General features: G+C 42.6%; 6 protein-coding genes across 17 annotated transcripts; 3 read left to right on the top strand and 3 right to left on the bottom strand.

The window, feature by feature from the left end:
• The first annotated feature begins 18,109 nt into the window (after nucleotides 1-18,109).
• On the top strand, nucleotides 18,110-26,744 carry LOC121067450 (T cell activation RhoGTPase activating protein). 2 transcript variants are annotated; one of them, XM_040551990.1, is made up of 10 exons: nucleotides 18,110-18,411; nucleotides 18,865-18,948; nucleotides 19,057-19,110; nucleotides 19,636-19,702; nucleotides 21,182-21,351; nucleotides 22,082-22,243; nucleotides 22,727-22,836; nucleotides 23,507-23,702; nucleotides 24,171-24,288; nucleotides 24,494-26,744. In XM_040551990.1, exons 2-10 carry the CDS (start codon nucleotides 18,922-18,924, stop codon nucleotides 25,672-25,674), a joined length of 2,085 nt encoding a protein of 694 aa, XP_040407924.1. In that variant the 5' UTR covers nucleotides 18,110-18,411; nucleotides 18,865-18,921; the 3' UTR covers nucleotides 25,675-26,744. The 2 variants fall into 2 exon arrangements, with proteins under 2 accessions (XP_040407924.1, XP_040407923.1); XM_040551989.1 differs by having other exon boundaries at nucleotides 18,141-18,411; nucleotides 21,179-21,351.
• Nucleotides 26,745-36,105: 9,361 nt separating this feature from the next.
• RSPH3 (radial spoke head 3) lies at nucleotides 36,106-47,689 on the top strand. Its single transcript, XM_040551988.1, has 9 exons — nucleotides 36,106-36,722; nucleotides 36,904-36,991; nucleotides 38,080-38,221; nucleotides 39,582-39,727; nucleotides 40,261-40,464; nucleotides 41,492-41,654; nucleotides 42,725-42,811; nucleotides 45,067-45,336; nucleotides 47,226-47,689. The coding sequence occupies exons 1-8, from the start codon at nucleotides 36,601-36,603 to the stop codon at nucleotides 45,327-45,329; spliced, it is 1,215 nt and encodes a 404-aa protein (XP_040407922.1). The 5' UTR covers nucleotides 36,106-36,600; the 3' UTR covers nucleotides 45,330-45,336; nucleotides 47,226-47,689.
• Nucleotides 47,690-50,092: 2,403 nt separating this feature from the next.
• On the top strand, nucleotides 50,093-98,393 carry PLAGL1 (PLAG1 like zinc finger 1). Of its 6 annotated transcripts, XM_040551980.1 has the most exons (9): nucleotides 50,127-50,225; nucleotides 56,625-56,818; nucleotides 69,181-69,223; nucleotides 84,167-84,322; nucleotides 85,400-85,512; nucleotides 88,351-88,500; nucleotides 91,893-92,012; nucleotides 94,041-94,537; nucleotides 94,907-98,393. In XM_040551980.1, exons 3-9 carry the CDS (start codon nucleotides 69,205-69,207, stop codon nucleotides 96,174-96,176), a joined length of 2,325 nt encoding a protein of 774 aa, XP_040407914.1. In that variant the 5' UTR covers nucleotides 50,127-50,225; nucleotides 56,625-56,818; nucleotides 69,181-69,204; the 3' UTR covers nucleotides 96,177-98,393. The 6 variants fall into 6 exon arrangements, with proteins under 6 accessions (XP_040407913.1, XP_040407914.1, XP_040407915.1 ...); XM_040551979.1 differs by lacking the exon at nucleotides 56,625-56,818 and having other exon boundaries at nucleotides 50,093-50,225; XM_040551981.1 differs by lacking the exons at nucleotides 50,127-50,225; nucleotides 56,625-56,818 and adding an exon at nucleotides 65,682-65,783.
• Nucleotides 98,394-101,253: 2,860 nt separating this feature from the next.
• ZC2HC1B (zinc finger C2HC-type containing 1B) lies at nucleotides 101,254-112,594 on the bottom strand. Of its 2 annotated transcripts, none has more exons than XM_040551986.1 (8): nucleotides 111,820-112,594; nucleotides 110,415-110,479; nucleotides 108,234-108,353; nucleotides 107,300-107,438; nucleotides 105,178-105,302; nucleotides 104,341-104,446; nucleotides 103,576-103,654; nucleotides 101,254-101,468 (listed from the first exon to the last, which is right to left on the bottom strand). In XM_040551986.1, the coding sequence occupies exons 1-8, from the start codon at nucleotides 111,854-111,856 to the stop codon at nucleotides 101,444-101,446; spliced, it is 696 nt and encodes a 231-aa protein (XP_040407920.1). In that variant the 5' UTR covers nucleotides 111,857-112,594; the 3' UTR covers nucleotides 101,254-101,443. The 2 variants fall into 2 exon arrangements, with proteins under 2 accessions (XP_040407920.1, XP_040407921.1); XM_040551987.1 differs by lacking the exon at nucleotides 111,820-112,594 and adding an exon at nucleotides 110,786-110,816.
• A 151-nt stretch (nucleotides 112,595-112,745) lies between these two features.
• On the bottom strand, nucleotides 112,746-122,171 carry LTV1 (LTV1 ribosome biogenesis factor). The gene is made up of 11 exons (XM_040551985.1): nucleotides 121,916-122,171; nucleotides 121,634-121,765; nucleotides 120,663-120,851; nucleotides 119,594-119,681; nucleotides 118,502-118,622; nucleotides 117,485-117,734; nucleotides 116,628-116,755; nucleotides 115,520-115,659; nucleotides 115,201-115,253; nucleotides 114,220-114,420; nucleotides 112,746-113,623 (listed from the first exon to the last, which is right to left on the bottom strand). The coding sequence occupies exons 1-11, from the start codon at nucleotides 121,916-121,918 to the stop codon at nucleotides 113,510-113,512; spliced, it is 1,419 nt and encodes a 472-aa protein (XP_040407919.1). The 5' UTR covers nucleotides 121,919-122,171; the 3' UTR covers nucleotides 112,746-113,509.
• A 3,152-nt stretch (nucleotides 122,172-125,323) lies between these two features.
• PHACTR2 (phosphatase and actin regulator 2) lies at nucleotides 125,324-263,440 on the bottom strand. Of its 5 annotated transcripts, none has more exons than XM_040553354.1 (13): nucleotides 262,846-263,028; nucleotides 178,582-178,749; nucleotides 167,431-167,511; nucleotides 164,518-164,676; nucleotides 154,329-154,565; nucleotides 150,102-150,654; nucleotides 148,587-148,786; nucleotides 146,648-146,804; nucleotides 144,118-144,173; nucleotides 138,268-138,329; nucleotides 137,013-137,150; nucleotides 134,679-134,755; nucleotides 125,324-130,549 (listed from the first exon to the last, which is right to left on the bottom strand). In XM_040553354.1, the coding sequence occupies exons 1-13, from the start codon at nucleotides 262,994-262,996 to the stop codon at nucleotides 130,534-130,536; spliced, it is 2,055 nt and encodes a 684-aa protein (XP_040409288.1). In that variant the 5' UTR covers nucleotides 262,997-263,028; the 3' UTR covers nucleotides 125,324-130,533. The 5 variants fall into 5 exon arrangements, with proteins under 5 accessions (XP_040409288.1, XP_040409291.1, XP_040409289.1 ...); XM_040553357.1 differs by lacking the exon at nucleotides 262,846-263,028 and adding an exon at nucleotides 235,275-235,416; XM_040553355.1 differs by lacking the exon at nucleotides 262,846-263,028 and adding an exon at nucleotides 207,478-207,613.
• Nucleotides 263,441-266,553: the final 3,113 nt, after the last annotated feature.

Here is a 266,553-nt window from a genome sequence, read left to right as displayed (position 1 = left end):
CAGGGTAGTCCCCTTAAACGGGCATCGTGTGGCTCAGAACTGGTTATGCACTGGTTTCATCTCCTTTCCAGCACAGAGCGCATGGGCTGAGGGGCAGGGGGTGTCTGGAGAACCAGTTGGACCTCCCTGACCTTCCTCCTGGCCCTGGGGCCTGGGGTCTGGCTGCAACTGCTTCTAGGTTAGAAAATACTTGCAAAAGGCACATAGGCCTGATAAGTTTCATACTCTGGAGAGAAGATTTGTTTGACTGATCTCCTCCAGTCTGTCTCCAAGGCTCTCTGTCTTGAGACTTCACAATAAGACGCCTTGTATAGCAGAGACAAGAAGCACAGAGAGGTCTGTGAGCTGGCTGGTAGGTCCCCAGGGACCAGCCAGGATTTGAGGAGACCTGGAGAAGAATGCAGCCACTCTGTGTGTCTTTTTCTCACCTTGCACAGCCCATCTTCTCCATCTTTTTTTTGTCCTGGAGGTGGGGAGGATGGCAGAGGTGCTGCTGTGCTAAGGTTGCAGTCAACCAAGGCTGTCAAGCAAGGGGAGGCTGAGGCATTTCAGGAACATGGCAGGATGGATGAAGTGCCCCAATGACTCGGCTTGCTCAATGCAAACCACACTCAACATATTTGAAATGCAGCCCGCATAAGTGTAAGCAGTAATCCGCAGAAGAGTTGTTTGTATCTTGGCTGACACATGTCGGTTTTCAGAATTTCCCATGTGTATTCTGATTTCTGAAGGCCTGCAAAGGCTTAAAGTCATTTGTGAAAGTAACACCACAAGAGTGAAAGAATTCAGCCGGGGTGGTGTTGACAGGGACACAAGAGAGCAAGATTTTGCTTCAGTTTGGGCTGACTCAAAGCCATTTGCTAAAACATGAATTTGGCAACTGTAGGTTTTTCCCTGAGATCCCAGCTAATCTGAAACCCACCTTTGGCTTTTTCAAATATCACTGTGATTTGTAAATACTGACTAAGTGTTCTGCTAGAATACCTTTCCGACTGCACCCATGCTAGTATTTCCCAGCCCCAACATGAAATGTACAGCTGGCAGCTGACCCTGCCCCTACTTTTGCCTGAGTGAACAAGAAGAACAACAGGTAGCAAACACAGCCCTAGGCTTCTGTGCACAGGGCTCCCCAGGCCTTTCCTGAATGCTGACAGCCACTGGCATGGACTCAGGCAGTGATACCTCGAATTCCCTAGTACAAATGTGTTGCAGTGAAGTTGATCTCTGGCTGCAATTTTGTCAAGGCCCAACAAGTGAGCCTGACCCTTGCTGGAATAAATCTGGTAAACCCTGCTCCAGCTGCTGTGAGGATGATGCATGATGCTCAACGCATACAAGCAAATGGAGAATTCTGGTCATGGGAATAGACAGGGATTCAGCAAGTTTCTCAAACAGCAAAAGTCACAAAGTTGTTTTCAAACGAATAGCACAAGCCAAGCTGAGTTATTTTACAGGCGACAAAATGAAGAGCTCATTTAAAAGAAACCAGGCATTTAAAAGAAACCAGGCATAACTAAGCTGTAGCAAACTTCAATGTTTGCACAATAAGCCACTAAGTACTGAAGCAAGACACCAACTGGCCGCCACAGATCATATGATGCTCCCAGTCACATGAACCAGCTTTACAGAGAAAATCTCTCTGATGTGCCTTTCGGACACATTAGTCAGCAGACTTGCTGCCACGGCCCTTGTGGAAGGTTATCTTCCCCATTTTGTAGCATTATGTATTCTCAACTGCCTATTTTCAGGTATCCACAGGAGGGTTAAAGAAAGAGATAGGCGAAGGCCTCCAAACTCTTTGATGGGGACAGTGGGCAAACCCTTACCTTTTCATACTCCAGTTTAGATTGTTAGATACCTAAAAATGGTTATACCGGGTCAAATTGAAGGGACTGATTTTTCCTTGCTTGCTTACTTAGTTCAACACAAACAAGCAGACCCCTCTTCTAGTCTGTCAGCCTCCCAAGAAAAGACAGAAAGTGTAACCCCTCAGAACCTACCAATTTCTCTGTGAGGAGGAGGGTGTGAAGAAATGCCCCCAGCACTTTCTTTCTGAGTGCCCAGTGGGCTGGGAAGTCCTCTCACTGATACCCCTGTTATGCAGCCTTTGGAGGACCCCCTTGCTGACGTAATCACAACTGGAGATCTGCCTCTTCTCATTCCTTTTTTGCCTTTTGCTTGGTCAAACTGGAAGCATAAAACAGCAATGGCTGCCTGGGCCTGGAATTGCTTTATACTCACCATGCCCTGGGCAAAGCAGGGGAGGACGCACCGTACAGCATCCTCAGCAGTGTGATGGGAGCCTAAGGCAGCCACAGCCACCCTTGGGGATTACTCTTGACACAAACACCTTGCCCAGAGAGGAAAGCTGCTTTCTTACAGCTGTCACTGAAGGCAGAGGTCAGGGCTGAGCGGGCCCACAGCTGCTTGCAGCTGCAGGACCATTCCCAAGGGGTTTCCGCTGGGACTGCTCTCAGGTGGGATCCAGAGACCAAACATAGGTAGTAAAGGGTAGAGATAAGAAGGAGAAGGATGTCATCTCCTCTCTTTCTTCTTGCTTCAGTGACTGTGGGAGCACAATGCAGCCCTTTCAGCACTCATCCAAGTGAGTTGCAACAGGCATTGATGCTAGGCAACTACGGCTGAGCACTGGAGAAAATAAGGAGTCCACAGAGCCACAGAGGCCTGGCTGAGACTGGCTTAGGAGAGCTGAGTGTTGGATGTTACACCCACCTGCTGAGATGCACGTCCATGCCTTCTGCCAGGCCTTTCAACCTGCAAGCCCAACACAGTGGTTTACCTATGGATGTGGCCTTTGTAAGGTACCAGCACAGTCTCGAGACCAGATGAAGTGGTATGTACAGGCTTTTCCAAAGGAGGGGAAGTTCACACCATTACACTCGTCATTTTCCCTTGGCCCACCTCAACAGTTCCCAGGAGTAAAAGGCAGATAGACAGCAGCTCAGCTACAGATTTACCATTATTTTATTCCCAAGCAGCTATTATAAAGCTGTCAGGAAACAACAACAACAACAACAACAACAAAAACACCCACCACCACCAAAACAAAAAATCAACCTAAACAAGATATGGGAATCCCAAGCTTCCTTTGTCATAAAGGAGGCATGAGAGCAGTACAGACCAATTCCACTGAAGGGAACCTTGGTGAGTAAATGAAATGTATCTCGGTGCATAAAAGAAGAGAGTGAGAGCTACTGCTGAAGAGAGCAGTTTAAGAAGTTAAAGTTAAGGTGGAAGGAAAACAGTTGTGTTATTTCACTAGAGATGCACAAGGAGAATGTCCTTCTTTATCAGGAACTGAAAGAAGCTCTTTTCTATAGATAAAAGCAAGATGAAGACATCATTCACGTCCACTTTATTTCTTCATTTGAAAGATAGGCTTACTCCAGTTTTCCTCTTAGACTGAAGAAAGCATGCTGGCATCTATGCTGTGTATGCTACTCTGAGTATACTATATGTGTACCACCCATGTATGGTGCTGTCGGAAACACTCAGCATCTGAGCCTATGGTGCAAGCCCCTTTGTAGTAAATGGGAAGAAAAAGTCAGTTCCAGCTGCAGAAACCCTCTGATCTGACATAGGTTCTTACCTTAGGAGACATGGCTTTCTTTTCTTCTGGACTATGGAGAAAGTCTAGCTGACTAACTTGGATGTAGATGTATCAGCTTAGACGGAGGAAATACCCAATGTGTGTTATGCCCATTACCTTTTGCACTGGCACAAGAGGTCTCTTTGGATCCTCGTGACACCCCATTTTGTCAGAGGCTGAGAGTGGCTGTGTCCACAAGCAATCTCAGACTTTGCATCCTCTTTGGGTGAAAGCTGTTATTTTGTGCTTGTGTTTGAACAGCACCTTGAGCAAGAAGTTCAGTCTTCATTCCTTCAGCAAACAGTTAGTTTTGCCACACACAAAATTGATTATAATCATCATGCCCCAAAATGGAAGCATGTAAGTCTCATGCTTCTGTGATTTCAGCGTTGGGATACCAATGCTAGTGCAAATGGCAGCTGGAGGGAAAAGGCAAAGATGTGTCATAGGTCAAAAGCCATGGCAGAGCCAGCCAGCATGTCTTCATAGCGCTGACTGTTGATTTCCACCACCTAAGACTCTGGGTCTCCATTCCCAAAGCTCTGCCTCAATAAAATCACCCTCCAATAGAAGGCTGCCCTAAGAAGGCAACCTAGAAGTAAGTCCCTGCTGCTCCTCTCTGGAGATGTGACATAACTTTCTGCCTGAAGCACATGCTGAGTCCTGGTGAGATACAGGTTTTGTGCAGTGAGATGGCAGTGTACCGATGTGAAGAGCAGGGGGTATTCAACTTCAAATGTTGCAGTTCTCTTATCCTTCTCTGGCTCATCAGCTTCTTTATTCTTACTTTCTGGTGAATTTTTGTGTTATTTTGCACCATTGTACTGGATTGTATGGCATAGCGTTTATCTACCATCCTATCTGGGCTATTTCAGGCTGGTGTCAGAATGTGGGAAGTGAAAGTAGAGGCAACAATTTTATTTAGACTGTGATCACATTATTCTGAATTGATCTTCTCCCCTTTGTAAACAGCTCATGCAGCAAGTGTGAAGCATCACAACAACAAGGCCAAGTTTGCAGGTGGGGTAGGCAAAGAGATGTGCATGTGTAGGCAACTGGAACAAGAAGGGCAGATGCGCAAGGGTGCATCTTCTGTTTACTCCACACCAAATGGAAAGTGGTCAGTCTTGGTCACAGAAAACCACATATTTGCTTTCACTTAGGAGTTGGCTAAAACCAGTTAAATACCAGTCAGCAGCATTCCTCTTAGGAATCCATTCTTCAATTTCAGGCTGTGACAGCTTTAGAAGAACTGTACAACCTGCATAAAATCTAGACAACATGACAGAGCTCACCAATAAATGGGATCTATACAAGTTGTATAGATACAGGACTGAAAGAGACTGCTGAAAAGACTTCTTCTGGCTTTGTGCGCCTTTGCACCAGACAGCCTTTAGTCATTTTGTGATTTGCTGCTGTTAATGTGCTAAAGGAGGACAAGCAAGTCTGTCTTTTACCCCATCCATCTTTGTCCAATGCCATGTGCAATGGAGAGCACCTCAATGGAGGCCATTTTGGTACCACTGGGATGTGACCATGGTCCTGGTCTCCAGCCTCCCTTTCTGTATGATCAGGGAGATGACCCCCCTGTCACTGTTCCCCAGTTACATGTAGGGATACATGTGGGGACCGAGGCTTTTCCCTCCTCCAAAGGGCTGTGAGTTGAGGGGTAGGAGTGTGCTCTCAGAGCACATGGCACCACAGGCCTTTCCCCACCCTTTAGCCAGCAGCAAGGTGAGGGGACTTTCTCTAGGCAAGTATCTGTGGCTGTCAGAGCAGAGCCCAGATGATCTGCTTTGGAGTAGCCCTGGTGACCTCGCTCAGACATTGCCGTGACTGATCTAAGGTACGATCCTTACACTGCAGCCCTGGAAAGAATTATACGGGTACAGAGAGACTCCAGGCAAACAGCAGCCCTATGTTCAGCAGAAGTAGGAATGGGAAAATGGAAGGAAAAAGACTATTTGTGTGTATTTCCTGCCTAAAAGCAGTGCTCCTTCATTCTGGAATGGGACTTGGCTGGTGCAGGCACGTCCAGCACCAGCAGTGCTCCAGGAGAAACTTAGAGCCTGTGCTCAGAGCTGAAGGGATTTAGATTTGCTAGCACTTGGTGACTGACATCCAAACCCAATTAATTCTCTGTGGCCTCTTCAGCCCCTATTCAGTGAGGAATTAGTGGTCCTGTCAGATATGGGAGGAAGAATTTGTTGGGGAACACTTTACCTACCCCATGAAAAGTTTCCAAGTTGTAACATTTTTCAGAAGCAAATTACATTCAGATTGGACAAAACTCCAGTCTTGCAAGGTATTTCCCAAGAAACAGGAAGGGCAGATTTAAGAGTGGCACTCAACTAAACAACAGGGGGAAAACTAGGCTGGAGAGAAACTTAATGCCAGTCCCAGAACAACCACTATTGGGCCACTTCCCCGTCTTTTGCTTCAAACTAGTAAAATGAAAGTTAAATTCACTGGGTGGATTTTTAATTGCAACATCATCCTCTGTGATGTCAGTTAATGGATGTTTGTTACATTGGGCCGTTGAGACAAATATCTCCACAAATTGAGGAAGTAACTGCCTTACTGCCCCTCTTGTGAAACATGTTCCAGGAAATCATGAGGGAAACAGTAAATCTACTGAGGATCCATTTCCAGGAAAAAAAAAATCAGCTTGGATGGGCCACAGACAAGAGAAATTGAACAGTGTGGAAGGGAAACCTAATCACAGCAAACTGTGTGATATCTCAAAGCAGGAATAAAGACGTGTTAGAAAGCATTGCATGGGTTGCGATGAGATGTATTCAAAAGTTCTGAGCTAAGAAAGGTATAAATATTATTTGTATTTATCTTCAGCCAACTCATCATACATTCATTTCAAATACAGAATGTGGCAGGGATCTTATGAAAAAAAGAGATACTCAGTCATATAATTGGAGAGATTATCAGAACTCATGGAGACAGGACAGCTAACATAGGTTTGCCCGGGCAGCCATAAAGTGGACGCTTCCCCGTTTGACTCAGCAGTCAAAATCACTGCCTTTCTTCAATGCAGTTTCCCAGGTCTTTATTAGTAGGAAACCAAATACATCTTTATTACTTTGTTTTGCAGACACATGCATCCTTTTACTTCAGGTTTCATTGTTTGTGAGCCTGAGTTTGAAAGCTGCATATCATTATATCCAACTTTCACTAGCATCTACTTTTCTTACTCCACTTACCCTGAGACCATGGTCTGAAAAGAGAAAATGAGAGAAAAAGAGAAGAATATCATATTTAGATAGGTATTATAGAATTATTTTTCTCTTCTAATAATTATTTGGTATCTCCCTGAATATGTCATTCAAATGCCCCTGTCAGAAGCCCTCCCTCTATGCACCGAGACACTTGATCCTTTCATCGTTGTAAGGGTCGTGTCAAAAAAAAACAAGTCATGGCGGCTTGCACGAGCCTGCTATCTCAAAAATAAGGATGTATATTTGCATGTGAGAAGTCAGCCAGCTCCTCACCCAGCATCTCTGTCAACTGTTGCCTCCCCACCTTGTGGCATTATGTGTCTGAGTACAGGTGGAAGCTGTTCAGCTAACCAAACCATCTCCCTCCTCCCTGATCTTCTGCGGCTGCTTTGACAGCTCTTAGATATTCTCAGCACAGCGGCTGCTGCTGTTGCTGGATTGGTACTGACATGAGCTTGGCCTTAGAAGTTCCTGCATTTAGTTGTTATTTGGACAGGCTGGTGAATAGTAATCAGGTTAGCCAGTAACAGTGAGGTGAGGCCCTGCGATGACTGGGGAGTCTATGGCACAAATTAACTATGGCATGTACAGGTGCTGTTAGGCATCGTCAGATAATATTGGTTGATGTTTTTCTCTACATTTCTGTTATTGTTGTATATTTTAGGAGCAGATCAAAACATCTCCTGAATTCCTGTGAATTTTTAGCAGGATTCATATTTTGCTCTTTGTATTACAACACTGCTTATTAAAGTAAATGGTACGTTGCTCAATTTCCTGTGACCATGCATATCACTTTTACTGCACCAGATTTGTGTAGAAGGAAGGTCTTCTTCTGCTTGAGCATAAGATAATTAACATGGTAAAAGTCAATACAGCATGGCACCATGATAGAGACATGACTAAGATCTCAATGATCCAGTCTCCACTTATGCTAGAGGAAGCTACACTAGGGGAAGCATCTCACTGTGCCCCCATATGTTATTCTAAGGCAGAATTTTGAAAGTAAGAAATCTGTCAAGACAATTAAGTTCCCAACTCCTATTTAAAATTTAGGTGCTTAAGTGACTAAAAAGGAGATATGTCCCCAGATATTTTGAGGATCTGGTCCTTGGCTCCACTTCCTCAACAGAGCCCTTGGGGTAACTCCCCAGCACAATGCTGCCCATGGCTGCCAAGGCCAGCTCCAGCCTCCTCCTGCTGAAATGGTGTAGAGGGCATGGCAAAGGAGATAAGATCTCACAAGTGGGTAAATACTATTTCCATCCCCTCTTCTCTTCTAAGGAACAGATATTTGGCTGGTACCTTGGCTGTATAGGGTAGAACCCTCACATATGTATCATTGTGAAAGAGTCAGTAGTTTCTGATGGAAATCCCCCATTCCGAGGACAGAAAAATTTGCTAAAAATAATAGAATATATCAAGACAGAAGGCTTTTATGGGTGTCCTATCATAAGGGCACAACCTGACAACAAATTTGGGGATTATTCCCCATTTTTGCTGTCACTTTTCCCTGTTTAAAATTAATTTTGAACACTACTTACATCAGAATGGTGGCACTTTTTTATCTGGGTTGCATGGGGAGCAAGGCTGCAGGAGTCAGGACTTTTTCAGTTATACCTGCACCAATACAGAAACAGCAGCACAAACCACTGTGAGGGAAGGTATTTTTGGCGGGAGAATTAATTCTGCAAAACTTCCAAATGTAGACAACTTGTGGTATCTTTCATTTTGAGAAAAAGAGAACCAAGCAAATTGCTTTTTGGGGAACTAGCGCTAGGATCTGCTAAGCAATAATAAAGAAGAAAGAAAAAGAGAAGGAAGAGAAAAAAATAAAAAGACAGTGTCTGACTGTAATTTTCTTTTTAGAAGATTACCACTGTGTAAGAACTTAAGCAATTATTTCCAAGTTGATGATTTTTTTTTCAATCAGTACAACATAATTCAGCATCTGGAAACCAAACCAGAAACTACAGGCATCTTTTTTTCTTAGTTTCTTTAAAATCACTTTATCTACATAGAATACTGGCCAAATCCTAGCCAAAATTCTCTCAGGTAAGCTAAGTAAAAATCTGACTTTAATGAAAGAGATGATACTGTTCCCATTACATGAGTTATTGGATTCTTCTCCCACTGTTAAAAATAAGTAATCTTTGGGGTGTAAAATGGGCCTGCCTTGCAGGTACCTCAGTGTACTGAAAATCAACGAGGGGAATTTCAAGCTCTGAAGTGATCGATAAGCCCCAATCCCATTGATTTTTATTTGTTAGTGATCGCAGTAGAGGAACAGAAAAATGTATTAGTGACAAGGCTAAAGTAGTGATTTCTGTTGTGGGACCAAATGTTCACACTTCAGCTCAGCCTGTTCAGCTAAGCATTCGTGTATGCTCATTGCTGTAAAGCTGTAAAGTGATGAACTGAATCGAGTGCTTTGATACAACCCGAGCCACTGTCTCAGTGTCTGCACAAACAGCGTCACGTTCTGTGGAAAGGGATGTTCTCTGACCAATCATTAGGATCTAGATTAACATGTCTACCTCCACATATACATCCTTTTAGTCATTATCCCAGTGAGTTGTTTTTTAGAAGATCAAATATGACATTTATAAAAATCAGCAGATACCTTTTACCTTCAGCCCTTCTTGTATGTTGAATATATGGCAAGTTCTTGTGCATTCTGGCAGACCTTCAGGCATGTATCTGTTGACAGAGGCACACCTTGGCACATTGTTGATAAATAAAATGGATGGTCCATCTAACCACCTTCCATGCTCAGTTTCCTCATTTTTGCACCTCAAAACTTGAACAAAACAGTGGAACAAACGGTGTCTTGTTTTCTGTAGACTCATGTCCTTTGTGCCTGACCCATATCTCTGCAAAGCCCTTGACCTCCCCCATGATCATATGGCATCAGACACATCACAGCTACAGGCCCAGCAACTGAGTGGCCATGATAAACATGCTGATTTAGCAATTCACGACTGTCTAATGACTTTTTCTCAGTGAAACAAAAAAATTTCATTTTTCCACACACGAGGCGCTAACTTCTAAAATGTTTGTAGGAAATTCATTGCCTTGGAGAAGAGTAGCTCACTTGCCTGTTGTGACTGAAATTAACCTAGATACTAAAACTTACTGGGGGTGGTAGAGGGTAAAAGAACAGCTGGAAAAGAAGTGGAGTCATGTAAGTGTTGCCTGTGAAACTGGGAGCCTGAGATTAAAAACACAAAAAGGACAAAATCCAGCTAACTCTGGTAAAAGTTTTGTTTGTTTGAAGATAAAGATTTTGACATAGCCTCTGCTGTGACTGTGCAGGTATTCCTGTGCCAGGTCCCAAACCAAAGGACAGGCAAAGGGAGGGGAGTTACTACAGAATCTAGCTAAAATGGTTAGGTCTGTTACCATATTGAATGGTCATTTATTTGTGAAATTGTTGCATTTCCTCATGACAATAAGCTGCATGCTTAAAATAAGTGACCATTTGATCTGGCTAGAAGGTTTCACATCACGATGTGGTAAGTAGAACTGCAAAGACCTTGAGGGACACAGGTAATGCCTAGAAAGTAACATACTGTCCTCACAGATGATGCATTTAAAATGCTTCCATTTGTCAAAGATTTCTCAATAAGGTTAAAATTAAGGTCTTCTCTTTGCTATGTGGCATATAGGAAGCAGAAGAGGCAACAGCTGTCAAACTCTTTACCGGGTTCTCCTGTATGTACTACTTTTCACCAGTAGATATCAAAGCATCCTACACTGTGCAGTGACCTTTTATTTTCTGCATGTTATTTAGGAGAAACTGAGGCAGAAAGAAGGCAAGCTCCATTTCAAATATTGTGTGGAATATTCAAGGGCAAAACAAAGCATCTCCTAGAATTAAGTCACAGAACCTTAATGCACAGATGCAATTACAGTTTTTAGCTGGACTAAAAAATCTGTAATTGGGGTATTACTGAACTATTTGTTTCAGGGGTAAGCCTGTTTACGTATCATAGTAACTACTTGTTTTCATGCTTGTGTCGTTCTTTAGGATCTTTCTTTAAGGTCAATACAGAAATATTATCTGTGTTGCTTATTCATGTCAGTCTCACAGTTATGACAGGTTTACATTGCAGCACACTCTCATCCAAAGAAAACTCTGGGAATGTGTGGTTCTGGAAGTAAACAGAAATGTTGCAGGGAGTAGGGACAACTGCTGGGACATAATGCAGGCCTCCGAAACTCCTCTTCTAGCACATCTGGCTCTCTTAAAATAGCACAGACAGGAGTCAATTACAGTGATATGTTGCATTTCATTGCCAGAGTTTAGCAAATGTTTTAGCTGAGTATAGCATTGGAGATGACTAACTCAGAGCTATCATAATTTCAGGGTGTTATGTTTGAAAGATACACTCTGGGCATCTGTGTGTACTGCAGTAAGAATAGCACTTTGACTTGTTACCTACCGGGTGGAAGTAAGACCACCTTACAAAAGTAACAGCATCTTAGGTTTGGCATGACTTATCGAATAATGGGTGTTCATTTTTACTTTCTGAATATTATTCTATTAAGCTACACAAGAACAGGATCAGTTCACTCTGTTGCACGAGGAATGCTAACACTGAAACAATACGGTCTTTGGCCTACAGAAATACTACAGCAGTTGCTGGACTGTACATCTTTTGGTTTAGCATCTTGATATCCGATGGTGTGTAGAGGTAAGAGGGTTCAATCTCCCTTTGGAAAGGAAGTACACATCTTGTTTCTAGTAAATTTCAGAGCATTCATTCTCAACTTGTCTTTAGATTGAAGACAAATAGGCCCTTCTTTTCAGACCTGGGAAAGGGCTTTGTACCGATATCAGTTGCTCTGGTAAAAGATATATCCTCCCCATTGCAAACTTTCTTGCTAATACTAAATAAGGCAGTTCATGACTGTAAGACCACATGCGGTAATTGTTTTCAGAGTGAAAAATCCAAAAGAAACAAGTTAATCTGATAAATTGGTGAAAAGGTAAAGCTCAAACAAGCCTTTAAAAGGAAGTGGAAAGGGAGAAAAAAAAAATCTTCCATTCAAATCTCAGCCACCACTGAGCTGGCAAATGGACAAGGTGGCAAGTAGTTGCCTTCTCTACATACTCCTTACTGTCATCTCCGTGCAGGACTGCAGATCTGAAAGCAAAGGCAGGGTTCAGAGCAGGCACACAGAGTGGAATAAGCAAATACAGACAGAACAGCACCTGGTCTGAGTGGCAGCAGTAGTAATTAAAAGCCAGCTTTGCAGGAATGCAGGCCTGAACAGAACAGCCCGGCTGTCGGGCTGAACCCTCTCGAGCAATGAGTCAATACAGCTGAACTCATCGCAGAAGACTTTTCTGCAGCCCCTGCTTTGCTCTCACTAGAAGGTAATCCCAGATCCTGCTTGCTCTGGGTGTTAGGAAATCCTCTCTTGTTCCCAGCCTGAAAGAGCCACTGTGCTTTTGCAGATGCAGAGGCTGGGATCTGGCTGCCCTGGCTCCGCATGGTTCTGCTGGTCACTGCTGGTGCCTGAGGCTGGCCTGCTGTGGTTTGGGGCACCTCCACCCTCCCCACATCCCCTCTGCAGAGCAACAGTCCCCTTTGCCCAGAGACCTCCTGGTGCCCTGTGGTAGGAGCCAGAGCCCATGCCAGGCGAGGCACTCGCTTCATGAGATCCTCATAAGGTAGTCCCGCTTCAAAGTGGGACAGCAATACAAAAACGGAGTGTTTATAAAAAGCAGCAACACAGCAGCTGTTGCTAGTAGCAACAAAATGGCAGTCACCAGCTAATATGGAGATGTTTGTCTTGAATTTATCACCAGCTAATATGGAGATGTTTGCTTCGAATTTATCGTCTTGATTTTGATGGGCGGCCAAAAATTCATGAAGAACATTTTATTTTGCTGTGTGTGGATGTGCACACACAAGGACAGAGGGCATGACAGCAAATAAGTCTCCCAAGTACAGGACCAAATGTACTCAGGGGAGTTTGATTCCAGCCCGCAAAGATACGCTTGGAAAGATTTACCTTGCCTGATGTTGCATTTGCCTGGAGGATTGAGTTAGGTGTGTGGTTGTAAATGTTTCCATGCATGGTTCATTTAGTGGTGATGAGGATCTGGTTACTGGCATTTCTGCCTGTTGCCTAGGAAGCAGGTACAACACAGGAACAACGTACTCACAAGGGCATCATTACGATGAACAGTTTGGTGATATTCTGTCATACCACCAGGCCTCAGAGAAACCCAATTGGAGATGAAATTCCAGCTACTTCTGGTTATTCCTCCTGGGAGCATCCAGTGACAGCTGTGTTCAAGGCGATGGGCAGTTTCTGTGCCTGGAACAGCTTCCATGCTAGCACTGGATCTGGGAGGTCTTGCCGCTCCTGAGCCTGGTTTTCTCCTCTAGCTTTGTATCTGTGTGATGCATATACAAAGAATCCTAAAATTACACTCGGGACAAATTTTCTTGGTCTTATTCTGGACTGGTTCCTAGGCCATTGGCAGCCTGCAGATGATTTTTTTATGTGTGTGTGTGAAAGTAAGATAACTTACACCTGAAAATCACATGCAAGTTGGAAATCAGTGTGAAATCCAGGTTCTCTCTTGTTTCCACTGATTCTCATTTTGAGATTTGAGATTGTTTTGATGCTGAAATTCAAAGCAAAACACAAGGTGCAGAGGCAGGAGAGATACAAGTCTATGTCAAACAAAATCTAAAAGGAAACACTTGCATTAATCCTGAAAAGCAAAATCAAGATTCACACCTCTCTGGTTTCGGTAAGAAGTAAAATCTGTTCCTGAGAGCAAATGAACCTGGCAGAATAGCACCATAACAGTTTCTGATTCATGAATGGACAACAGAAAGAAGCAAAATAAGTGAGAAACCTGCTGGAATAACACTACTACCAACAAAATGAGTAGCATCTCACTTTTGATCCTTTTTGAGTACCTTCAACCAGAAACCTCAAGGAGAATTGAATTGAAACATAGTCTCAAATATTCTCTATGGTTTATTTGTTGTTGTTGTTGTTGTTGTTGTTTATTGTAAGTGAGCAAGGGCAGAGATCTGCATCTGCTCAGTCAGAAATAATGGGCAACCTAAATTCACGGAGGCCTTTGTGCTGGCCACCTCAGGCAGCCCAAGGAATGAGTGGCTCTCAAGTACCTCTTGAGATACACCAGCAAGCTGAACACCAACACAAACCCTTTAAAAAAATGATCTACATACACTAGTTCTCCACATCTAAAAAACACCCAGTGGAAATAGTCAGCTGATGACTTACAAAAATCTTTATAGCTGCCAAAATATTCTTGGGGGAGGAGGGAGTACCCATGAAAGATCAAACAAACAATCCTGCAAAACAAGAGCAAACAAAAAATGGGTGTCACGGGAAGGGCACAGAATACTCCCCAGACTGTATCTACAGTATTATTTTTGTTCTGTAACTTCTTCCTGTGCAGTAGTAGCCCAGTATACAGAAGGGTGGTGCACCCACATTGCAGTCTAACCCTGATATCTGATTAAGGATAAAAATAACAGAGCAGATCTGGGAAAAAATGACAGTGGGTTTCACTTTCCAAAAGCAGGGGTAGCATGAACCCAGGTCCTACATGACTAAAACTGTAAGAATTCAGAATCATCTGGCTTCATGGATCTGGCTTTGAACTATTACTGGTAGAGGGTAGGGACTGGTCTGATTAGAGCTCAGACCATGCTCTCTTCAGTGATCAAACCTTGGACTGTGCCTGTGGGATGTAGGCAACACGCTACGGACAGTGGTAAGAAACGACAGCTGCATTCAGAAGACATGTAGAAATGTGCCCCATTCCCTGCAATCCACACACTCTGTTCTTTGACTTTGTGGAGAGATCATGCAGAGCTTTCATCCCCCTCCCTCCCCTCCCCGGAAGAAAAAAAAAAAAAAAAAAAAAAAAAAAAAAAACAAAAACCTCTGACTTCGGCATAATTGCTTTCCTTATTTTGGTAAATGTTCCTACTGTTCCCTTGGGAGATTGCAATTGTGCCAGTGAAGCTGAAGCTGGAATACAATTGGTTTTCTGTATTGAGAGGCACTGGTGCTGAACTTGGCTCTTTCTGTGGGATTATATACGGGCTTGAAAGAGGCAGTGCTCCAGGCGCATCTTGTTGTGTGCTTCTCACAGCTATACTTCTGCTGCTTTCTTGCTGGAGAGACGGCAAGACAATGGCAGGTTTCAGGATTTGTTCACACACTCCCCCATTTCTAAGAGCTGTCATGTCAAACATGCGCTGCTGTGGTGTTGAAACAAACAAAAGTGAGCTATGGCTGGGATTTTCCCATTTGTGGTTTGATAAGGAGAGAAGAAAAACAGACATTTCCCAGCCGCAGCAGATTACTTGTGTCTTTGTTCTTTTGTTTACCATCAGCTCTTGATTCCTTCCTTCTCCCAGCTGATGCTGCCTCTTCATTGCTACAGCTAGGTTCTTTCACCAAGCCACAGTGTGAGGTTCTTGCAGAGAGAGAAAATGTCTGGTTTGATTGCAGTTAGAAAGATTTAGTCACCATTTGGTCTGTGTTGGCACCAAACAATGTATAAACCCTCTCTCCAAAAACTGGCTGGACAAAGTGCTTGGGAGTGGACCACAACAGCAGCCATGCCCTGGGGGGGAAAAAGGGAGCCTGGGCATGGTGAGAAGCAGAGGCATCAATCTGATGTCCTGGCTTCTATGAGGAAAATGCTTCACACCTTGAGGAGCAAATGCAGTCCTGAGAGGCCTGGATTTACCTGGGGTCAGCTGCTCTGCTCTGATTCACAGGAGGGGAACAGCTCGTACATAGACAGTCCCCCAAAACCCTTGTAAATCCTCCTGCCCCATGCCCTGACACTCATGTCAATGCGCCCTTGTCTTCGAGGGGGAGCGCATTCACTTAGGGATTGCTTGGGAGAAGAAAACATCGCCTACAGACAGCTCCAGCTCCGTAGGGTTACTCCACCAAGCCATGGATTTTCAGGATGCCTGCAGTTCGGATGGGGAGTGCTTGTTTGCAATGAAATAAGCTGCTTTAAAGTCCTTCTGGCACAAGTTATGTGTCTGTGATACAAGGCATATAAGAGCTATAAAAAAGAAATGAAATCATGAGGATGAAAAAACAAACGTTTTCCATATGTACAGGAGATCCTATACACACACCTTCCATGTACAATGGCCATTATATCCTGCAAACTGTTAATAAACGGGAATTAATTAGACAGAGATACAGCAGAGCGTGCTAACTGGCAGCCTACTACGTGCTATCAAAACACCCCTCATTACTGTAGCTCTCCTCCTGGGAAATTCAGAGCATTATGCCCTGTGTACAGCTGTGTCCTATTTGTAATCTACGCTTCTGGCCTGGCTAATCACCACCCATTAAACTCGCATTTTCTTCACCAGTCACACGTTTTCCAGATCAAACCCTGTGTCTTAACCGTGAAACAGATTGAGCTCAGAAATAGGTCTGCATGCACTGCTGGAAGTGAGGGCAAGGCAGAACTGAATGACAGAAGTCCCCTAACCCTCCTAGATGCCTAACAGACAGAAATATTCAGACACACTTTTACCAGACACGTACTAAAAAATAGATGCTCCTTGTCGCAGAAGTCCTGCTGGGACTGTCAGCAGGGGTGCTGCAGCTGCCACGGAGCCTCAGAAGAAATCTATGAAACCTTTCTATGACTCTCTGAAATGCTCAAGAGGACACTGTGCAAGACGGCAATATTTTCCTAAGGATGTAAATCAACCCATGGAATTTAGTAGGGATGACATATGTGCTTTAACACCTAATGGGACTCTTAATTAACAAAAAATCAGTTACAGCAGTAACTAAACAATCAGTGTTAAATACACAGGTCTGTAGAGTAACTGTTTTTGATTCATCTAATTAAGTTTTATCCCTAAACAAGTCTACAGAAGGGTGTACCTACAGAAGCACAGAAATTATGACCCTCCAGAGGACTTGAAAGGTCACCCCCAACACCTCCATCCCCACAAAACCAGAGTAGCTTTCCTTTTTCCCTTCTGGATGCATCTGTCTAACCAAAAGTGAATTTTGTACTCTGGATATCTGCCAAGCAGAACCGAGCTGAGACCAGCTGTCTGCTTCACATAGACATATCTGGGCCAATAGTCCACGGGGCAGATCTGATGTGGTTATGCAAAGAGTGGCTCGCAGGGTGAATTCAGCAGCGGATGTAGCCGTAACATGCTATGACACAGCCTCAGCCCCGGCAGATATGAAGCAGAGCATCCTCCAGAGGAAGCAGCAGAGAGACCACAGTTCCACACGCCTCCTTCCCTGCTAAATCCACTGCTGAAATATTCCCAGCCCTTTGAAACCCAGCTCTAGCCCCTCTGCTTCATTAGAGGAAAAGACTGGTACCCAGAACACTGTATCACAATTTGCCTGTGTCAGTGAATCAGCAGAGCTCACACCTGCATTTTACAAATGATGAGTTTTCATGATGACCCTGTAAAGTAAGTCCTGTTGTCATTACGTTCCTGTCCCTGATGGCTGAACTGCAGTAGGGAAGTGAAGTGCCCAGGCTGGAGGGAGTCAGTAACAGACCCTGAAGGTACAGGGAGAGCAGAGGTGGATTTCTCCTGGCTTTTTTTGAGCTCTTCAGCTGAATTAATTTCTTATTGTTTGGACACATACACATAGTTCTAATTAAGAAATATTTTATTTGAGAATTTTTATAACATATTGTTATATATTATTGTATTATTACATAACATCACTTCTTTAAAAACAGAGTAGCATTTTAAAATCGGAGTGTTCTCCTTTTCAGTCAGTTTATTTTTTAAACTTCACTCATCTTCAGCAACGAAAATCTCACCACCCAATGTAACTTTATCAGATAATCCATTTCCAGCCCGTCCAGTCCTTGGATACTCAAGAACTAGTTGGCACTTGCAAAGTGTGTGCCTACATTTGCTTGCAGACATTAAACCGTTGCCATTAGTTTTGCAAAAAAAAAGAATATATATATATACAAAAACATTTCTCCGAATCTTGGCTATTCCACCCCCTTTCTTTTTAAATATTCTAAGCATAAGTTGATCTGGCGGCGCATCTTTATGCTACAAAATCTCAGGTCTCCGGGTAGTCAAAGAACAGACGGCACCTGCTGCCCTTTAGCAGTGAGCAGCTGCCCACACTGCAGCCCCCTCTGCACATCCCACCTCGCAATCGTGATGCAAGATGGAACCTTTACCTGGCAAGTGTCTCATCTTTTCCATGCATAACAGCTACAAGCTTGTCTTTTTTTTTTTTCTTCATCTTCTTTAAGGAAAAAAAAAAAAAGAGAGTAGCTCCTCTAAAAGGAAAGAGGAAGGCAGAAATTTCACAGAATCTCAGTCCTGCCCCATGATGCTGCTTCCTGCCTGTGAATTTCCACCTGCTGTCGCGCGCTATATAAGGCAGCACACGTGGGGTAGAACTGTTTAGTCGCCTCCGTCTGTCCAAGGGATTAGTAGCAGCGGGGAGTGATGCTGTCTCTCCTTTCCTCGGCAGTTCGCGGGAGGTGAAGGAGCTCTGGCGGGACTCACTCCTTGGGTAAGTAAAGCCCAGGGATAAACACGCGGTGTCGGGGTGAAGCCGGTGGGGTGCTCCAGACGCAGCTGTACAGAGACACACACAAAAATATGGGTGGGGCAGAGGCACCCACCACGAAGTGCGGCTCGTAGGCAGAGCTGCCTGGCTTGCTCAGCCTTGTGCTTGCACATTAACAACAACCTCACACAGCTGTCACTGCCTGATCGTTTTTTTGCATGGATTAAAAATGGAAAGTCACTTTTTTTTTTTGGATTTAATAAAGAGGCGCGCAGAGCACAGGATTGGATGCCTTACAAAGAAGGGCTTTCAGCGAGTGCTGCTTTACGACTGACTTGGGTGGGATGTCTTGCTAGTTCGGGATCATACTGAATTGCCAGCCTGGCTTGCAGGGAAGAAAGGAAAGAAGGGTGCAGTTTTACAAAGCTCTTTGTCCCTTCCTTTTTCAATAAACAGGCAAACAAAAGGACCTAAGGAAACCAGAGCGTCCAGAGCTCCCCGATTAAACTCCTAATGAAAGTGTTAAGCAGCTGTAATACTGTGAGTGTCTTTATTTTTTCAGCTCTGTCAACAGAGTGACTTTGAAAAGCCCTGATTCTAAACTGTAGCATTAAATTACTCACGCACGGTCTTTGTTTTCTTGCCTAGTCAAAGACACTAAATGCTGGCAACATGGAGAGTTTGATCGAGTGCCCGTCAGAGGTAAGCAGCCTCTCCAGTCCCCCAGGTCTTCTCCAAAGGGGTGGCCGCTGGGGGAGCGCAGTGGGTACGGGGCAGGGAGAGCAGGCAGAGCACTTCGAAGGTGGATGTGTGCAGAAGAGCCCTAGGCTCCCAGGCAGTTTTGGGCAGGATCCTGGCAGGCTCTGAAGCCACCGAGACAGCAGCCCCCTCCTCACTGGAGGAGCTGGGGAGGAAATGTCCAGCAGCAGGGGGAGGATGGAGAAGGGTGGGCTGTCCAGCTTGTTTCCAGCTTCTCTGGGTCAAACAGCAGCCTGAAAGAGCACTGGGGTTGTGAGTAGCTGGGCAGGTCCAGGGGGGCTGGCTGCAGCATCAGCCCTTGCCACCACCACCACGGTTGGGCAGTGAGGCAGTGTCACAGCTGGGCCCAGGGGTCGTTCAGCAGGTGTCTGGCTTGCTCTGGTTGCTCCCTGGAGCCTCTCATGTTTTTCTGTGCGGCTGCAGCAGCTCGCTCACGGCCCTCGTGTAACCCCGGCACGCTTCTTGCAGGCTGATGCCAAGAAATGCCCCCTGTTGGGACCAGCAGACACCGAGGATGGACTTTGCCACTTGGCTGGTGAGTTTTAAAAACAGAGGAACTGCTTTCTTATACAAAATGCTTGCAAGCTGGTGCTTCTGCAGAACTGCCCGCTCCACCTCCCCCGGCACAGCTCAAGCCCTCAGCGCTGTCCAGGGGGCGGCTCAGCCCCAGCGTGCCGCCGCGTGCAGGCGACCTCTCTCCCTTATGCTCCATGGCAGATGGCAGTGCTGGGTGCCAGCGTATCCCTATTCCGTGCTCCTCGGAGCCAAGTCTAATTGTGTTCGGCAGCATCAGAAAGGAAACGTGCTGCTTTCTGCCACGAGCATCACCGCTGGGGCGTGGGCCTGCCGGTGAGCGCCGCTACCAGCGGTTACGCTCCAGAGCAAATAAACCCTCCTGGCAGCAGCGACCGCCTGCGCTTGTTTTCTCTCACCCTGCAAAACCTCAGCACCTGCAAAACAATCTGGAGGAGACCATTAGCAGGGCGGGTCTGGAACAAGCTTGCATGCCACACCATTTCTCAGGAGCGTCAGAAGCAAGGGTTTTATATGACTCTAACATTGGGTTACTTTCTCACAGCCTTTAACCCTTGACTATCGAGGACTTGTGCTAAGCCACAAATACAAGTCCTGAGAACTTGTATAATTTCATTTTGGAGTAGAAGGCAAGTCCTTTAGAGTAAATTTGCAGAGGGCAATGCTTTTAGAAAACTTTCTAGGAGAAAGATTCTACTGATAGGAAAAAAGCACAGCTCTTACCGATGCAACTGTCATCTCCAAATTCCTAGCATGCCCTCCTCTTTAAGGTGCAGATGCAAAACCCATGCTATGAGATTTGTGACCCTGAAGCCAATGAGGCCCAACAGTGATGCTCCCATCCTCTGGAGCAAGTATCACCATCCAGTGGCTGGCTGGCAGGGGGCAAGCTCTAGCAGGGCCACTGTCATCGCAGCACTGCTACTCTGGAGCTGGCAGAGCAGGAGCCATGTGTTGCCATTGCGGACTGTGGAAGAGGCTGAAAAGCACGAGTCCCTAGTTCCACCCATGCCCTTATACTGGGCACGGTCATGTCTGCATAGTGAGAATTGTTGCCATTACAAGCTGCCCAAGTAACATATCTACCTAAGATAGTTATCACAGAAACCTCTGCAGTATCAAAAATCTCTATAAACATCAAATATTTGCTGTTATTGCTGTGCCTTTTATGTCCCCGTTCTCTAAGAGGAAATAGTGACTAGAGCGCCAAAAAAAAAACACCAAAAACAACAAAAAACCAACAGGAAAGGTGGTGTCCTTAGAGGGATGGTCACAGCCCCACAGTTTAGGCAGTGGTTTCCTTAGCAACAACTTGGTTGTCTTTCGGTTTAATTTGAGGTGTTGTTTCGACATACATCTCTGCTCTTCATGCTGCATCACACAGCACTGCACACAGATGAAAGGCAGCATAATTGCATAGTTCTGTTTTTTTTAAAAAAAAATGTTTTTTGTTTGTTTGTTTTCCTTTTGCTTGCAGCAGATGGAATGAAGAAAAGAAAGAAGGTGATATCGTGGCCGTTCGCTCTGAGACGAACCTCTACCAGTGGGGATTCCCCTGGGCAGCTGGACTCTGGCCTCAAGATTGCTCTGTTTGGCCAGCCTCTGGCAATTATTTGTGGGGAAGATGACACGCTGCCCCAGCCAGTCCAGGTAGGCGATCCTGGCAGTACATTTATCATACTTCTGGCTTCCAGCGGGAGGTGGGATCCCCAGCACTTGTGCTGCAGTGCTCAGGAGATGAGTGATTTTGGTGTTTCCCCTCCATACACACTTCTGAGAAGCTCAGGTCCCATCCCAGATGTAGAAAGAGTTAGGTCTGTGGGTTTTGTCCACCCCATGCAACTTTCACTGGAAGTAATGTTGAGTGGAGACAACCCAGGACCAGGAATAGGTGAAGCAGATCTGCTGCTTAGTATAAACATCTGTGATTTTACAGAAGTCATGGAAATGAATGTCTCAGCATCATAAAAATCCAGAGATTTCTGTATTTTCCCAAAAACTTGTTCAGCTATGGACTGCCACCGATAAATAACTACAAACTATCTTCTAGTTAAAAAATGATCTTGTGACAGTTCTCTCACTGAGATGTTTTTTCCAATTTTCCAGGCTTCTAAGCAATATTTGCTAGGCATTCAGCCTGGCTTGGGAGGAAGGGAATTTGAGCCCAGGCTTGAGCCACCTCTTGTTTTCTTCTGGAAGGAAACAGGGATGACTCCAGTATAATCTGCTTGGAGATAGAACTAGATGTTGACTTGTGTAAAGCAGAGTGTACCTCCAGCCAAAATTTTTCTTCTGCTTCTAAAGGAGTGTTCACCTGCTAAAGGACCTTTCTTCACTCACAGTAACAGTTCTCCCAACCCTGTCTGTTTCTTTCCTGCAGGATCTCCTCGCTATATTGTATATGAAAGGACCTTCCACTGAAGGGATATTCAGAAAAGCTGCCAATGAGAAAGCACGAAAAGAGTTGAAGGAGGACCTAAACAAAGGCGAGAACGTTGATTTGAAAAGCAAACCTGTGCATCTGCTGGCAGTGGTCTTGAAGGTGAGCTGCTCTGACTTTCTGCTGTGGGTGACATAGCTAATCTGCACAGGCACATAGCTAATCTGCACAGGCACATGTTGCAATTTGGTTTAGGTGGGGCTCCAGGGTAAAAAACAGAGTGAAACCAAATGAAAAGTTTCCGACATGGGAAAGTTTGGCATTTCCCTTTTCTGCTGGCTTTTCAGCTCCACTTCTTCTGCCACTGATTTCCTGTATGCCCACAGGAAACTTGTTTCATTCTCCTCCTCAGCAAGGAATAGTGAGCTTTAGGGGTAAACAAAAAGCAGAAAAGAGCCAGGACCTCTTAGTGTATTGACGCAAGTGTACTCAGCATGTACTCATGAAGCCCGCTGCTCCCCAGTGGTGATGGTCACCTTAGGGAGCAGCCAGCTCCTGCTCCTAGTGAGCCCAAGTTGCGGTGATGCTGTCTATGTGCACAGGGGAAAATGTCCAAAGCCTCATCTATATCTCTTGGCCTTGCAGGACTTCCTCCGAAATATTCCCTCCAAGCTCCTGTCAGCTGACCTGTATGAGAAGTGGATGCTAGCACTGGAGAAGCCAAGCAAGCAGGAAAAAATTGAAGAATTGAGAGAGTAAGTGTTGTAACCAGCATGTTTTGCAACCAGCCTCCTCTGGAAATTGAGCTTCATTTAAAGTCCGGTGGTGCTGCTCAGCTGCCCTGTGAGGCTGGCTCAGAGGCCAAGTGGCACAGGGAGGCACTCTCACAGCAACACCTCCTGAAGGCGTTTGGGCTCTCCGTAGTTATCGAGCAGCCCGGCAGGAGGGACAGATGGCAGTGAACGTGGTCACCATGCAGGGGGATGGGCACTGAGGAGAGCCGGCAGGCCTGCTGGCTGTGAGGTCGGGCACGTGGGGCCACCTCTGTGTTGTGCTCCTCAGACAGAGCTGAGGTGGAGGCTGGCCAGAGGGCTGTGAGAGCCGTGGCACAACCACAGGCCTTTCACGTGCCGTCAGGAAGACTCTGGTGACACCTCCTGACGCCACCTCAGCTGCTCAGCGGCACGGACGCTGTGACGCTGCCCTTCAGTCGGGATCTTGCAGTGCGAGGCCTTGTAATTAACCGCACGCAGCTGCCGTTGGGGATTTCTCAATGGTGCTTCTGCTCAGCAGTGAAAGAAGCGCACGCGTTCCTCTTTCTGGAGGAAGCGTCGTCTGCCTGAGTTTAATTGAGACTGGCTCAAATAAAGAAGTAGCGGCCCCCGCACCACCGATTAATGTCGCATTGTGTTTGTGCTCACTTAGGGTGGCCGACAAACTGCCCAGACCAAACCTCGTCTTGCTCAAGCACTTGCTCTCCGTGCTGCACCGCATCAGCCAAAACGCCGCCAGCAGCAGGATGGACTCCAACAACCTCGCCATCTGCGTTGGCCCAAACATGCTGGGCCCGGGGACGGACAGCACGCTGCCACTGGAGGTGCAGAAGGAGATGAACGACAAGGTATGTTGGGACAGATCTGAGCCGTGCACAGGGATCCCACTGCCAGTGCAAAAGCCACACAAAACAAAACCGCACCGCTGAGAGGCGGGGGTGCCCCATGTGCCGGGTGTCTGTAGTGTGACAGGCCAGGCTTCCCCTCCTCTGAGCACAAGCAGAGGTTGCCCTTTAGGCCCCTGCACTGCACCACAGCTCCTGGGCACCTCACACCCAGAGAGCAAGGGGCACCCTGTGGGCATCGCCACCTGCACGCCCTCTGGCTGATGGAGTTTGGCTTGTACTGGGCAGGCCACGCTGGGTGCAGCATCAGGCCTCGTGCTGTAGTGTGGACTCAGTCTCTGACTAGGCAAGGATTTTGGCAGGTCACCATCCTTCTCTGTGCTGCCTTTCATCTTACATTAGGCAGGAACAGGAAAAACTGCGCAATATGTTTTCAGCCCCTTTGACTGAAATATGGTTTTCTGTGTGCAGGTGACAGTGTTGGTGGAGTTCCTCATAGACAACTGCTCAGAAATATTTGGGGAAGACATTGTCTGGCCCACGAGTGCCTTGACTGAGGAGTCAATGGAGCACACAGACAGCTCCACAGGTGAGAGAACAGACTGAGGGTTATGACAGATGGTGCTGCTGCTCCAATTTCTTTAATTTTATGTGGGAATACATCTGTGGAAACACAGAGAGTTGCAGAGGGTTAAAGACACTGTTGTTCTGCACTTCCACAGGAATATTTTCCAGATAGTTCCCTTTTATTGTCCAATGACCAGTAAAAACTAACAGGTGCTTTGTCCCCACAGAACACCTATGTGCTGCTCATCAGAATGATTCCGCCTATGACAGCCCAGATCCTGAAGCTGAATGCAGCTCCTGTACCTGTGAGGTGGAACATCCCAAAGGGAGAAGCACTGGTGTGAGCAGAAGATACCCAACATGCATGTCTGCCAGTTCACTGACTAGCTGTAAAAATGACATCAGCACAATGGACAGGAGGTACTCAGAGCCAGACCTGTCCTTTCAGAACCGCTTTGAAAGCAGGATAAGGAAACAGAAGCTAAACAAAAGTGAGGACAATTTTCCAGTTCAGCAGAAACAGCAAGGGTTGGAGAATGAGGCACTGGAAAAACGGCTTGCAATCCTACCTTCACAATTATCAACAGACTCTCTACCCAAAACATCCTCCAGTTGCTCCCTGGAGAGCTCTGATGGCTCGGTCTTCACCAGTTCCCCAGTAGTTTCACCCTCTAGTCCCAAAAAAAACTTTTTAAATAGGCCTCAGTCCTTTTGCACCAAGCCCAATGAAGACTGCAGCACACCTCGGCGAGAGATCAAAAAGCACTCCATGTCATTCTCTTTTGCAAACCACAGGAAAACACTAACAAAACCCCTGAGTTGGGGGCCTGGAAAAAATATGGGTTTCCAGAGAGACAGTTTTACGAGGAAAGATCAATTCTCTTGCAGAATTGTCCAGGAAAACAGCCCTGAGGATGACAAACCATTGCCTGTGCCATGTCAGCAAAGGCCACGTTTCAGGTCAGCTGATGAAGTCTTCAGAGAGGTAGACCAGAGGAATCCTGGAAGACCACCCTCTTACGAAGAAGCTACTAGAAACTGCCTGGCCACTCATGTTCCCTCCTGCAATCTCACAGTTCAAACTATGAGATTAAAGGTTTCAAACCAGGACGCTTTGCTGCCCGATCCATGCAGCAGCTGTGCACAGGGCACAGCCTGTGCAGCTCCAGGGGATCTACCCAGTGACAGAGTTCCTGCAGTGAAGGACTCTGATGGAGAAACTGAAACTCTCAGTGTTACTGTTGGAATAAACTCCCGTGTGAGTTTACCTGTGACCCCTGGAGTGTACCGACTGAGAGCCATGTCTGAATCCTATCAAAAGAACAAACACGAGTACGTGGCTCGGAGGTGCAGCCAGCCAATTTTTGAGGTAGACCAGATCCAATATGCGAAGGAATCCTATGTTTAAAGAGCTTATCCCCCCTCTTTGCACTGCGCAGAGTAAATATTGTAAAAACAGATATCTTGCTCATCCTTTGTAAGATTTTACTTTCAAGGGACCAAGAATAAGCTAGCTCCATATGAACTTTTTTTTTTTCTTGGAGGCTCTTCTGAACTGTTTGTCAGTTTGACATGTCACATTCATCCACCGTAAGAGGTGGGGTGGGGGGAGACCTGCGTGTATTATTATGTAAAAATATGAGTAAATATGCTGTACATAACCTTTTGTGTTTGAAAACTAGTCTGTAGTTGATAAACAGTGTTGTATTTGTATCCATAAAAGGACAATTAAAAGGTAGGCAGGTCCAAAACCTGCCCCACCTTCCTTTTCTTCTCTGTATGGTCACAGGCTCTATGCCATGTGTGTATGTCAGGCTGATGCAATGCTTTGCTGATTTTCTGCATTAAGAAGTGGGTTGGCAGTTACCCCAGCAGGGGAAGAGCTCTTCTGTCATCAAGGCCATTTCTACACTCTTCCCTAAAGCCCTATGTACCTGCTGCCATTCCTTCCTCCTGCTTGCTGGTCATGAGAACAATCCGACCACTAACCAGCATTAGTATTGTGTACTGAGCCTGGGTTTAGAGCCACCGAAGCCCTACAAGGTCATTACGGGCATGTATCAAGTAAGCCTCATGTGGTCTGAGGTGCCTCATGTGGTCTGAGGTGCCTTTATTTGAAAGAAACTGGACGGCTAATCAGAAAGAAAGAACATCTTCAGTTTTGCTTTTATAAGAAAAAAGAAGAAGAAAGAAATCTTGTAAGGAAACATTCTAGATTCCAGCTTTAACTAGTCAAATTGCAGTTTATTTGTAAAATGAAAAAAAAGAAAAAAAAAAAGAAAGAAAAAGAACATCTCCAGGTGTTGTCTTTATAACCTTGTAAAAATGACTAGAAGTGCAATGTGTTTTTACATGTAGGAACTTGTTTTGGTTAGCACTTACCTTTATGGCTCAGTAAAGCCTTGAACCAGGAGCAGGCAGACTTTTGTTTTTCTCCTGTGTAACTTCACTACAATAAAACACTTTTCTGCATGACCACCACACTGTCCATTGTCTCCCTTTAAAACGCTCAGGCACTGCAGGTATTCTACCTACTTTTATGCTATTTCATGGCACTGCAGTTGTGTGTGAATGACATGACATATCTAAGTGGGAAGGAAAGAAACTGACCGGCAGTATCTCTGTTAGTGATGTTGTAAGAGACTGCAGGCCAGATTTTGGGAACAACTTCTTCTGTCAGGAAAACAAGTTACACTGCCACGTAGCAGTAGATGTCATTAAGAAGGAGAGGGAGTTACAAAGAGGTGATGCTGCTCTGGAAGTGGCTGGTTGGAAAACAGTGCACAAGCATCTCAAACAAGGTATTTGCTGTGTGTAGCTGTTCACAAGACAGAGAGAAAAGGGGAAGGGAGTCCCTGGTGTGACAGGAAAAATGATGCAAGAAGGGCCATATGGATAGGCTGCAGCTAGAGAATATGCCATGTCACTCAGCCCTTGTAAGCAGTGGCACTCTGCTCCCAAGGAAGCCAAAAGACAGGGCTCTGCTGTGAGTTGCAAGAGGCATTTGTCATTTTCTGGAATCCACAGCTCTTGACTCACAAAATCACAGCATGGCTGAGGTTGGAAGGCACCTCTGGAGGCCATCTGGTCCAACAACCCTGCTCAAGCAGGGCCACCTAGAGCTGCTTGCCCAGGGCTCTGTCCAGATGGCTTTTAAAGATCTCAAAGGATGGAGACTCCACAACTTCTCTGGGCAACCTGTTCCTGTGTTTGACCACTCTCAAAGCAAAAGAATGTTTCCTTGTGTTCAGATGGAATTTCTTGTGTTTTAATTTGTGCCAGTTGCCTCTTGTCCTGTGTCAAACGGGAATGCCAGCTTAGTTTTGTAAAATACACAAGTGTTTTGCTGTTGTGGCAGAATGGGTGTGAGAAAACAATCCACATCCAGTGGAAAGACTCAGAAGGCACTGAACAGAAAACACAAATTTCAAAATACACTTAAACAACAACAGTCACGTCTTCAGTAGCTGACACATTCTTTTTGACTGTGAAGAAGAAAGGATTCCTGAGAAAACTAAGGATCCCAGAAAGAGGAACTCCTTTCTGGCCCTATAACCACACCAGAAAACCCAGAATAAGCACAGACACTTCACCAGAGAAGAGGAACGTATCCCTTTAGGTCCAAGGAGGTGTCCTAAGACAGACATGACAATCATACTCAGAAAGCTTACCTGGGCTCTAAATACTCGATACACACGGGACTAAATCTTTCAGTTTCTGGGTAAGAAAGTCCATTCAGAACTTGTTTTAGGGCACTTCAACAGAGGGAAGAAAAAAAAGGAAGATGAACATATCAGAGAGGAACTCTACACCTTGGTAACAAACAAGGGTGAAGTAAAGGAGTTTTATAAAAGACTGGCCCAGTCCCCTTCACCTTGCTCTTGTATTTCTTGAAGTCCAGGAAGTACCATATGATTAAATAAAATCTGAATGTAAACAGATCCCAGAAGAGTTGTATTCCCTCATTAGCAGACACCTTTGGTCTTCCTCCATCTCTGAAAACTTGCCTGTTCAATCAGCACTATTTTCATGTCATGTCCCTTCACACAAGTGATTTCTCCTCTATATAAGCACTTAGGATGCCTCAAAAGGCTAGGATGACACATAAAACAGAGAGCTTTGCTTTAGCACTTACTCATCTGCCTTCAGCTCAGAAATAGCTTTATCTTGCTACCAGTCCACCCTACTACGTTCAGGGATCCAGCCCAATGTTCCTGGCATCCGAGAGAGGCCCTTTAACTGCAACGTCTAACAAGTGAATTATCCCAGTGACTCTGCCAAAGTTGCCTTTGACTCCCTAGCCAGAAGGATTAAGTACCCCTTTACAGCAGGGTCAGTTGGAGCTGAGTTGGAGTTGGGGTGATGACACTAAGGATCCTATTCTCCACACGTTACTCCATCATCGGTATTGCTTCATTTGCTTCACACACCTGATTTTCTAAATAGGTTTTGTGAAGACACTTCAAATATACAAGGTGTGTAAGACCAAAAGAGGGAAAAAAAAAAAAAGAAAAAAAACACTATATTAAAGCAGAAGATCCAAGGCTTTTGATTGTAAAACGATAATGAAATTAAGTTTATTGGTGCAGCTTGAGTTCAGTTTCTCATGTTTGCATCCTGCTGCTGTTTTTAATCACATGCTGCACTCTGTTCTTCCCCACAGGATGCACCTGTTCCGGGGAGGAACCTGTTCTGGGGAGAAACCAATGTTGTGCAGCAAAGAAGAAAATGTTAAGCCTGGGATTCCCCAGAATGCTTTGCCCTGCAGGGCTTTGAACATAGAGGTATGTCTCATTCCTAGGATTTGAAAGAGCCAACAAAAGAACAAAGGAGTTCCTCATGGAGCAGCACACTGCTCTCCTTCCTTCCACACGTTGTGCAACACTGAGTTGCAAACTCTTTTTCTGGGCTACTTGAATGAGGACTGCTACTTAAAGCAGAAGTCCATTATCATCAACTCTATGGCCAAGCATTAGTGAAGGCTGAGAGAAAAAGCATGCCTGCAGGTTTCAAAAGCTTCTGGAGTGGGACTCAGGTGCAGAGTGCAGGCTCTTACTATCCTGTGTGCAAGCATTTATGTGAGCTTATGTCTCATCTTCTGCATAGCCTGCAATTGGTGATCCCTCTGGACTCCTGTGACTGAACTGAGCACAGGTGACATTCTGTTGCCTGAAAGTAGGTATCTACAGTCATTGGGGTATCTTAGGGCACCTCGAGGAATTTTTTAAGACATCAAAAGTAGATGCAGCTCTGGATGTGGTGATACAAGATCCACAGTTTTCTTCTTTGGATGACCTTATGGAAATGGAGGACAAGACTGCATTCCCTGCATTGACTGGTATCACTTGGAGTTCAACAGTTAATATTAGGGAAGGTAGGGCATTGTGTTTGTCACCCAGAACTCTGTTTCTTTTAGGACTAAACCACTCTGTAGGATGTGGCTGTGCTCCAAAATGCTGACACCTAAAATAAAGCCAAGAACTTCGGATTTTTTTTTTTTGGTAATAAAATTCTCTCTCTTCAGCCTTTTGTCTAGAAATAGATCTTTATATTTTCCAGTAGCACTAAAGTAAAATGGTTTAGGGATTCCTGCCTGGACTATGTATGATTTTAAAATGTTAAAAGATAATCACAAAATTGCTGCCTTGTAACTCAGTTACATATTGCAGGGAGTTCCATGTGGTCCATTTGCACCATAATGTTCCCTTTTGAAATCTGCTATCAAGTGCCTTCAACTACAAGAAAAAGAAGTATCGTGTGAGACAAAAAGCCACCTAAGGAAAAATGATATCTGGTTTTTAGTCTGAGAACAGGAGTTCTTGTTTCTCTACTGCCTGTTCTGTCTTTGGTGCTAATCCATCACAGGAGAGCGGTTGGTTTGCTGCAGTACCACACCAGCCCTAGTTGTTCCCAGGTTGACTCATTCCTCACCCATACACCACAAGTCACAATTTCAGCTTCCCCTTGCACCCATGCAGATCTCTTGACTCAGGGAACAACATCATTGCCATTCTGAGGCCCAGAGATTACACCACTTAATTATCACAGGGGTGAGCTTTGAAGGAACAGGTAGGCAGCTCGGGATCCTGAATGACAGTCTACAGCAGATAAGAGAGTTATCAAGTTAAGGAGCTACTAATTTCCAGTGCCTCTTCTCCAAGACCTTTAAGCTCAGGTGTTCCCTAAAAGAAGATATGATTGTGGTGTCAGGAATCATCCCCTACCACAGGAATGTGTCCAGAGACGCTTCTTCCCACAGGATTCATACAAATGGAACCCCTTCCACTTCATAAAAAAAGGACAAAAAAAAAAATCCTGAGTGGCTCACTGCCAAAACCGTGACAATAACAGGATCTTTCTTCCCTGAAATCCATTAATTTATTCCCTCTCTCAGGAAAAGAGGGCGTTTTCAAGTGTCATTCTTACAGTTCTGCATTTTTGTTCAATGTAAGTCATGTTTTCAATAATGTGCACAAGTCATTTCACCTCACTATTACAACATGATCCAGACAGCAGTCCGGCTTCTTCATTGCTTTGCAGATTCAGGGGACAGCGAGAGCTGCATGGAGCAGGCATGAAAAGCTGTTTTTTTTTGGTCCACATTCCCTCCGCAAAGCAGAATATGTTTGTCTCAGATGGAAAGCAGCATAGAAACTCATTCACCAATTTAACTTGGAAACTCAGCCCCTGAGATTGACCAAGTTAGCTTTGAAGTTTGCTTGGTCAACTGTGTGACCCAGCAAGCATTTTATGTCCAGAACTGATCACATCCAGCTGCAAAATTCAGGTGATTATAACGTGCTGTTAAACTGCTAGCTTTAGCCAGATCACAGTTGCTGTGACTATCATGTGTCTCCACAAGGACAATTTCTGACTACAGGAAAAGGAAACCCACCTTGGTTAGGCGCTCTGGTTACATTTTTCTCTGAATTTTCTTACCAGTCTGTTCTTATCGCGTGTGTCATCAGAACAATGAGTGAAAACTTTAGAGGAACTTCTGAAGGCTAAAAATTCACAGGAGGAAGCAACTTTTTCAAATGGTCTAATGATAAAAGAAAGAAAAATCCAGGGAAGAAGGGCATCTAATGATAAAAATCTAATGATAACATAAAAAAATCCAGGGAAGAAGGGCATCCACTCCTGAAGAAATGATATAATCTTCATATGGTCAGCTGACTTTCGTGTATATAGAGACCGCAAGTCTCTTTTATTTTTTTTTCAATTTTTTTTGTCTCTTTGATACTTAGAAATGCTAATTATCTTGTCTTTTTTTTTTCCATAAAATGTATCACTTATCATTCTAAGTCAATGTCTTTCATTCGATGTGATAAATATAAAAATTTAAACCTCACTTCTGAGTGAAGCTTCTACAAGGGGAGAGGAGATCACAGATCATTTTCTGTATCTAACCTGAGGTGCTGGCATGTGAATCTGAACAAACAGTTCACAAATCCTGAACGGGGTTTGACTCGTTGAGCTCTGCTTCCTCTGCTGGTAATAAGAAAAGGTTTCTATGAAAGACCTGACACTTTCTAAACAAAACTTGCTCTTTAGCCAAACAGCTTTTACAGAACTGATCCAACGGCTGCTTGAAACTCTTCCTTCCTACAGCCCACAAACCTCTCACCAACTTCCTTGACAGATGCTACAGTCCAAATCCCAGCCCTGCACCTTTAGTATTGTACAAGTCAAGTTGAAAATTATAAAACGCTATTTTTTAGGTTTTACTTTTTTTAATTTTAAGGCCAAGCCCAAGCAGAACCTGGGTGATCAGGGAGGATAATCTTCTGATAAAGGTGAGAGATTTGCCTTCTTTTCCTCATGCTTCCTGCACAATCTTGGGCCACGCAATTCATCCTCATCATATACAGGGAATAGGCCTGTCTACTTCCTCCATGCGCTGAAGAAGATGTTTCTTCACTCACCTTTCCCCCTTCTCCTCCAGGTGTGAATTCTGTCTCACTGTGGTGGTTTTACTCAGGTGGGCAGCTGAGCTCCACCACAACCACTCTCTCACTCCCTCTCCTCAAAGGGAAAGGAGAGAAAATCTAATGAAAAGGTCTCAAGGGTTGAGATAAGGACAGGAAGATAACTCAACAATTATTGTCATGGGCAAAACAGACTTAGCATAGGGAGATTTGTAAAATTTATTGCCTATTACTAACAAGCTAGATAAGTGAGAAACAAAGGAAAGAAACTAAAAACACCTTCCCCTCATCCACCCTCTTTTACGTCCTCCTCACGAGCGGCACATGGGAATGGGGGAATTGGGGTTGCAGTGAGTCTATAGCGCTTTGCCTCCACTGCTCCTTCACGGTCTCTCTCTGTCACTGCTCCACGTGGGGTCCCTCCCACGGGATGCCGTCCTTCCTGAACTGATCCTGCAGGGTCTTCCCACAGGCAGCAGCTCTTCAAGAACTGCTCCCACATGGCTCTGTACCACGGGGTCCATCCATCCCCCAGGAGCAAACTGCTCCAGCACAGGTCCCCCACGGGCGGCAGCTCCCCCCAGACCCCCTGCTCCTGTGTGGGCTCCTCTCCATGGGTGGCAGCTCCGGCCCGGGGCCTGCTCCTGCGGGGGCTCTCCATGGGCCGCAGCCTCCTCCAGGCCACATCCACCTGCTCCACCGAGGGCTCCTCCATGGGCTGCAGCGTGGAGATCTGCTCCGTGTGGGACCCATGGGCTGCAGGGGGACAGCCTGCTCCACCAGTGGCCTCTCCACAGGCCGCAGGGGAACTGCTGCTGCCTGCCTGGAGCACCTCCTGCCCTCCTGCTACACTGACCTTGGGGTCTGCAGGGTTAGTTCTCACTCCTCACTCTCCCAGCTGTTGTTGTGAAGCATTTTTTCCCTCCCTTTCTTAAATATCCTCTCACAGAGGCACAAACAACATCTCTTATTAGCTCAGCTCTGGGCAGCAGTGGGTCCCTTTGGAGCTGGCAGAAACTGGCCCTTATCTAACATTGGGCAGCTGCTGGATTCTTTTCACAGAAGACACCTCTGCAGCCCCCTGCTACCAAACCCTTGCCAGGTAAATCCACTACACTGTCATAAAGCTGTAACTTCATACAAGCGCAGCTGGAGAGCTTTGCATGCAATTCACCAACCAGTTCGCTTTAGCACAAACAGCTATGAGGTGAGAAAGTAACCACAACGTCATTCAAAAATTTTGCAGAGCCCTGCACTCAGAGGAGTACTTAACATTACACAACAAGGTATACAAATGCATATTTGCATTTGCATAAATATAACTCCTATGAGCTACAGACACCAGAAAACATGGCACTTGAGAAGTCTTTGGGTGTGTGAATGAGAAGAGCAGTAACTTCTTAAGTGATCAGAAACATTGGTCTTGAGATAAAGGCTGTAGACTTGTTGTTCAATTATTTGATATCAGGGTCTGCGTTTTCCACATGCCTCATGCACGCTCTTGGACTGTGCAGTTCAACCTCAGTAAAGCAAAGATGATACTGCTCTGTTTCCCAGAGATAAAGGGCAATTTATTTCCAGATGGACAAACACAGATGCTGCAGTGATGGGGCAACAGAAGCAGATCAGTCTTCTGCAGCTTTAGTGCAGTTGAACAACTACCTACAACTACTCACAGTACAGGGAGATGGAAATTAAGGCAGAGCTTTCTGAGGCAAAAGGAAGACAACTGGGAATGCCTTGTTCAAGGAGGGTTCAACGAGGCTAGAGAGGGAGTAACGGTGCACGATTGACTGAAGTTTAAATAGGAAGGTCACCAACAATTGATTTTCCAATTAGTGGTTTAATGAATGATAGTTTAAGTGTGCACCACTCTACCCTCTAAAATGCTTTCTCACTCTTCCCTAATTCTTTCTAGTCACTGTGTATGAAGTCCCAGGGTGGAATAGGGCAAGGACACAAGCCTTTTAAGCAAGTTTGTCATACTGAAAAGAAAACTTGTGGTGAAAATTGAGGGAAAATGGTGCTCAGAGTGAGAGGTCAAGTGGTAGGGGAAAGCAAAATTGATAATTGTGTCTTGAAATCATGAGTAATAAAATCCTGACTTTGCCTAGTCTTGGAGAAATTAAGGCTTTCAGAATGGGAATTTCACAGCCCTGCCCAGCCCCATCAGGACTGGGATTAAGATAAAGCTGTAATGTTACAGAGAAAAGGAAGTTCAACTATTTTGGCTTGAAGACATGAGTGATAGGATCTGCATTTTTTTTTCCTATCGACAATTGCAGATCAAAATTTGCAACCCAACTTAAAAAAAAAAAAAAGTAATCTCACCACTGGAACTCAAGTTTAGCTCAGGTAGGATGGTGGCTTTTTTTTTTTTTTTTTTTTTCCCCCTTCGATGTCTCTCATTTGTCAGAATTTGCAAGCTTGCACATATTTTTTAAAACTAAGTGCCTCACTGGCTAGGCTTATGTGTAGGTAGTGGCTGTGTATCACAGACACATTAAACCCAGTGCCTAAAAACAGCAGCAAAGATGACATCTGAGGGCTGACAGTTACCAAGGGTATGATACCGGAGCAGTATTGCTGATTCCCTTTGATCATGTCACTGCAACAAGACAAAAGCAGGTTTCTGTGCACTTCTAGTAATCAACCTCCAAAAGCATTGGGGCAAACAATACACATGTCCTCATCTGGGCTCTGTGATTCTTTCATCTTTGCAGTCACACTCATGGCTTCCCATGCTTATACTGTGTTTTTATATTTCTGTCAGACATCTCAGGACATTGATTAGCAGCAGCACAACACTTTCCAGGATTTTCAGTGCCACCCCAAGCACTTCTAACCCTGGAGATTTTCAAAATTTGGCAGGATGAGGCCCTGAACAATCTGATCCACCTTTGAATTTGTTCCTGCTTAGGCAAGGGGCCTACACTAGAGACCTCCAGAATCCCTTTCAGTCTGGATTGCTTTATGATTCTGTGATGTCTGCTTGAAGAAAACGGCATTTTGGGGATTTGCTAACCTGCAAAGACCAAGCCCTTTCTCTCCACAGAATACATCCAATGCTTTTGCTCTAAACTGGTAACTTTGGAGTTAGCAGGGTTCTACTGGTTCTGGTCAGCCTTGTCAGTTCTCCCAAATTTAAAGGCCACAGTCCTCTGGGTTGGCTGGACAAAGCTGCTGATTAACTCTGTGTGCCCAGACGTGAGCAAATACTGAAGGTCTGCTCTCCCCTCCCTCCCCAGTGACACTTGCACTGTGTTCCTGCAGCCTCCTACCTTCTTGTCCCACCACCCCGCTGTTAGCCCTGTAGTTCACATAACTCCCATTCCTGCACTGACTGCCAGCTGCCTGTTAATTAATTACGAAACCATTCCTTCCTCTTTTCCCTTGCCTCCCACACTTTGCCTTTGCTTGTGGTAGTTTTTATTTATTTACTTAGCTATTTCTTTTCTACAGGCTTCTCTTACTACACAGCTTCCCCTGTGCCTTGCAGGCTTCCTGTGAAGTGCTCTCTGCTACTCGGAGTCCTCATCTGTGACTGTCCATGGGGTGTTGTGTCGGGGCACAGACCCCTGCCATAGTAACATAACTGAGATAAAGTAAATAGCTTTTCATTGGTAAGTTACGTTTGAACCAAGGATTTCTAAAACAAAGGCCACGGGTATTTTACATATTCAGCAAAGTAATCAAAGCTTTGTATCACCACCCACGTAGATTAAAAAAAACTCTTACTATAACAGTAACACTTAATTGCTGTTATGTTTCACTTACTATTTCTTAACTTTATTCTATTTTATTTTATTTATTCAGAATCTGAAAACATAATTCTCGTTGTTTGCCATGACAGGGAGTACAGAGGGGGTACCAAGGGACACTCCCCTATTTCCTACCACACTACATCTTTGCAGCGTCCAAATCCCACACCACTTTGTGTGCGGGAAAACAAACCAGAACAAAACAAAACGAAAAAACTCGGTGTGTACGGAGAGCGTTTTCGGCTGCCCTTCAGGACGGCGGCACTCCAGCCACCCCCATGCGATCCAGCAGACTTTTATGACCCCCCAGCAAATGTTCGCCACCCACAGCCTGCGGATCAGGTTCAGACACCGCCACAAGCTTAACCCGACACTTCTCAGCCCCTCGGCAGCTCGCACGCGGGCGGAGGAACCACAGCGACGCCCGGCGGGCCCAACGCCTCCTCGCTTCAGCTCCACACAGCCTCTCCCTCCCATCTCCCCCGCGGCTGCCGAGTGCAAAACACGCGTTGAAACCTAAAATTAAAGCGATTTCCACGGCCGCCCGCAGCCCCGACGCCGCTAGGGGCGCCCCGCGGCCCGGCCCGGCCGCTGCCCTGGAGACGGTTGCGGCGGGGCGAGGCCCGAGGCCGGCGGCTCCCCGCCATGCTGCCCGCACCGCGCCGGGAGGCTGCGGCCCCCAGCGCCGTCCCCTACTGCTACTGCAGCCCGCCCCGCGCCCTGCCCGCCCGCACCAAGTACCGAGCGCCGCCGGAGGCCGCCCAGCCGTGAGTGCCAGCGGCCTGCTCGTCCCCGCTGCCCCTCCCGGGCACGGCAGCTCCCAGGGAGCCGGGGGAGCCGCGGGAGCCGCGGGCTTGTCGGCATCTCAGAGCCCTGCTGGCTCGCCGAGGTGTCGGGGTGCGGGTTGCGCCTCCGTAACCGCGGCTGTTGTTGTTGTCCTTGCTGCAGGGAGAAGGAGCCCGTCCGCTATGCCAACCTCATGTACGACCGGAGGGTGGTGCGCGGCAACACTTACGCCCTTCAGGTCATGCCCGCGGTATGTTTTTTACGTACATCATGCTACGAAAAAGCTGCAGAAGCTCTGCTTTTATAGCTGGGTGAGCCTAAGAATGCCCCAAGACTTAAATTTCCCATTTCTGTAGTGTAATGGTGTAGAGCATGAGTCGTCGCTGCATTATCTGCTGCAACCTGCATTTGCAGTGAGAGCATCACCTCTCGGGAAATTTAAGTCTTGGGGTAAACTCAAGGGGGGGGATTGTCCTCTTCTGCTCTGCCCTCGTGAGGCCCTCCTTGGAGTGCTGCATCCAGCTCTGGGGCTCCCAGAACAAGAAGGATGTGGAGCTGTTAGAGGAGGTCCAGAGAAGGGCTACGAAGGGCTGGAGCACGTCCCCTGTGGAGAAAGGCTGAGAGAGCTGGGGATGTTCAGCCTGCAGAAGAGAAGGCTCTGGGGTGACCTTGTTGCAGCTTTTCAATAGTTAAAGAGTACTTATAAAAAGATGGAGAACGACTCTTTGCTCAGTCAAACATTGACAGGACAAGGGGAAATGGTTTTAAACTAAAAGAGGGGAGATTTAGATTAGAAGTTAGGAGGAAATTCTTCACTCAGAGGGTGGTGAGGCACTGGAACAGGTTTTCCTTTCAGTCGACAAACACAGTACTGAATTTAAAAGTTAGTATGGGTTTCTTTTCCTTCATCAACAATAAAGATCTTCTATCTAACAAACAATTCTGCTGATAATAAAATAACTGGACTTAAATCCATTTGACCTTCTTAGAGCTTCACCTAGAAACTCTCAACTGAACAACAACATAGCATTTTAATATGCTTTATCTTGTGAAGTTCTATATATAATATCTGCTTCCAAATAGCAGTTGATTGCTCTTGGTGTGAGATGCCATTAGTATGTGCCTATAGGTAGTTATCAGACTTCATTAATTTCATGCCCTACAGTCTTAAAGGTAACTGACACTTTACGGTCAGTTACCATGAGAAGTAGGTCTGAAATACTAGGCTTCTTGTGTTAAAAATAAACAACAATGTTCATTTACCAACAGAGAGAAATTAGTAATATTTCCAAGTACAAACTGTATGGTAATGTATTTTTTACGTTCATCCCTGTCCAGAGTACCCAGCTCGATCTGTTTGAGATTCAAAGGCAGAGAGAAGCACGGAGAAGAGCACTGGCTAGAAAGAGAGCAAAAGAGCAAATGCAGCTAAGAACACCTGAGCCTGTGGAAGGCAGAGAGCATGTTCATGTGCAGACAGGTAAAAGGACAGATTTTTAAAAATTTGATCTGAAAACAAAAAACTTGCTGATCTATATTCACTTACTAAGTGGATGATGCAATCAGTAGATTCACAGATGGTTAAGGTTCTCTAAGCCTTACCACTATAGCCCCCCTATTTTTAGTACTATCTAATTATTTATAAACTTGGCTAAACAGAGTGACATTTTTGCAGAGGCTCTGTTTTTCAGTTCTCAGTGTACATTCGTGAAGACTAGTCAGGATTACTTCATTTATTCTTTCATTTTCTACTATCTTCAGAGATGCTTGGTATATGCCACAGATAGAGGTGTGGTTTTTTTTAATCATTATTTTTTATTTATATTTTTCTGAAGAATGCAGTCATATCTAGGATTAAGATCACTATTGAAAGTTACTGGGGAAGGGGTAGGAGAAAGAGGATGGGCGGTGGCCCTAATTTAGAATAAGAGACTGCCCTATATGTGAGAAAACAATCTGATTTGTTGCAAAACCAAAATTTGGAGTAATCACGGGGTAAGTGTAATGTATTGCTGTGTTCCTCTGCAAAGCATTTCAGATTGGACTGACTTACAAATGGTCAAACAGCTGTGGCACATGCTAATCAGACATGGCCTTTGTTTTCTGAATGTTCACTGTGCCCCAACGCCACTGAACCTCCTATACCACCTCTGATGTATGCAGCAGCTTTTCACCATTGAAAAATGCAGAAGAAGGCTATCTGGTGTGGGCGTCTTGGTGTCTTATCCTTCCCATTGACTAGTGCTGATAATCCTAAGTCCTCCACAGACCTCATTTTATGAACCAGGCTATTTATCTCTGCAGTAGGGGACAGGTATAATTCAAGTCACGCGCATGCTGTTACAGATGTGTGGTTTCCTCAAGGTCAGTGCTGGTGGGGCCAGAAGTAGACGATCATTCTTTAAACCCAACAGATACAGTGTTTTTCATACAATGGAGAAAAATGTGTTGTTTTTTTTTTTAATATTAATGGCTAGTAGATATATAATCTTTGTCCCTTTTCGAAATTGCCATATCCCGTTACATCTACCAAGAAATGTTTATTCTGCAAGGTGGGCTGAAATGGTCTAGATACTCCTTTGAAACCTGGTCTAGGAGTCATTTCCAAGAAGCACACCAGACATTACGAAGTACGTGTCCTCAGATGGCCTGTGCAGCGAACTGATCTATGCTGTAGGTCAAATCTTTTTTTTGGTTTGGTTTGGTTTGGTTTTTACTTTATAGAAGACACTTTACTGCACTATTTGGATATAATTCACCCTGTACAGTAATAAGGAGTAGTTGAGACTTAAAATAAAAAAGAATCCGATTTAGAGCATTCATTATGCTTTTATTTCTAGAGCTATATTTGGAAGAGATTAGTGACCGGATAATAGAGGTTGATACGGAGTGTCAAACAGATGCATTTTTGGACAGACCACCCACTCCTTTCTTCATACCAGCCAAAACAGGAAGAGATGTGGCCACACAAATAGAAGAAGGAGAGGTATGAAGCAAAGATGGGTCCACAGGTAGTGTCAAAACATGTCTCCTATATGAAACAAGTTTGAGGCAAAATTGAGGCAAAATCAGAAGGGAAATTCTCCGCACAGAACATGCAAAAGAAACCATGCAAAACTAAGGACGGTGCTTCTCCACGTGCACTGGTTCTGCTGCTTTCAGCTAAGAACTACAATGCTGAGAATGCTCTCCCCTGCAGAAATAGTGTCCAGCCTGAGGGGGGGTTGGAAGCACAGAAGGGAGCAGCAGTAGGGTGCAGGTGAGAGCTCTGCTTCTGCCTGGCAGTCCCCCCTGTGGCTGCAGTTTGGGGTGTGTGGTGTCTGACTCCAGCCCACTCATCACTTAGCCCCGGGTGGCATTCACGCTTCCTGCCTTACTGACACTGGGCCCCCACGTGCACTTCTCAGCACCCCCTTCAGCACAAGTGCTTTGTTCATCCTCCTTTTCTCCTTGCTGAGATGTTGAGAGGGACTGCGGTCAGGGGTCATTTCTCTCTGTCCCACTGACCCCCATCCCCAGCTGTTTGACTTTGACGTTGAAGTCGAGCCAATCCTGGAAGTGTTGGTTGGGAAGACGATGGAGCAAGCTTTGCTGGAAGTCGTGGAGGAAGAAGAGCTGGCCCAGCTGTGGGCACACCAGCGTGCCTACGCTGAACTGCGCAATGCCGAGCTGGCAGAGGTGCAGCGCCTGGAGGAGCAGGACAGGCGGTACAGGGAGGAGAAGGTAAGGCTTGCTAGGAGCAAAACAGGCCTGTCTGGGTGCCCATCAGACAAGAGGAAACCGCTTCCAGTACTGAAAGACAAGCTGTGAAGTAAGCTGGATGAATGTGAAAGTGTATTGTCAAGCTTGATATTCCTCTAAGCATTTTGGTGCTAAACAGCTGCACTGTTTGCTTTCACGTTCCAGCACTACTGTGCTGTTCTGTTCCTTTGGAGCCGTCATACTCAAGTGACCTGGTGTACTCAGACACCTCATCAGGAGGCCAAACCTGACAGCATTTTCCTCTGTACCTGGTGCAGCTGTTACTCAAGCCTTTTTGTTATGATAACTGCTAAATGAATAGTCAGAGTGCTTGAAAATAAGAGGCACCTTCTAGACTTTCACTGAATGCATGCATACACATACCTCTCAAGATCCCCAAATACAAAACCGCATTTATCTAGAAACAGCAATGGCAGGTCTTCAACAGTCTTATATATTGGGGTTTTGAATATTTTCCTGGACCAATCTAAGTGGTTTTTTTTTTGTTGTTGTTGTTTTTTATTTTTGTTTTTGTTTTTTCTTACGTCAAATAGGATATAAAATTGAAAAGGTGAAAAGTTTAGGAAATCTTCACCCAACCTCAGCTCATTCCTAGACCAACGGTCAGCTCTATCTGCAATAATAAAGTAATGAGTCAAGAGATCAGTGCATGATAAGGTATCAGAGAAAGATTTCATTTAGCCAGGCACAAGACCCTTATTTTACAGACTTGACAAAATTAAAAAGGTACACCAAAGGAATCTTCTAGTCCTTGTGGTACTCCATAGATTGAGTACAGGCTTGCTTTCAAGCACTCTTTTTTACGAGGAGTTTTTGTGACAGTTGGAGGCCACAAATACTGGCTTCTAACTTAGAAGTCTTTAAGTATTGGTACTCTTGTTTATCTTTACTATTTATGAGTTTCACACTGTGATCATTCTTCAAAATCTGGATCAAAGGAGTAACAGGTAAAGGGCTGAAAGTTTTATGTGCCATATTGTCTTGACAGGAACGTCGCAAACTCCAGCACATGCAAATGCTACAGAAACAGAAAGAGACGACAGAGAAAATTGCAGCTTGGGCGTTTGCTAAACGTTACTTGACTGACCTCATTCCTTCAGTCTTCAACAGTCTTCGTGAGAGTGGGTTTTTCTATGATCCTATAGAAAGAGGTTTGTCTTTTATTTTTATTTTTTTTTATTATGTGAAGTGAGTAATATGAAAGTCAAAGCAGCCTTAGAATACGGTTTATTGTCTTATTATTTAGAAAAATATAATAAGATTTCATTCATTTACATTTGTGCCTGCACAGATAGTTTTCAAACTCAGTTTTTTTTAAAAAGAAACATTATTGTTCACCTGTACAAGTAGTCAAGAATAAGCAAGAGCTGACAGTTTTGCTTGTAATGAGAAGAGGTGCTTTTGATTTGAGAAAAATAAATGGGTGGTTAGGATTGGTAGAGAAAGAAAGAGAGGGGTCCAGGTTGTGTTAAATGTATTTTGATAGGACAGACATATCATTCTGAATCTTTGTTAATGATTACCAAAGCACGGGAAAAATAGTCAATAAGAATTAGGCTCTGAAAATAATTTTGGAGTTGTACATCGGTGACTTCCAAGCTTTTAGAGTCGGCAGCATTTCTCATGGGCTGCCTTGCTGCATCCCACTTCCCCAGTCCCTGCACAGGTGCCCAGACCGCAGCTTGGGAACGGATACACTGTCTCCAGAAGGAGCCATGGAGCAAATGCAGAAATGAGTGTATTTTTCAAGCAGGGCAGGGTTTGGGACCACTGCATACAGAGTATGATGTAAGCAAGAGCTCCATAGTCAGAGGGAACAAACATTTTCGGCAGACCAGAAGCCAGATGTACTTGGAAAACAGAGCAGGAAATGTTATTCTCCTGACTTGTTCAGGATAGTTATTTTCATCTGACTGGAACATTACTGTGCTGCTCGTTTGTGCTTGCCGTTCAAGGGTGCCAGGCTCCTTTGAAAATCAACGGAGTTGAGAAGACTCTGGTTCAGATCCATAATAATGAGGAACCTCAGTAAAAGAGGGAGGAGATAAGACACCCAGTAATGCCTGAGAGGTTTCATCTGGCTCTTGCAAAGCAAGTGCCTTCTGGCAAGGATGTGCATCCCTTAACAATCACAGCAAATGAAAAACAGCCTTGAGATCCTGTTGCTCATCCTTAATAAACAGATACTTTTTCTTGCTTTCCTCCTGCCAAATTCATACAGATATTGAGACAGAATTCCTTCCATGGCTGATGACAGAAGTGGAAGAAACACTAGAGAAGAAGGTTCTGGGAAGGATGATGCTTGACTGTAAGTTACCAAATCCTGGAATATAATCTGGGCTGCTTGTTTGTGGTTGTTTTTTCCCCAGTCAGAACAAATATGACATTTACAGGGTCAGTGTGGACTAAAGAAGGAATTAGGAAGAACTCCAACTGCCAAGCGTGTTATTTTGTTTATTTTTTGTTTGTTTGTTTTTGTTGTTTCTCTTCTCCATTTAAATATGTTTTTAAAGTTGGGAAAACCACTATGGCAGCCATCTGGATAATTGATTCTCAGCTGAAATACTGAAAGTGTCAGACATGGTGCACTACTGGCTTTATACTGTTTGAGATGTGTTGCTGCTGGAAGATGCAATGCCTCCGGCAGAACAAGAATAGTTAAAGTATGCCAATTCTTTTCTCTGCCATAAAAACTTGTATTTCCCATGTGTTACACAGCCATTGTTGCTGTGCTGTTTTCTGTGTGATGCCTGATTTTGCCAATGGGACCAGAAAAGCCCATCCTTTCTAGAGTCATATGTATAACGTGAAAGTTTGTTAGTGCATTTGTGTGAACTCCCTGAGCTACAGAGTGATGTGCTACTCCTTTCATCCAAAGTGAAAGAAGAGAAGGATAATTTTGGCCATGACTGACAGACAAGTCAGGTGACCGACACTTTTCATCAAAACAAGGGGCTACTTCTTCAGCAGTCAATAATCATGTCTTTGCTTTTGAAGTAGATTAAAATATCACTCTCTGCTGTCTTTCAGTCTAATTCAAGCTAAGTATGCAGGTTTGTTTCTTGGTCAGTCTTCAGAGGCTGCATTGAATACCTGGACAATCTAAACTCTGTCTTGTGTAGAAGCACAAAATTATGATGAGTATGTGTCCACCTTGGTGGTCCTAGGTCAAACCACTTCTTACACTTGCATTGTGTCTTTATTCTTGTGGTTTTACCTCTGGCTGTGATTTTGGGTTTAAATTACAATCGTGTTCATTTCCTCTGGGTTAGTTTTCAGTTTAACCAGGACCCTGAATTTCCTTTGTCCAGTTTGGATAATTACATCTGGCCTGTTAGTATTTTATCCTATGATATATGTGCTTATATGTTTACTCAAGGATCACTTCTTAAAGCATCTCTTCAGAACAGAGGGAATTTTCTCTCCTGATAAGTAAGAAGTATTGTATGTGACCACTAAATAAACATCCCAAGGAAAATGTTGCTCTAGAATACAGTCTTGATGAGGACATCCATCATATTCCTGTTAAATCTTTGTTTAATTTTTACTGCCAGTAACCCTGGTCTTGCACCACTTCTTCGAAGCACAGAGCAGTTGGAGCAGGCTAATAAGTAATACCAGCAGCCCCTGTTTTGCTACTTATCCTCTGTGTATCCTGGCTTATACCCAATCACGCATTGTTGAATAAACATTAACTCTGCAAAAGGAACTGTGGATTGCCTTCTCAAACAAGTTTTATAAAGGCAGACAGCCTCAGCTGAGATTGTGGCTTCGTCCCCATCTTACGCAAAAGCATAGGAGAAGTCTCTAAGGATACATTTTTAACCTATTTGAATGTAGAAGCTACTTAAATGGTTTACATTTTATCACCATCCAATAAAAAAACCATGAACTACAAGGGAAGCATCCACAGTCTAAGGTGGCTGTGTTTGCCCTCTGATGACCATTCCTTCTTTTACTTGCAAAGCTCAACCCAAGAATGAACACCCTCTTCCTCTTCTATATGAACACCTTCTTCCTTCATTGTTGGCCTTTTTATTTGCCATATTTAAATTATGTATTACAAAGTGAGTGTTGAGTTATTGTTGTGTTCATAGATTTGGAAGGTGTATAATGTTTAGAAAAAATTACAAGGGCTAAGCATCAAAAATAATAAAGAACAGATGCTTTACAGCTGCTTTTCAGAAAGAGAAAATCTTTTTGATGACTCCCACAGATCCAGGACTACGCTGTGCCAAAAACATCACACTGTATGCAACCTGGCTGGTCCCCTTTCCTGGCAGGGTGACCTGCTTCAGAAGTGACCAGACAACAGTGAGGAAATGAACAAGGCAATCCACGTGAGCCATTTCAAATCACTGCTTTCAGTGCAAACTGCTCATTTGGTTTCAGTTAGGCTGCAGCAGCAGGGAAGATTTTTCTTATTCAACTGTTTTTTCATTTTAGTGTTCTTTCTTTTTTTTTCTTCTCCTGCACAAGAATTCGTAGGCCAGTAATATGTAAATAATTTCAAATTACAGGGTTTTTGCGCTGTGTTTGTTAACTGTATTTTCTCTGTTTCAGCCTTGATTCGTACAGTGGTTGAAAAACGCTTGGATGCATTTAGCCAGGAACCTCTGTCTGGTCAGACGGAGGCCCCTGCTGAAGAGCCCGGGCCGATAGACGCAGCCCCGCAGGAGGCTGATGAGACAGAAGCTGCTGACCTGCCAGTCACAGCAAGTGAGGAGAGTGACCAACCTGTTGCTGAGGAACAGCTTTCACGTCACATCTCTTTCCGGTTAGAGGAACCCAATCGAGCAGAAACAGAGGACCTGGAAACTGAGTAACAAGCAGGCAAGTCATCGTCCTGTCTATTTACAAGTGTTGTGCTGTGTCCATTCTGAAGGATGAGCTTAAGCCACAGTAGAGCATTAAAGGATGTTTTCCAAATACTGGCATTGCTGATTTCAAGCTAAAAGAAGCAAGGGAGGTTACTAGTGTAATGAGTGGCAGTGAAATTCTATCCTCTTCTACACAATCCAACCCATCAAAAACCTGAGACATTTACAATTGAAAACTAATGCTGTCCCAAACCCCATGCAAGGACATGAGAAGGGTATTGAGAGCATCCTAGCAACTTCTGCAAGTGCTTTGATCATGTTTTCAGAACAGAAGTCAGTATTTTGCTTACTTTGAAATGTAACTACAAAATGTTACATTTTGTAACATGTTCTAAAACATGTAGAAATGTTCTACAAAACTTAAATTTCTTTCCACTCATGTTATTCTCTCTTTCCCTGACCAACTTCTATGGGCATCTCAGCAGGCGATAGGGCAAAGGCAGCTGTTCCTGAAGCTCTTCAGGTTCAAAGAGTTCTCTGCCACTGGGCACTTGTGCCAGTGCAAAATCCTCCTCGGCCTCCTGACTCCCGCAGCACTGCTGAGGGGCTGGAGCCTCGCGCTAAGCCCAGCCTCAGATTTCTTTCTAACCACCCTTCATGCTGCTCCTCCGCAATGGTGCCAGACACGACTGACAGAAGGCACCTGCACTGCCACACATACCTGGCTGCTCCCCGGGCAGCTTTACAAGTGGGGCATCCCTGCTCACAAAAGTGCATCGGTGCTCCACTGCAGCAATGCCATTTCTTCTTTCTCTCCAGCACTTCTCCCAAACCAAAGCCTTGTAAGTTGCACCTCACGGGACCAGAGAGGTGGTGGAAGGAGAAACGCTGGCTGATGGTGTTTTCTGGTGAACAAGGAGATCTGAAGTTCTGTGCTTTTGGTTAGAAACACGAAGAGGGGAAGCCTGCCAGTCTGTGCATGCTGCTGCCTGGGGCTTTTGTGACCGAGTCCCAGGGTGGACATGAGTGGGGGAGGCACCAGCTCCTGCAAGCTGCGGTACCCAATTTCTGTGTGCTGCAGGGGGCCCACCAGACACAGCTGAATGCCAGAAGGAACCTTGTGCCTGGTTTCTGAGGGGGCTGGAAAAAAGGACTCAGAAGCACCTGCCCTTCTGGGGAGAGCAGCTCTGGTTTTAGAGCAGCGGTTATCATCCTCGTCCATGAGCAGGCTCCTGCGCCCTCCTGGTGCTGCAGTTTGCACCAAAGGTGCTTGCTGAGGGTGAGCACCGCCTGTGCACTGCCACCAGGGCTGGGGTTTGGGCTTTCTGGGTCACCCTGCAGCACTTCAGTTCCACAGCCACCACGGGGCGAGGGTGGGTGCATGCACACGTGTGCACCCTCCCGTTTGTGTGTTGCCTGCTGTGTGAAGCTCCGGGGATTGTATCAGAGGGCTGGGAGGTGTGATCAGTTGATCCCTTGGCAGGGGTCCCAAAGACAGATGATAAGATATTCTTGAGAGAGTAAGTTGTCATTAATAAAGCGTCATTACTGTATTCTTCTTTTCAGACATGTTAAGCATTCATTTGCATACGGACAGATGCCATTTCTTGACAACAACCAACAGGCTGGTGGCAGAATGAGATGCTTTGTTCACCAGCCTTTATTCTTGGATGTTAACACCTGCTCTTTTTGAGACTTCACTTTTTTTTTTTTTAATTGAAAAGCAGTGCCTTTCATGTTGGATATCTCTACCCATATGTGTTTGTACTTACCCAGAATTCACAAGTGAGTGAAAACTGTGACAGTTACTGTTATTCCCACAACTAACCTGTCTCTTGTCTCTCCCATCTCTTTCAATCCCTTCTTTCATTCCTTCTCCCTTACCTCACTCACCTTCCACAGGTACCTTGATTCTGCCTACCAAGAGGCCGTAATTGCTGGTTGGCTTTCATGCTGAGGGGGATGAAGAAAAGAGGAGACATCGCCGATGAGAACTGTGAACACACGAGCCTTGTAGCTGACTTGTATGCATTCTTTATCAAACACCAGGAGCTGAATCATGCAAAAATCCTTGCGCAAGATTGTTTCCTCTCAATTCCATTCAGGTTGCTGCAGAGGCTCCATCCTTCTGTTGTATTTGTGCAGACCGAGTTTAGATAGAAATGACTTACCCAGTGTGGCCTTGAAAGAAAGTTGAGAATACATTTTTTCTGTTGTTACAGACTTCCCTTTTCTTACAGGTTTCTAGAACTGTACTGCAATGTCCTCTATGTGTATGTCTTTGTTCTGATTTTAATGTATAGCCATGATACTTCTGTACCATTTAGGCATACTATCCTAGAGAGGAAATTGATGGTGTCATTTACTATTTATTGCCTGTTTCTTCATTTGGAGGAAAGGAAAGAGGGGTAAAGGCTAGGTGATGAATTCTGCCTTGAATTGTAAAGGCTGGAAGGGAACTTTGGGGTGCTGAGAATTTAAAAACCTTCACACAAAGTGAATGTGAGGGGGATTGGACCGATAACAGCCTTACCACAGAATGAGGAGAGCTATTTGAAGGTGGGAAGAAGCTCCAGTTCTAGAACGGAGCTTTACTTTTGGTGTTTACATTAAAATCAAACACAGTGGGTACAGTCCCAACTCTGAGGTAAGTGACGAGCTGGTTTCCACAGGAACAGAAGGGTGTCCTAATGTGACTGGGGAGTATCAAGGTTAAGTTTGCTGTAATAGGTTATGTCTTATGGAGCCGGAAAGCCACAGAGCAGGAACTTCACCAAACTCCTCATGACGCCGTCTCCTCCAAGCCCGTCTCCTTGATCCCTGTTCCCAGCAGGAGCTCTGTGCTCCCAGTCCCTGCTTGCAGCCCTGGCAGCATTATGCGTGGGTGTGGGTGAAGGATGCGGGAGAGGACATGGGGGCAACGTGGCTAGCACTACAGGGTGGGACACGCTGCAGCCACCTGGCTGCGACGAGGTGCCAGGCAGGCACCACTCTGACCTGCAGCGGGGCGTTCATCCTGCATCAGAGGCTTTGCGCTGGGCCCTGGGGACATTGGCCTTTTGCAAAGCCCACTTATGTTTACAGCATGAGGAGCCAACAGCAGTCACCCAGCAAAGTCCTTGGTGAGATCATGGGATTCTGGGCTTTATAATTAATAAGCAACTTGATAAGTGGCACGTCGGGTCAGGATGCAGGCTGTGGGTGCTCTCCCCAGGAAACGCCAGAAACCAGGCACAGTGTTGGTTTTGGCACTGAACTTTGGCCAAAGGACCAGCTGTAGCTGTCAGGTACCCAGCGGGGTACTCTAAGGGTCAGTAAAAGCCCCAGACAGTTGCATGCATGCCCAGTGAGGCTGCTTGTCTCTGTACATCTTTCCCAAAAACTGCTGGTGACAATAAGACTGTATCCACGTGGTTTCCATCTCTTGCTTTCTCTGCAAAGCGGAGCCAAAGTATTGCTCCAACAACCAGCTCAGCAGTTTAGCTTTGTGTTTACTTCAGCAATTGTTTGAGAAGTGGGGAAGACATTAAGATTGCCTGTTCCTGATTTAATTTGGAAATCCTCTTGAAATCCTCTTGATGCTGACGGACCAAACCAGACTCTACATTCTGTAGCACAGTGACAGACTGGGAGCAATCTCTTGAGACCAAAATTCATGGCTGGTTTGCTGCTGACAGAAACCACAGGTTTCAAAGAGCTGAGGAGAGAACGGATAAGGAAAATACACCTATGAAAATACACCTTGCTTGCTTTTTTATATGCATGTGCTAAATATGAGCCTCGCCTTATCCATCCTTAATGTCCACAGCCTTTGGGGCCCTCAGAAGCTGCATTGCTCTAAGAGCAGCACGCAGCAATGGACAGCACTGGCTGTGCGGTGTTCACAGAGCTGTGATTCCTGTCCTGCCCTGCAGGAGCCACCTTTACACCTCTGTGACAGTACCTATTGCAGTGAGATACTGTATTCCAGTGCAGTTTCTCACTGCTGGACTAGCTATCCTGGCACAAGATAGGAGATAGATATGGCCCAGAGTACGTTTCTGCGCTCTGGCTGTAATATAGCTTTACTGCAGCAGTGATGTAGTTGCAAACTGCCTCACATTGCTTCACTCCTCCTCCTCAGCTCCTCCAAGAGCATTTGGGCATCTCGCTTTGCCCAGGCCTTACGTATTTACGTATGATTTTAGAGTACATGCCATACGAAGTGAGGCTGAAGAAGTTGAATGTGCTCAGCCTGGAGAAGAGGAGGCTCAGGTGGATCTACTCGTGGTTTTCCAGGCCTGAACTCGAGGCTATGGAGCAGAAGCGGGGAGCGCTCTCTCCACAAGGATGCACAGTGACAGGCCAAGAGGCAACAGGCACAGGTAGCTTGAGGGGAAGTGCTGCCGGCAGGCGTGCACACGCATACCCCCTGGCCCCTCAGCACCCTGCTCAGGTCGCCGAGGTGCGGAGATCCGAGACAAGGGTGCAGAACAGGACGCGTGCAGGACATTTTAATGCCGTAAGGCTCCCTCCTTTACAGGACCAGGCTCTACCCGATGAAAGCCAGGACATTTCCGTGCCTCCTCAGAAGCCCCGACAATTTCCGCGGCCGTAAAGCTGCGATATTTCTACTTCACTTTAAGAAAACACTAAAACTTTCCGGCCTGCGCAGCTGCCCAGCAAAGCCCCCGAGCCCGCGGCGGGCGAGGTGGGGAGAGGCGGGGAGGAGGAGAAGGGGGCAGGCGCCGCGTCCCGCCCGGCCCCCTCCGCCCCCCCCGCCCCCCGGCCCCGCCGCCGCCGCCCCGCCGCCAGGCGTCTCTCGGGGGCCGGACGAGCCCCGGAGCCTGCACCGGAGCCGCCGCTGCGCTCCCCGGCCCGGCGCTGGGGCAGCGGGCGGCGCCCGCCGAGCCGGGCCATGAGGTGAGGGGCGGCCGCGCCGGGCCGGGCCGGGCCGGGCCGGGACCGCTGGGAGGGGCGGCGGGGCGGAGGGACGGGGGGCGAGCACCGGCCCCGGGCACCTGCACGGCCGCGGGGAGGCCATTACGCCACAGGAGTCCGCCGTCGGGTTGGGTGGTTTTGTGTTTTTTTACTTTTTATTTATTTTTTTTAACTCTTCGCCCCCTCGGCTGCCTCTGCCCCACGCCGGGTGCATCGGGGGGCTCGGGGTGGGGGCACCTCTCGGCGTCGCCCCCGGCACCCTGCGTAGCCTCGGCACAGGCTGCCCGATAGCACCCCGGCAGCACGAAGCTGTTCGGGGGCTCGTTTCCGTGCCAGGAGCAGCCGCGGGCTCAGTCCGTGCCCACCGAGCTGCTGCCGGCTCGCTTCGGTCCCCATCCATCTCCAGCGGGCAGTGCCTAGCTGCCGCCGGCCCCCGGGGGAGACGTGGTTGCTTCCCGCAGGGGGGAGGAGGGATTTGCCACACTGGACGGGTTGTTTGGTTTTTTGAAGGGTCTAAGTTTGTTAATGTTTAACTTTCAGTTTTGTTTTGTTCTCGTTGTTCTGTGAAAAGTCTGCGTCTCACAACCAAATGACAGTTTGGGTTTGTGGACAGGTGAGTGCAGGACAGCCAAACTCTTCCCCAGCGGCTGCTTTCCGTGTTTGACTTGAGCATAACATGCATGGGCCTCCTTACAAAAGGCTAACCGCCTCTGTAGCAGATACTTAAATTATTTGATGAGAGTACAAAGTAGTATCTGTCTATAAAACGCGAGCTTAAATATGGTCTTCCACCTGCAGCTGATATCTTTAAATTTATAAGGGACAAAATCCAAGTTATGCTTTGGGTACATGATATGCATGTGTATGTATGTATATATATACATGTCTATATGTATCATCTTGATGACAAGTGTCTTCAATAATAAATATAAATACCACCTACGTCCTCTTTCTGAAAAGTGCCAGGAGAGGATGTGCATGGTGTTATTGCCAAAAGATTAGCAAATCCAGCTCTGGCAGAATGAGGAAGGAAGAAGCTCCAAATCTGTAGACCACTCAAGTCTCTCCTCGCTGCAGTCACAAAACTACCATCAGCCTGTGGGACCTGAATCTCGGTTCTACCAATGGTTGGCAGAAAATGTGTTTCGAGTCTCAGATGCCTAATCACGTGCAGCGACGCAAAGTGTCAAGTGGTGCTGCAAGGATTTGGCAACTTCTCTTAATTTCTTTGTCCTGGAGCCCTTGGGAGAAGTGGTACTGTTTCGACATGGGTAGAGCAAAGCGGTATCAGGATACTCCTAAAGCTTTTGAATCAGAGGCCAGTAGGGTTTCAAAGAAGAGGTCTTGCTTCCTCTTCCCTCACCACCTGCCCTGGCCTTCAGGTGATCTCTCTGGGGGGCTGGCCGCTGTCCTGGGGGCAGGTTGACTGCAGCACTAGGAGAGGTGACACACCTCTTCTCCTCCCTTACATTGGGCATGGCATACTTCTCCTGCAAGACACCAGTATCTCGTTTTCTTGCAATGCCCACCGCGTTGTACTGACCCACGTGTGCAGCACCTTCGTTGTGCCCTGACCCTTCACTGGAGAGAAATACAAGTGCTGTCCTTGGGAATTCCCATTCACTGGCCCTTCCCGTCCCCGCTAGGGCTTTGGAGAAGCTGCGTACCAAGCACCGCTCCACCTCCGTGCGTGCCCAGCTGTAGCACTGTAAAACACAAAATGGGGCTGTGCCAGGCAGGTGGCTCTGTGTGGAACATGAGCAATTCCTCTCTGGACAGAAGTATGGATACAGTGACAGGATCAGTGACAAATTGTGTGATTATTATTTGATATTGCGTGCATTTGCTGCCGTGGTGCAGCTATGCATTTCGTATATTTTCCACCATTAGTGTGCACTTACTTGTCCTGCATTGTAAGTCAAAGCAGTCAAAATCTCATTTGCAAACCTAATGGGAGCTGGTATAGATCCTGGAGTAGTATAACTGCGTAATAGGCCGGCTGCCACAGTATTCTCATTTTTTTCTCGGTGTCAGGGTGCATCTCTGACATTTGAACAGGACCTGGTCATTCAGAATTTATGGTAAATACTGATTATTTACGTAAGAAGTAGATTATGGGTTGAATGGGAATAAAAACAAGAAACAAGATCAGAAGAACTACCGGTTTCTGTGGCCCTACGCATCATAGTGAGAACAGCAGTGGGAGGTTTGGAGAGTTCTGTTCAGGAAAGCACATAAGCACAAGATAATTATTTCTTAAAGGCGGAAGGGGCTACTGAGTAATGTACTTACACCTCCAAGTTTAACCAGGTTGAAGCCTTAGATTGGCTTCTTCAAGATAAATTAAAATTGCTCTGCTTTTAAAATATGGAGTTAAATTGCTTTGAGTTCATTGCTTCTAGGTAGGCTTTCTGGTTTTTAACATAGACACTTGTTCAGCATTCATTTTGCAGTAACATAAGCCAGCAGGTCACAGATTAATGCTCCCTAACTAAAGACAGTAATTTCTGTTTTCTCTCAATTCAATAATCTGCTCTGCGGTGAGGATCTCCTTGTTGTGAGGATCTGTGAGCACACACGTTTCTTATTTCCCTGCCTGCCCCTTGGCCAGGATGGGGTGGCAAGGAAGCAGCACAAGATAATTCCCCCCAGACCATCACAACACGCTTATTCTGCAGTGTGTTGCAGGGGCTGGGACCTGGGCCTCTGTCCCTTGTGCTCTTTCCCTCAAGCACTTAATTTCTTGGCTGATTATTAAAAACCAAACCCATCAACCTCCACCCCTCCCATAAGTGAATACATGCACTGCACTTGAGGCTGGCTGTGCTGGTGTTTTATATAAATTTCATTTGCTTGAGCACTTGACGTTACACCTAACTTTATGGACATAAATAGTCCTCTTCAGTAAGAGTAATCTTGCTCACAAGATGTTCGCAGAACCAGAGCGTATTTAAAGCATGCATTGCCAGCTAGTTCCCTACTGGCTCCACCGAGTTTTTATTTTAAGATGTTCCCGCTTTCTAAGATAAGCATGAATCAAATGAGACTGCTCCAAATGCCAAGGGAACAGCGGTCACACACCTACTTAAGCACATGCCACCATACAACTGACCACATCACTAAACCCAGAAGAAACTGTTTGTTCTTTTTCCATGTGTGTTTGTGGAAACAGGTAGGAAATCTCTTTAGAACACTGCCAAGGATACTGCTATTTTATGAGAACAAGTAGGAAATAACAAGGCTTAGGACAGACAGAAGGTCAGTCTCCTTGAACTCTGCATGGGGAAAATCCTGAAAGTTGATCGTAAAATGTAACTCCACACACGTCCCAAGAATAATCAAATAACGTGCTTTTAGCTCTGTTTTGCTGCCGACTTTTCTCTTTCTTCAATGCGTTCTTCTGAATATGGGAATTCACTTCGAAAGCATGTTTAGGGTCACAGATGTCTCTAACATGAAGATGTAAAACAGACAGGTCTTTCCACTAGTCCTTGTCTGTGTGTGTCTGATATTTGTTCTTTTCTCCTGGTTTTTCTGTCTGTGCCATACAGATTGAACACCCTCTGTAAAATGGCATGAGTTGCAGTGCTAAATGAGGATCAAGGATGCCTTGGTAAACTAATTCTGTCTTGGAGGACAGAGAAGATCTGCTTTTATCTTTCTGCTTCCTTCGCCTAGAACACTATTTTAAGGAGAAGCCGTTTCACAAACAACTTGAGACAGGAAAATCTATACTTCCCAAATAACGTTAACCATTTGTAATTCCAAGATGGAATTGTGATACGGTACAGATTGCTTTATGAGGCATTCATTTATAATTGTAATGAGTTGGAAGGAGAACTCGATCACGCTGATTACCTCCCAGTGTTTTCTCCCACTCAGAATATGAGATTTTCAAGGGACATCCCTGGACGCGCTGACACTGTATTACCTTGCTTAAACCTGTTGAAAACTGCAATGAGAATAAAATGCAGAACTACAAAACATGCATTTCTAGTCCTTGTGGTGGGCTGTAAAAGTGCTTAAATTACTTTAAACAACCCAGATCAGTCTGGCTGGGTTGGTAATTCAACATCTGACTTATTTTTTGTTTTTCATCATTTTTTCCTATGGAGAGCCTCAGCTTTCAACTATAGGAAAAAGGTCTGGAGATTTGAGTTGATAATAAATCTTTGAAGATATTAAGCAAATATAAATGAAAACTCTAGTTCTTGTCCGTGTCAAGAGCTTTGATGAGTAGCTGTGAAGGGTAGGATCTGTGTGCATTTCATCTTACTCATCTCATCTTTGGTGCTGCTATTGGAGTATGAAAGAAAGTGTAAGGAGTGTCTCAGGCACATCACTGTGGTCTGCTGCTAGGAGAAGCACCTGGTCCTGACTCTCCAATGATTAAGTGCTGGAGAAGATGACCTCCCAGCGCTGCCTGACCTACAGGGGTCAGAGAGTAAGTGCTGACATTCATCCCAGCCCAACTGCTGGGACTCTACTCCACGTAACGTGGGTGAATTCCCCATCCCAGTCATTTTCTCCTCCTCCCGTAATTTGAGGGAGCCAGGAATGGGTCTGCCCTAGCGAGATGTTTCTTCGTTGCCTGTTTTATGTGTATATCCTGGGGAGGAACAGGGGATTTGTCTCTTCTGTATGTTGAGATCTGATGGGAGAATGCCCTTCTCTTACAATACATCAGTCTTGTCTGGATTGGTGGTATTCTTTTTGCCTTAGGTGGGGCATGGGGCTCCTGATGGGGAAACCTGTGCACATGAGTAAGGTAGCTTAGCTGGTGGCTAAGCTGGTCCAGACCCCTGTGTTGCACATAGAGCACTTCTATTATGTTGCACATAGGCAAGGAAATATTCCTGTAGTCCACTTGATACCTAGAGCAGACATAGACAATACACAGACAGCATTTCCTCCAAGTGTTGTGCCATAGCACAGGTAACAAAGTCAGCAGAGACATGCTTTGCTTTTCTTTAGAACATGTCATAGAATTGCACTTAGGAAAATATTAGTGTAGTGGAATCTAATGTGGCGTAGCATGCAGATGTAGTGCATTGAGTAGCAGTATGCGTTGCTCCTCCGCTCAGTCTCTTTTTTCCAGGTTCCTGTTACTATGAATGCTGCTGAGGGACTGTTGAGGTGTAAGCAAGGGTAACTTCTGCAAGAGTATCATGGATGTCTTTCAGAGACAACTGCAGCAGCATAAGTCCCGTGTGCTTTCTTGGTCATCAACTGTCATGACTATTTTCTTCGTTTAGTTTACCTAGAGTGTTATTTCACTGCAGCCATACGTGGTCAACAGCACTTGTTTGTCTTGTCCTGTCCTGTCCTACCCTACACAAATAAGTAACATTAGAACCAATACAGCTTTTTTTAAAGATTAAAATGAAGAAAGTGCTGCAAGGCTGAGCAATAAACAAGAGATTTGTGAAGCATTACCATTCTGTTTTGCCAGTGCCTTGATGGATTGACACCCAAAGACATCAAGTATCGAAGTGTTATATTACCCTACGATAATAAACACTTGAGGGACCAGTGAAGTACATGTTAAAAACGTAGCTAAGCTAGTTCAAAGTTTGCCTGGTCCCCGTAGAGGTGGCTGTTCCTTCTGTGCCAGGTAGAATCACCTCCAGAGCCATCTCTGTGTTTGTGGTGTGCTGAGTCTGGGGACAGAGAGTCAAGGTGGATGTGAAAGGAGGGGAAAGAGTGATGACAAACAAAGGTTTGGAAAATGACAGTAGGCAAGAGGCAAAGGAAAGATAATGAAATACCAGGAAGTATTAGCTGAAAGAAAGCAGTTACTAAAAACATAACTGAAGTTGGACTGAAGAATCAAAAGAGAAACTCTTAGAGGAGCAGAAAAAAACAGATCTGCTTTTTTCAATGTAAGAAGTTATACTTGAATTTAGTTTTCAGTTAGTCTTAGGAACCAGCTCAGCTTTCTGTCTGGAGAGGTCTCCGGCAGCCTTTTCAATGTTCTAGAAAGTGACAAGATCTACACATGCAGCCCAGGATGCTTTCTGGCCTTTGATTTTTTTTCTTCCGTGTTAGTGAGAGTCATGGCTCACCTGCATCGTTGAGTAAGCAGAATGCATTAAACCCTTTCCAATACTACTAATGTTTTAAAGCAATTAAGTCAAGGAGCTAAGATCCACCATAACTCTTTTCTGCTTCAGCTCCTCTTAGGTATATCGTTGATCACTGCTACTAATTAAATAGGTGACTTAATACCTCTCGCAATGAAACAGAGGCAGGTGATTTGCCTTTTGAAACACTACCTTTTTGTATGCTCAGTGCTCATCCAAGAAAAGCCTTGGGTTGCTGGCCAGAATGAATCCAAATGCAGCAGAATAAAACCGCTCCTCCTCCTCCTCATTCTTTCAGAACCCTTTCCGTGGAGGAGAAGTTTCACAACTAGTACACGATGTATCCAGGGTGAATGCATCACTTGCTTCTTGTAGACCTGGCAGCCAAAATGGTCCTTCCTCGTTCTGATGGTGCCAAGCACTGAAAAGGGATCGCTGTTCTCTCACAGCCCTCAGGGTGGGTGCTGACAACATTAAGAAAAACAGTGCCAGGTGAGGATTTCCACACTTGGTGGGGGCTGTTGTATCCCCCAATGAAGGAGGGTGAAACTAAGAATTTCAGCAAAACGTAACACAGCCAATAGCACTGCTTCATCACAGTCAGTGAAACCGATACGTTTCTGTAAAACGTTTTAGTTTCAGTATCTGAGCACGTTCAGACAAAAATAAGCTTTACTGGAAATATTCTGACTGGTACATGACTCATTTGTTTTTATAAACCTAACGCTGCTTTCCTCACAAAGCAAGTAAATAAGCAGGCAAAGCTAGCACAGGTTTACTCTAAAATCTGTAGATCTTGAAATTCTGTACCTCTAAAAAGTATTCTCTGCTCACCAGGGGTAGGAGTAGGGATGATGGTGAAAAGTGTTTTACTGCTATAGTGACATTCACAATGTCCTGTTTTGGAAACTTGTTGCTTTGGATTTTAACTTTTGCTTAGAACAAAAGCTTGCAGAGGAATTTTCAGTATTTTGGAGGTTGCAGATGGATCTTAATGATATTCTTATCACTGTTCATGCCCAGCAAGGCTTCTGGGCCTTATTACTTCTCGCACAACAGCTGCCAGTGACAAGAATAATTTTCACGCTTGGAAATCATCTTTACTTGACCTGTGTGCATTTCCATGCTGTTCTTCTCTAAAATATTCTGAGCATGAGTGATAGAGAGAATCATCTCCCTTTTTAATTCATGAGCTTGCTCTACAGATTTTTCACCGCATCTGCTAAGATATGCGGAGCTTTTTGATTAAGAAAAATGTTGTCTAGTTTCAATGCATTTATTGACTAAAACGAAGAGAGGCTGCCCTGGTCAAACATAGACAAGGAAGAAAAGAAGGATAAATAGCAGAGTAAAATGATTTATCTTATTCTATGAGAAACTAGAAGACTGTAACTGATTTTTCTCCTGAAGTTGAGCTTAGAGCTTCAGTGATTTGTCAACATTAAAGCCTACATCTCAGAACACTGTAGTCTTTACGTGCCTCAGCACCAATACGGATGACTGTTTTTCACAGGCATCTGTGAAAAGCAAATTTTAGGTTCTGGACCCCTGACAAAGATGAAATTCTGAGTTACAGAGTGCGTGCAAGTATGTAAGAAGTCATCAAAGTGACTTAGTTGAGAAGGGGTTTGGGGTCTTAGTTTTTATTAAAAGAAATTTGTCAAACTTTTACTAAGGTTTTCATAACATCTTTTATTACCATTTAAAATAAAATTTATTAAAATTTTAAGGAATTTTAAAATACAACATTACAAAAATGACTATTGACTCCCTAAACTAATTTAAAACAGTATAAAAATTAAGTCATTTTAAATATTTTGTATGCAAATCAGTAGAACAGTTCACAAGATATTTGAAAACAATGCAGCATTTATTTATTTATTTATTTATTTTAATCTGTAAAAATATTAGGAGGATAATTTTTTCTTCTTGTGAAATTCATTAATTCTTTGGGCTATATAAGTTTCTGAATTTTCTTTATGGTCTATGGTTTGCACTGATTGTTTTATTAATCAACCAATTTAATTTTTAAAGTTATAACCTGACCATGGCTTTTTCTAAATTCCAGTCTGTTAGCAAAAGATGTTGTGGACCTATTTGGGTGCTAGTGTTGCTGTTACAAGTCTAATAACATATTTCGGTTTCAGAATCTTCAATTGCAATAAATAGTCATTTTTCAATCTTTTATTTCAACAAGGATGGTCTTTAAAAGTTGAATCTGTGGAGTTTACAACATGAAGCATTATCTTTGAGAAAAATGTGAACTCTGCCTTCAGTTTGTGCCTGCAGAGCATTGACATCATAAAGATTCCCCCCATGAGAATCTGGTTTGCTTATCATCAGTGACCAAATACTAGAAATCCTGTGGTGTAGGGTTTTTTTGTTTGTTTTGGTTTTGTTTGTTTTGTGTTTTTGTTTTATAAGCATTTTAGTGGAGTTGAAGACCGGTACAACAAGTATAGTACACTTCAAAATCATCTAAGTATTGGAGAGTGGACGCTCTTAGGTAGCCCAAAGTTCTTCCACCTGCAGACCTTACATCCCCTATGGACACCTCACAGAATATGTTCATATAAATTTTATAAATTGCTAAAATGACCTTTTGGTAACTTGGGGTGCAGATGTCAAATGTCTGAGTGGATTTGGGTTTTCATTAACTCACTGAACCATGCTGAATGAATGTTTCAGATGTCAAAGTTGAAGAGGTCATGCAACCAAGTGAAGAAATAAGGACAAATGACCTCTTGGTGAACTTTCAATGAAAGGCTGGAGATCACAGGATTTTTTCTAGATTATCATTACAAGCTTTTCTACATCAGGGCAACTTTTAACTGAAGAAATGATGTATTCCTGTACTTAGCATTCTTCCACGATGCACCAAATTTCATGTAACTAATTCAGTATTGATATGGGAGTTAATGGTCACTTATTTTTAAGTGTTTTCTTCATTCTGTGGAGACAGTGGCTGAGAACTCATCCTTTACCAGCCTCCACAGGACTCTTCAGCGTTGGCCTTGTTATTCTGATTTCCTAATTCCTCTTGCATTCTCCAGCACTGAAAAAAAGAAGCTTGCTTAGGCAGGAGCCAGCCTCCTTTCATTTAACTTTCAGTTTTGCCAGAGAAAAGATGAGGACTACATTGCAGGATGAAATTACAAGGCTAAATTTTTTAACAAGCACAAACACTGTGCATTTAATGCCACATATTTTTTTTTTGGCTTCTTGTTTGAGTAACGTGCAAGGAGTGGCACAGGACCCAAGGGGGTTTGTGTACCATACAGTTACTAAGAAGGCTTCCAGTCCAGACCTCTGAAAGGAAGAGGTCTAATTATAACTCTGTGCTACAAGCTGTCAGTCTGGGAAAACAAGAGGTTCAACAGATCAGTAGCTGACAGTGGGGACCAGCTTTTTCTCTCTCCTGTACCTCTGATATAGGTTATTATGCTGGATAGGAATGGTGATTCATTGTAGTGAATTTGTGCCCATATCTACATTTATTTAGCAGTAATCTGTGAGCCGCAACTTGCTGATTTTAGGAACCATCATATGGTTCCTGAATCAAATGAAAAATGAAAGAAACAGATAAAGAACTTTTGGGAACCAGTGCAGCTTTCATTAGTGAAGTATATCTGCAATATTTGGAGGATTTGGATTTCTTTAAGGTGTAGGGTTGTGCACTACAGGCATCGCAAGCATACTATGAAAATGGAACCCCTAAAATGAACGTACTCTTTATGAGGAAAAAATAAAAGAGAGATATCACTCCTTGAGTATTAGGCCCTGATGATTTAATGTAATGACTCCAGTTCCGTAAACTAGATATAATAATTGAATTAAATGATAGTTTCCCAGGATTGAAATTTAAAGCTGTTTAAGAGGAAGAGCAAGACTCTGAAAGTGATATTTGATCAAATAATTTGTATATGAGTATTTACATAATTTAGCAGCAATGCTACACTGAAATACAGTGGTATAGGACACATCTGGATGATGTAGGTACGTGCAAAGTTTATGAGTATCTGAAGCTGGGAGATTTTAAATTACCATAATCTAAGCAAGATGTGCAAGATAAAATATTGGCTTCCAGATGATAAATCTATTTTAAAGATTTCCTGAATTTTACTTCTGTTGCTCGAGTACTTACCAAATACATTTACCCCCGTTCTGGTCACAGGTGCGATTATGGCTGTAAGTGGAATCGTGTGGGCCCGCTGACTCGTTGGCCTGCTGTAGGTTTCATCCATCATTTTTGGAAAGCTGGCAGCTTCTAATATGTTTTACTTGTAGTGAGTTTATGAAAGGAGATAGTGTTAAAGCCAAGACTTTCGTAAAACCTTTTTTAAGCTCCAGGAGGCTTGTTGACTTTTTGTGGTAGGCTGCATAAAGAGAATGCAGACAAGGAAGGGAAAATCTCTCTATCAATCTGCCCAACTGTCAGTGGCTTTCCTGGCCAAAAGCGAATGCCTGTTCCTAAAGGGAAGATTGGAATTTGAGTCTAAAATGATGAGAATAGCTTAGCCAGTGTGTTGAGAAAGAATGTCTCACAGGAAAGTGCTTTTTCACATGACTTCATACAAGTGGGTTTTGTGTTTGTTTTGTGCCAGCTCAGTCCTGAGTTTCAGTTAGTAGACCAGAATCCTCTCCACAGACTCATTGAAATGGAAATGTTTCTGCCCTCTGCTGTGGAATGCAAATTATTTTAGGAATGTTCCTGGGTCTTGAGGCTTTTTAAAACTCACACTTTTAAGATTATTTTTTTTTAGCTCTTTTTTAACTGATTCTCAGAACAAAACAAGCATCCAGAAAGATGATTGGTGCCTAGGACTTGACCCAGCAAAACACAGAAGTGTAGGTTTGTCTTCACATGTACAAATAGTTCCCTGTAAGCCAGTGGTGGTAAGACATGGGAAATGCAGAAATGCTTTGCTGGATCACGGTCAAAGAGCTGAGTGCTTTGCAAAGCCAAACAACACAGAAGCCCTCAGTATGGAAGAGTGGTGTGAGATACTATTTGGTATCATTCCCTAAGATTTGGGCTACCTTTTGTTACTTTTTTAAAAATACTATTTCGTAGTGTTTCCTCTGTCAGCAGTGCACTGGAGTTAGGCAAAGACCTATACTTGCTGCATTGTCTGCCATAGGTCTTTTGCTGACCAGCGTAGACCAACATCAAGTGGTGCAACGTTAGGAAAATGATAATGAGAGACAGTGCCGTATTTCACAACAGGGAAAGCTTCCTAAGGAACAAGACGTGGGAATTTTTGATCTTTGTGTTTCTAGGATTAAGACACAGAATATAAAGTAGATTTGCTTTTAATGCATATTGCAATTTCTTCTAAACTGAAGGTAGACTTGAATAGGTTAGGTTTATATATGGACCATATTTGATAATGCTACATGTTGAGATGATCATAAGCAGGTTAGATTATTGATTGGTTGGTGCAAGGAATGTAAAGACAGGACTTTTTTAGGTATGCTGTTCAAGTTTAACACACAGTGTAAGTCTGGCAAAATAAAAGCCAACTGATCTGAAAATTATTGAAGTCAATAGGATGTCTCATTGCCTGATCTCTTGAAGTCACTGGAAATTGACATTGCACTGGGTTGCTTCCAGAGATGCTATAAAGTATCCTTCAGCAGCAGGCCTAGTTTATATATTTGTATGTATGTATGTGTGTGTGTGCATACATGGATTAAAAGGATATGAAGACGGTATACAAAGTATTCTCAGTAAACACATTAGAGAAACGGTATCCTTGAGTGCATTACTTATTCTCCACTCACTGTCTTCCTTAGGATTTTGCTCACCATTCTTGTACCTCTGCTTAGTCCTCTTAGTCCTTTGTAAAAGAGAAACGTTCCATATGTAACTCCTGATTTTCTTTATTTTTTACATTCACAAATAAAACTTCCATATGAAGAACTTCTGCAATATCCATAAGCCAGATTTCTAGAGCTGGGACACAAGTGTTTATGTGTTACTATGTTCGGGTTCTTTTCTTAATCAGGGAAAGATGCAGAATACCATGTAATAAAGAAAAAAATATTATAATGGTAAAATAGCTGTACTGTTTTCTAATTATAAAAATAATTCCATGATTTGAAAAGATTATGTAATTTTACGAAAGGGACTCCATATGTAGTAGGTACGAAATGCACAACATTTTACTGTGGGATGTGTTTGGTGAGTTGTAATCATCATGTGCCAAATCCTGATTTTGGATGCACACGTGGGACTAATACTAACTTCAGAAAGTCTATGTAGGTTTCTCTGAATGGAGATTTTGGCCCTTTGTATTATTTCCTCCCCTGTTAATACTTAAATCATTTCTGTATCACTGTGATTTTCCTTCCTGTTCATGAATTCAAGAGAAGAGAAACTATGTCAGCAGAAATGCCCAGCACGAGAGCTAGCGACAGCCAAAAAAGAACAAGTAGGGAGCACTAATGGGATTCTAATGCGGTGCAGTAGATGCGTTGTCACCAAAAGGTGTGCTTTCTTCTAATGGATACAACCCGAGGCATAAGGTATGCTGAAAGTGAAGCCCTGGCAAACAGTTTCTGTCAGGGGGAAGAAAGAGTCCTTCCTGATTTAATCTTGGTGTAAGTAGGTTAAGTGTGGTTTTCCTGTCACGTCTTTGCTTGTGTATTTTAAAGACATCTGCAACCGCGCTACTTAGCTTAAATGTCTTGAAAGAAAATGCTTTTACTTGCATTTTACCTCTACTCAGTTAAAATGTCATGAAAGGTACTTGGACAGTTACAAGCCATCTATTTTTACGTGGGGCTGTTGTGAATCTATAAACGGGTTGTACAGCACATTCTTCAGAGTATCTGAAATATAGCAGCATCCCCTTTACATCTCTATGAAGAGGGTGGAGAGGTGGCTTCACAGCATCAGGAAAAGAGTCTTCCAGGGACTGATGAACTAACACATCTCTCTGGCGTGCAGCACAGCACTGAGGTGCGTTTATGAGCCATGTAATGTCAAATCGTCAGAAAGGCTGTGCCTGCACTGGTAATTGGCATTGGTTTTTGAGGCAAACTGTTGTGCCAAGAGCAATGTAAGGAGCTCTGTAATGACCTCTGAGGGCTCAGGGGGTGGGGGCTGGGGTGTTGTATTCTGTAGTAGATGCTGACTAGTTCAGAACAGCCATACTTCTAATCGCAGTGGATTCATAATTCAAAAAGTATCATATAGGTCTTTGTCTCTGCATGACATGGGTTTCTTCTGCAGACAGCATGTTCTCCTGCCATCTGCAGACGGCATCACGGTGCAGACATATGAATATCACCCACAGCATAAGCGCATTAATATGAAAGCTTTTCCTGTTGCTGATACTTATCTATTTCCTTGTCCATGCCTGCTTTTCCTCCGACTTTCTGGACCATGATGCCAGGGAAGGCGGGTGTACATTTTCTGAAAGAGAGTCAGGTCCTAGGTAGAGCCCTAACACATGAGCCCACGTGACAGTGCCGTGGCATTGCATGCAGGACAGCAGTCTCGAACATCGAGCTCTAGTCTTATGCTGCAGATGTTGCAAAGGCTCCTGTCAGTCAGAGCAGTTTCCTGGCCCACCTTGCAGTGGAGTTTGTCATCTCTAGTGAAGACTTCGGGTGAGAACTACATTCAGAAACCTTAGCCAGGTGCCATCATCACATTTTCCAGGCACAGAAGGACTAAAGTGGACCTTTTGTTGCCCTTCTTGCTGAGTTGAGCTCTCAATGCTCAACCACTGGCATGCAAGGTAGTTTTCAAGGCCACTGTAGGCAGCCCTCACATATGTCTTATCCGTGTCATGAACAGCGCCATAGGTCCTGTGGGGGCTGGTTTCCCTTGCTGTCCGTTTTCTTGTGGAACTCACCTTCCCTCTGGTGCAGCAGGGGCCCTGATCCTCACGCAGGGCCTCATGGACCATACGTGGAGACTGGCCAGCTGATTTCATTTCTCCTGCATCCTCTGTACCAGAGCAAGCAGGGTAACGGATGTTCCTTTCCCAGTGGGGACCCTGGACATCCCAGGGCTCTCCCACTGCCACAGTGTACACCCACCCCAAGTCACACATGCTCGCAGTGTGCCCACTGCAGTGACTTGCGAAATACACCATGCATATTCTGTAAATTTTTGGCAATAGTAGAACACCTAAGAAAAACAAAACCTGAAATCCTGCCTGGCTCATATACCAACGTATGCTGCAACATGTCCTTCTCCTCAGTAGGCAGAACTGAATGCATCTTCAGTTCCTCTTACCAGTGCATAACCCATGTTCAGCACCACAAGGCATTGAACTTTTCCTCATCCAGTGTGCTTGTAGTCTGTGCTTTGCTCTCCGTAAACATTGCTAACCATCTATCATACCATCAAGTCCTACTCATCTTAAATTCATAAGCCAATTTCCTAACACATGAAAGCCCTCGAGAACCTCAGAATGCTTTGCCTCAAATTAATTCTCATGGCTGCAGTTTCCATGTATGGGAAACATTTCCAACTCTGTTCCTCCTCCTCCTCTGCCCATCCACTGATGAAAAAAGACAGTATTTAAGGGCAACCACAGTCAACTTTTGGTTGTGTGGGCATCATAGTAAGTTTGGCTGATATACCTGCAACACTTCATGTAAAGGCCAATGTGGCGTACAAGGAGTAAAACCACAGAAGACTGGCCAACAGGAATGTCAAACTGAGGCCAAGGTGGCCAGAGGCCAACCACCTAAGTTTAGATTGACGAGTAGCCAGTGTGGCCAGAAACCACCAGGCACTGTGCCCAGCTGGCCCAGCAGAAGTGGCTGCCATGGTTGTGTATGTGCCGTTCTGCACGCGTTGCAGCCCCCTGGGACAAGGGGCATATACAGCATGCAAGAGGTGCCCTCGTGCACCAGAGGACTGGCCTTGAAGCAGGAGCAGGATTATGGTGGCTGTTTTCTGTGGCTAGAAGGACAGGAGATTCTGGATCTGTGTCGAGTGTAACTGCAGGGAAGGGCTGGTGCAGCTTATGAAGGAGCTTTTAGTTCTGCTTACACTCCCTTGCCTCTGCAAATACTGTGCTTATCCTTGCACCAGCAGAGATAACGTGACCGACTGCTGGAAGAGGAGCAGCTCCTTGTGCTGGTGCACTCACTGCTCTACTGCCCTGCAAGTGGTTTGTGTTGCTGGGACTGGGATGCCCTCAGGAGGTGTTTGCTCTTGGTCTGCGGTCTCTGTGCCCTCCCCAAGTGCGGGACTTGGGCACTACGGGGTTGCTGCTGTTAATGCTTGTTCACCAGAGGGTCGTATAGAGGAGAACAGAGGAAGTTGCTCAGGCTTTCAGAGCCTATGGAGAAACACACTTTGGTGATTTATGGTTATCTTCTTCGTAGTACCCTCATTGCCTGGGCTGAATCTTCCGCAGCAGTGTCATACCTTTGGACACATCCTATGAGGACTGTTAGGAGCAGAGAACAAGGTGACCTGCCTGTCCTGGTAAGCAACTCTAATACCAAGAGGGGCAGCAGGTAGATGGCAGTGTCACGGACTGATTCCTTCCTGGCAGATCCCAGGAGAAGCATGGGCAAAAGGGATGGAAGAGTGAAGCCGGGCAATACCATTTTTCTGCTGTGGTTTAGTAGCTGGTTCTAAGTAATGGGTGAACAGAGAGCCTCCTCACACTTACTGTAGCTGCCCCCACCCCTGCAGGAGGTTATCAGAAGTGCCTTGCATGTTTGTGTTGCTTTGCACTGTGCTGCTCTTCATCCAGCTCAGAGAGTGATATGGTTTTGTGTGCTGCTGTGGATGGTCTAGCCAGCTCAGACCTTGACCTCTCCTCCCTGCCCTCCAGAATACGTGCTGCCATGCAGTGTTGCTCCATCCCTATACTACTCAGTAGGCTGATGTGGTGTGCCATGGGCTCTGCTCTGGTAGAAACCATACCTATGGCAACTGCGGTGGTGGTAAATAGAGGATGCTGCTCTGACCCGACGACTTTGATGTCATTCAGACCTGTGACTGCCTCGGTGTGATGTGAGGAATGACCTTCTGTCCCAGGGAGTGTGTGTACTCCTTCTCCATGCCCCCCTCCACGGCCACCAAATGACACCACAATATAATTCAACCAAACCTTAATTGGGATGTTTGTAGGCCACAAAGTCACTAGAGTATAGCTGGGCGGCAAGTATGTGAGGGGCAGGGAGAGGATGGATTGAGGGTGGACTTTTACCTGAGAAGGGACTTCTGGCAGACCAGATGTGGGAGGATGAAGGTAAACTACTGACTCACACTGCATGAAAGGGCATAGCTTCTTGTTTTGTGATGGTTTACTAGGTGATTGCCCTGCAAAAGGAATGCCAGCAAAATTAAATCATTTTGCCTCGTGATTCAGTGGGGGAATGAATTCTTTATTAGTTGATGGCACTGCTTTGACAGTAGTAACATGTAGTCTGCTGTGTTTGGGGATGAGAAGGGTTGGCATGTGTACGGTCACATATGGATGCCATTAAAGTCCACTGTTCCTTCTGCAAGACCTAAATTCATGGAAAGTAATACCACAGACAAGGGCCTCACTCTCAGCCAGAGTGGAATCCAACTGCAAGAATAGGGGTTTTTTATTGTTTTGTTTTGAGAATTAAAGTATTTTCTGGTTGGTGGAAATCAGGAATAGAAACCCTGCTCTCAGCATGACTGTTTTCATCTGGAAAGGAGGACTTATACATGTCCTTTGAGAATTCAGGCCCCTTTACTGCTTCTTTCTCGTGTCTGCACACAGTCCTAGTCTGAGACAAAAGCAAGTTTGTACTGATCTCTGTGTTCACTGGAGACAGCTGTTTTGGCAGAAGACAGAGGTTACAGAAGAGAAGTTGATGTGCAGGCACTTCTGTTTCATGCCTTGTCCTCGGTCTGCTTGATCTCAGAAATGATGCACTAGCAGCCTGGCTGTTCTCAACCTGGCATCCTGTAAAAAGAGAAACAGCAATACTGTAAGACTTGATTCATTTGCTTAAACATAAGCTTCCAGTGAGTGCTGTCTGAGCTGCCCTGGGTAATCCTGCCTGGCTTCTAGCTCCTGGCCCAGGAGGGACTCATTTTCCCGTGTAACCAGTATTATATCTGTCAGCCTCATGTGGGTGCTTCAGGTATCCTAGCACATCTCAAAGGGCACTGGATGCTTGTGTGTGAGCAACTGAAGCATCTTTCCTTGTAATGTCTTCCCTGCTGAAGTTCTCTGATGATCTGCTCCCTGTCGGCTTTATCCCCTTGATGTTAGGGAATGTATGCTGCCCAAAGGTGGGAGGAATCTTTTTGGTTTTGTGTTGAAAATCTGAATTTTCAAGAATATAGACTACAGTATATCCATCAACTACCCTTCACACCCACCCCTTTAAAATGCAAAGTATGTACTTGTCATCTATTTGGTGAAGACAGCATAGGCTTGAAATACATGTTTAAGCATGTGGGAAGCGAAGACTAGGCAGCTGTTCATATTTCAAAGTCAGACCTCTTCCAAATTCCAGTGTGGAGCATATATAAAATGTATTTTCTTTATGTATCGCCCTTTATGCGAGGATTGACAATTTAAATCCATGGTGGGTTATGTTGTGGTGAGAGACATGGTAAAACAGCAAGTCTGATTTACTAGCTTTAAGTGTGTGATGGTTTGGGATGGGGTCTGTGAACACTTACAGATGAGGATACGTATGTTTACCAATTGTTAATTTGATAATGTCATCAGCATACTAATTATGTTGCTCAGTATTGATGATCCGTACGTACATCATTGGTGAGGGCGAGGGAAGCTCAACGTGGCTGCTTGTGTATCCAGGGGCAAACACTATGTCCTCCAGCTGAGGTGGCAACTTACATGCTTACAGTGGATCACCAGAACTGTCTTCTTTATCTTCTCAAGCTTGAAAATGTAACCACAGTGTGCTCCTAAATGGCAGCAGATAGCTGGATCGCAGCTTCCTCACCCTGCTGGTGGGCAACCTGGCAAAGTCATGGCTTCTTTCTTGGCGTATTCTCACCAGTCTTTGGCCAATTCCAGTCAGCAACAAAATACCATTGTCTTCACCAGGGTCAAGTTTTCACCCTAAATGACGTACATACACCTTCAGTCCCTGCCTGAAATTTTCAAGGTTTGTGCAGGACAAGGCAAAATGGCATATGCTGATGAAATTTTTAGTGTTACTTGTACAACTATTATTCTTATTACTTGCTTTATTATTTCTGTTGCTCCAAGCAGCCTTATCCACGCATTGAGATCCCACAGTGTTAGAGACTGCAGACAGCTACAGAAAACCAGACTCTGCACTTATAGTAAACTCTGTGCTTATAGTAAAATTTCAGGCAAAAAAACAGTAGATGAATGAGGAGGGAACAAGATGAACAGAGTTCAGCAGGAAGCTGGAAGTCTACAGAAGTCTTTCAAGAGTGCAAACAAAATGCCTTATCCTATGTGTAGTTAATACTCCCTTTGACTTTGCTGCTGTGAGGACTCTTAAGATGAATACCAGAAATAGCAGGCTTAAACATAAAATGGCATGCAGTGGGGTAAAATATGCAGCAACTGAAAATTCTGCTTTTATAATAAATATCAATGAGGAAGTGGGATGTAGTGAATTGCTCTGACTTAATTACTATACATTACTTTAATGTTGTCAATTCACATTGTGAGATGAAGTGGACTCATTTGTTCTGGAGTTAATAATAGATGAATTTACTCTTTTCCTCCTCAAATTTAAATTATTCCTTGCTAGATTTCCCTAGATATGTTCGCCACATTTCCTAAAGAACCAAAAAACTATGGGTATGATAACTAGCATGAGATTTAAATATGAATGACACTAGTTCAGAAAACTGATCTTTCTTTTTCATTTATTTTATATAGGTTTCCTTTGCCTGAGCTGTAAACATGTCCACAGACCTGCTATGTAAGTACATTTCTCTCATCCCGCAGTGATTTTTTTGTACCATATGTTTATATCAAATTCCCAGATGTGCTCGTGGTTGATGTCTTTTATCTTAAGTATGAAGTCTGCTTTTACATATGCGTTTGTTCTGAGACATCTGTGGAACAGTATTACCATCATAATCAATGGGATTATTCTTGGAGTAAGGCATGACTTAATATGAGTAAAATTGTAAAAATCTGTCCCCTGTATAAGAACAGACTGATTCATTGAGGCTTTAAAAATCACAATTCTATTTAAAATGTTTTATCTATCATTGGCACAAATACCATCTGGGATTACTACCAAGTGATATGCTTGGGAGGTTTTAATCACTTTGTGAATTTAACTCTTGTGTTTCCAGGGCATCATTATCCATGTCACATCCAAATCTCACTCCTCATCACTATTACCCATCCTTCTTTTCATACAGTAAAGACTATGCAAGTGGCATATTCTTACACTTTGCTGTCATAACTACTGCAAAATCTACTTCTTGTGTCTCCTTGATACTTGCATTCTCACTCCAGCCTATCTGCAGCATTAAGCACGTTTTCTGCGCTTATTGCTCTATCTAAATACTTACTTTTGGAGTCTCTCCAGTGCTCAGCTGCCATTTTTTAATCATTGCCTCCAAGGGTTGCCCAACTGCGTGCTGTACAGTATAAGAGAGGGGAATTTGGGGAACCCATTTTATCAGTCTTCAATCCTTCCTAAGAAGGAACAAGGAAAAAAAATATATTTTTTGTCAATAACTGCAATCAATTGTAATCAATTAATAAACATAAAAGCATCAGTGGCTGACTGGCAGATAGCACCTGTTTGTGGAGGCGATGTATAGAGTTCAAGATCAAGTTATTTGAGAAAGTGAATTTTTCAACCTGTGTTTGCCAACTGGCAATTCTGGATTGTACTTAGGTTCTATTAGATACAGAGAGAGCTCGAAAAAAGATGGATAAGGAAAGTAATATGCCTGACTGTGTTATATACAACAGGCAAACAGCAGGAGTATAATGTTAAAGACAGGAGAGGGTAGGGTGACTTGTGCAGTAGTCCTGGTCAGATTTGCTTAAGATTCCTCAACTCTGCTTGGTCATGTAAGCTAGTTCATCCATTTCAGCTAATTTATACTCTCGCAATTTCTTTTTTTTTTCATCTTCAGCTCAGTGTCAGCACTGCTCTCATGCTTTCCCTAATGATCAGTGGCTTGAGGAACCTAGCATGTGAGGAGAGGCTGAAGGAGTTGGTTTTGCTCAGCCTGGAGAAGTGAAGGCTTGGGGGAACTGATCATGTCTCCAGTATAAAAACAATGGTTATGGAGAAGAAGGGGGAAGCACTCTGTCCACGAGAATGCACCGTGGTGGGACGGGGCAACAGCCACAAGTTGCTTCGGGGTATATATACATTGTCTCTGGATATAAGAAAAAAAAATCTTTACCATGGTGTTAACTAAATATTAGAATAGACTGCCCAGAGAAATAGTTAGTTTCCCATGCTGGAAATATTCACGATGTGGCTTGACAGGGCCTTGGGTAGTTCTAATCTAAGTCCCTTGCTTTCACTAGGAGGGGAGGACTAGTTGATCTCCAGAGATCTCTTCCAACTTAGGTCTTTCTATTACTCTGCACTTCTGTGTTACAGAAGTGTTACTGTGTTCTCCTCACCTATCTTGTGTGCAATGATCAGTTGCCCCTACCAATTTATTGAAGCCTGCCCCCGGTCTCCTCACTGTCATACAACTTGTGCTGTGCCGGGTCCTGTGACACTCGGTCATGCTAGTAGGACAGACACTTGTCTCACTCAGAGGTGTGTGAATAGCATCCAGGCAGTAGCAGTGCTCAGGGGACTTTCCAGCTTCCAGCGGGTGGAAAAACATACGCATGTGGGGTTTGTGACAGCCAGGTAGTGCCTTGCAAAGATGTCAGTACACAGGAGAATGCTGAAGAGTAATGTAGGACATATGTACAGATGTGAATTGACTCTAGATCTTTATGCCTGCTTTTATGTAAATAGATAGCACAGAGTCAGGCCATGAGCGTAGTAATTATGGTAAGATGCAACACCAAGGTGTGTTTTGGGGATAACGTCTGCCAGGCTTTGTTCCATGTAAGGAATTTGGATGTAACTAATCTGTTTATGGGGGAAAGAGAAGGCAGAGAGGGGTGTTTAGACATGTGGACCATGTGCCAGGTGGTCTCAGCACCAGAAAGCAGTCTCTGCTGGTAGCAGTAGACATGTAGCCTTAACACCCAGTCCTTAAACTTAACCACAGTCTGTCACTAATACTTGGTTCGGTACAAGGTAAAATTCTAGGACTAGAAATCTTGTTCCAGATCACATTAATGAGGACTACATGTATAAATACAAATACAAAATCTATCAAAATACAAAATCTAATACAAAACCAGAACAACCTCCCCCCCTTAGATTCCTAGAGAAAAAAAATGCTGCAGGTGGGGGCAAATTACACATAGAAAATGTCATAGCTACACAATGCAAGGGCTGCTGTGGCCAGGCCTGAAATTCCAGTAGCTACCTCTTCAAGCCCGTGGAAATAATCCAGAAAAGCCAGCATCCCAATGAAGTTTCATCACGACAAATTGGAGATAGGGAATGTTTCTCAGTTTCAGATGGAGAAGCTAGGGGCAAAAAGGAGAGGGGAGTTTATAAAATGTCTGGCAGCTATTGAGGCTCGACCAGTCAGGGAAGTAGCGGACTTCCCTTGGAGCTTGTTTTTCTTTTTATCCTTGGATGAACTAGCGTGCAGTACATTATGCCGCCTGAATGTAGGGGTTTGTCACGGTTGGCGCTGGGGCTGTCCCGGGAGTGTAGGAAGGCGATGAGTGTGAATGGAGCATGCGGTGGTCGCTGGGGCTCCAGCCCTGTCTTCAGGAAACCTGTCGCTGCTTCTCTGAGAGCCATGCAGGAAAGGAGGTGGGTCTTTGATCCCTTTGTTGTCGCTGCTCCCTGGGAATTTGCTGAAATCAATGCCCTGTTTTCCTGGAGAAATGAATGGCTATGCCTAACCAGCTTTGTGAAGCTCTGGGGAATTCACTGCCTCTGTTTATTGACAGCTGAAAAGGAGCACATGGTGCTGAATGGGTCCTCTTGTGAAAACAAAACAGAGCAGAGCTAGACTTAGCTGAACGCAGGGGCATTTGGAAAACTCTGCTGAAGGAAGATGGCATGTTTCCTGCCACCTTCTACTAGAATAGTGTGACTTTCTACTAAAAGTGCAATTTAAACTAAGGTAAGGGCTGTTTTGAATTCCTCCGTGTAGTATGATTATGAAATGTTTGCATTTGTATTCTTGAGTGCAAAAACAGTGTTTGCATTGTGTTGTGTCATGGGAAACACCTTAGTGACTCTTGTGCTGTTTTTGGCCTTTGTGTTATGTTCACTTATTCTTTAATTAACAGTGATTAATGAATATGAAAAGTAATAGCAAATTACTTGGTATTTGAGTCTTGCAGTCGGGTCCTTAACATCAGTCTTTTATGTAGGCTATTATATACAGAGCTTTATGTCTCTGAGAATCAACTGAATTGCATCAGATGATTTCTTGACCAGTACAAATCACTGTGTTAACACTTATGCACACAGCAGCTGAGTAACCAGTGGCCCTGTCTGGCAGAAAATCTGGGAACCTAAAATCCCGTGAAGTGTAAGTGCATATTTCCAAACCTCTGTTTCTATGCGTCGACTCAAAGTCAAGAGCTGGATTTACCTTTATGTTTGCTGATTTTAGGGATGTGGGTTTTTCATAAAGACAATGAAGAATAGCAACAGGAGGATGGTAATGAAGAAGCAGTTTTTTCTTCATGCAAGTCCAGAACAGTTTATCAGACCAAAGGAATTTGGTGTGTAATTCATATGTAAATTTTCTACTGAAAACAGGAGAACAGATCACCAGAGTTTCTATATTAGTTTCTGCAGTGACTGAAGAAGAAAGTTTCTGAGCTCATGTAGCTACAACATTCAGGTGTGGGCAAGTTCTGACTGCAGGAATAAAGTTAAGTAATGTCATCTCTTCGTTTGTGGGTAAGCTCCGGGTGGAGTACTAGCTATCACGCTGCCTTGTTCTTGCAGGGCAGCAGGAATTGCTGTTTTTGTGTTGTAAACCTGATTCAAAGCATCTCAGTGTGTGCTGTTCTATGAAAACTTTTGGGTAATCCCATAATTTCAGTGGGAGTGCTTGGAAATTTTCGTGTTTTATTGCAGTAGCTTGTGTTCCTCAGTCTGGCATTTTTCCCTTAAGTGACTTTAAGCGAGTAATCTTACTAGTTTTGTCTCATTTTGCTCTTCTCTGCAGCAGATAACTAATCTGTTTTCCTTGGAAGCATCGAGGCTGCATATACAAACATGCTTTCTTTAGAATCCTTGGTGATCCTGAAAAGGAAAATGTAGTTTAACTGTAAACCATCAGCATTTTTGCATGTGGGTTCTGCTTTTAAATTTCCAAGATTTTCAGAGGAAAAAGCAAAAAAACAGATTCATTTACGATTTTGAAGAAGATGTAAAAACATTGATGTCAAGCAGCCTGATATTTATATCTGTGAGCTGCCTAATGGAAATTATTATACAAATGTTTCTTTTTTTGGGGGGGGGACCACATGTAAGTGTATTTATAGATGGTAGGCATTGGAAGGCACTAAAATTTAGAGCTAAAACTGATTTAAAGCTAAAATTTAAATTAGAAAAGAGATACATTTGTTGGTTGGTTGAATAACATAATCTAGATATGTTATAAAAATATTGGCCAGTGAAGGTTTTGGATTCTGGGTAGTTGTAATGGTGTAAATAAAAAAGAATCACAGTCTTGGAAAGCTCAGTTGATCACAGCTTTTTTTCATGAGTATAAGTGAAAGAAAGTACATTCACATATGACACTGAAGTTAGCATTTGTGTTTGGTTAATTGGGTGATAAAGCAGGGAAGAATCACTTATGCCTAACATAATTGACTGGAAAGTGTTTAGCCAGATGTGTGAAGGAAACTGCATGAGGATGTTTTGGCAAGACAGTTGTATCTTCACCTCTTCTAACTTCAGGGATTTGTGAAATATTAATATTTCTGTGATCTACTGGCAATGTTGAAGTACAAGGCGTATAGAGTAATTTATGCCCAACCAGTAGAATAAGGTATACTTAAATACATCGTGGAGTATGTGACCATGTACAGCTCCAAGTACATATGGATATTAAATGTTAGGGTTATACGAATACATATCTGAGGAATGGTGCATTTCCCCAAAGATAATGCCTTTAACACCTGTTGATCTTGTTCTTTGAGTTAGCAAAATACAAAAATGAATTGTTTGCAATTTTGCTTTACAAGGTTGCTTCTTAGATTCTAGTAATAGACACTATTGTTTTTATTTTTGATTTTTGGAAGTAGTTTAAAGAAAATAGAAATTAATCAGAAACAGCTGTAGATAGAGTGCTTGGGTTTTATTTAATCACAAACTAAGATGACTGTCAACAGGAGGATAAGTAGGGCTTTATGGAGATACATTGTAATGTGAGCTTAGAGTGCTTCATCTGCAGAAAAAATCTGTAATCATTTCTAAACTCACAAATTTTTGCAACTTTTAAATGTAATTCTCCAATAATACTGTAATTGTGTGCTATGTAATTCTATATTTCAGAGAAGTAGATTCAAGGTTGTCCTTATGCCTGAGGAGAAGAATTATCATAAGGAAAATATATTATACTGCTGCCCAGTCTATTGATGCTATTTTTTAATCCTTTCCTAATCATTCTATTAAAGAAGCTCAGATGGATGTAATTTCTTTAGTACAGTATCACTCAAGACATTAGATAATTATCCTTTGATTCTTATTGAAAATCTTCAGGGTAGAAAAAAGAAGTGTGTGTTAGATCTCAGGAAAAGATAACAAGTAAACGGAAACACAGATACGACAGTTGTATGTGTGAATGTTCTCTTCACAGAAATAGTTTTGTGTTTGTTCAGAAGCAGAGCTTCCCAATGTCTATACATTTTAAAGAAATCACATCATGCCTTAAAAGAGGAAAATAATTTAATGGGACCATAAAAGCTAGGGTTAAGGGTCTCCTACTGACCGTATTCCCAGGAAAACAGGGATTGAAGCATCCTCTGCATTCTGGAAATCAGAAAATTAAGGCACTTCATGCCATAACAGAAATTGTTTGCTATGTCCTCTGTTATTCAAGTTATGCAGAGGAAGGGCTAAAGCTGTTCTGCTAAGCAGTTAGTGACCCTTCATTTATGAAAACAAAACTTTTAAAAGAAGGTACCTGTATTTCAGTATTCTAAATATTCTTCGGGATTCATGAGCTCAAAGCAGAATTAAAGTTTTTGTTCTTTTGGATGAACTAGAATGCCCAAAGGAGGTTTGGAATGAGAAAATTAACTGGTTCCCCAGTTTTATCCAATTTCAGTTTCTCTTAAATGTAGTGCAGATAGTGAGTGTTCTTCAGGTTTGGCCCTCCAAGGTCTCAATGCCACAACTCATCCTAAGTGTCCATGTATTCACTTCTCCATGTCAACTTCCTTTATTCCTAATGTGGCTACTCACACATAAGAAGAGCTGAGCATAAGGACTTCTGCCTGCAGAACTGGGTCCCATGGTCCCACTGTGATTTTATTCCCACTAGCTGTGCCTTGCTTCATTTAGTTAAAACTGCCCCTAAAGACTCCAGGTGCTCCAGCTGCAGGACGAGTAGAGCTTCTCTGTCATGCCGCTCTTCTTCGTTGTGTCCTACAGCAAGCACGTATTTCCTTCTCCAGAGTATGTCTACCTGCTTCATTCTTACTCCCAGGGAGAGACAGGTTTTGTGACCAAGCCATCTGTCATTCTCCTCCGGGCAACATCTGAACTTGGTGGCCAGTAACAACCAAGTTCAATGGAAAGTTTCACGACAATGTGTTTCCACATAAAGGAGAGAGAGACCCAGTCTAAGGTTCCCTTTTAAGGGAGTGTTGCAAGTGTTGGAAATACTTCAACAGATTAATATGAGGCATTAGTCATTAGAATCTCTACACTTCATTTATCAGAACTGAAACCGTGGTGTTGACCAGCCGTGAATAAAGTTGTTGGCCACATTCACACTCTTGATACAGTGTGTGTGGTTGTGTGCATGTGTATTTATACATGCATACATACACACAAGAAGACATGCATGCTTTTTTGTTGTTCTTTGTTAGAACAACATTTCTAAAATTTCTGGTGTCTCTGTTAAATTACAACAGTAGCATTAGCATTATCTGCTAAATGATCTCACACTAAAATAAATCAACCAGCCTGCCAAAAATCTCCCCCAAAGAAAAGTCCTTGAGACCAATTAAAGCCACTTCTGCTGTGGGTGGTAAAACCTCTGCTGCGAGGGGCATAGAGCAGGGGGTCCAAAATGTGCCCCAGGAGCCACAGGGTGCTTACGAGCAGTTTGGCTGCGACTCTTTTGATGGTTGCCTGCGTTTCTGTGGATGGTGGGATTTTATTTCTGCTGTCTGCAGTACTGAAGCAGCGCAGTTTGGATGGTGCTGGCAAAGACCTAAAGTGGGGAGGTGGCGCAGCCAGGGGCCGCTGCCTGCACCAGCTGCCGGTGGCTGATACGGGGGAGATGGGTGGACTGCAGCAGGGAGCCTTTGCTTGGCATTCTGTGGGAGCACGCCGCACTGGCTGAGGCTGTTTCTTGTAAAAAAAAAAAAATGGCAGTTGTTTCTGTGAATTTGCTGTTAACCTCCTTCTCTGTTTCTGGATCTAATTTTATATGACTTTATGCCAAGCCAGTGGGGGGAGGAGAGAAGGGGAAAAAAAAAACCTCAAAAATCGAACTGCATTTTTCAATTTGATTGTTTGAAATGTATTCAGCTTTCAGCAACGAGAGAAGTCTCTTTGTTCATGCTGATTAGAAGCTATTACATGTAAACTACAGGAAGTGACTTCATTTGAACTGTACATTAAATATATGGATTCTGATAGCAACCAAACCAATGTGGTGTACCAGAAATGTGACACATACATTTTAGTCCTGAAACTAACCAGAAAAAAGTGTGTTTTTTTTTTTTAAACTTAGCTTTCAATCAACCAATGCTTTGATCTGAAGTCATTTTTAGATGAGTAAAGCTAACAAGAACTTTGATAAACTTGTTGTTCAGACTGCAGAGTGAAGTTAAACTTGATAAACACTCCAGCATGCTTTCCCTGCTGTTTATTTTTTCTTTTCTCTAAGTTTACAGAAAAGTCCTGTAAGGCACTGCCCTTTCAGGCATTCAAACCTTGAAGGTACCTTTCTATTTCCCCTCCGTGTGAAGTTTGTAATGTACAGCAGAGCACAGGTACCCTGCTGCTGCACAGCCCTCATGAGACCTTGCCGAAGCTGCTGTGTGCAGTCCCTTTTTGAATTTCACAGCCCAGCTGTGCTCCTTGAATCTTCTTTAATTATTTTGCTCCTAAGACTTGCTCGATGGAAGGACGACAGTAGAAAGCCTATCAGGGGTCAGTGGGAGGAGGGCTTTTTATGGGAGGCTGGGGGAATTCTTCCTGACCATGCCTGTGGTAGTACTGCATCGTCACCAGATGAAATCCTTACTGCTCCCAGATGTTCTCGACTGTCATCACGGTTACTCCCTCTTAGGAACTAGGAATGAATCACGGTCACTGTTGTCATTTATGTGTTTGTATAACAAATAGTTTTGGAGTTCTGAAAAGTTTACGTGCTTGGACTCATGTCTGTCAGGAAAATGCATGTGTACTTTGCACTGGAAGTTTTCCTTACAGTCAGAGAGGTGCTCAGCCCCTCTGGGTCCTTTCTCAAGCCATCCTTTCATCACAACAGCCGTGTGGGACAGGGTCATACCTGGGTAAGGCAGGAGTGGGCGCCTGGGCTGATTACCGGTGTTGGAGCACACGGAGGGTGTACGCGCCATATGAGTCGTCTTCGTTCACAGGTGGGGGCACAGGGCCACGACAGGGGCGATGGGAGGGAACACGTCACTTCGACACGTATCGGTGCCTAGGGCCTGGGCTCACCTGCAGGGCTGGTCCTGGTGCCCGGGAGCAGGCACGGCTTACCAGTCTGACCAGAAGCGTGGGGCAGCAGTAAGGCACGTTTCTGTTTTATTTCCATCTCCAAATATAGTAACTCGGTTTTTAAGTTTTACATTTTAGTAGAATGAGGTCATGTTACTATAAATGTGCTTAATGTTAAGAACGATTGCTGGGATGTTTGCAAGCCACCCACCCACCGTTCCCTTCCCTGGGGAGTGGGGGCCCTAAAAAAGGCATAGGCGCTCATGCTCACAGTGCTGCTCATCCCTGCACGAGATCAGGACTGCTCCTCCACTGAATTTCCCAAATAATACAAATTCACATGTGTATGAATGTTGAAGTTTGCAGTCTTTGCTCAGGTGAGCGGTTATGATTGCAAAGTCAGCCCCAGCTGTGGTTTCCTGATCCTTTCTTTTTTTTTTTCTTTTGCATAGCTGATCAGTTGCATCTGTCTGCTAATGCAAGGTTTTCTTTTATGAGGTAGAAGGGATACAAAAAAGAGAAATTGAAGAAAAGTTTACCTATTTTCATGCTGGACTAGGGATCAGTTATTACAACTAAAGACTGGAAGTCAGTAGAAAATTTAGCATGACAAAATATCAGAAGGTAAAGTTTTTAATAAAATTCTTATATAGTTCTGGTAATTGTAACTGGAGATCTACTTTACTATAACATAAACTGGATGAATTATTTATCAGTTAAGAGCTTCAGCTCCTTTGTAAATGCACTTTGTACATCAAACTTAGGACATGTAAGGCTTCTTTCATAAAGCTTTTTTTACAGAGGAAATGTGTGGCAGTGGTCCACAATAATGGGAAAATAACTTGGGATTAACTGTTTGCTAATTGAGTACTTTGAATTTTTGCCAAATAAATAATATTTTGGAACAAGCTTTTCAAGCTTGTCCAGCAGTGGGTGCTTCAAAACAAACCACAGAGCATGGAAACCTCACATACTTTTAATGTAAGAAGAATCAAGACTTACATACTGCAAATGCAATAAATGTTAGGAAATTTCAATAAGGTATTTATGTGGCGTTCCTCTACATGAAAGCTGCACGAGGGTAATGGAGCAGTACAGTTTTACTTTGGGGTAAATTACTGTTGTTTGCTATGCAAATCTTATGATTGTAATTAGACTTGGATTTGGAGTGCTGTGTACACTGATCTTTGTTCCCTCCGTGCACGGGAGCTAGCTTTAATGCTGCAAAACAGCACAGCAAATCTGGAGCGCTGCTGGGCCAGACAGTCACTTCTCGCCGCGCATCTTTGGAAGAAATGGGCGTTGTAAGAGGAATGGTTTGCCTCTGTGCTCACAGCACACCCGCGTAGTGCTGCAGACGCCTTCTGAGCCGCTGAAGGATTCAGGTACCACAATGTCACTTGACAGCAGAGGTTGGAGAAGATGCAGGAAGGCTGCCTGATAAGGATCTGGTTGTTAGCAAGCCATTTTTAAAAAGTTTTGCTCTACGGCTGATTTGCCAAGGAGCTGGTGGTATGTTCGGGCTCTCCCGGCAGAGATTGCTGTTCCTAGTATAGCTATGTATAGCTCCGTTATCTCTGCAACCGGACTTTGTGTAACCGCGGCCCGTGGCGCCTTGCCCACGCTAATGAGCTCTCCCTTGAGGCCGGGCTTGTGCCTGTGGGGGTGGCACTGCACGGGGACCGTGCCACCGTTTTGGAAACACGGGTTTGTTAACCGTGCTCGAGCCCAGCTGGCTGCTGCTACCCGCTGGAGCTCAGCCTCGAGCAGGGCAGACGGCCCTGTAGTCATCCGTGGGGAGAGGGAAGCAGGCCGGGCTGTGGTCTGCAGCGCTGGCAGAGGAGAGCTGTCATCTCCACCTGGAGCAGGGGGAAGCACCACCACGGTGGGAAAGGCACAGGTGAGCCACGGGCACAGCGCTGGTGTCGCGGTCAGCCCATTGCGGTCAGCCGGTGGGTGGAAGCCCGTTCTGTGGGCACTGTGGCCGCTGGCAATGCCTGCTAGCAGCCAGGCAGAAGCTGGCCCCATGGCATGCAGCAGAATGAAAATCTTACCAGGTACGGGATCTGCTAGCTTGTGCGGTTTCATCTGCAGGTGGATAAAAAGGGCATTATTTGCACCTTTGTAAGAATCTTTACAGGCACAGAGAAAGAACCAACAAGTACCCTGTAGGGGACAACATAGCACTGCTGCTCTGAAGGTACAGTAAATGGCATGATCTGTTTTTTACAACTTGTAGTTCCTGTGAATTTGTTTCTATTATTTTTGTTGCCTACTCATTTAAGTAGCAGCAAAGCAGAGGAACGGAGGCAGTTCTATTAATCCCTTGCAGGCTTGTGCATTATCAAGTATTTCTGTAAACATGACATGGAATCCATCAATCTTGTTTGTGTAAATATAAGTTAAGGGAGCAGGGAAACTGTAAAACCACCAAGCAATATACTAATGTTCCCAACAAAAAGCAGAAAACATTCTTCACTAAGAGTGAAGAATTTCTATCAGACTGCATTTCAAACCTAGTGCTAATGCTGCCAGGTGTGTGTTGCTCCCATAACAGGATGCTCCATAGTTCAGAACACCTTAGAGGGTGTGAAAAAAAATATAAAAAAATATAAATATATATATATAATGTTTTACCTTATATATATATATTAATTAATATATATATATTAATTAATATTAATTAATATATATATAATGTTTTACCTAAGCAGCCAAGTGAAAACAGGGCATAAAATCTGTGTGTGTTGCAAACTGGTGCCACAGTGTGGCTATAGTAATGTATACATTTTTTGTATGTACATTTTTTGTATATATACAATGTATTTATGTGTGTATGTTATGTATGTATTTATAGTAATGTATACATTTTTTGAGGAATCTCAAAGACCCCCACTCCTCAGGGGAATTTTTTAAGGCAGTGGATACTCTCAGCAGTTACTATATTTGCAGTGGCCCAATCCTGTGGTTGTGCCCAGCAATTTTCAGTGTGCAATACATTCAGAGTCAGGCTACCAGCATGCCAGTGCGGGGTGAGAAGTACTGTGCAGTGCATGTAATTCCAGAATGCCTGTTAAACTGCTAAATTAGCTGGTAATCTTCATATTCCACATCACAAAACACAGGCGATCCTAAAGCAAGCATTGGGCAGGTCTGGGTGTTTTGAGGTGCTGCACGGAGACACCAGCCCAGAGTCATCCCCAGCAAGGTGCTTAACAGGCGCATGAATCCAGACGTACCAAGCTGCTCCAGGCTGAAGTGGGTGGGAAAGCTAATTAACTGATTGCAGTGTCCTAACTCAGATCTGCTTCCAGCTATGGAGTCTGCTGTTTTGTCATGTTCTCCAGGCCAGCACCCCGGTGTCCCAGGTTTTGGCTAGGCACCTTTCTGTCAACTATTTCTTTGTGCTAGCCTTATTTTCAGTTTCAGGGAGCGTCTCCCACGTGTGTGTTTTAAAGTTCCATGTGAGAGTGTTAGATTTCCGTTGTTTTGAAACCAAATCCTCCCCCAGCATGGACGGAGGCTGGTTGGGAGGTCAGCTCTGTGCTTGTGACGGCACCTGCAGGTGGTGGCGAGTGCCTCAGTCAAGAGCAGGGATGTCACCACCCGTCAGCAGGGCCTTCGCCAAGCTCGTTTTGTGGTTGCCACTGCTGTCTCTGGGAAGATTTGATCATGAGCCTTCCCAGTCAGGCCACTTCAAACCAAACCACCTGCTTGCATGGCAGCAGGGTTTAACTGACAGGATACCAGTGACGGATTTGGAGGCAGGTTCAAGGGAGGCCTGTTGTGTCCTTCTCCCCTGCTTTCTGCTCCTCGCCTACCCGCTGCCTGCCCCGGGGCCTCCACAGTGGCACTGCCCCGGGAGGGCTGCAAGGTTTGCTCAGTAGCTGGGCATTCAGGCGATGAATCACAGAGGCATGGCAGGGAGTGATAAGGTCGTGTACTTTATGATTAGATACATCCTCCCTTTAACAGCGGCTCTTTGTCTCCCTTTTGCTTTTGGTAATGTTTTTCAGCTATTTGCATACAACAACTCTCCAAGCAGGAGCTGTGCAACTTGAAACAAAGTCGCTATTATTCTAGGTAAGCCCAGGAAGCTGATAGAGGACCCTTAATAACTTGGTTGCCCTCAGAAGACATAGATTGTTTGTAATTTATTTAAAAGCCTATTATGTTAAATCACCATGAAAATATTTTTTTTCTTGCAGCCTAGCTGTAAAGGACCTTCAGGTACATAAAATGCTGTGTAACGAGAAAAATCTATCCTGCAGCTGTATTTAGGGTGGGTTTTTTTTGTGCATTTTCAGTGATGACTGAAAATATGGCATGTGGTGATGCCACAGTGATGACTGTAGTATGGCATGTTCTTTATCTGTAATACTAGCAAAAAGAAAAAAAAAGTCATGGATTTCAGCTATTCGTAGTGCAGGTGTGCCGTCTGGGAGCCATGACAAAAGAAAACTATTACATGGTCCCCAAAGTATTGAAAAACATGGACTACTGCCATGTCTGCAGACTGACAAACAGATAGTTCTACCTCCTCATTTACATCTAGTGGAGACACCAGAGAACTCATTAGGAACACTTCCGACTTATTTGGGGAGATTTTGGACCAGACTTTTGAGGTGTGTAATTTAGTCTACTGCCTACTTGTGTTTTCGAATGGAAACCTTTTGGAGCCACACTGAATATTGCATCTGTGTCGCTACCATCCTTTCTCAAAGACTGTCTCCAATGTCTGTCTAGACGGTGTCTTCTGAGCTTCATGCTTCTCTGAACCTCTTTGGCTACTAGCTCCCACCTGTAGTGAAGCCTCATTTCTCCTGGCCCAGTCTTTGCTACAGCTTCCCGTGGCTCCCTTGAACTCTCTTGGCTGTCTTGGCTTCCCCCTTCCATTGCTTACTGACAGTTACTTGAATAGACTTGCTCACTAGAGTTGTCAGAAGTAGAACAAAGCAAGGTGGTCACGGATGACCAACATCATCTTTTCCTCTTAGCTCAATCATAAAGCATTGTTGGCTCACTGGTTTGGTTTCTACTGTCTATAAAAAGGTTTTGTGCAGTGTTTTTCCCATCGCCTTGTGTAACTCCATTGCCTGGATGACTTCTGTTGAAGAGTATCATCGGTGGGTTGTATCCCTGCTCAATTCGAGTTTCCCTGGCAACCAGTCTGAGCTACACTGAACCAAAAATACCGTACCGTGCTGGGAGAAAGTCAGTAGTTGCAGACATGTATTTCTCATTAGTGACTTCTCTGGATGGTTTGTGTGTTCTGCAAATGTGATTACTAAGAAAAGATCACTGGGAAATGTGGTGTGCCCGTTGTGTTTTCCATAGGCTGCACACTCTAAGAAGGCTACCTTGCGTGGCGGTTGACTGAGTTGTGGCTGTAACACCTATCATACCCATTTCTGTGTTACACCAAGGGTCTCATCTCCAACTAAAAAGGCTCTGTGTAAGCTCACAAAGTCACAGTGATCTTTCCTGGGATGCTTGGATCTCTGCAAGTTTCTTTGGTTATTACTAGTAATGTTGCCTTTCTCATTTATATATAAATATATATACCTTCATTTAAAGGTGTGCATACTATGAGCTCCAGTTTTCCTGCCATCCTAGTCTCCAAAGGGACTGTTTGCAACACCTCAGAATGAGCTTTGTATAAATCTTTGGAGTCAGGACCTACCAATGCGCACAGGAGGGAATGCACAAACTGGAGGTCTTATTTCAAACCTTCCTATTTCAGTTTTGGTTTGCAGATCTTTTCACTACTTAATGTAGAATAGTGGTGTAAAGGAAAAAAAAAAAAAGAAGATAATCTAAGCTGTGTTCTCAGGTGAGAAAATTAGAAGGGACAAAATTGGAGAGTAGCACAGCATTTTAAATAACAGGTTCTCTTTTCTGGATTTTTAGGGTGTGAGGATTGCGGTAAGAGCCTTCTAGGAGAATGCAAACTCCATGGACCACTCATCAAGGCTAAAGACAGGGTTATTCCTAGCCGAGCCCGTCTTACCCTACCTCATTACCTTACTTTGCGAGTGTTGGAGCTGCGAGCTGGAAATCAGCAGAGTAAGTATTGTTGCTCTTTTCCCCGCATTTGAGAAGGAGGAGGACACTGGCTGTACTAACACTGGCTTGTTTTTGTGAGTAACTTAATTGGGTATTAGCTGTACGAAGCTGAGTGTAACCAAAGCTCAGACTCAGCTACTGTTTTCTGTGACTGGTTTCTAGTAACCTCAATGCATAGACTGATGTCAGGACATTAGCCAGAGCTGGTGTGACATTGAACTGTGAGCAATCAGTTGGTTCTCTTGAGGTGATAGGCTTCTAATGAATGTTGAATTTGTATCTAATGGTAACAGCCATGCACTATTACCTGTCTCTTCTTTTCCCAAGCATGCAAAACAGGAAAGAGTATTCAATAAAAGGCCAGAAACAAAATGATAAATAACATCCCTCATCCACCACCCACCCACTGCAGACTCAAAAGAACACAAGGTGTTAATGTACCTTTTACAGCATCTTCAGTTCACATTGTAGAAAGACAGTTGTTTCCTTTAGATGGCAGGACAGCTCGAACGTCCACATTTGAGCAGGGGAACTACATGCTCAGTGTGCAAATCTTACACAGATACCTGTGTAAAATTAGTTCTGTGTAGATGACATTTCAGAAAGAGAATGGCAAGAAGCCTGTTGTGTTGATCCATTGGTATTAAATTAGACCGGGTAAAATGGAAAATTCTGAGTTTTTATAGATCCTCTTCTCTCATATTGGGAAACGACAACCTTGTCAATTATACCAACAAGCACAGCACTGTGATAACACCAGCTTGTACATTGAAGAGTATCAGCACATTTGAGTATTGTATGTTAATGTCTTGTCATGGGTTTTATGCACTTTTGCAAATTGTATTCAGTGTAAGTCCCATTTTTAAAAAGCCTCTTTAAAGACTCAGATCCTTTTCAGACTCTTAGCCTTTGAATGATTTACCTGTTTTATTAGTCTAGAAGAAAAACTAATGTGTTCAGCACTATTGTGTGTCTCCATTTTCATAACTGTAATTACACAAGAAATAGCTCGTTATGCCTGTATTAATATTAGACTGGTCTTATTTATTTATTTATTTATTTATTTTTCATTCACAGTCCTTGGAGTATTTGCAAAGAAAGTAATACAGAAGAGAACACAGTTTGGTCCTTATGTTGGTCAACTGTCTACAAAACTGACCCGCTATGATGAGAGTAGGCTAGTCCTTCAGGTAAAAACCCTATGACTTAACATGAAGTACATATATGTCTTTAACATTTCATATTTATTTTAACTGGGCAACTTGCCTTCTAATCTATTTAATTAATTGTACTTCTGATCTCCATGTATGAAGTTAAATCATATTGCTAGATTGCACAGCATAGCCTGAAGTAACAATATGTTCCTATACGCTGAGTTTGCTTTCCTGCTTTCTAGTTTTACCACTTCCAGTGTGATTTGCCTATTAGTCTAACTGCTCTTGATTAAGTTTTCATGAAGTATGGCTCCTGAAAGATTCCAAGGATAGTAGTCTTCCATAACAGAACAAGAGGATCTGTACTTAACACCATTCCACTGGGAGAGTTAAGTGTGTGCACTGAGTTAGGGATAGTGGCAGAAATACGCTCTAGGACACTTGCTTAGTAGGAAGGAGCAGTGCAAGGATGGGGAAACATTTCTTAATGATGTGATTGTATATAAACTTTGACAGACAGTGTACTAACTCAATTTATTTATTCAGGTGGTTATTTAGGGCTGTTACCATCCCTTGCTGTATATTCATAGAATCATAGAATTGTGGAATCACAGAATGGTTTGGATTGGAAGGGACCTAAAAGCCCACCCAGTTGCAAACCCCTGGCCATGGGCAGGGACACCTCCCACCAGACCAGGTTGCTCAAAGCCCCATCCAGCCTGGCCTTGAATACCTCCAGGGATGGGGCATCCACAGCTTCTCTGAACAACCTGTGCCAGTTCCTCACTGCCCTCACAGTGAAGAATTTCCTTCTAACATCTAATCTAAACCTACGCTATTTTAGTTTAAAGCCATTACCCCTTGTCCTATCACTATACTCCCTGACAAAGAGCCCCTCCCCAGATTTCCTGTAGGCCGCCTTTAGGTACCGGAAGGCAGCTATGAGGTCTCCCCAGAGTCTTCTCTTCTCCAGGCTCAACAACCCCAACTCCCTCAGCCTGTCTTCACAGGAGAGGTGCTCCAGCCCTTTGATCATCTTCATGGCCCTCCTCCGGACTTGTTCTAATATGTCCATGTCCTTCTTGTTCTGGGAGCACCAGAGCTGAATGCAGTACTCTAGGTAGTGTCTCATGAGAGCAGAGTAGAGAGCTGGTCAGATGCTGGTCACCTCATCTGGACCCTTTACACTACTGTTAGTACTTTTTCCAGCACATGTAATGGCCTGTCTCAGGACCAGCCTAGTTTAGATATATCTACATGCACATTCTTTCTCACAGCAACACCTTGGGAGTAATGGTTGACTGTAGTCCTCTAAACCCCGGTCTCTGCATTTTGCTGCATGGGGTCGTGCCTGGGCACGTCTTTGTCATGCAGCATGTCCGTGGTCAAGGCACAGCCTCTCCTAGGACTCTCTGACAAGCCATGATTCTTCCAGAGTCTGTATTTAATATCAGGCCCTTCCACCCTCCAAGAGAGGCCAGCAGCAGCTGTCCCATGACATGCTGTATGTCTTCCTTTGAACTTTCCTCAGAAGCCTGGGACTGGAAAACAGTTTGCTGTGGAGGAAGGCATAGATGTAGATACTCCTGTAATTTCATTTCAGAATGAAAGCAATAGCTTCAGTAATTGCTGAAGATTTCATTTGCTCATGGAATTCATCTGAGTGGTCTGCCAGGAAAGGAACACTATTCTGCCGTGGGATTTTCCTTGTATGTTGATACCAGAGAGCATGTGTTCTTCTCCATAACTAAATTTCTTCCATCCTTACGTGACACTGTAATTCTTACAAATGCAGAAAAGGTACATCTCTAGCAAGTTTGTGAGCGCGGATGAGCTAATCACCCAGTTCCTTCCTCTCCACCAAGCCATTGTAAACCACACCCTATCCTCTATCAGTCGGCCCAGTTTGCTTTAAAGTGTACTCTGATAAGCACAGCTCTGGCTGATGAAAGGGCTGTTTCTTCACGAAAAGAGACTGAAGTCCCAGATTTTCTACATGACATCAGTAGCTGCCTTGGCATTTCTCTAGCAGCATTCTGAATGCAATCAAACCAAGACTTGACCATCAGACATGTATTTTCATTGGAAACGAGGCAAAGTTAGGTAAAATAGTTCCCAGAATCAATGGAAATGAGACTTGTTTTGTAATTAATTGTTAGCGTAAGTGGTTTTTAGAACAGATACATGCAGTGCTGACATCTGTTATGCAGCTTCAACTGTCCATGTTCCAGAGAGTGTGGAAAAGCAACTGTCTTGTATGAGAAGGTCGGGAGTGTTTGCCTTGTAGAGGCATTCTCTTGCTAAGGCATCTAGGAAGAATGAAGTAAAGCAAAAAGAAGGATCTTTCTGGCACAATTGTTCATTTGTATTTATTTTTACATTGTTAAGGAGAAAATGAGATGACTGTTAAAAAGTCATTATATTGTACGTTACCTCTTTGGACTTATTACACAAGCTGCATGATTGTTCCATGCAAAACATAGCATTAATGCATCACTAAAGTTTGAGATTATCAAGTACTCAGGAAGTACATTAAGGCACAAAGCTTATCTTCCTACCTGCTTGCACTTAGTTCTTATAATACTATCTTTATGTAACATAAAAAAATGAGAAATATAAACTGGAAATACATACAAAGGCCTACAGCTATTTTAGTAATTGGGCGCCTCAGAAGGTACTCATTCTTCGCTTTCTTTTGCACTTGGTGTTCTCTGAGAGTGATCTATTTCAAAACAACCATGATTTCAAAGAATGTATCTCTGAGAGAAGGTAAATAACTAGTAGCTCTGATTCTAAGTTAAAGAAAATTAATGTGTCTCTGTACAGGACTTGGTTTTACCCTGTTCTTTCTCCCATCCTCCACCTTTATTTCAGGTGTTGAAAGATGGAGGGAAGTACTTTCTGGACACTCCCAATGAAGACTGTGGAAACTGGATGATGTTTGTCCGGCTAGCCCGGAACCAAGAAGAACAGACCCTTGTGGCTTATCAGCACTGTGGAGAAGTCTACTTCACGACTGTTAAGGTACTTAAACCCATATTGCTTCACCTGTCACTCACATGGCAGTTCACCAACAAAGATTCTGAAAGACCAACCCTTTTACAGATGAAAGATTGATTATATTCAACTGGAGCTTTACGACATACCACCCTTTATGTCACTTAATCCATAGTAAAGCAAGCAGTGTATGGGGTTTTCCAGTAAAAGGCAATGTGTACATACTGTTATGGGTAGTGAAGAAACTGAGCAGAGAAATAAAGAAATATCATTTGTGGTGGTGGTGTTTAAACATGAATGCTGTAAAGTCTTACCACTCTTCAGTTCCTAGTAGGCACATGGAGAGATTATCTAGCAGTGTTACATTCAACAGTATTTTTTCTTGGAAAGCACATACACACTTCTTTCTTTTATTACATTTTTGGACACGCAGTATGTTCTGAGCACATTACCAGGTGCTCAGAAACAGGATACTAAATAGCCTCTTTAAGTATGATTTTCCAGACTTTTTTTTCGTTTTGTTTGTTTTAAATCCGAACTTGAACTTTTAATCAGAACAGCATTACTAATCAAAGCGCTTTTTTTTTTTTTTATCAAAACTTTAATCAGAACTCTTGTTCATTTAGGAAACTGAAGTCTGTATTTTGAACATTCCTTGATCTTTTTTTTTATTTTAAATAAATACCTGTATAGCATAGTGAGCAACATAAAAATAAATACAGAATACTAGTCAAAAGAGGTTACTGTGGGAATATTTACCACACAGTGATGGTGTGAGAGTAGGTTAATGGTGATAACACTTTATATCTTCAAAGTCTTTTATAACAATGTTAGGTATATTTGCCTTTGGATGAATAATAAAGCAATTAAAAAATCAATGTAAAACAGTATATACCAATCTGTGACAATGTTTAGGCTGTGCTTGAAATTCTGATACAGTCGATACCATTTGAGATTTGGTATGTGATTTTAGATGCATGCTATACATGTAAAACTGACAGGATTAATGATACTGTATTTGGAAAGCATGTGCAAATGCTTTTCTAAGAAATTGTAGTTACAAATTGATAACTTAAAACTTCTGATATAATTTAAATACTGTATTGAAACAGCTTTCTGCTGTTTTCAACAATACTACTCATTGGCATTAACGGAGAGTTGCATCCTATATATTAAAAAGAAGAGTATTTTAGGATGAGCGATGTGTTTTGGAACCCTTACTATGCATCATGGGGAGTTACTCTCTTTTTCTCACTCCTAAGTCCCAGTACCATTCATGGTACCATTACATCCTGCAGACAGTGTCCAGGTCAGTAAGGTGATAGCCTTTGCTATACTTAGGCACACCCTGCTGGTCACATTGTGAGGCTTCCTTAGGGCTAGTTATGAAGATATTTTCTCAAGATATTTTGAATAAATTATGTTAAGTTGGGAGTAGAAGTATTGTCTCCTCTCTCTACTGTTTTTACAGAGATATCAGTTTAGAATAAAGGTAGAAAAATTTCAGTAACATGAAACTACAACACAAAAGCATACATGTATGTATACGTCTAAGTGGCCTACTGACAGCACTGTTGGTGTACTTGCCAATCTAATGACTGCAATCCCTAGAAATAAGTGTTTTTTAAAAGCACTGAATTATGAGGAAGTAAAAATAATCCAGGCTTGCTGTCTGTTTCATCACAGGAGAATGTCTTGTGGGTGCTGTCATAGGTTTCTGTTATTACCACAGCTGAGACAGAGTAAATGATATCCTGTAGAAGATTAGGATACTAGAGGTTCAGAACTGAGATTAGGGCTTTCATCTTACTTGATTATTTCACACACTCATGCACTTGCTTCCCCTACAAAGTCACATTCACTAGGTCTCAACTTTCCACGAGGGAGATCGCTGCCGGTCCAGGAGGGTCAGGCAGGAAGTCCTGGCGGTATCGTGCTGTGCAGCCATTTTGTGGTGTCACTGGCCAAGGGCCCAGGGCAGCCCCAGACACGTATCTCTGTGGATCTCCCCCATTTCCAAGTTCCTCTTCCTGATGGCTTAGTTTTGTCCATCTAAATAGACTATTCAGGAGCTCAATGCATGATTGGCCTCCGAATTGGTGGTTCTGCTTCACATCCTTTATTAATTGGAAGATTCACCACAGACCACTTCTGTTTAGACTAGGTTGTATCAGAACATACAGCCAACCCATAATGGTTGTAGTTAATAAGTAGGCTTGTGCTAGGGAGTTCAAAAGTTCAGTTTTGGACATTATGCACACAATTATCTGTCACCTTTTGGTATTCACAGTCTGTTATCTTTTACCTACTGTGCTTATGCCATACTGATTTATAAAATAAGTCCATTTTCAGATGTCACATTATGTGGAATAAGACTCAGTTGCTATCCTTCCAGGCTAGTTTGTTCTTTTTAGTGGCACAAGTTTAGTTTAGTTGAAATAAAACTACAAGTACAATGCAGATTGGCTGTAAACCTATTACAACAATGTTGTGCGATTGCTTGTTTGTTTGTTTTGTTGGTTTGGTTTTGATTATAGATGAATAAAATGGTGTACAGGGCCAGGAAGTCATAAATCATGACCCCAAAGTTACTTTTCTCCTTTGCTTCTAAGTACATAATGGATTTTTAGCCAGTGAGTATAACCATTCACCTCTCTTTTTCTGTTTGCTGTATTATTGACTGAAAGTATTTGTAAGAGGAGGTCATAGTCCAGTCCCAAGAAGATCTGTACAGGCATGACTGGATGGGAGACTGCAGAGTATGCACTCCCTTAGTCCTGTGTAGGAAGGCTTCAGCGAAATAAGAGCAGAGGTACAATTAGCACGTGCATACTGAGCCTGGCCCATTAGAGACAGCAAGTGTGAAGAACTTCCTTAGCTGTCTTGCCAGAAATGTGCAAGTTTGACTTGCAGTTCACATATTAATTGTGCACCCATGCCCAGTAAGCGTGACACATCCAGGAGGCATCCAAGCTGTTGTGCATTCATAATGCATTTTTCTTTTGCTTGTACCTGACAGTTAAGTGTTATGTCCAGGGGGGCTTCAAGACATCAAGGAATAGGCATGCCATATTGCTCAGAAAGACTGCTGGATGTCTGGACATCCCAGATAAATGCTTCTCCCTGAGCGAAGGTCATGAAGCTGAGGCACCCTTCCTGCTACTGTCCCCCCAAAATCTCTGTATATACTCATATCTGCTTTTAGAAACTGTGAAAGTGTCAAACCCCAGTAGATAGTAATGCTCAAAAAACATTTGACTCTTGAAACTAAGTTATCAATAATTTAAACAGATTCAGTTAATGCAGCTTGGGTAATGATGATAAATTGTACTTTCTCCTCCCCCGATCTTCAATACAGTATTATTTTGTGTAGAAAAAATGGCACAAGTAAATGTGAACTATTTGTTTTCCATTCACAGCCAATTGAACCCCACACAGAACTGAAAGTATGGTATGCTGCCGATTATGCCAAATTTATGGAAGCTTCTGCAGTCTTTATTAAAGAAGAATCTGATGTCTGTCCGTTGCCTCCAGTAGCAGTAAGTACCCCTAATCTGCATTCAAGCCATCAACAGACACAGTAAATTACAGCTTGCTTACATGCTTCATCTGATTATGTAACTCTGGTAATGCTAGAGCAAGTCATAGAATAGGTGGCTAACACAAAGCCAAGAGCAATTTTAACTAAACAGCTATCCATGGAAAGGCTGCTCTTCATCTCCTGCGTTTGTTATCCAGTGGAGCCATTAGAAGTATCCAGACTACAATGGGATGTATTGGAAAGACTTGAGTTTGTCATTGTTTTTCACGTAACCAAACTGTCCAGCCTCAGACTTTTCTCATCAATTCCCCTTTGTTATGCTGTGATTGGTTGGTCAGATAATGCATTGGTTATTTCAGTCTTTCCTGGGTAAAAACTCTTCTTTTAATCCCAATACCTTTACCTTTGTATGATAGCTAGAATTCTTAAACTGATGGAAAAGGTGTCTAAGTGTTGAAAATGTGACTGTGAATATTGATACCTAAGCTAGAAGGAAATGTTAAACAGGGAATATGATTGAACCAGGAATTCAGGGGTGCTCCATGAAGGAAAGTAACCCAATTGATTCATAGAATCATAGAATAGAATCATAGAACCATTAAGGTTGGAAAAGACCACCAGGACCATCTGGTCCAACCATCCCCCTACCACCAACGTCACCTACTAAACCATGCCCCTAAGCACCACGTCCAACCTTTCCTTGAACACACCCAGGGATGGTGACTTCACCACTTCCTTGGGCAACGCGTCCCAATGCCTGACCACTCTTTCTGAGAAGAAGTGTCTCCTAATTTCCAACCTAAACCTCCCCTGGCGCAACTTGAGGCCACTCCATCTAGTCCTGTCACTAGGTATCTGCGAGAAGAGGCCGACCACCAGCTCCCCACACCTTCCTTTTAGGCAGTTGTAGAGAGCAATGAGGTCTCCCCTGAGCCTCCTCTTCTCCAGACTAAACACCCCCAGTTCCCTCAGGCGCTCCTTATAGGGCTTGTGTTCCAGGCTGCACTTGCATTGAATTCACTTGCATTGAAGGTTTTATACAGTCTGGAAAGGAGGAGTGGGAAGGCCACAGCATAAGACACAGAAATGAGAGAGGAAGGCTCTGTTTGTAAACAAAGACAGAGTGGGCATAGCCTCACTATATTCTCCAAAGCAAGCTAACCCAAGAACAAGGGAAAGCAAGGACACTTTATAAGAAGCGTAAGTGAAATACAGAAACAGCTAAGGAAGTACACAGTTGTGTATTGTTTGGAAGTATATTTCGTCAGTGACTGTTGGTTTTGTCGTCGTTTTTTTCAATTGTTTTTCATTCAAATTTTTAAAATGTCTATATTCAAAGTAAATTCAAGTGAATCCAGTAGAGCTCTTATTTCGACAGAAATAATAATTCCAAATAATACATTGCATTAAAAAAAAAAAAATGTTTTAATGCCTTTAAGCTAGGATAGGCTTGATATCCCCAAAGCTAAAACTTATTGAGTTTAAGAAAGTCTAATGCCAAATGTCAAGCTGAGTGAAGAAATCTCTCCTGGAGGCATTAACAATTGCCTTCTGGTAAAGGGGCAAGCAGCATGGAGTCAGCCCAAAACAGGGAAATCCTGTGTGGCTAAACTACATTTCTGTGCAGAAACCCATCCAATTAGACAGGTCTCAGCTCTGGGATTTTTGTGGTTAAAGTACAGTTCTCAATTGCATTTATAAGTAATTCCATAATAGGAACAAATAGACTTTGAAATCTAATACACAGAGATGAACAAAGGTGAAGGACTCAGTACTATTACAGTAAATGCTAAACAAAAACATGAAAATCAGTATTCAGCCAACCATTTTTTTTTCCATATAGTTGCTAGACTCCTAGAGAGAATCCATTTCCAGCTGAACAGCTGTGTGGTGGTAAACTGAAGTAAATATCACTAAGGACAACAGGTCTTGGGAAAGCCCAGGAGAAGATGTAGTGTCAGTGAGAAGAATATGACCTTTCCTTAGAATGGCTAATAAGAAAGACCTGCTTCTGTTCTCATTGCAGAAAGAGCCCGTAGACCCTTGGATATGCTCCAGTTGTAGAAGCGCTTTTGCAACTTTTGCTCTGCTGGAATCTCACCAGTGCATCAATAAAGACCGAGTCCTTACCACAAGGTTCAGACCACCAAATAAATTGGGATCCGTAAAAGCAAAAAACAAACTTAAAGGGAAACTGAGAGGATCTGCATTAGGCAAAAGCATCACTCAGTGCTATGGGACCATTTCATGTTCCTCTGCTGCAAAGCTTAGTTGTGCCAGCTCAGGAAACACTTGTGATGCTCTTGTGAGGTTTATACCTAAATGGAGAAATGGCCGGTCTTCACTGTTGAAGGGAAAAGAAGTGAAGCAGCCAGACAGTTACTCTTGCCGACTTTGTGGGAAGATATTTGATTCCATTGAAAAGCTCACAGTCCACACTTACGCGCACAAAGGGGAGCGCCCCTACAAGTGTTCACAGCACGGATGCACAAAAGCCTTCATTTCCAAATATAAACTGCTCAGGTACAGCTCTGAAGGCAATCCTTTTCTTGTGGGTGTGTGGGGGAAAAACAAGGACATCTTTTGCCTCTTGAGTGTCTTAGTGACAGTTAATCCCAGAGTTCCAGTTTTCATATTCCTGTGCAGGAAGAATTGGTGAAAAGTAGTCTCCCTCAATTGCAGTTGCTACTCAAAAAGATTATGTTGAGCAATTTGAACCTTCTCTGTGCTTTATGATTAACACGCCTTAAAAAAAAAAAAAAGCTAGGCTTTTTACTAATAATTCAAGAACTTATGAAAATGCCTTTCTTCTTTCTGTGTTTGAGTCTTGAGCTGCACTGTGTACTAGAACAAATGTAAATGCTGATAACGCTTTTTTTGTGTGTGTCTTAGGCACTCAGCCACTCATTCTCCACAGAAATCTCACCAGTGTGGCTACTGTGAAAAGACCTTTCATAGGAAAGACCATCTAAAGAATCACCTTCAGACTCATGACCCTAACAAGATGGCCTTCAAGTGTGAAGAGTGTGGCAAGAAGTACAACACCAAGCTAGGTTATAAGAGACACTTGGCTCTTCATGCAGCCACCAGTGGGGACCTTACCTGTAGGGTGTGTGCCCAGGAGTTTGGCGGTACTGAAGTTTTGTTGGAACACCTCAAAAGTCATGCAGGGAAACCAACTGGCAATACCAAGGAAAAGAAACATAAGTGTGACCACTGTGAGCGTCACTTCTATACCCGTAAAGATGTGCGACGTCACATGGTGGTTCACACGGGTTGCAAAGACTTTCTATGCCAGTTTTGTGCCCAAAGGTTTGGGCGGAAGGACCACTTGACTCGCCATACTAGGAAGACTCATCCACAAGAACTGCTGAAGAGCAGGTTGCAGAATGGTGACTCAGTAGGTCTCCTTGACCAACTTTTTCCATTCAGACTGAAGGAAGATGCCAGCATACCATCCCCTTTTCCTGAAAGAGCCTCTGCGCAGAATGGAGTTTTGAATAGTCCAGAACCAGAGGAATACAACTGTTCACATCTTCATCCCCAGCCAAGCTTACAAACTGCTCTTCCTCTTGAACCTTCTCCTCATTTGCAAAGGATGGGCTGTGCAGACAGCCTTGCAGCTGTCCATCCCACACCGTGCTCAACAGCCATTCCTGCCAACCTGAACCTTCATCAGTCTAATAAGTATGACCTTAGTTCTACCTCATTTGCAGCAGGATCCCTCAAAAATCTTCCAATCAGAGTGGATGTTAAAGGTTACAACGTCCATCTTCTAGAGGACCTGCCATTACCAGAACCTCAGTCTCTCCACAAAATCAGTCTGGAAGAAGCTTCCTCAGGGCCTGTAGGTGATATTCACAAGTACGCAGTGCACAAGGAGACAGAGACAGCAGCTGAAACTACCAGCATGCCTTTCATGGATCTCACTCATGTGATGAGTTTCTGGCAACTCCCACCAGGTGACAACCAGAACACTACTGGGGACATCACAATGGCATTTGGTCCAGAGGAGCCATCACATAGGCTGAATGGCCAACAGCAAGGTCTACAGCTAGCAACTGGTGGCATGGCCATAAACCAGCTGCATCATTTTCCTCGCTCCTTTCCATCCACTACAAATTCTGTAACATTGCCTCATTTTCATCATGCCTTCAAATAACTATGCCTTTTAAAAAAAAAAAAAAGACTGATTTACTTAAATCTGTTAGGAGAGGGTTTTTTTGTTTGTTTGTTTTCATTTTGTTTTAAGAAAAACTGTCCCAAATGTTTTTTAAAGCATGTTATGAACATGGTAGTTCAATTCAGAATGTTAATAAACAAGAAGCTCTATTTTTCATACTACTATTAGTTTTTAGCATATGACAATAGTAGGACTAACATATTTCCCTCAACATCCTCTGTACTTTTGTTTCTTACCTTTCAAACAAACAGCTGAATAAATATCTTCAATAACAGCAAAGCATCATAACAGGCACAATGAAACTTTGGCTGCTGCAGTAGGAGAAATAGGGTTAGGGTGAATGGGAAGAAGGGGGAAATCACAGAAAAATAACTTTAATGAGCCAAGAATCACAATAAGTGTATACACATGGAAACCTTAATATGAACAAGTTATCGGTGTGATCTAGATTTCTGTTAAGCACTTAATTACTGAATTTTAGGAATCTTTAATTTAAATCCAAATAATTCCAAGAATAAATCTTATCTCCTTGTTTCACTCTTTTAAAATGAAGAAAATTACTGTTGTGATTATGTTTAACTAGTTTTTTTTTTTTTCCTGAAGCACACTTCAGCTGTGTGCATCGCCTGCATTATTTCTATGGCTGGAAATAACTACCACTGCTGCATGACTGTGCCAGAGCAGCTGTCTTGTATGGGTGTGGTTTTCGGAATGGGAAGTGAATTTTCTCAAAGGTTAGAGCAAACATTAATTTTCACTTAGAACATGATCATCTAGCAAGATACAGGAACCTGGGTCTCACGCTAGCAAAGCACTTAAGCATTTGCTTAAATTTAAGCACGTGTAATCCCATTGGGTCAACAGCTTGCCTGATTTAACACTCAATAAAAAAATAATGCTTCCTACCTAAGGGGCCTTTATTCACCTTTTGTTGATTTTTTTAAAAAATGGCTTTTGTTTAGCATGGGAAATTATTCTTAATCATAGCTGTCTGAGACATGGACTCCTTGACAGAAAGCCAGCCCTGGCAAGGCAGCCCGCCTCCATCCAAGCTTAACCTCTGTTGAGTCAGTGGTAGGTCCCCATGCAGGAGGCTTGTGGTAGTTACCTCAGGCTGTGCCCTGTTCTAAACCACAGGTTGTGGCCCTGCCTCAAAAGCATCTTACGAAGTTAGTAGGTATGGTAGTGGTCAAAGCCATCTTAATCATGTTTGTTTTGCTCAATAGTATTTGGGCAGTTAGAATTGGGCTTTCAGCCTGTGTTTCTTCCAAAGCAGCTTCACAGGGACTTCTCTTTGTTTCATGTGGTAAATTGTCCTTGTATGTTTCCAGTTTCCAGCTGGAAACTGGTGTGACAGTCCCATCACCTGACCGATATGTTAGCAGAAATTGCAAAAAAAAAAAAAAAAAAAAATCACATCTCCCAGTAGATGACATTAAATAATAAATAGATAAATAAAAAGCCTTCCGAATTTACTTTCTTGCCTGACCCATACTTAAAAAAATAATAATAATCCCATTCTACTGTATGATGCCATTACTAGTGGATTTTGTCACAGCTGAAACAGATGCAGAATTTCTGAATCTGAATACACAATCTCTTCCATTAAATTAAAAGGTAATTAATTGTACCTAATGATCATTACAGATAAACCATGAAACAAGTTTGTTCTTGTCTCCCCCATTAATCACAGAAATATTTCCAGATAGCTTCTAATAAAAACTATTTTTAAAATGATTGTTATTTTGCTTTTAAAGAACTACAATGACAGATATTAATATTTTTACAAGTTTATGATTATTTGGATTATGGACAGGTGGTATTATTGCAGTTTGTGCAAGACTATGTTCTTCAGATCCATTTTTATTTCAAATGTTTTTGGCATAGAACAAAACAAAAGGAATTTAAAAATCATTTGAATTATGAGAATAGCAGTAGAAAAAGTGGGTAGCTGCACATTCATGTCCAGCTAGCAGTTACTTAAATTACAAGTGTCAGAATAGTGAAAAAGTCTAAAACAATGTTACATGCACAATTTACAACTCATCTCATAATTTTATCTAGATGTGGAAAGGTGTGTTTATATTCATTTGCTGCATTGTTTTCCTTGTTCATGCAACTTGTACTCAGTTGCCTTTGTTCAAGCATGTGTATTTGTGGGAAAAAAAAAAAACAAAAACACAACACATTCTTGTAGCACTGTCTGATCATATGTTACTAGTAGACAATTTGTCCTTTTGGTTTGTGCTTCTATAAGAGGTGTAACTAATTATGAAAATACTTGTCTTTGAATTAAAAAATAATGTTAAGAAGGAACCATTACACAAACATTGAGCTAGCCTGACACCCACGCTCTGTGAGCTGCTCAACTGCAATCAGGAACCAGAGCACTGGGCTGCCAAGAGATGCGTTGGTCCCTGGTCACAAGCTGTTCTGAAACATGCAAAGTTATGTTAATGAGCGGCATTTATCATATGTAACTATGGGTTAAAGACCGAGTCTCAGTTAAGCAAAACAAAGAAAAAGAACTCTTGTAATAGTAAGACTCTTTAAAAGCACACTATAGTGGTGTCTACAAGTAAAACAGAGAAGCAGACCTTAAATAGGTGATCCTGTTGGTTTAGCTCTTCAGTCTATTCCATTTTTTTTTTCTAGATTCTTGACCTTGTAAATAAGGAAGGTGCTCAGCAGTATTCTGTATACAGCATATGGTAGAAATACCCTAGTGTGCAGCAAATTAAAGGACCTATTTTTGCCTGCAGATTAGCTGTTACCACTTCATTATAAGTTTTTAATTTATCCATTACAAAATTGTGTCTGCATTAGAATGTGGCTTATTCTAGGCTGACATGAAAAATGCATGTAGCCAAATTGCAGGTCAAATATATCTGTATTTAATTTTGCACAATTGTGGCTCTGGGTACATATATGCTATCCATACATCTCTTCCTTAAACCAAGGTAATTGTCTTTCAAGAGTATCCTAGCACCATCACACAACTACTTCAGAAAAGATTATTCTGTTCAGACTCCATTCATTAAAAACCATGGTCTAATCACATTAAGCCATCTCAGCATAAATGCTCAATAACAGTACCGTAATATAATGGTGTTACTGTGTTTGTGCCATACTACTATTTGTGTCCTTGATATCATCAAGTCTTGTATCCCTAATATCCCTGTTGCTGTAACCATGAGCACAATTCCTAGAGGCCAAAGAGAGAACTATAACAGTTCAGTGGTCATCTCGTTTTTGACTACAGTCAGTGCCACATACTCCACACACAGACATGCTGCAAGTTGTGCTCATGCTGAGCTCTGCAAGAGTTTTATGGCTGAAGTCAACATAAGCAGGAGTAGATTCCTGTACTCCAAGGCACAGAGTGTACTACCTTTGATACCCCGTCCCTGGAAGTGTTCAAGCCCAGGCTGGATGGGGCTTTGGGCAACCTGGCCTGGTGGGAGGTGTCCCTGCCCGTGGCAGGGGGTTGGAATTAGATGGTCTTTAAGGTCCCTTCTAACCCAAACCATTCTGTGATTCTATGATCCTGGTCTTATTTCTCTCCTGGAAAAATATTACCTTCCTTTAAGAAATGAGCTCTTAAAAACAACACATTCTGTGCACACTTTGGAAGAAAAAGGTTGGGAAAATGTGTGGCTCTGCAGACCATTGACCATTTTCTGTAATAGAAATGAAAATAGTTTATCTATCTATCTGAACACTGTTTGGAAATCTGTAGAAATAATGTGATCTGTGGCAGCTAAACAACAGAATTACTATAATCAAATGCTGTAAAACTGAAAAACTTGGTGAACATTTGCTCTCACAGAAAAAAAATACTAATTTAAACAAGAACATGGAAGCCACATAAGCCTGTTGAAATAATGTTAAGAAGCTAACACTATATTATGTGGAACAAAAGAATCTACAAGCTCTGTGCACACAACTATTTCCCATCCCATATTGGAAAACATGTTCATTTCTTTTTTTTTCTTTGGTTTTATTTATGAATTGTTCCTGTCAGACTCACCGTTTTTCTTAACCAGTAGTTTGCTGTAAATTCTCAAGCTTTTTTTTTTTTTTTTTTTTTTTTACAATCAGTCTGAAATTGCTTCATATATTGATGACTGAGTGATACATTTTCTGCTAGCAGAATTTTTAACTATTGTTGTTCAATAAAATGTTCCTGCCCCTAGAATTCGGTTTTCTGTAAGACATGGGAAAGTGATCTGTGGAATCAACACCAAGAAGTTCTAAACATATACAGAATATACAGGGGGACTAAAAAAAAAAGACATAGAAGCACTGCTTTAATATACTTGGGCTAACTTCATGCCCCTTGTATATTTCTAAGACAGTCTAGCTATAGGAATTGCACTGATTTCAGTGTCATCCTTTTTATAGTTATCTAATTGCTATTAGCTAGAGTCTAAGAGTAAAGTCTCGTATTTATTACTGCTGTGTCCAAGTGCTTTTCATCTTCATTTGCTTCATAAACATTTAATAGGAGAGAAAAATTCTTTATGGGTTTTAAGTGAAAGCCTTATTGGGAATTGTTGGGCTAAAAAACCCCAACATACTGCATACTGGAAGTTTATGCAAGGTGGTCTAAGGCTGCTAGTAAATGAGGTGGCCAAAAATTAGAGGGTGATGTGATCCACCATATTTCTGGCTTACTACTAATCAATTTCTAATAGCAATTAAAAATTTTTATGGGAGAGTGAGACTTCGTTTTAGGCTGAACATGAAGTGCTTTGAAGCTGATGTCCCATATATCACTTATCACTTATTTATCATTACCATTTATCACTTATTGGAAGATTCTATAAATACACACACGCAACTTCAAAATGTTCATTTATCTTGTTCAATATATTCAAAGCAAAGCTTTAGGGAAAAAAATGCATGACACTGGCTCTTACTACATTTTGTTGAAACTATTGCATGAAATACTGGTAAGATCCATCCCCTTTTAGGTGATTATTTAATTAAATTTTGGCATCAGCTACAGGTAATCTCACAGGATAGCCTAATAAACTTTTTAGCCTAGGAAAAAAACAAAGGAGGACAGTGAACTTCAGTTTGCTTTCTTTTTAATTGAAGGTGGCAACCATTTTGTTGTTACAGCCGCCTTGCAGTGTATTGAGCTTTAGCACTCAAAGTGGAAGAGGAGCTGGAGGATTGCGTTGTTAAGGTCTGTAATGCTTCAGTAGAAAGCCTTAACACATCCTCAGCAAGCAGCCACTCTATCTTCTGTTGTGCATTTGCAGTCTGAAAGCAGCAGCAAGCCATATACTTGTTACTTGCATAGAAAAGTTTAACTTCATTTTACATAAGATGATTAAACCAAAGCAATAGTATATAAAAAGGTTTACTTTTAAATATTCATGGTTAATATCTTTCAAGCAAATGTATGTATTTGCTAAAATCTTTTTAAATGTTTGGCATTTAAGCTTTTAGTGGCTACCCTACATTACTCTCTCTAGCAGTCTTCTTGCCCCTTCTCAGATGTTTGCTGCGCCTTCTCCCTCCTCCAAATAATTGCACAAAGGTTAAATTCATAACATTTTTAAGTCAGTGAAATAACTTTATGAAACCTTTTTTTCAGTTAGCTTAAATACAGTCCGTGAGAACTAGACAAGTCTAAGAACTGGTTGTTTTTGTCATTGCCTTTCAGATTGAATAGTCCTTAGAGAGATTTGCACTACTCAAAGCCATTGTTTCTCACGTCTGCTTTCTCAGCTATAAAGCACTCTTGGTTTGCACTGAAACTTAGCTCTTAGTAGCCCAATGCTCTCTCTAAAGCACCTGGAAAAGCTCAAGTTTTATAGAAAACACAGCAATTTCCAGCAGCCCATGAGGTGACTCTTCATTCCCAGGCTGGGGGGAAACCGCCCACATTCATCCCCAGTGTCTCTGGCTGTGACCATGACTGACAGCACAGCTCCCTTGTGTCATGTCAGGGCTTGGAGTAGCAGCATCTCAGCTCTGTCCCAGACAAAATGGGACACTCAGAACCAGGTCCCTCCTTCACAACATGCCTGGGAGAACAGGAAGGGGGACATGCTTTCTTCCCACACCAACAGTGCATCAGGGCAAGTCCACGACCATGGCGTCTCTGGTGTATGTTTTCCATTGCTGGTCCCATCATGATATCCCATGCACATAGCAGCTAGCAGCCTGGACAAGTCCTTCTCTGCGTTATTCCATTCCACAGCCTACACAATTTTTAGCAAGCACATCACACCGTACAGATGCTGTTTGGATGGGACAGTCACTAATAGCCATTCAGAAGAGGGAGAGGAAGAAGGGGCTGAACACTTAGCTAGTAACTGGCACGGGGAGGTAAAAGGGGATGTCTGAGATGTGGAAAGCAGAAAGAAACACCAGAGGGAAAGCACACAGTGCCAAAGGACAGCAAGAGAAAAATATTTCACATTTTCTCTCATCAGTGCCTTCTCCCCGAGGCTGTCTAGCCAAGAGTGTAAGAGTTCACTGGCTAAACCTTGAGAATGGTGGTGGTATCAGTAAGTCTCTGTTGGTGGTCTGTGAACCCCTGCACAATAACCATAGGAGTTACTACACTGTTCATGTAGACACTCAACACAGATGGGCCCTGCAAAGACTTCAAACTTGAGTTCTTGCAACAGAATGTTTTGTGCACATTTCTGGTCATCCCCCACTCTAATAAGCTCATATCCCAGGTTCAAAATATCTTGCCAGCTATAGGGAATCCTTCTTGGCCACATTCCCTGCCAAGATCTCTGTTTCTGCTCTGGTGGGGGTGCCAGATGCCGATCATCTGAGCCATCTCCTTGTACTATGGTACCACAGCCATCTTAGGCAGGGTCTGTGAGGCCTAGTGGCTGATCTGGCATGGCTCTGCCTGGACCAAGATGGAAACAATTCTGACTGCATGATCTAAAGAGCAGAAACACCAAACATCATGGTCTGGGAAAGGAAACAGTGAGGAGAAGGAAGAACCTCCACACCATCATCCTGACATGGTGATAACTGAAACAGATACTGGCATCTCCCTCGGACAACAGGAGCACAACAGGAGAGCACGAGACCTGCTAGAGAAGTCTGCATTGTCAAGAAGCAAACACCCTCAAGATGGCTGTTAAGGCAGAACATGGTCACTGCCTACTTGAGATGAAGCTACTCCAAACAAAGAACATTTCATGCCAAAACAACTCTCAGCAGCCTACACTGGGGACATGAGGAGCTCTGCAAAAATTTCAGTGCAACCAACTGCTTTAATTAAGACAAAAAATGTTGATAATGTAAACAGTGCACCAGAATACTGTATATACACAAAAGCAAATGAGGTAATACTATGTTATTGTGTTGGGAAAAAAAAAAAATATATGCTTACCTGAACTCTCCTGAAGATTCTTTTCCAGGAGATACACCCAAAGGTTTTCTGTTTTTTTGTAGTGTTCCATGAGGGGTCTCTGCAAATAATTATGTAAAAATATTATTGGACATAAAAAATTCTAACATACATAAATTCAACATAAACTCTAGAAAGGCAGTAATAAAAGATATGGATATACAAAGATATTGATTTGTACTCGTAATACAAAAAGCAGTATGTATTATCATTCATGGATTACACAACAAATAGCTACTAAAATAACTTTATAAATCATCTTCTAAATAGCAAGAATATTTTGTCAATCCTGTTTAAAGGGAACCATTTTAGGGATGTGGTGGTATAAATTTTAAGACTGAATTAACAAGGGAGAGTCATATCAAATGAACAACAAGCAAAGCTTGGTGCTTCACCTACGTGGACTTAAAAGATAAAGATATGTCATAAATCTTAACATCAACAATTAAAACTTAGGAATCATTTATGGGACAGAGGGAACTGGACATCCAGACTGCAAATTTTAGGTTTATGTTGGAACTTCTGTTTGAGAACCTCTAACCAAAAAGGCCAAGTCCCTTCTTAGAACCTACATGAAACCCTCTATGTATACAATCGGTTCAATGGATCAGGATAATGACTTGTAAAGCCATTTGATATCAACAACATCCATTTGGAAGTGGTAGACTTCGTTGTAAGACAAATATAAATACAAAGATACAATACAAGACAAAGACAAATATAAATATGGCTGATTGAACTCCTTACCTGGACTAGGTTTATCTGTATTGGCAGCTTCTTGTACTCTCTTCTGAAGTGATAATGCCGCAGTTGTTAAGGTTGGTTTTTTTCTCTGAGTCACTGGTTGCTTGCCCTAGTAAGAAAGTAAGATGCACAGTGCACACTTAAGTCTAGCAAGAAGTATATGGAGCCCAAGAACAGCTCTCTTAATCATTGATAAAGCACCAAATCATTGATGAAGCAGTGCTAGGAAGGAACAGGAAAAAGTGCACCCCTCCAATTTGGAAGCTGTTTTTATGCCTGAAATAGATAACAAGGTTTTCAAACATCTTTTTTTTTTTTTCTTTTTAATCACTGTCCTCACTAAGGAATTGCTTAAATATTCCTACATACATATTTTTAATTACACTAAAATAGGAGCTTACTTCAAAACACTGCCAATAAGCTCCACTTTTCTGATTCCCCAAAGGGGCCTAGCTCTTTGGCCTTGAGCCTAGTGTTCAGGAAGTAAATCAGCTATACATTTGCAGGGAACAGCAAACCTGCAAACAGCAGGGAATCCTAATAAACAAAAAGATATATCTATATCTTGCAAAAGCTGCCCAGATTTCCATTTCCCTGCAATTGTTACTGAAATTGTTGTCTAACATTTTCATACTATCATATTCTACCAATTTTTATATCAGAAAAAGGACTCCAGTTTCAGGTAATGCCTACCTACCTACCTACCCCTATCTTGTCTTAAGAGTTTACCAACTTTCCTCTAACCTTAGGTTATATATTAATACAGGTCTTTGCTCACCATAAAATACATTTTGGCAAATCTGTCTCCAGGACAATGCAAGTATGAATGTGTTTGCTTACCACAGCCTGTCTGGTGGTCTTTGCAGCAAAGGCATGGCGAGCAGCTTGTTCTTCACAAAACTTGATGTGCCTTTGTGCTGCAGCCTCATTAAATCTTCTTGAGCAGTATGGACACTGAATGTAGTCTGATCATAAGAAAGGAACAACTTATGTCACAGCTTATATACTGCAACAGAGGAATTGCCTTACTTTACTGGAGCACTCAAGATGCAGTTCAAAACCTGGCTCCATCAGGTATCCCAAATTAGAAAATTAGAACTACAAGAAAAGCACCTGGGATCCTAAAAGCCTTGCTTATGGTATTAATACAGCAAACAATAATTGCTTCCAGAAAGAAATCTCTAGGAATTAGTGAAAGCAGATTTTATTATCTTTGACTTAGGCCCCCTCCCTCAAAAATCTCATAATTAAAAAGTCTGCAGGAAAAGCGATATTTAGAAATTCCTTGAATAGTGAAAAATATTTTAAGACTATTTTTTAAGGGTGGTTATTAAGATTTTTATTTGTTTTCAAGAAATACATTTCCTTTGGGCACTGGCAAAACACTGCTCAACAAGTTGTGCCTACCAGACACCAAAGAACCAGGTTCCTGGGTGTGAAGCAGTACTGTAAAGAACACACAGCAGTGCTGCTTCCTAGAGCTGCTTTTGACAGTGCTACAGCCTGGATTCTGCAGAAAGCTGTTCAGCTACATTTAACACTGGTGCAGGCCTACTCAGTTCAATGAATGGTCAGGGTTCGGGGTCAGCGTCCTTTTAATTCAACACAGTTGTCTTCAGCCCTTGCATTGCACTTGTCATTCTCAAGCCATTCCTCCCTGCCCAACACCTTTCACAAAAGTATCTCAGTTGTCCTTATCTTAATATTATTAGGTACAAAGTCTTTGCAAATCGCTTTTCCAGATCAGCTGTGTGGGCAAAATGCTTCTGAAAATGGAGGAGGGGCGGGAGAGGGACAAGGCAGCTGTCTGACTTTGGGGTTGTGGCAGTGGGAACCAGCACAATGGGAAAATGGGGAGATCTGGGCTTGAACTCTGTTTGGAGAAGGAGAAGGAAGAAAGGAAGGGGGAACCTCTCTCTCTTCTCCCCACAGCCCATGTCCTTTCTCTCCAGTCCTATGCTATAGGATATACACACTGAGGTGTCACTAGGCCCCTCAGGAATTCTGTGTTTCCTGAAAATCAGCTCTCTGATTCCCTTCTCCAGAACTCCCCCTGCTCTTGCACAACTCCAGTTTGCTCAAAGAAGGATAAGGAAAGGGAGCGGTTTGCTCTCGGAGTCAGACAAGAAATAACAGAGTAATTAAAGTACTCAACAGTGGAAGTTCAAAGAGGAACATGACCCCAATCAAGGAAGGAAAATGTGTCCTGCTGCTTATACTGCATTGCTGTCATCTATAAGAGGAGGAAGACTGGAGTTCTCACAGCTGGTTTTGGTATCAGTCGTGAATTCCTGCTCTGTAAGGGAACCGAGAGAGCCCTCCATCCCTCTGCCTTTATCGCTCAGGAGGGAACCCACGGAGACCCTTTCCAAGATTGCTCCCACATTTCATATATCACTTATCATGAGAAATATTGGCTGTATATATATATTTCTGGATCTGTAATTTCTAATACAGTGAGCTCTGCGTAGAGACCACACCTGCTATTAGGAGTAAAACAGACTTTTTTTTTTTTAAATGGCTTTCCCTCACTGCATAGTCGGGATGGGGAGGTGATAGTGGAAAAGCTATCTCATGGGAGTGGGAAGGCCTGCGTACACTACATTCAATTTGATTGGTGAGGGGATATGTTTCGCCCTTTGTTATACGACGGTACAGTTTGTGCTAGAGTACAGGCATCCCAGCTTTATTCCTACAGGATGAATTATCAGACCCCAGACTCGCCACCTTTATAGGCTTAAAAGGTAGAATTAGTTTTCTCATCCTCTCCACCACCTCTTCATTGCTCTCCTACTCAACTTAAGCCAATACAGATGAAAAATAGAGAGTATGGATGGAATAAATGTTCACATTGTTTTCTGCAGGGAGGTGCAAAAGTGAAGCCCAGCTGTGAATAACAAGAGCTCACTGCTTTTCTAAAAATCAGTACAAGATCAATAATTAGATAAACTAAACCACAAACCTGGATTGATACTTGGTGGGGGAGGAGGCGGAAGAGGACGGCCTTCTTGCATAGCTTTTGTGACTTCTTTGGCTGATTGAATAGCGTTAATAAAATCCTCATGCTGCTGTCTCCAGTTAGATTTCTTCACCTGCTGATTCTGTAAAGGAAATAAAGGAAGATACAAACAATATTTTCTGCCTGCAAGGGACAGAGAAGTGTCTTACAGTAAGGGTTCTTCCTTTCCCAGAGAAAGGAAAAAATGTTACAAACAAAAGAAACTTGCTTTTTTGAAAGGCACAGGAAAACTAAATTAGCCCTTTGCCATCCATTGACAGCACCAGAAGATGGATAAAAGAATAATGTCTTCCAGCAAAAAAATTCTGGTCATAGCAAACCAAAGGGTGCTTAAAAGGGAATAGAAAAGATACTGTGACGAGTGCCTTCCCTTCTTGCCCACTTTTCAGATTCTTCTTCTTGCTTTAAACTTGTGTGCACTTCTATTTCTTTCCACAACTGTCTTTAAAGGATATTTTACCATGTCAGCCTGCATGGACACCAAATCAGCAATCAATTAGCATCTCTGGGTAAAAATATACACATATATGTACATGTGTATTCCCCTCATCATCACCATTACATGAAGAAAACCTTGAAGAGGAAGATGTCAGAGATTTGTGTAGTCTTTAAAATACATAAATGTTCATTTCCTAGAAAAGCAAAGACACTTACATTCCCAGAGTAGTCACAATACCTACTACTTTGGCTTCTGAACTAAGAAATGTTTTCAAACACTAGCAGCACAGAGAGGGGGAGGAAAGAATTTGGCACTGAGTCAAGCACATATGTGAGACTCATCCACAACATCCAGGCTTTGTCCCGGGAGGAAACAATAGCTTCGCTGAATGAAAGGCTTCATATGGAGATAACACACGCTCTTCAGTTTTAACTATACCTTTTGTGGGGGCTGCTTCTTCACAGTACCGATTTCTGTTCCCTGCAGTCTCTGTTTAAAAGAATTGAAGGGCTTGCGCTTCTTGTTGAAGACTTTCTTGCATATTGGCTCATGTCTCAGCTGGGATGCAAAGAAAAATAACTGTTTGTGAGCTGAAGTCATGCTTTGTTAACGGTGCTGCTTAGGCTTTAAAATTACTTGTATTCAGGGAGCTGAAGCAGTACTTTTACCAGGTTCAGTTTTACTCCTGAAAGAGTTCACCAAAACTTAAAAAAAATGCTCAAGTACAGCTGCAGTTAAAAAAAAAAAAAAGAAAAGAAATTGAACCCATTTCCAGTTTGTTCTGCTCAGGGACATGCTGGAGTAGAGCACAAATAAATATTTGCAGAGAATAACAGAATAGGCCCATGAACAGGAACTGTCTCCTTGGACTCTCTCCCTGGCCCTGCCACACTCAGTTTTCTTTCTTTCATGGCTAAGAGGGAGAACAGAGTGCTCCTGTTCAAAGGGCTGATATTTACATTATTAGTTCTTTGAGTTTAGATAAGTATTCCAGACTCAGGGATCCTCTGGCAAACAACAGCACTGTTCTTCCCATCAACACCACTAAAACAGGGACAGCCGCAAGCTGAAAGGGAGCTGCTGCTTAACAGCATGCAGTAACCTGACAATTCAGAATACCATCTGTAACTGGAAGTGTACAGAAGTTTTAAGTAGATATATAACCAGTGCTGAATTCGTGGAAGAACCACGCCTCACAACAAAGGTTTTATGATTCAGAAGTGTCACAGATTTTTAGCATCAATCTCACTCTTCTGCAACTGAACGTCCAATTTTCTCTCAGCGAGGAACACAGTGAAAGGGAGGAAAAAACTACATCCTTACTCTGGTGCTGAGGATCACATCCATCTGAGTCCATCTGCAGGTAGCACATTAAAGACCCCATTCCTATCGTCCTTTGCTTACTTCCTTTTCCCAGTTCTCAGTTATTCTTCTTGACCGTCTCACTACCTTCCCAGTGCTGTCCCCTCACCTACCATGCTCTTTCTTCTCTATCACATCTGAGTTAAGCCTCTGCCTGAGCAAGGCATTTCAGTTCCAGTTCACCTGGGCCAAGAATTACCTCTTTTTAGTATATCATACCTTTCTAGTAACTCATTTCCCTTTGAACCTCTCCACTCTTGTGCTTCAAGTCCTTACCATCTATTTCTAAAAGTGTTTGACAACAAAACCGAGAGGAGGAGGACTCTGCTGGGCAAACAGGGTAGCAGATACCTGTGTCTTGCTCACAGATGAGCACACCACTCCTGTATCATCAGAGGCATTGCAGGGCTTGTACCTCAGGCTACTCATACTGACAAGAAACTTGCCCCCTTCCCCCACCCCCAAAACCACAGAGAAGCTGTCTATTCAAAGAAATTTGCCAGATTAGGCCATCATGTGCTTCGTGCATCTGATCTAAGACACCAGATGTGGAACTATGGGTTCCAACTTTGTCTTGACGCTCATAGTTACTCAGTTTTGCTTTTTTCCCAGTCTTTTTTTTTTTTTTGCTAATTTGTTTTTTAGTTATATCATGGGGCTGATCTGAGAGGGGGAGGGGTGTGTGCAGAGCCAGCCCTTTCAGAAAAATCCTGCAGTTGGGTTGTTTTAGGCAAATTGTGAAGCCACCCATTTAGCCTGTAATCCAGGGATCAGTGAGGTCAGTAGGAATCTTTTCATTCACTTCAGCAGGCTTTGGAACAGAGCCTGGTGCCTACATTATGTTGTCAAAGGGACTACTTATCAGATGGTTTATTAGTCTATTTTTCCCAGGAAGCCTGAAATAACAAATTCTGTCTGGAAACCTGGAGCACAAAGGAAGCTTCAGGTTAGCAATTTATGTCTTACCAAGAGATAATGCGGTATTTTAAACATGACACGCAGCAAGCAGCAGTTTTTGGAAGAGCAGGTAAATTAAGATAGCGCAAGATTGCAGATTAAGTCACGATATTTTTATGAGCATTCACCTATTCTCTAATCAGTTTTACTAATGAAAGCAGCTACTGGATCATTTGCTCTTTTAAACATGTGTTCAACCCATTTCTCCACTAATCAGCCACCTCCTTCTTCCCCAGCGCTCACCACCCCCTTCAGCTAACTGCACTGATGCTCCCATTTAAAAGAAAAGGATTGTTTTACCAGAACATCTTGTGCAAAATGTCTTCCACAGATTCTACAAGGAACCAAATCTTGGCTTCCGGCAGCTGTATAAAATTCAAACCAGCAAAGTCTCAGTTACACAGTACAGGACTGCAGTAATATCGACAATACAATCGACGTGCAGGCTGAGCCTTAACGCACTGAAACCAATTGTTTCTCTGTCAGAAAGGGACGTCTGCAGTCATGTGCCAGGGCTCCTTTTTGCAGGACCACTTTATTATCTTGCTCCCACAAAACACAAGCTTTCCCTTACTACGAGTGACAGGTTTTTGTTCTCCATATGACTGCTCAGGCATGTCCTTCCCCAGTGGCATCACGACTGGGAGAAGGGATGATTGAAGAGCACTTACTAAGTTGCTGATGCATGAACCCTGGGAGGAAAACCAAGAGCAGGTCATTTGCACTCAGGTTTCTTTTTTTCTTTTAGGAAGTCATTAACAGCAGCACCTTTACCATTCCAGAAGCTACCAGGCAGCACACCAAGTGTGACACCACCTTCATTCTGAAGACAGAATGTTTCCACGAGGCACTTAACAGCGTTCCAAGATGATCTTTCTTTCTCGATTCATTCTTTCCCCTGCTTTTAAATCAGTAATTTTTGGAAAAACAAACACAAACCACAACCTAAGTTGTATGCAAAGTAGTTCTACGCCTTTATGACTCCACTGCTATTTACATATTCTCATTTCACTGCAGGGATGTTTCCTGTATCAAACAAAAACAGCTTTTAGAAAAACTTGAACATAACAAAGAGCCCTTTTCACAGGACTTGTAATCTAGAGGGAAAGACTTCTACATTTAAGTGTTCCTTACCTGCTCTTGCTGCAACAAAAGAAATCTTTGTACTGTTGAGCAGGAGCAGATGTGTGAGTGCTTTTGTTACCTTTTCATTCATGTTACCATACTCCAAGGCTCAGAGTAGTTACTAGAATATTTCACTGATTAGAAGTGCAGGTGAACAAAAGCAATTCTATAACTTTTTTGACTGTATTACCTGTTTAAATTTCACCCCACTTTTGTTCCCAAGAAATATCTTTCTGCGTCTGTGCTTAGTCCAGACTACGCTCTCCAAGTGTCTTCCTGTACCTCTCCCATTTCTTTTATCCTGCTCTCATCCCCTCAAATTTTGACTGATACAACTTAATTTTTCAAACAAACTTAGGTACAAGCACAATATCACCGTATCAGCAATGAGAAGCCGGGAAAAAGGACAGCCTGCTCCAAAGGACCAGTGACCTTAGACGTGTTCAGTAGCAGATGAGGTAAGGAAACATGAAAAGAACATGTAAAGAACATGTGCACTGTCTTTAGTAAATGATTTTCCTTTTTAGTAAATCACAAAATTATGCTCCACTTAAACCACTGAACAGCATCTGTTACTCACTTGTTCCATTTATTTCCTTTGCTGGTATCTGACTCATCTTAATGTGATAGTTTCTCAAATGCACTCTTCAGCACTGCTGTTGGAAGTCATGAGTGCTAGGTGGCCAGCCTTCGTTACTCAAAAGCTCGCAGTTTATAGTAGGTCAAGTTCCAGGCATCAGCAAGCGCATAATGAACGATTATGACATAGGCAGAACCTACTAAAGCCTGTGAAACATATGAGAACTAGCACAGATATAAGCTAATTGAAAGCCCCAAAACTTTTTATCTAACAGCTGATTTCTGCTTATTTGGTTGATTGAATTTCAGCAACTCTATAAAATGCTTAATTTTGATATTAATACTGACACTTGCATTCTGAGCAGTGAGGAAGAAACTTGTAGACTTAGTTGCCTGATTATTCCTTCTCTAAAACCCCATTACCTTATCAACTAAAATATTTTCAAAAAGCTTTTTTCCCCAATATAAGCAAGCACTTTGAATGGTTTCTGTACATCAAAGGCCCCCCAAGCCCTTCTGTTATCTTGTCCCTACTTAGTATTCAGAAAAAAGAATATTTAAGATGTTTTGAATTTAGTAGTAGTCGATCCGCTCTACTGTGTTGGTTTCTGTGTTTCCTACCAGTAAAACAGTTAACTGCTCACCCAACCTCAGATTTCAGAGGGATTGACTAAAAATCTTGTTCATTCCATTCACATGTATGGACCAGTCACAGTCAACAGTAGTTCATATGCATTGTACAGAAATTTAACATACCAAGTCTATCATACTCATCCTTCGCCCACCTTCAGATTTTTTTTTTTTTTTTTTTTTTTTTACAAACAATTGTGTTGGATTACAAGTTTGTATTTCAGTGAAACCACACTGAATGCAAGACCTGAAGAATGGTATTTCAGGAAAATCAAGACAATGGCTATCTGCAACATGTTCTTCTAAACATTTGCTGTTTATTACACCTTGTTTGCCACACTACTTGGACTGGCTACTTGCAGCAAAGTTGCTTTCAAAAGCAACAATAAGGGTTGACTACTGCAATTGCAATGCTCGTTGCAAAAAAATTAATTTGCTAAGAAATGTCAACTCAGTTAGGTAACGTGTCTAGCTACACAACAGCTTTTCAGACACATTTATAAAAGGTTATTTTACCTCTTTCATTACAGTATTCAAATTATAAATAACCAACCTAAGAAAGAACTACGGAGTGGGTGAAAAATACTTGATTTACAAAACTGTGCAATATCAAGGCACTATATTTAACCATCAGGATAAGGGAGAGAAGAGAAATGGATATATTCTGTACAAACTCAAATAATTTAATAGAAGAATCTAATCAAATTAAATCTGTAGGATTCTGCTGATGTGCTGAATACATTCAAAATATATGAAACTTTTTGTTCGGTGACAGCTTATAAGAAAAATATAGTTTTTTAATTTAAATACATTTCTAGTGTAATGGAAGTTTGCAACAGTTGCCATGTCACTCATGACAAAGCAGACATTACTAATGCATCGTTTAAGGAATAAATTCATTTCAGAAATTCAGAAAGAATGACAAAATTTCTGGTTCTTGTTACAGTAATATCTGAATAACCCCCACTGTACATGACCGGCAACTCTATCAGTTAGCAGTTCCCTTCTTGATACAGATGCAAACTTAAAGATGTTTCCACAATGAAAGTTCCTCAGTTTTGTTAAGAGAGCTTCAGTCCTTGAATGTTTTGTTTCAGATTGAGCAACTCTTTTTCTTGCCTTGTTTTCTCCAGTTTGAAGGCTAGCTTGTTGGCTTTCTTCTCCATTCTGCGTTCCTGTGCATATGAATAATTACAAATGTACAAAATAGAAAACACTGTAATTAATGGTTCCAGATCATGAGAACAGCAGCCACCTGGCCAACGATCTTATTTATGGCGTTATTTATTGGTAGTCAGATTAATCTGTATACCTCCAGAATTATCATTTTTAATTTGCTGAAGTTTCTAATATGCTGACAATTTCTGGTCCTAGATAAAACTAGTTTATCAATGTGGCCAATCCGATTTCCCATGTGTCTTTTGGAGATTTTTCATTTTCTGTGATATGAAACGTTACTAGTGTTTTCTTTGCTTCCCTAAATAATAGTGACATAAAAGGTCTCCTTCCAAAGTTACCTACGTAATAGTGGCCACAGTAACAGACCCCAAATTTCCATATAGGAAATTAGGATGGCAGAATTGTAACATTAGCCTTCTCTCTAGTTTTTTTGTTTGATCTTCTTTTGGAAAAAAGCAATAATTAGCCCTTCTGACCAGGAAATTTTACACATTAATTTCTAGACAAAAAAACAAAGGGGGTTTAAGGTTTGTAAGACAGAATTTTGAAGGTATAACACGTTTTCATAGGGTTTATTTAAAATAGGGCATACCTTTCGCTCCTCTTTTATTGCCTGTTTCCTGGCTTTGCGCTCCTCTTTGCTTTCGTTTTTGGAACGAGGCTGTGTTGATGCTCTTGGCAGGTCACTGTCATTAATCATCTGCATACGCTCAATCTGCTTAGCCGTGAGACCCTTCTGAGGCAAGACATGTAGAGGAATTCCAGTCTTCTGGGAAATCTTTATTGGTTTGGGCTAAAATAGAGAGTGCATATGCATTAATGACCCCCAGCTTTCTCTCCAGGAAGTGTAGACTGCACTGCCTTATCTGCACAGAATAAGATTAGATTCAGATTTGACAGTAATAAACATAGTACGAGGAACCTTGTATATTCTTCCCTCAGAAAGATGCACATTAATCTCAAAGTAAGAAATCAAACACACCTGTAAGCAGAACTTGTACCAGGGAACCAAAAAAAGTTTTCTCCCTTTACTTAAATATTACTGAAAAAGGACTTAAACAGGCATTTAATATTTTCTTTATTGGGTTTCAAGAGAAAGGTTTCCTTTAAAAATCACACAGCTAGGACATCCAGCTGTGCTCTACTTCTGATGGGGAGCTTCTGGAAGGCCAGAGAACTAGAGTACATTGTTTCAAATTGTAAAATGGAAATAGAAACCTATTTTCAAGAAAAAAACCTAATATGTGGTTTTAAGAAATAAATTACATAAAGTCGTATCACAGAGAGTGACAACTTACTTTCTTGTTAAGATTCTGCTTAGTTATTAAAGAAATTCTGAACTTCTAGTGATATAATCACCTAGGTCTTAGTCAGATTTCCCTCTAATATATTTTTGATTTTTTGTATATATCCAAACCCTTCTTCAGTGAAGAAGTAATACCAGAGGCCAATACCCTCCCCAACCTGTTTTTCTGCCTTCTTTTAAAAAGAGACATCCACTGAGAAAGCAATCATTTTTGTCTCAAGTTTTCCCAAGCCACATTGTTACCTTGAATAAGTTTAATGATTTTACCTTTGATGGCTCCATAATAAGCTTCGGATGATTATATAAGTTTGAATATGTACCTAGGTCACACACACAAAAAAAGTAGCAATGAAGAAATTAGACAAACATATTATGAACTGTAGTACTAGTTAGTCTTTGAAGGCATGAAGTTGCAAGAATTCAGTAATCTACATAAAAGCAATAGTTTTATTTAGCAAGAATTCTTGCTGCTGTGCTCCAGAAGCATATACTATTTTACCTCCAAAAATTGTTAGAAAAATTCCCAAATCACTTATCATTTACTTTGAAATCCTAGGAACAAATAAGAGAACTCCAAAATACTTACTCAAAATGGATTCACAATCCCACTTTTCTTTTGGTTCTTCAATAACTAGAGTTACTATTTCTTCTTTTTCTTCCTCACTTTCTTCATTTGGAGGAGAGTCTAAATCTTCACAGGGTTCAAGAGAATCCAATTTCACACAACTTTGAAGAATTCCAGAGAAAAACAGAGGCAAAAGAAAAAAAATGACCAAATTAATTTGACATTGGGAAGAAAAAAGGTTCACCTTTTCTTGAAAATGCGTAATTATGTAAAACCAGTCTTCCCTTAGTAAAACCCCAAGCCAAAAGCGAGCTATTCCTAATACAACTTGCAACAAAAATAAGCATCTCCAATACAAACTAAAACATGAGGCAAGAGACAGATGACAAAGTAATTACTCCTGCGTATCAAAAGCATCTGGCACAGAATATTTGTGACTGGAGGGAGGGCAGAGGATATACTTTATAGCTTGCAAGCACTGCAGTGCTAGAGGTAATTATGTACTCCACTAGTGACCAGTCGTACTTCACTACAAGGGACACATTACCTTTCACTCTCAATCAGGGAGCGCAAGGCTGATATGTGAACATTTAGACATTTAGCTCTGAGATAATATCGCTTGTTTTTAAGAGAAAGTGCATATACTGTGGAAATTCAGTACATCGGCATGGGGCTGCTTGGCTATGCTCCAGCTGCACGAGTAACAGTCACCTTTGAGTTTATAATCATGTAACTAGGTACACAGCGGAATCAATTGCATACCAGCAGTGAAAGGATATACTTAGCTACAGAGTCTGTTAAGTTTCTCCTTATAACTTAAAGTTTGTTTTTAAGTTACACTAAAAAGGGAAGAGTGCCTTTAGACATTACTTATACTAGACGTAATAAAATTATACAAAAGGAGCATAATGTCATATAAACCAACAAAATGTCTCCACTTAATTTCATCATCTACTAACTTCAGACTGATATTCAGCGACAAAAAAAAGGGATACTACTCAAATGAAAATGTTTTATTGTGGGATGCAACCTTCAAGTCCCTGCACAGGAAATATCATACCCAAATTTTCAGCACAAAGCTCCTATTACATAACTATGTATGCAGAGCAGTACTTCTGCGATTACGTACTTCTTTGCTTTCTCTTTGTAGTAATCATTCAAGACTTCCTGCAACCGAGTGTTGTCCGTGTTAATATAGCCTTCTAATTCCACATTATCCAAGGCTCCAATTTCATCTTCATCAAACTGTTCAAAAAACTAAAATAAAGAAGTGGATATCTTTAATTAGACCACACTCATCATTCAACTTGTTGGTAACTTAAAGAGTTAAACGTTTCTTTGTATTTGTCCCTTTTTCCTCTCCCCTCTCTCTTGCTGAACAATTACAAAACACATCTGTGGTAGGATTTCCTTCTTACTGATGATATTCTTTCATCATGGGAGTAACAAAGTTACTGCAAGATAATGTATATTTTTGAAAGATAACAGTCAGCTTCTGCAAAATGGTTCTTATTTTGATTCATTATCAACTGGTACATTAAAAAGCCTGTCACTGCTCAGAAAGAAAAGTTACACCCTATTTCCCCTGCTCTGACATCATTTCTTGAATGTATACTTGGCACAGTGGGGAGAATGGGTGAAAGAAGTGAATCTGCACCAGAAACTTATAATTTACTGTGTGGAATGGAGCCTCTCAGAGAGAAGTGTAACTACAACTGTGAACGCCGATTATAGTCACCAGAATAATTTAACTATATCAATGTTAGATCTTTTAATACTCAGTTAACACTGCAACCTATTTAACACAAGCCACTTAGCGCACACAATATTAAATGCGGAGCATCTGCAGGTAACGGCTGTTTTGAGGCCCCACCTACCAAAGGCAGGAAGAATTTGCACAGGCGTACAGGACACCACCGTATGGGACGAACCAAAGAAACGTTTAACACCCTTATGTTTAACAGTTACATTCCTGAGCTGCTTTACCTTCTCAAATCTGTCATCCAACAGGGTTAACTGCTCATTCCTTCTCATTACTGAAGATGTCATAGAATATTCTGTGAAACGACTCCTGGTTTCTTCTTGCATAAAAAGAAATTCTTTTCCCTGTCCATTAACCCCATCATCTGATAAAGGACCTTCTGAATCATAATCTTCATCATTACAACAACTATCCTTTTCATCACTGTCATCCTCCACATCTTCCCATTCATCGTCATCCTCAGCATCTGATCCCCTAAAGGAGAAGTATGAAACAGCTTTAGAATAATACACGGACCTTTCCACAACTCTGCCCAATGTTAAGTTATCTGATACAATTTGTCAACAACAGATTTAAGTTTTGAGAGGCAACGGTTTAAAAACTGATTATTCTCAAGCCAGTAAAAGAAAAAAAAAAAAAAACTAGCAATGAAAGTGTTGCCACAGTCAGCATAATACTACTTTTGCCTGAAAAATAAAAATGTTTCTGATAACTGTTAGATCACACATCTGTACACTGAGAGTAAGGTTATGTTTATGTTCTACTAAGTACGTCAAAGTGGAAAAAAATAATAGAACTAGTAAAATTTATCACTGCTCATAAAATGTTAAAGATACCAAAATAGAAACAATATGCAGTGGAGTATCACTTGAAACACTTCTAAAGGTCCTGGAAATACCAGTACTAATATTGATCAAGACTAACAGAAGTACTTTAAATGTGACAGATAGTATTGTTTTTATATACAGTTCAGGAAACCTATGATATACATCACATATGTAAACAACTACTTACAGTGTGTGAGCTCAAGGTCTCAAGGTCTCTTATCTTGGCTACCATGTGAAATTTTGATTTTTTAAGCTACTACCCACACAGTGCATGGAAATACATTATTCCTTTGACTTATATGTATTCAATTTGAAATCTGAAACCACTCTTGCTTCCTACAACACAACCACAAGAAATACCAAATAGTATCGTTCCTATTCACTTGTGACACAAACAGTTTTACGAAGCTGCACCTTTTCTTTAGTTCATTTGCTTGTAGAACAAAATCATCTTCCAGAATATTTTCTGGATTGTCAAAGTCAAAATCATCGTCAAGAGCTGCAACAATATCAGGGTCAAAATCCAGCCGTGGTCCTAGAAAGTTAAAAAGAAAAAGATGTCAGTATATAAGTTGCTGTGATATCATGAAGCTACCTTCCTGTATGAACAGCAATCCAAATAGATTGTTAATTTGCACTAGGAAAAGATTAAACTTAAGAGTCAAAATAACAAAACATTTGTAGATTTTATTCAAATTGCTAGGCAAATCACCACCCTCTTGTCAATTCTCCTCATTCAGAAATGTCTTAACCTTCCAAAAATGTATTTTTAATAGGAGAAATTTATTTTAATAGGAATCTCCTATTTTAATAGGAGACTTATAGGAGAAAAAATATCCAAATTAAGAGTACCGTATGACCAGTATATAACTGGCAGTGTGGAACTGCCAACCCTAGTTGGCTCCTACCCTCTGAAATCCCTTACTTTACAAAAGGTCAGAAAGCGTTTCTCTACTGCAATTAACAGAAATGTCTCTAGCACCCTGCTGTAAAGACAGAGAGAACAATCACAATTAATGACAAAGAAATAAGATAGCTCAAAAGTGAACGTTCAGTACAAACATACGTTCATAAAAAGCACACTTTAAGCCTGTAACACTGAAATTATAATAATGAAGCAAAGGAAACACCTTTCAGAATTTAAAAAGGGGAATTTTGAGTAAAAATCCAGTTCTGCACATGCATTCAAACAGATTGAGCAATAAATCAACAGCATTATGTACAGAGCATTGTTAGAACTATAAGACATTTCCCTGTTCATATCTGCTACATGATAGTAATAACTCATGGCTTTTTTCTCCTCTAAGCAATGCTGAGAAGCTAATTAGCATTGCCTCAGAGAAATAGGTCTCAAAGGGAAACATAGATCTCCTATAGATTATTCTTTATGTCTACTCATCAGTCAGTTCTAAAACAAGACTAGTAACACTGTAATCAAAGCCATAATCACCAAGTAGTACCTAGATGGCAACTCATGCTATAGAAAGGTAAAAGACTTAACGATACCTGAAACAGGAGCAGCTTTATTTAGTAAGCCCACATCCTCTTCAAATTCTGTGGCAAATACTGAGGAAGGCAACTTAATAGATGGAGCCTTAAAACAAAAAACAAACAGAATCCATACCACAATACACTTGCTCTCAGCTGAGCTCAACAACACGCAGATAATCATGTGACCAAAAGAAACTCTGTGAGCGCTACTTAAATATTACGACAAGCACTACTTTATTGGTGTCAAATTTTCAAAGTTATGCACTGAAAGCTAGGTAAAGTGTTGGCAGTATTCGTTCCCATATCAATATTCTCTAGGTACTGAGATGTATCCCTGAAGCTTTTTGAGGAATAGAAGGCACAACGAAGTTTTTAATTTTCTTTAGGAGAACATTAACATACATTTGAAATTACCACTTTATTGAAAGGCTTGCTAATGTGCACCTTTAAAGTAACTTTAAAATCTAATGCAGTGTCACCAAAGTGGACCTGAAAGGTACTTCTGACTAAGAACATCAGTTTGGACTAAAATTACAGTATTTTGTTAGACCAAACTCCCTCAATTAAAAGCGACTGACTGGCAACTGCGTACTTTATTGCTTAAAAGGACATTTCCCATTCCAACGCTACCCAGTTATGCCAGCAATAGAAAACTTCATTCATATCCTCTCTGGGTTTAGATACACTCCACTTAAAAAAAAAAAAAACAGGTTATATTAGCAGTACCCCATATTCCTAACTCCCAGAGCATTCAAAAGCTTTAAGATTCTTCAGAACAAATGCCAACCCCAGAGCAACACAATTTGTTCAACCAAATACGTCTGTAAGAGGTCAATACTCCATCAAGAAAAGCTTATCACGAGTACATAAGATATTTTAACACCATGGTAGCAACAGACCATCAACAGACCTTGGCTTGTCAACTTTTATTTTTACTTGTAGGAAAGTCTGACTGTGGATCAAGAGCATCCTTCATATATAGACCACAGCCACTATAACACCTGTTGAATATGACTAATTTGTCTACAGGCTGCTACTCTAAACAGTACAAAAATAAGATGATTAGTAGCAAAGTACAACTTACTGCAATTCGTTGAATTTCATCCTCTATGTGACCCTCACTTGTGATGATAATTCTGCTTTGCTGTCCACGCACAGAAGGGACAAGCTCCGAGGGACCAGAGGCTTCTTTCAGATGCTGCAAATAGTCATAGTCATCATCGAAGAAGACTCCATACTTCCGCTGCTCTTCTCTCCTCTGCTCATCATGACCCTTGGAATTGGAAGAAAAAATGCAATTAGTTATTTAATTCCACGTAAAACTTATTAGCAAAAAGGAAAGCAATGCATTCATTGACAATGCCTGAACTGCCCGAACCAACCAATCAAAAACAAACAAACAAACAAAAGACCACAACAACCAGCCTAATTCCTCCGTGCTGAAAACAGCTTGCAGAAAAAAAAAATATCAAAAGAGGCAGGAATAAAATTAGGCTTAAGGTATGGGTGAAGGTACATTGAAAAGGAAAACCCTGATTAAAAGAGCACTGGTTATGTTCACTTACACGAAAAAAATGCATTAGGAGTAAGAACTAGAGTTCTCTGAATTGGATCCAAGTGAACTTGGATCCAATTATGCTGACTCCACAGCAGTTCTTAGTCACCTCTCTGCTCATTATCCTAATGCACTGTAAATGAGAATGCTGTAACCATCTGCTTCAGCACTTAGATGCTGTCTGAGCAGGAACTTAAAGAACTTCTTCCATAAGCAGCAAAACTAACAAAGCCTGTTTTTTCCAGGCTGGGCTGGTCAATCTTTGTAGATACGAATATATTTTAAAACAGAAATAAAGCACTGTCAGTTAGTCCTCCTTAACCCATCAGACAGTAACTCACAACTATCCAATCCCTGCAACATGTCCTTCTTTTTAATGAGCTGGACTAAACAATATCTCCTTTCAGGCTACGGGTTTGAATTGTACGATTGTGTAGCACTTTTCCCTCCTGCAGCACTTCTTATCTGAACGAACCCCAACGTTAAAAGCAAACGTTTACTTTCTGGGCAGGCAGCAGAACTCTCTGTGGCGCGGTATCATCAGCAGCGAGCGGGTCCCTCTGACTCCTGTGCACTAGGTGAAACGTTACAGCTTTCTTCTTCTCTATGAAGGGCTTCTTCTTCTTGTGAGGCTGCAGGAGGACATTTGGTTAATCACCGCTAAAACATGAAAGATAAGCACGGCCCCCTCAGCGCTGCCGCGGGCCCGAGGCTCCCCCCGGCCGGGCCGTTGGGGGGCCGTTGGGGGGCGGCACGCGCCCCCCCCCCCGCCCGGCGCTCACCATGGCGGCCCGGCCCCGGCCCCCTCACGCTCACGCGGACCCGGCCTCAGCACGGCCGAGCGGCGGCCTCCGGTTTGGCACCAACCACCGGCCGAAAGGGGGGGACCAGATACGGTGCCACTAGGGAAAAGGTGTGATTTTCCCTCAAGTAACAACAACGACAAGCTTTCTCGGAACAAAATTGATATTTAAATTGAGAGTGAGCTCCTTAAACGCATAAAGGGCACGTGGCCAACCTCCACAGACACACCCTCCCCAGCTCCCCCCCCCCAGTTAGCGGGGAGTGGTTCCGCCCGCGGGCGGGCCGCAATGGCGGATGGCGGTGGGGCGGGCCAACGGGCCAGGCGCAAGCGCAGTCGCGGGAGGGCGGTGGCGGAGGAAGGGGCCGGAGCGGGCTATCGAGGGGGCGTGGCTACCCGCCACAGGGGCGTGGCGATCCACAGAGGGGGCGTGGCGATCCACCGAGGGGCGTGGCGTATCGATCGGGCCCCGCCCCCCGTCGCACCTATTCGGAGCGGTGCGGAGCAGGGCGGGGCGGGGCGGAGCCCCGTGCCCCGGCGGGGCTGGGGGGGCTTGGTGTGCACGGGGGGGGGGGGGGGTTATTTCCCGTGGGGGGGGGGCGCCCGCTTGGGGACGGCCGAGCTCTGCTGTGCTAAGGCAAAAAAATAAACAAATAAAAAATAAAAAGTGAACAAAAAGCCCTGCCCCTCCCCTCCCGGCTCAGCTTCCCCAGCCCGTGGGGGGCAGCGGGGTGCTGGCAGCCATCCCCAAGGCCCCTCAGGAACCGTGGTGTGCCCCGAACCTGGCCCAGGGGCACGGCAGCTTTCACTCTCAGCTCTGTTGCTCACCATGTGTGCCACAAGCACGAGTTAAAGTTACCTCTCTGGTATTTTAGGCCTCAGGGTTTTCTGCCCTACCTCGTAACCCCACGCTGTGTCTCCTGCCCGCACGCGCCTCCCACAAGCGCGTGAGGGAAGGCACTGTGCTGCGTGCTGCGTTCAAAACAATAGGCCCCCTTATCACGAGAGGCTGATAGTGTATGTGAACAGTGATATATCTGGAAATTAGTTTTAAAACTGAGAGATTAGGAGTAACAAACAGCATACGGGCTCCTTTGCTGATCCCTAAGGCTGAGTCACCTCGTTCCAATGGGCTTCGGATTTATCAAAACCCCAAATTTAATACCGTTTGTACGTGAAATTTGCGTGAGGGTGTCTCTCAGATGGCGACTCCACCTACGTGTCTGTTTTCACCAAAGCCCTACAAGGCCATATATCCCCCTGCACGCTGCCAGGCACCTCTGCTCAGGCACCTTGCAGGCTCAACACATCAAAAAGCACCTCACGGCAGAGGCACTACTGCCCAAAAAGCACTGTGCTGGAAGTCCGCCTTTATCGTTATCAACAATTTGCCTTCCATGTCAGAAAATCCATACTAGTAATTTTTCTCTTAGTTCTTGCAAAGCAAAAGGTATTACGAAGTAATTACAGAGTGAAAGTTGCTATCCATCGCTTTGAAGGCCTGGCAGGCAGGCTGCAGGCTAGGCCAGCCCTCAGCTCTGCAGAGCAGACTTGTCTGGATGCTGTAGGTGGGATTGTGGTGCTGACCTGATGTCAATGAAGTTATTCCACTCAGATTGCTGATAAATTAACATCTGAAGCTGGGAGCATAAATTAGGCCTCTGAACCACCAAGCTACAACACTAACTTTGTATTTTTGACATATCTCCACTTTGAACGCAACTCTGCAGGAGTACACCACCAACAACAGAGCTACCAGGTATGATCGAAGGACTCCCAAAGTTTCAGGGAAGGTTTCAGGAACTTTTTTTCATTTCATTTCCATGCAGAGTGACTTTTAATTCAATCTCTGGAGATTGCTTCCCAGCAAGAAACTGCTTTCTGAATTTAACTCCATTACACATACCCATGTGCTTGCCGGAAGATTCAAGAACAGAAATGTTTTCTGTAAAGATTTTCTGAACAATTTTATTGAGGTAATTTTCTTCATTTTATATTTACTTATATTCATTCATATATATCTGTAAGTCAAAGCTAAACACTTGTCTAAGGCACTTGGAACTGTGCACAGCAGAGTATCCTACAGTACTGTACAACTAGGCAGCACACATTTTTTTGCTTGTGAAATAAAAACACCATAAAAGAAGCATAGTCTATGCCCTGTATAAAAAAAGATAGTACATATTCTATTTTTCAGATAACAATATTGGAATATATTTGTGTGTGTGTATGTGTTTATAAGTACATACTACCATACAGATAAAACCTCAAGAAGCAGCTATGATTTGTAACATTTCCAGTTATTTACATTCACAAATATCCATACACCTGTGTAAAATGCAGTATCAGACCAGCTACTTCTTTAGAGTTACCAATCACTTTAGGTCAAACAGCTAAAATACAAGTAAATGCATTAATTTTATAATTGTTATTTAAAATACTGCATAAGCTGAAAAGTTTGGGAGTATTGATTCCCCATAGCCTCCCATCTTTTGAAAGTCATTGAACATGTGGAAAGTACATTTCAAAAGGCCAGCAATTCTAATTTGCTAACATTTCAGGTACATTTTTTATAGTCATCAATAACTATCCAGCGTGATGGGCAGGGGGGGAATCACGTCAGGAATTTTGTTTGCTTTATTTTACTTGTAAATGGGAACATCTAGTGAAGCTCAAGCAGATTACTTTGAGCATAGTTAGTTTCTATTTTTAATCATATTAATAAAAACATTAAAGAACTGGCCCGATGCCTGTTGGTAGGTGACACTCTCCATTACATGCTGCAAAATAATAGTTCCAATGAATTCCCGTGAAAAGGCAGTACGACCAAAATTTCATCTCAGGCAATTGTAGCCACAATCCTGCTCACAGTAAATTCAGCACGTAGAAACCTCCTGGCTTTACCAGACCCTCCAAAGACCCTGCTGGAGCTGAACCACCAGCGCCTGCGGTGGATGGGTCGCCCAGCCCTCGGACCGGCGTCACCTCTGAGAGGTGCCCTCGCAGACTGGAGTGAGAGTTGAGTGCACAAGGATGCTCAGTACTGAGCAGTGCCCTGGGCCTGGCCGTCAGCTGCAGCTCTGCCACAGAAAACAGAGATTCTTGAAAGCCCCTTTTTTAAGGTAAAGGTGGGTCTATGAAACATGGCATATTAATACTGCTTTACAGAGTAAAGCATTTGGACGTGATGGTCTTTGTAGGTCCTTTCCAACTGAACTATTCTATTCTATTCTATTCTATTCTTCGAGCAATTGCTGTATAAAAAACTGGAAAGGGACATAAACTTGAGCCACCTCCACACCCTTCCCACCCCAAATCATCCAGATGCCCGTTGAGACAATCCATTGACATCTTTTAGTTTTGTTTAAAATCATACCAGCTAAAATAATTGTCCAAAACACAGTATTTCTTTAATTCCAAAATTTATACAAGTTTACAAATCAATATACCACCACACAAAGTAGTGAAAGGAAGAGAAGATATGTTTAGAAACATTTTACTATAACAATGCTCAAATGTGGTTAAATTTGACATAGTATTGCAAGACTTTTTATATAAAGAACTAATGATTGAACAAGGAGATACAGAGAATACCATTAATTTCTTTGTTCCTATCCAATGCAATATTTAGCTTCTAGAAAACAATGAAATATTGGTGAAATGGCATATCTAGTTCGTATGAGCTCTATTTCCATTAAAATCCTGAAACAAGATGGGAACACTGACAAAATGAAACAAGACCTTATTAATCATTAAAGTTAATAAATAGAAACCTGTCAAAACATTACAGTGAAATATGTTTTTACTCTGTTCCTCCCTTTTTCTATATAGATACACTTCCATATTTTTTCCAGGTGCCTGTTAAACAGAAACTTTGATGTGTTCTGGGGAATTTACGTTTCTTTTTATTTGACCCTTGAAATATTTTAGTATCAACCTAATAAAAACTTTTGGAATTGCTTTTATTTTTGTTGTCCATCAAAAGCTAGGTCCCAGCAGTGAGTATTGCACTGAGCTTTGTACAATAAAAATACAGATAGCAACACTAATGGAGCTAAATGTGAGAGCTCCTAAAGGCAGGAGGCAAGTTTATTCTGTTTTTTCACCCTGAGTATGTTCACAGCAGCGGCACAGGTCTTAACTCCATGAGATACAAATGAAAAATGATGATGTGAAAGCAGTAAATATCGCAGTCCCGGTATACCTGGCAACTTAATGCACAAATGTAGGCTTCGAGCTTGGTTTACGTTACGATGAAAGCATTAGCATGCACGTGAGGAGAAGGGCTCACGCTCTTGTCCCTACTTTGGACGCCAGCAGTGCTCAGACAGGGGGTCCTTGGGGTGCAGGCTGTGGGGCACCCAGGCTGCCATGGCCCAGCCTGGCCTGATTAAACACGATGTTTTAATCATCTGTTCTGTGATGATACAAAACTGGGGCTCAGGCCGTATTTATAACCAGGCAGAGAGCTGCCCAAAGTACCGCCCCGCAGCAAGGAGCAGGCTGAGCTGTAGGAAAATGATAAATCCAGCAACTAAATGCAGCCTTGCAGACCTGCAAGTGGCTGTGAATACATTCAGTGATTTGGAAGAGTCACAGCTCCTGGTCCTACATCATTTCAAACCACTGCTTGAAATAGATTTTAGCTTAAATAATTACTGGCATTTAGCCTTTTTTTTTTTTTTTCCCCTACTTTTTGACTCTGCACATTTATCACATTTCAAGAAACTTCAAATACTCTATTTTTCATTTGAAAGAACAGATTTCAACTATAAGGACTAACTATAAGGACTTTCATGCTACCTGAAAGTAGACAGAGATCCTAGAACCATTTCAATTGGTCTTGTGAAGAACAAATTAGGATTTGCCTAAGCATCCATTCCCCTACACCTACAGCTGCAATGCACAATCATGCCAATAAACATGACCCAGGGGGTGGGTTCAGAAACCACAGTTTCTGGTCACTCGTTTTCTCTTGCGTGGGTGCAGACATCTGAGTTCACATCTGACTTTGTGGAACATAGGTATGTGTGTAAGGTTTCTCACATGTTTTGGATGACATTTAAATGAACCGTCCAATCACATAAAAATTAACATGTTGATCTCTTTTAGCCAGCTCGACAGTACTACTTGTTGCATGAGAAGTGCTGTTTTTTTCTTTGCCCTTTCTACATCTTCTAATTTTTTTCCACGAGGACTGCTCACTCAGGAGTTTCTCAGAACTTGTCCCGATTTTTCCCTGCTGACTGGCATGCAGCATCATGGAGAGTTAGTTACATCACATATTCTTTCCAACAGGCTCTTGTAGCAACTTGAAGATGTTTGAAATCAATTCAGAGGACCAGGAGATATAGTAGAAGCTCTGCTTTAGGCAGGTCAATAAGGTAAAGCAAACTTGCTTCATAGTAACATACCAAAATCTCACTTTTTATTGCATGGGTAACACTTTACAGTTGTTGCTGTCCTGCCAGTTGATACTTAGAATATAAAAATAATATGTACAATTCTAAGCCTGTGCATGAGTACAATACACAATGGATAGTTTATAGTTCTGATTCTGCATATATACTACATTTTTACATAAGTCCCAATAAAGGCAACTCTTTTTGTCCAGTTACATACATTTGCTTAAGTAGTTGGATGAACCACGGGCCAAAGAATGCATCTGATTATCATGGAAGTATTAAGAAATTACATGAGAAATAAAGGATAACTCAGCATCTCCAGCCAGGCCAGTACCCTGCCTGTAGCAATGGCTTGTAGTGAATACTTTTTTTTTTTTTTTAAAAAAAAAAGAAACCAGGAAGAGGATAGCCTAAGTGATGCCTCACCTATGTATCCTCATGCCTTATGGCAAAACACAGCTTGAGAATGCCTGTGCCAGAAGTTGTATCCTCATCGCTGTGTCTTAGTTCTGAAATGAGAAGGCAGCATGTTTCTTGCTGTCCGTGTTCCTGGTCTGGTGTGGAGGAATGTCTTCTTGTAATGTCACTTGGTTCACTTCATCCTAGTAGCCTAACAAATGTTAGTTCACTTCTGTAGCCCTTGCATACCCTGGCATGTCAGTGGAATAGCTATCTTTTGTCAAGTTTATATGGTCTGACCTGACCTTGGCCAAAGCTATTGGTCTGTGCCCCAGCCATCTTTCTGCCTTGCGTATCTTTGCTACTTCCAAATGTTTGAAAGTGATTAAGGCAGCACTAATGTCTACTTAATTGTTCCAACTTGTTTTCTTTGAAGTATTGTGTTTTATACTTAAAAGTCAACATAGTAGACCTTTATAGGATTTTGGACACACACTTCCAAACTTGGCAACAAAAAAAAGAAGCCTTAAGCAGAAGAATTATTTATTAAGTGCTAGTGTAAGTTTTTAAGTTTGGTCTTCAAATTCTAAAAATAAGAATAAGGATTCTACCAGAATTGCTGACAAACCTTCACTCTAATGGCCTGATCATTTCTGTATAATTTAGTGCCAAAGAATACATTTTCACTGCTTCCTTGATGTCAAAGTGGTGTTTCTATATTTATAAAATGATGGGCCATGCAGAAGCTGAACTCTTTTCTGCAAATGGAATCCTAATGCCTCTTATTGATTCCATTAAAAAAGGAAGGTGCTCGTCCCTCATCTTTGCTACAAGCAAGTAGATGGCTATTTTATTTGGTTATTGATATTTTTGGATTGTACGTCATTGCATTTTTACTAAGATGTAAGCGATCCTAACAGTTATATAAATCTGTTGTGTTTTCTTTAAAGGTTTGTCAAATCATTTAAAAATAATAGGATGCCAGCTGTTGGAAAGCACTCTCCTGTTACTTCAAGTGCTCTTTACTAAAATAATCCACCACATTTATGCAAACCTGATCTTGCTGTAAATATCAGTAAAGAGGAAGATCTAATTAAAGCAACTAAATTGCCTTCCTGCCTTTAGGCTGACATCTAAAACAACAAAATCATCAATTCTATAACGTAAAAACATTCCACATGAATCTACTGCAGGTTCTGAGGTAAGAATCACATCTACACAGACCTTTTATTGCCTGAAAAAGAAATACTTACACTTCATAATTAAAAAACTAAACAGGGCACATAAAAGACAAAAATAAATTGTAATATGTACACACATTAGAAAGGATAAATAGCATATATATTGTAATACTGCATTAAATGTATGTATATGTGAATTCCAGAACCCCCCCCCCCAAATGTTGTGTACATTAATTCAAAGGATAAATAAGTGCTAATATATGACAGAGAATTCCTTAGTGTAAACAACGCCACAGGCTTTTTAATAGGCTTTTGTGCCAACTTACAAAAAGCATGTATTGCCTTTCACACTCCATACCACTTAATTTGAATAGCACTGTCTTCACATACACAATTTCAAGATAGTATAAAAAATTATGGATCTAAGAAGCATTCTTCACACTGAGCAACAACAGGCTGCAGACGCTCTAAGGATTTTCGGTTAGCTTTCATGAGACTGCGGGCTGAAGACACACTGATTCCCCTGCGAGTCCTTCCTAAAAGCAGTGCAAGGGTTCTTACATGTAAAACATCACATCAGCAATCACTGCTCAAACCTGCCGGTAAGGACTTCTGTGCCCCATTCCAATTCTGAGTTTGGACTCACACTAGCGTGATGTTGAAGCTGCCACTACTGCCTGCCATAGGTGCAGAAGATAACGATCCCTCTGGTTTGAATGACAAATGACAGGTGGAAAGGAGTGTTTCTAAACACGAATCGCTTCATTGCATTCATAGTGTCGCATGTCCTTTGTCCTTCGAATCCTGTTTACGTATTTCCGAGGATCCAGAGCACATCAACATTAAAAAATGAAAAATATATGACTTGTTGTTCTGTATGAACATTCAATGTATTTTCTTGAAGCATGCTCATCAGGATTTTAAAAAAGACATCTGAGTTATAATAGGACTAATTTCTGGCAACTGTATTTACTGGCACCAGAGAAAATTACAGTTCTTCACTAAGTACTGATGACATGAGGACTTGTGGCTTTCTGTCTTTCTCAGACAGGCTGTAGCCACTAAAAACTACATGCACAGCTGCTCATACTCTCCTTTTTTTTTTTTCTTTTAAATGATTCCTCCCACTGGCCAAGTGCATCCCTATGCAGTGCCACCCACCCCGCTGCTCTCTGCTGACTGACAAGGGAAATCTCTCCCCCTGCTCTCCCAGTCCTTCTCATGCTCCCCCCTGAGTTACCCTCAGTCACAATGCCACAAGCTCTGATGAGATCTTGGCCGTAGGCTCTCAAGCGATTGTCTTCTGCTCTTCCTGACTTGTCAAGCTCCGAGGAAAAAGGCCATCAACTTGTCTCTGTGGGCTGGCCACAGGACCATGCTCTGTCTTAGCATCGAGATGTATCTTTGTTAAAACAAACACTTCATATAGGTTCTGCTCCTAGTCAAATCATTTGTTCATTGATAAAGACAAGGGCCACATCCTTCATTAACCTCAGGGCAAGCTGCAAGACACGCTCACGCTCAGTCAAGTTCCAGTGCAATCTCGGGTCGTCAGGACGCAATGATTTCCCCAAAGAAAATTGTTACATGAAAGATGGGATGTGGTCGAACAATTATGGACGATGAAACCTGAAATGATAAACCATTCAGAATTATATTTCTGCAACTGACACAGGGCTATGGTGAGGCTCAGGTGCTGGCATATGTCTGCCCATACCATAATTACCTGTGCAACCTGCTATAGGGAATCTGCTTTGGCAGGGGGGTTGGACCCGATGATCTCTGGAGGTCCCTTCCAACCCCTACAATTCTGTGATTCTGTGATACTCGAGGCCACACCTCGAGTACGGTATTGAGCTTTAGGCCCCTCACTACAAGAAGGACATTGAGGCCCTGGAATGGATCCAGAGAAGGGCTACAAGGCTGGTGAAGGGCCTGGAACACAAGTCCTGTGAGGAGCGGCTGAGGGAGCTGGGGGTGTTTGGTCTGGGGAAGAGAAGGCTCAGGGGAGACCTTATTGCACTCTACAACTTCCTGAAGGGAGGTTGTGATGAGGAGGGGGTCGGCCTTTTCTCCCAGATAACTAATGATAGGACTCAAGAAAATGGCCAAAAGTTGAGCCAGGGGAGGTTTAGATTGGATATCAGGAAAAACTTTTTCTCTCAGCGTGGTCAGGCGCTGTAACGGCCTGCCCAGGGAGGTGGTGGAGTCACTGTCCCTCGCAGTGTTCAAGAAGCGCCTGGACGAGGAGCTACGAGATATGATTTAGTAGCTTAGTGAGTAGTATTGGTGACAGGAAGACAGTTGATGATCTTGTAGGTCCTTTCAAACCTTATGTTTCTATGATTCACCTGTTACTATGGTCCCTAGCACAGCTTTGCTTGGGTCAACCACCGCTCTTCCAGATACTGCCTCGGCATGGCAGGGTGAGCGCAGGCCAAGGGGCAGACTGGACATGGGAGGACACTATGATAACTCGCCTGGTGGTGGTGGGGAAGAGGTTAGCCCCAGGAATTCAAGCCATGCCAAGCCTGCTGGCCTTAGGGCTGGAGAAGAGCTTCCAGTTCGCTTTGTTTACCAGCACAGCCTGAGTCACGTTGCATGTACTATTTGGAGATACTGTCAGTAAATCAGAAAAGCCTTGCTGAGCCATAAAACTTAACTTTCCGTATTTCAATCCTTCTGCCAAATAAGGCTAACATAATATTTAGATTTTTTTTTTAAATAAGAAACAGATTTTATAGCACTGCAGATGCTTTTTTCCTATTTTTGCCAGCTGTGGCAGATAAAGGCCCAAATACACCTTGCCGTTTTTTTTTTTTAGAGTTTTAGATAAGGCATATACATCACTCCAGATTACCTGTATGAAGGACAGAGAGACATGGGTTGCACCAAGGGTGTCACCAATCTTTTCTAGAATAAGTTGGGAGCCTACAGCAACAGCACTTCTAACTTAGCTTAAACAGAGTGAATCCAAGAGGGAGACGAAGGAGGGTGCTGATACCAGGTGCTCAGTGTATCCATTACCAGATTTCTAAATCCGTTTAAATGGTTTTAAAAGTGCGTGTGTCCATGGAGGAGTAAAAGGTGCATCAACTTTAAGACAGAACAGTTAATGATCCACCTACCACAGTGGGTTTATGAAAGTTTTTGACACATTTTCTCCTAATAGATCCAGAAAAAAGAAAACAAGCCCCACATTACCTCAGCAATGTGGTACAGCACAATACAGGGGTGCAGTTTTCAAATACAGGAGATACACACAAAAGCTGACATTCACAAGGATGCAGCTCATCTGCTAAGTGAGGGTACAGTACATTGCAAAAAAGACTTGGTGTTTTTGTATTTGTGTAGAACAACAATATATTGGACTATATATAGCATTTCCATTAGAAGCACTTTATAAACATCTGCTAATATCCTCTTCCCAAACTTTTGTTTATTCCTGTATTTTTAGAAACTCAGTTTCTTGGATTCTGTTACAAAATAACAGAAGGAATCAATCTAAATTACTAGGAGTAGAAAAACCATTCTGCTGACAGTCATTACAGTAAATCATGAAAAATGAAAAACAGTGGCTTTTCTTTTCCAAGTTTAACATCAAATTTGAACAATTCAAAGATACTGTGAATACTGACTATAATAATAAAGCTTCTTATATTGATTAATTAACTGTATGCTGTAAGACATTTTTGTTTAATAAGCAGCTTTATTTTTGTCTCATTCTATCATAGAACTTCACAAATAAACATTTGTTAACCTGCTGCCCATGCAAGTTTGCATTATCTCAGTCATCATCCTTCAAAACCTTTTTTTTTAAAAAAAGACTGACTTCTTCTCTGGCTGGAGACTTTTGTCTACAGTTTTCATAAAAAAATCACTTTGTTGTTGCATCAATCCAAATGTAATTGTGAACTACATCATTTTTAATGAGACATCCACGAGGAAACTGAACCTCTTTATGTTCAAAACTGCAACTGACTTAAAACATCTGCATTAATTTAGCTACCTTAATGGGCTTTTCCTAGTGTTACTCTATTTAGAGTTTTGTGCAGTGGCTCCACAACACATCCAGTGAAAATAAAGGGTAGGGAGGGAGCAGGGAGAATCTGATCTCCCTCAGGTTGAAATTCCTCCAGGACCCTACAGAATCATTGCCTATATTTATCACAATCTGGCCATGCCTATTTTTGACTTTATTTTTCAATGCCCTCCTCAAAAAAAGTTTTCACTTAAAAAAAAATCCCTGAGATTTTTGGTTCAGCTTTCAAGAATCCTACTGTAATCAGTCTCAACTGTTTTCAATTCTAGTGAAAAAGTATCTGATTCTTTTTGTGTGACTCATGCGTATCCATACTTATGCTCCTATACTGCAATGCAACTCAGAAAATCAAACAACTTCAGCAAGGGGTTGCACTTCATCTCTCTCAGCACACAGAAAGATTTCTATTCCTGCTCATTTTCCTTTTCTCACTTGTGAAGTCTATTTTTTTAATTAATATTGCTATAGTTCTGAAGAAGATACACTTCCTACTACCTGAAAAGATAATGACCCCAGAAGCCAAACGAGAATATAGAAATCCATATCTGAAAAGGACGTTTTCTAATTGTCAGAATGTGACACTTCATTAAAACCCTGCCTCTTTTTTCATCTCCTGGCTTAGTTTTGCTCTCTGTGAAACTGGTTTATTTTTTGAAAATTAATTTTTTCATGTTATATCTACACAGAAGTGTGTATATATTATTAAATAAAAAATCTTGATTTGGTGAAAAAAGATCAGTAAAGTTGTGAAACCAAGCTCTAAATAAGGAAATGCCAGAAATCACCAAACATCCATCTCTCGTTGTGAATTTTCATTTTGACACTCTCTTTAATTACAGGATTCACACTCACCTGCTAGGATCTTAAGTTTGACTGAAATTGTGAGACCTAGTCTAGGCCAGCTGTATCTGATAACTCTTTGTGGAAGTGAAGACAGTAATACTATGTTTTCAATGCAGGTTGATCCTAACAGCAAGTTCTGCTTGCTGGTGTCAGTTTTCAGCCTTTATAATTTCAAAATTTACGAACAGATGCCATGGGGATGGCAGAAAGCACCTCTCTCCTCCCAGGAATAACTCTGCCAGTTTTTAAGTCCTACTAAAAACTATGGACACTTTAGAGCTCTTTAAACAATAATGCTTCAAACAACATCTTGGTGTTATCCAATACATAGAATGAAACAACTCCTGATTAAAACATTACAAGCAGCAAACAAAGAATATTAGAGTCTGCCTTGTTCCACAGAAACTATTGGCAGGAGCCTACGTGACTCATAGGAAGCTCCCCATAATATCGACAGACTTAGGTTCAACACATCATCTAGTTTTCACTTACCAAACGTATCTGCAAAAATGCATACTTCCATGACCAAGGCAGTACTGCCAGAAGACCCCTTTTATATGCTTGAGGACTGATAAATTCATCTGGGAGAAAAGCTGAGTCCTTTCAAAGGATTATTGTCTAGATTTCCCAATCTTTCTCCATTTAGCAACTAATCCACTGCAGTCACCTTCACTGCCCTACCAACTTCAGGGACTGCATCAGCAATACTGTGCATCCCACCAGAATCAGTGCTGGGATTCAGCTGGAATTCAAGGGGACTCATGGCAGGAATCTGTTGATGGAACTAATTATGAGACAACTGCAGAGGACCTGAAGAAAAGCAGATGGCAGCTGTCATCTCTCTGACTTATGCAAAAAGATGGATTCACCCACCTGGTAAATTGCCGACTTTCCTCATGTACTTCCATTTCTGTGCTTTTAAATTCATTCAGTTCTTTCCGTATTGCTGCCTAATAAACAATAAATATATATTCAACCATATGAAACATGAATTGTAAGGAAAGTACAGAGTCTGAGAGGAAGCTAGCCCTACTCTGGTGGCTCTCACACCTTTCTGATCATAAACATGAATGAATTCTTTCCACTTACAATTATTTGTAGCAGTACCTTACAAAGAAAACCAAAGCATCAAACAACAACAAAGAAAGACAAAATATACTGCAGTGGACAAGCCAACCCTGCACTGCAATATGGCACTTGCTACAGATGAAAAAAGGAGAAGGGAGTCTGTTACCTCAACAGTCACCTGTTGAATATGCATCTACAAGGGCACTGTATCTCCACGCAAAGCCCCAGAGGAGCCAATGAATCACAGGTCCTGCACGGTAATTGTACAAACAGCAGGATCCTTGTATCTCCCACTGGAGACAGGACTTCAGGGATGCAAGATGAATAGCACTTTTTAAGTGCGAATTAGTCACTTGGCTTGATTAATTTTATGAAAAATTGCATGAAATATTTGGACATTTCAGGCTTGTGTTTTCAGTTGGCAAATACTAAAGAACAGCAGAAATTTAGTGCACTTTACAAATGCCAGTGCTTGTTGCTTACATTAGAAGAACAATAAGCAATTTACTTCATCAGGTAATACATATAATTTCTGAAAAATTCTACTGTATATTAGAAAGGTTTTTGTTTCTATGACAAATGATTTCCTACCTTCACTGCTAAATGAAATGCCAGTTTTTTCTTGCTCCCTCTTTTCTTTCCCCATTTTAAATAAAAGCAGTATCATTTCATTAATCCCTAAAGAAATCTCATCTGGCGTGCAAGCCTTTCAATGCAGAACAGACATAGAGCATGATAAAATTACAGCATCACCAGACTGAGGTCTCATAAATGAGAAATTTCATTTTAAGCAGGGTATGGTTCTGTTTAGCCACAGCAGCACACTTACACGAGGCTGCTGCAATAACTAGGAAAGAGAGCGTCATTTCTGAGCACCAAATCAGCAGCAAAACCACCAGAGCTCCAGCTCCATAATATTGTTACAGTACTATCTTCTGCTCCCACTGGAATTAGAAAAATGAATTCCTTGGGAGAAAAGGGCAAAGGAGTTTCCAGGCAACCCAGGGGCTTTGCCTTTCTGCTGAGGCCAACGAACATGGGGATCAGAAACAGCCATGGACATCTGGTCATTACAAAATGAACTGAGATTAAAACCCATCACCCTAGAGTAGACAGGAAACTCCCCTGCTTGTTCTAGTGAAGCTTACCCATTTTTTTTGGTAAGATGGACCTCAGTGAAAGTGGAGGTGCTGGGTCCTCTAATCTCCCACAGAGTATATGAGGACTAGAGAGAGTTCAGTACCTCCCAGAACCAACATCTTGAAACAGTTTAGGTACATTTTTAATGTCTCCACCTTGACTTGCTATGAGAGTCTCCTTTGAATATCAGGTGAGCTGTCATTAATGCTAAAATACAAGCTGAAATAAAATTAGTGCTTCACAGTCCTCAGCCAGAAGACAATGGATTTGTGCACACATAATTTTTCATACCAAGCATGTCATAGGATTACCATAAAAGTTGTTTCAAATCAAGTACTAAAAGGGCCAGAACTTTTTGATATGTAAATCTAACATATAAAACTTTCCTTTTTTGAAGTGGTGTAGGAGGAAAATGGATGAGTATTTTATGGTAATCTTTGGCTGATTTATCCTTTAAAAGGGAATCACAACATAATTTGTCCCATTCCTTGTAGTTAGGCAGAGGAACTATTAATTGCAGCATGTTTGGGGCAAACCTCCCCAGGACTGCTGCCCACGTAGAATTATAGAATTATCTCCAAAATTGACAGCTATGGCCAAGAATCCTCAGAAAGATGGAATAGCTTCTACCTTTTACACTTGAATGGATTGCAAAAATAACTCTTGGTGATATTGATGCAGGCTTCTGCCTGCAGAAACTTTGCCTGAACTCCAATGATCATGGCTATCTTTGCCAACAGCACGTACCTGGCTTAGCAAGGCTTTAAAAGTGCAAGAAATTCTGGCCTGATCTGTTGTAAAAGAGCTGGCAAACACACCCTTAACAGGCACCTGAGTGAGTTTTCTTAGCTGCAGGCAGTAAATGCACAGCACCATGACAATTTTGCTGTCTCCAGCAGATGAAACGCATGATGCTTGCACCAAGAAATCACAGATCAGAAGAAGCAACCAAAAGTGAACGATGCAAGAATTTAATTATAATCTAAATCTGCCCCTTGCCTTGTCTGCGGGAGTTAACCTGGCCCAAGGCTTGTCAGCACGACGATCATAATCCGGAGAATCTGTGACCTCCACGTACTCATTAAACCGCAGGATTCGCCTTGCTTGAAGTTCGGCCACTGTAGGCCTCAGGCTGAGCTGTAAGCCGAAGGCAGAAAATAGTACACTTAATAAGACATAATAAAATAAAAGCTGAGGGTATGATGTAATCTCTAGAGAACTTTAATGGTGTTTCTAAATAGGGTCACTTTCAGGTGTCTAAAAAAAGGCACCACCCTGGGAGCACTGCATGGGAATGGGGGAGCAGCATAACCTAATTTCTTCAATTATAAAAATAGTCTTTGTCAGGCAGGTCACAGAGAATCTTGACAGTTATCCCTGGAATATTAATTGTGACTTTGCAACTGTCACTCTGTTTACCCCACTAGATGATAGGTCTGTCTGCATTAACAATTACACGCTCTGGTATGTTCAGCTATAATACAGAAAATAAGCCTGATATGGAGGGACCTGCCTAACTAAAAAAAAAATTAACATCTGGTGGTCAGGCATTCTATCTTAGTCATTACGATGCCCAGCCACAGGGTTCCAGTCACCTCAAACAACATTCATTTTAATCAGCTAAAGACAATCACATTAAGGAAAAAAAATAATACTGCAACTATTTTTGCAGAGAAGGACAAAGGAGACGTACAAAAATTTTTCCCATCCTCTCCCACAATGACACCCCAGAGCTAGAATAGCACATCACTGTTTTGTTTTGTTTATTTATTTATTTATTATTTTTATTTCACAGGGACAATGAGCACAATCCCATCTGGAGCAGGCAAGACTGCTGCTGATGTGGCCAGGAGAAGGGTGAAGGAGTGGGCACACACTGCTTTGCTACCCTCTCTGCTGCCCAAGGGAAGAGTGGATCTATAGGCATGGCTGCCCTTGAACATATGTCACAGCGGTGGTCATGCTCACAGAGGAAACTCCCAGATCATTTCTTCCCCCTGCTTACACGGACAAATATTAAGCATGGGCAGACTGTATGCTTTTTTGAGGTATGGGAAACCGGAAAGAATGGGGTTTCTCCCTAGAAGGATTTGGCTGGTACTGCCTTTTAAACAGATTTCTAATATGGGGACATGACTAACGCATATTTGCATTAATGTATGTACACTGAATTTTTGAATCTTACAAAAAAATAATCCTATGCGCACAAACACACAATACAAAACAAAACAAACAAAAAAAAACACGTCATCACCTTTCTACTGAGTCTACGTTTTATTTCTCTTTTGGCTTCCTGTTCTTCTTCTTCATTCTTCTCTGTTTTTAGAAGAGATAAAAAGCAGTGAATATTTACACATTATAACTTCACATACTTACTTCTCTTGGTTTAAAGCTTCAGGACTTCAAATCTTGGCTAATGTTTGCTCGTATTTTGGGGTGATCCTGCATGTATTCTCTGCTTTTTGATTTTGTGTGCTCTTATTTCTTTTCCCTATCCACATTTCCCCCCAATTCTGTAGACTTCTTGAGTCACCATGATGGGTCAGGAACATAGCAAAGAGAAGGCTTCCGTGTAACAGCAAGTAAGAGGTACTCTGAAAGAGCTGTCTAATGATTCAATTACTCATCCTAGTATTAAAATCACTATTGCTTTTACTTCCAACATGCCATCTCTTGACTAAGAGTCTAATTATTCATAAGGGTCAAAGAAAAAATTTTGCTCTGAGTATCTGAATCAGCCGAGTTTCCTCTACTGCTACAGAATGGAATGAATCAATGACAATTCTTTTTACTGTCAGCTGTTAGTGCAAATTGTCTTTGTTGCTTTAACATTTTTTTCTGACTTTATAATGAATGTATATGATTCATTACTCAGATATTCTTGGTTAAGGACCACTAGCTAAACCAAATGCAACGTATAACTTCTATGCCCTGAATGGGTACAACAGAAAATTGCACGTGCATGTTCTGAATGTACTTGGGAACAAAACTGAAATGTGCTATTAATAAATTTCTGAGCTAACCAAACTTGATTTCTTGAGTGCCACTGACAAGAACACTTACAAGGGCACATTCATATAGACTCAGCATTTTTTTAATTTGATGTGTGTTCTGAATAATATTATCTACTTTATTGATCCACCTCATAGCTACATGCAAGCTTAACTTTGTTGTGGCTGAAATATACCACCTAGAAATATTTTTAGAATTCAGATCCTGTTTTATTCAAGGTTGGTGGTTATGGATTCCAAGTTGCAGTTCAAGGCTAACTATAAAGCTCATTTGTCTATTGTGGATGCAGCCAACCTGCATAGGCGAAAAGGCACTTTTAAATTCCAGCGTCGTTCAACACTCTGTCTGCTATGGCCAGCCTGTGGAGTTACTATAGGCAACCTAGCTGCAAAAGAGCTTCCATGTCATGGCTGGTATGCTGGAGGTAACACTGTGACAGGTCACCTAACAGCACGTGCACATTTCATTGCTGACTCAAAGGCTCTCATGTAAGAAGAATACAGTGGAAAGGGGAAGAAGGACAAGTGATTAAAAAAAAATAAAGAAAGAAAGAAAGTGACGATAAGAAGAACCAGCCCAAGAACTGTTCTGGGAGAAGATCCCAACACCAACCCCAGATTTCTATTGGCAAGATGCAATTGCAAGGGCTTGCAGCCAGAATTAGGTTGGATCTATTGTTGACGGTGATTTTATTGAGATACCGAAATATGAACATAATTCATGGCTTATTAATAGCTTTTCTCTTAAACCATGAAGAAATGGATCTGTAAGGATCTGTAACTGACTAAACTGAAAAATGGAGAGTTAAAGATTAATTTACTTAAACTTTTTTGTTATTATTATTAACATATCTATCAATAAACAAGCTGTGTGTATTTGAGGACTTGACTTTAGATGATAACTCTTTTCATGACATCTTCACCTAACAAAATCAAAAGCTCTCTAGCTTTTTTTAGGACAGGTAAGTCATCTGTAGGCTTTTGTTTAAACAAAATATTGCATAGTACTTAAACATAAATTATTAATTTGGGGTTCCATTTACCTGGGATTTGTTTGACATACAAATTTTTGCCCCTTCAGGAACTGAATCACTTCAGTCCTACCTCATAGAAATTCTCCAGTAGCAGAAAAGATGCAACTGGATAATGCACATCAGTGGATATATACACACAGTTACACATTCAAATTGGTTTATTTCTAGAAAGAAAACTCAAGAGCTGACGTAAAGGGACTGAAATCTGGTGGCTGCTGTTAATGTCCTTAATCTGCTGTTTGGCCAAATGCACCAGGTTCCTGGCACTGACCACTCTCCCTCGTACCTAAAGCACCTATTGCATCTCTCCAGACTGCTGAGTGGAGCGGCGCTCTACAGAAACACTGCTCTGACAGAAATTCTTACTAAGAATAACACTATAATGCATTTTTTTGTCTTTTAAAGTTTTGAAAGTTGCCACAGTGATTTAAAAAGATGCATTGAGCTAAAAATAATGGGGCTTGTGCTCCTTCTCCTTCAGGTGTCGTGGAAAATCCCACCCAGAGGCTAAGTTCCAGCTGCAGGTATGAACTGACTGACTCGCCCAAATAGGAACGTGTTAATGCACGGAAACACCTTTCTGACTGCTTTCCACCTTAAAAGCAGATCTGATCTGTAGGATGTGGAGAAGGAAAACATAAACACAGTGTTCCCAGCTCCAAGTCCCCTCCTCAGGCTGCCACGGTTGCCGCACTGGCAAAGGACCAGCTGAGCAATCGCCCTTTGCTTGCAGCGCTCTCCAGTCAGGTCCCAGCAAGCTGTGGCTTTCCTCCTTCCCTGCCTGCAGCTCCTGGGAGGCACATCAGCACACAGGTCAAACGGGCATTTGACTACCCACTGAAACCATTTTATTTAGTGCCATGGTGTCCGAGTTAAAAAGCCCAATGGTCAAAGTAGAACAAACAGCTTCCCTGGCATCTGTATGTTATCGCTCCTGCAACGTCCGCCCCATTAAATCCTGCCACCTTCTGTTTCTGCGGGACATCTGCTTCACAGCAGAAGGGGAGAAGAGAAGAGAGGATTTGCTCTGCCCAAGGACTGTTCTGCTCTTGACCAGAAAGCACTCCAGGAGCATGAAACTGAACTTTCCATTGTGTCCCTGTGGGGATTAGCTATGTTTAGACTTCTCTGTGGGCTTGCTGAGGAAAGAAAAAGAAAAGACAAACAAAGTGCCTCCCTCTTGGAATGCTGTGGAACGCAAAAAGCGGCTTCTCTTTCCTGGTTTTACAAGAAAAGATAATCATTAATAACTAACTAGCACCAAGGGCTAAACACTGCTTTCTACAAAGCCAGTACTGGCAAGTGTGCAGGTGCACCGGACAAGAAGTTCACTGTCTTTTACAGATACGGGAAAAAATACAATTATCTTAATCTAAAATTCCTGGAAGAATAAAAAGTTTCTTTGCTGTAATACAATGCTATAAATACTACCAGCTCAGAGCCAGTACACAAGAAACCTGTCTGTATTAAAACCACAAGGCTTTATCTATTCCTTCGAGTGGACTCTTGAGCTATCATAACTTTGTTTTAGTGTGGGAAGACTCAAAAGTTTGGATAGTTTTATCCAAATTATTTTTACACAAAGCAGCCTGCAATGTCTTGCAATTTTACTCAGTCACAGGATTTTCAGCAACTGGTTTATCTGGTAATATTATCAAAACAAATCTTCTTGCAACACAGATTTCCTCATCTTAAATGGAAATACAGAAAAAGAAGACATTCTGACTTTTTCTGAACCTCTTGAAAGATTTGGGCTGAACTTAATCCTGAAATAAACATTTGGACCTTTACCACTTAATGTAACCTCAAAGTCTGATAAATATTACTCAAAACAATACTTTCCCTTGGTTGCAGTTTACATACAAGCAATAATTTTCCCCACGCAATACTTAAAAAGGAGGAAGGAAGCTTTATGAAAGGAATCCCAAATTATTCACAAAAGTTGCCTACAACAACAAAGGCATTTAAGAGATGTAAACATTTCTGAATGATCCACAGGAAGGGAATGCCATAATTTTGATAAATGATATGCAGGTTTTAGAGCTGAGAAAGAACTTGCACTCTCAAAGGGCTCTGAGTCAGACTGTCATCACAAACACTGTCTTTTCTTGTGTTTGCTTTGCTTTTTAAAGATTAACTTGAAATATTTTATATAACTGTGATGAGCAAAAAGCAGTTGTGTATTCTACATGTGCTTGTCAGTGGCTCTGCTTTTGTTATTTATTTATCTTTCCATTTATATGTCTGCATTTCAGCACTTATTTTTGCTCTCCCTTGCACCTTTAAGCCAGACACAGGGAAGCAGCAGGGAAGGATGGCTGGCTACAGAGGAAAAGAACAGTGAAGGGGTATTGAGTGCAAAGCATGGTATGTTGCCAAAAACATCAAGTAAACAAGCTGAAACAGGAGTAGAAATCTATTAACTGCTTTCCAGTCTTGAGCTACTTATTGCAAAATCAGTGACCAGAATAAACAATGGCAAAAGCGATACTAAATACACTATAAATATGTTGGTAGATCAGTTATCTAGAGATCAGCTAGACAGAGAGCACAAGAAGCCCTGCTGATGTTCCCACCTCAGTGTCCATATCCTAGAGCACCAAAGATGTTTTGGAATTACCTTTCCCACATAGTTCAGTGTGAGCTGCTTGTCATGTCAAATACTTCTGTATTTCCCATTTTATCTTTATTATGACTGTGCAATCTACAGGTTAAGAAATTATGTCCTTAGAAAGCTCATTCACGTTATGTGTTTGACAGGAGTCCCTTGAACTTGTGCACCATAATGCATAAACAGCAGCTTCCCCTTTTCAATAAGACATGACACGATTTGACTTTGAAAAGCTTGCACAGTAGCAATAGGATTTTATTAGCGCAGAAAGTTGCCTGAAAGCTAATAATTCTTATTCCTCCTTGATTTGCTGGCCTGAGCAGGTGACAGTGACCAGTCCATGGACTTTGTCAGGAAAACAGCCTATTAGCTTTTCTTCCATTGGCATGCTGTGCACCAGGGTTACACAGATGAATTCCATATTTTTTTGAACAATTGTTGGAAATAACTGCATTATACCTGCTCTTTCAGTTACATCAACTGTGGAAAGTTTTATATATACCATATATATATATAAAGAACAGATGAGTTCTGAGATTTGCTATGCGTGAAAGGCTTCCATGTGCATTTTCTTCCTTGTAAATGTTTGTATCATTTATTTCTTTGACATAAGCATCAGCTACTAGCCACTCCTGCAGAAAGAACACAGGGCTAGCTGGAGCTGGGCATGGCAATTGTTACAGTGCGTGTTTAGATAACATCTATATTAAAAAAAGATTCATAAAGACAAAAAATGCCTGTTCTAAAGAGTTTAACAGCCTAAAAACAAAAACAGCATAACGAAATTGGAAAATAAGTATAGATGGTAAAAATCCTGTTTTCCAAAGTTCTGCTCCTGACTATTTGAATCACAGACTTAAATTTTTGTACAGGGATACTGAAGAATGATTTAATCATCAAAAAGATATTCAGTAGGAATGTACTATCCAAGTTCCAGTACTGAAGACAAATAAATACATTTATTTCAGAAATGGATATAAGTTATGGATATAACGGATATAATACTGAAGCATTTGGCATATGCCTGTTCCCTTTCCTCTGAATACTTCACCTTTCTTCTTAATCCACTTTCCAAACTCTGCCCTTATATCCCACCTCCAAGTGTTACTGATATTCCCTCTTCCTCCTCAGAAAAAATAGGTGGAAGTTTAACCAGCCTTGAACTACTTCTAAGGGGTATCTAATTCATTTCTGGGTTTTAGGACTGGCTTCAAGAAGTGGGATTGTGACAAGAAAAATTCAGCATCTTGAATATATGCAATTTTCACAGCTACCATTACAGGTTAGCATATAAGTCTAGTGTTGACTTGTTATTTTCAAGAACATAATTTCTCTCCAATTATGGATCTAACACTAGAGTAACAATGACCAGGCCTCCATATGAATCCAACATATGCTGTGCTCACTTTCTAAGTAAGTATTAACTTAAACCTGAATAAAATACTTACGCTTTAGGATATTTCTTTGCTCTAGCTCTTCAGTTGTAGGCCTCTGGCTAAGTCTCCTGTAAGAACAAAGTAAGTGACTGATTTTAAACCAGATCTAAATAACACCTGACGATTTGTAATGCAGCTTAAAAGGTGTCTTATATAGCCATTCTTATAAAGCTACTCATTTCCAGTTGAGGTATTCAACCACAGACAATTTCCACATGTAGTTATAATACCTGGGCATGTAACCTCAGTACTGACTGGGCATTTCTTTTAGCATTTATATTCTCACCACTTGAATACATAAGTGATACTTGCACAATATTACAGAAATTGTACCAGCAAATTTAAATTCCTCATTTACAGGTATAATTTTATGAAAGAGTTCGTAAACCTTTTTTGTCCCCAGGCATCATAATTATGATAAGCTGTGCAATCATAAGATTATTCTCAGGTATTTTGAATGCAAATCCTGTGTTTTTTTTTTAACAAAACAAAACATAAGCTGAGCATTCCTCATCAATTTGCAAGTACATTAAAATTGTGGAGTTTCTATTAAAACTTGATTTTATTTAGTTACTTATATATAAAAATAACCATTTAAGAAATATCTGAGATATTAATTTTCTGGTCTATATAGCGGAGAACATGGTGGATATTGTCTTTGTGTTTAATAAACAAGTTCACTTGTTTGCTTGAGAAAAGGAGCAAGAAAAATTTCAGCAGTAAAATTGATGTTGCAGATGTCTTAACAGTTGGAAATCCCCTCTGCCCAGCAACCCCCCCAGCTCACTACAGACCATTTGTAGCCTCATGAAAGCCACCTGATTCAAACAACGCTTAGCATTTCTGTGACACCTGGAGACAAAGAGGATGGTGTGGAGGGTGCTTGTGACCATCGAATGGGACTGAAGAGCTGAGTTTTGACTCAAACAGGGACTTTCTGGTAAGGAATGGAGAAAAAACACTGTGATGGAGAGACTGGTTTCCAGTTACACTATGGGGGGGTCATTTCTGGTAAAGAACTGCTTCAGCATCAGACCTTCTATTTTTTTAACAGCTCCAGGTCTCATTATGTACAAAGTTTCCGTTGTGTTCATGTGATTTTCGGATTGTGAGGAGGTTTGAAAGGAGTGACCAACCCCATGCTGCAGGAAGTTCCTGACCCAGCACTCATTGGGCTGTGGGAACAGGACTTCCACTGCCTTCAGACACTTCTCCACCAGATCTCTGGTCTTAGGTGCTGATCACGACATCAGGAATTTTAAAAGAAGATGCCATAAACTTGGCTGTGATTTCATACCTGAGCACAGGTATTGCACCTGGCATTGTACCAGGCACCATAAGCTTTGCACATCTATTTTATCTCTGTGTGGTGAGGGTGCCAGCCTGGCAAAACTGGCAATGCCAGGCAGGAGAGCTGAGGGCAAGAATCAAAGAGCGGCTTGTTCACTGTAAGCCCCAGAGGGAATACAGATAAGCGGGATGTGATTACCAGAGCTGGAATTTGGTTAGGAAAACACTGATAACAACCAGGCTTCTTTATTAGCAGGAGAAAAATGACCTTTGGGCTCTACAAAAAAAGATGCATACCTCTCACAGTTAGGGAATGAAATAAATTACTTAGCTAGCCATGCAATTCATGGAGCACCTCAGCACATGTGCTAAGTGCTGGTGCCGGGCTGCTGGGCTTCTGTACTGGAGTAGCACTGGCCGCACTGCCCAGTATCTGGAAATCTAACAAACACAGGACATCCTCCAAGTCTGCCTGGACGACATTGCCAAGCACAAGAGAAACAACGACAAGCCTGGGAAAATCCAGATGTATTGTAGTCTGTTCTCAGAGACTGTAAAAACCAAAGTTAACACTTTGGATGATTTTTTTTTTAAGTTTGTAAAAATAAAAGTGAAAATATTTTTTAATGCGATGTTCTCAAGTTCAGGAGGAGAAAGTAATGTATGCCCCACAGCAGTTAGCAGCATGAGAAAGACATGCTCAGAGGTAAGCACACTACTGATCTACAAATTCAGTCTCTGTTAATTTCTTTTGCTGGAACCAGTACATGAATAATTAATCATTTAGAGAACAGGAGAAGGGTGGAAAGGAACATAAGGGAAGAACATGTACAAGCATACTTTATGTGTCTGAAACTACAATTCTGACTGAGAGGGGGACACGTAAGTTCAAGTCCCTGCTAACCAACATGAGGAAAAGCTTGAACCATGGTACTGATTGTTCTGGAGTCACTTTTATTCCCATATAAAACAAACAAGCAAAAAAAAAAAAAAACCACAACCAACCAACCAAAACAAAACAAAACAAAAAAAACCTCACCCTCTGAAGCTCTCAGGTTTGTCTCCAGCAGAACAAAAATCTAACGCTGACATTTTAAAGGTTTGTGAGAAATTAAAATACAATTTTCCAGACTGTTTTACTGTGACGATCCTGCACTGCATATTGGGCTGAATTTAAAATGTGAACCCAATGTTATTCACCATCTTCCTCCACCTCCACCCAGTAAAAACACATTTACACTGCAACTAATACCTCACTAGCTTTGTTCCAATCTGATGTCTGATTTCCTGCCTCTCCTCTTCAGATGTGCACTGCAAGATGTTTTTGTCTTCTAATTCTTTCTTAGATGGTCTGTTGCCAAGTTTGATAGCAAGAGTATCCCTACGACGAATTTTACTTGCCAAAGAGCCTGAGGAAAGGAAGAGGAGGGTAAATTTAGTTCATTCATGCTTAGGTTACAAACACAAACTCTGAGTAAGGACTTTAATACCTCCCCAAAGCAGCCTTGTTCTGACATGCAGGTGAAGAATTTTAATTAACATCAAAAGGGAAATAGTTTCAACTCAGCTCAAAACAATAAGAAGTTGGAAGACTTGCATGAAAAAGCTAACAACCAAAATGACAGAGGAGTTTAACAAGGACAAATCTACATTTAGGTGTCTTTGAAGTCTGATACATTATAGGCTGATTTATTTACCTACTTAGTACTGTTAGCAAAATGCAGCTCTTTTTCTTAAACTTTAAATTAAAATGAGAACGAAGTCTTGTTCTTCCGTCTTTCTCCTCATTCTTTTTTTTTCCAATGTAATGCTACTTATTTCTTGTATACTGCTTTCTGTCTTTAACTAATTTGTAAAAAATAAAAATAAAAAAATAGTTGAATAAAATGAAAAATACTCTGAGAACTTGCAAAGTATTCTAGGCAGGATGCCCCAGGCACTGAAGCAATCTCTTTATCCATAAAGCAGATACAGTAGGGACAACAAACACACCATTTTGCCTGTGTTAGCGTCAGCCAGCTGTGGAACAACTTCCCTTGTCTCGTTATTCTGACAGAGAGGGCTACCTATGTCCTATGATGGCATGATTTTATGATGTATGACAGTTTGTTAAGGTCACAGGCTCCCATTTCACTTCTTATTAAGACACTGCTGGTGTCTGAATCGATGAATTTTTAGTTGCTACCACTTTGGATGGTATTCAGACCAAAGGGAGAACTGCAGAAGACTTCAATGTCTCAAGCTATCTGGCACTTCACCATCTGCTGCACCAGTGTTCATGCTGTTACATGCCTTGCCCTTGGGTCTCCTGCAGGGCCTTCCAGAAGCTGCTGAGGACAGTGTCCAGTGAGAGCCAGTCCTCCTGGAGGTGGGTGTGCTCCTCTGTAACCAGCAGTCTGGAATGGTGGCTACATGATTCTGAGCCATTTTGGGGGCTCAGTTTCAAGCAGCAGCTGAGAGCTGCCATGAAGCAACTTCCCCAATCACCTGACTCCCACAAGATCTCTAGTGCAAGTCAGTTCAAAGCCATAGTGGTGCTTTAAGGGTAAAGATTCATTACACGTATGAGCCCCAATCAATAAAACTTAGGGCTGATGCCTGAACGTGGAGGCCTTGTTCAACCCTCTTCTGAACCTGCTCCTCCCACCTCCACTCCCATCCATGCAATGCTTGATCTGGTGCCACCATTGCATGGGTTCCAGCAGGTTTTTGATTACAATTTTCTGGGAAGGGAGAAGAAGGACACTCATTTCTCATTTACCACTAGGTAAAACACTACATCATCTAAAACCATGCCACGCAGCCATATCCTGCTCTCTTTACTTTGCACTAACAGGGGTCAGGCATGGTCACATAACACAACGTGCAAAGGGTGGTCTGCAACTTGTCAGTGGGATGCCCTGCAGTAGCACCACATCCTGGAAGAGAATCACCCACAGACTGATAGGCTTGCTTGCAGCTCTGTCCCAAAGTCTTTGCTCTCCTGCAGGCCACAACTTAATGTGGTCATCTACACAACAACTCACTGGGCGTAGGAGTCATGGACTACACGCAACCAGTGAGCTCCAGTTAGCAATCTGGCTACCACAGCAGCTTTGCAGGCTCTCTGAGCCAGCCCAGGACAAATGTATATTAAATATACCCTAAGACAGCCACCCGTTCCCAGTACCCTCTTTTTGTTAGGGGCTTACTTTCAGCACTAGCATTATCATCATCGTCGTCATCGTCATCATCTGTGTACAGTATCGGCCCATCAGAGTCCGAGTCGCTGCTATGGCTCTCTCTGCTGCTTTCACTCTCAGCAGGGGCAGCAGCATCAGAAGCCTCCTCCAGTGGTTCAGAGTGGGTCTGGTCAGGTGCCTCCGCTCCTTGGTCATCCTTGGTAGCCAGGCTATGAATTCATAAGCAGACACGGTGTCACATTAACGCAAGCAGTAGAGAACACGAATGGGAGACAGACTGCATAAGCAAGCATGAAAATAAAAGTTCTGCTGCTCAAACTAACTTCTCTCTCTAAAACTGTATGTATGTAAAACATATGCAATGTATATATATGTGCATGGGTATACATATCTGTTTATGGGTAAGTATGTTATGAAGAAAGATGCAAACAGTCTAAAAAGATGAGCTGCAAAGCCTTTGTAAAGAAACATGGCTGTTCCTGTTTATTTCTTGTGGGATGGGACCAATAGTACATAAAAGCTAATGAGAGGAGAAAAACAGCTCATAAGGTTGGGGGTGAGAGGAGTCAGTCAGAGAGCAGGCAGAATTGCAAAGCTTCCTCTTCTAGAAGCCTGACTATTTACTGCAAATATAGTTTTATTGCTGTTGGGTGCAAAACATTCATTTCTATGACTGATAAATATGGAAATCAGCAGCAGAGGGCCCTCTGCCTTGGGAAAATCCTTTGTGTAAACGAAGGGTAGAGCAAAGTGAGAAGCAGCACAGGAATGCAACATTGGCACAGATGTACCAGCAAGGCTCCCTCTATTTCAAGGAAATTCTCTCGGTCACTGGCATCTAGACTAAAACCTCTTGGATTGTTATGAAAGACACTGGTTCTTGTGGCAGGGAAAAGACAGATTAATAAGCCAGTCACTTTTTTGCTGCCAACTATTTTGCTTAAAAAAAATATAATTATGACTTTGCTCTTGACTAGATTTTATAATATCTGAGACGTACAAAAGCTATTAGGCAGTAGCAGAACCAAACATTTACTAACCAATGCCTAAAACTGTCATTGCGTTTGCTAGTGAATTCAGTTACTGAACTGGGAGCTTTATCAATGAGATTTTAAACGATATTCACCACAAAAAAAGTTTTTGTTTCTGTTTTTTTTTTTTTTTAAAAGAACACATTTATAATTCAGCATCCTTTCTTGCTTGCCTTTATGAGAGAGAAATAAAAGTGTTATCTATGGCTAGCTGAGCTGTTGACTGCAGTGGTCAGTATTCAGCCAGGCAGCAATACAGGTCACATGTGATGAGAAATGCCGTCATGGGGAATCATTAAATATTGTGGGTAAATGGCTCAAAGATGCTGGCAAGGGACAAATTATGCTGGGATGCCTCTAAGAAATAGACACAAATTATTACCAGTTAGCATGCCTACAGCATCCTTTCTGCAAAGGTAACACTAGAAATGTGGGTTCCTGTAGGCTTTGCCACTTACCCATGACAGCAATGACTTACGAACGACCATCTCACCTTTTTGAGTCTTCTCCACTAGCATCTGGACCGCCATCTTGGGCCGTACTGCTCAGGCTGTCATCTGTCCCTTGCTCAGCCTGGAGAAGAGGTTTAGTACCTGATCCAGGGATGGATGGCTTCGCCACCGAGCCCTCTGGTGCATCTTGGGCATCTGAGGAGACAGCGGGCTGACTGGCTGCGGCAGGAAAAGGAGGTGGAGGCGGAGGAGGAGGAGCCGTGGTGGGAGGAGGGGGTACAACCAGCTTGCTCCGTTGGTCTACGTCCTCTGTTTCAGAAATTACTATGGAAGGCTGCTCAGGCTCAGATTTTTCTGCCTTCACTTCCAACCTGCTGGCTGTGGCACCTGAGGGGGAAGAAGCTGCCCCATCTGGTGCCGTTCGTGGGGCTGACTGCTTCCCAGCTTTTTTCTTGCCTCTGGGAGTCCCTGATGTGCCCGATTTGCTGGAAGTCTCCTTAGAGGCTTTGGAATGAGATGATGTGGACGAAGGAGATGGTGATGAAGAAGACTTGGAGACTGGTGTTTTTTTAGCATGTGAGGAACTAGAACTAGCTAAAATAAGAAAAGAAAAAGCATTTTACAGTCTTGCAACTATACATTTTTTGCACCTTTCCGCATGAATTGCCTTGTATGCTGATACTTCAAAAAATGAAAAAACTACACTTGATACTTCTATAGTTCTCCATCTATATGCTTGAGACGAGTAAATGTTGGAATTCACAATTCAGCTTTAGAGATGGGAAAACTGAAATGATGAATATTTGTCGAAGATCAGTGGAGGGGATCAACGTTAGATATAAGTGAGATTTTGATCCTAGCATTCTGCATTGGCCCATTAGAAGTTGCCTGGACATCATCCACTACTTTTTCCCAAAATGTTTCTTGCCCTAGTTAAAAAAAAAAATAATAAATGCTACTGGACTGAGAAAATTGTTTGACCTTTTCTATTATGTGATTTTTATGGTCTGAGCAGTAGGAGAACAATATGTCCTTACACCTTTCAATGAACATCAGGACCATTGAGGGCATCAGTTAATTACATTTCACAATGTTCTTGCAAGTGGTGTGCTTCTAATTAATGGCAAGCAGCAGAGGGACAGTAAAATGAGAGGTACTTTTGAGTCCAGATGGGTATGTCCATAAAACAGAGTTGGAAACCACTGATCTCATTCTGCACAAATGATCTCCAGAAGGAAAGAGGCACTGAAGGCCTTCTGTATATACTGGAGCTCTTTGTCTTGACAGTGACCAACTCAGGTAGCCTTGAAAATGTGGTGATACAAGATTTGGACACTAGTTGCACAAGCTGGCCAGTAATGTTGCTGTCTACTGTTGTGATACTATATTGAAGCATATATGGTTGCACCTTGGCTCCAGTCAGTGCCCAGGTTTGCGAGAGAGTTCAGCTAGCAAGGTATGCCCACGTGTATCCCAGCCACGTTTCTGATTGCTGCGTTGATGTACGCATCATCTGGACTGGGAGCTTCAGCATTCTGACTTGCATTTTAAAAGCAATAAAACTGACAACCGCCTTAAAATTCAGTCCTCTTCATCAAAATGCATCCAACTCAAACACTTCTGCTGCAGTAAAAATGCATTAACCTCAAGAGCACAAATGAAAGCATTATAAAGCTACACAGCAGCCTTGAAGCTAAGCTTACCGAGTAAAACAGAAAGCTGTAATAAAAATCTGCTGAAAGGCCTACTTTACTTATAAGCATTTAAATAAAAACAAAACCCCAGCAGATTAGGATAGAATCAAAATACAGATACCGGCCATAATAAGCTCACGATACAAAAATAGCTTTCACAGCGTGGCTGTTCTTAGTCTCAAAGAAGATGGAAAATAATTCAAAAGACACATTATACCGTTCTCTCCTGCAGCAGAATGTTATGGTTTATAAACATTTATAGAGCCGTGTGGCTTTCAGTACATCTGGAAAAATTTGCAGGAACTCATGGCTTCAGGCATATCAGTGTCCCTCTTTGTGCCGTGAGGTAACTGTACGGGGCACGGCGCAGGATCTACCGATACTGCAGTCACCAGCCACACCAACTGACTTCACTTACCAGCAAATCAAAAGGAAACAAAGAAATGTTACAGGCAGCAGTTCCTAATTGCAGTGGAAATAAATGGTGGCTCCAACCTGTATATTATTTAGCAGAAACCTCAGTGAGTAAGTAGATGGTACTAACAAAGGGCTCTGGTTCTGATCCAGCAAAGCACTTAAACACAGGCCCCAGCCAATGAAACCAGTTATGTGCTTAAACTTAAGAACTCCAGCACAATACAAATATACAGCTGCACTATAATTATCACTGGGAAAACGTCAGAAGATGTTTCCATTGAATGAAACCTTACATTATTCTCAGAACCCTCCTGGACTTGCAATCAGATACAAAAACTTGAAAGAATTCTCCCAGAGAAATTCACCCCCACACACTTTCACTCAGGTCAGAAGTGCTATTGCTATTGTTGCTTTAAGCTGGGCTGCCTGACAACTTTCTGTCAAGCCTCTTTTTCAGTAGAAAATTTGAATTTTGATTAAACACAGAAATTTCATGACCATTATTTGCCTTTTGGCAAAAGTACATGCTTACGTTCATGTCCCCTTTCTCCCAACTATACTGTTTCAGTTTGGAAACCACCCGAGTAACCTCAGTTTCTCAAATCCTATTCTCCTTCATGGGACTAGATCACTGGCTGCATCACATGTTCACTTTCACGGGGATCTGATGAACCTCTTGTATTAAATACTGCTCCCTATGAATTCTCTTTATTAAGCATTGCCCCTATTTAAAATGAAAACAATGTACCTAATGCTGAAAGAAATTGCTAGTAGAAAATGTACTACTTTATACAAGAGGTACGTTGATATATTTTATAGCTGCATGGTCTCAAGTATTGCATGAAATTTCAGCAAGGCTACTAAAAGACAAATCTGGAATTTGAATGTGTTTTAATTTAAGAACTGAGATACCTGAGAGCTTGTTACCAACCACTTGCCTAAGCACTTCTCTATCTGATGGGTTGTTCTGTTTCTGAAAGGTCTGCTGTTTTTAGGTTCCTTCACCTGGGAGGAACTGAGTTTTCCAGCTGCAAGTGAAATACAAGCAGCAAGTTCTAGGTTTTCAAAATGTTTACTCTTGTGGTCTATTGATGTAGTAGGGACAGTTAATACCAAGTTAATGGATATTTTATGGCAAAGTTATTATTGTAACTTTAGCAGTCTTGCAGTGTTTTCAAACAATCCTCTTCTGTGTGCTTCAAATACGAAACTTGCCAAAATGTACAAGTTATGAAGAAGTATACTTGGAGAGAAAACAGGAGTGACTGAAAGGCTTTGAATGACTGAAAGAGGATCGAAAATACAAGGATTGTGTAAGTTCGCCAATGCACATATATATACAGTCCATTCATCATAATACTGCTCGCACTCAAATTATATTTGAATGTTTTCTTTTTGGTCATTGTCTAAACTACAACCACTCAAACTCCAGATCAGTACCTTAGAACAGCTACCTATAATCTAGCATCTTTGCAGAATTTTGGTTTAAAAGTGCAGTGATAAAAACATCTATTACGTGCCTGACGACTGACATTTTCCATTCTCAGTGCATATTCAGAATCACAAGAAGCTATCAACAAGCTCAGGGAAGTCCGTCTATTTCTAAGGATTTATAATTCTTCTTTTTATTTTTTTTATTTTTATAATTTTTTTTCTCAGTTAAAACAACCACTACTCAACAATCTTTAAAGATGTCTTCCTGGTTTTATCCTTTACCTCTTTGAAATCTTCTCATCTTGTCACATTAATTGGAATAGTTGTTACTTCCAGCAGAAAGTTACAGTAAAACCAAAATAGTTTTACTTTGGGGCAACTCAGATGTATTTGGTTTCAGAAGTCACCTTTTTCCCTGCTGATTCTTTGGCAGTTCTCTGGATTGTTTTATTACCAACACGTACATGTCACCTGGGAATTCAATATAGTCTCTGTTGTGCTTGGTTTTGTGCATACATTTATTAGACAGTGAAGAGATTCATCTGATGTCTGGGGCGTTTGCGGACAGCAGAACCAGAGCTCAGTGGGAAGCTAGCTAAAACATCAGGGGCATGCTCTTTAGTAGCACTGCTATTTACAAAAGCAGAAGTTCTCACCAGACAAAGTCAAGCACCCCCATGCACATGCACCCACTGCAACAGGCACTGCCTGTGCAGTACTCACCAGCTTCCCGATTTGCACTGTGACTTGTTGGCTTTGGAGGTGGGAGAGGAGGCTGCTTAGCAGGAGCCTTTCCCTTTTTTTTAGCATGAGATGCTTCATTACTCTTATGGCTGGTGGTGGTGGAAGCAGCAATAGCATTTTTTGGTGGTAGCGGAGCTTTTTTAGATTTAGGCTTAGACTTGGGTAGTGGTGGAGCATGGGATGCCGGTATTTCTGGGCAGTGATCAGTAGTGCTCTCTATGGATAAGAAAGTGAATAGAAGCCAACTGACACAAACATACGCCACATACATTTAATAGCAAGCTTGACAATGACTACTTTTTGTTGCTTGAGCTCTTGGGAATCAGCAGAGACTTCTTCATCTTCTGAAGTATTACTTCAGAAAAAAAAATTGCCATCTGTCTCCACTCAAGTCCTTCTCATTGAAGACTTCTGTCTGGCACTTCTCCCATTCTCACCTATTCTAGATCTCCAAGAACCCTCCTTAACTCCCAACATCCCCAACTAGACTGCTGGCTGCAAACGAAGCACGGGAAATGCCATTTACTCCTCTCACAAATTCCCTTAGATTCTTTCCAGTCCTCTTGAGATCAACAGGCTATAAAACTCAGATTCATGTGAATCTGAATGTGAACAGGGCCATTCCCTCAGCCACAGGTTCAAATATGGCTATACAGCTGAAATTTTCCCCTGCAGGAACCCATTCTCCTAAGCTGCAGCGTGCTTGCTCAGAGAAACAGCAACTTTATTTTGGGTATCTTCCCCAGGGTATTTCTACTCTTCAGGAAGAGATGAAGCTAAATTAAAATAGGATGTCATTTGCCATGGGAACGCTCTTCTCTCCTGCGTGTTCTCCAAGTACTGTCACAAGGCTGCAGTTTTAAGAATTGTCAGTTACTTAGCCCATGGAAATCCTGACTTTATCTACATTGTGTAGTCCAGTAGGAATGGCTCTGCAGAGTGAAAACAGGTAACACTGAGGACACTACGTCCATACTGTGCACACATCATGAGGTTTTACTTTGGACTAGCTTCAGCCTAGTTCTGTAGACCACAGGCCCAGATGTGGTGGGAGCACCACCAGTTCCTGAATGCAACTTTGGTTTTAGTTTCATTCAAAGGGAACCTGGTTTGTGTGCTCTGCAAACCAAAGAATGGTAAGCAGCGATGAGCTGGAAATTCACTTTAAAACTGCACTCCTAGCGCTAATGTAGATGAGCCATTCAGAGTCAGCACAAAATTTTGCCATATAATCTCTACAGTTGTTAGACTGTAGCTGGTAGTTAGAGGGGAATCTTTATTTATTCCATCACACCAACTCTGTGCCCATTTGGGCTCAAGATAGCCTTTCCAAGCCTTTTGGAAAAAGGATTTTATAAAACCAAGATCATACCATCAAAATCATATGGGCTTTACTTGCATGTTAGTATAATTTACAATGGTCAGGGAACAAAGAAGCCAAGCACATATCAAAAGTACTTCTAACAATCTCTTTTTTTTTTTAATCACTCGAGAGGAAACCAATTCACTTCTTGAAGTATGTTCCTACAAAAGCCTTACTCTTACACACATTAAGTGGCCATTCCTGGATCTTCTGCCCATTCTCCACCCTCTTTCTTCCTCTGTGAAAGATTCCCAAGAGATAAGCAGCATCTTTTCATTTTAAGATTAGTAAATGAAAAACAAAAATTGTGTTGGACAATGATGACATTCTTTATCTGAGAAACAAAGCCTTTTCAAACTCTAGTTTAAGGCTTGTTAATATGAACCTAATGCATCACCTGCAGATATTAAGAGAAACATGCACACGTGTCTCTTTAACAACCAAAGGAATTAAGACTAACAGTCCAGTGTCTTCCTCCTTTATTTCCAGCCCATATAATCACGATAGACTAATATCTTTTTGCTAATGTTGTACAAGAACCATTGTTTTAAAGCTAGCAAGCAGATTCTCTGGAGCACAGATCCTTGTATGACCTCTTTGTTTTCCTACCTCTTTCTTCTGGACCAGAGAAAGACTTTGGAAGGAGAAAAAAACATGTTTGTTACATTTTGCTTTCCTCTTTTATAGCAAACAGCATCTCCTTGCGAAAGTCTACTTAACTTCATTCAAAGTTGAAAAACTGATTTAATTCTGAAAAAGCAGGACATTTTAAAACTTTAGTTCCATTATACAAACATAGCAAGATAAGATAAAATTTTGAAGGGCATGATGATCAGAAATAATTTTAAGTGTAAACCATTCCTTGATATACCTTTTCCTTATGGGTCCAGCATGTTAAAACTTTATTTACTAACAAGAAACAACTGCAAATTTGTGTATTTATACATTGCCACTGTGTTCTGCTTCTAGTCATATTAATACAAAAAATCTTTAGAAGAGAATAATAACCTATTAAAAAGAAATACTCCACCATATTCTAAGGAAATGCAGTGCAATTATTTAGAATCTTGGTCAATTAACATTCAACTATATAAGTGATTAAATAATGTGTCACAGAATTTATCTTATGTATTAGCAAAAAAAGTACAATATACAAGGCTAAATCTTTACTTAGTTGCAAGTAAGAATATCTTAATGACACCCAACCAATAATTTTCAGTTCTGTAGAAAAATAACTAAAAGCTATAAATGAAAAACAAAATTAGAACAGTTCATTCAAAACAAAGTCCCTGCTTGCAGACTTCAGTTGTGATTAAAACTGGCAATTTATATAATATTGATTTTAACTGAAATACCTCACCATCCCTGGGATATCATCTCTTTATCTAGGACAGTTCTTTCCATACTGTTATGTACATCATACCAAAGTCTGGCAGACTCTTTTTGCACAGCAGAACCCTATTTGCTCAGATAGTTACAGCTCCCTTGGAATCTTGACTGCACCGTATATGCCCTTTTCTTGGCCTTGACCAGTGAGTCGTCTCGTATCCATGAGGAAAGCCATGGTGAAGACAATTGCTCTTCCCATTGCTTTTACCATGTCATATTATCATATTATCTTTGTCTTTACTAACTTTGTTAGCTTCACTTTTTATCTCATCAGATACAAGCCCAATGGCCCTCAACGTCAGTCCAATCCTGCCCAAACTGTTGTTTCTCACTTACTCTTGAGACACTGATTCCCAGTTCCCACCTGACTAGGCCATTACGCTAGCTTTTGCTGCCAACAAGCCGTATGTTGAAGCAGACAGTATTTCATTGATTTTCGTTTGCTGCCCTCAGGTTTGGAAGGCTCTCCTTGTCAACATTCACAAATATACCTATCAACTGTCGTCTCCTACATTACACTCTATTATGATGCCAAAGCTGACAATTTTTAAGCTGCTGGCATTGTGTTTGTTATCCTGGTGCAGTCTCCTCTTGTTTTTCAGTGTCTAACCACAGTGTCCTCTCTTTTGCTGCATGTCCACTGGGACATTTCTGTGTTTTTCTGTACTTATGTAAGACACCATAAAATAAATTCCTGGTCTGTGTGTGAGTAATGCAGTAATACAAACAGCTAATAATGAAACACTGGAACGCTCTTGAACAGCAACAGGAACGGTCTGATGTCTGTAAATGGTTCAAGATAAAATTATGTTGTAATTGTACCTCCCTAGCATGACTCTACTTGAATATGGGTCCTTGGTCTTCAAGACTGTTCTTTCTCATCTCAGTTGAGACTGCCAAATCAAGGAGCTAGCTGAATCAGCTCAGTTCATCTATTTGTACAAGCCCATCCCCAAGGTATCTCAGTACCAGCTGCGATGTATTTTTATTGCTGTTTCTTTTCTTAGTTTACAGATCTGTTCATCACTAACTGGACTTTTAACAAAAGGTCTCCAAATGACCATCAGATAGGAATATCTTTTATTCACTTCTGCCTTCATCAAGACATCTGCTGTAAAAGCAATCTCCCCATAAATTATTTTTAATAGGAAAGCAAAGCAAATGTTAACGTCTCATTAAGCATTTGGATCAATAATATGTTTATGCTTGGAACAAATTTTCCAAAGGCCAGATTTTCAAGAAAGCTCACTTTGAGATCAGATTTTCTTGTTCCCAGAAACTGTGATTGAGGCCAGGCTTTTCAGAATGCTGTTTTCTCATATAAACACCTAAATGATGGCCAGGATTACAAAATACTCAGTGTACAGCAGCTCTTGTATAAACCCTTCAAGTCTCAAAGATTTTCAGAGATTACAACATGCAGTATTCACTTATTCACTGGAAAATCAAATGACTTATATTGGAAGCTAAATGTGGCACCGTTTGTAAACTGTGGACCAAATGGTGGTTCTGAAGAACTGTGTCAATCCTTGACATAGTATTGGAAACCAAACATAACCAGGCTGTATAATACATGTATGTTTTCTTTACTTCTGTGAATTTCTAAGGAATTGAAGGTCCAAGCTTTTTTACCCCGGGATTTTGTCATACAGTACTGATGCTTTTGTTTTTCCAGATAGAGCAGTGATACGAAGATAGCTCACGGAGAACCAATACTGCTGCAATGCAAGCATGTAATCTATATCAACTGCAAAGCACCCTTCTCCTGGAAGATGAGCATAACTCAGTGGAGTAACACTACATAAAATCGAAGTTGGAAATAACATATGATTTGTTGCCTTTTGCAGAATAAACCCCTGTAAAGAGAAACTCAGTAAGTTTTGAGAATCGAGAGTTTCCTTTCCAGTCTACGCAGAGACCTGTGTTGTGATTAATCAAAACCCAGGAAGCTGTCGTTCAGAAACATGGGACGACAGACAACACAAGGTGTCTTTTGTCTCATTTTTGGACTCACTGACTGTGCTGACGCAGGCAGTCAACTCATTCAGATGCTTTCAAAAACTTCAGATTTAACCGGCTCCATTTTTTGTTCCTGCTATTGCTACTAAAATTCTGTTTCAGAAAACACCCATTTTAATTGTTAGAAAGCTTCCCTTAATTTCCACTCTAAACGTATTTAAAGCCACTGTTTATTCCTTTCTACTTGTGCCAGCATTGTCCTTCAGCCATGCTCTCTCCTGGCTGTATACCAACTTGTCACATTCATTGAATGCACTCAGACTAAGGCTCTGTTTTGCTAGGTTGAACAAGAACAGCTGTCTCATGACGCTCCTAGCAGCCCTATCTGCATTAATTCCAGTTTTGAATGCATCCTTCCTGAAGACAGATGAGCAGATCTGTACATCTGCAGACTTCCAGATCTTGCTTACTGTACAATGTCAACAGCACCCTGTGCAAGAGGCCTTGTAAAAGAGACAATGTAGAAATCAGAAGGAGAAGGGAGAAAGGGCCAGGTGTAACATCTGACCTAAAGTAACCATGTTCAAATATTTCACATTGGTTCCAAGATAAAAAAGGAAACACAAAAAAACAACAACCCAAATCCACTGACTATCATTTTACACTGCTAACTGCCCAACTGCGGTGTAAAAAGTAAGCTATTAAATCAAGACAGAATATCTAAAACATCTTCACCTTTAGCTGCATATTTTAATCTTTTCTTATTCTACAGAGACTTGGAAAGTGAACAGGCATGCTAGTTTCTACATTCCCTTATACTTTTTGTATAGATATTTTCAAACAATTCAATGGTTAGTCTTCTAAAATCCTGTCTACAATCCTATTCCTGGAGCCAAGTTAGGATATCTTTTCTATAAATGAAAAAAAACAATAAAAATGGCAGCTTTACAAATTAGGAGCTTTTCTCTGCCATTCAACGTATGTGGGTGAAAGCCTGCACCTCTCACATCAGCCTACTGGCATGAGATAGCCTGGCTGACTTAGCAAACAGTCTCTGCCCAAACAGAGCTTTATCTAGAGTAGCTTTCCTTTAAGAAGACTTGGATTCAGCCTCATTTACATACTTCAGGTGATGAATAGAAGATATACTATTCTTAGAAGAACTGTTTCTAGCCAGCAAATAACTCAGATGGACTGAGACCTACAAGAAGATTCTTTTGAGCCAGGCAAAAAAAAACCACAAAAACCAAACCAAAACAACAAGAAAAAAAACAACACAACTTTTATGTATTGTGCTCATAGACGATTCGATGATATACAGAGCTCAGGGCTGTAGGAAGCCAACAAGACACAGAAGAGGGAGAAAAGTCTGCTTTGTCTCTCACAGTGAGTGGTTTGAAGCCTGTTGAGAGGCTCCTGTATAAGACCCTGGAAGATGACATAAAGCAAAGACTTCTGAGAAAAAGAACCTAGAAAATTTTAGTTTGAAGAACATTCCCTTGTACGCAAACTACAGTGCTGGTCAGCAAGCATGCATACTCATAAGACCAGAGCTTGTGATTCCCTTTTTCCTTTTCTGTTTATCCATCAGAAAAACAAAAGACTAAATTTAAAGGCAGAGTTAAGAGACAGCTGATAAAGTGTAGGGGAAAGAACCTCTGAACCCAACATACTATGACCTGAATGTTTGCTAGCTCTCAGGATGAGTTATCTGGTGGGGGAAAAGCATTATACACATGGATCCTATGAATTCATTTGAAAACAGGACAACAAATTGTTTCCTTCACTGAAACACATGAGAGGAGGTCCTAAGAGGATCTCAGGTCTGCTATAAATGGTATAGGAACATTTCAGAAGCTTATGCTTCATGTCTCCCACAACACCCACAGCACCCACAAAGGCGCTCTGGCTTCCTGCAGTGCAGTTATTTATCAGAGTTCTATCACACATACCTGACTGATGGTATGCAAAATGAAACTTCTTCTTACTTTTTTCCAGGCCATATCTTACTAATGGTTACTGAACCTTTCACTTCTTCAACTCCAAGGTAACAATGAGATGTGAAATTATCTACCAGAATCTTGAAAATATATTTAGCTTCCCATGATAAAAAAAAAATTACAAACAGAACTCAGATACAAACTCAGTGTTCTCTGATATGTCTGAATGCCAGAGACATCCTGGGAGGATAAGAAGGAGAAAAGGAGCTCTGACACAGTACCAGGAGTTTTAAAATGTGCAGCAAGTATGCTGTATCATCATGCTATGTCCCTGTACCTACAACAGCTACAATTTTGACATCTATTCTACTGATGTTGCTTTTGCTCTTCTCCACCACTGTTGCAGAGGACAGGAGGCAGAAAGCCTCTTTGGATCCCATATGCGATGCCCATACCCCACTGTGAACCTGGAGCACTGGAGTCTGCAGGGGCTGCAGATGTGCCAGAGGTCAGGAGCCCTGGCATGACAGCATGGTCCAGACTGCTGGCCAGACAACCAGCAGGTACTTTGGCACGCTGCCTGTCCACTTGCTGCTCTGCATCCCTTCCAGGGTGCTCACAGAGAAAGGCTACAGTTTAACTTTTGTGTTTTCTGCAAAAGACAAATGATACTAGAGACTTTTAGTGAGAACAGGAAAAAAAATAGTAATTCAGAATTCAAGCCGGTGCATGTATAATATGAATAAATGATCTAGAAAAAAAGATCCAGGGTCTGGTTTCTCTGCTAAGTTTTATCACTCAATTACCTGTTTTTGTAAAACTGTCACCAGCTTCTTATTATCCTGCCATAAAGCAGAAATTTCCTTTTAAACATCCCATCGGATGACTGACATATCATTACTACAAACAGTAATAGTTACACTATGAAATTTCCAAAGGGATTTTTTTCCCCAAATATGAAAGGCACCTGCAAGCTGACAAGCAGCAGAGGGGTGCAAGGTTTGTAGAGCTGTCTGGCAGCACAGGGATCAGCTTTCAGGCTTTTTCTTTATACCCTTCCGCTTAATTTGTTTCCGTGCTGTGTGGCTGAGCCTATCATTTGCCCTGTTGACACTGCATTTCCGTGGCTCATGCTGAAACAGCTTTTTTTCTGTAACTTAACTTAACCCCTAACATATTCCCCATTCTTTTACGCATTGCTGCCAACTCTCATCACTTGATCACCATGCATGTCACCCTTTTTAAACTTCCAGTGTCAGCAGCTATCATATTTATATTGGAAGTTCATTTTCAAGACCCACTTGAACTAGAGACCAAGTAAAAACCACCACAATTTCATAGAAGAGTTTTAAAATAACCTCATAGCTTTCAGGGGCTGAGATGCATTTTTAGGAACATTTTCCTTTGGCAGGAGTTTGAACTGCAGCATAGCGAGCTACTAAACAGCAGGAATTAATCCTGTCTTCAGGTCTTATAAACATGCAAAGTGTATATAACTTCTTTTAAGATTTACGAACAAGAAGAGTTCATGACTCTAAAAAGCCTAACATCAGCCTCTATAAAGATGAACTAGAATCCATTTTTTGTGGCAGTCTGGTATTCATATATGGCATTCATTCCACCCATCTCCGTTCTCTGACAGAGGATTGTGATGTGAAATGGGAGCATGTTTTATGGTCTGAGCAGAGTACACCACCCTAGGTATTCCTGCAGTCCTGGTGCAGCTCTGGTTTTGATGCTCTGTAAGATGGCAGATAAATATCAATATATAATCAAATAAATATCAAACCATCAGCAGGTCATTTCTCACTCTGCCAGTGGCTGTAGCTGCAACGCATGCTTATGGCACCTGCTATAAACAAGCACCGAGGATTAATCTGCTAGATGAGATTACTCTGTGGTCCTTACTCTTACATTGAGTTCAACAGACAGGCTCACCTTCTTGCTTAATGTAGTATGAAGGGACTGGAGGGATAGTTATATATTCTTTGGCACCAAGCCTACTCCTGTACAGCAATCATTTCAAATTTCTTTAAGGTTAGCGCAATATATAGGGTGTGCAGAGTGTAATAACGTGTTTGAAATAGATACTGAACTTTCCCCTTTTCATTAGGGTTCTACATTCTGCAGAGTCAGCTAGATGGGATTTCAGAAATGGGATTTTAGAAATGTGTATTTCTACAAAAAAAAAAAAAAAGCACCTTAGGAAAACTTCCAAAATTTGACAGTTCCAGAAGGCTGTATTTAGGGATGCATAAAATAATAAGTGATCTGATCTAACCCCAAAGTTAACCTGAACCATTTTAAAGGAGTTTTCCATGGCTTTTGCAACTCTTTTTTCCTGACCCAATATACATCTGGTTCTAGTTGGCATCAAAAGATAGATGTATTTAAATGTCATGAAAAAAGCTAATCATGTATTTCTGGCTTGTTGGGAGACAGGAAGTACTAGAAATCTCATAAGAAAGGCAGTTCTGCTTAGATATCCAGCCACTTTTTACATAGTTAAGTGATTTACATAGTTCAGAGAAGAATTCAAATTGTTGTTGAACTGGCCCTCTCAACCTCCAGAGGCTCATTCATCACTAGGTAGAAGTTACTAGAAAACATTGGAAAGACTGCTCAGTCTAACAGCCAGCCATGAAGTTCTTGGTCTTTTGTATCCTTGCTCTTTCCTGTAGAAAAATCCAATAAATGGAATAACATTTAAGAATGCTTTTTTGGGGGGGATTACGGAAAAGAAGTGGTCCAGTATTCAAGATGCTAGAGAAAGAAGTTTATAAGCAGTCCAAACCCTTGTGATTCCACCTTAGCGTTTACCTTTTCTTTATTCAGTCAAGCTCCTTTACCAAGGTGAATCTGAATAACGGTAACAAAATTAATAAGGACCTTAGGATTTAGTGCATAATAAATATTAGCAGTATTACGTGCGTTTTATTTTTAAAAATCCTAGGGTCATAAAGTACATTTTCCATAAATGACCTAGGTTCATTTTGCAGTAGCAATATATTCCCTTGAATATTTCTGAAGAACTTGGAATACAAGTGTTCAGGATGTAATGAAAACCACTGGGAATGAGCTGCTGAAGTTATTTTCAAAATGACACATGGTTTTTAAGTAGCTTAAACACACTTGAACATTTAAGCCACAAGCCACTTCTGCAATGATATTGCAAGGTGATGCATATGCACTTAGTGTCTTCTTTCACAAAAGGAAAACCAGAAACCAGAGCTTGCCCTCAGCTTCAAGGAAATGCTCACAGGGAATTTAGAAATCAAACATCTCTGCATGTATTTTCATGCGCAGACCATGCTTCTCTTCATTACCTTACTATATCCACAGTAAAAAGCGTGCCTACCAGTGATGAAATACTGATGTTTCACAAGTCTATCTTCTCGGCAGGTTCTGCTGGCATCCTTGTTGCAGAACAGAACTCACAGCATGTTAGTGTTAATGGAAGAACATGTTAATATTTTAAGCAGGTGAAAAAAAATTTGTGATAAATATGTTCATTTACCTTTTTGATCTTCTTTTTTTCCTTCCAATGCAGTAGCTTTCTCTGATAAAGTACCATTATCTCCACTGGCTTTTACTATGTTTTCTTCCTGTATGGTTTCTTCACCAATGGCTATGGTGTGTCCATTTGAAGTTTCAAAATTTACTGTTACATCACCATCTGAAATGAAAATGAAAAAGCCATTGTCTAAATTAACTACTTGCTTAGCACCCATTGACAACACACAACGTCTCTCTGCTTTCAAGTTTCCACGGAAGCAAAGAAGAAAGATTTACTGAAATGTAAAACAGGCTGTAAATACGCTCTGAAAAGTAACTAAGGACCTCTGTAGGCTGCCAGGTCTTTGGGTGGATACCTCTGCTGCAGCAGGCCTACTTTCCAGATCTATCTTCATGACTCCATCTTGGGGTGTGAACTCAATACACATTAGCATCCCATACTCTTCCTCCCCACATCATGGCTTATGCAGCTAAGAAACGTGTGCGTGTAACACAATGTAGCTGCACTATGTTTCCATAGGTCCCAAATCTGGACAGTTATGGGGTAGAGTTGCAGGACTACTATGGTGCATCCCAGAAGGTAAATCAGGCAGGAATTCTCAGAATATGAGTGCCCAGCTAATGAATGTGACTTTATTATTAATAAGTAAATATCCAATCTTAAGAACCAAGGTACGGTCCTCCTGTATCATATCACATACTGTTATTGAATTTTGCAAGCCCAATTCTTTCCCAGCTCTGATGATATTTTACTCACTTACCTGGACTACCCCAGCTATGTTTGCTTTTTTCTCATGAAAAAAAAAATCTTTCTTGTCCTTATTTGTGTCTATATTCCTGAAAAATGCTACGTACTCTTGCTGGCTCACAGCTTTCTCTATTCCCTGATTTCTGTTCTCTATTCCACGCATTTTAAAATCTCTGCTGATTTTCTTCTCTGGTCATTTCTCAGATTTGTTATCTTTATGTTGCCCACACCTCACCTGCAGTTCACATAGATGATTGCCTTCATCCTATAAGGTGCTCTTGCCATCCATTCAAAAATTATGCAACTTTACCTGGCATCTCTTCTGGTTCCTCCTGTTGTTTCTTCATTAATCATGGTTCTTTGTCTCCTCTTCTTCATTGCTGTATGCTGTCAGACTTGGATTTTGGCAGTTCCCTCATTTCAATACAATTATGCAGATTCTCTCTTACCCCTTAGGCTGCTCAGTGGGTTAAGCTGATGGTTTCATTTTCACCTACACACTAACTTTAACTTGATGTGTACAAACAATGTGTAAAAACTAAGTTCTGCCTTCTTAACCTCGTCTCATTCACTATAGCTGCTATTTATGCAAGGCTTCCCTCTTACCTGACTGCAACATTCAGTGTCAGTTTTTTCCTTCCAGATGTTCATAAATCCACTCTGACCTTTCTGCCTCCGCTTGTAACACTCCCACTTTATTCACGTTCTGCAAACATCTCGTCTACGCCCTTGACGCTTTCCACCTCCTTCTTCTTCATCCCTTGAGAAACTGTCACTTCTTCACATTTCTTACCTCTTACATTTCAATACTACGTGTCGTTTCTTCATCTAGGTTTCATCTCTGTAGTTATTCCTTCCAACTTGCTTCACTGCCCAACTGCCAACTGTCCTATATCTCTGTTTTTAGAGATTCAACCCATAATCTGTCCTATATCTCTGTTTTTAGAGATTCAATCAAACCAAACATATATTCCTTCAAACTGCTCCTTAAAGATTATCATTTTCATCACACATGAAGCACAATGTGATGAAGGCAGCACAGACTGGACTGATGGCCTTCTTAAGAGGGAAGGAAGGAGTGAAATTTGTTCACTGTTACATCCTTCTCTCACTTTGTTCTGAGCCAATGGGACGATACAGCCTCTGTAAGGGATACAAAGTACCATCCCCTTTTAAGGGTGGAATAGCAGGTCAAGGACACTAATGATCAAGTAACACATTTCATTAAGTGTCCCAACAGTCTAAATGAAATTTGCAACCATCAGTCAATAAAGTCACACAGCTGCCCAGAAAACATGTAGCAAAAAATATACACATTCACAGATGGACAAATAGAGGTACGGAGAGCTTACATTTCTTGTTTTGAGTCAAAGACAGTGGCAGAGACAAGTTAAGAAGCCAGCTATGCTGGTTGTCATAGTCTAGTAATTAGACAAACACTGTAAATACAAATGATGTCACATGTCAACAAACAAATCCTTTACTTCCAAATATCAATGTGCACAATTCTTCAGCTGAGACAGTAATACAATTTCTAGGTGAAATCTGGTTTTGGAAAACATGGAGTTCACAGAATTCTTGGTAAAATGATGAATGCTTCAATTTTAAGCTACTGATAATTATTTCAATCATTTGTATTTTAATTACATTTAGATTTACAGAAGCTCAAGAATATTAGAAAGAATACCACTAGGAGCATTTCAGAAACATAATCAGACCTAGCGCATCGGTATTGACCATAGTTTACTCATGCTTTTCCAAGCACAAACCCTGGTTACCCGTTATTAACCTCAAATTGTTTTGAAACAAGTGGTGTCTTCCTCACAATCTCTTGTTTGTGCCATTTGTGAATATGGTCTGTGTGACAGTGGTGGGATCTGCATGATCCCAGCACTAGTACTTTTTGATATGTAAAATATCTCTGTTTACAGGGCGCATCAAAATTCCTGAGGATGTGACCAGAACTCAGATGGTGCATCCTGCCAGGAGCAGTTATAGAACATATATCTCTTGACTCCAACTTTAATTATTCAGCTGGCTCAAATTACCTTTCACACTTTTCAGCTTCTACTTACACCTATTTACACTACACGGAAACAATGCAATAGGGGTTTTACCATCCATTTTTAGCACTTAGGAGCTAATTTCTAGGTAATGTGTTATCACCTTGCTCGGGCATTTCCTTCAGCACTCCCCTTCTTATCAGCTCCTCTCTGCTTTGTCTTGTCGAAATCTTCCTTTCCAACACTAAAGAAAAAGCACAGTTAAGAATAGATTTATTCTCATACTTGTTGATGCTTGTGAAAAATGTAGAAAAAGACTTTTGAGAAACCCTGAGAAATATTGTTTCCTCTGACTCTGCAGGAGAAGTGGCCTGGGTTTTCACGGACACCCTCTGGAAACATTCTCGCTGAACTTCAGCCACAGAAGGTGGGAATCACCTGATCCAATGTCTTCAGCTGAGCTAGACTCCATGAGGCTTCCTTTATAGTTAATAGGAAAAGGTACTTCCAGAGTGAAACTCAACTCATCCTAGCACAGACATTTAATATTTAAAAGCACCTCTTTCTCACTAATTAGGGTGATTAGGTCAGCCAAAGATACCTTCATCTGTTTTTGTAGACCTTTTCTGTTGGGAGAGAATGCTCAGAACAAGCAATATCCTCAGTCAAGTCACAAAGCTGCTCACAGAGTAGCCTTTGTGACATACAAGCTGTTTTAAATGAAAAAAAAAATCTTAAACAGAAGTTAGAAAGTTCTGTTCTAAAATGGAATAACATTCTCATCCAGGCTGGTTGGCTGTCATGGAAAAAAATGCAGCATCCTGTTTTTAGGTTTAAAAAAAAAATGCATACAACACACAAAAAAAAGACTGTGACATCAAACATTTTAATTATTATGTTTATTTCCCATGAGAAAATGTTAAATAGTTTTATAGGGAAAAGCATTTACAGATGGCAAAATAGAGTAATTCCCCACTCCATCCCATCCCCAAACCAGTACAATTTTGGTCAGTGATCTGGGAAGCCACTGCAATGATTTATAGAACCATGGTGCGTGGTCCAGTGAACATCACTGTTGTAAAATCTCCTTTTCATTGCTTTGTTAGTAAAAGTTAATCACCCATCCTGATCGTGTTTACATATAGGCATCGAAACCCAAGTAATGTTTGGAGCACAAGCTGAGATCACGCGGCAAAACTTCAGCAGTGCTGGACTTCATCCTATTAATGCTGTGGGATAGGGTAATTTATCTCATCAACTAATTCAAACACTCTGGTAATCCAATTACTCTCTAGTGCAAGTTTAACTGCTGTATGTAGATTAAATGCTGCAAGAGGTATTGTCCATCTCACTTGAGCTGGCCTAGTTCAAGTGAGCAGTCATATGGCAAAGCGAGTGCTACTGTGAGGCACACAAGAGTCCTCACCCACATTTCGGCACTTCTGAGAAATTTACCCTCTGTGCATAGCAGTTGACAAACACCTCTCCCAGCAGCAGGTAGCTGTGGTTGCTGGCTTGCAAGCAAGCTGGCTGAGCTCAGACACCTAAAGGAATCGCTGCTCCCAGCTCTCCACTCCCCTTCTCTGCCAGGGGAGGGGATGGTCGAGCAGAACACGAAGCAGATTCTTCACTTCTCAAATTTACAGCACTGGTTTTATTTCTCACACTGCAAAATGTGGGTATACAGCTACTGCTCCATGTGGGATGCATTTGCCTGCCAAAAAAACACCAGCTTCTGGAAGAACTGGTGGTAGTAACCGTTATGACCATCCTGGTTTAAGTTACACACTCCTGTAAGATCAAGAGCTCATGAACGAGAACAATATTGGCTCAAGAACATATAAGCCGGTTTTAGATCTGTATTTATATATACTTTGCGAAGTCTGTCTCTTAAAGGTCTAACTTTTGCTGTGTTCAAATAAAACGGAGCCCACGAGCATCACTGCACAGCTGCACAAGCCAACCTACCTATGCCAGTGTTGTTCCAGCTCTCCCCCTCAGCTGCCCACTCCCCTGTCCTCCCCAGTGCTGTTAGTGGGACCTGGCCCCGTAGTTAGCCACCACAACAAGCTGTCCCTTAAACCAACACACCAGGAGTGCTCTTCTGCCAGTCTAACTCCCTCAACTGGCTCCTGGCACAATTGGTTGAACAAGAGTGTGGGCATAAAGCAGGGCACTCGAGAGGTAGGAGCACAGTGCTGCCAACTTAATTTGGCTTCCTTTATGCCGGAAATTGATCCTAACCATGATAAGCATCTACTTGGACTGTACTGCTCACAAAAACTACTGTTGGTGCAAAAGTCAGGGCAGAATAGCATAGCTGGGAATGGGGGAGAGTATGGCAGCCTGAGTTGAGACTGCCCTGGGTTCCGTTCCTAAATTAAACAGGAGTTCTTCCAGTTTTCCCCCATAACTTTTTAAGGTATATATCCTGCAACTGTGTGCCACACAAGTTATTGGCACAGCAAACAAAACACAGGAAAGTGCCCTATTCTAGCAAGGAGCTTTTCATGTAGGTCAACTCCCAGAAAGACTTCTGGAAAAGAGAATGGGAACAACAAAGCCAGAAGACTGTGGGCAGGCACTGACTGAGGGCTGTAATCATTCCAGAAAGTATGTGTATTTATCAGCAGAGTGCAATTTCCTTTGATACAGACCCCAAGGATGAACTCTTTATGCACGTACTTTATACCTGTTTTGTCACTGGCAATATAAATACTCCCTTATTATTATTTAAACTTTGCAAGTATAATTTACTTCCTACTTTTTTTCATCTCTGCTTCCTTTTTGCATCTGCTTTATTGTGGACAATGAAATCAGATGCTCTCTCATGTATTTCTTTTTGTGAGATTTAATCCAATACCGGTTGAAAACAATTACGTCCTTTCCCTCAAATTCAATAACATTGGATCTGATCCCCTCATCAATGTCTCTCTCTAGTTTTCAGGGTGATGTTTTTTGTTTGTTTGTTTTTTCAGTTCTACAACACTGAATTAATAATTGTACCAAACTAAACAATGAAGAGTCATGGAAAATGTCACATGGAATTAAAAGATGTTAACTCCTCACACTTCCACTGGAAGATCTCAAAGCATTTTATTAACATTACATAGGTCTTGTGACATCCCTTAAATATAACTATCTCCATTTTACAGATTAGAAAATTTATGAACAGATAAGAAGCTTAAGCCCCAATCCTTAATCATCTAAAATGCTAGCCACGAGTGTTGTTTTTATTTAAACTGATAAAGCTCAGTTAATTCAGCTTGAAAAGATAATTTATTTAAAATTCACTAGCTTTCGCTATGAATATCTTTTAATTCCTACAAACAGGCAGAATTTAAATTTAAATAAAAGTGATCAAAAATATGTACCCTCGTGTAAGAGGAATGAGTAGACTGTCTACTTATGAACCTGTACTGGTTGCTGTTTAGACAGGTGGACTCATTATTTATTGCTTATTACAGTCTTTGCACTATATAATACATTTCACATTTGCACAACCAAGTATTTTGATTATCTAGCCCAACTGCACTGAGCTTTAAGGGTCTCAAACTATTTAGTTGTGCAAATCACATTAGACTACTGTTATATTTCAGTAAACTCTCCTAAAATAATGTTCTTTACAAAGTCAAGCGTTCAGAAGTTAAAAAAAGTTTTAATGAGGGCTGACAAGTGTGCAGATGGTACAGCTCTTATTTGCTTGTTATGTTTTACCTTTGCCACCCCTGCCTCATTTAGGATACAGACTGCACTGTGTTCAGTGAATGGTTTCTTTGACTAAATTTTTAACTTTACCTTACCTTTTAACTGTGGCTCTGACCTCATTTAAGGAGCAACCTAAACATTAATTTGAACAGAAAACTGTTAGTTTTTCCAAACTGAATCAAAGAGAGCACATTCTTCTCCTTGATGCCCATGTGAGATACAAGTTGGGCAACTTTTGGCCATAGCATAATTGAGTCATAATAAATGTCAGCATGTTCGATAATAAGTGTATAATTCAAGGTAAATTTTCAGATATAATTTCCCACATTAAAATTGTGATAATTCAAACAACAAAACACAACAAACAAACAACAACAACAAACCAACAACCCAAGCCATAGGAATTCTGGTTGAATTGACTATTTATAAAATCAACAGAAAGAAAGACATGACCATAGGTGATCTGCTGAGCTAATGCCATAGACAACTGTAGAAACAGTTATAATCTATCTGAACCACCTGGGATGGGTATCACCATTTGTCACCTTTGAAACAGTTAAGTCTCCTGAATTCAGTACAGGAAGAGCACTGTAGTTTGGTGCTTACACCACTGTCCCTCTTGGCATGCTCCTTCCTCTCATCACCTCTGTAACAACTTCATCATGGTCTTTCTCCTTCACTTGAAAGAGCTTAATCTTCTTTAGTTTCCAGACCTAACTCTCTTCTCTTCCTTCTTCTATCAGAACTTGCCATACGCTTTTCATGTGCTTCTCCCATAATCACACCTTTGTGTCTTTCTTCCTGATCTTCATTCCTGCAATGTCTGATCTTACAGGTTATTACTATTCCTCACTTAGGAGCAGAAGGCTAGTACTATCCTTGAAGAACTATATGACAAATACTGTTATCTGTACCACCATCAGGTGGAAATCCTTAAGCTGAGTGACCAACGGATCTTATTAAAACAAATCTTTTCTGTCATATGTGTATAAGCTCTTGTGAGGCCCCACTGAGGATACTGTGTTCAGCTCTGGGGCCCCCAGCACAAGAAGGAGATACATGTACTAGAACAAGTCCAGAGGAGGGCCACAAAGATGACCAGAAGGCTGGAGCACCTCTCCTATGAAGAGAAGCTGCGGAAGGTGGGGATGTTTAGCCTGGAGAAAAAAAGGCTCCAGGGAAACCTCATTGCGGCCTTCCAGTACCTAAAAGGGGCCTACAAGAAACCTGGGGAGGGGCTCTTTGTCAGGGAGTATAGTGGTAGGATAAGGAGTAATGGTTTTATACTAAAAAAGTGTAAGTTTAGATTAGATATTCAGAATAAATTCTTTACTCGGGGGTGGTGAGGCACTGGGAGAGGTTGCCCAGAGAAGCTGTGGATGCCCCATCCCTGGAGGTGCTGAAGGCCAGGCTGGATGGGGCTTTGGGCAACCTGGTCTGGAGGGAGGTGTCCCTACACATGGCAGGTGGTTGGAACTGGGTTTAAGGTCCCTTCCAACCCAAACCGTTCTGTGATTCTATAATAATGTGTCTCTGTGTGTATAAATATATATAAATCTTATAGGCATCTGTGATATCTATAAGTATATAAATTAGTGTATATAGAAATATTACATATATGCACACTTCCCAACATTAACAGTAACATATTGTCTATAACAGTAAGCAATAATGAAATGGAAATAGCAATTTCTCCACCTGTGTACATGTGCATATTGAGATCAATTATACAAACGAGTCAGTCCTGCCTGTAAGTGTAATTGGTTACCAACCCTTGCCTGCTGAGGAAGTTGGAGGTGAGGCAAGCTTAGCTCTCAGACATCATGCTCCAGTAGATTTAAAAAATCTCGAGTCAAAATCTTTCTCTTACTGCAATCAAGAGTGAAGTTTCCACTGACTTCAGGTGTAACTAACAGAAAGCATGTCAATTTATCACACTCTATGTTGCCTTGAACTGCAGCCCTCATTTACCTGAGTAAATTTTACTCATCCAAGGGATCCCACAAACGTGTATTTTTAGCCCAATATAAATAACAGTAAACCCAATCAAAATAACAGTCTACCTCAAAAGGCAGTTTCCATCACTTCCTAACTGCCTCCTCAAAAGAGAAGTCTTAGTGACATTCAGCAGCTACAAACCTCAAGCAGTTTAAAAAACCATCCTCTTATTTAAAGAGTAATGTGAGATTCTGGATATTCTCCAGTCATTAGTTTTGCCCATCCAAGAGAAGCAAGAGAGAATTCCGATTTTTAATTTTTCTCTGACCCAGTAAGAGCTAAAATTGCCTACTGCTCCCTGTCTGCACATACCGCCACAGTGGGGCTTTGAAGTGGCATCTACTTCATGCCAAGACATAAACTGCTGCCTTGCTTGCCTTCATATTAAAACACTGAGGCAGGGAACGGGGAGAAGCCCTTGAGATAATGCCATCTCCTGTTTGATTTTACTTAATTTTGAAAGCCCTATGGGCAGAAAGTATACAACCAGTGCCCTGAGAACAGATTTTCTGAGATGCAGCATGGAGAATATGTTGCTGAAGGAAAAAATTCCAGCCGTCATTCCTACATTGGCCCAAATACTTCCACATCACATCTAGTTCTCCATGTTTTTTGCTGTTTGTGGTATTTGTTGTTTATGAATATCTTTCAGTTGCTAGCATAATACAGGCACATGAGATTTTGTCAACACACTGCATGGGACAGCCCTGTCAAATCTGTAACAAGAACCTTTCCAAAAGCTGACTGAAAACCCAGTTACACCAATAGAAATTCTTTCCAATATCCCATATTCTGTCTTAGAAGAAATGTTTTCTTCAGCTGCATCCATACTTAGCAAGTTTTGGCCCTGTTAAGAGAATAAGCAATACATGCAATGACCATCATACTGTCTCCCATGGTCTCAGAACAAGAGATTAGCCTCCTGCATGTGAGATACACGTACACACACCGTTCTGCAATGTAAATATATCTGTCTGAGTTGTCCGAGGAAGAGGATTTCCTGTAGGAATTTTATTTTGTACGGATGTTTTCCCCATTCTCATATTAGATAAGCAAGTTTCTTCTGCTGTGTCAATTAACCAGCAACAAGGGGCGACTTGCCAAGTAAATGCATCTTTTTAATCTCTGCTGGCCCTGGATCTGTTTCCTCAAGAAATATAAGGATAACCTTTTTTTTTTTTTTTCTGAAACAACCATCTGAAGCAGGATGAACGCAATCCAAATTAGTTTTCATTTCAAATTCCAGCCTCACAGGAAAGACGTATACAAACGTAAGTGGTTCCATACCTTCCTTACATAGAGCTTAAAAACAAATGAGTATCTCCCTACAGCTCTGGGGTTTCCTGACAGCAAAATAGCCCCCAGGCACGTCAAGATATGCTTTCAGTGCAAGCTAACCCGATTTGCACTGAATAGCTACAGCTCATTCGTGATGCAGCTGGGGCTGGCACCCTGTCTGTTTCTGGGATTTCTGAGGACACAATCCCTTAGTGCTGCAGAAACAGCATGATTTATCCCTATCATTTCTCTGTATGGAATTATGTGAGGAGGTCATCTGTGCTTCTGGCCAAGACAGAGGAGGAACTGCAGGAGGACACTGGAAGTCAACACAAATGACTTATGTGTACTCCTGCCAGCACTACCAGTATTACTAGTAGGCAATCAGTATGAATGAAAGATGTATCTAGCTCAAAACAGGCTACTAGCATAAGACCAGTACAGCCAGACTTGGAAGAAAAAGTTCTGATGGTAGACAAGAGAGTAAACGACAATAACATCTAAACAAGGCTATGAACTAAATTTGCCTTGAAGATGTACTCAAAATTTTCACTCTGTAGAGATTAGTCAGTATGGTCAATTAGGTGCCACTTTCACCTAGCCAAAGGTTACATCTTAGAGAGCCACAAGGGGTAAAACTCCAATATAACAAGTAGATGGAAATTAATTTGGGAACCTTTCATTTACTTTTAAAACTTACAATTCATGTCATCCAGATTTACTTTCTTTTCATTTCTCCAGCTTAGAGAACCAGACTTGCTATTTCTTAGGTGAAAGTTGAGACATTCAGATATTACATAACTCCCAGAATTTCACTTTTACAGAAAAAAAAAAAAATAAAGGCAGTAAATACTGTGATGGTTGGCAAAATGCATGTAACCTTACAAATGCAAGCTGGTCATACACTGAATGTACAAAAGAATACAAAAGCTTCCAAAACCTGAAATTAATACCCTATATCACTATATTTGCGCAATCCCACTCAGATTAGTGAAATTTTACAGCATAGTGGGATAGATCATTAAATCCTTATTAAAAATAGAGCATACGGACTCTTTAGAGAAAATAAAAACAGTCTACTAAATAATGAAAAAATATAAGTAGTTCCCAAACTTGCGTATAAAATCATGTTCTATTCACCAAGACATGCACTGAATTTGTGGTTTGTATAATTTAGATGATTAGAATGGTTTTGTGTTTTACTAGCTGAGTTTTACATTACTTTATGTTATTAAACATAAGAACAGCATTTACAGTATAAAGCTTGGGTACACACTACATGGTTATCTAGCAGGATGTTATCTAAACAATGAAATAAAAATGATTTTTTGTAAGGATAATTTAAAAGTCTATATAGAAGATATTCAACACAAGATACATTAGGCACTCTAGCGAATCAATTGCGCTAGTAGATTTCTTTTTTCAAAAAGAACTATTAAATATAAAGTTCTGTGACTGAACTTAGAGTGGGGACTTTAATTATTTAACTGTTACCTCCTCCTGCATTGAACTTTTCCCATGCCCTACAACATTTATAGAGATACTTCATTTGTGCCGATAATTAACTTCCACTTTTCAATACATAATTATATACAGTCATGTATTCAATTGACCAAAAGAGCTCCCAGTTACATGATCTATGGACTACATTGATCTTTCACCACTGACTCTATTACTCTTCTGACGATTCATAGTGCAAATTCTCCTAACATTCATGGATTTCTCTTTGCACACTGGTGCTCCTCATTTTGAAGAAAAGATTTATCACAAAATAAAACTCTAACCTTGGAAAAATAGACAAGGAAATCTACATTATTTTTTTAGCTTCCAGATCTGAAAGGCAGTGATGCACAACTGCAGTTGAAATAAATAAAAAAAATCAGTTGTCTAAATTTTAAGTCTTCCAAAAGAGTGTCTCTGTGTTTCCTCTCTGCTTCAGTATGCTCTATTGACAGTAATCACAATGCAAGACCACAAGTCCAAGTGGTAACCTTTGCAGAAAATGAAAAACTACTACTTCTTGTTATGGTTTGCTGTATTAGCTTTCTGCTGGATCAGGTTGGTGATCTACTCATCACAGAACGGATGCCGTTATGCAGGAGGCAGTGGAAAACAGACATGGCTGAGATAACTGAGAGGACAAAGTATCACTTGAAAATTAGCTACAAGGTAGTTGAGATAGACTCTGCTTCCCAGTAATTGTCTCCTTCTTAAGAGTAATAAATGCAGCTATGCATTGAGAGCACACAGGGGCAAAATCAGAGACTCAATGTAAAGTGCTCAACATATTCTGCTGTAACGCGAACAATACTGTAGCTCTCATGCATATAAATGCAGCAAACTTCAGGGAAAGAGGTAACATCCCTTATTACCAACTGGTGTTGCTGTACCGCACCTGAAAAAGGCATTTTGTGACTCAGAGTTTGTTTATTTAAACCTATAGCATAATTTTAAAGCCAGATTTTTATTACAGTTCTGAAATTATTTAATGTTTTCTGTCCATTACATCAACTGTTAGGCATCTCCAGTGTTCAGGTGCTCAATCTAAGATGCCTTCATCCTGAATAACTTTATCTGAAGTCAGTGCCAGTGGTACCTGTGGATTCCTCACACCTGTGGAAGGACTTGAGGGACTAAGCCATCAAAAACAACACAAGCAAATTAAGTATATGCAAGTAACAAAGCAGGTACTTTTGGAAATGCTGAGCTCAATTTCTTTGTGCCTCATTTCCTCCTTTTGTAAAAGAAATATGAACGTGTGTTTTGCCTTGGTATTATATGAATTGATGTCATGCTTGTATGATTGTATTGAGGCTGCTAAAGATAGCATAATGTAAGAAATACTGTATTTAACGTGAATATATCAGATATAAATTTGTAAAAAATGACTGCAAAATGACGCATTGTTATTTAATGGCTTAACAATTTAACATCAAGGTAATGTGTGGTGACAGTTTGGGGAATGTCTGTATACAGTAATAAAAATACCGATTATTCTGAAGAATTCAGTGCATATCTGACCATGTACCTCCCTAAAGGTAGAACATTCAGGAGTCATTAACTAGGAAGAACTTTGCCCTAGAAATATGATAAAAGTACTAGGAAAGCTGAAGGAAACTGGAAGCAAGGCAAGAGTTATCAGGCTTAGGAGAACTTTTTGATTGCAGTAGTAGAAGAAATTGTGGCGGGGTTGTCACAGGGTACCCAGAGGAATAGGATGGTTTCTTTTTGCCTTCTGAGTAAATATAGCATGTTTTAGAAGTTACACTGAAAAACAACAGAGTTCCATTCTGTAATTGTTATCAGTTGCTGGGTTTAAAATATAAAACAGTGTACTCCTGAGAGTTCAGAAGAGCCTATTAGGGACATTTTGGGATGTTAATATTGGTTTTCTAACCTAAAGGCACGGAAGACAGTGGACAGAGAACTTGTACTGTGGAAACGAATCTGAAAAGCCCATAGATGCTCCATGGACTCTCAAGTTGAGAAAAGTATAGCATCAAATATCTGAATCCCCAAATAGAAGTTGGGGATTTTTCTGGAGAAAGCTTGGACAGAGCTCTGACACACAGAGACATACATGCATGACTGGGTTCAGTTTCCTAAGCATGACTTTCTACAGCCACTTGAGATGTCCCAAGATTTTGGGGATATCTGCAAAGGGATGGCAAACATGATGCAAAACCTTTAGGGAGCGCAGCCAGGATGTCCAGAGCACCTCAGGTGGTACCAAGCACCTGTGTTTAGCTGACTGAATCCCAGCCCTCCATCTTGCTCATTTTCAGAAGGAACATAATTCAGTCACAGCATTTTCTTTCAGACTGTTCTTCAAGCCTATCCAATAGGGGATTGAAGGGGCTGAGCAGCCAGTATGAAGGCAGTGGTAGCAAATCTGACCCTCGTTCTCCTGCTGGGCATGACCACATATGCTTCTCACCTCTGAACAGACCAAACTTCTGTCCCCATGAAGGCAAGGTTTGTTTCATAACCCAAGCCATTGGCTATTAGGAGAAGACAGAGACACTTCCAACATTCCTGAGAACATGTAGCATACAGTCCAGTGTTTCTTAGTTAAAAAATAATACTTTCAACATCAAAAGAATATCATATATAATGAATATTAAATGAACAAATTGCATATTTTCAGTGACAGGCTCAGGACAGAAGCTGAGTAAGGTTTTTCCTTGCCAAGAATCAAACAGTTTTTGTGCATGTCAAATACCGTGCCTAAATTATTTCTGCCATCTAACATCTAAGACCTTTTCAAGTATTATCCTCAAAGCTATTACTGCATTTCTTACTGTTTGTCACCAAAGGACCACGTGCATACCTGCCGATGTTTCTCTGAATTTGTCACTGGTCTTCTTCTTCCTCCATTTCCAAGGTTTAAAGATTTTGCCGATGGTAGAGAGTTTGCCCTTTCTCTTGAAGGGGGGAGTTTGGGATCCTGGGGCTGGTCCATCCGAGTTAGCGATTGAAGCCTTATCCAAGCCATCAACTGCATAAACAAAAAAAGCAAAGGTAACTGAAGGGTGGAAAACAAAGTGGTAGCTAACAGATAAAGCGCTCCATTATCAGACTGCAAAAGGCTGTGTGGCGGTCCCCATTTTTCTCCTCCAGAAGGCAGTCAACAGGCATTTTATCACACCTGCAGTCAGAAGCCAGTCCTCACCTTAGCTAGCCCCATGCTTCACTTCTGCTCAGCATCCCCACTAGAGCCAGCCAGAGCAGGCTGCTCACAATGTGCCTCTGGCATGTGCGCGTTTCTCTGGTTCTTCATCTCTGTTGAAATACTCCTTTCAACACATGTTTATGTGACATTTTCTCTGTCTTTGGTAAAGCTGAATAACTAGCTATCATGATACAGAAAACAAAATCCGCACAATGTAAAAACATAAACCGTTTCTTTGGAGTAAAGCAAATCCCCTTTTAAAAGAGCTCTAATGATAACTGTGCTGGCAGCAGAATGGAAATAGTTCAGTTTGACATCCCTGGTAATCAGTCGCGCACAGTGGAGCATGCCATGAGTCAGGCTTTATACTAAGAAAATGTATTTAACAATAAGCTTTTGGGCTGTAGCCAAAATATAAGGAAGGATCACTTTTCTGCAAAAACATATTGAGTGATATCAAAGCCAGTATTTATAATCAATGGCTGTAACATTGAGTTTTGTGAACCAAATCAGTGCTCGTTGAACAACACGCAGCAGCATAGAGTTAAAATAAATTTCCCAGAAATTTCCCTGAGAAGTCTACTATTATCCATTTCTATATAAGAACTAAGGTTTCTTCGAGCATTCCACTCCTGATCCTGCAAACACTTCAAATGGGCTTAATTTTATTCACGTGAGTAGCTTCACTGAAGTAACCGCGATTACTTACGTACATAAAATTAATCACAGGCTTAAATGTTTGCAGCATAATGGCTCTGTAATTGCTGTCATTCATCTAAACATTCCAATTATAACCAGTTTGGAACAGAGCTGATGCCACTGTCAACAGTAATAATGATAATCATAGACCATTAAATAAGAAAGTGCTATTCAAAGAACAAAATATCGCTGCTCCCATTTTACAGATGGAAAATACGAGGCACGGAACAGTTAAGTTTTTAATTTCATGTCTGTCAAAATGGCTTCCTAAATCCTGGTACTGTATCTTAGCTGCTAAGAAGATATGTATTCAGACACATAACATCATGGTGAAATCTTATTACTCTGTTTCTCAGACAAATGGCATTTAATGAGACCTATATTTGTCCTAGACTTTAGATTGATATAGGATGCTAAAAAAAAATCTTTTCTGTGAGAAAGCTGATGTCATGCAATCAGAGTCCAAAAAACTTCATTCCCAATGTCTTGAAATGAAGTACTGGGAAAAAAAGATCCATTGTATAACTTAACTGAAATCTATGAAGTTAAAAACCAGAGATGAATTTATATGAAAATGATAGCATTCAAATCAATAAATCTGAGTTATGCCATAAAATGCAACAAATTCTGTACTGTCAGAGAGACAGAGCAAACAGCTTAAGAAAACTTTACCAGCAGAAATTACTGTTATTCAGATACATCAACATTTAAAGTTATTTTTAAAGTGTTTTCCTTGGGTACTTTCTGGCCTATAACACAGAGATAAGATGGAAGAAAGGTGCTGAAACGGGCTTGAAATGTAAAAAGCCAAGATTTTCGTAAGGGCCAGGCTAGGTCTACCCATCACATGGGTACAAAACCCCATCTTCCTTGCTTGCACATCCTGGAAAACGTTATCAGGGTGATCCTTCGGGAGGTTTAAGATGACGCTCCTGTGCAATGGATGAGCCCCTAAGAGGTGGGTCGGAGAGTCTGAGCAAGAGGTGGGGATCAGAAGACCACCAATGCAAGCCAGCAAGGAGTTTGGCAGGAAGAGAGAGACATGGGACAGCAGCAGGACCTCTGCAGGGGTGTCCTGTCTGGAATTAGGGATTGCATTTCTTTCTAGGTTTCCAGTCACTGCCTGTGGAGTTTATAATCCTGTATTGAATACTGAAGCCTCTGCTGCAAACTGTGGACCTAATGGAGAAGTACAATTACTTGAAGGGTAGTTACAAAGATAAGAGAACTGAATTTTTCTTGGCAATTCCAGGCGACACAACGAGGTGCAAGGGCCGCAGATGGTGGCTGGAGAGAGCCAGGCTGGACATAAAGAATGCACTTCCAGGAGGAGGGTGCAGGCTGGGGAATCCCTGCCTTCGGAGGTTTCCAGGGCTTAGTCAGGGCTGTCCTCATCTCCTGTCAGGAGTAATCCTGCTCAGAGAGGCTGGACTAAGTCACCTCCCAGTCAATGCTTCTGCAGTGCTGAGGGATGTGGAAAACCACGGTTGCTTGTGAAATCTGTGCTAGCAAACCCAAAGACTCAGGAGCGAGGTGCTGAAGGAAAGAGATGAGGATCTGGTAGCTGAAGAGCTTTGTCCCGGGACAGGAGCCAAGCATTATCTCATTTGCAGAGGCAGCCCATGAGTTCATTAGTGAAAGGCTACCCGCTCCTTGGCTGCAGCAGGACAAAACCCATGTTCTTGTCTTCACTGGCTTTGAAAGGCCGGGTTATTGATGTGAAGAGCCTGCGCCCTGGTGATAGACAGCACAGTCTTTATAAATACTAGAACATAGCTCTTTTCAACTCCTCCTGGGTCATGGAGTCCAGCCTGGTGCAGGCAACCACTTTCACAAAAGGCTCATCTGAATTTTTTCTCCTGTGCCTGCCAGAGGGAATGGAGGATTATGGTTCCAATAGTTCCCCACAGAGAAACATGGATTTGGATCACTCCTTCCCTCTGCTGAAAACATTTAACTCTGAAATAATTATATTCATCCCAGCTAAAGAAATCTGTCTGCTTCAAATTAGCCAGCATACCAAAAAAAAAAAAAAAAAAAGGATCAATTCAGTGGTGAATAATTCTGTCTAGGAAGACTGCAACTCTTGAAAAGGGGATTCAACATTAACTCCTTCTGACCATAAAACACGAGGAGTTTTATCAAATGAGCTCCGTAAGTGCTCATAATTAGGAATTTACTCATCCATTGACCTTGTACCACTTTCTTCATTTGGAAAAAAGGGATCTAAATACGTATCTGAAAAGAAAGAATAAGCATGGCCAAACATCATGGGTTGGTTTTAGAAATAATCTGAGATAAAGTAACACTTCTAGGAAAAAGGACGTATTTAAATTCAAAAGCAATAGTAAAGTAGCATATTTTAGCAATTAATAAGTTGCCTAGAGGAAAAAAAAAGAATTTCAGCAATGACGTTCCACAGCATATATGGAAAGATCTTTTCAAAAGCTATTAGTTCTCATCTTCGAAACACTCAGCAGGAAATTGGTGTTTAAGATTTACACTGTTTGCTTTATAGGTCATGTATTATTTAGGAATAAAGGAGTGTATTTTTCACCTCAGAGAGCTTATGTACCTTCTATTAATCATTATAAGTGCTATACGCTTTCACTCAGATGAAAGGAAACACCTTAGTTTTCCAAGATTAGAGGAATTTAGTCACTTGTGTTATTCTTTCTATTTGTACAGTGTCTTGAAGACCTCCCTTCTTCCCACCATCGTCAGAAAGCCAATGAGTCATTCCACTGCCTTCAACAAACATAATTTTTAAGTTTGACATTAGGACTTTTGAGTATACTACCTGCATAGTCTATTTTGTTATATCGCTGTCCCTTATCCTAGATGCAGATTTTACATCTGAAGGATAAGTGTCTGATTATACTGAATGTTGGAGAAAATGTAAGAAGGTTCATTTAAATGAAGTTTGCTTTTAAAAAATAAATAGCTTTATTGTTGGCTAGCCAGACACATTTTGGAGTTTGCGTACTATTTCACTGGACTTCCTTTATGGAAACTAGTGACTGTGCTGCAATGCCATTCGTGCTTTGATTCTGGGGGACAAAAAACGGTGGGCTGGAGAATTATACACACGTTCTTCTGAACTGAGAGTCCAAGAATAAGAAGGTTACAAAATGGAGTTTGAAAAACACAGTTTAAAACAAAACAAAACAAAAAAGTAGGGAGGGTTATCACTGGAACTTTACACATTAATATTCTAGCTCTAGGTTGCTGGATGAGTTCTGTGCTGATGCTCCCCAAACACTCACTGTAAGCAACAGCATGCCTGTCAGTCTTTCTGTTTGCATCAGGACTTTGCTTCCGAAGGAAACCTCCAGACTGCTTCCACTTGCTAAGCTTTGGTTTGTATTTCACAGCAGCTATGAAGAGCATGAACAAGTTTTGTTAAGCATGCAACTGAACTGGAAGATGAACTCCAGGAGGGCATCTTGTGCTCCCTGTGCTGAGGAGCAATCAGTCTGGGGTACCAGGCTACAGCCAGCTAAAACCAAAACAGCTGCAACTGTTTTACTTTACACACTCGTTCCCACCACACCGCAATACCTGCCAATGTAGACATAGTCTGAACAAAATGAGACAATGCACTGGTACCAGCAGTGCTTCAGTCAAGTAATTTGAAAGGTTCAAGGCATTTGATTCTGCACTGCTTGACACATCTATTTCTGACCTTTCCTGTAAGCTGGAGGGTGGCATTTAAATCAGTATCATCAGGGACCTCTCACTCTAGGTAGCAGAAGATGCAAGAGAAATAAATCAAAAATCATCATCCTGTAAGTCTATTAACCACTCCTGTTGATGTCATCCCAAGCATTATATCAATCTCCAAGAGGAAATTCTGTTGTAAAAGACCAACTACAACACTGAGACACTGCAAAGCCAAATCTCACTGGCACAGGCTCGATGAAAGAAATAAAAAGCCCTTCCCTGAGCTTGCAGGCAGCCAGCAAAGATTAGACTGGTTTAGGGATGACCTTAACTTTCCTATAAACAACCAAAGATGGAAATGCCTGAACGCATCTGATCCTAGGAAGGCTACTTGGAAAAAACAACTTTGATCTCTGTAGCTGCCTGGGAGACACTTTTCTGCCCTGAATGATCTCCAGAGGTGTTGTGTGGCTGCAGCAGCAGCATGGATTATATGCAGTTTTTCCATAGCATGGTGCATTTCAGCACTGCGATGTTCACGTCAGCACTGAAACACGCAAATACCTTCTTCAGGTAAGAACTTAGAACTCACTTTACAAAATGCAACAAAAACTATCCATCAAATTGTTTCAAGCAAGTCTACTATAAATGCCTTTGAAATAAATAGCTGTGATTCTACTGGTTCCATGCCTTTTGGTCTAGAATGCATTTAGGCCATTTCTTTTTAAAGATTTGCTTTAAAGATAATTCATGAACAGAAAAAGGGGGCTAACCTTATGCAATAGGTTGTGCTGTACTTTTTATTCTTGGCAGTGAAAGTGGAAAGCCAGTAGAAGAATCTACCCTCACTACTGGATAATCAGAGTCATGCAGATTATATATAAAAATATATATGATGTTGTTATGGCATTCTTATTCTAGTAGAACCACATTTTAATAGATAATGGATCATAATTTGTTGCTTGTAGTTTATTGCTAGTAACTTCTGTCAGTGATGATTTAACAAAGATAAAACCCAAGTAGCTTAAGTAGCTGGTAGGTGTATACTCGGATTTTCTTTTAAAGAGTCCTTTACTGAATCTGAATAGCTTTAATTAGTCCATATTCCCATTTAGTCCCAAGGAGAAGGAGTTTATTAGGTAGACTTTGCTGTGAGTATGAAATATCTTACAAAATTGCTGTTTAATAATTCTCATCTGAAAGGTGGTTTAAATAACAAGTACACTGGAATCAATGCCTCTAAGCAAATTTTAATTAGTTTATTCTTGTCACAATGATACTTGTTATCCTGGAGTAAAAAAGCTCTTAGGGCTACACCCAACAACAGAAATAAGGCAGAACTTAGGTCCCTATGCCAAGAGTTGTGCTATTGGGAACCTGAGGAACTCTGATCAGAAGTGCCCTGACTCTGAAAGTGCAGGTGCTGCAAGTCATGAGATTAAAATTATCTGAAAACTCTGCTTTACTGCACATAAAATATAAGCCCAAACCAGACTCTCACAGCAGACTGGCTTTGGTGATGAAGGAATTTTCTTCTCTACTCTTCCATCTGCTCACTCCTGACCCTAAAAAAATATTCCATCCTTTCAGTTGTAAAAAATGCAACTGTTCATTGGGCTTGATCTCAAGTAGATCTCAATCATCCAGACAAAAATTGTCTCCCCTTTCTACCCTCTTTCCTTTTTTAAAAGATTACTTCTAATCTGGGTCACTGTAGTGATATAGTCTTCAGCACAATCCTACAAATGCTTGAAGTGTCAGGATCGGATGAGGAGAGAGCTGTGGCATGGGCCAGATTGGACTGGGCAGACAGCCTAAATCAGCTGCAGCCAGAATACCATGAAACTGTAGCCACGGACCTGACAGCACTAAACAGCCTAGCACATACCATGTGCCTGAGCCCAGATTAATCCACTAAATGAGCATATATTTGCCTAGAGTATTTACAGGGCAGGCAGAAGACTTGGGTTCCTCCTCCTCCTTCCCAAATGAATAACATTGCAACCTCCTGTCCTTTCCTTCTCAAAGAACACCCTACCTGGGAGTGTGAGTAATGGTCCTCTGCAAAAAGCAGTTTGGAGGCCATTCAGCCAACAGCAAGAGCCGGAAGAAGGAAGAAGATGCTGTACTTGGGTAGCTAAATTAATTAATTTATAGAGATATAGGAAATCACATGTACATCATTGATGCAATAAGTATGGGCCTTCTGCAAGAGAAATTGTTGCTCTGCTTAGATGAGAATATACAACACCACTTGAACCACCAAGTAGGAAAAGGCACAGAACCAAGTGCTCCACTGACACCGACATGCTGTGGTAGGACCAGTACCTATTACCTTCACTGGCACTGGGTATCTCACTTGCAATATTAATGTGGTATGACCCCATCACCCTTAAATCGTGTCAATATAACCTTTGTTGCAATACTCAGGGGATTGCCATATCTAATCATGAATGAATTGAGAAATGCAACAGAAGATGCAATGGCTTCAGTTGAAGGCTACCTTATGTGTGGATTTTGGTCTGCAGGATTTCTACACTTCCTACTTACCAGTTAGTTGGTTCAGTTATTTTTCTCTTCCTCTCACTGCACCCAGCTGTCCTGCAGGGATGTGCTGCTAAAGTCATCTTGGTTTATTGAGACCTCAAAACCCCTTTCTGACAGTGTTATAATTTTCTATACAGTCTTGCCAAAGGGAACAGAGTTTGAAGTCACGGTTTTCATGCCAGCAAAATCAACATGTTTGTGCAGCTGTATATTATCCCAATTTAGTGACAAGAACAATAACTCATCAACTTGCTATAGAGTATGGTAAGCCACTTATTCCTGGAGCTTACTGGAAAAAAATCAAGACACTGCGTGGTAAAATGTTTGACGTGGTCATTAAAAAACAGAAGTCATTCTGACACTATCAATGTCATTTTCAGTAAATCTCTCCAGTTCCGTAACGTTATATCAATTTTTCTTGACCCAAACCAGATGGAAAGACAGGTCTTTTTTCTTTCTCTCTTTTTATTTTCTACTTGGAAGGGAAAAAAATGAAACTAATCCCCAGAGGATAAACTGACAAACAGGAGAGCTATAATCTACCTCAGAGCAGCACAATGAATTGGCATCTGAATGCTTTTGCCTTGCCATACATCTGGAGTTTAACTTTGGGGAAACTCTGTCATGAGCTAATTGACTTGATTGTGTTTTAATTAAATGAAAGGAAAGAGCTGAAGTTCAAACGTAGGCGGCTGAATGGTAGTTTCCATATGGAACTGCCAATGTTGCAAAATGTTAATTGGGCCTCCTGCTGGCAATGAGCTAAACAGGGTGGGCAGCGGCTACTTCAGATGGATTCTGGCTGCTGCCTGAAAGCAGCCGGCATGGGTAGCGGGGGGATCCTCCTCGGGTAGCTGCAGCCTGAGTGCCCCCCGGGCTTCCGCAAGGGTATACGCAGAGACACCCTTCGGGTTGTCAGAGTCGCACATGGACCAGCAATGCCAAAGTTCAGAGAGATGAATTTTTATAGGGGTGAACCATGCAACTCCCATTTCACCACAGGCAAAGCGTTACCTTGCTGCAGAAAGCCAGAGAAAGGGAAATCCAATTTTGCATCTGTGGACAAAAGGCCATATTCTGCTCTCCCCTTTGGTAAGTCCCTGCCTGGGCTCCGCAAAAAGCACAGCCAGCACCGTACTAATCCTGTACAGGCACTTCTAAACCCCTTGGAGAACAGCATGTTAGCATGGAAGCTAGGAGAGGCACACCCTGCCACCCGTTCCTTTGATGCTGTGCACAGAAGAGGAGGATCATGAGCCAAGTCACACGTTTCAGATTTGCCTGAGCAATGGTGCTGTCTCCCACATGCATTTATTTCAGCTCTCTCTCTCAGCTGTAAACCTAGGATTAATTTCTTAGAGCCTGGACAAGCTTGTTTAGCTGTTTGTCTTTTTACCTTGCCTGAGTAAACTGCCCTTGCCATATCTGCGCAAGGCTCCCAACTACATCTGCACAGGCATTTGAGCAAATGGAGGGTGTTCTGTGGTGCATTAACACTGTGGTTTTACCTCTGTAATCTCACCTACACTGTTTTCATCTGCTTCTCGTGTCAAAACATACTAGGATTTTGCTTAGGGATTGAATAAAAATAAGGACCTGACCTTATGCTTGTAATATGCCCACAAACGTGTTTGCAAATTAAGAATTTACATTTTGGCATCATGCAGTCCGTATTAGCACATCTGCACTACTTCCTGCTCTCCAGCCCAGTGTTTAACTTCCATCCCTTTGCCTTACCAAGAAAGGAATAAACAAATGCTTTGCAATCCCGTTACGCAGGTCTGAAAGTGATCTGGCTGCAAACATCTCGATACCTGCTCTCTGACTGGAACGCGGCTGGCTCAGACCAAAAGAAGAGGGATCAGCAGTTCAATGCGGGCTGCTTGCTCCTCTCTTCTCAACCCCAATACTCCAGTGAAAAGAAGCAAACGGAAAATTTCCAGACAGTTACGTTTTCCAGATATATGAAACATCAGGTCAAAGGTTGCATTCTAGATCCAAGCAACTTCCACAAAAATGGGGAAAAAAATCCAAGCAGAGTAACAGAGATGTGGGAGGACAGAAACAACAACAACAACAAAAACACAGTACATGTGAAAGAGCATCCAAATTGCTTTGAAAGGCTGAGGATTGAAAATTAATGCTGTGTGTCAGAATATTAAGGGATAAATCTCCTTGAAGTACAATGGTATATAGATTTCTATTTATAGTTTTAAAACCTTTTTGAATAATTCTGTAATTCAACCTAGAAGTGTGCTGCACATACTCATCTTGTTAAATTCCCTAATGATATTTTTAACGTCACATTTGAAAACCAGAACTGCAGAACTGGAAATATTTCCTTACTGACTGACTTTTCTTGATGTCTTGATGTAGTCCTAATACAGGGGAGTAAAATACCTACAACAAATTTACAACAGATATTTTTAGCTACAGGCAAGTGATAAAACTTCCCAACAGATACTGGCTATCGAAAATAATCTGAAGTGAGTACGCGGCCCTTCTTCCTATGTGGTAATAAGCAGGAATAAAAATAAAAACATCTTTTGTGGTAATTAATACGTATGTACTACTGACGCTGAGATAAAAGCAGGCCAAGTGTGCCACGTGGAAGCCTTTGGCCCTGTTCCCACTCCTCCAGCTAGCTGCAAAGTTACTCTCCATCTGCTCAGCGGGGCCAGCAGCTCCTGTACCACCTGTCCTAGCAGCAGCCCCTGCCGAGGAGAGGGAAGACAGGGGAAGGCCGTGCCCCTGCTGCTCCCCGGTGCTGGTTTGTCCTGACAAAAGGGGGGCAAACGTAATAGGTATGCTATGTCATCACTGAACTGGAATGTGCCATCTCCAGAGCTCCCAGGAATTTGATGAGAAATACAGTCAGTAGGAATTTGTTGGAAGAAAAACTGTAAGAAGCATGGCAAGTGACAGCCTGGTAGCCTGGTGTGAATCGTGCTGGGCAGTCCTTGTCCCCCCAGCCTGCTGAATCCCTGCAGCTCTAGCCGCTAAACGACAGCTCCTCTCAGGAGCCAGCCCGGGGAGTGAATCAGCACACCCCCAGATGGTCTGAGCGACTCACTGCTACAGCTGAGTCACAAACCTTGCAAAACGGGCAAAGCACAGCCAAAGTTACTCTGGGCTTTTCCTCGAAGGCTGTCTGGCTTCACTCCCCTCCATACCTAAGCAGCCACAAGCTCGGGGCTGCTTCAGATCTAAGCTGGCTGGTTCACCTGGAGCCTGACATCATCCCGAGCGAGGATTTTACGCTGCCAACAGCTCGTCCGGCCTGCTGTGCAGGCTAACCAACTCGGCTGCTGATCTCTCTCCGATGCCTTTCTACCCCTCCCTCAGCACATGTGGAAAGACAGAGGTGTTTCCTCACAGCTGGCGCCCAAAGAACCGCATTGCTCACCACAGTGCTATGAGCAGTGGGACGTCTCCAGAAAGCATCAACACTGCCAGTGGAGTAGGTACGCAGATATGGCTTTCTAGAGATGCTGAGCCCACAGGCGTATTTCCAGCTATTTCAGCCTGTGTTCTCACAGCGTCTTGGTGGAAACATCAGCTGAACAACCACGTCAGTTGCTCTTTGTGAGGCTGCACTGTATCACTGTGCTGAGCCAGCAGAAAAAACAACCTTTTTGTATGGAATTTTAAAGACAAATCAGCTCCTTTCTACTTCACAGGAGGGCCAGCTAAACAGCGTGCTGACAAGACTGAGCTGTGTGGTGTGCCACGGAGCTCAGTCAGGAACAAGCAGGAGGGGACAGGAGGGGATGGGGACGAGTTTGGGAAGAGATGGAAGAGTTTTAGCAGGAAGAGTGCCCCAGTTCACTGCCTGTGGTGTAAGGTCTCACACAAGGATACAAGAGCTGAGAGGAGAGGCCCTCACAGCAGCATGCCCTGACCCCCACACCACATCAAAGGCTCGCGTGATGACCGCCTGGAGCACTAACAGTGGTGGCTGTTTCCTTCTTCCACATGAAGGAAGCCAGGGAAGGTAGTTACGCATCCCTCCTCCCCCACTCACCCATCCCAATTCATTCCTGACTACCCAACATCCTTGCCAAAAACAGTTCTGCATGAACACTGCATGTGTGCTTTTCCCATTATCGTACATCTTTAACCAAGTCTTCCACAGTTAACGTGTATATAAATCTGAAAGCAGGTTTGGTTTTGGGGGACTCCCTTCCCAACGCTTCGTCACATTTAGGTAAAATAATAATGAGCTCTTGATCTGCAATTAACAGAACATTTACATACAAAAAATCCTAGGATCAATCTGATCAGCTGTGTAATTAAATTCCCTGCACACAGCCCGGAGCTCGCTGTACTGCCATTTAAAGGTGACGTTTTCTTTCACACTGGCACTACTTCAACACCTTTTTTCTAGCACAGGAAACAGCATATTGCACTTGTCCACAAGTGTGCAAGTCAAACCTGAAGCAAATAGTTTCTTTCTGTGACCCAGCTGGCCTCTGAACCCAGCAGAGGTCAAGGACACTTTTAAATCCAGCTAGCAAATTTCTGAGTGTTGCTGTCACTGCAAACGTTTTTGCAGGCTATTAGTCCTGCAGTCTTTGTAGAGAAAACTGTGTTTATTTTAAGTTTATTTTTTAGCTGCCTTTAAACTGTTTGCCTTTGTTGCTAGATACTAGCTTGGATAAACAGAAATAATACAACTCCAACGCACTCACAAGAAACTACTTATGATTAAACATAGCTCCTCTCAGTCAAAATGTCAATTTGTCAATTCTAAAGCTACAGCATGCAAAAACTGTTCATATTTTTTGTGTGTGTATAATACCAGGATCCTGAATACAGCTGAAGTTATCTTATTTGCTAGGAGAAAATGGGAGTCGCCAAGTTGCAGCTGACTTTTCTTCAGCATCATGTTTCATTACTCTCCTCATGCCTCGCTGCACAGCACACAGCTGTTTTATTCCCTGCATCTTGTTCCTTATTAGGGCCAGGGTGGAGAAAATCAGACACAAGCTGACATATTTGTCAGCCCAGCTGCTCTTCCTTTACCAAATTAAACTCTGAAGCTCAGGGGCATTTTCATGAAAAAAAAGGTCCATATGCAGTTTGCGATAGGATTTAGTTACACTTTAAATAAATAAAAATGGTATATTCCCTTTCCTACACAACCATGAAGTAGTAATTTCATCAAGCAACCTAGTGGCACCGTAAAACACCACAGAATTACAGAATCATCTTTAAGCAGATTTGAAGACCGATCGGTATACATTTTGAACTTTATTTTTTCCATTGAATCAGCATTTATGGGAGGTGCCCCACGAGCGGCCCCAGGTGCTGAGCCTGGAGAGGTGAGCGGAGCAGGGGCTGAAAGTAGCCTGGGTGCCCCTTCAGGTCTCTGTTCCTGGAGGTCCCTGACAAAGGCAACCAGAGGCTCTCATGGCTTGGTGAGGCCTTGGATGGGGAGAAGCCATCCTGTCATTAGAAAAGGCACTGAGAACATGCTCAGCTTTTACAGCAGAATTTTCCTTTTTCCCTTAGGGGAAAACAACAACTCTAAGAGCACCATAAACACAGCAAATACATAATTGATACATTCATTTCCTCACTTCCTTGTTTCATGCTGTATTTCAGGTCCCCACTTCTCCTCTGCTCTCCATTAATAATAAATGACTTGTATTATCACAGTGCTTAAGAGGTGTAGTCATAGATCAGGACCTGTTTGTGACAAGAGATGTACAAACAAAAAAACAGAGAGACCATTTTTATACCAACTCTAACTACAAAATGAAAGAGAAGAGCTTGAATAGCAGAGTTCTGATTTTTCATCGCCACCTGCTCAGCTGTTGCATCTTAAAGATTTTTTAGATATCAAAAAAAAATGGTTTTGCTTTTTTTACAGCATATAATTTTCTAAAACCTCCCTCAGTCACACATTGACATTGAACAATCTTTGTAATCCATAGGCTAAAATAAAGCATCAACTTGAATTTCTACGAACAAGTTTAAACTGAATTATTTTAGCTGGAAGTGGATGAGCATCCCTTGAGCCTCAAAGCAGCTATACAACACAAGACCCCATCTTGTTCCTGACACTGCATATTCATGGTACACCATCAACATTCACGCAGTGCTTAGCTTCAGCACACGGCATTGATCTGAGTTTCAGCAGTGATGCTCCGTTGCCTGACATGGAGGAACTGCAACCACCCAGCTCCGTCAGCACGTGCCACTGCTACAAACATGAATATTCGATTCTGCAGTACCTTGGTGAAAAAAACTTGAAATATTGTGGCCACTGCAAGCAATACAAAAATCAACTTAAAACCAGCTATGAACATGAGTAACTCAACTTCAATATCATTCACTGTCGTACTTTTGTTGACGATAAGGTCAAACTTAAAGCTGCCCTACACATTTGAAAATTTCAGAGTATTGCTGCTTAATGATTCAGAAGAAACAGAGTGCCACTGGAGAAATGAAGCAAAGCAAAACAGGGTCATGGGCTTGGAGACAGCTGAAGTTCTTGAATACGTCGGAAGTCCAGCTGATATTGTTGGATATTTCTATAAAATGATCTGCTGGGAAGAGTCAATCTTTCTGGTAGCACATCCTCAGGAGGATAATACTGTATTAAAGAATAACCCATTCATACTTGAAATATAACACACTTCAAAGTGAATTGAACAAGTGTAACATTTAAGAGCTTATAGAAGAAATTCACACACAATTTTGTGCCAAAGATAGGAATAGGATTAGGCAGTAAAAAGTGTGTATAAGGTTGAGGACAAAGGTCAAGTTTTCCCACTTTGTGAGCACTGTGGCCACATTGATCCAGACGAACAAAACACAGAAGTGTTAGTATTTAGTTGTGTGTTTAAAAGGATTTGATTAAAAAAAAAAAAAAAAAAGTACAAAAAGCCTGAGTGTCACTGGAAGGCTCTGCAACTATTGCTAGCAGCTCAAACCAGCACTGGAAATTCAACATCATCCCAAGTAAAATATGTACAGCATCAGGGTTCAACAAATTCACTTTGGCTTTACATAAGCTCTCTGAAGTTTTCTTTTTTAAACTACTACCAAATGTTTTCCTAGGGAGGGAACATTATGTGATAGAGCACACGACTGTTTCCAGAGGTCCCTGGGAAAGCGTGCCATCTCTTTGAAAAGCCCACAGGAATACCCCAGAAAGTGCCACTCTCAGATTTTGCCTGCCCTGACTGCTCCTCACACTCTCATCGTGGGCTTTCACGTGACAGATTTGGCAGCTTGCGGGCACCACAACAGAGAGCGCAAGCTATTTATCCGCTCATTTAATAAGCTATGTGGATCAGTTCTCCCACAAAGAAATGAGCCTCAAATGCTGAGTTTCCTCTGGTGGTGTTTGCACGGGTGTCCTTCTCTGGGGTTGCTCCCAGCAGGCTTCTGGGGTCCCTGCTTTCCCCCCAGCCACGGCTCCCTGGCATTCCCCGCTGTCCGACACAGCTGCACAAAGCAGCCGCAGGGATTGCATCCCGATCGCATTCCTGGCTAGAACACAGCAGGCATCACAGCCTGGCTGTTCCCCCAGCACCCTGCTCGCCCCCAGAACAGGAGGCAAAGGAAAGCAGGGAGCCCACAGCCGATGGACACCCTCGCTCACGTGGGTGCTGCAGCTCTGCAGCCTCATTTCCTCGCCTGAAGCCCGCTCAGCTCTGCACTTCCCTGCCTGCCAAAGGCACGGGGCCCCTCCAGCAGCCAGCTGCAACTTGCTTCCCTCAGAAAACATCTCCCAAAAAACCCTCTTTGACACGCCAAACAAAGCTGATGCGTAACTTCATCTCCAGCGCAACAGGCTTGGTGTAAAAGCAGGTTAGGAAACAGAGAGGCTAACAATTATTTTTTAAAAGAGCGCTTTCAAGCAGCTTGCAAACAACTGACTGCAAGTTTCCTGAGCTCAGGGGAGTGGTTGTGACATTCTGGAAATGAAAAGGAGTGATCAAGGGTTCAATCACTTCTCTTGGCTTGAAAAACGTTTATAATTCCCCCTAAACCTCCCTCCTGCTCGTGCAAACATTCAAGCACTCAGCATTTCCAAGCCCCGTGCTCACTCCCCAGCTCGCCTCCTTCCACCCCAGCTGGCTGCCGGGCTCGGGCTCGGCGAGAGGGCGGCAATTTTCACCCGGCAGGGACCCAAAAGGGGATGGGCAGGGGACCCCGCACTGCTCCCGCGGTGCTCCTGCCAGAGGTATGCATGATGTAACTAACTCAAAGCTTCTTGGCAAATCTTACGGCAATTTCATGCTTTTATGAATAGCAAGTCACTGGGAACCGGTTCTCTACTTAATTTTTTTCGCTTAAAAATAAACCCAAAGTTTTCAGCTTCGTGTTTGTAAGAGACAGCTTGAGATAGCAACTTCCAAGTGGCAAAGAAAGAAAAGGAAAGGTCCAGAGTCTTATTTTTGATGCGTCATGACCTAATGAGCTTGACCCATCATTTTTGACTGTCTAGGGTCAGCAGTAGCATGGAGACAATTCTATGACCACGAGGGAACGCACAGGAGCCAGCAGTGACCATATAACCTCCTATTTTAAAGGCTGCCCTATGGGGTTCAGACAGGTGTCCAGCAGCAGGAGGCCCAGCCGTGGCAGGGTAATGATGTTAACAGGATTGTCCTGCCATTCCCTTCTTCTCATCCAGCTTTACGCTTTGACTTCACTGCAACAGCTCGGCCAGGTTTCTCTTGGTCCCTGTCACACCACCAGCTCTCAAGAGGCCTTCAGACAGACACAGCCCTGCCACGCTGAGTGAGGCTCCCGGTCCCACCAGCGGCCTGCCCGCCCAGCTCCAGCACCAGCACTGGCGTCCTCCACAGTCAGCACCCCCACGGTCTTAAACCTGTCTTCAAACTGATTTCAGAACCATAGCTGCTCTGGAGCTCACAGCCCTGCATGCTGGCTCTTGGAGAGGACCTTTGCCTCCGTGAAGTATTTTGATGAACCCACCTATTTCCTGGCTAAAACAAGACAGAGCTTAAATGCAGAGCTGAATACACGCTGGCAGAATACTGCCCTTGGTGTGCTTCATTCAACCTGTTGAAAAGAACGTAGTTGACATTTTATATGGAGTCAAAGGACTTTTTTGGGGGGGTTATTTGGGTATTTTGTTTATAAGCATGAAAGCACCCACCAGTAAAAGCAGGTGACTAATGGGTGAAAGTGCCTGGTGGACAATAAAAAACAGAACTTGTTTGCTTGGTTTTTTTTGAGAACAAAGTTATCATCAACAATTTCATTTCAGGTCAAATTTAATGTTCACTGTAACAACTGTGGCTTGGACTGGCGTACGCTTTGTTGGGTTAAAAACTGGCTGGATGACCGGGCCCAAAGAGTTGTGGTGAATGGAGCCAAATCCAGTTGGAGGCTGGTTACTAGTGGAGTCCCCCAGGGCTCAGTGCTGGGGCCGGTCCTCTTTAATATCTTTATTGATGACCTGGACGAGGGGATTGAGTGCACCCTCAGTAAGTTTGCAGATGACACCAAGTTAGGTGCGTGTGTCGATCTGCTCGAGGGAAGGAAGGCTCTGCAGGAGGATCTGGATAGGCTGGACCGATGGGCTGAGGTCAACTGTATGAAGTTCAACAAGGCCAAGTGCCGGGTCCTGCATCTGCGGCGCAACAACCCCAAGCAGCGCTACAGGCTGGGAGATGAGTGGTTGGAAAGCTGCCTGGCCGAGAAGGACCTGGGAGTACTGGTTGATAGGCAGCTGAATATGAGCCAGCAGTGTGCTCAGGTGGCCAAGAAGGCCAACAGCATCCTGGCTTGTATAAGAAGCAGCGTGGCCAGCAGGTCTAGGGAGGTGATTGTCCCCCTGTACTCGGCTCTGGTGAGGCCGCACCTCGAGTACTGTGTTCAGCTTTGGGCCCCTCGCTACAAGAAGGACATGGAGGTGCTCGAGAGAGTCCAGAGAAGGGCAACGAAACTGGTGAGGGGTCTGGAGAACAAGTCTTACGAGGAGCGGCTGAGGGAGCTGGGGTTGTTTAGCCTGGAGAAGAGGAGGCTCAGGGGAGACCTCATCGCTCTCTATAGGTACCTTAAAGGAGGCTGTAGCGAGGTGGGGGTTGGTCTATTCTCCCACGTGCCCAGTGATAGGATGACGGGGAATGGGCGAAAGTAGCACCAGGGGAGGTTTAGGTTGGATATTAGGAAGAACTTCTTTACTGAAAGGGTTGTTAGGCATTGGAATAGGCTGCCCAGGGAAGTGGTTGAGTCGCCATCCCTGGAGGTCTTTAAAAGACGTTTAGATGTAGCCCTTAGTGATATGGTTTAGTGGAGGTCTTGTTAGTGTTAGGACAGAGGTTGGACTAGATGATCTTGGAGGTCTCTTCCAACCTAGACGATTCTGTGATTCTGTAACACAGATGGCTCTCTTCTCAGGTAATTACAGCAAGACTAGGTGACACAGAGGGCTCTGTCCACCAAACTAAAGGACCCCTTTTCACCTCTTATGACACAGCTTATGGCACCTACCCAGCTTTGGTGAGACCTAAGCAAAACCCTGCTGTAGCAGGGTTTACCGTAAATCCGCTATATCCTGCTACAGAGGAGCGCTGCTCAGTGTCTCATGTCCCAGTTCTTTAAGTGGTTTTAGACAAAGAACCATTTGCAGTGATCGCTATCAGAGCTCTGGCATTTCTGTTTTAACTGATAAGAGACAAGAAATACTTTGAAAAATGTCACAGTTTTCTTGAAAAGTTCACCACAGAAGTTTACACCAAGGATATAATACAAGTCTTAATCGGATAGTAAAAACTTCTACAAATATATGTGACTGCACACATGTGTGTAGCTCTCTGCGGGACTCCAGCCCCAATCCTTGGGTTAGAAAAGGAAAGTTCCTGTCAGTATGTCAGGAAAAACAAACAAACAAACAAAAAAAAACAACTCTTTGCTGTCTCCTCTTGAAGGGTGACCTGGTGCACCATCTCAGTATTACCCAAATTTCCCTTCTCTCTCACCCCAAACACATTCCTTTTTCTTTACCCCCTAAAGAACAATAATTTTTGGCTTGTCTCAAAACTTCTGCTACCACCCCTTGTGTAAAAAAATAAAAATGCCAAAAATGGTGGGAGCACAGAGTGAGTTATAAAAAAAATAGAGTAAGACAAAATAAACCCCTTGGGAATCACAATTTGTCCCTGCATTAACATCTGGGCATGGAAGTAACTGCTTGAACCAATAAAAATGGGCTACGTGCTGGTATTTATTTATTTTTTAAATGAGATTGAACTGCCTGGTATTTGTTTTTAAGAAATGGCTAATTTAATTAGCTCTGCCTCCTGTGTTGTTCCTCCACTCTCCTCTCACTCCCATGTGGAATTTAGTGCATAAAGAGAAAGAGTAAAAAATTAAATTGGAACATAGTAATAAAACCTGTGGCCCCATTAACACAGAGGGTGTGTCAGTTCTTAGGGGTTAAAAAAAACCCGATCTCTGCCGCCAGACAGCTTTGTGCTGCTGAAAAGACACTGAAGGCTCAGTTCTGCCCTGCTGGTATACAACCCATGAAACAAGCCCTCAGGGAGAAAACAGGTTGCCAATTATGCTAAACAGCAGCATTCCCATCCAGGGACTGTCATGATGTAATTATGTTATCTGCTAAACCACAGGCAGAGTAACAGAGATGTGGGAGGAGAGAGGAGGCTGTTCCCATTGACAAACTGAAGGGATAGCAAGCAAGTTAACCCTGTGCTGTGACTAACTATCTCCAGATGGAGTCCTCCACCACCCTCAACTCGCTTAATGAAGGACTTTATTTGTTTTTTGGTTCACCTCATCTTCTACGGATGTTTCTTGCAGTGTTTTTCTTCTGCGGTTAAGCAAACCCTGGATGTACTGCAGGCTGAGCAACACGGAGAGAGATGTTTTCTCTACAGGGACAGCTGGCTGAAAGATGTGAATGCAAAAATCCGGGGCCTGACTTTGTTCATTTCTGCTCACTTAGTTACTTGGTCTATAGCTTTCAGTTCACCAGGTCTTGTATGCTCCATTTTTAGTGAGGAGAGAGGACGACAATATTTACTACCCAATGGCCATTTTCAGGACTGGTTAATGCCCATGGAAGACTTCAGCATTGGGAGACACAAACCTTCCTAGTCCATGCCAGGGCGATGAGCTGGGGCCTTCACTCCTGTGTGCTAAGAGATCACACGAACGCTCCCTACCCCACTTCAGGGCAAAGTCAGTGGAAAAGCTTCAATCACCCTGATGCAGGGTTTCAGCTAGCCGTGCTTATTCTGCACTGGGACACAGCTTGGGAAACACTCACACACTAGCAGGGCTGAGCTAAGCAAGGAGCAGCTTCTGCTTAGGGGAAGGTAAGCAAGCACCTGGGGGTGGAACTAGCAGAATGAACAGTACCAGAGGGGAGTTAAGGCAGAGGTGTTGCCGTAAGTACCCAGGACGTATTTTTCAGTTTCAGGTGTCTGCAGATTCCCCCAAACTCTTCCAGCAAAAACTTTTGTCCTCTCTTCAGAATCATGTTCACCATACCGTAAACATGATGGCGCTGTCAAACAAAAGGCTTTAAAAGCCAAGCGTCATGGTCATGTAGTTTGTGCAATGCTTTGTAGTTCACATCTCCTTTTTCCTGCTGGCTCATGTTCTGCTACTCTCCCTGACTTCCCTTCCAACTAAACTATAGACCATCTTTCATTTCTGCCTGGTGCTTGTCCAGCTCTTGACAACTTGGCTTTATCCACAGACCTCAAGTTGTCCGTGTTATTGTTCACCCACTTGCACAGACATAGCTTCTTTCATGTCTCACAATCGGGCCTTATGTAGTTCTTCCATATTCCATTTCCATGTTTCAAAAGTGGCAATATTCAAGTAAGAAACAAAACTGGCATTTTCTTCCCAAGTTACCAAATCTGTTATCTTCTAAGAAGAGTTGGACCAGCCTTCAAAACTTCTCAATTTCAGTATTTAAGCACAGGAACTACTCTACAATTAATGAAGCTGTTTTAAGTCACGTATGCATTTTTAATACGAATTATTAATACTAGTATTTTCCTTCTTTTTATGAATCACTTGAACAATTCATCAGAAAAGGAGGACCATGCACGATGGTATAACACACAGGACAACAAAGCCACTACACCCTTCTTTGTGTCAACATAAAAGAGGCCAGATTAACGGTGTACTAGAACACTACTTCACATTTTCAGAACAAGAATATTCGTAGCATCTGTGCCAAAACCAACACTTCCTTCCACTCAGAAATGCAATAAATCTACAAAACTGCAAGGAACAAGCCAGTAATCTTCAGACACATTGAATACATTTACAGGAAAGGAAATACACAGCCAGTTTTGAGCTATTACCAATGAAATAAATTATAACACATTATACATGTACACTTTAAACGTGCCCAATTTCTTGGCAATTAATTGTTTGGTGTTTTTTTTCCTCATAAAGACAGCCAGTATCTAAAAATCATTTCCCACCAGCTTATAATGACTTTAAGTGGTTACAAGTCTAATTGCTTGTCTGTACCCCACTGAATCTACATGTTTCATAAACGCAAAATGAAAGTGTCAGTTCTTTGTTGACTCACAGGATTTGGGGAGGGGGTGAATGGAGTGGGAGTGTTTAAAGAAAAAAAGCCCCCAGGAGATTAGTTCTCAGCCTGGCTGACTTTATATTGCTTGTTATGACAGGTAAGCTTCAGGTAAGTTGATCCCTGGGGGCTATAAGCAAGGAAAATGTACAGGACGAAAGTCACAAAGCTGACAGGCCCTTCCTATTTGCAGCTGCATCGTGTTTTTGCCTCAGGATGCTACTGCGTTGGTTAACATCGCCTGTTTGGCAGCCAAACATTAGAAATCTCCATGCGTCCATTAAACAGCAGCGGCTGGAGACCTACAAGCCACACTGAGGTTTACCAAAGCCTCATGGGTCACAAAGTGCTGGTTAGGAGTAAGTATCTCAGGCCTCTCACTCGCTATAGTATCTGCAAAAACTGGCTGGGGGCATATTAGGACGTAACTTGGGCCTACAGCATCGTGACTCTGCCATGAACTGCTGTGCCTTTTGGCATCGGTGCAACAACACACATCGACATAGATTAGGATCTGGGATACATCAGCAGAGGTAGCAGCTTGCTGAGGACAAAAAAAGGACGCTGGCACACAGAGCTGGCTTCCCAGACCCAATTTCATTCCCGCTAAGTGCTATTTTATGTAGCTCAGGTAGCTACCAACCACAAGCTTGGATCCAGATCGCTTTCTGTTGCCTATCAGGTAGTTGCCTTGACCACCATCTTCTGCTGGTTTGGGCAGTGAGAGTGCAGACATCTCGCAACACGAATTAAAAAGCACATTTGCAGGGGCAGGGGTGCAGGCTGAGCTCTGGCAACAGGACCTGCTTTCCTGACAGCTTGCAGAGCTAGGAGAGCGGTACCACAGCCTGGTTCTGTTCAAGGAAACATCACGCAGATTCGCTGGTAACCAAAGCAGGAATCAGAGAGGGAAAAGGCAACACACACTTTGCAGTTTACATCTTTTCAATAAAACTTCATTTTCATAAGGGTATCGTTGTCACAGGCTTTTGTATAAATAGTCAGACCTGCCAAGTGACAGTGTTATCACAGGCTTACAGTATTATATAGAAGCGTGGTGTCCAACTCACAGATAGCCAATCACCACAAACCAGACAGTAAGTCAGTATCTTCACATTTTTTCTCATTTTATTTGCATGCAACCTGTCTGCATATCCTTGACTACCGTACAAAATGGCAGCGCTACCAAGACCCTCATTTCTCCCTAGCTTTTTTTCCCCACTTGCACTGGTCATCACGGCTGTTTAAAGCAGTGAGAAAACACAAAGGTAAACTGGACTTTCACTTTGGACAGAGACTTTGTTTCCAGGTGCCTGAAAACCAAGCCACAGACAGAAGAAATTTGTTCCTATGCAGTAACCTTGTATAAGGCCTGTGAGCGACTCAAGTCTGGAATCAAATTCCCTAATAATGAGCCTCCACGTGATGGACAGAGGTAACTGCATTGTCTGTACAGACTGTTAGTCCAAAACACCGTATGGATTGCAAATAGGCAAGGCTAAATTGATTCACAAAGTGTAATGTTATAACCCAGCCCAGAAAATGGAAAAAAAAGGCACCAAAAAAGCCAAGAGAGGACACCCAGCACTGTTACCCATGAGATTCTAAGCAGAGATAGTGAGAAAACAGCTCATCTTTACAACCTGTATCAGTTTGATGTTCACAGGGACCTTCCTGAATTGTTCCTACTGAAACATTTCCATAATACAACATTATACAAAATAACATGCTCTAGAGCCACAGCATAGTTTTAAATTTGCCAAAAAATACACCTGGCAACCTAGGAGTTATAGAGATCACCCGAGAACAGATGTAAATGACCCAATTTGGTTCATTGGTTCAAAGGCACACTCAAAGCTTGCCTTTGATTCTGTTTTGGGGAAAAAAATAAGAAACCCTCACTGCCTGCCTACCTTGCCTGATGATGGTCTGTATTCCTGTTTTCTTTCTCTTCCTCTTTGCACGTATTTTTAACATCAATATCATTATGTGGCTTGAAAACAGATGTGACCAAAGGCTTCTCAGCAATGTTGGCAGAACCAAATTCTGTTGACTCACAAGCACATGCAACATTAAACTGCCTGTTACCAGAGCCAAATAACCATCACCGGCAAACCTCCACTTCTATTTTTCCCTCCTATGCCTAGCGCTGGCCTTGCCCAGACACATGAAAATCCCTCTATCACACTGTCACGGTTCCCATCAGAAAGAGCACAGGATCAGGAATCCCACTTAGGCCAACTAGAGAAGGCAATGAAGGGACTCTTCAAGAAGCACTCCTCCTCCATATGGGACTGAATCGCACCTGGTTTGGGCATTTCTGTGGATCAGAAATGTTTTTCTAGCCATTGCTACGACTGAAAAACTACAGGCGAAAGTAAATTCCAGAAGCAGGCTAAGTATCGGCTGAAGCATTTGTAAAAAATGCATCAGTGATTGCTCCAAAGCCTTAAATGAACTCTATTTTTTAATCCTCAGCATGTTCTAAAAGAACTAAAGCAAAAAAATAAATCCCAACCCAGCAGTGATTCAGAAGTATTTTTCAGAAATGTTACCACTTCTTCATTTTTAGCCCTAGAAACGCGTCATTGTCCAAAACAATTAAAGGATAACTCTAAGTAGGTAAAAACACACAAAGAGAGATATTAACATTCAAGCATTTCCTGCTTTTAATAGGTGGGTCTGTGATAGGGCTCAAGCACTGACGAGGACTTGGGAGATCTTTTTTTTCTCCTTCTGGTTGTGTCTTAGGCCCACTGAGTGATTTCAAGTAGGCTGTCCTGCTTCCTCAGGCTCAATCTTCCCATTTAAATCAAGGAATATTATGAAAACAACTGGAAAGTGTTTTGGAACCTGTAATGAGAAACGCCATCTAAGAACAAGGCATCATTATCCATGAGCAGTAAGAAAGCTGAGGAAGAGGATCTAGGAAGGAAGGACAACTGATCCAAGGGGCGGCTGAGATCTTACAGGGTGGGATCAGTTTTCAGCGTGCCTTAGCACAGGGGGCTCAGGGGGAAATGAGAGCTCCTGGGAGCTTCTGGGGGAAGTATCGGGGTGGCCATCTGATAACACAACTCCATACAAACCCCGTCAGCACACGGGGCTTCGCAGCCCCGTCAGCGCTGACCTCCTTGGGGTCAGTTCTCATTCTCCTCATAGCAGATGAGGAAGGTGATGGTTAACGCTGCGAACAGGTGATCAGTGACTACCAAACATCAGCACATGAAGCCATCTCAGCCAGCATGCCTGAAAGGAAAGGTCACCTCTGCTGGCAGCAGCAGGGGAGAACTCTTGGCATCCTTGAACCAGCCTCAAAGTGAGAAGAGGTGACACACTGCCCCATATATAAATAGTGATTCACTTCACATGGTCACACTTGGACCTTCCCTGACAGCACAAACCAGAACGTGATTTTGGGTACTGAGACCCACATTTACCCAGGAGTTTCTATTATTTTGGTGTTTCAGCCCACAACACACAAGGACCAACTTTTAAAAGGTCTAAACACTTACAGATCCCATTAGCAATAGGTGAATTTGTGGCTACCCATTCTGTCTGAAAACATGGGCTTTCTGGGCCTTTGACAAAGTATCTAAAGTATTCAGTCCCTCAGCCCAAATCCTGGGGCAAACTGCCCACTTAATTAGTCCAAATCCTGGAGCTACCACATCTGCAGCCCCATCTGACAACACAGGTAAGATGAGAAAGAGTTTCCCATGCTCAAGATCCACAAAACCAGAAAAGCTTTGGATGCAAATTTAGCAGAATCTGAAAACAGATTTCCCTTTACATCGTACTTATAACTCTTCCAGAATTTACAAAACCATAAAGAAGGGACAAAAAAAGAATAGGATTCCCAGTGCAGTACTGCGAGGATTCAGCCTCAGAGCCCTCAGTCAATTTAAACCTGGGAAAAAACCACCAAAGATGACGCTCTCTGCCAAGAATGTCCTTTGAGACTGTGGGCAACTCATTTAGTGCTTCACCTCAAACGGGACTTGACTTTGCAGCTGAATATCTTGTCTTTTCTTTCTTTAAAGTGCACCGGTAACTGAAATGACCGGCTAACAGGTGTGTTGTGAGTAGCTCAGTGCACCTGTAAATGCTTTGAGATACCCTGCTGTAACGTGCAATGATGTCAAAGTTCTTCCACTTTTAAAAGGAAGAGAAGCTGTAAGAGAAAAATAAACTTTATTTTTTTCCCCTATTAGGAATTATTACTATAAGCGCTTTGTCTGCACCTTCAGATTTGCAGTGGACTGAGTCAGGATGAAAAATTAAGGCTGTTGCTGAATACCTCCATAGGAGCAGAAATTCTTGCTCCAGCGCAGCATCACCAGTACAGCTCAGAAGTAGCTACTACTGTGGAGTGCTGCTGGAATAACTTCTCTTCCACGACAAACCCTGATATTGCTGCACTGATAACCAACTAATTTGTCTGTCAACACCTGGAACTGCTGAAACAAACATCAGTTTTCCATTTCATTTCAGAATTAAGATAAGTTTGCCCAGTTAAGGCAATTACAATTTCTCTGCACAGACACAGGTGAAGCTGCTGTTTTCTTGTCAATTAAGAGGAAATCCCATAATGCCAAGAGAGATGAAAAAGAACAGTCTGAGAAACATGTTAACTTTTGACCTATGGTAATTATTTCACTGAGTGCCAAAGTCAACAAACAACAGGATCCTGAGAGTAACTGCTTTCATCTAATGGGGTGAGCTGGGTGGGAAATGGTTTTCCTGTGCTGTCGAAGTACATTTTCATGTCCTGGAAAAAAAAAAAATCTGGTCTATAACAGGATGAACCCAAGCCTGACAATTTGTGCTCTGTTTCTGCTAAATGTATAAGATGAAAGGAACTCCCACCCATCCCACAGTAAACAGACCCATGGATTACGCACGTACGCGGCTCTTTGCAGATCAGTACAGGGATCTGGCCCCCGTCTTCAGCTCACACAGCTGAACACCCTGACATCAGGGCAGGAGGTTCTTGAGACCTGCCCTTTACAGCCTGCTCCTTCCCCTCTATACACTCGGCTGTGCTCCACAGACTCCATGCTGAACTGACGGATGCCCTTCTAGGAACACCTGTAGATGTGTTTTTACCATGCCTCATTTTTTGACAAGTCATAACTATGAAAAAAAAATCACCAGAAATCTTTTCTACCCCACTGAAAATACCCTTTTTCTTTTTTTTTCCTTTAAGTGTTTGCTTCGCAATATGACAATCACGCTTCCACTTGAGGACTCAGCTGTTTGCCAGTACTCTGTGTGGTACTGAATCACCCAAGAACAAACCCAAAAGGAAAAAACGCACAACTCTTATCTTTTGATAAGCTCTTTATCAGAAAGAAGTAATAGCCTTTGCATATGATAGCTGATAACCCCAAAAAGCACCAAACCCTAGCCAATGAATGAAGAGAGAGCACTTTAATCAAGTCCTGCCAGGCATGGGATAATCACAGAAGAGGAAGGAAGATGAACAAGGACAGTATGCACTCATCCTTTTCCACGTATCTGTGCTGTCTTGCTATCACTAGCCAATTCCTTTTTTCTGCTCACAGTTGCAGACCACGACAAATAACAAACAAGCTTTAGAAAATTAATCTAAATGCCAGCGAAATTGGAACTGAGGGGGAGAAGGAGCAACAGATTGCCTGCTGGGTGTCCACAGACAGCTAAGACCTGCTTTGCTGTCCATCTACCCATCACAGTCAGGGGAGGAGACCAAAGCCCTGGTTCTTCTGTCGAAAATACTTGAACACCCACAGCTGACAGCAAACCCCAGGGAGAGAGCACTGCTGCATACAAACGTTGCATGTAGAAGTTGCTGGAAGGCAGTGGGACACAAAAACACGATTCCTCCTCTCTGTACAGAGCTCTGCTCTGGCTGGTGTGAATATGCGTTTGCTGAGTTGAGAACTTAAGAGTTTTATAGGAAGGCCTCAGTCTTGCACTTAACCCAGCAGGAAAGTGCCAACAGGACGTCGGGCTGTTTAAATATTTCAGTTTATATTTCCCTTTCCAAGAGTAAAATCTTTTATTTAAAGTAAATCTTTAAAGAATGGAGGAAAAAAAAAAGCAGGACATTGAATTGTGCTTGTACTGAGTATTGTATTATACAGTATATTGTATTTATTATAATACCCTTTCAGGAAAAATCTTTTACTTGAGTTTTCTGTATCAAACCATTTTCAGCCTAACAGTCCAGCTGAGGCCCCACTGTGATTCACCAGTACCGTGCCCTGCTGTGCCCAGAAAACAGTCCTCTGAACCCCACATGGGCACATGAAGGGCATGAGAGAGCAGGATCACAACCCCTAAAGGCTGGCGTGTTTGGGGAGAAGAATGGAGCCAACAGGCAAGCGACTTCTCACAGCTGCTTTTGTTTGGCTCACTAGGGATCTGAATGCACTATTGATTCCTTGGCACTAAAACACTAAAACTGTGCGTACAAGACAGGGATCTCCTTCAACTCTAATCTCTAGCAGCTGTCAAAGACTTGAACAGCTTGTCGTTGGCCGGCGTGCCAAAATCAATGAAGATTTTAGGATTCCTTGCGTAAGGGGTGATCAGTCTCAATTGGAAGCAATGGGAGCCAGCCCCCACCCTGACTGAGCTGGACCAGGCATCCCAAACTTCGTGATTTATCGAGCATTCAGACCATGCCCGCACAGCAGATGAGAGAAAATACACGGCTCTGCCCCTCCCAGGAACCCAGGGCACCCACGAACGTACCTGCCCCAAGGGCTTCTCATTGAGGACATGGTCTCCCAACATTTCCGATGGAGCTGAACCTGCAGCGGGACTGCTCTTCTGCGAGACCTCCTGAAGGCTCCAGCAGTGTCTCAAGCCCATTGCTCTTAAATGGGTGATGACAAGAATTTATTTGGCTGCACCAAGGTAGCATCATTATAATCTACACCTTCAGATAACTGCATCTTATTGCTCCTGATTGGAAATACCATTTTCTGTTAGGGAAATATTCAAGGGTGACGTTTTTTTCTTGTAGTTAAACCTACAAATCCAGCCCAGTTACAGCGCAGTCACATTCTGCGGAGACAACGCAAGCCCAGCTATGATTTGTCAAAATAACAGGCCCCCCTCCTGCCAAAATAACCTCAAAATACACTTTTGCACATAGCACCTCAGACACGTTTTGGTACAGGAAGTTTAACAAAAGCTTTTAACCCGTACATCTGTTTCCTCACAGCTGTTTCCTCAGTGCCTACCTCGGTACAATCCTAGCGTGCTGGCTGCCGGGCGAGACCTTCAGCAGGATGGGGAAATGCATTGGAAATGGTCCAACGTAACGCTTGGCAGAAGAAGAAATCATCCAAGATTTTTTCCTGGGGTGGTACGAGGGGAAAGCTGCACCACTGACAACACAATGAAGCTTTGCTGAAAACGTAGGTGTTACTGCTAAAGCTATACTTGAATGTCCCATGAAGAGAAGAAAGGGGGGAAAAGGGGATAAAGGAAATCTGTTGCACTGTCTCCTGGTAGACAGAACATTCCTACATTAAAAGCAGCGAGAGAATTAAGAATGAAGTTCAGAAGACAATTGATACAAAGGACTACAATGGGATTTATTTTTTTTAAATGAACGCAAGGGAAATAGACGTGGAGGAAAAACATGCGTGCAATGCCATTTCTGCAGGAAACTTCAGACCTTGCTGGAACTAATTCAGCCCCTACATCCCACGGCTGCGGGAAGGGACCCACGGCTCCTTCCTACCTCCAGAAAGTCACTCCGCAAGTAATTGCGGCTCCTCTATTAACAACACTAAGACGAAGTTCCCCTCACATGCTCTTTATTTATTCCCAATAAATACCGCTCACACAGCGAACCGTCCCGGAGCCAAGCGCAGCCAGATGGGCGGGTTACCAGCCGCGCTGCCGGGCGAGGTGCCAGCAGCCCTTTCCTTCCCCAGCTTTTTATTTTATTTTATTTTTTAATTTTTCCCCGTTTTGCCCCCTTCTCCTCCCTCCTATTAGTTACCCGGGGGGCAGGGAAGGAGGAGCCCGGGGCCGGGCCGGGCACGGGGGGCTCGGGCAGCTCCGGTACTCACCGCCGTGCGGCTCGGGCAGCGTGGAGACCGAGGTCTGCCCCATGGCTCGGCCGGGAGGCGCCCCGCCGTCACGCCGCCCGCCGGGGGCGCAGCCTCCTCCGCCGCGGCTGCTCCCGGGGGGCCGGGGCCGGGGCCGGGGCCGCGCCGCCCGCCGGCTGGCGGGGGGCGGCTGCTCCCGGAGCAGCGGCGGCGGCGGCGGCGTCCCGGCGGCCGCCCCTCATGCTGCCGGGGCACGGCTCCGAGCGGGACGGAGGCCCCGGCGCCGCGCCCACCGCGGCCCCCGCCCCCGGCACCGCCTCGGCCCCGCTCGGGGCCCTCCCCGAGGCCGTGACGGGTGGTGGGCCGGGACGGCAGCCCCCGGCAGCCAGCCCCCTGCTGTGAGAAGTGGAAGAAGGGACGCGGCCAGGGGGATCAGCCAAGGGGGAAGGCTTGGGGCAAATGGAGGCATCCTGCCTAGCACCAGGGCAAAGGGAACAAAGTTTCTGGTTTTCGTTATTATTTTTCTTTTAATGCGTAATCCAAGCCCTGCTGCGGGCTTAATCCTAGAACAAACAGGTAACTGTTAGCCGATGGAGGAAAAAAAAAAAAGAAAAACACACAAAAAAAACAAACATCTCAAGTGCCTAGTGGCTATTGCTGCTCAGTACCTAGGAACGGGCAGGAAGATGCATCACACGAGGCCACAGAAGGCTCTTGTGAAGAACATGCCAGGGAACATCTGTTAGTGAGACATAGGGTGAAGTTAGCGTGGTTTTGAGTGGCATGGGAGTCCTAGAGAGGGTGGCTGAGGAGATTTCTGGCCTTCCAACATCACGGTGTTGGTACTGCGATGGTGTTTTGGGAGATGCAGAACTGTGAGGCCCGTGCTCAGAAAGCAAATAAGGTAACAGCAGCAGCCGCTTAGCCTGGCATCAGTCATGGGCAGAAGAGTCTTGTAGTCAACTAAGACATGACAAATAGACAAGAATACAACTAACACCAATCTTCATTTTTTTTATAGAAAACTAGTCTTAGTAAACAAACCTATTCCCTTGTTCGATGTGAGTAACACTTCCAGTTCCCAAAGGTACTGGCTTGAGTGTAATAGACTTCCATCAGGTATTTGATTTAGTACGAGAGGAAAAAGTGAGGACAACACAAAAATGCTAAAGCACAAACAGATGAAGAACTAGATAAATGAAAAGAAGACCAATTGCTTGCAGGGCACTAACATTTAACGAGGGTGCTTCTGTTGGGGAGCTGTAGGGAGGTTCTCGGTGCTTTCATCGGCCATCTAGAGAGGAATTATTTCAAACAGCTCTGAAAGGCTAAATAAATCACTCCTGGCAGCAATTTTAGGTGGAGTAAATATTACCAGAGTGATAACGAGGACAAGGCAGTCAAAGACTTATCTGGATTATTTAATAAACTCAGGTCGTTCAAGTAAGTTTGAATAGGGTCAGAAGAACGAAGTCAGGCATGAAGGATTGAGCAATGCAGCCTGCAGGAGCTGTATCTGAGAAAGCTCATGCATGTGAGCTGCTGCTGATGCAAAGGAAAGGTAATATTCTCATTTGGATGTGCAAATAGGAAAATGGTAAGTAGAGATACAGTTACATCATTGTGCTTCTTATCAGACGAAAAACACTATATGGTGCCTAGTGCTGCTGTCTGCAGCTTTAGAAAAACCCTGAAAGCTGGGAGACAACTCAAAGTCCACAAGATGAGATGCAAAGTGCAACAAGTGCTCTCCAGCAAAAGGCTTGGTGTGGATGTGCATAGGAAAGACTGACACAGGTACTGCATTTCAATATACAAGTGCGAGAAGAGCAAGTATTATAGCACTCCTGGCAATCCAGGAGCCCCCTGCAGAGCACTGTGTTGTAGAAAAGTGACGGGGACACGTACAGAGACACCAGACTGAGCTATGCAGCAGGAGTTAAGAAAGAGACTAGAGGAGATGCTCTGATGATCCCTCCTTCCACGCAAAGAGATGCTTCCTGAAGCTTCTTAAACAACTGAATCCTAGCACGTCTTTCTCAGAAGATGATTTTTTTTTTTTCCCAACAATTCCCCACATTTATTACCTTGAAAAATGACTTTAAAAGGGTTTGTTTTGAGGAAGTTGAATTCTCCCTTTGGAGTTACTTGTAAACAGGAACATAAAAGTGCTCCTGTCTGCCTCTGGTGGATCTCATTAATTTTATCAAAGGAATTTGTGTTCCCCTACCCCGTTTACAATGCAAATGTATAGATCATCTGTCTGCAATGATTCCCGTGAAGGTAATAAACTCCTCAAAGTCTATTCGTAAGCACATAAAATGGGTATAGCTATCACATCCTCCAGTCCAGGTGTATTAATTGCCAATACTTTTTTTTTCCCAAAAAAAAATTAATTGATGGTTGTGATTTTCTTTTATATCATTTCTTTGCAGCCATCTCATTGCAAGGGTCCTGTCACCACCATACCTCAGTGGTGGTTAGCGGTATGTTGCAGAACTACTCTGGTAGGACTACTACTCTACAAAGTCAGGGAGTTCAGTTCTAGTTTAGGGAAGATAAATATTAATTTATAATACTAACAGACTGTAGGCATATCATATAGAATAACAAAATGAAGCTTCTGATTATAAAATGTACCAAAAGAGCAAACATTCAACAAGAAATAATCTGCTTGCATTAGCACATTTAAAGGTCTTATTAAGGAGATTTATAGATCCTTTATTCAGCCTTTGCAAAGCGGGCAATAGCAAACACTCCCTCTTGTTTCCAAACAGGGAATACTAGTTAAATATGAAATATTCATAAAAAATAAAATATTTAAAATAGCACTGATCTATAGAACACTTATGTCTCTTTCTGCTTTATCTCCTACCTAGAGATGCAAAAAAAGTAACATATTTGTTGGGCTACTCCAGTCACAGTCATTAGTGGTCTTAAATTGGGGAAAAAAAAACATCACTTTTCTGCTTAAATCTTGCTTTTTAAGGTGTTAGATTGAAGAATTCACCTTATGACTCACTAACAAGAGGGTACTCTGAATCTTCAGCAGTGTATGAGAAGACATCTACCAGTATCAACTATGAGAGAAACTGGACAGTCAATTATATATTACATTTCTCATATGTAGAGCTATATTTATGCAATTGGCTCCACATAGAAGAGATTCTAGCATCCTACTGACATTCCCCTATGAGCATCCACATAAAATACATACATTTAGTATTCAGTTGTCTAGAGACTTTCAATCTACAGTATGATAGAGATATTTTAATCTGTGTAGTAAATTTATTGCCATGTAGCTGGCTTTCAGGACAGTTAAAAGTTTAAGAATATGATAATGTTTGATAACAATTGATTCTAGCAGAGATTTGAGATTGCAATTAATACATTTGTATGAATGCACTTTTTTTTAGATGTTTTTTCCACTTCATCTTTAAAAAAATAATGAGATGAGACGCAAATTGACTACCCAGTCGTTTGTAGTTGTTACAGTCTTCAAAGAACTGAAGTTTCCTGAAGTCCAGAATTACAAGCAAAGCTAAAATGTCCCAAAACATAAAAGCGAGATTTCCAGGATTAAAATTTCCACTTTAATTTTAGCCAGGGATAATCTTGTACTGAGGAAAATGCTGCAAGAAGATGTTGAAACATGGACATATATTCCAGCCAGGTGGGGAAGCTGAGGTTCAGCTGATAGGTGGCACAGGTCCCAGTAAGTGGTGCCCAGCTGCCCTGACACAACATTCTCATAAATGTGGTCAGTGGATGCAGTGTCCTAGTTAGGTTTTGGTGTCAGAACTGTGGTTATCTGATTGCATTGTGCTACCTGCACCTTTCTTCCCTTCTTGTCCCAAGTTATTGTGTTGGGTTCTGTAGGGAATTCTGTTAAACTCCGCACTTGCTCAAATCTTCCACCAAAAGAGGAAGAATAGCTTCTTTGTGAACTTCAGAAGTGTTTGCAGAACACAAATACTGCATGTTGTATAAATGACTAGAATGAGATCTCTTTACTGGAGAGAATGTAAAATTTCAAAATAGTTTCCAAGGGAGGGTGGAATAATGCACAGCTTTTAACTTCTCTCATACATCAAAGAACAAACTCCATCCCAACAGTAAAGCTTCAAAGAAGGCTGTATTTCAGTGGGCTTATACTGGGACGACTGATGGCAATACATGACCTACAACATGTAGGATGCTGTTGTCCCATCTTTAGAGCTCTTTAGGATCACATTCAGTAAAGACGCATTTTTAAAAAGTGAATTTATATTACTCTTCCTTCAGTCACTGAGATTAAGTTATGGCACTAAACATAACAGAAGCTATAGGGAGAGGATACCATATTTAACCAGAGGATTCAGAATGCAAGACTGGCAAAAGTATTCAACCTAGTAAGAGGAAAAAATATTAATCGAAAATATATGATCGAAAAATATTAATCGAAATATATGAAATAAAATACAGTGCAGAGCTGGTAGAAGAGGAGCAGCACTGCATCCTACAGACTGTAGAACTGTGTAATTAAGCAAACAAAGCAAAGGTTATGATATGAGCAAACATGAACAAGAAGATAAATATTTTTTTTTAGTCATGGTTCACACTAAGGTTTATAACAAGGACAATGAATTTGTACCTGCTTGTAGAGAGCTTGCAGCTACAAACAGGAGGAATCTGGAGAGGGCACCACACGAGCCTGTTTGCTCAAGACTAGAACATCGACTGGATGTAGTTCTTAAACAGGTGCTGTCAAAATAAAAAAACCCTAGATTGTTCTCTCACTTGGAAATAAATTTAAAAAAATATTTTAAAATATGTTTGTGTCCTTTTTTTATATTGAATAGCCATTCAATAGCAATTCTGTGTTCTCGCAGTGTCACCTCCCATTTCCTATACACAAACACAGCACAAGAAGAGTTTGAAGTCTCTTTTTAAAAGGAGGCCATTGTGTCTGAGAGATCATCAGCAACCTATGGCTTCCCCTTCCCCCCTCAAAACAACCCCACATACATACTTTCTGCATAGTCGAATGAAAGGGAGCTATGCAGAGCAGCTAGCTGAGAGGAACCTCTGTAGTTCAGTCTTTAAATTTGGAAGCTAGGGGTTCAAAGCCTTAGGCCAATGCAATTAATATGCTAATGAGGACTATTCTGATTAAAACAAATAGTGGGCATTCCTTGGATGGGATCTGCTTGTACAGCAGTAAGGCTGCGCTGGGAGACCGCACTAGGCTGGCCCTTACCTAAGAGAGGTCTGAGGGGCTGAGACTTTTATCAGTGTTCAGGTGATCTTGGCTCTGTTTCAGTATCTCCTCGTATTTGTCCTCCCCAGCTTGTTGCCATCGCAAGCACAGCTGGGCAAACTTATCCGTGGCAATTTGGCACAGGCAGTTTTTCTTTCTGCTCACAAATCATCTGCAAATAGGCTGTGCATTTACAAACTTGTTTGCTAGCCTAAATTATTCACCAAACACTTTGTAGGCAAATTTCAGACGGTGGTTAATCACGTAAGCAATTCATTGCCACAGCAGTTCAATAATTTATTATCCGGGCCGTGTGCTAGGCACCCCCGGCTGTGTGGCCCTGGCGATGCTCTCTGACTCGGTGCTGTCTGTACCTAGAGGGAACTTTCACAATAGCTGCTGCATCGATATGATTTTAAATGGTCGGTGATGAATGCTTATAGATCTACCCATGTGATTGTAACATCTGATTTGTAGCTTTTGTTGTACCCTTCGACTTATGTTACTTGTGCCCGGCAAGTTGTTCTAGGGAAGGCTTCTACAGAAGTGAACGTTGCGAGTATATCGAAAAATCCCCGTGTTCATTTTAATAACAGTTTGCAGATTCTCGTGGCACAGAGCTTTTAAAGTAATTTACATAACGCGTGTGGTTGAAAGGCAGAAAACAGAAAGAGCGTGGTCCTGGCACAGATGTTTCTGGAGGCATGGAAAGTAAATGTGCTCGCCTCCTGCATGCACCGTGCTCCTCAGCTTCGGAAACTGCCCTGCTCTCCTGCTGCGCCGCCTTCTAATAGCTTCTACATGCTTTCCCTCCATCCCCGTTACTTCCCACAATGTCTTTACAGTGTTTTCCTTCTTTAACGTTCTATAAGAGCAAATTCTAAATTCTATGACATTTCTCTATTCTGTGTTCATTGCCAATCTTTTTTTTTTTTTCCCCCACTTGAAAATACGTGAAGTCAGTTGCTGTTTTGCTTCAGCAAACCTGACCTACACAGGAACCTTCCATTACTCACAGACCCAGAGTATTTCAACAAGTATTTGGGGCATTATTACTTTCACATCTACTGTTTTAGGCGTTACTGGCTACCTGAAGCCTTATGACACAAGTAGCAGGAGTGGTGTAATCTAGGTTTTAGAGAATTTCTGAGCCCAATTGTGCAAGATTATGAAAGGTGATCAAATGAACAGTTCAGACAATGATTAATTAGACCCTTCTGACACCAACAGTGCTGTGTTTTGTTTTGAACTTACTGAAAGGTAATACACTACTAAAATGTGTTCTTCAGGGCTCAGATTTTGTTTTACTCTTTAAACAGGAGCAAAGCACTCTGCTGTGCACACAGGGAAAAAAAGCTAGCTTCTGTCTTTGCTTAAAGCACAAAGGGGAACGGACATACTCGATCCCACTTTGTCCCTAACCCTATACCGGATATTCCTGAAAAAAAGATGAACCCCACAGAGATGTCCCATGATGTATTATCCAAAGTCTGTAAGGTCTTACTTATTGAAGTGAATTGAAGCACCTCAATATACTTATTGAAATGCTAAAGTTCAGGTTTAAACTGTAAACCGTAAATGTTCAAAAACTCTTCTACATTTTTACTGTTGTCAATAATAAGAACTATCAATATTTGTGCTATTCCTATGTGTTCTCTTTGTGCAGTCCCGGCAGCTGCCTGTTGCGCTGAGCTTCGCGGCGCAGTGACAGCGCTACGATAGCACACGGCAGCGTTTCCTTTTTCCAAACAGCAAACAACCGTCAGAAATTTTCCAATCAAGTGTGTATTTATCACCGGGTATCAATTTTGTCTGTGGTTCCAGATTTACGATGAAAGGCAAAAAGGACTGCATTAAAAATTATTAATAGCCTTCCGCCTGTCCTAGTTCAGGCCACTGGGGAAGAAGAGAGCGCTGGTGTAAAAATGCCATACCGGGTTGTGGAATTCCTCAAGAGCTGGGGTTTTGCCAGCTTTCCAAAGACTTCAGCCACTTGGAGTTCGTATCGGTAGTTACAATAAATAGAGTGAGCAGGCCCCACTACTGATAGAAGCTGGCATAGTCCCAGCAGAGAAAATGAAGCAGCTGGAGGTCTGTTCCTACTGTGGGACACCACCACTCCTCCTCCACCTCTTCTTCACCGTAGCAGTGCTCCCAGCACAGGAACACCCCAATTCAGCACCGCAAGGAAAGGCTCCTACCAGCTTCACTGGCTCGCTTGGATATTTTTTCCCTCTCCCATTTGTGCTTAATGGCAGCCTCCTGGCTGTTGCTGCCGCAACAAAGCCAAATTATCCAGGAGAACTTATCCAGCCTGTCCAGCAGTGCCTCTTCCCTTCAGTCAGCTATGACACCCGTCCCACTGCACCGACCATTTTCCGTAGGAAAACACAGCTTTCTGTTCTTCAGAGCATGTGTCGTGGTTGCTGGCTGCAGCTTTCCCTCCACGTCTCCAGGCTTCTTAATGAATCACTGCTTTTTGGCACCGAAGCAACATAAACACATCATTTGGGATGTCTCTGCCAAACATACGTACACTTAGAGCAGGTTTTGAATGATAGGAAGTGAAACATTTAATGAAATGTTCAGGCTGCATAGCTGAAAGTTGCAAAAAAAGACAGAAAATGCACATCTGAAGGTCACAACGGGACCATCAGTCCAACGGTGGGGCTCCCCTGGTATATTTTGTGGGACGTGTGGAAGGGGATTTACCAGGAATGCATCAGCTACAGCTCCCACCAGGAAAACCAGTAACAGAAAGCAGCCCAGCAGAGGCCCACTGACCATGGTGGCTGCTAGATGTCTATCTCTTTCCTTCCTCATCTGCTCATTAAGTGACTCAATGTAACTATACATAGCACGGCAGATTTTTACACTGATGCTTCCTAGCCTGTATGAAAGGGGAAAAGAGACATCATCAACAACAGTAACAACAAAAAATTAGCAAATTCAGAAATGAAGTTTCTCAGCTGCTTAAACCAGCCACACGTGAACGCCCTGAATGCGCATCCGCTTGCTCTTTCTGGCTTGAGCGAGAATTGAGAAAACTCTCATCTTTGGAAAAGCTGAGAGTGTTTGGCACAACCGTTCCTCTAGTTCCTCTCCATTCAATGAGATTTTGGAATGAATTTCAATGTGCTGCTGGACTATAATTAGCTCCGAAGGGCAGGAGACCACAGGGGACCAGCTTCTTCCCCTTTAAATGGGCAGCTGTAAAGACACAACCTTAAATAATATCCTGAACACCAGCAACGTTTGAAACCTGGACCTGGGCCTGATTAACTGCCAGAAGTTAGAATAATCTCTGCCTTTGTTAAATCAAAGTCATTCCCTATGATGCGAGTTAACTACAGAAATCTCTACGCCAAAAATACAAGTTTCAGCCTTCAGTTTCATTTCCCCCTCTTTTCTACTATTACGAAAATATGCATCTTTTTCTTTCCCTACTGGGAAAATGCATTTTTTTTCCACTCTCCCATGACTCAAAAACATCCGAAAGATTCTTCCTCTAAGCTTAAGAGAAATACGGGGGGGGGGGCGGAACTTCACCTTTTGGCAAAGATACAGAATGGAAATTTTTTACTCAAAAGAGGATTTTCAAAAAAAAAAAAAAGTAAGAAGCATGTGAAAACAAGGGGTTATAATGGAAACTATTTTCATAGCCAGCTCTAAAGTAAGCACTGCTGTTCCAGAGACACATGGTACTGATGCAAACATTGACCCGATGCCAAAATCCCTAGCATGTTAGTGGAATCCGGAAGCGCTGTGATATTAAATACACCTCTAAATGTATGTCAGACATCTCCCCGTGTCTGGTCCGCTTACTCGGCGCAGCACGACGCTGCACGCTTAATTCATTGGTACCTGCAAAGCAGCTAACAGGCCAGCAGTGGAGGTGCTCCCCTTTCCTCGGGCTGGGCTTTTTGCTGCACAGCATGCTCCCCAAAGGGTCTTCTGCAAGCCTGACCTTACTATTCCCACTTGGCAAATACTGAACCCATATCCGCTTTCCATCTGCAGCACTTATACGGCATGTTTTATTGCAGTGTTTGAGCACCCCTCTCCGGTCCTAGGGATATATTATTATCCTCAAGGTCAGATTTCCACATTTCATCGGGAGCGTTGTGGGGAAAAGCAGGGAAAGTGCTGCCAGCTCATGTCACGAAGGGACAGATCTGCTCCCCAGCACAGGCTGGGCCACCCAGACGACGTCCAGAACAAAAATTCCTAAATCTCTGTCTCAACCTCACCTTCTTAGGGGTGTCTGGCTGGCTACAGAAGCAATGAAGGTATTGTGCTCAGCCCCGTTTCCTTGCTGGCAGAGCCTGCCTGCTATTTTCTGCCTGCTTACTCCAGCTGCTCCAAGGCATTTAGCCCAGCCCTGGGCAGTTTTTTCCTACAGCTATCAAGGAAAAGTCCCTGTTTGCACCTACCACAATTACAGCTGTGGTACTTGGCCTGCATCCTTGCGGATTCATTAGAAAAACCCACAACGAGTAAAAGGGTTCTAAATGAGGGTGTAAAATGCATCTCCCGCTTTTGTGTAGCCTGTTTGTTTGTTCGTTTACTTTTGATCCGTGGATTTGTGGCTTTTGCTCAATGTTGCTGCCTTGCAGTGAGATGCAAATACCGATGGGAGGCTTCCCTAAGGAGGGGTGCTTGCAGAGCATCCCTCCCTGCCACTGGAATTCTCTGCAGGTTTCAGAGGGGAGTGACATCCCCTCCAGGCTGGCTCTGCTGGGGCCTTGATGCTCTCTGCCTGCCCGCAGAGGTAGCTGAGTGCCTGCCGAGCACTGATCCAGGCTGGTTCTCCTCTGCCAGGTCTGGTGCAAGCTCCCCATCTCCTGGTCTTCAAAACTAGCCACCGTCTTTCAGTATCTTCAACAATTTTCCTAACTGGATGCAGTTCTGCTGTTGACAGGTTTTACCTAACAGCCTCTGCTAGAGCCGTCCTCGATGCCGGGAAGCACATCCTCCCTGCTGAGGGAATGACTGTGGATAGGGAGGGTTTCAGAGGCTCAGGCTTCGCACCCTTTTTGATGGGTGTGGAGGAATGCTGCTCTAGTAACCCGACAACAGCTCCCTTGAGCAGGCTTTCTATTTCTAATGAGTCAGAAGGCGTGGCGAGGTTTGCCTAAAACGACTCCCATACACATCACACTTGGTCTCTGCGTGCTGATAGTTTAAATCAAGTGTAAATCTGTGGGGCCGATTTTGCTTTTTAAATACTTGCGCATCATTCGTTTGCGTGCTGGTGGCCAGGGGAACCGGCCTGCTGTAATCACGCCAGTCATGTTGTTTTTTTTGTGCTGATCCAGATCATTTTTAGCTCAGGTTCATTCAGTTACAAAACCCACGCAGAAGGAAACTAATTACACGAACTGAAGCAGGAATGCTGTATTGTTCTTGTGGAAAGTGCTTTTACCAAGACTAAACATCAATATTACACTTTTTTTTTTTTTTTTAAACTACCTGCTTAATACAGCAGATCGTTAATGCAGCACATTAAGTTAGTTAAAATGAACAAATTTCATTAAATCAAAATTTAGAGGCATTAAAGCCAGATGGGCTACAGGGGAAAAAATGCAGAGACTTTTAGAGCTAATGTAAATGTAATATTATTGTTTTCAGCTCAAATTCAATTAAATAGGGTTGACAGAAGCTTTCACAAAAATGCCCAGGAAGAAAACTTGTCTGTAAAGAAAATCAATTTAAAAGAAACCATACTTCAGATATATCCATAGTTCTGTGGCTCACTGAATTACAATGTCATCAACTGATGTGGGAGAGCCAGCACTGGGATCTTTACTGGTATGTTACTTACTGGGAGAAAAATGACTTAATTTTACAGTGTTTATTGTGCCGAAATGTATTTGAGTGCTGAAAAAAGTTAATGCAACCAGACCCATTCCCAAAGGAAGAAAACACACATTTTCAAGAACACGGCCTGCCTGGGGAGGGAAGGGAACTCCACTGCTTCCCTGGGCAGCCTGCTCCAGTGCTTGACCACCGTTTCCATGAAGAAACTCTACTTAATATCCAATGTAAACGTCCCCTGGTGTAACTTGAAGACGTTTCCTCACTTCCTGTCACTTGCCACCTGAACTGGGCCCACTGGCTGCAGCACGGATACCTTCAGTTGTGGGGTTTGATCGGCAAAATCCAGCTTGGCATCGTGCTCCAGTGTTTTCTGTGAAGTCCCCTGAGCCAGTGCTATATGTTGTAGGGCTTTCCTGTCACTGGGGCATGCGATGCTGGCTCAATGATTGTATTTGTCTGAATAGTGTTAAGAAAAGGGGAAAAAAAAGAACACCAAAAAACTAAGACAAACAAGATCACTCCATTTCTATTTTAAAACAGTTGTTGTGTACCACAGTAAATAATTATTTTCCACCAAAATAGCAAGTAGAAGTCTATATAAAGTCTCATCTAACCATATGATGTACCCAAGTACCCTCAAGCCCACATCCCATTCACTCAAACTCCTAAAATGCAACGCAAGATGTCAGAGGCTCCAATTTTCTCATGATCTCCACAGCAAGTATGAAACTCGACCTTGATTTACACGTGGTGATAAAACCCACTGTCTGCAAATTTATGAATGTAGCTGGCAGTCATTAAGTGCATTATGCAGAGGTCATGTTGATGGTCCCTTTGTTTATTCCTCCTATCTAATGATCCATTGCTGAAGATGTGCCGAAAACTTTCAGCATGTTTTACAACTTATTTACGTGACCGAGAAGCGTGTACTGTGTTTGCCATCCTCATTAGCCCAAACTGCTGAAAATAAATCAGAGTGCAGAACTGGCATCTGAGGAAAACACAGAGACTTTTTTTTTTAATGTGTGCAGAGAAAATTCTTGCCCCTTTCCAAAGCAGCTCTTAGGAGAGAGCGCCTTTTAGTCGAGTGACAAAACAGGGCCACCTTCATTTTGTGCAGCTGAATTCCACAAAAGCCACATGAATCAGCATGGGATAAGACATCTGTGGACAAGGGCTGGATGATTTTAAATACATTTATTTAGTAAACGTCTTTGCATAGTAAACATCATAAGTCTAAACTTATGCTTATCCATGAGTAGGTATGCTAAACTAATGCGAGTCAGTTGAATGTTAATGCAGGTGAAAAGGCAGAAATTTCTAGCCAGCACTGCTGAAAATTTTCTGTGCGCCCAGATTTGGTGTTACAGCATCCTGTTAATCCTAAGCCATTTTTATAGGTATGAATAGGAGTTCCAACAGAGAGATCTGGTGCCATTCAGATCCACTGGAAAAGTGTGGAAACGTATCATACTGACCTGTTTACCAGTCTAATAGAAAGAAAATTAAGTATCTGAGTGTTGAGAGATTCTGTTACTAAACTAGTAGGTAAAGAAATTATGGTGCAGGCAGCCTGAACAGATTTGGTATTTGCTTATCATGTGATAAATATTAGTTGGTTTTATAACTAATTGTCCCTGTCACATTGACTTTGCTAATATAAAGTAACTGGATTCACAATTCAAGCAAGGGATTTTTGATTTGTGTAAGCTCTCTAGTAGCATTGGTTAACTAAAGGACCACATCGCTTTAGTAAGGAAAACCCATCCCCTCAATGAAGTTACTTTGGGCTTGTCTGCCTGTTAATTTTCGCACTGAACGTCATTTGTCTGACAGCAAAGCCTTTGAAGTGCCATGATATTTTGCACCTCCCAGGTTAAAGCTCACTAAAAGCTAAGCCAGCCCTAAAGGACAAATGAAAACCCAGAATATGAGGAGCGTGACCTTCTCTGCAGACAGAACATTTACATGCAGACATCATTAGTCTGCTGCTAATAGCTTGTTACTGAATTGCCCAAATGAAAGCTGAACATCACTCAGTGCATCTTTGGTGCCATATCACTGAAGTCACTAAAGTTTATTTCAGTGACAATCAGTTTTATACCTAATATATTACAGACTTGCTGGTGCACAAATAATTGTAACACTTGAGTAAGCGCACAGAGCTGTGCTGGGTCTGGCTGGGATGGAGTTAACATCTCCTGCAGCAGCCCAGAGCCAGCAGGCTGGGGGTGGGCAAGTGATAGGGAGGGGACATCACCAGGGCAGCTGACCTAAACCAACCAAAGGGATATTATATACCACATGATGTCACACTCAGCAATAAAAGGTGGAAAAAGGATGGATATGGGAGCGGTAGGCTCTCGTTGTGAAAACATCTGTCCTCCTGAACAACAGCTACGTGCATTAAGGCCCTGCTTCAAGGACGTGGTCAAGCATCGCTCGTTGGTGGGAAGTAGAGAGTAATTCCTTTTTCCTTTTCCTTTTAGTTAAATTATTTAATAATAATTTTCCCTTAGTAGTTATTTTTCCTTTAATTAAATTATCCTTATATCAAACCGTGAGTTGTTTCTTTCCTTTTCTTCTTCCCTTCCTCTTCTGAGGAGGGGAAGCGAGAGAGCGGTTGTGGTGCAGTTCAGCTGCCCAGCAAAGTAACACCCCCATAAGAGCTCACACCTTCCCTCCCCAACACCTTCAGCTGCTGCTGCTGCTGCCAGCCAAAGACAGACAAGGGGATCCCACAGCACGGAGCATCTTCTCACGACCAGATGCATTCTGCTAACTCTTCCCCACCTTGAAAGGCAAACTCTGGTGTCCTGTGACCGTAATTCTTAAATTTTTTAACAACTGTGTTCCTAAAACGTGCTGTAGAGAAAATGCACATACCCTACTGCACGCTGCATAGATGCTGCACGTACAAAAAAAATATCCTATCCTGCTTTAATTATAATCAAGCCTTTATGAAAGCTTGACTACCAACATTAGACTACACTTTTAGAGGAGAAATTTATGTATATTGTATATTATAATTTATCTATATATTATATACATATATATTATATACATTATATATATAATTTATTTGTATTGTATATTATATATAATTGCCAAATTGTAAAATAGTTGAAAAGAACAGAAGTGTCATGGGCCCTAAGGTATAAAATCCATTTCTTCCATGAAGTTTTCAAGTTTTGAGAGTTACAGCAAAATTCATTGTATTCTATTTTATACAATTTGCCTTCCTGTGCATTTTTGATTGGCCTTTAAAAAGCTGACACACTTTCTTACGTTAGAGTTCAATCTAAGAAACCCAAGCACTTTTCACGCCTCACTGCTTGCTGGTTATTAGTATAATCTGCAGGAAACAACATAACAATAGGTCATTGTTCCTCAATGTGAGCAAAAGGTTAGAACAACAGCCTACGCTCAGACCTGGCTTCTTGACTCCTCTTCCCTTCACAATGAAGAAAGCACATGTTGTGTGTAGTAACTCTGAGGGTATTTCCATTGTGTTCAGTGTTTTATGCCACTTGTTGCAGGCTGAAAGAGAGCAAGGTATAGGGGCATGCTCCTCCTGAAAGCACTGTGTAGCTGAAATGGTGTGAGATATGGGAGCTCACCAACTGTGTGGTAAGGCAAGTCTCAGGCTCCCCATCATTCCAATGTTTGAGTACCTCACAGAACCCAGCAAATAGGCCTGCTACAGGCATAATCTAGGGGGTAGCAGGATATCCGCTTGATAAATTATTCCCTTTCACAGAACTGTGGTTAGACCCACAAACACTCAGCTCCACAGTACCCAGCCCTCCCCTTCACTGCTGCTGAACCACACGAGCACCATTGAAAGCTTTCCTCCTTGGTACCAAAACGTCCACACGGGTCCCAACATGGCTGCCTTCCCCACAGCAGTGCCCTGTCAGCACTCACACCGCTGGATAAGTGTTGCCCAGTCCCTTTAACGCAGTCCTGGAGAGCAGCCTGGTGCTTCTTGAGGAGCCTGCCTGCTTTCAAGTGATACGGGGCTGCCAAAGGAATGCATGCCTGGGGGAAAAGCCTCTGGACAGTGAAGCTTATCCTCCCTCATAGGGTGGCTCCATTCCCAAGAGAGGAGCCTGGACAACACGGTGCTGGGGAGCAAGGTGCCCTGCTGTTTGGTCACGAACCCCATCTGTAAGCAGAGGTGCTCCACACACCTCCTCACCACTCTCAGGGCTCTCCCCCCAGGCCAAATCTCACACACGGCCGGCATTCGGACGGGGGCACCCTTTCTGTCTACCCACACAGTAGCTTGGGCAGGGCACAGAACAGTTCTGGCAGCCTCGATTCAATTCCTTTTTCTGCCTGAAGAGATTAATTCCTGCTTCTCCTTCCTCCTGACGGCCAAGCCAAGCAGACCTGTGTGCTGGTGCATACAAGTACTCAGGGACTTCTGTCCTGCCAGCTGGGATTAGGGGGAAACACTGGTGATGCTTCAGGCAGAGATCTTTTTTCTAGCACTCCTTCCAAAAAATGCTTCAGTGTTTTCAGTGCCCTACTCAGGAGTCTGTGTTATCGCACACTGTGTTACCTGAGGCCTAACAAACTGCTCCTTATTTCAGACACTGTGGAGTTTGCAGACCCTGGTGCACGCTGACCCTCACCACAACCTGCTGGGCTGCCTCCAGCTCTGTGCCCCAAGGGGCCTCTCCTGCAGGGCTGCCCCTGGCTTAGGATCCTTAGGTGCCACCCAGAGAAAGACATCGTAAACCTGAAGGATGACAGGGCATTAAAGTTCCTGCTGACAATCTTCACATGAAAAATAAAATGTAAGTGAACTCTCACCAGATCAGAGGAGAGAAACATGCCATCTACATAAAACAACAGCAATATAGCCAGGAAGTGGTTCCTTGCAGCCTGAACAGCAGCACCAGTAATTTGCCTTTTAAGCAGCCAGATTTAGTCAGCAAGCCCATCCTACCAGACAAAACAGCAAAGTGATTTTTTTTTTTTTTTTTACCCCAGTCCTCACTGCAGCCCTGTCTGAGTTCCAACCGCATCGCCAGGCTGACAGCAACACTGAGAAATGGGGATGATGCCTGATTTCAGACACTGGAACAGCACCAAAATCCGCCCTCCGTTGGAGCAAGTGGAGATGATTGATCTAATTGGTTCTGGCCTCTCCCACCAGCCCCACTTGTTAGTACTTACCGCATAAAAGTACCACGAGTTAATGTGTTACGTGTGAACCCTGGCCAGTGCTGACTCCACGATGATGAGAAAGAACTGAGCATCTTTCGTTTAACTACTGCACACGCACTGAAAAACACTACAGTGGGCAGGATTTCAAGAAGCCTTTCTCATGCTGAGAGGTAGCCAAGACTTGTATGTCTCCGTGTTACCACGCTGCAGTGTCCAACAGCTGGCAATAAAGGCAGATACAGCTAGCTCCCCTGTAAACAGGAGCTTTATTAAACTGGGAGGAGGAATCGTGAGCTTTCATTAGGAAGCATCCTGCTGGAGGCTTTCTAGCACCTGGGACCCCTGACTTTCAGCCTATTTAGCAGTCTGTCAGCTGTAACTTCTGAAATACTGTTTTTCCCCAGATGGTATTCAGTAGTTACCTTCCTTTTTCTAATCTGTACAGTTCTCAAGGTACTTCTACAGATAGATCTTGGTGATGTTTAGTCACAGATGTGAATGAAAAGGTCCAAACTAATGTTTTCTAGTAAGAAACATTATTGAGACAGTTTTCTTTGCAGGATTACACTTACAGAAGTGCAAAGGTATTTTAGGGTAAGATGCAAAGAAGGTTCAGAATATCAGAAATTTTGCTTTGGTCAGTCCTTCACAGTGACTCCAGTTGCTGAGTTACAAAGCTTACCTGAATACTCCCTAGGTTTTCATGTTCCAGGCAAGATGGGGGACACCAGAAGTTATCGAACATCCCAGGAGCCGTCACTCCAGTGCTCAGACCAGGGTAAGACACTATCTTTCAGTGTTGCAACTACATTTAAAGAGTGCATTAGCTCTCTGGGACACAGCTTGTTGGCTGACCATGTGCTTCCAGCATTGTGCTTCTATGCAAGTATCTTTCAGAATCACTGCTTCTCAATGCTGAGACTCCCAATCTGTAACTATGACCTAATTAATTCCCCCCCCCCCCCCCCCCGATTATAGAGCCTTTCGTCTGTCCATATTGAATGCATCGGTTTCTCACCTGAAAATAGTTTTATATTTTCTTGCTAGCCACTTCTAGTAGCACCATACGGCATGGAGCAGAGAACCAGCTCTTGCTGGATACCTCCTGAATCACACCAGATGGGTGACAACAAATTCCCAAATTACATTTGTATTTTGAAACCCAGTATTTAGGCACTGGATAACTCATTTGATACATAACACATTAATTGGATAATATCTAGGGTCTACACAGCAGAACCAAGCCAAGCATCTTCCAATGAAGCAAGTTAGATGTATGAAATAATTCCCCCAAACCTGTTTTTCCTCAAGCCCATGTTAATTGGAATTATTTATATTCAGTCCCTTCATTCATTCTGGCTCAGTCTCTGTATCATCTGTTCCATATTTTTGCTCAGGGTGGACGTCAGACTCACCAGCTAATGATTACTAGTGTACCTCACTTACTGCTTTTAAAAATTGTTATAACAGATTAATAATCACTTCTTTAAAAGCATGCAGCTCTCTCACAAAGGAGACAAAAGCGCTCTTTGGTAACAATCCCCCATCCACTATGATATACTAACACATCTTGCAGCAGTCTGGGACCTCTCCATCTCTCTGCTCTGCTCATGTTCCTCCTACACAGAGGAAAGGTCCATCCAGCCCAGCACTCCCTCTCCAGCAGTAGCCCTCAGCAATCCAGCTTTCCACAGGCTCCATGCGGTGGCTGAGCATCACCTCCACAGGTCAGTGTTCATCTGCTGCAGGGTGCCTTGTTTTGCTCAGGAAACTTTTGCTCAGGTGCTTGTTTTGCTCCCATGCATTTGCAATGCCTCCTGAACCACACACAGCAGGCGATGCAGCTGTGCACAAATATGGCAAAGAGATAGCTTGTTCTATAAATGAACAAGCAACAGAATGTGATTTCATGTAACATTCACTAAAACGGGAGAGAAGAATCGGGAGCAAAGTGGAGGAACTGATATGCTTTTTTAAGATGGTAAGATGGACTAGTCATCTTTGACACGGCAAAATCCAAAATAGCTGAGGGACCACTTCTCAGCTGTGGGAAGTGATCTCGTACCAGTCATGAAGAACATCCAGTTTCTGTGTGTTCGTGCCTAGCCAATGTGATCAGGGAGTTGACAAGGAGGGAAATTATAGGGCACATGAAAACTTTCTCTGATATCTCTCTCAGCTGAAAAGAAGCCCAGTTTGATACAGGTAAGTTTTCTCTTCCCAAATTTGTTTGTGTTTCTAGAAACCAAACTGGTGCTAAGATTTCACCTTCTCCCCTTCCCAATAGCGTGAGACAGCAATGGGGCACCCACAGGGGAAGCAGCCTAAGCCCCCAGTGCAGGTGTGGTCTTGCCAGTGCTAAAGCTGAACCTGGAAGATGATGCACAGGCAAATGCCAGATCTGAGAACAGCAACCTACTTCCATGGCATCAGCTGCGGAGCTGGAGCTTTACTGCACAGTGCATAGCACAACTCGTGAAAGTACAGAAAATAAGTACTCCAAATCCCTCTGCAAAGCCTCGGGAAGCTTCAGCTGCCAAGCTACTAATATTTTCAAAACACTTTTTTCCCTTTTTCGTTCTGCCTATAATACAACGCGACTGTGAAGGGTGGCAGAAGAAGAAAAACAAACAAACAAACAACAAGCCCCCCAAGTTGTGCAGGTTTGCACAGAGCATGCAGAGCAGTGTGGAAATGGGAGTGGAGGGCACCAAGGGACTTATCAGGACAAGTCCATCACAGTAGCAGGCAACAGACACTTTGCATCCTACCAGGCCTTTAGGTGTTTCCTAAGCCATAAAAAGGCAAAGGTGCAAAAGTCAAGAGGAGAAAGAGCGAGACTGAGGTCACACAGCTCCATCCACACTCTGCTGCTAAGTTTATTTTTGTTGATTTTTCAGGCAAACACACATCAGCTGTCTTTCATGACAGTGACAACCCTCTTCTCCATCGGCAGTCTGAGGTACTACCTGAGGTGCCATTTATTGACCTGTGAAAAAGCTTCAAGGCAAAGCAAAGGAAGCCGAGATCATGCACAAGAGGCAGAAATGCCACAAAACAATGGTTCAGTGCTGGTCGCGCGGAGGATGCTAACTTCCGCCTTCACCTGGTGCTCACCCGGAGGTGGTCCTCTGAAATTACTGCTCAGTCTGTTGACATCCAGAAGAGGTGCACAAACTTCAGCATGTGAGAGCCATCAGCACTAACAGATGAGAAAAGCTAGATTTGCCCTCAAGGTTTTTTTTAATTTAAACAAACAAACAAAAAAAGCAACAAAATCCAGCTGTGATTGCAAGCAGCGGTGAGGGAGCTTATCTCAGGTCAATCTTTACATCAGTCGAGCTTTTCATGGCACTGAATTAGCCAGGCATTGCGTCACGTAGACAACAGCATCACAACGGGTAAGAGGGCTGCAGAGAGAAGCAGCCTTTACCAATGCACGTACGGCATTGCTAATGCGACAGCAGAACACTACTCTCAGAAAAGTGCTTTTAAACAGCGGCCGTGCGATCTGCCCCCTCACGCCAGTGACATATCATTAGGTTGTTCACACACGGTGCAGAAGAAAGAGCGATGCAGGCAGCCACCGGAGAGGGGAAGGGGTCCCACCACCCTCTCTTATCCCTCCCTGGGAACATTTTGGGGTGGGAAGGTGGAAAGGACGCTGGCTATTCTTTCTCCTGAAAGAACACTCTACATTATGCTGAGCAATCTGGCTACTTTGCCAATATCATACGTGCCCAACTTACTTTGCAGGCAAGTTTCCTGAACACCGTATGAAAGAGTACCCACAGCACCTACGGAATTTGAGAGGCTGCCCAGGTGACAGAAATTTAACTGAAAATCCAGAGCTCTGCATACAAATACTTCAACTCCTGTGATATGTGTGTTAAAGGTTCAATACCCAGCACTAAAACAATGACCATTAATAGATGTTGCATTATTTTGAAATGGAGGACAACAAAATAATATTTGTCACCCTCAGATGTTCCTGACATTGCAGAGGAAATCGCTCACCTTGATGAATCCCAGAATCTTGCTCAAGACTTCACAACAGCCTCAGAGCCTCCTACTTGTAGGTAAGAAAGCACTTTTCCCACTTCTAGGCTGTCTAAACTTGCCCTGACACAGTCCACATGGAGTGCTGAAGGAAAAAAAAATATTGCCGAGCTTTGTAGGAAAAGTAGGCAAAGTGGAGACTGCTACTGGCTCCCATTCCCACCTTAAGCCCCAACCCATCCTTGTTGCTAAATTCTGTGATGCTTTACATCTCCTGAAGCCACGCACGTCGAAGCAAGCAGCCACTTCGACCTCTTGCAGGCACCCCTCAAAACCTTAAGCTGCCCTGTAGGAAATGCATGCATATGCCTTCCAGAAGACGTATAACACATTACAATCACTGTGCTAAGTGACACGAACTAGGGAATTTAAAAGTTACATTTGGCAACCTGCCCTTACTGTGCTCTAATTATTTCTTAATATCCCAATTTAAGGGCAGCACGTTGGCCCCAATTTTAAGTTGTCTGGCATTTATAAGTTTGTGGCACGGAATTAAACAGTTTTCAGATTCTCAATTGAAAACTGCTGATTGTGTATTGCCTGACAAAGCAAAATGTCTCCATTAGAATAATGATTTATTGTAAATATGGTAGTATTAAGGCTGACTATTCTGGGCATTAAAAATGCATGGAAAAAATCCATTGAAAAAAGTGTTATGTGAGCTGTCATAATTTGTCAGTTTAATGTCTTTGTCATTTGCATCTCTTTTTAAAATGCCAAGAGCAATTAAACCTTATCCCACCACTAGAAGTTGCCAAATTTCATTTGAAATTAAAACAGAATAATGCGTCATGTTAGTTATTTTAATAATATTAAATAACAAAAACAGAAACAGAAAAAAAAAAGAAGATAAAAAGCGACATAACTACTGCAGCTACAAACAAAGAAGCGAAAATACACGCACTATTTCCGCGATACATGCACGCACAAGAGCTCCGTAGGCTTCCTGCACTAACAGACCTTTTCCTTTGGCAGCAAGGCCCCAGCTCAGCAAAGCAAAGCATCGCTGGACTGTGCTCTAAATGCCAACGAGCAGCTCCCAGCAGCACGCGTTTTCTGCTGGTTCGAGATAGCCATATTGTCGGCTCCTCTCCCCACATGGCTTCCACGCGAGCCTCCGTAACCAAATGCCCCTCGCTTTTTGGACCGCCTCAAGCCCCAGGGAGAAAGACAGAAGGGACTCGTGAGTCAGCAGGAGCTGCAGCGAGGACGAATCCGTCCCAACTTTGTCTCCTGTGGCAATACCAGCTGCTGTCACATTTGTCTTGGAATTTGTGGAATTTTCTTGGAATTGTGCTCTGCTAGCACAGGTCAAGCAAGAGATTAGAGGCTTACTTCTGGAGGTGTCTCCCACTGCATCTGCATCCCTGCAGAGCATAAAGACCCTGGGATTGTCTTTGTGATTATGAAATATCCTGGTACTACTCAGAAAATTATTTTAAAGGGTTTTAGAATTTAATAAGCTATTTTTTGATAATTATGTTACAGAAACATTGATGCTGAGCAAACTAAAAATAACTAAGTATTTGCTCTGGCCAGCTGTTTCTCCTGGGCCCTTTGCTTTATTTGAAAACTAGATGTGATCGGGGACCTTATCCCGCCCCAAAATCCATTGTTTGAGCCATGTGTTCCAAGAAACTCAGACACCCCATTGCCGACAGGCCAGGGTCGAGGTCATCTGGCCCCTCCTGCCAGCAGAAGGGGATGAGAGCAGCTGGGCTGCTTTGCTCCGTACTGGCACGTGTCTACTGGGGGAAGGCTGCGAGGCAGCTTTACAGTCCTAAGCTTTTTTTTTTTTCCCAATTTTACTTTGGGAGGAAGTTTTATAAATGTTTCATATGAAAATATAAAAAATGGTTAAACACTGGGAGGGGAGGCTTTTTGGTAGAATTCCATCCAGTCTGCTTTTAGAGCCCAAAGCAATACCCCTGCAAGGCACTCCATAATTAAGCATTGAATTTCCTACAAGATTCACAGCTAGAGACAATGAACGATGATTAAACGGCACCAGACTGGATCCTTATTATCAGCCACCTGCTTTTTGGTCACATGATGTTGCTTCCCCCTTTGTGGATAACTTCAAGCCCCTCAATTTGGGGTCTTCCAAGCTCCTGGAGCCCAGGCTGCTTTTATCCGAACGATTTGTGCCAGTGCCTCTTAACACAACCTTTCCTCCTCCTGATTGCTCCCTTGTGCTCTCAGAATGGTTGGCTCCTGCAGCAATGGCCTGGTTGTTGCTAGAAGCATGTGAGGAAACAGTACCTGTCAAATTTGGGTTTCTACGTCCGTGCACAACACTTCCTTCTTCACAACAGGTGGCAGTGATGATTCAGAGCTCAGAACAGGGGGGTCTGAGGGCGTTTTGCCAAAAAACACACAACCAGTAGACATAAATATAAGGTACAAACTCAGTACCTGATGGGCTGGTGCTTGCTAGCTCTTTTGGTCAGGGAACAGAATCAGAATTTGTTAGAAAATGAAATCTGCACCACACCACCTCTCCAAAGCAGCCAGAGTTCGTGGAGCTTCTTTGTAAGAAGTGTTGTGGAGGCTGGAATTGTTGCTGGAGTGTGATGAGTGTGCAGTTCAACCACAGCATTTCTGGCCACAAGGATACCCAAGAACCATTCTCAGTAGAGTTGGTGGACCATCACTACGTTAGAAGATGCACCGTCATTTTAGTCCTACACAAGTTTGTACAGTTACTCAGAGGCTACATCAATACCAACTTGAAAACGGACTGGGAGCTGCATCCTCACGGGAAAGTTTAATCCTGACAAACATTTTCCAAGAATATGACTTACTAAATGTACTGTTCCAGCTTCTGGGTAAAGGGGCATATGCCATGGGTATTATTCTAAAATTACAGGAGGAAGAAAGTCAGCTTTCTAGGAGACGGTGGTGACCTGTGACACACTACAGCATCTGCCTCAACTGAGGCCATGAATGCAAATAGGAGGCAAATGAAGACACAGTGTAGTGTAAAAGAGCTGATCGTTGCTTTGTACTTTATTGTCCAAGTGCAAACCATTTTGTGATCTATAGCAAACAGCACGTGAACCCAGTAGAACTCAGCATGACTTCACTGATAACCATGCTTTGCAAAGATACTGAGTGAACTTACACATAAGTGTGGGATGGAGATGAAAGAGATGCTGATGTGGTTTCCAAAAGCATCTTCACACTGTCAGAGAAAAAAAAAAAGGAGGGGTAGGGGGAGAAAATAAATAAGAATACATACACAAGTCACTTGGGCAAGGTACTACCCAAGGTCAAAACAGAAGCTGCCAGCAGGACAAGGCTGATTTTGCTGCTGGAGTTTGGAGTTGTCATCCCGTTAAGAGCTGGCAAACCCACAGTTACACTGCCAATGTCGGCACGGCAAGTGGTTTTGTTTCAGGTTTCCAAATTGATACGGATGGAAAGGGACAATTCAGCCAAGCCTAAGCCATGGATGGCCAAAGGATTTCAGAGCCCTTTATGGGCACCAAGTGAACCTTACAGAACATGGTGAAGCTGTTGGGTCGGCTGATTCTGCACACAGACAAGCTGCTCTACATCGGTCTTTGAACACGGAGAGTTTATGAAAAAACCAGGAACATAATCTGAATCCCAAATCTCAGCTTCCTCTTCCAACTACTTGAATGTTTTTCCTTATACTTTAATAAGATATCCACTGTTTGCCACAAATACAGGTAAGACATTACAAGGTATCTGTAAGGTCAAATTCTTAACGAGCTTTCAATCCTGGCATTCTTACATCTAAAGGATGCTAAATAAGTCCTATTGACTTACCGAAAGACAAAAATGATGCATTAATTCAAAAGCAAGGGAGTTACAGCCAGCAGACAGCTTCCTGTGTCTCCTAACCTTCCTGCGACACGTGCCACCATGCCGAAGAAGGCTCAGCTGATATTTGCTATTCATCCTGCCCCGCCACGATTGAGTGCAGTCTTGCTTCTGTGGGCTAATCTAAATTTCACTGCTGGTCAAAGAAGTTCAATGTGCTATTGGATGTTCCTCAAAGGCAGGATATTCAATATGCAAGACTACCAGTCCCTTTAAAACAGCTTATTTACTGGGAGGCACAGTCTGCAGCCCCAGCCATACAGCCGACATAATTCAGGGTAACAATTAACCACAGCTAGCTCATTACGGCTACAATAATATTCCAAGTGCAAAGAAGTCACATAAATCCCCAAGAAAGATGAAACAAGGCCTCCTGGTTTTGTTTGAGGGTAGGATCGCGTGCACGGTGTGGCACCTCGCCATGGTGTGGCTCACCCTGCCAAACCCCTGCCCCCAGGCACCTCGCACCAGCATGCGTTGTGGTTATGAACTAGCACGTGAGACTCGTCCGCTTTAAGGTGAGATGCCAGGCAGGCAGGACAGAGTGGAGGAAGAGCTCTGGGGGAAGGGATAGTGCTGATCTCACTCCTCCTGGCAGGAAATCCCAAAAAAAGCATCACTTGGGAGCACGTCTGTTTCCGCAAGCTCCTCTCTTCCTGCTACACAAGTTTCTTGCTACTTCTATATTCTCCTTCTTTCCCATGAGTTATTTCCAGCCCTCCCTTGTTGTTTTTTTTTTGACGTGAGTGTTGTTATATCATTACTGTCTTCAGCCGTGCGCCTGGATCGAAGCAGAGGCAGGCAGCAAAGCTGCAGCCCAGGACCTACTGGGGGAGGCGGGCAGGGGTCTGCTGGTGCCCCCCCGCAGCAGCAGGCACTCTCACAGCTGAATACCTGCGGCCAAACTGTCAGAGACAAGTGCTGCCAAAACAGGCAAAAAAATGCCGCTAGAACTGCCCTGCCGTGCCATACACAGATTGATGAATATTTTATCGTTATTCCAGGAAAGGCTTTTAAAAGAGCACACGAGACAACAGTTGTGTGGAGCCGTCTCAGTGGCATGGATTAAAAATAAGCAATCCAGCATTGAAATGAAAGGACTTCTTAAATGAAAACCTTGTTTCTTGAAACCATGAAGTAGCATGGACCTAATCAGCTGACCTATTAGCAACACTGATCTTTCTAAATAACAGTTTTGGCCAGAAAAATGATTTTGATGATGGCACAGAATATGACTGATGAATTACAGAGATATTTCTGCTATGTGGAGCAGGGGATGGAGTTTTGCCCAACAATTATCCATGGTCTGACTCTGAAAGTCTCTTTGGCAGCATGATGAATGTAATAACAAAGGCCTGATTCACTGACACCGATAGCTAAGTTGTTATTTCTGACGCTCGGTGGCTAAAACTTGCAGCTCAGCTAGGACTCTGCAGTTCTGTGCTGCCAGAAATGGCATCTCTGTAAGAGGAATCCAGGCAGGTAATCCAGTCTGTATACATTGGCATGGTTACATTTCAACTGGTGAGCTACTGGAGGACAAACTGATGGGGCACTTAGTTTTATGGCTGCAGATAGCCCGCTCCTTTCTGTTTGATCACCAACTGGGAAATGCCCAGATTGCAGCACAGGGCATCCCTGTGAAATGACGGGGGGAATGGACCAGGTCCACAGAGGTGCCAGCTGTGCACTTCCCATGCTGGCACCCAGCTCTGGTTGCAATTAGGGGTCAAGTGCCCTAAAAGTCTTTCTGCAGATGCTTTGGGAACAAATTGACCTTCTCAGTGAGGCTTACTGCCACCAGTTGTTGGGTTTTCTTACCCGGTCCTTAACTATTCTTCCACTGTTTTAATTAAGTTCAACTGTATATAAACTGTTTTCTTAAAAACAATAATTAACCAACCAAAACAGAGTATCAGTCACTGTTTCTGCATGAAATTGAATAAATAAATAAATAAATCTGGAGCTATTCAGCAAGCTGGCCTTATAAGAGGCTTTGCAAGTAGTTGGCAAAGTTGTGCAGAAGGGCAAAGCCTTACTTTGACTTCCAAATTTTGCAGACCTCAAGGAAACTGGAATCTTCCTAAGGCGGAAAAAAAATGCATAGGAAAATCTGTTTCTATGGTTTTCAGATACCAGCTTCCCTCTTCACCCCCCCTCCAAAAAAAATGGCCTTTAAAATAAATGTGACTCATTCCAGAGCAGATTCTTATAGCTGGATTAAAGTGATAGCTCTGTCAAGACTTCCATAGTATTAGTTGCTGATGCTGGAGAGTTTAAAAACCTGGAGGAATTAACTGCTTAGGGTATCTCTTGCCCAAAGGCATTCTGTGCTGGGGAACAGGGATCCTTCCCCTCTAACTGGAAAATTCTGCCTCGTCATGGAATATCAAACACACGTTGTTAGCATTCATTAGGTTAAGTCTTTTCAGGAGCTAGCCAAAGCAACAAGCGCAAAGGGCATTCCTCATCTTACTTCACAGAAATGAACATTATACAAGGACCGAGTCAGTTTTTGAGCCCACAGGTACCAGCAATGTAAATTTCCATGATGCCAACATTTTAATTTCAGAAAAAGGGGATATTTTTGGTCTTGCATTTTATAGAGATAAGAGCAAGAATTTGTTTGTCATAGAAATTGATGACAACACACCTGAGATGGGATTGACCTGGACAGCTGAGCTGATATAGGTATGAGTTTTCCTATTATTATATGATTTTAAAAATAATAATAAAAATAAGATAAAATAAAAAAGCTGCACTCATAGTATCACTTCTGAAATCTACTGTAGAATTATTTTCATACACTGTAGAGGTGATCATCACTTTTAAGGTTAATATTAGACAAATCAGATGATTGGAGCAGGTTTCAAAGGTCACTGAGTCTACTGCAAATTCTATATCCCAGTATGAATTGTCCTGCTATCAGTGAATCACTGAGACACTGACACCTTCAAGTTTTACAGCAGTCAAAGCCACATGCAAAACATCCATCGCAAAAAGCACTTTTTGTAACGCTTAGGGATACAAGGTAATGCAAGAGGGAAATGCAAATAACCCATTTCATCACATATGCAATGCTGGTATTGTGTGCACCTCCTTAGAAACCATGCAGCGCATTATTTGGCATGAAAATGCATGATCTAAAGTTGGAACATCAAAGAAAACAATAAAAAGTGCAAATGTATTCAGTATTTTATGTTCTAAATATAAGAGAGAGCAAACTAGTATATAGAGGGAATAGAAGCAGCTTAAAATAATGCAGGTATGAGATACGCACTATCCACTTTTGGTCAGCTTTTTTAGTTACCTATACACACCTATTGCAGTCTGTGAAAGATATTTCCCTACTCAGCTATATGCATTTCCCATTCCTTCCACATTTCCTGCATATAGCTTTTCAAACAAAACCGAAAACCTTAAGAAGGCAGATCCTACATTACAGTTTTGATCACATTTCAAGGAAAAACAGACTTAAAACAGAAAAGCTGACTGATAAAGGGTTAAAAACTTAAGCGTGTCGCATTTTACACATAGAAATTTGCTCTAATAAAGGACATCGGAACGGAAGGAGCTAAAGGCTAAAGAAACACATCTCCTGCAGCAAGTGAGAGAGAAGGAAAACGAGCCCCATAGCTCCACTAAGAAGGAAGATCTGTTTTATTTCACTTACCAGCGTTATCCATTTTCCCCCCTTCGGTACTGAAAAAGCAGAGTTCCCCAGAAAAGCAGCCAGTACGCTCTCCTTCTCGCTGCTGAAGCTGGCTGCCCTTCTCCTGGTTATTAGACCTTGCTGGCAGTCAGAGCATACTTCATGCACTGACTGCAGTAGACATCACCAGGAAATTTATATCTCCAAGGATGACAAACAGCCATTAGCTCCATTATAGGCTGATTAAGATTGTGTGAGCCTATCAAGTAGATACTTAAATCCCCCAGGGTTTTACCTCTTCGGGGAGAAAACAAAAGAACTCCGAGCCTATAATATTGAATATACGTTTCTGAAAAGTAAAAGCAGCACTAATGAGGATATGTTTAATGGGTAGGGAGGCAAAACTTTAAATAAAAAGGGGATATATTACAAAGCAAAGGGCTATGATTTATCAGTGACGCAACAGCAAAAGTTTTAAGGAAATAAAGGGGAAGGAATCTATGGCTGAGAAAACGTTAGGTTAGACTACAGTGTGCAGCCCTCAGCTGTGGCTGTGCTTTAAATCCTACAAGTTCTGCACCTGACGTTCTCTGTGGTTCGTGAGAAACACAGAAGATGTGCTTATCTGCAACTGCATGCCAATCTGTTAATTGTCTCAAGACATCCATCATTATACTGTTCATAGCTAAATGTAAGGAAAGGGTGAAGAGAAACAACAGGGCTTTACTTGTTTTAATGTTAAAGTAAAAGCACACTGAAGGGACTAGGCTCACTAAAATCTGAACAACATATGCTGGGATGAACAGGTATTACTTCTAAACTTTCAACACCACACAAGTCTCTGATGCACAGAATTTTTCCCCATAGAAAAACAAACAAAACCAGAATAGACTTCTAAACATTTCTCTTTCATACACTTCTAGAGTTTTCTCCTTATAAATTAAAAAAAAAAAAAGTAATTTATTTTAATAAAAAATCTCTCTCCTGGTAGCAGAGGGTGAACAGAAGCAGTACTTGGAGGCTACAGTAAATGTGGGCTCCATCCCCCTTTTGCCACTGATTTTCTGTGTAACCCTAAACTGGGCATTTGGTGCCACTGTGTTTGCCCCGTGGTGAAAGGGAGGCCATTATACACTGAATTTGGTGAAGTTCATTGGTGAAACATAACGTCACAAAGTACTGACACTACATAAATGTCACACAATGTCCTCGCCATGTTTTTCTCCTTCTTTTCGATAATTCACTCGGCTACTCCAATCCTCTCTACTGCAATGGAAATGAAATACAGATTTTTGTGTCTGTACTGTATTGACATGAAACCCCTCAACCTCAGAGCATCACATGAGCAACAAAATACATCGTCCATTCATCACCCCTTCACTGCCCCTTTGATCTTATTTGTCCTTTCTAAATGTTAAATGAAAAGACAGTTGCAGCCCTGATCCATTTGCACTGACAAAGCAGTGGAGAGAATCAATGGCTGAGAGCTAAAGTCATCAGCAAGAATGGAGAATATCTAGGGCACGCTGGATATATTCTGTATTACAGAAAGGAAGCGCTTGGAGGGCTAAGGAGAGAATAAAGACTAGAAATCTGTCACACTTCATATTAAGGTTCTATTTATAAGTGGCTTATAAAGAGCTTATAAAAAAAAAAAAAGAAGCTATCATGAGCATGTTGCATTAGTATGTGTTTCAGATAGCTGTAACCACACCGATGCAAGAGGTTAAAAACGACCAATTTACCTATGGAGCCAACCCAGGGCAAAGCAAGCTGTCTGTGTGAGAGGGGAGATCCCCTGGTTTGGAGACGGGGGTCTGCAGAGCTGCAACACCTACAGCTGTCTGAGCCCAGACAAGACTCAGGAATGGTGACAAAGCCATGTCAGGGCAGAAGGGCATGCAAGCATCTTAAATCCTAGTGACTATTTCTACGTAGCAGGCAGGTCCCAGTGTGTGCACCATGGCTGACCCCCACCTGCAGGGCAGATGGGCTTCATGGTGTCCCTCGGGGTGCTGGACCCCCAACCACGCAGACAAGAAGACCTGTGGGAGCACGCCACATGGCCCTTCCTGCCCACGCACACGTTTCCTTCCCAAGAAGCCCTGAAAGGTGATAATGTGTGCCCAGACCCCACCCTGACATGCAATTCAGATATAGTCGCAGCCTCAGGTCAGCTGAGGATCAGGACTGCAAGGTGCTAACTAGGGTGTGGGAAGTCTCAGTTGCAACAGCTTGATCAGCCATGAGTTTGGGTGCTTTATCAGGGCTGTGTGACAAGTAAAATGTTATTAACTCTTGAAAGATGACTAAAAATGGAAACTTAATACGATTTGTGACCTATATCTCTGCCGTTTGAACATATCTCACTAGGAACTTTCCAAAAATAGAAAACTTTACAAAACACACGGCAATTTTTTCTTGTAGGCAATTAGATTATTGAACAGGAATTAACAGATGTGTCTGATCAGTTGCAGTTGTTGGATCAAAGCAATATCTCCCTGACTGCACACAGGCAAAGGAAAGATACAGATACTAGGCGGGGTTGAATAGCAGGCTGTGACTGCTGTTTAAAAGCCAAACATGCGTATATTGCAGGCATAAACTGAACTCTGAGTACAGAACAACCCCGTCACAATCCATAGCTGCACGATACCGCAATACCCCAGTCTGCTAAAGGACAGTTTTGGGTAAGGACTGAGAGACCAGGTCTGCTCTGCTTCCCAAAATCTCACTCTCCACCAACCCGTGTCACAGTTTCCTCCAGCTACGAGGCGGCCCTGCCTCACCGTTCATCTCAGCCGTGGGCTCTTCAAGGCCTGGGCTCAATTCCTTGCCTGGCCGCAGACTTCCTGAGTGATTTTGTGCAAGTCCCTCCAGCATCCGACCTCCCGCAGGAACGCTGCGTACCCTGCTCGCTCCCTGCACCTGAGCTGTGTGGGGATAAACACGCCAGAGGCTGTGCAAGACCCAGTGGTGCCGTGTTGAGAGCAGATGAGGCAGCTAGCTCGGGTAATCAGTGCCACCTCCTCGAGAAGAAAGCACTGTGGAGTACATTAGGAGCGCAGCTAATGACACAGCCCCCTAATGATCCCGTTCTTCAATGTACCTGATGTGCGCAGCCCGCTGCAGTAATGACATTTCGCTCCCAGGAAAATCAATGAGGATTCACAGAGGCTCAGCAATCTGCCCAGGTAAGAAGCAAATAGAGAAAGCAGGGTAAACAGATACCTCGCCGCATGGCCATCAAAAACACTTTAGGTTGACAAACCCACAGAATCGATGCACAGCTTCAGCTGTGGTGTTTCCAGTCATGACAAAGGCGCCTGAGAATACATTTAGAAAATGTAGAAGCTGGCTTGGCTGGGCGCAGATCTGTCACTGCGAAGCTCTGACTCGGTAAGATGCCATTTCGGGCAAAATGTTGCGCTTCGCTTTCACTGTGTCTGTTTCTTCCCACGCAGAAACCATCGTGCAGGTGTCTCTGGGAGAAGCTGTCCTTGTTTTTAGATGCTGTGGGTTTTTATAGTCAACGCCAACTCTCTAAACACACAGCTCCATGCAATTCTTCTGAGTACCGACCAAGTCTCAGGACAACGACCTCTCAGTGCAGGGGATTTGTGTCCTTCCAAGAGGTGTTTCCTTCTGTGAAGCATCCTCCTGCTCTTTGCCAACGGTGGGGTGGTTTCACGGGGGAGAGGAGGAAGGGCACCTTGAAGGTAAAGGAAGGGGCTCTGCTATAGCCAAATTCCAACCTTCCAGCCAGTAACCAAGATTGCCACTAACACTAAGAGAATGTGTTGTACAACGCACCAAAACCCGTGATTAGGAACATCCCTATAATGCAGTAATTAGACTCACGTTCTTCAGGCCCTAGGTATATGAGGGAGAGCCTCTCAAGGAAGCAGTGAACCTGTGTACCTGCAGTACATTTTGTGGTGTACCTGGAGCACGTTTCCCGGGGCCCGGGACATTGTTTGTGTTTGTGACATGGCAGGTCCGGCCTCAGCAACAATTCCCAGTGTCAGCGGGAGAAGGGTTTGCAAACACCTTTCCCCCACCTCGCAGAGACAGAGGAGTTTGAGAGCAGGACAGCAACAAGCAAAGATGCTCTTTGCCTGGGAAAAAAGCTACAGTTCAACCTGGAAACGTTGATTAACAACACGTGGCTCTAAGTGCAGAGGAAGCTTTACGTTGCTGAGAAAACAATGGGAGCCTTTTGTTCCCCAGGAAGATTTTATCCTTGAACAGCCCGGCCAGATACCGAGTTGTGATTCTTGCTTCAAGCTGCAAGGGGAGAATCAACACCATTGAAGCCAACAGATTTAAACTGATACAAAACAAGAAGAGAGTGGGATCCAGACAGCAGCGTGTGGTCTTTGTAGGTGGGGAGTTTCACAGCACAGATGGGTTTGCAGAGGGAGCAGGAAGGGGCTTGGCACAGCAGCGCATGGTGCAGGGAGAGCATGGAAAGGCTGGGTGGAGGGAGGCACGGGGGCGGTGGGAGGGGAAGGCAGAGGCACGGGGTGAGGTTGAGAAGGAAAATTCAGCATGTCGTGAAGTGGGGTGCTCAGCAGGAGATACAGGCAAGGACAAGAAGAACACCCCTAAAGGCTCCATTCTTTAAATAAACTCTAACTTGTTCCTGAATTGCTGCTTCTAACAAACACACACCTAGAAAGAAGTGCAGTATGTGTTTGGTTTTATTCTTCCAGAGACAGCATCTATTTGCAATGAACAAGCCACTGTTGAAAATTTCTGGAAAAACAAGCACCTGTTTCTCTCCTTTGGTTTTCCCACCGATTCTGCCGTGGCATCAGGCAGCTCCGTACCTGCCTCGCCGCCCACCCAGCCATGGACTTCTTGGAGCTGGTTGTGCTTTAACAAGTTATTCCATGCCCTGACACAACCAAAACTGAAAGACCTGCTTGTGTGACCACAGACACGGCTGCACAGCTGGCAGGGGGAGCCCCAAAACAAGCCGGCTCATGGCTTCCAACATTTTTACTGCTCCTTAGACCAGCTCCAAACTACTGGCAGACTGGCTGCCTTCAGAGCCCAATTAAATCTACTCAGAGCCAGGGTTAATTGACATGCTGGTAAAAATGCCTGGATGCTCAGACTCATCCATGCCCTCTCCTCCTCCTTGGACAGCCATGACTGCTGTAGCACTTACCCTTCTTGCCCTGTCTCCATCTCACACCCACGTACACATGCACCCCGAGCTCTCAGAGCCCCCCGTGTGCCAGCTCCTGCATGCCTGAGCGGGGCTGGAGGGAGGGTGCATGGGCCCCAGATGGCCACATCTTCCACAGAATTGCAATGCGTTAACCCTCAGAAACCAAACGTGTCCTGCTGTTTGCTATCTGACATCTCCCCAAAATGGAAATGACTTGAAAAAATCGAATGGCTATGGAGGAATTAGGGATATCATGTTCTTCTGCAAGAAAGACTATAAGACCTGGACAGATATTTATAATCTCTGTTTTTGGTGTTCATCTGTTAATATAACATATTGCTCACATAAGTGAATTCTGTCAAGCAAACTGAAATAGCCTCTCTCCTTTTCTCTTTAAATATCACAAACAAGTGCACTGAAACATGTTGCAATTCCTATGGAAACAGAGATGAGCTTCAACAGAAGCCTTACCTCAGAGCTTGGCCTTTGCTATCCAGAGTGCCAGACTGAATCAGGCACAGGAAACGGGGCAAATCGGGGCAAAATAAGAATTTTGAATGTAATTGTAGAGGAGAGGGATGATATAATCCTCAGTGTTATCCAGTAATAAGAAAAACTAGAAAATCTGTATCCATATGTACAATGCAAAATAAATTCCCAGACTCAAAGCCCATTTTATGGGCTGCAAGCTTCCCACACCTGGACTAGGCAATTATCAAGCCTGTTTATCAAATGTTCTGGCTTTGAAAATCCATGAACATCTTTGAATGTTCTGAAACCATCGTGGTATTTGGCTAGATGCAATATTTGTATTTGGACAGATTTTGCACAAAGAGGCAAAATTGAAGCTCCGGCTACAACAGCCGCTCTCGGCGTTTGACTGGATGAGGATGGCTCCCGTGAACATAGATGCTGCAGCCTTCTGCTGCATAAGGGACAAAGTACCAGGTTAAAAAGAGGACGTTCAGTCTGGCGGAGACAGTCACAATAAGAAACAATGGTTGGAAACCGAGAACAGGCAAGTAGGTAGCTATCAAGTAGATACTTGAAAGCAAGTATCTATTGCAACAGCAAATGTGATTAAGCTACCAAGGCTATCTGTGGGTTTTCTGTCTCTCGAGGTCATCACATCGTGACTGGGTGTCTTTCTGGATAACACCAATTAAACAGCAGTTACTTAGCTCAACAGAAAGGTAAATGAGAGTAATTTAAGGGCTTGTATTGCACGAATCAGACCTAATAACGCCTCTGTCATTGGTGCTATGAATCTATGTAAAAAGGCCAGTCTTCATTATCCCTGTCGAAATGAAATACCAGGCTTCTATCATGCCTTAATGACTGCATGTAATAGATTTACAAAACATTTTTACCCTGCTCCTCATCTTGGGACCTTATTCTCAGCTTCTGCTCACTACTTTTCCTCTTTTTTGTTCTGCAGATTTCTCTCTTGTAATCTTATGTACAGTAAAAAGAGAGGGAATTTAACCTTACTGAGAGGCGTAATTGTAGCTTTCTTTCTGTTTTCTCTTAAAATGTGTGAACAGATAATTCAGTAAAGGGAGACCAAGGAGAGACAATATATCCTGGTCTGAGGAGCTGAAGTGAGATCCCAAGTACAGTCGAGCCAGCACCAAAGTTTCCATTTTAGTGGGGCCAGGACTTTATCTCTGCACATAAAACTTGTGGTCAGGTTTGTGTTAAGGATAGGAGTATGAGTAAAAATGCAAGAAGAAAGACTCAAGCAGGGGAATTGAGGAGTGAATTTGAGATCTATATTGACATTTGGCTTAATCCCTCTCTCCCACTTGGAGTAAAATTTAGGCAAGTGACAGCTAGACAATTATCACTTAAATGTCAAATGCCACTCTTAGGAATACATCAGATAAATACTGAGTGAGAAAAAGAAGTCTTTCAAAAACTGAAAGCTGATGAATAACAGCTATTGTGAATGGTCTGTACATTATAAACTGTACATTTTGCCAGACAAACTTGACTGCCTCTTTGGAGGTTAGTGTTTTATAACTTTATTCGTGAGACAGAAATTTGAACAAACATAAATTAGGAACAACCAAAGGAGACACCTGACAAGATCCAGCAAAGACAGCTATAACTTCAGTTTGTTTCCTTACTATCTCTTCCCCTGAGGTCCAGCTAGTTATCACATCATTCTCACTGCTAAGGGTTGGCTTTTGTACTTCATTCTCTACATGAAAAAAGTAAAATCCATCAGCCAGAAGTTGCCATTAAATAAAGGAGCATCTCTGTGCTGCCAGATGTTCTGCAATGTTAGAAACAAGAGAATGGCAGGAGGACTTAACCAAAGCAGAGCAAAGGACACTGCTTGATTGTGTCTCCCTAAATAACTTTAAACAATATCTCACTATATTTATATATGAAATTGCTTTCTATACTACTGAACTAGAATTGGATTCTCTCTTAGTTGCAGCTTCTCTTCCACATGGAAGGGATTCACTCTACCCACTTAAAGTCCAAGTCATGGCATCTGTCTGAGCAGCTGTATGAGGTCCGACAGACTCAGGTCTCATCTGTTCAAGTTTAGGATTACTATCACTCCAGCCCCTGAGTTTCCATGGATTTGCAAGGATTGCTTTCCTCCTACGTGGGCAGGAGCGCGAGCTGAATGGGCTGTGTAACTGTGAACCATGCCCAAGTGGGTTAAGCTACATCATGCCCGCAGAGACACCTGAAACAAAACGCCCATGCTTTTCCCTGTGTCTGCTTCACCTGCTGTTTCCTGATGCAAAGTGAGATATTTATGCACTAGAACTTCCTATATTTGATCAAGCTCCTTGAGGGATCCATCTAGACCAGCATCACGGCTCCAGATACTGCCAGTACGAGGTGCTTAGCACTCGCATCAGAGGATACTTTTTTAATGACTAATAGTCAGAGATTGACTTCACTTTTCAAGTGCAGAAAGTGTGGTGAATCGATTGCCTGTTGATGGATGTGTTACTTAACCCCCAGAACCCTTGTTAGTCATACAAGTGTCTGTTCTCTTTCACTTTTGCTAAGTTCCTGTCCTCACTGCTTTAGGTACCGTGTAGAGGACTGCTGTACCTCACACAGCTTGGTGATTTTCCAAAACCAGCGACAAAGCAGATGTTCAAACGCACTTCAAAGGTAACAAAAGGACAGGTATATTCCAGTTCTTATAAAAATACATTTGCCCTGGAAAAGGCTAGTTAATTGCATTAGTTATTTTCACTGTGATTTAATAATGAACGTGTTTGCCAGAACTTACTGCAAAACGTGTCTAACAAACACAGAGGAAAACTGATATCAGCAAAGTACGTCAGACAAATTGGCAAGCTGGAAGCGTGCCATATTCAGGTGTTGGGAAAATATGCATTAGCGACAATTTGCTTTTGGTGAATGAGCAGACAAGATAAATATTTTCCAGCTCAGGATGCGGTTGTGTCACCATAGGCCGTACTTTCAACAGACCGTGTTTGTCCAACGTGTCAGAAGAAAAATGACCCCTCGCAGCTGTTTCAGGTAGTACCGCTGATAGTTCAGCAGCTGAAGCTTTTTATCCTGAGTCAAAACTCTGACAGCGTTCTGCTGCACACAGAGGCAGAGGGTAACTGTTGGTGATGCACCACTGCTTACAGGTGCATCACGATGAACTCAATGACACGTTATAAATGTCATAAATCTGGTTAAAAACATTGGGAGCAAGTGCTACTTTGCTCAAAATCATGAGTGTCCAGGTAAGAAGGGCAGAAAGACCAGAAACTTTGACCGAGGAGGCCACAGTGTAGCCAGGGGAACTATGGAAAAACATCCCCCAGAAAATCTAGGGAGAGCTTCTTCACCAAATGCCAGCTGAAAAAAAGACTGAGCTGTGAGCAATGAAACCATGCCCTGTTGTTTGACTCCTGCTGTCTTCATGGAAGCAGGAGCTGGCGTACAAACAGATGAAGAAACCAAAGTGATTCCTGTTCCTACTAACAATTCCTTCTCCTACGTGAAACAGTGCATTAGATTGCATAAAAGTTCAAAAAGGGACCAAATACGTATTGCAAGTTGGTTTGTGATGTTTCTTTCCTTTCTTAGCTATTACCCAAAATACCCTGTTTACCGTAATATGCCTTTCACCTGGGCATCCATTCCCGGAGTGTCACGTGAGGCAGTTTAATCCTTTTTGTGGCAAACAACTCAGTACTGTTTTCCTGGGGTGGTAATCAGACCTGAAAAGAACTCCAAAGTGACATTTGTACGGCATTGTTCCTTTTATTTTCCCGTTACAATAGCACCCACTTGCCGTTGCAGTGCCTATTTGGTGCGCAATCTAGGATGCTGTAATTAACTTCTGAACACAGGTCTTTATATTAAGGCATCAGCAAAGGTGTGGGAGGGAAAATGATGTATGCTGCTTCATTTATTTCTAAAAATAACAAAATTTCATCAGGAACTTGCTGCTTGAATCTACCCAGAGAGCATATTTAGAAATGCAGGGAAAGCTGCCCTCTTGAGAGCAATATGGAAAATCTCATTAAAACTGTTACAAAAGGTGGTTAGGCATTTTAGAGCTACACTGCCCTTCTCTTTACATTGCAGGGTGGCGAGAAGCATAATCTGCTTTGTTTCAGTGAGGAGGAGAATATTATAGAGGGACCCTGGCAAAAAGTATATTTGAAATATTCTTTTTATCTGCATTATTGATAATGTTTGAATTATTAAAATGTAATGAATTTGAAATAGCTAATTATTTCACTGCTGATATCTTTTTCCTTTGTTATTGCAGTCAGTATGGACAATGGGATTACAATGGGGATTGTGTCTTCTTTTATTCACAATTTCCCATCTTGGTTTTCAAGCACAGGCATACTGGCTTTCTATAATTCCCTTCCTCTAATTTGCTTTCTGTTTAGCAATGTGGGACTGTGTCACGATCATACATAGCCATAACCTCCCAAACCTTCTGCTCTTACTTGCCCTCTCATGCCACAGTTTTCAAGTTGGAGAGTCCTGAACTCCAAGAGTTTCAATGAAAGCTTGAAATGGCATATTTCTATGTGTTAACTGCTGTGTTTCTCCAAAGCATTTTTTCAGACATGTTTATTCTAATCCATGCAAAACCTTACCGTTGGGCACAAATTACTTGACAATGATTAATCTTTCAAGTGTGTTGGAATTTTACCGATGTTTTGATAATGCTTTACACGAAAATCAGCCCAAAGAAGGACTATACCAACTAATGGAAAGCTGCATTACCCCATTGTTTGAGCTTGCGACTACTGCTTTGACTCCCAGCGTTGTCCTCTCAAGCGCTTGCATCTTTTCTGGCTTGCTAAAAGTTGCAAATTTTGCAACATTCAAATCAAAACTCAAATATTGAGTAGAACTGGGTCAAGGACAGCCCTCTGCAAGATTCTGCTTGAGATGCCCTTTTAATCTGACAGAAAACCACTGAGAAATATTTTTGAGACAAGTTTATCAACCTGTTGTACACCCACTTCATGGAGATTACATCTAGGCCATGTTTCCTTAGCTCATCAGTAAAACACAGTCCTGTGGAGCAGTCTCAAAACCTCTTTGAAGTCAAGACATATCAAATCAAGATACATCTAGTGTTTTCCTTCAGTACGCTACTTAACCCTCCAAAAGTAGAAAAGCGAATGGAGTTGCCACTCATTTGGTCTCATTTATTTATTGACTTTGGAGAAACACTGCAGCTACCACATAGAAACATGGTGGTAAGTCACATGCCTGCCCACTCCCCCTTTCAATACACCTTTTACAGAGGAATACCAAGTCACTCATTAATACTCTTCTTTGCAGCAGAGAAGCTTTCTTCACACCCTACTTCCCCCTGTCCCCACCCCCACCCCCAAACAAAAAATCCCAAACGACTAATGTTTAGTGATTATTCACTATCTACTGTCTTGATGAAAGCACAGAACGAGAGTTACCAGGACAGGATTTTTTCTTGGGTTGCATCAAGTTTTTCATGAATTCATACCTCTTTTCAGTGGCGGTGATTAGCCAGTTTACTACAACTAATTTGTAGCAGGACTAGCATGGCCTATTCATCGAGGTTGAGGATTTCCCAGTACTAGGTTCTGATTAATGTACAGAAATCAATAAAAAACAATTGATCCTGTCCCTGAAAATCCTACAAAGTAAGCACAAGAACCCATAGAGAGGCCCAGCAAATACAGGGGAAGAAAACAATGTAAATGAAGTGATTATGATGAATACAAACAAAAATCAGTTGGGATGATACAATCTCTCAAGCTGCTGCTGTGTGGTCTACGAGATACCCTGGCAGAGATGAAGTTGATTGAAAAAGATTGTGCTTGTCCTGCATATTTCAGTGAGCCCATATTAAATAAAGGACCAATCCTGCCAATTGCTTATCCGTGTGAGAAATCAGACATGCAGTCCAGTCATCCTCTGCACAGTTATAGTAGACCTGTAACATTTCAGGAATTTAATGTTTTTAGTGACTTGGTATTCATTTTACCATACTTCATTTGAAAACAGTGATGTTTAAAGGTAACTAAGCAAAAAATTTTTATTTTTTTTTTTAACTAGACCAGTCCACAAAGAGACTGTCATATTACAAATTCAACTATCACATTTCTATTTGATGGCAGAAAAGTTGGGTGCAATCCTTCTAATCTGCTTAGCCAGGACATGCTGATTCTCTGATATATGTCTCCAACAGGCTTTTATGTCCATATCAAGAATTAAATCACTTTGGCAGCATTTTGAACAGGTAACGTAAAAGGAAGCGTTCAGATACTACATCGTCCTAAGGCTGCAACAGGCAGTGAAGTAGGCCACCTTATTTATTGTATCTTCAGGTCAAGGATATGTCTGAATCTGAAATAAGTTGGTGCATAATTTTCAAATCAGTAAAGAAACAACTATACTGTCATGTCCTGACATAACAATATTCTGTTGTAAGGATAAAACTACACACTTCGTGACCTGGATGGCACTACACCATGCCTCCTCCACCAGAGTCCAGGACATGAAGACCTTTCACCATGCTGCTCTAGCAACACAGCCTACCCCAAAGTCTTCAGAAAGCCAGCAGCGGTCCTGACTGTTCTTGAGACGCTGAAGCTGAAAGACACAAAGCACTTCTTGTGGTTGCTGTGGGGTGAGGCATTTGGGGCTCATTAGCCTTGTAAATGCTGCAATGGCTGTTTGGGGGGTGATTGGAGGTGTATGACTGCTAGATGCTTGTACTCAAACAGAACTTGGCTAATAAGAGAGACTGTAAGGGCACCTTTTTTTTTTTTCCTGTTATATTAATCTGTACTACTCTATGGGACATGGCCAGAACTTACAGATATAATTTACTGAACTTCTGATTTTGTTTGTACTACTCTAATGCCATCATTTTATAGGACATGGAGTACGTTCTACAAAATTGACTCAGTGAGAAATGACTAAGACATTTTCATGATCATTTCAGCCAATATTGAATAAATTATTGAGAGACGATTTGGTAATTTAGTAAGAGTGTTCTTTTTATGTTTCATTTGGAAAACAATAAAGCATGAGGATATGACAAGGGAAAATGTCTTTGTTTACTTGTAGTCATATTTAGTCTTTATACTTCTGTTTTTTCTCATAGAAAAGAAAATTCTGCTGCACATGTACTAGCATACACGAATATTTTGATGTTATCTGTGATACTCATCAATTGTATGTGAAGCACTTAACATTGCCAGGGTGTTTATCATGAAAGACAGCCTAAAAGCAAAAAACCTAGACAGGGCATCCTCCTCCAAGAATAAAGAAAGAAAAAAGTGTTTTGTTTTGTTTTTTCCTGCCATGAAATTGTTTTTGAATTGCAAATAATGAGGGATGTTTCTGTTTTATGCTTCTGGGGAAAGTCATTCCAATTCCAGAATGTCCAGGCTGAGAGAAGGAATTCCTATTTTCAGGATCTTTCAGTTAAGGGATTTTACATCTGCCCTTAGAGCTGCATAGATAACCTTTAAATCTCTAGCAGGCCAGGAAAACACCAAGATGAGCAGCATCTGCTTCCATGCACATTGCCAACCGAAGTCTAAGTATGTACTTCTGAATATATCGTATAGATCCCATTGAGTTTCATTTTAGAAAAGACTACTTCAGAGTTCAGCACGTACAAAAATTTCAGTCTGATTCTTTTTAATGGTTCTTTTTTTCAGAAGACTACATAATAAATGAACAATTCAGCCTGAAAGTCTGCATTTATGACCTTGCTGTGGAGCAGAGTTGAAGCACTCTGTACGAATACTGGAAAACGAGGCTGTAATTAAAGCAGACTTCTCTCATAATGGATCAATGTCCAGGTGTGCACCAGGCTCCCCACCAAGAATAATAGCTTCTGTTAGTTCCCAAACAGCACAGACAACAGACCTTGCTCACCTGCTCCTCAGCAGTTTCTTTGACGGATCAATACAGAAACCACAAGCCTGGACCAAAGTACAGCAGAATCAATGCTGCAAGGAGATCCCATTTCACCAGTGCAACCGATAATGCCGAGCCGGCAGCATTACCTCGGCTGAGCGAAGGGCAGATGACTGATGATAACATTTTGTATTGTTTAAATAAATATACATTGTATTGCTTAAAAGAAAACGAAGGTAAAAAAAAAGGGGGGGGGAGGGGCTTCAGGAAGTGTAAAACAGTGCCATGCTATCCTATCCCACTCCGGTTTTATGCCTTTAAAGACTGCTGAGTTAGCATTTAAAGACCCCAAAACTAACAAAGGCTCTGCCAGGACATCCAGAAAGGCGCAGACGTGAAACAAAGCCGGCTCTGAGCGGCCTCTTAACGCTGCCGCAGAAGGGTTTGTGCGCTGACAACAGCAAACCCGACATTTCAAATTCTCCGCGCCGCGGGAAGGGCTGGGATCAGGCGTAACAACCGCCCCACCTAGCGTGCCGGCCCCATGCAGCAGCGACATCGGCCACAGGGATCACAGAACTGTAGGGGTTGGAAGGGACCTCAGGAGATCACCGGGTCCCACCCCCAGCCGCACACGGCTGTCCCCCGGCCGCCAGCCCTGCAGCTGGAGGGGTTCGAGGAGCTGGACAGGTGAAAGGGCTTCTTTATACGTTCACTGCGTAGGGAGAAATAAAAAAGATCACTCATATGTGAGTGAGACTCTCTTCCGTAACTTACTTTAATGCAAAGCAGTTGTTTAAAAGCAACAACCTTCTCACTCGCTGTTTTCTGTTGTAGGCGCAGTGCTTTTCGGCTGTTCAAAAAATCCTGAGACGTGGACGGTTTTTCTCCTCATCTCCACGGATGGGCAGAGCTGGTAAGGGTTCAGCACATCAGCTCTGCTGGCCGGCACAGGCAGATGGGCTCCTGCAGTAACCAACGCTAGATGGTGAGCAATTATTTTTCCCCGCTTTCTCCATACTCGTTGGGTATTGCAATACTAAAGGTCTGGAGAACAAAGATTTTCCACTGAACAGGAGCCAAGGGAGCAGAAGCAAAAGGTGGCGTGCTGGGGATAAAATGGAAGAGGTGGAAGACAATAAAATGATTTTTCTAGTCAAAAAAGAAATAAAATAAAATTAGAAAAAAGTCACTTGCTCTGTTTGTGGACATAATGGTGGGATTACCAAAGAAGAGAACCAACGCTCTGCTCAGTCCCACTCCCAGGAAGGAGAGGTGGGAGTAACTCCATGCACCACGGACATTTCCACCCTGTCCCTGTCCTGACCAAGATAAAGGAGCCCAAGCAGGGCTCTCATCCCACAAGGAAATCCTCTCGCATGAAGGTAAGCTGCCTGGACACCCGACATCCTCAGGTGTACCTCCATCGTGCTTTCACAGAAAGAAGTTAGAAGTTGCTCTATAACATTACCTACTGTCAAATTGTTATAGATGCTTTCCACTTGCTCCTTGTTTATTTTCCCTTGGAAAACAATCTCCCAGTGCTTAGGATGGCACGTTTATTTTAATCATTGCTAAGCCTGGGTGATCACAAGATGTCTTCATACTTCTCATGTCTATTCAAATCAGCACTTTCTCAATAGACTGGTACTGGGAAATGAAACAGAACAAAACAGCCTCCCAAAGGACTGTGGTATCGAGCTACAAGTCACCTTGTCTTTGTAAAGCATTGTGAAGGGCCCTTTTTGAGATAAAAGCTGCAGCAATATATTTCAGCCTGAGCCAAAGCCCCTTGAAGACGACAGCAGCACTGCCAGCCACAAGTGTACAGACGTGAATCAGGCCTCCAGAAACATGAGGATGACCTAGAAAGAATATTATAACTTAATTTAGAAAAGAAAAATAAAAAAAAAGGAAAAAAAAAAAGAGAACAGTAGATTTCTATGTTTCTTTCTTCTAATTTCTTCTAATTTCTGAATGCCTCAGCATGACAGGATCATGTTTTCAAAAGTTTTCTGCACCAAAGAAGCCCAGCAGCCACTAAAACCAACAACTGAGGAGACGACTGTCAGAGCCCAACCAAAACAGCAGTAAAGGCCAGGAAGCCTTAATGAAATCTCAGAACAGAAACTCTGCTTCAGCCTTCAGCAGCAGCGTCCTGCTGGGGTACGAGGCAGCGGCTGCGCAGCGGCTGAAGGCGGGCAGTGGGTGGGTGGGTGGGTGGCAGCCGCGGCGAAGGCTTGGCTGGGGCAGGCTGGCACGCTGCCACCACCCGAGCTGCGAGCTCCTTGGAGGACTGCTCTCTGCTAAAAGCATTGGGTCTTCTTTTTCTCAAAACCAGTGTACTCCCTGGGGGATAAAAATGTCCATGTAACATACTAACGCTACACCAAGTACACTGCAATCGGAGGGAGGACATCAGCGCAGGCTGGCGGGGGGAAAGGAAGCGGGTGCTCAGCCTTTTCTCCTTCAGTGGCAGTCTGAAAGCACAGTGACCAAAACCTGCCGCCCTGCTGGGAGCAGGGGGCCATGCAGCAGCCGTCAGCCTTTTTCTTGCAGATGCCCGATTGGTACCAGCAGCATCCTTCCTCACCTGTGACTGCACACTTGTATTTTCTAGCAGGGAAAGCAAGGCCCTACCAGCCTGGCAGCTCGATGTTTACACTTCAGTCACTTAGACAAACGGCATTTAAATGAACTGGGCTGAACTGAGGGTGGGTAATTACATTCTTCACATAGACACACATCGTCATACCAAGAAACTGTCAATGACTATGGACAGGGCACACCTAGTGCACTCTTATTCCTTGCATATCCTGAGTTCTCAACAGAGGAACCCACACTGCAATTTTACATGTAAAATATACTCCTCTACTGTAAAACACCCTGCAGGTGTGTATCAAAGTTTTTCAATGCCCACTATCCATACGACTCGAGCTATGTTCAGTGCTGTTCTGAAATTCCTGGGCTCAGAGCAGTAAGCTTTGGGAAACTGCACTCTTCAGAGCAGCACCAAGGGAAGACATGCCGTTAGGAGACAAGCAAGGAATTTTGGTGCCCTGAAACACCCCAGCCTTTGCTGCAGGAGTCCTCAGCGCCAGAGTGAATCACGCAGACATCTGGCATCCAGAAAATGCGAAGGAAACTAGCTTCTGATTTCTCCTCAATACAATTACTACACTGCCAAATCACTTCCATAGTAATCCCAAATAGCCTCCAAACATGAAAGCTATTGCTGCAACGACTCTGTTTCGAGAAGATTAAGCTCCCATGAAGAAAAAAAAAGGAGATTAGGCCTATTGGAAGGTATGCATATTTTGATAGCTTTTATTGACATTTAAAAGGATTAGTATCAGAAACTATTTGCATGCATTTTTCAAACTCATACCCTTTTTACAAATGTGCATAATCTGGAGCATCTAATCCTGAGTCTGAGACAGACGCACATTTGCCATTTGCAGAGCTCTTTCTGGGCTTTGTCTCCCTCATTGTTACGATAATCAGTGTTTGTACAAAAACATTTTGCATCAAACCTCATTTACTTCATGCATAATATGCACAAAGTTTAGTTTTCTGGGTCTTATCTCCCCTACGGGGTATACATGGAACAAATTAATTGAAGCAGAAGTATGAAGTTACTTGGCATCATGTCTTTAAAGCTAGTGATGGGCTTAGAAGACAGACAAAACTTATTCGATGGACTTCTCACTGCCAAGATCCTGTTGACTAGAATTCATCTAAACATCTAAATATCCTAAATATTCATCTAACTTCATTTAAATGTATACTTATCTTAATCCTAGGGTAAAGGTGAGTGTAACACAATTCTTCAAAACACAGAAGGAGAACTTCCTCTGGTTTTGCCCTTTCCCTTCTCTCATCTTGTTGTCAGCTATTCCTTGGCTGCTCTAGAAGATTTCTTCCCTTCTCATTTGCTTCCCTTGGCCTTTAAGGAGGAGGGAACACCCTTTATAGGTGGAGAGGACACCCTGCCACAGACAGGAAGACACAGATGTGCATCTTCTGTCCAGCCAAAACCCAAGATTCATCTCTACCTCCTTAGCCCACTGTGTACTTGGCCTAAACACATGACAATAAATAACAATAATAATTTAAAAAAAACATACCACACCACAGCTGCAAAGGACCCTGTTTCTTGTCAGTGCAAAGCTGTTTCTTTCCACATCCTTTTTAGCGTGTTTGCAGTTCTGACTCTGAGTGCCTCCAGCAGGGTGGCTTTCCCCGGTTCTCCCAGGAGACTATTCCGCAACCCAATAAATCCCACTCCCAAGAAATCTCTTTTCTACACGTCCCTGTCTATGCTCATGCCACTTTGCCAGTCTTGGCCTAGAAGTAAGGCAACCAGAATCTTCTTCCCCACAGAGTTTACGAAATACTGCAATAAAGTTGCAAAAGCTGTGAGCTCCACTGGGGTATTCTTACTTGACAGGAATTGATGTGATACCAGCTTGTGTGCTTCTTGCAATAGATAATTTCTAATTTTAATAAATGATAACTTCACCACCAGAGTGCAAAAACATCCCAGACAGAAAATATAATTACAAACTCTACGGAAGACATAAGAAAAAATAGTAAAGAAGCTCTTTCTATAGACTACTGACACTGAGACCCATACTGGCGGGTCTTCAGCCCCGAATTCAGCAGACCCATTACAGACATCTTTTCAGCATTCACTCTGTCAGAGATGTTTCCTCTGCCTTTTCAAGACACTGGCAACTGTGCAATTTTCGACATTGTAAAAAAAGTGGCTTTGTTTGCGTTTTACTTAACCCAGCGTGAGTTGGGAGCGATTTCAGCGTAGCTGCCGTGCTTGCTATTAGGCAATGACCTTGCTATCTCGAGATCATGTGCCACCACGTCGCCCAAGGACAGGCGAAGCTGCAGAGCTGCCACCTCCTGGCGCTGCCCCATGGCCAGAGGCTGGCGCTGGGCGTCCCCGTGGAAGCTGCAAGGGGAGGAACTTCCTTCCAGGCTCTGGCGATGGTCAGGAGAGCTCTGACACGGAGCCAAAAAAGGGCTGGTGGCATGTCTGAAGCCCCGAGCTCACCCCGAGGTCTATCAGCCTGATAGCTGAAATAAAATAATTCATGCTGTTGTTTCCCTCCAGGCCTGGCTGACTCTGCACGACAAGGCCGTAGCTTTCTGTTGCTTTCTGACAGACCACTGAATGCACAACACGCTCTTTCAGAGGTCAGTTGTGACCCTCAGATATGTGGCAGCTAGTGGGAAGGAAACCTCTTAGGCAGAAATATTCCCCTCTCTGGAGAGCTGTTTCAGAAACCTGCTGTATTCCTTTTTCAGAACTGCTCCTGCCCTTCCTCTCACAATACAACTCGCTGTGCTAGCTAGATGGACTTGGCTGAAAAAGCAGATTCTGCTTTGAACCACGGTAGAAGGCACTGGCCTTTTTCTCTGAGGAGAAATATATTAATATGTACTAAAAGCTCTATTAGAGTTTAAAAATATGTTTGTCTTTCTACCCTAGAGAAAAGCCTACCGTACCATATACCCAGCGATAAACATCCATGCCACACAGTGAAATGGGTGCTGTTGGCTTGTGAGCTACAATCACCTACACAATCATATACACATTGACTTGCTCACCATGTGAAGATCCCTCTGGACAAATCCCAAGTTGATCAGGTAAATAAGAGAAAGCTCTGAAAACGAAAGAATCAGTCCTTTGGAAAATTTTCTCCAAAATGATTTTTGCTATTTGCAGATGAGAAACCATTGTTTATCTCTCAAATTCCAAAGAATATGACAAAATTCATAGCAGATGTGCCTCCAAAGACTTAAATAGCTGGGTAGCTAGGTGGCAGCATATTTTTTGTATTTGCCATCCACTGAAATAAACATCATGTGAAATATTGCCACTCAGTTTTGTTTGCAGCAAGGCATAACAGGAAGATACCATTAAAAAAAAAAAAAAAAAAAGTTCAGGACTCAAAAGTCAAAAGGATGGAAGGGGGATGCTGTGTCCCTGGGGATCTGTAAATCTCCCTCTCTGCTCACTCCTAAGAACTCAGAGTTGGGAGTCTATTCAGAGAAACACCATAAAACTGCAGCCCAAGTAATGAAAGCAGCACACACCATGCTCCATCTCTGGGGCTGGAGCAGTTAATGTCGTGTCTTGGGATGTTCTCAGGACTGCCACTCGTCCGCTGTGGATTACACTTGCGCCAGTTGTGTAAGCATAAGGACATATTTCAAATCCAAGCACTCTGATCTTGCCCAAACTGCTCTTAATCAGAAAAGAAAATCAGAATTATGTCTTGCAGACATGGCCTTTTCACGCTTTGCTTTGGTAGTACTCATCTTTTTTTCGGATTAAAAATAACCACCATTTCAACAGTGGCTTAAACCACTAACATTAGCTGTCAACAGTGACGCTAGGCAAGAGTGGAAATAAATAAATAAATTTAAAAAAAAAGAAAAAGAAAAAAGATGACTGCTAATTATCCTTTCACTCGCAAAGTTTAAATATAGCTGCCCCTGACTGCACACAACGAAGGCCTACAATTAGGACACGTTCAACTACAAATGTACCACAACCCCTTTCTTTACTCTGCTTGTAGATGATACAAGACAATACCTCAACACCAACTCTAGTCAGTGTCTGTAATTTTCTTGAGGATGGGGTGTATTAGTCACAGATATATCTTAAAGGCTGTGATTCTCCACCAAAAATGGGAAAAGAAAACATGTGCACTGGGGGGGTACCTTTGTTCAGCATGCTCTCTAGGTTCTGGCTCCATGAAAATACTGAACTTTCTTACTCCTTTAAGAAGGCATTACAACCTTTAAAGAATTTGTTATCTACTAATTTGGCCATAACAAAATAAAATGGCACTGATCACACGTTCCCTGTGCAGGTGGTTGGGGTGCATGAAATTGCCAAAGCGAAATTTCTGTGCCAGGAAAATTCTGACACTTCTCTGCTGCTTTTGTTCCTATTCCTGCTCCCCAAATCAGAAGAAAAAAAATCATATATTGAGTTTTCATATGATGAAACTTTCTAAAAATTGCCAAATGATTTTATGAAGTGACAAGTTAACATTTTCAAACTTTGTCAAGTATTTCTCCTGAAAAATACAGAAACCTGACTGATATCAGAACTGTTTAGACAAAAAAGTGAGATTTTTACAAGACCATATTCCAGCAGCATGCATTTTTATTCAAAAAATATTTGCTAACTTAACAACTTTAAATACTGAAAGAGTTGTGCCAGAGTTCAGCCTTTTCACTGGGGCTTTGGGCAACCTGGTCTGGTGGGAGGTGTCCCTGCCCATGGCAGGGGGTTGGAACCGGGTGGTCTTTAAGGTCCCTTCCAACCCAAACCAGTCTGTGATTCTGTGATGAGATTCTGCAAATGTTAAAAAATATGGGGCAAGCTGTAAAATACGTTTAATTAAAAATAACCATTCAATGCTACATATTCTGAAAAATAAAGCTTTTAGTGAAAATATGATGACTATTTTAATGAGAATTCATATTCACACAGTGTTTTAGCATTTGAACAGCAGTCACATTGCCATCACTGGCAGAACACTTCCTCTTCCTCACTCGCCTCTCAGCCCCCAGTGTTTTGGCTGCGTATTTCTCTGAATACAGCGAAGTGGTTTTAACACAAGAAATAACACAAGAAATGGGAAGGGCAATCTAGTCTCTGCCAGAAATATGTAATAAACATAAGAAAGAAGAGGGGATAGAAAAATACCTTACCACTGAAGCCGTCAGTGGTTTAAGCTGCTCCTTAGCCACACTTCTAACAAAATACTCTACTTGAGAGCAAGGCTGACTTGCAGTCTATCATTGAGTTAATGAAGCTTGAGGCTATATTAAAGTCCTTGATACAGATAAACCTTACTAATATTTCACTGTTTCAGCCTTTCAAAACTCAAAAATCTTACTAACATCGATGGCACTCAGAATTCATACAACGCTGCGTATCAAAAGTCCACTTCTGCCTCAAAACTGCACAAAACCAGGAACAAATTTTCTTATCTGACTATGGAGGGAAGTGTTGTCTGCCTATAAACTCTGCTTGTATTTCAGGAATACCATGATGTTTTCCACGTGAACGAAATTCAAAAGCTTCTCTTATTGTACCGGGTTTTAAGACTAACAATTTTAAGACTTTTTTTTTTTTAATCAAAGGCAATTTTTGAAGACAGACACAGAAAAATTAAGAAGTAATAGAACTCAAACCAACAAAATCAGGATTTCCTATTTTTTTCTGGGTATTTTTCGTTTTGTACCACTTGCTTTGTACCTGGGAAAAACTTTGGCATCTGTTAAAAATTGCATCTTACTAGGTAAAATCTTAGTCTTCTGCTAGAATATATTCAGTGAGAACCACTAAAAATTCAGAGGCAAGACTAATACCAATGTTAGTTAAAACTGAAATCCTACAGGATTTCTGGCACTGAAAAATTCCCACATCCCAGGACGGGAGAGGGCAAGAAAGCAAGGAGGTGTATAATAACGATGGATTTGACTGATGAAATACTTAGGTTATAGAAACAATTTATATTTTTAATTTATTTATTTTTTTTAAACTGATTACTTGCATTCAGCAAAAGAAGGAGTAAAAATTCATCTTCAGCCACTTAATAACTTATTCTGGCTTCTGACTTGAAGTGAGATCTGATACTAAATGGTTACTTGCTAGAAGCCACACACCAGCAGGAAGTGCTAAATGCCAAAAGGGCCTTCAGAAACTAAAACACACACTGTGGCAAAATGCTGAACAGATCACAGAGTGAGCTACTGATCTGTTGCTGCAAAAGACGCATTCAATCACACGCTGCAAATGTTTGCAATCCAATCTCTACTTAGCCAACCACAATGGTTATTGCCACATTTAGAAAATATTCTTCTTTTTTTTCATCCAGACCAAGTCTGAATATTTGGTTGCAAAGTTGTTGTTCCAGAAACTGTGTCATATGTAAATGTCGTATTGTAAATTGTAGAGTTAATCTGAATGCTTAGGCTGAGCTCGTATCAAGAATTTACTCCAGTTATCCTGCAGGAGCTGGTGTGGAATAATGTCTTTTAGTCCAGTATAAAACAGGCAGACGCTTCGTTGCATAATGTTCAATTATTCCTGGATTTTTCCTCAACACAGTCTGGAAACTACAAGTTACACAGAACAATGGCAGGAATCAGATTTAACATTATGGGATGATGGTTTTAGCATTTTTCCAGTTCATTACAAAGAAGGAGATGCTCCAATTGTATAAGTACAGGTCAAATTGTATATGCTTGTGATTGCTGCCTATTCCTGACAGTTCAAATTTCCAAATTGGTGGGAAAATATCAATGTGGATTTAGGGAAATGACACAGTCCGGTCATAGGTGTTGAGTTTAGTCTCTAAATCACAAGAATGATGATTTGTCTTAACTTTGACTATAGTTTTCTACCCTGAATTATCTGCCTTATCTTGCCAAATTCTGCAGTTTGATTTATGTTGTAGAAAGTCCAATGGAAAAATGTTTTCCCCTAACTCCTGTATTTTCATATAATGTACCAAAATGAGTTGCTTCAGTTGTGAGTGTACTTCCACATCATGAGGCTGTGCCCCCCTTACCTCCAAGTGATAAATGAAAGACACAGTCTTCCTAACAGCCCTCCCAAAGCACATCTGATGTCTTCTTTACAAACACTGAACTCCATTCCCACAGACCTTGGTAGGACTCTTGTTTGGTGTATATGGCAATAAGACCCAAGAAGCTGGAAGCTGTAGCCATTTTGGCAAATATTTCTACAAACATAAAGAAATACAAGCAAATATAAACGGCTACTTACCTACCCATCATTTATCTTTTTCCCTCGGTTTTATGCCCCCAGATAGCCAGGCCGACATCTAAAATAAGAGGGTTTTTTGGGTTTCGCTCTTGCTAGATACTAAAATACCTCCAGTTGTCAAAAACGTTTTATTTTCTTTGCATTAACCAAAACCTTTGCACTTTAAGAAGAGAATCTGAAATTTGCAAAATGGGGCGCTCTGTTTATGAGAAGCTCCAACATGTCCAAAATTCATCAATTTCCTTCCCATCCAACATCAGCCACTCGGATGCTCTGGTCATGGCATGAAGGGGGTGATTTTAAGCCACCTCTTTGCCCACCCTATTGTGGGGGCAGCAGAAAGAGTAATCTTAGCTGTTACTCATTATCATTTTGAGTAAGTTAATGTACAAACGACCACTTTGCTAGCCACAAATTCCCAGAATAAACCTGGGATGCATGAATTTTGAGTCAGGACTGTCATTTTCTCTCAACCTTTCACCTGAAAGGTGTGCATGTGGTGTACGGCTGATATATTGAAGAATGCTGTCTGAATTTTCAGGTAGATTTTTTCAGCTGTCAACGGAAAGACAGGAAAAAAGGACTGGAAACAAGCATTAGGAGCCCACCTCTCTGTCTGAAAGGTGCACTTCTTAGCAGTGAAAGAAATTATCTGACGTGTCTACTTCTTGCTAAAGAGTAAGACCTCAAGAGGAACTGCAACAATATGACAGTGTCAATCGCACAAAGCACACTAAATGGAGTGGAGAAATGGTTTTTTTTGACTTCTGGTCTGAGAAGTAAAGTTCCCTTTTCACAAAGACGCACCTCACCACAAACCTCACCAGCTTCGGAATAAAATGCAAGACTCTTTGCTTCAGGCCATATCGCAAAACCCACAACAAGAGAGCAAACCAAAAACTGCCTACGTGGACATGCAGATAAAGAGCGGGCATGGCTATATGTTGGCTGTGTGCTGCAGCAGCTGGGGTTCGTGCATGAAGCCTGTCACGAACCGCACTGCAGGCAGCTGACACAAAACAGAAGCATTCCCCTCTGCCTGGGGCCTGGGTCCCACCACTCGGACTCAGAGCTGCCCTCGGCCCCACAGCCACCAAACCTGGGTTTTGAATAACTTCTGGGCATGCATTTGAATAGAGTCTGCATTTCAAATGTAGTTCAGTCCCCTCTGTGCTGGGCAAATCAAGAAAAACAGCTAATGTGACCTGCCCCTCAGGTGGGTTTCAGTCTAGTCACTCGATGTGGGAGGCCATAAGGGTACACAACCCAAGCAGTGGTCTTGGAGCGGCACCACTACTGCTCTGACATTTTAGGAGAGCGTCTTTTCCTCACCAATCTCCTAGAGATGCTCTTACAGCCCCTTGTCAGGCAGGGTGTGCCAAGATGCTTAAATGATTCACATCTCTGCCCTCCACAAAGCCTACGGACTTGTATGACATTAAACCTTTTTGGGTATAGATCAGAAGCCTAGGTCGTGCTACCCTTACTCATGCCGAGGATGAGTTTTTTCTCCCCAGGGTTGCACCAGAAGTAGTGCCTGAAGGTAAAGGCTAGGCCTGACACAACAGTGGGTGATGTGACGCAGCCCAGAGAGGGAAAGTAAGTAAACCTCTACTGCTAACCCTAAATTAAAAGACCAGCTTTAAGAAGTAGGGGAAAACCAAAAATTTATTATCCTCACTAACTGGACTGTGGCTGATGCAGTGAGATTCTGTATGGCGATACCAGGAAGTTGCTGCTTTCAGCACATGCTAGCAACAGAGGAAGGGGGGGGGGGGTAAGAAAGCAAATGCAGCACAAGCATTGGGAGAACCTCATCAGACTCGCTGTGCTAATGAGATACGCGCAGTTCTGACCTGGAATAACAGACAGGCAGATTTCACAAACTACTGCCAAAGCTGCTTTTAGAAAGGCTGATCTGTTTTCCTTAACTAGAAGGGTCTCTACAGATACCATCTCTTGACAAACCCTGCATTGAGAGCAGTGGGTCGGGAGGTGGCAAAATGATGGTGTGAACCATTGGTAGGTACCAACCCATCACTGTGGGAGCGTGAGCAGACAAAATCATCTTCCCAACGCAACCAGCATCGGAATTTAGAAAATCTAAAAAGAAAAAAGAAGAGAAGAAAACACACAACAGAAACTGCAACTTGTGACTAACAGCTGGAGCTGAACTACTCTAGGAACAGGCGGTAAGCAAACATTTTGCAGGTTATTTTAAATGCAAGTTGTTCTTTTCTAAATGGGGCAGCTAAAGCACAGGTAACATCTGATGTAAATGTGTGACCTACTTTAAATTAATCAAATGATGCAGCCAGAGAAAGAAGTAGAAGCAATAATAATAAGGCAGTTCATACGGTTCCCCTAAGTGCTTCACATTTCTGTCCCCATTATGGTTGCTCTCCAGGTTAGTGGGGGAATGAAAAAGCAGGTTATTTTAATGGCATCTCTGTACAAAAACAATTCTCTGACCACCATGTTAAAAATTAAACAGCTTTCAATCTTTAATGCGTGCTTTCCTTTTTATAGGGTGAATCCACAGTTGTGTGCCAGCATGTAAGTATTTTTATTGTGCCCAGTGAGCAGCCAGAAGGATATACAGGAAGCAGCAATGGTGAAAATATAGAATGAAAGAAAAGATTTTGAAAAAATAAAAACCAGAGAAGGCAACACTTGTCACTTGCTGGCAGGAAGCACATCCTCAAAATTAAAAGAAAAAAAATCTAGTAGGGCAACAGGGAGGCCTAAATTTTCTGCTTGAGAAAACTACGAATAACTATGCATCTTTGGAAACACCACCATTTTTACCTCTACTGGATTTACCGTTCTCATTTAAAGCACCCAGCTCATCGTTAGCAGTCTTTGAAGTTAAGCTGACAACCAGCGTGCTCTACCACTGACGTAGGCTCAGCCCTGTCCACCTCTGTGACGATCCCTCTGCGTCCAGGTTAAAACGCCTTGCGTACCCATCGAGCTGGAGGGTGCTGTTCATGCAGCGCCCTTCCCGATGAAACACCTTACACCTGAAAGTAGTCCTTTCTGGTTTGGTCACAGCGCTGACACTTCCTCCCTCCCCATGCCCCACATCTGCTTGAATGTAACTTGTGTAGAAAAATAGAAAAACACAAAGCAGAGAATGATGCAGAAGATGGCACGCACGCTTCTTTTTGGTTGCGGCCTCCGGCCCTGCGAGTTCAATCTGCTACAGGCTCCTTGCACCTACCTGACTATGCAAACCTCCCTCCCTCTCTACTCGTCAGGTGCCCTGACATCTGAGCTTCCCCAGGCAAATGGTCTGCTTCATCTTAATGCCCCCTGAGGAGCAAACATGAGAGGTGCAGACCCAACCACGCACCATGCTGTCCAGACGATGCTGTGGCACAGGAGGTCCCTGCGTGCTCTGGGGCTCTCTGAGCTGCTCTGCCTCGCTCACACAGCCCCGATGGTGATGGGGCTCACAGGCACCTCTGTGCAACAGTGCATGAGCCCATCCAAAATATCCGCAGCACCAGGGACACGCGTGCTCACAGTCTCATTTCAGTCAGCAGGGCAGTGCTGATCTGTAACCGGGCAAGCACACGCTTCCAAAATGTGAGACCAGAATTTCGTTTTCCTTAATACCCAACCTCAGGAAACAGCCTGAGCAAAGAGCAGCCTTAACCAAGTATGTATTTATTTTACTTTGGCCACTTGTAAATATCCACGCTGTAAAGTAGGATCCTCGCTTCCTCTCGTTTACAGAGCAGAGTTACTCCTAATCCTGCAGGAAGCCTGCTTTGGCTCAAAGGGCCAGCTTCCAACGCCGCATCACCCCACGCGCGATCGCAGGGGTTAACCCCAACAGGAGGAGCGGAGCACAGCGAGCGAAAACCCTGAAGGCAACACCAGCGTGTGGAGTACAATCCCAACACGCAACACGAGTGAAATGAGCGAGGTGACAGCAGGAAGAGTTCTGCTGCCGGCACAACCCGCCCCGCAGCCTTCCCGGGGGTCTTCTGCCCTGCCACCCGGGGAAGCTTCAGCCCTGGGGTCTGCAGAAAGGTGACCCCAGGAGCTCGACGCTGGAGGGGCAGAGCTGGGGGGCAGCAAAGCGGGGACCCCCGCTGGCCAAAGGACCAGGACGACCCCCGCGCTGGGGGTCCGGGAGAGCCTGTGAGCTGCCTCCTCCCCCCGCTCCCTCGCCCCCTGCACCTCCTTACCTGAGCCGCCCACGTTGGACCTGAGCAGGCAGCTCCTCCGGGAGGAGGAGAAGGACGAGATGTCGCTCTGGGAGCGGCCGCGGGGACCGGGCAAGGGCCAGGCGGGATGCGGCTCCCCCGCTCCGGTCCCCGGCCGCCCCGCCATCGCCATCGGGGAGCCGAGAGAGGGAGGGAGGCGAGGGAGAGCCCGGAGGGGAGGGCAGAGGGAAAGTTTGCAGAGGAAGAGCCGCCCCTCGGCTCCGACCGCCCCGCCGCGGAGCCGCCCCGCCGGGAGGGCGATGGGGTTTTTTGGGGGTGTGCGATTTCGGGGAGTCTGCGAGCATCCAGACCCCGTGGTGCCACGGGGGGAGAAGAGCCCGGGGGGGTGCAGAGGGATGGAGGGAGGGGACGCGGGGGACCCCCGCGTCCCCTCCCTCCATCCCTCTGCACCCCCCCCCATAGCCGCGATGAGTCAAACCCGCACCCCGGCTCTCTGGCTGCGCTGTAGGGACAAGTTTGCAACCCCACAGCTCAACTTTTTTTTTGCCCAGCAGGCTAGGAAGCTTTTCATCTCAGAAGCAGGATCCCCGTTCAGCTCGGTGCAAAGGGAAACCGAGCCCTGCGGTTTCCATTCTTTGTTTGTTTGTCTCGCAGACATACTTTTCGAATGTGATGCGACGTCAGAAGAATGGTTCCACTGCTTTTTCTGGGCAAGTGAGTTCACATCCTGCCTTAAAGAAAACCCTAAGTTTCATTAATGGCAAAGATCAACAGGGCATTTTAAACATTTTAATATTTTTAACCCAGCCATTGTCGCATACCCTAGTATCCAGTGCAAAGTCCCATTCAGACCGCAGGAAAACACCCTAGCATCTACCCTCACCCGGTCTGAACCAAATCCTATCAGGTCTGAAACGTGCCCACGTCCATTTATTTTCTGGCTCCTGCTTCCTGCTCAGGAACCGGGCACTCCTTGCAATGCCAAGCCCTCACAGCTCCCCAGGTGCATTCATTTCGCAGCCTTCCCAGCAGTCACACCACTCGCCGTTCCCCGAGCAAGTGATCCAGTACATGAGGCTCACATGTCAGCAATTAAGCAGGTCTTTTCTGCTCAGCAGCCTCCCAGGGGACTGCCTTCATTAGTTCCTCTCCTCCTTCCCCATCTGCAGAGAGCTTTCTCAGTGGAGCTGTGCTGGGAGAGGCAGGGGCTTCTCCTGGCTGGGTGCAGCAGGGAGCTCCATGCTTGCAGACCTTCCTGCGGGGGCCAGGTTACTCCAGCGTTGCACAGGAAAAATTGCATTTAGAAAGCTTCCTGTAAAGTCACGGACATCGGTCCTGCGCTATTCTCCAAGTCTCATAATGTACTGTTTTCATGATTTACCCCTCACAGCTTGCATCGTTACAGGTGTGGCTGTGCACTGAGGACCTTTTCTCTCACAGGAGATGTCAGCAGCTGTGCATGTGTGGGCTGGTGACATTTTCTGAACCTGTTCAAGACTTAATTGGAAGTGTACTCATGACTTCTATTTAATGAACTGTTTTCTACCTTTTTTTTTTTTTATATATAATTCAAAGAATGTGAGAAAGGTCATAAAACAAAATACACAGTTCATGCTTTACATCTCACTAAAGTCAATAGTTCGCTGATGGCGGTGAGCTTTGAGTGAGACCCTGGAGCTTTTTTTTTGGATTATTTTTCCTTCAAAGTATTTTGGGCCACAGAGCAATTGTAACTTTGTTGTTCTGTAAAGAATAAGCTTCAGAGTCTACTTTAAAACTCCCACATTAAGGAGCCACTCCATATCTAATCCTTTGTTGTTGGCAGCAATCAAAAAGAAAAGGTTGCAGAATACGAAGAAATCTAAAGATAAACTAGAAAAGATACCATAGCAAGAGGTCAAAGGTGTTTAAGAGTTTCTTTTCAGAAGCAAAATGACAGAAATGAAGGTAAAAGAAGACCCAGAGAAAGTAGGTCAGTATTGAATACGAAGAGGTAGAAGACGAAAAAAAAAACTAAGGGCTCCTACATGTGATATCAAAGTGCACTTGTAGATCAGAGTAATGTGAACAATCGGTCAGAAAAATTATATCATGGAAGTAAAAATGTTTTTTTATCACCCTGCAACTTACACTCATAGAGGTATATATCTGAAAATGCCATCCCCCTCCACACCCTCCCCTGACAAAAAAAAAAAAAAAAGGTACTTCCCTTTTTTACACAGCCCTTTCAATAATTTTGGATGAAATGTAACAGCCATGGTTAATGGCTCTGGAAACTGAAGTTCTATTTCCCTTGATCAGGAAAAGCCTTAGCAGTATACATCTTTCTGACGTGGAGAAAGATTAATTTAGTTGACTGTTCATTTATTTATTTACTTATTTATTAACTGTTCTGATAAGATTGCCAAAGAAATTGTCACTCGTGATGATTTTGGAAAGCTGTTATTTTATGATTAAGCCAAATTATTTCACAAAGACCATCCAGTGGCCACTAAGGCCTGATGAAAATATATGCAATTTGGGCATCAGAGAGTGGAGAACCACTAGCCTGGGCAAAAGTGATGCTGGAAAAAACATGTTTTAAAAGAAGGTGCCTGCAACCCATGATCTGCTGCACAAGTGCTGAGCATCACCTGCTGAGGTGAGTGTGGTGGTTTTATTCAGGTGGGCAGCTGAGCTCCACCACAACCTCTCTCTCACTCCTCCTCCTCAAGAGGAAAGGGGGAGGAAATTAGATGGAAAGGGCTCAAGGGTTGAGATAAGGACAGGAAGATCACTCAAGAATTATTGGCATGGGCAAAACAGACTCAGTGTAGGGAGATTAGAGAAATTCATTACCTTTTTTAGTAGAATGGGGTCTGCAGTCAGTCTGTAGCACTTCGCCTCTGCTGCTCCTTCATGGTCACTCTGCCCCTGCTCCATGTGGGGTCCCTCCCATGGGATGCCGTCCTTCTGAATTGATCCTGCGTGGGCTTCCCACAGGCAGCAGCTCTTCAACAACTGCTCCCACATGGCTCCGTACCACGGGGTCCATCCCCCAGGAGCAAACTGCTCCAGCACGGGTCCCCCACGGGCGGCAGCTCCCCCCAGACCCCCTGCTCCTGCGTGGGCTCCTCTCCACGGGCGGCAGCTCCGGCCCGAGGCCTGCTCCTGCGGGGGCTCTCCATGGGCCGCAGCCTCCTCCAGGCCACATCCACCTGCTCCACCGGGGGCTCCTCCCCGGGCTGCAGCGTGGAGATCTGCTCCATGTGGGACCCATGGGCTGCAGGGGGACAGCCTGCTCCACCAGGGGCCTCTCCACAGGCCGCAGGGGAACTGCTGCTGCCTGCCTGGAGCACCTCCTGCCCTCCTCTGCAATGACCTTGGGGTCTGCAGGGCTGGGTCTCACTCCTCTCTTTCCCAGCTGCTGTTGCAGAGCAGTTTTTTGTTTGTTTGTTTGTTTTTCCCTTCCTTAAATCTGCTGTCACAGAAATGCAACCAATGTCACATCATGGCTCACCTCTGGTCAGCGGCGGGTCCTTTTGGAGCCGACTTGAACCAGCCCTTATCTAACATGGGGCAGCTGCTGGGCAGCCTGCTGGGGCTGCCTCTGAGGTGCGTGCTGGCAGCAGAGCCGACATTCAGTTCTGGTGCTGGCTGCAGGCCCTGCTGCTCCCTGCAAGCAGCTTTTTGGGTAAACACTGAGGGAGAAGGCTGGGTGTTTGGGACGGTCACCAGCCATGCATGGCC

The sequence above is a fragment of the Cygnus olor genome, chromosome 3, assembly GCF_009769625.2.
Source record: "Cygnus olor isolate bCygOlo1 chromosome 3, bCygOlo1.pri.v2, whole genome shotgun sequence".
Taxonomy (NCBI): Eukaryota; Metazoa; Chordata; class Aves; order Anseriformes; family Anatidae; genus Cygnus; species Cygnus olor.
The sequence above is the reverse complement of the archived record's forward strand: the minus strand, read 5'-3'. Positions and strand labels throughout refer to the sequence as shown.

Excerpts from the sequence above, each read along its gene's own strand:
- LOC121067450 (XM_040551989.1), top strand. The coding sequence starts at position 18,922 with ATGAAAGTGTTAAGCAGCTGTAATACT. Across the intron at positions 22,244-22,726 it reads TGCTGGCAGTGGTCTTGAAG|GACTTCCTCCGAAATATTCC; the intron begins GTGAGCTGCTCT and ends TTGGCCTTGCAG. Across the intron at positions 22,837-23,506 it reads AAAATTGAAGAATTGAGAGA|GGTGGCCGACAAACTGCCCA; the intron begins GTAAGTGTTGTA and ends GTGCTCACTTAG.
- RSPH3 (XM_040551988.1), top strand. The coding sequence starts at position 36,601 with ATGCTGCCCGCACCGCGCCGGGAGGCTGCGGCCCCCAGCGCCGTCCCC. Across the intron at positions 36,992-38,079 it reads CCCTTCAGGTCATGCCCGCG|AGTACCCAGCTCGATCTGTT; the intron begins GTATGTTTTTTA and ends ATCCCTGTCCAG. Across the intron at positions 40,465-41,491 it reads GGCGGTACAGGGAGGAGAAG|GAACGTCGCAAACTCCAGCA; the intron begins GTAAGGCTTGCT and ends TTGTCTTGACAG.
- PLAGL1 (XM_040551978.1), top strand. The coding sequence starts at position 77,871 with ATGAATCACGGTCACTGTTGTCATTTATGTGTTTGTATAACAAATAGT. Across the intron at positions 84,323-85,399 it reads GCGAGCTGGAAATCAGCAGA|TCCTTGGAGTATTTGCAAAG; the intron begins GTAAGTATTGTT and ends TTTCATTCACAG. Across the intron at positions 88,501-91,892 it reads TCTACTTCACGACTGTTAAG|CCAATTGAACCCCACACAGA; the intron begins GTACTTAAACCC and ends TTCCATTCACAG.
- PHACTR2 (XM_040553358.1), bottom strand. The coding sequence starts at position 263,284 with ATGGGGGGGGGTGCAGAGGGATGGAGGGAGGGGACGCGGGGGTCCCCC. Across the intron at positions 146,805-148,586 it reads TGATAATGCTAGTGCTGAAA|GCTCTTTGGCAAGTAAAATT; the intron begins GTAAGCCCCTAA and ends TCCTTTCCTCAG. Across the intron at positions 138,330-144,117 it reads GCAAAGAAATATCCTAAAGC|AGAAGAATGAAGAAGAAGAA; the intron begins GTAAGTATTTTA and ends TTCTAAAAACAG.
- LTV1 (XM_040551985.1), bottom strand. Across the intron at positions 119,682-120,662 it reads ATGAAATTCAACGAATTGCA|GCTCCATCTATTAAGTTGCC; the intron begins GTAAGTTGTACT and ends TTTTGTTTTAAG. Across the intron at positions 115,254-115,519 it reads GGATTGTGAATCCATTTTGA|GTACATATTCAAACTTATAT; the intron begins GTAAGTATTTTG and ends TGTGTGACCTAG.
- ZC2HC1B (XM_040551986.1), bottom strand. The coding sequence starts at position 111,856 with ATGAGTCAGATACCAGCAAAGGAAATAAATGGAACAA. Across the intron at positions 107,439-108,233 it reads AGAAGCAGCCCCCACAAAAG|AATCAGCAGGTGAAGAAATC; the intron begins GTATAGTTAAAA and ends TTTCCTTTACAG. Across the intron at positions 104,447-105,177 it reads AGACCACCAGACAGGCTGTG|GGCAAGCAACCAGTGACTCA; the intron begins GTAAGCAAACAC and ends CTTTCTTACTAG.